General features: G+C 42.0%; 4 protein-coding genes, 1 long non-coding RNA gene and 1 other non-coding gene across 11 annotated transcripts; 2 read left to right on the forward strand and 4 right to left on the reverse strand.

The window, feature by feature from the left end:
* Positions 1-4,786: 4,786 nt before the first annotated feature.
* WHAMM (WASP homolog associated with actin, golgi membranes and microtubules) lies at positions 4,787-20,799 on the reverse strand. Its single transcript, XM_030496730.2, has 10 exons — positions 20,202-20,799; positions 16,971-17,144; positions 15,467-15,617; positions 14,779-14,948; positions 13,350-13,515; positions 12,192-12,379; positions 10,649-10,735; positions 10,473-10,568; positions 9,537-10,095; positions 4,787-6,770 (listed from the first exon to the last, which is right to left on the reverse strand). The coding sequence occupies exons 1-10, from the start codon at positions 20,739-20,741 to the stop codon at positions 6,487-6,489; spliced, it is 2,415 nt and encodes an 804-aa protein (XP_030352590.1). The 5' UTR covers positions 20,742-20,799; the 3' UTR covers positions 4,787-6,486.
* Positions 20,759-41,531, forward strand: FSD2 (fibronectin type III and SPRY domain containing 2). The gene is made up of 14 exons (XM_030496731.1): positions 20,759-20,952; positions 21,458-21,459; positions 24,833-25,617; positions 25,698-25,793; positions 26,797-27,030; positions 28,302-28,324; positions 29,192-29,313; positions 30,360-30,515; positions 31,919-32,053; positions 32,790-32,943; positions 33,325-33,458; positions 35,359-35,491; positions 38,552-38,728; positions 40,588-41,531. Exons 3-14 carry the CDS (start codon positions 24,874-24,876, stop codon positions 40,838-40,840), a joined length of 2,361 nt encoding a protein of 786 aa, XP_030352591.1. The 5' UTR covers positions 20,759-20,952; positions 21,458-21,459; positions 24,833-24,873; the 3' UTR covers positions 40,841-41,531.
* A 1,527-nt stretch (positions 41,532-43,058) lies between these two features.
* LOC115612472 lies at positions 43,059-75,252 on the forward strand. The gene is made up of 2 exons (XR_003993033.1): positions 43,059-43,866; positions 74,787-75,252. It is a non-coding gene; the product is annotated as an uncharacterized LOC115612472 (long non-coding RNA).
* Positions 44,012-44,142, reverse strand: LOC115613375. Its single transcript, XR_003993376.1, has one exon.
* PDE8A (phosphodiesterase 8A) lies at positions 53,652-203,001 on the reverse strand. Of its 6 annotated transcripts, none has more exons than XR_003993031.1 (24): positions 173,179-174,730; positions 88,315-88,371; positions 85,728-85,918; positions 84,639-84,695; positions 82,891-82,948; positions 81,607-81,695; positions 81,287-81,365; positions 79,989-80,126; positions 74,538-74,626; positions 73,239-73,290; positions 73,096-73,138; positions 72,053-72,130; positions 70,754-70,824; positions 69,973-70,137; positions 67,394-67,442; positions 67,012-67,147; positions 64,142-64,340; positions 61,149-61,366; positions 60,152-60,284; positions 57,966-58,288; positions 56,917-57,081; positions 55,828-55,957; positions 54,966-55,085; positions 53,652-54,883 (listed from the first exon to the last, which is right to left on the reverse strand). XR_003993031.1 is itself a non-coding variant. In XM_030496726.1 (24 exons), exons 2-23 carry the CDS (start codon positions 173,437-173,439, stop codon positions 54,979-54,981), a joined length of 2,565 nt encoding a protein of 854 aa, XP_030352586.1. In that variant the 5' UTR covers positions 173,440-173,707; positions 174,898-175,067; the 3' UTR covers positions 53,652-54,883; positions 54,966-54,978. The 6 variants fall into 6 exon arrangements, 4 of the variants coding, with proteins under 4 accessions (XP_030352586.1, XP_030352585.1, XP_030352589.1 ...); XM_030496726.1 differs by lacking the exon at positions 57,966-58,288 and adding an exon at positions 174,898-175,067 and having other exon boundaries at positions 173,179-173,707; XM_030496725.1 differs by lacking the exon at positions 57,966-58,288 and adding an exon at positions 174,738-174,787 and having other exon boundaries at positions 173,179-173,707.
* A 12,677-nt stretch (positions 203,002-215,678) lies between these two features.
* On the reverse strand, positions 215,679-226,344 carry GATM (glycine amidinotransferase). Its single transcript, XM_030498249.1, has 9 exons — positions 226,204-226,344; positions 225,516-225,734; positions 222,542-222,737; positions 221,757-221,947; positions 220,346-220,483; positions 219,896-220,060; positions 218,876-218,939; positions 218,658-218,774; positions 215,679-216,676 (listed from the first exon to the last, which is right to left on the reverse strand). Exons 1-9 carry the CDS (start codon positions 226,270-226,272, stop codon positions 216,564-216,566), a joined length of 1,272 nt encoding a protein of 423 aa, XP_030354109.1. The 5' UTR covers positions 226,273-226,344; the 3' UTR covers positions 215,679-216,563.
* Between the last annotated feature and the right edge of the window lie 13,319 nt (positions 226,345-239,663).

A 239,663-nucleotide genomic window follows, 5' to 3' on the forward strand; every position in this document is an offset into this window, starting at 1 on the left:
ACTGGCTCATTTTGTGCAAAACGTGGAGCAGTTACTGGCATGCTTTTAGTCACGCCAGGCGACTGCAGTGGGGCCCAGCAGGCTCAGCAGACCTGTGTCATGGGAAAACATTGCTTGTCTCTAGACGCCTGCTTCACCTCTGGTCCACATGTCTCCTTGCCCAGTTTAAAGCTGATTACAGCCATACAGATGGCTGCAGCCTTGCTAGAACTGCTATTCACATCACCATAGGGAATACTGCTGCTGCTGCTGGCAATTTTCTGGCAGGGATGGAGGCTGGTCCACAGAGCCAGCCCCGTTTAAGCACGGGGGGGGGGGAACCTGCCCTTAGGGCAGCAGGCAGAGGCATTGGTGCTCACCGGTGAGCAGTGCCGGAGAGAACACGAGTGTCTCATACACACAGGCTGTGTCCCCCTGGCATGCAGCCCTTTTCCCTGCAGCAGATGTTTCCCCGAGTGTTTACACGTGCAAAGTGCTCCTTTCGGCACAGCACACAAGATGCACTTCCACTTCCACACCCCTGTGCCTGCACGCTGCTGCACCTTTCAGTGTTTCTACTCCAATATATCAGGCCTGCTGGCTTGGGAGGGAGGGGACGGAGCAGAGCTCTCTGTGTAGGCTGCAGGAAGTGTAGGCACTTGATCCGATTTCGTTGTCACCTCTGCTTCACAGGAAGAGACTGTGGGATGGGCAGTGACTCACTTGCTGATGAATAGTGATTCGAGCATGTCTCCAGGAGTGGGACAGATTCATTCTGTCATCCCCAGAGTCTGCGCTGCCCACTGCCACGGTGCCGAGCGGCGCAGATACCACGCTGCTGGTGTCGGAGCTGGCTGCCTTTCAACCCCTTCTCGGTGAGAAGACGATGGAGACTGGGGGTGGAGCAGAGGCTGCTGCTCAAGGACACCCATGGGAGGGTGTTTAAACTATTGCCTTGGGCTAGAAGGGAACTGGAAATGTCTTTATAACACTAAGATTGATTGACTCTTTCAAGAGGGTGTAAACCTAGCCTCCCAGGAGGACATTGAGTTTCTTGCCCAAGCTGCACCCTGGCCAGCATTTCCCCTAGACTTCTTGCCCCTTGGCTATGAGCAGGGCAGCACCCCATGATGCTGTGGGTCGGGGTGAATGTGCTCCCTTTCTTTTGGGATGCCCTTGTTCAGGGCTGGCCCCGAGCCCCAGCCACACGCTCACCCACAGCCCGGGGAGAATGCTTCTCACACCATTCTCAGTGCTTTGCTGGGGATCTGGGGCAGGAGGGGGGTCTAGTGGAAAATGAGCAACTGTAGCTTTGCTAAATATGTTTCCTGAGCAGTCTGTGTCTCACTCTTACTGCAAGAGCAATGGCTTGCTCAAGACGGCTTGTTTTACAAAGCATTTTCACAAGTGGCTGAGCTGTTAATGTCACTGCTACCTGAGCAGATTTAATTGTGCTGCTGCTTGCTTTCAGCTTAGCATGACATGCTGAGAATGAAAATCACATACCTTTTTGCCAGGGAAAAAATGCCATGTTCTGGAGCAGGTTTGAGTGCGTTTCCCACAGGGATTCGTTCACATATTGTTCTGAGCTGCTTTTGCTGCCAAGGTTTGCTGTGGCATTTATTAAAAGATGCCTTCAATACCATTCACCTTTAATCATTGCCCCGGGTTTAATTGAAACAATGTGTCCCTCTTTCCTACCAATATCATGTTATTACAGCGTGTAGCGTGCAGATGTGCTCTCAGATGCAAACAGGAAGTTTTGGAATTAAAACTATGCTTCCAATCAATCTCATTTTCTCCAAAGGGTGCACAGCCTTATCTACAACCTCTTATTTATAGAGAAGGACTGAAAGAAGAAACATTTCCCAGCTTTTTGTTAGTCCTAATGAATGCCTTCATACTGATCCTCTTTGTCCTTCTTGCTCCTGGTGTCCTGGCACACGTGTGCATCTTTTTATTTTAAGGGATAAAAAAAGAGAATGGAAGTGATTGAAGGATGGATCCTGGGTGCTGGACTACAAACCTTCCTAAACCCAGGCACGTTCAACAGTCCTCATAGTCCCATGGGGTTTCTGTGGCCTCTCGGACACAAGGGGCAGCAGGAGGCCAGTGGTGGCTGCAGGACAGCGGGCAGCACTCTACCTCACCTGGGACAAGGGACACCCCTAGACCAGCTCCTCTGTGAGGGGGACAAGAGGAAAGGCCCTGTAAAGACCAGTTTAAGCCTTCAGTTTTGGTAGAAACAGAAATTCAGCGGGGTTTTCCTCCTGGTTTTAACAGAGAAGGCAGCATTCAGGCATGGTGTGGCTCGCACAGGCAAGCAGGCTGCTCGTGCAGCACACCAGCCTCTTCCAACCATGCACATTAGCAAACAGCCAAGGAGAAGGAGAAGCATGTGGTTTGAATGGAGATTTGTGTTTACAACACAATTTGATATTAGGTGACATTCTCTTACAGCATAATCCTAGCTCTCTGTATATAGAAATCCCTGCAGTTCCCATGCACTGGTGGTGAGGACCAGGCATCTCCCAGTTCCGGGCACATTCTCCATCCCTTGTGCAAACACCAGTAACTCCATGACCTGCTGATGGGGTGAGTTGTTGCCTGTTGCTGAGAAGCCTGTAGGGGAGGACAGGATATCTTTGTTGTATAGATCAGCATCAATTTCCAAACATTGTACATTAATTCAAAGAGGCTCTTTGAATGTTCACAAGTGAAGTGACATCCTTGCTCATGTCCCTCTAAGATCAGTCTGGAGCACTTCAGGGTGTTCACACTCAGACCTGATTTGCTTGATGCAATACCATTTTGCAGAAAAAAGAAAGTCAGTATCCAGCTTGTGAGACATCCCTGAGCAGGGGGGTTAGTTATGCAGGAGCTTCATGAAGGCTGAAAAGCAGCACGTCGACAGGAATACTGACAAATCCACAGCTGCATGGGCATTACCAGCTACAGCCACCGTGCTCCGTGCACCGCGTAACGCTGCCGCGACTCCTCTCGTGCTGTGATCAAAGCACCGGGATTTCAAAGTGAAATTCTTGCAGTCAGACCAAGTCGTCTTTGAATACATTAACTTTAAACCTCCCTAAAGACACTGGCAGCTGCTGTCTGGACTGCCCATATCACAGAGAGAACAGAGCCACAGAGATACTGATTTACAGACATTGATCTCTTTACCTCATTAGCAAATCTGTGCATTATTAACTTCCTAGAGCCAGACAGCTGTGTGTTTTCAGTTTAAACAAATCAACCTCTGCAGCTGGACAGTGAAGGCAGACTATTCCCACAGAGGGATTCATTTACTAGCCCAGAGTGAAACTTCAAGATGGACATTAAATGTCAAAAAGCTGTCACAGTAGTTTAGCAGGTTAGTATTAACCTAGTGCTGTAGAACTGGTCATCACAAAGCCAACCCACCACTCCAGTTTCTCCCATTTTGTCTATCAGCCCTTGCACATTGCTGAAAGCAGATTGAGGACTGTCTCCTTTTGACACTCACAAGTGGCTTTTCTTGAGTGCCCCATAAACCTGGAGTAAATCAGCCTCACGGTGCCGGGGCTATTTCCTACCCACCATTCCCTCCACAGCTCCGTGCTCGTGGCACAGGGCAGGTCATAGTCAAAAGAAAAACCTGAGGGTGATTCACTAAGAGTCTTTTCAGTCTTCCTACATCTGGGCGCATCTCGGAAAATGAGCTGTGGCTGCCCCTGCAGAGCAAACTGAGCCTCAAGGCAGTACAAGGAGCTCACACGCACTGGCAGGCCACAGGCTGCAAACCTCTCCCTGCAATACCAGCAGCACCTTGGGGTTTATTTATCTAACCTGCTTTTAAAGACTGCCAGTGATAGAAACTCCACCACCTTCCCAGACAGTTCATCCCTGCACCTCCCTGCTCTGTTAGTTAGAAAGGTTTTGCTACGGTTATCCTGAATCCTTCCAGCGATCATTTAAGCCCTTTATCTCCCTGTGAACACGCAGAACAAATTAACTCTCTTCCTCTCTTCAGCAACCTCTTATGTATTTGAAAACTGCTCTCTCGTCTTCTCTTCTTTAGGTTAATGCCAGTGCTTTTGGTGTTTTCCATGGTCATGTTTCTAATGTCCAGGAATTCTGGTGCTCCAGTGGCTGTCTCTTGCCAGGAGCTGTGCCCTTGAGCAAGACAGGACCCTCCTGGCACTGCAGCTGTGCAGGGGCTGCTTTGCATCCTCGGAGCCCTGTTCCCATCAGGGCACATCTCTGCTGAGTAGCATCCTTTAAATTTTGGTAGTGAACCAGGCAGTGAGGATATTTGGTAGAGATGGAATCTTCCACACCAACCAGAAAATTGCTGCAGCACATTTTCCACAGAGCAGGCCAGTTGGCCGGACAGCAAATGAAGTGGGATTCAGAAAATGGGTGGGTTCAGACAGCTTCTGAGTGGGCTTTTAAGGACATTTCTCAGCCTGGGATGTAGAAAGCTCTGTTGCACACCTGAGATCAGCCCCCAGCAGAGCTTCAGGCATGGTTGCAAAAGAAAACTCTAGGGAAGAAGAAATCACTGTCCAGTCTCACTGTTACCCAGACAGCCTCTCCTGAATAAAATTGCTGCTGTTAAACACAAAAGGTGTAAGATTAGTTGGAGAAATTGCAACTCACTTATTCTCTGCATACTTTAGACCGCTGCATTTAACTCACTAGCACTGTAGCTGAAAATTCAACTATAATAATAAACAGCAAAGGGCTCTGCCCTGGACTCTGAGCTGCCACTTGGCAGGAGGTAGCAGCCATGGGAAGGCAGCTGAGCCTCTGCGCCCTTTTGCTCAGCTTTAAATAACCACAGCACTAAAGGGCACAGCCTGCAAGAAGGCAGCCTTCAGCACCAGCCTCTCCACCCTGCCTGCACCTCTAAACACCCCCCTCTGCCCACACTATCCTTGGGGAAAAGGTCTCCACTCTCAAAGGACCAGATCTTGTCTTCAGTTCCAGTCTATGCGAAGCATACAGCATTTGAGATGCTGAAGCCTGAATGTGCAGTGAATTCACCCCTGCTCCCCACAGTTCAGCACAGACATCGCATCAGAAGCACTAAGAACTGACCTGTGCTGCCACTGCCTTTGTCTCCATTTGGTTTGATGGCAGTAGACAAGAAAAAGGTCACTTCTTTCTGACTTCCTAACAGCAGTAGGTGCTGAAACAGTAAAAAATGAACCGCCAGCTGCTGCTTCTCACATCGAAACTGTTGCATACATATTTATTGTGCTGATTAAACAGATTTGCTATTCTACAGTAAAACAGGGAATTAAAGCACTGGATTTGCAATTTTGTTACCAAATTACAATTCATAAATATTTGAGAAAATAAGGGCATTTACATATACCATTAGTGAGAAAGCACAGTTGTTGCGTGGCTGCCACTTGCTATCAAAACCCAGAATACCATGGTCCAAGTGCTTAGGTCACAGCTGCATCCTAAAATGACAGCACACTGAATCCACTTCTCCTGGCAGGATATATTTTTATTAAGGGTCAGTATAAACTCCAAAAGAAGCTCTGTATCTTTTTTTATCACTATCCACCCACTATAGAAACAGTCTCTAAATTAAATGTAGCTGAATTTTTAAATTCAGGTTCGAGGCACAATGCAAGTATCTGACATTTATAAGGCTATTGGGTAATTTAAATTCATCAGAGTAGCTATAAACATGTATTGATGTGCTCAGTGGAGAAATGCAGCCCTGCATTATAGGGCTAGATCCCAGAAAATATTATATACAGTATTTTGGCTCTTTTCTGCCAACAGTTCCTTCTAGATGTAGATGTATGAAAAACATTTAGCATTTAAAAATATTCTGTATTTAAGTGTCCAGCTAAAAAGTAAACTTTTCAGTAATTACTATAGTAGTGTTTATTGCAAACTTGATACTATTTTTCCTATTCAGCATTATCAAGTCCATTCGCAAATGCACACTTTATAACAAAATGATAAATGGAGTATCCATGGAGTTATTTGAGAGTGAGCTGTATTACACAAGCAAAATATTAGAGAAGTTTCTGCACAATGGAGGTAGGAATGAGACGTTCCAGATTATACAAGGGTTTCTGGTCTGCCTCTGTTGCCACAGGTTTAGTTCTGCTTTCATCTGACAAAACAGATTTTCAGTTATCACTCTTTAAACTTTGTTGTGATAGCATTGCCTACTGTGTAGTAACGATATAAATAATGTACATTTCAATCCAGCATTTCAGCTGGCTCTTCAGACAGCTGAAGTGAAAACCCTACATGGTTGAGCCAGAAATACCTATTAATGCAAGCACAATTTCAAGTATGATTTCTCACACAAAAGTAAGAATCTGCAGCTCCTATAGAAATTCAATAGATTCTTTTACTTTACAAGACATTTTGGACTATGAGAAGAACACTCACACAATCACACTGTTCTTTCATTTTGAAAGCGACAGTCTTCTACAATGTGCAAAATGAGACACACACTCCGTTCCAGTCAGTAAGTCTATTTTGCTGAACTGGCTAGCTGTCCCATTCTCCATTATACTGATCATTGTTCTCCTCTTCAGAATCAGCAGACACTTTCTTAATTCTCTGGATGGCTGCCTTAATGCTTCTCTCCAGATCATTAGTGGGTCCTTTGCTGACATCTTTCTCAGTATGTGGATTCACTTTTCTCAGTTTAACTCCTTGCCTTATAGCAGAGAGGATGTTGTCTTTCAGAGAGGCATATGGATTTGGCTGTTCCACTTTGCGAAGATGAACTTCACTGCGTTTTAGAGAAGCCAAAACCTCATCCATGGAACCTGCAATAGATAAATCTATTGTTACCAGAAGAAACAAGGCAACCACACTTAGAGGTATGAAACCCTACCCAAGTGTTCAGGGTTCTTCCTTTTGTCTTTGCTAGACAGGAAATAGTCTGTTCTGGCACAGACACTTTCAAGCATCTGCAACACCAGGCTCTGGAACTGCTTTTAAAAAGCAGTTAAAGCTTTTATATTTTGAATTGAGAATCCAATGCCTCTTCAACATTATACAAGGTTGTGCTCTAAGGAAGAAATTATACACAAAGGAGGATGCTTCTTTTTCATTACAACTTTATGGGCTTTCAAAAAAATTTCACTGAACCAAAAAATCTGTTGTATTCTGCATTAGAAACGACCTACTATTCCTTCTAGCTTGCTCAGATGCCTGCTGGGACTGTCAATTGCATTTTTGCTCAGCCAAGAGAAAAATGAAAAGATCTGAGTAGAAGGGCTTGAAACTGCACCACTGAAGTCAGTGGGAGCCAGATCAGACCCTAAGCAGGAAGCCAGGCAGCTCTTTTCTGTATAGACTTAAAAAATAATTCCCATTTTACAACATGATTTAAATCTCAGGCGTATGTTTCTGAACTTCAGACCACAAAGGACACCATACTGAGAGAGCTTCCACTAGTTCTCTTGATACACGCTGTAATTTGCGTTCTACTCCTTCTGTTAGATTCTTTGTTGCTAGCTTCAGACTGTCGGACAGGGAGGCAGTTTCCCAGGACAGCAGTCGACTCCTACAGCCACAGGTCCAGACCATCTGTGCCTCACAGCTGGAAGTATTTTTGCCATGCACAGTACCTAAGATTATGTGATTAACATCAAGCACTTGAAACATAACATTCTGCTAAATCTTGTGGTACCTTCAGAGACTGAGATGCCAGAAAAGGATCAAGCAAAGATGCACCAAGCCTTCAAGTAAGAAAGTCTTAAGTCTATTGATCAAACCAGCTGCCTGCTAAAAGACTAGTGAGACTAACAAATTATGAAAGAAGTTCCCTGTGGAAAGTACGTTAACTCATTACAGACAGTATTTTCAACACCAGAATATTAAACTCTCCTGGCTTTTTGTGTACAAAGACATGAGTAGTCCATGTATAACTAAAACCAACCCCTTTACAAAGCTGTTTCAGTAAGTACCTGTGGCAGTATTTTATCAATTACTATTACAGCAATTAACAAGCTGGCTTTCTTCATGGAATAGGTGTAAACAACCAAGCAGATCTCTCCAATAAAGACTTCAATAAACTAAAAGGGATTTTTCTTATCCAAAAATAATGAAAGGACATCAACGTTAGGCTGTGAATGGTAGTAAATATTAGCTACTAGCAAGGCTGTTCCAGTAGCAATCAGACTACTCTGGTGTACAACCCCTGGTGCTAATCAAAGCTTCTTCAGAGTGTCTGCGGTAGAGTTATTCCGCAGACCTCTCAGACTGAAGACTTTACACTGATCCACTGGATGCACAGTAGTTCCTCATGGTAATTTGACTGTGTCAGCCCTTCAACTGCTCATACTTCCTGCACCTTGGAAGAACTGAAAATGCTGAACTTTCCTTGGTGTTTCTGCCTGCGGATTGCCTCTTAACTGAGAGGATACAGAGACTGCTTAGACTATTCACAAAACATCTGAAAAGGAAAAGGAATGTACCACATTTAAAGACATGCTTCATTCTAGCAAAAGCTCCACTGTGAAAAATGACAATAAAAAATTGCTGCCTTCCAACTCAGATCAATCTCCCTGACATAGTCAAAATATCTGCTTGCTTTAGAGATAAAAATAAACCTGTTCAGATGTAACCAGTGCAGCCTCGGGAGGCTGCTGAGCTCTATTCTCATTCAAACTACTGTTTCGATTGCTGAGTTCAGCCTCCACGTACACCTGCGTGATCTTGCCAACAAAGCAGAGGTGTAACAGAGCAGAATTTTGGCCCTGGGAATATTAGTATGCCAAAGCTATCCACCTGCCCTTCAAATCCTGGTTGACTTCTGCATGAATTCTCTTAAGAAACCTTAATCTAGAAACCACACAAATTGTAAGTGGACACAGTATGTGCATACCTTACAATGCAAACAGCCCAACTGCTAGCTCTGTAGTACATAAATCAAGAACACTAAAATGTAGCCTTAGTACAACTACCAGTTTGCCCACAATGATCTTCTGACTGGGCAGGTGATTAATCCTCAACCAAAACAACACCTTCAGTTCACAAGTTGTAAAACTGTGGCAAGAGCAAACCTAGTAGCAAAAGTTGCTTCTCACCAAGCTTGAATAAACTCCCTCTCCTTGGAATTTCTTCTGACACCTAACCTCTTACAGCAATGGGATTTTCAGCTTCATGAGAAATGCAGGTCCTGAACCAAGATCTCCACAGAATAGTGCTGTGATTAAGTATGGTTTAAACTAACTTGTAAGGCTGTACTTAATAAATATAGGATTACAGTGGAGATTCAAAAGTCCTAAAATACTGACCTGTCCCATTTGGCAGCACTCCCCAAAAAATGCTTGAGTCACACTCTCTGAGTATCAGTACCCTGTGAAGTGTATCACAAAGGATACACAAATCACTGTTACTCATTTAATATCCTGAGTTATGGTCAGTGTTACTGTACATGGTTTCTTAGACTCAGCTTTTCAAGCGCTTCATTCTTTTGAGCAAGACTGCACACTATTCGTGTCCAGAGCCAGAGGGAGGGAGAACAGGAGGCAGCACAGGAAACGAAGGGAAAAAAAAAAGACACCAGTGTTGAGCCTTCTTACCTATACAATCATTTAAAGACCTCCTGGATGAGTCATCCTGTTTGTGCAGTGCAGGGCTTTCTGTGGGGTTATTAGAGCTGAGGGGAAGTGGCTTATCCTCTGTTGCTGATAGTGTCTTTAACTGAAGAGGTAAGGGGGGAGGTGGGGGAAGACGGGGTCGGAAAGGTAAGGGAGGAGGTGAGGGAGGTAGGGGACGTGGGAGTTCGAGAGGTAAGAGGGGAGGTGGGGGAGAAGGGGGTAAAGGAGGAGGAGGTGGAGGAGGTGGTGGTGATGGTGGTGAGGCTGGAGAGCCCATCAATCCCTCACTGTGCTTTTGCTCCTCTGTGTCACCATCAGTAACAAGAATCTGGACAGGGACATCTGCTGGGGTATTTTGTTGCAAAGCTTTTGATTCCCAGGCTTCTACTAGCAGTATACTCTTTGGCTGCTCTGGAGCTGCCCTTGCTCTTGACGAAGGTGCAGGGGACCGTACTGCAATCTGTTGAGTGATGCTTCGTGGCAACTTGGGACTGAGAGGCAGAGGACGAGATGTTTTCAGAACAACATGAGCTGGACACTTCTGTAAAACAAATCATAAGGCAGGAGGTCACACCTCCACAGGACTGGCCAAAACATCAACCCCTAAAAGAGACAAAAAACCACAGAGTACAGACCTGTCCCACCCACCTACTGAAGCAGAAAATTCAACCCTGAACAAATTTAAATGAGTATCAAGGTATTTCTTTCAAAGCCATTTCTTTGGTTCTTTGCAACAGGTTCTGCACCTGGAAACTTTATCCTTAGTGGATTTAACCCTCTTGACACATACATGCAACTCTATTTTAGGCTATCCAAACAGTTATCTCTGATTTGGACCATGCTCACACATGAGCTATAGCTACTTTCTGTTGTTGTGTTTTGACACCATTTAAGTCTACTGTAGTTCACAGTACTTACCTCCCTGAATGCTTTCAGCCTCTCCAGTGTTTTCTGACGTTCCTGACTTATCCACGCTTTTTTCTTTTTCTCCTCTTCTTTTTGCTTGTCCCTCTTCTGCATTAAAACACAAGTGAGTCTTAGTGTGTGAAAATATGCAGCTGCCAGGTTCTCGAAGGCTGCTATTCAGTACTCACTATCTGTATGCTGTGATGCTGCTGGAAGCGTTTTTTGCTCTCTTCTGCCTGTTGCAGTCTCTGCCGATGGTTTGCCTCACATTGATCCTGGTAGAACACAAGAATTCATGTAATCCTTGGTTAGTTCACTTTTACTGTGCATCATCCGTGACATTAACTCCTGTGTGCAAGCCACTAAACAGCGACCAAGGCTGAGTACTTGGCTCTGCCAAGGATGGCTAAGCTCAACTAGTGGCAGATGTGAGACCCTGAAAGTGAAGTCTGTGGGACTCTGCCATGACTAAAGCCAATGGAATCTTTTGCTCTCCTAAGTAATGACAGGGCTACTCATACTGCAGAGGAAACATACCCAGATCTGAACTGATCCCTCTGTCTTACACTCAGGTTAAAAACCAAAGAAAAAGGGAGAAAAGAAGAAGAAGAAGAAAAAAAAAAAATGGCAGCAGAAATGAGGTCTGAAGACATTTCCCCCAGGTACCAGCTGGAGGGAAGGGCTGCAAAGACATGAAGAAGGCTGCAAGAGGGAAGTTAGCAGGGCATTACAAAAATGCAAGGCTACTTTCCCAAGTACAAAAGCCAGGGAAGCAGAAGCAAAGGTCTGGGAAGCACAAGGAATGCCTAGCAGGGGCACCTTCTGTTAGTGACAAGTGCCGCAGAGAAGCTGCAGGCTTCAAGATCTTCTCTGGGAGTCGCTATTTGTCACTGTACAGAGGGGGATTATCCACATGGCTGGGCAAGCATTTGCAAATCATCTGGTATTTGGCTTCAGTGTTACATAACCAAGAGAGCAATTAAGTGAATGAAAACAGAAGCAAAGGAAGTGTCTGCCGGGAAAGCAGTTGCAAGCAAGAGACAATGATGGCTCACAAAACATTTCCAGCATCATTCCCATTTTGCCCAGGCTAGTGACGAGTACAAGGCCTAACAGACAGAACCTAAACTCTGCTCCCCGCCCCAGCAGGACTGTGCAGGTGTAAGGTAAGCTCAGCTCACTGGGAAGGTTAAGAGTCAATTATGATCTCACTTGCGTCTTCCTCATGTTCTACTCTGAATGGGAAACAACAGAAAAAACTGCCCCTTGCACAGAACTGAGAGGCTGGACAGAGAATTGCAGCAGTTAAATTTTCCCCTCTCTCCCATTCAAAGTTGAAGTATCACTGTGTGAGCTGTTTTGTGACTGCAGCTTCCTTCCTTGCAGGCCAGGTTTCCTCCTGTACTGCAGCTGCTTTGTAAAGGCTGCCAGGGCAAAGCTCCAGCAAAATACAGCAGGGATCTGGTGAGGTTCAGGTGATAAGGGAACACCTCCTGGGTCACCCATGTAAGTTTGTGCTCTCTTAATAAGCTAGAGAGGTACCTGCACCACACAGTGGAGTGTAAAGCTGACTTAAAATCACATGGCCCCGCTTCCTGTTTGGAGGCCTTGGCACTGAGTCACATATCACTTTGTATGCTCCACCCAAAGTTTCCCTACTTGCTTCCTGTCCGTCCCTCGTGAGTCAAGATATCGGCTAAAGAAAATGCACATCTCCAGGACTGCATTTACTTTTTTGTTCCTGAGGTAGGCTCTCCTCGCACAGACAGTCCCACGCTTTGTCTCCAACTGCTTAGTCTTCTGCCTCAGCATCGTCATTTCTGACAAGTTAGCGTAATGTTGTCCCATTGTCTGTTCAATGACCTTGAGCTCCTCAGGATTTTCACATGTATCATAGTAAACAACTTCATCCTGTTTCTCTAAAAAGGCATTTGGCATTTTTTTAAAAACCCAAAAATTGCCACAGTTATTTAAACATTTAAAGAACTAAAGACATTTTAAAAGCCACTGAAGGCAGCAAGTTAGTTATTAGAAAATGTAATGCTCCAGAGCAGAGCTTGGTCCTTCAAAGTCTTACACAAACATGTCATGTTACTCACAGGGGTGCTTTGCAGGATCAAATTTATGCTGTTAGCATTTGTTGTTATTTAGCTTCCTCTTTCAAATGTCTCTCTGTGCTTTAACTCCTACTTTCAGCAACTGGAGTTCTCCTGGAAGTTGAAGACTGTTCTGATGAACACTGGGTGACTTATTTTACTATTTACCAGGTTGTGATTATGCAACAAGCAGGAGCAACGTTTACATCACAGTGTACACAGCAACAGAGAATTCATAAGCACCAATAAGCATAAACAAGACTGGTGCCTAATTTGGTCATAAACATGTTATGAAGAGACACTGAAACAGGAATATAGCAGTACTCAAGTACCACCTAGCTATAATCACCTCTTTTTGTCATTACAGGATAGAATCTTATAATTTCTACATGTTAAATTACAACAGATTTGCGATGCATTTCAGGACCCATTTCAGCAGGTCACAATATCCACAGTTTCTATGCATATGCATTGTACCTATGAGAGCAGTTAAGTACTGTCAATGAGTTATTTCATATGCTGGACCAGTGCATGCACGTATCACAGCTGCTGTCAGGATTAGTGAACAGTGTGGCTTTTTTTTTTTTTTTAAACTTGTGTTATCAAATTAGTGTCCAATTAGTCAGATGACAAAATATCAGATGGTGCCATGTCATCAGTGTTTCCCAATGATGCTTTCTACTATTGAGACCTGAGCAATGATAATAAACCTGTTTTATTGTTAAATGAAAACAGAGCAGGCTGCATCACTCCTGTGTTTTGGATATGTGCTTAAATATTTGTTTCTTCTTACCTTGAATCTGTCTCCTTAAAGTATCCGTCTGTACAATAAGCAGCATCTCTTCATGTTTCAATATTTCAAGCTGTACATTATATAATTCCAGCTGCATTTCATAATACTGTATTTCCAGCTCCTCCACTACAGTTAAGTTCTCTTCTTGTTCACTGAGGTTCTCCATCTGTGTTTATAGAAAATAAAAAGCATTAATAACAAAATACACAACATGAAACATGCATGGACGCACAAGCACCAGTACAGAGCCTGGCCTAACTGGTAGCTACTTAGATGCTTTGGTATGGAAACAGCAGAACATTAGAAATGGCTTGGAGCAGAAACTCAGAGGAGCAAAAAGTCTTATGTACCTAAAGTGTAATTTTATCTTAACGCTACCAGGAAAGACTTCATTATAATCTGAACAAACAATACTGCTCCTGAAAGCAATTATATATGGTGCAGTACACTACTCTTGAAAAATAAATATCAACTATTCCTAGCAGCAGTCAGATGCCATCAAATCAAGAACATCAGAAGATGAAAATTAAATAAGTATCTTTATTTTGCAGTGCCATGTGAAAATATAATATCTAGTCCTTATCTCCCTAACAATTTTAAAGGTTATATCACAAATCCTAACATCACACTTGAACTGTAAAAGCATGTATCTTCTGCTAAGCGTGCCCAACATGCAGGAGCAGTTTTAAAAGAAATTGGAGACATGCATTTTTCCACAACTGTCGTGGTTTGAGCCCAGCCGGTAACTCAGAACCACACAGCCGCTCGCTCACTCCCCCCCCCCCCTTCTTCCTCCCCCCGCTCCCGGAGGGATGGGGAGGAGAATGGGAAGAATGTAACTCCCACGGGTTGAGATAAGAGCAGTCCCGCAACTAAGGTATAACACAAACCACTACTGCTACCACCAATGATAATAACGATTAGTGAAATAACAAGGGGAGAGGATACAATTGCTCACCACCCGCCGACCGATACCCAGCCCGACCCGAGCAGTGATCAGGGCCTTCCGGGTAACTCCCCCCGGTTTGTATACTGGGCATGACGTGCTGTGGTATGGAATACCCCTTTGGCTAGTTTGGGTCAGGTGTCCTGTCTCTGCTTCCTCCTGGCTTCCCCTCCTCCCTGGCAGAGCATGAGACTGAGAAAGTCCTTGGTTGGAATAAACATTACTTAGCAACAACTAAAAACATCGGTGTTATCAGCGTTGTTCCCAGGCTGAAAGCTAAAAAACACAGCACTGCACCAGCTACTAAGCAGGAGAAAAATGACTGCTATAGCTGAACCCAGGACAACAACTTAAAGCCATGTTGAAAAGCTAAGCCATTTCACAGACAAAGACTTTGAAAGTCTACATCCATGACCACTTTGGTAGGTTTTGAGCAGCCCTTCACACAACAGTGACAGAAAAGGCAGCTTTGCAAGGTCTTACGTTTTTCTGAATGCCAGCTCTCTTGTGTTTCAGGCACAACTCCCTAGCCCTCAGATGCTGAAGAGTTTCTTTAGCTAACATACATTTCAGGTTTTCTAGTCGTGGCATAGCTGATGCCCAGGTGGCTTTACCGAATCTTTCCTGATCTTGTTCCATCTGTTTGTGCATTCCTGCAGATTAAAACATTGCAATAAGTTATGAGAAATGCAGTGTACTAATACCCCTTGTGTGGTTTCCACTATAGCTACAGTACTTTAAAATGCTGATGCTATTTAAACAATTTCCGAAGGTTCCGTAGAAATTTCAAGACTAAAAGGTTAAATTTATGATTTTATATACGTAAGTAAAATACTTCATTATACCACTGCAACATGCCCTAACGTTTACACAGCAATTTACTCCTTGAGGCTTGCATATCAAGCATTAAAAGTGTACACGGTTTTTGTTCAGAAGCTTGTAGCCATAAGTCTCAGGCCTTGATAACATTTGTGTGCAAGCCAAACACAAGTTGCAAACCGAACTGGTTATAAGATACAAATCTTAAGTGAATAAAATGCTTCTTTCTTAAGCTGGACATTCATCCTAATCTCAGGGTCTGCAGAGAGAGACCAACAAATGTGGTAAGAAGAGCTCTCAGTCCCTCAAGTCAAGTATTTACAGAACCTTTTGTGTAAATCACTCCAATTACCTGTCAGAGCCTTTGAAGTTTCCTTGAAATAGTTCACAGTGATATCCTGAATGGAGCACACAGCATTCTCTGCTCGCTTAGTCCATTCTTCAGCATCTTTCTGCAAAGCTTCTACTCTTCTAGGCCCCAAATTATCATACTGTAAAGATTTCTGCAAGGAGACAAAATTCTGAGTTACCACCCAGTGGTGCAGCCTGCAGAGACATTTCAAGCAAGCCAGAGCATAGTGGCAAACATGACCTTTCCTTCCCTCACCTGTTCACAAAGCAAATCACTACTCATGCCTATGTACTACCTTGTTCCTCATTCTCTAGGCTAACTCACAACCTTTGCTCCGCAATCATGACCTCCCTCTAAACTTTGGATTAATTTATTCCCTAAAAAATTTTTAAACAATCCCTTAAAAATCATGTCCAACACAAGTGTTTTTAGTTGTTACTAAAAGTAACTCGAACCCACTCTTCTATGTGCAATGTTCTCTTCTATTTTCCCCCATGTGTTGACAGCACACTGCACTCTCAGGTTCTCCAGTTTGGCAGTTCTTTCACACAGGAAGGGATACAGAAATGTAAGAGAGTATTTTCAAGTCCACAAAGTGCACACGGATACAAAACTAGTATCCAAAATTTTTTTTTTTAAGAATAAGATTTCAAATGAGCCTAAATACCCCTTAGATTTCCTTTTTTTAATAGAGAAACAAACTTTGTTTAATCTCTTCCGATTTTCAGTTTTAGTACAGCATACTGGATATTTTATCTTCAGATTTAGACCTTCAATATCCAAGAACCTTAGTCTGAACTTAAAACTGTTCTGCTCTTTTCAAAAAGATTAATAGCTCACTTTAATTTTAACAGACTCTTTAAGAAAAAAAAAACCCAAACAAAAAAACACAGTAGCAGATGGCTGCCTTTAGCATGGGCATCGGAATTTTCAGTATGGGCTTCCAGTTTAAGATGCACAGAAAATTAAATGAAATCAGTGACAACCGACATGTTTTAACCTGTACTTCTGGCAGGTTATAGCACTAACAGAAAACTGCTTTGTGTGGTAAAGGTCTCCTCTGCCTTTTCTTCTACCATCACAATTAATTTAATCTGGTGCCTCAGCATTGCTGGGGGATGGCACTTGCAGTGCCACAAACTAATCCCACTGAAGGTGCCACAACAAAGGCTACTTAAATCTCTGTAAATTCAGCCTACCAGAGAGAAAACCCCAGAGAGCTGGAGCTTGGGGATGTTTTCCTTTTAGTTCCTCAAAACAGAGGGAAGTGGGGCACAGGTGGGAAGACAGCTGCAGTTCTATTCAAACAAGTACCATGGACTCTGCAAATGGTTCTGCCGTAACTCTGAATTTCTCAGTCACTTTTGGTGGCTTGCCGGGGGGGGAAAAAGAGAAGGTACAGACAGAAGTACAGAATGTTAAGTGATTTGAGTCTAAACCGCTCCAAGAGCAGCTGATGCCCTACTACGTAACGTGGCCTTTGACTCTGTAAAGGCAGACCTACCAGGATTTCCAGTTTGTATAGTGTTGCCAGCTCTCGCATATCTCTGAAGGGCTGCAGTAAATACTGGTAGAATTGTGTTGCCATGGTGACCAAATCCTGATAAGCTTTGTCTTCTTCTTCATAAACCTTCATCAAAGCCACCATTGTGTCAGCACTTTTATGCTGCTGAAGAATCTAATGGGATAAAAGGTAAATCAGTCTCAGATGCTTTGTGTGCTGACTAGTTCTGGTGGAAAGGCCCTGCCATTTGTCACTCGATGAGCAGGGAAGACCTCCCTCTGCACAGGAGCCACACACCAGGCATTCAGCAGCCACCCCTAGCTGGAAATATCTTTTAACACCTCACTGTTAAAGGCACCAACTGCTGCACATTGCACTGGGAGACTGCAAGGAGTATCACGCTAGATACTCCTAACAGCTGCATGCAGATGACTTTGTCGCTGCTTTTTTATGAACATGAATGGGAAACTGGGGAAATCTGTGTACTGGAAAGACAAGTAACATATTCTTAAACTAGCTCTTGCATCGCTTCCATAATTAGTAAATGCTTGACAGTATGAAATGAATTTCCGGATCCAGAATTGCTGACTTCGAGCATCAAATCAAACTGCCATTTAAAAACAGAAATTCAGAAACAGGTTTCTACTCCTGATATACCCTGCAGTTAAATTAAACAATTGTATATTTATAATAGGTTATTCTAATCTCAGTTCTAGTGATACTACACTTTGTAACTTGTAATTCTTCCATGGAAGAACTGCCTTCCTGATACACTAGTCCTTATTTAAGGTCTTTATTTGCTTCTGTGACAAAACACAAAGTTGGAAACTGCCCCCAATTGCATGTGTTTATTGGCACCAACTGAAGTGTCAAAGATTTCCTGACAGCAGCTAGCAGAAACCATGGTGTGCTCTATCTGCCAGGACAGAGTGAGCCAGCTGAGAGAACACCACTAAGTTCCACTGCGAAACACACACCTTCTTGGAAGGACAGTGTTTGCTCACAGCTCCATAAGGAGGGAAGGGAATAGGGGGTGTTTGATGCTACAACAATGAGAAATAGCATTAGAAACATAAGCTTGATTGTGTTGCAACTGAAAAGCACTGAAATTAAACCACCTTTGCTCTTGCCAGCTGAGCCTGGGTAAGGCAGCAGGAGCAAAGTTCCCAGCTGTGGAGGAATTTCCTCAGGGAAAATCTGTGGAAGTCAGCTCAAGAGCATTTCTTACCCATCCTCCCTCCAGGCCTGGCACAGGGAGGACAGGGGAACAAGAGCATATGAACTACAACATTTCCAGTAATCCCACAAGTCCCTTGGCCTCTTGGGCTTCCCCAGGAGCTCGTGGCAGATCAGACACAGTCCTAGATGTGCCTGCAGCAATTTAACGGTCTGCTTTTCCCTCCACAGTATCAAAGCCAAATAGAAACACAATAGTTCACTTTCTGGTTCCCATACTCCAAGCCAGTAGTGAGGGTCATGCTGCTCCTGGAAGATGTTTACAGCAATTAAGAGGGGAAGTATTAATGAAATGTTGAAGTCAATTCATGAGACAATTATTCATTACAAAGGGTTGAGGAGAGCACATTTTGTCTGTTTTAAAGTAAAATCCTTGCTTTTACACAATCTGACATTCTTTTCATGGAATTCTGTTTCACCATTAGCCTAACTGACTCCTCTGGTTGCTGTAACAGTATTGCACTTGGGTTTTTTCCTTTGTCTTTGAACACACATGTGAAAAAAGTATTTACACAATACTACTCTCTTCCATCTTGTACATATATCTTCTGTGTTCTTCAGAATCAATTTCCTGGCCCAGAGGATGAAGTATTTGAGAAGGACCTGGATACAAAAGGGGAATAAGGATGCTCTGATACTGAAGGCTAGCTTAGCACCGAAAGAGGTAGGGTTTATGTCTTGAATCCTGCATAACTTGGTCTAGACTGCAATTAATTTGTGTCCCTGTTAGGCCTGCAAGGGCCATGAACTACTATAATCAGTTACAGACACTATAGCTTTTGTACACAACAGTGTACATAAAGTTCATGTAAAGTTGTGGTTTTAAAGTGTCTTTCTGAAACAGTAATGTTGTTACAGCTGTTAAATACTGAAGTGAAATAGGAAACAGAAGGCTAAAGCCAACTGTTTTAACTTTCCTCCAAAGCATGATCACTTTCATAAAATACCTTTTAGCTTACTTTGCCAGGAAATAAACTGCAAAGATACTACAAGAAACCAGAGCAGGAACACACTGCTGAGCTTGAAGTATCTGTAAGCTCTTGTTTTAACATACTAATGTCCTAATTGCAAGCATGTTACTAGATACCATCCTTTAAACTTACGCTTATTACAAGGGGGAGAGAGGGGGAAATGCAGGAACACATCTACAGCAAGAAGAAACTTATGGCACTAAAGGCAGAAAGGGCTAACAGCATTAGTTCATACAATCACTAGGCCAGAATTTGACATTAAAAAACCATAACGCAATTTCTCTGACTACAAATCACCTATTTGGCATACGTCAATAGCTAAGTTTATTTTTAATAATGACTGAGAATCCCCCAAGAAATTACTGCAAACAGGCAGTGTGAGACCTTCACAGGTTAGAAGATGAGAGCATGATAATACTCTCCCTTTCGGTTTCCATCCCATCCATTGCACAACACTGCTGGGTATTTTTAGCAAAGTGTTTTTGCAGGAGCACATGCAGATTAAGTAAGTGCCCCAATGTCTCATACAGGCTGCCCACCGGCACTGGCTTATTCCTCCACTTAACAAAGCAACACTCAAGGACTGATGACACTCAGCTCCTGAGAAAGTTGACTTGGTGGTTTCCAGACAATCAAAAGTGTTTGTGTAAGCACTAATGTGAACACTGGGCAATACTATAAGCAAGACAACATTAGTGACTTGGTCACCCTTGCTCACATCACCCAAATGTGAGTCTGACCTGAGTGACTGCAGCTCTTGCAGCAGAGGCTGCCGGCCTCACACATGCAACTCCCAGGTGAGAAAGAGGTGCTAAAACTGAGGTGCACCTGCGGGCTATGCTGCAGCACAAAGCGGTCAAGGTGGTCCTACACCTTCTCTGCCTGCAGCACCCACACCCCGCTGTGCTCCCTCGGAGAGGGCAGGCCCAGCCCGGAGGTGTCCGCTGGATCCGTCAGCGGGGCCGGCCCAGGCCGCTGCCCCGCTCAGGCCCTTCCACCCTCCGCCCGGCCCCGGGGCCCGTACCCGCCTCAGGGCCTCCTTGGCCCGGGCCAGGTGGCAGCGCAGGGCCCTCGCTCGGAGCTCGTGGAGACTCTCGAAGTACTCATCGTCGCAGCGGCGGTCGGCGGCGAAGAGGGTGTCCAGCACCACACGGCCGCCGCAGAACTCCAGGGCCCAGCCCAGGTAGAGCTCCAGCTCCCGGCACAGCTCCTGCACCTCGGCCTCGCTCGGCACCGTGCCGCCGGGGAACAGCACGGCCCAGAGCCCGCCGGTGGCAGCGCCGGGCAGCGTGGACGGCAGCGCGGGGAAAGCGGGCTCTAGGCGCGGACAGACGGCCGCCAGCTGCTGATGGACGCCGCGTAGGGCCGGCGCCGAGAAGAGACCGGCCCAGCTCTGCGGGGCCTGCGCCGCCGCCTCCGCCCGGCCGTGGCAGGTCACGGCGAACGCGCCCTCCACGCCGTTCCAGCCCACGAGGAAGCGGAGCCGCGGCGGCGGCTGGGGCTCGGTGAAGGCGGTGTCTCGCACGGCCACCCACCCCTCCAGGCTGTCCGGCTGCGGCTCCATGATGGCGCACCCGCGGAACGAAACAGAAACCGCCCGACCTGAACAGCGCAGCGCGCACCCGGCGAGGGGGCGGGTCCAGCGTATGACGTCACCGGCAGCTCGCGGCCCCATTGGCTGATGTCGCCCCGGGGGGCGGGACCAAGGCGCGGCCTGGGGCGGAGCGGGCGGGCTCACATGGCGGTCACAGAAATAAACAGTGGCCGGGAGGGAGGTGAGGGGCGTGCGGCGGGTGCGGGGCGCCCCGAGTGTGCAAAAACCGGTGGTTTCTGTGAAATAAGCAGTTATTTCCGTGGCGAGCGGCGGGCCGCGGGCACAGGCACACACAGCCCTGCGGGAAGGAGCACAGGCGTTAGCTCAGTGCACCCCCAGGGCCTGAGCCCTTGCTCGCTAAGGGAAGGCTGCCCCGTGCCAGCGGTTTTTCTCCCAGCCATCATTCCCGTGAATTCCCGGCTAAATCTCACAAGTTGTTCCGTTCTCTGAGCCCGATGAATCCTCACACTCCTTCCCCACGCTTTGAAATGGGGGTCACGGGTGGCCTTCCAGCCCAGAGGCCATACCCACAAACCGCCTTGCAGTCAAATGGTGCTTGTCCTTAGATCAACTAAGTCCTAAGGTCATCATACTTATTATACCAACTCTGAGGGGAGTGGAGAGCAAAGGCACATATCTCTTATTCAGGCCTTGTGTGCAAGGCTGAATTTAATTCATGGTAAAAGTGGTATATTTTAGTCTATGGAAGCAAAGCTGACACTACTAAATTTTCAATAAATTAAGGCTTGCAAGATACTGCAGCATAACAGCGTAAGGGCAAAAATGAGTTGTCATTTGAAAAAGTAATAAAATCTGTCTGGCAGCATAAATGTTAACATTTCAGCAAAGGCTACCTCATTTCTGTGAAAACATTTCTGCTTTGATCTCACAGCTGATGGAGGCACTGTCAGCACTAATGAGATCATGACTACATGGGTAATTAACTTGTATTCCCTTAGCAAAACAGCAAACAATTGCGCTGCTAGAAATGTGAGGAAATGACACCAAGTGTAATTGGAAAAAAGAAGGAAAAAGCAGATCTGTGTCAAGATCCAACAGACGTTTCCCCTTGTGCTGTCCCTTGAACTCAAGATGCATATAATGCAGTGTTCTCAGACATGTTTAAAAAGGTCTTGCCAGCAAGGCTGGCTCAGTAGCATGTTCACAAGCGAAAGGTTATGTATGCTGGACAACTGTGGGTTTGAGCAGATACATAAAGCTCAAGTGCTACAGTAATCATAATAATCAGTGATATACAGCCTGCTTTTTATCAGGTGAACTGCTGCTGAGCGCAGACTGAAAGGATAGGTCTCTGTGAAAACCTGTCCTAGCTGGGCCACTGGCCGTGTTATTCACTATAATAGTTTTCCAGAGCTCTAGCATACACCTACAGGGTGGGATGTATGTATATGCACACAACGCTACAATTTCAGATATCTTTTAAATTCTGAATTTCAATGTTTTTTCTAGAATCTGATCTTGATTAGCAGAGTAAAGCTCTTGCTAATTTAATAGAGAAAATAACTTTGCCATTAAACATTTGCAAAGAACAGAACATTTAATTGTGCAGCAACGCTGTGTGCATCCAGCCATTTGAGCCAGTTTGTGCAGGATGCATGTTTTGTGTATCCCACACACAACACTCTGCATAGCACCACAGCTTTGGAAATCACACGTAAAGTCAATGACTGCACTCGGCAGGGTTTATTAATACCACCTCAGAAAGTGACAGGGTGCTCTGGCTTTAGCAAGAGCTCTCTGTAATTGTTCCAAGTACTTCAGGTCCAGGAATCCACCTTCAGAGCCTTTTCTCAGTGTATGACATTCATCCTGGTGACACTCAAGTAGCGTGCTGCTGAAGGACAGCTGGGGCACATCTATATTTGTTCCATTGCTCATTGCTGGCATGTCCCTATCTGAGCAAAGAGGCGGTCTAGGGTTACAGCAATGTCTTCCAATTGCAGTCATATGAAAGTGGCAGGGAATTGCTTTCATGTGAATTAATTTTTACTAGGGGAAATAAATGTGAAGTTTGATGCCATCTGAGCTATCAGAAGAATTTATGATGTCTTAAGATAGAAGGCAAGTTTTTAGGTAGTAACATTCTTTGTTATATATTTTTGATAACTGATGGTTACTGACTTGAACATTCTTCACTGTAATTGTATCTGTGCCTGTAAACTGAGCAATCATCTGAAAATCTTATTTAGGCAGCAGGGTTCCAGACGAGCTTAATTATGTTAATTTTAATTTATGTAATTTAATTTCATTTTACTGGGAAAAATACTTGTTAATTCACTTCTCTAGTTAGTAGTAGCTTCTAAAGCAAGCCTTATTGTTATAATTATGGAGAAAAAAGTTTTCGCAGGGGCCAGAGAACATTTCCTGGTATGTGTCAAGACCTTTTCTCTGTTTAATATGCTAGAATTTGCATGATTTATTTTATGCCTTTAGCATAAATACTATTTCTGCCTAACTTCAGTGTTTTTGTCTGTAGTAAGATATTGCTAGCTGTAGAATCCACACCCATGTCTGCAGTGCCAGAAGACAAACAGTGGACTTCTGTGTGTGTTTTCTTACCAATCTGGCAGGCTGGACTGTTTTCAGCCATTGGTATGAAACCAGAGAGTGGGAAGTTTCTTAGCATTTTTCACCAGTTTGAGAAGTTGCTTTCTAATAAGTCATTGACTGTGTTGACTTTGTTAGCTAAGTAATCCTTAGGAATATTGGCAACATATTGATGAAATTAATTTGATACAAGCACTCAGAACTACAAAGACCGTAAAAAGTAGTTTGAAAGCAAAGCTTATGTGAAAGCTTCTGCAGAAGCTCTGATAACCTTGATCACTGGCTGACCTTTTGTATTTTTTCTCTGAGGAAGTGGTTTTAAAGCTTTTATATACTTCACTTGACTAGGATTAGATGTAACTAGAGATTCATTAATATTCAGCTGAAATCTTGCCATGAACTCTTTTGCTTGTAGTAGTAAACTGCTGATGAAATCGACCTGACTAGTTTTGTGGCGTGATTTTGTTTCTGCTGGTGAACAGTGGAGGGCTGCAGGGACTTCGCAGCTCTGACGGAGAACTGTCTCTGTACTCACATTATTTCATGTGAGTTGTTCATTCATGCTGTTGTTCATACAGTCTGAGTAGAAAAAGTGAGCTTGGGGAGTCAGCATTAAAATTGCCTTGCCTTTAAGTTTCATGCATGTGCATCTACTTTATCATATAGCTTTGCATTTCACATCCATGTGTTTTCTTTCACACCTCCCACATTGCACAGAATGGACAAAGTGTGCAAGCTCCAGGTCAGAGCAGACTTCTCTCAATTTACAGATCAATGACCTGCCTTGCTTCCTCATTACTGTATGCTTTATCATGGAGATCATAATCAATCTTTTTTCTGAGCTTCATTTATGTTAAAACATGTATTTTCACAGCACCTGAGAACCCCTAAAGGGCAGTATTTTAGGTTGTTTTATAGAAAGGACTCAAGACCTGGACTGAGAGTAATGTTAAAAGAAACCTCAAGTTTCAGTATCAAGAATGGCAACTTGAAAAATCCAGAACAGGATTTTTCACTGCATTTCCTAGTGCGTTATGTGGCATCAGTGGTTACAAGAGAGAGCATCCTGCAGTATGCCTAACTGATGGTTCAGAAAGAGCACCTGACAGCAGCTGAAGGGCGAGCAGACTTCAAACCAGGCCATCTCCAATTGTACAGAACAGCACTAAATACACGTGAAGCACAGTTGCACTGTTGAGCTGAGAACAGGAATACCCCACAGTTTGGAAATCAGACATCAGGGTCACAGGTGAGCCACTCAGAAAACATAGGATGCACACTAGAGACAGCTCTCTGCTGTGCTTTGCATGGAGGTGAGAAAAAACAAGCTTCCTGTGGCTTCCCTTCAGAAACCGGTTTTGGTCTTTCCCATGTCCACCTCCAGGCCCTGAGCAGTCCCCAGCCAAACTTATTCCATCCACATATTTTTAAGCAAGAAAAACTCATGCTTGATATCTGAGTATGTAGCTAAGGATCTTTCTTATCTTTTACAGGATTGAGACTTGTCATCTCAAAAGCCTCACTGAGGATACCAATGTCATCCAGATCTGGCAGCAAAAGAGAGTATGAAACTAGTGACCAGTCAACTGGTCATTCAGCATCTCCACCAGTCCCAGAGTCTAGCGAGACTGAGGCTGGAGGCCTGATATTTTATCACATGGATCTTTATGGCTCAAAGGAGAGGTTTGATATCTTTCCTGAAGAGCTATCTGGTCAAGGAGAAAGATCTCTGGGGGATACAAGAAGGGAATCTGCATTGAGTAGTGAAAAATTTCAGCACTCGCAAGAAGCTGGATATGACTTGGAAAAGGAGGTTGCAGAGTTGGCTAAGATGTATGGACTTGATGAGGATAGAGAAAAAGAGCTTGAGCTTCTTGGAGGACATCTGGAGGTGGCGGAGAGCAGGTGGCCACCTGCTCGCACAGAAAAAGCAAGATCACGAGGCTCCATGTATAATGCATCAAAAAGCAGCTTTCCAGTGAAAGATCAAAGTCAAAGCACAAAGCTTCAGGGACTTCCTGGTGAGGCTTCTCAAGATGAAGATGAGAGCAAAGCCAGAGCAGAAGATGAGGCCGAGAGCCCCATACGGTCCGGAGAGGGGCTCAGCAGCAGCGGCATTTCAGATGAGTGGAACAGTCAGGCTGTCAGTGAGGAGGAGGAATCAGGGGATGTTTTTTGTTCTACCTGCAAGATGCCAATCCGAGCTTTTGACAAACTGTTTGGTGAGCACAAGGATCACGAGGTGACTAAGCTCCCCAGTGCCATGGAAAGCGAAAAGGTAAGAGTAATACAAGTGTACTGCAGTGCCTCTGTAACAGTGTTCAGACATACTAAGAATCGTGCTGGGTGTTTTGGTAGGAGGAGATTCATAAAAACATGTGCAAGTTGGAAGAGCAGATTGCTCAGATGGAAAACTTTGCCAGTCACTTGGAGGAAATCTTCATCACTGTAGAGGTAAGACATTTTTTCTCAGGCTAACAGTAGTACTGGGGTTAAAAACGTTTTGACAGTCATAGTGTTAAGTTGTTAATGAGGTGAGTAGTTATAGTAACAGAGCACAGAGTTACCTTGGGGTTTGCCTAGACTGAAGTACTTAGGAAAATTCATCTTAATGAATTTTTAAACTGGGCTGGTAAAACCACACTAAGCATTTGCACAGACACTTGCATTCAGAAATAAAGGGACCCCTGCTCAGGTTATCTTAGTTTTAAATGGCCAAGGACCTGTGATCTGTCTAGTCCATCCAGAGTCTACCCCTTGCATTCACTTAGTAACACTTACAGATGTGCCACGTGTAAGCAAACCCTTGGAGCACCTTCACTGAGCTACAACACTTCATGCTCAGTTAATGTCAACTTGGCCGCCGGGGCACGATCCCAGCCGGCTGCAAGTCAAACTGAAGCAGTAACTAAAGGCACCTACTGTCTTTTCTCTGCCACACGTGGCACAGGACATCGGTGTCTGAACAGTAGGAAGCTGCTGGCAATAAAACCTTGCCTGCTCCTTAAATCCTTCTCCCTAATGCTTTCTCCAGCAGCAAGTGAGGACACCAGCATTAGCTGTTCAACTTCCCCAGTGAGAATCCATGGATCCCACTGGGTTGCCATGGTTTCTCTCATGGAAGGATGTGCTTGACTCTGTTGGTGGAAACACTTGGGATATTATGGCTGGGATATATCCCTAGTTGTGCTCCCTTGGGCTTAGGTTGAAGACAGTTGCCTTGCATCATTTTTTTAATTATAATTTCTGATGCTCTTATGCTTGGAACCAAATCCAGCACTCTCTTGTGCCTCAGTGGGGGGTGAATGATTAGAATAAACCCCTAAAAATGCAAATTAGTCAAATTACAGCTTCTGTGCACTGGCATTGCCTCCCTTACGAGGAGGATTTTAGGCAGACCTGAGTAAGATTTTTCTCAGGCCTGACACCAAGGAACAAACCCCCAAATGCCTTTCAGGAAAACTTTGGGAGGCAGGAGGAGAACTTCGAGGTGCATTACAATGATGCAGTGCAAGCGCTTGCTCAGAAGTATGAAGAACAGTTGGAAGCACTGGGGGAAGAGAAGAGGCAGAAGCTGGAAGCGTTATATGGGCAGCTGGTCAGTTGTGGGGAACATCTTGACACCTGCAAGAGGCTGACAGACACAACCCAGGAGCTTTACCTGGAAAACGACAAAGCCAATTTTATGAAGGTAAAGAGCTTTAACTGGCAAGGCCTCTTCTAATTGCTGTTTGCTGCTTGAAAGTAGTCCCCATCTGGAAAGCCACAAGTGGCTTTACTGCTAAAGGGCATTTGAGGTGCCTGATCCACAGTGCTGTCATTGCTCCACGTGCTTGGCACGATGGCATTGACTTAGTGGGGCAACACAATGGGACCAAAATGCAGAAGCAGCAGCAGAAGTTTGTAATGTGGAAGCTTAATGATTTGTGAGTCTCCCTGGGGTTCAGAGAGAAGACAGCTCACTAAAAAGCTTATCTCGGGATACTCTGGAGGCATTTAGTGTTCATTGCCTCCTGCAGGCTCAGCTCTCTTGCTCTATTCTAGGCTCACAGCAGGCAGGCTGATGCAACCACTTTAGAAGATGTTTCTTTTTCTTGCTCATTTTGTTGGAAAGTTCAGCTGAACAGGAGGCTTCAAACTAAGGCATAAGGAGCGCCTGCAAAGTGATGGGTGAATCCCACTGTTGAGGAGGTTTGAGAAGTTATTTTTCTTTACCAGGTAGAAAAATAATTGGGGGAAAAAAGAAGAATTTTCACTGCTGATGAGTGATTGCTCTAACCTGAGCTGTCCTGTGACTCAGGTGGGTGGGAGTGTTTCTGTAGAACAGCCACAATAACTTCTGAACCAGACAGTAAAACAAATCTCCTAACACCTCCAGTCTGCTCTAGCAGAGCAGCTTGCTGTGTCACTCCAACGTGCTGAGTTCTTCATATGAGCTGACTTTTCCCATTCCTCTGCAACTTTGGAATAACCTTATTTTCTCCTTAGCTCATGAACAGTTCAACATCACCCCTAGGAACCATTATTCACCAAGAAGTGAATAGCTCTTGGTCATGAGCTCTCAGCTGCTTAGGTTTCTCCAGGGATGATACATCTGTCTTCCAGTAACAGTCACTGCTCGGATGCAGATAACTTCACTAAGTTCTTTTCCCAAGGTGTTGGTTTTGTTTGTGAAGGGTCTATTGGCACTGTGGACAACTGAGGAAGGATGCAGCCTGGATGAGTGAACACTGGTCACTGCTTGACACTGCTCGTTATCTTACTGTAATTTCAGCCAAGATCTGTCCATGTGAATGGACAGTTAGGCACAGCTTTGTTCTCGGAGCTGGCTGAGAGCCAGTTAGTTCACTCTGAGGGCAGCATTTGGGACAATTCATGTAAGCATGATATAGTCTGACTCTGAACTAATGCAAGAAATGTATCTTTTCTATCTTTAACACATTCTCTCTCTTTTTTCTACAGGCAGCAATAACCATGGTTGACAGGTAGTATCACAGTCTGGGATTTTGTGTCGCATTTCTTCCTGCTAATGGGACCTGTTATTGGAGACACTTGCATGTTCTGGACTCTGTTCAGGCACACAAATGTTACCTAAGCTACTAGAGCTATTGAAATCTTTAGTATTTCTGGTTTAAACTGCAGGAGGAAAGGTTGCTCTGAGAAGTTTAACAATCAAAACCAGTTTTGAGCTAATTTAAAAAAACAAAAACAAAACCCAAAAGAAGAATTAGAGCATGAATAAATCACTGTTTTTAGCTTAGTCATGAGGAACTAATTTCAGCAGCTGAGATTGCTAAAGATCTTGAAAGAAATGCTCTGGATACAAATCTGACTAAAACTGAGCTCCCTAAATAGATTAGTAGCAGGCTTATTTATGCATTAATATAGAGGGGTAGAAAGTCAAGCTGTGGGAGCTCAAAACAGATACTGAAAGATCTTGGAGCAATAAGAGTCTTAAGGCACACTAAATCAAGTGAAAAAAAAAATATTTGACTGTCCTCATTTATGAAAACATGGAGAAAAGATACCCCTTTGTTTCAAATTTACAGCATCTCAAATTGAGAGATCCTGAATTAATAAGAGTGGTGTAAATCCAAAATAATGAAAGTCATGGAGCTAATGACTTACTTCCCATAGAAGGGTGCTGGGGAAGCCTCCCTCACCTGCTGAGTGGGAGCACAAAGGCCATGGGAGACTGAGCTTTGTACAACTATGACAACAGGATTTTAAGGAAATAGCAGTCATTTTAGAGTTTGCTGTTCTTTTCCTCTTACCAATAGATAGCATAGAAATGTATGTCCAACCCTACAGTAGTTCCAATTAGACATATTTTTTTTCCCTTACAATTACAGGCTGGAAGAATTCTTAAAGAAAGAAGTAGATTTAGAGCTTTCAACAGTGCCAGACTTCAAAGAGCGGGTCATAGATTTCTCTGAAGTTGAGCAACTAATGAACTCCATAAATATTATTCCAGGTACTCTTCCATCTGATCATTATTTCAGACTTATTTACATGTAATTAAGGATACGTATTAGACAGAAGTCCATTACTTATTTGAAAGGAGAACTGCAAAAGCAGAATTAGCATCTCCCTGTTTTTCCTGCCAGATTTGTTTGTTTGTTTATATATAGGGAGACACTGGAATCTATTTTTGGATTCCCCACTCCCCCCAGTTTGTTTTCAGTATAAAATTACCAAAACTGCCAAGTTTGGCCTTCCCTGCTTTTGCTGGATGATTTCCTAGAAGATTCACAAAGACTACCCCCTTCTGTTGAGGGGTGAGGCATGCTTTGTTGCCGATAACTTGTCTTACCTTGTAGTTGCTTGAATAAAGTGCAAGAGGACACCAGACTGCTTTAAATAACCTGCACAGCTTCTCTAGATAACCAGATTTCAGTGTCTTGTTCCTCTGCTATTTAGCAAACATTTTTCCTATTATCCTCTGGAAACAGAGCAAAATCCAAACATGTTTCTAATAACTAAAAAAATAAAAATACAAAATCTTTTCTGGCACACCACAAATGGTCAGAAACAACAATATGCAACTTTTATGCCCTTACATTGTGTTTTCTTAAAGTAAAATAGCGTTTGCTACTTGTTTGCTTGTGCTGCTGACCCCATGTTGTACAGCTTTTCCCTCATCTTTCCTCCAGAGGCCCCGCAGCCCCTGGGCTGGTCCACAGCAGTGCTGTGCACGTCAGATGTTGCTCTGCACGTCAGATGTTGCTCTGCAGCATACAGCAGCATTCAGAGGCAGGGGAGGCCAAGAGAAGGGTTTGGCTGAGGCTTATGTATTTTGTTGTTTTGATTTGAAACAAGACTAATTCATACACCAGTGACCTGATTATTATCTACAAGTATTTACAGGGTCAACTCCTCACTTTTCTCCATGTGGGAGCAATATGACCCTATTCAATGCCTAGGCTTTGCGTAAACACCTTTGTGAGAGGAGAGGTGTTTGCCTGTGAATAACAGGCCATGCTTATACATTCAAAACCTGGAGTGTTTTCCCCTCTGCAGCTCCTTGTGCCCCCGTGATCAATCCCCAGGCTCCCAGTGCAGCAACTGGCACCTCATTGAGAGTTTGCTGGAGCCTCTTCTCAGATGACACTGTCGAGTGCTACCAACTGTGCTATAAACCAGTGAACAACGAGAGGCGCAGTGATGAACAAGCAGGTAAGGAGGCCTGGACCCAAAGGGACAACTCAGCTCTCCACTGGCAAAACCAGCTGGTTCCAAAGTGCCTCTGGACTTGCTGTGGCAACCGGTATACTTTCCATTCACTCTCTCCGACACCAAACCTGTCATATCTGCCAGCATGTTTCCTGTTTCTGGCTGTATCACTCTTCCCCTGCCAGGTCTGCCATGCTGCCAGCTGCTGCAGGACCCAGCACAGAAGCAAAGACAGGATGGGGCAGCAGCTGGGATAGCAGGAGAGGGAAGGGGACAGTGGATGGAGTCAGGTCTCAACAGTAGTATTTCCTTTCCTGGAAGGTGGGCAGTGTGTTAGACACACATGTGCTGCATCCACTGCAAAGCACAGTATTTTTAGAGAGCAAATCATCATGTTATCAGCATGTCACTGAAACCCCCACAGTCATTCTACAGTTTATCTCAGTGCTAATAATAGGCTGTAACTCCCCATCACCCACACACACAGAAAAAGAACCACAGACCATCCTAAAATGCCCCACTGTTGTGACAAAAACGCCTTTGCTAATAATATCTTTGCAGACTGAAAACACCCAGTCACTTCAGCTGAAGTGGAAGCCAGCTGAGTGGCAAACGGCCAGTTCAGAAAGAAAATCTCATTAATGCATATAAATATCTCAAAGGCGGGGGCCGGGAGGATGGTGCCAGACTCTTTTCAGTGGTGCCCAGTGACAGGATGAGGAGCAATGAGGAGCATAAACTAAAACACAAGAAGTGTCACCTCAACATGAGCAAGAACTTCTTTAGGTTGAGGGTGGCAGAGCACTGGAACAGGCTGCCCAGGGGGTCGTGGAGTCTTCCTCTCTGGAGACATTCAAAACCCACCTGGATGTGTTCCTGTGTAACCTGCTGTAGGTGGCCCTGCCTTAGCAGTGGGGTTGGACTAGATGATCTCCAGAAGTTCCTTCCAACCCTAATGATTCTGTGAAAAGCAGAACCTATTCAAATTTTATGATGAAGAATGAGAGATTAGTAGTGAAATAATTCCAGCTCTTGTCCCACTGCTGGGATGAGCTGAGCTGAGCTGACCAGACCAGTCAGCATCCCTGGAGTAGAAACATGCAAGGTCTTTTTAGAAAAAGATCCAGTGGCAGGTGGGTGACCTTTCTTTCTGGTTGCTTGGTTGGTTTTTTTCCTCTCTGAGTGATGCAGCTCCTTCAGAGCTGCTGTGTTATCTGATTTATGCCTCCTTAGAGGAAAGCATGGTGAAGCAGCCTGACAGCTAATCGAAGGGCATGGAGCACAAGGAGCTTCCTTGAACTCAGCAGACAAAACAATGCACCCCAGCTCCATTATTTGAGGCAGCTTTGGGGACGAGTGAGTAACTCTGTAAAGGCACTGTAAATGTGGTGGTGTTTTCATTTCAGAGCATACGCTGAAAGTCAAAGAAACATACTGCACCATTTCTAATCTGTTGCCGAATACACAGTACGAATTTTGGGTCAGTGCTTTAAATGCCTCTGGTATCAGTCCACCAAGTGAAAGAACAGTTTATGTAACAGGTAAAAATATTTTATTCATACAATTATGCAACCTTCATAGTGAAATTCACAGTCATCTCTGAATTTTATGCCAGTAATTTTTTCTGGGCACTTTGTTTCTTCTGATCTAAGTCTATTGACTGCATGGGCATTTCCTACTTCGATTTGGAGAGCCTATCTATCTGGCCAATTGTCCCTGTTTTAGAATTGAAGAAACAGAAGCACAAAATAACTTATTTAAATATAAGCATGCAGAAGAGCTGGGAATAAGGCTCAAGTTTCCCAGTTCTGCCAGGTGGATGCCAGCTCTCCTTTTCTTGGCCTCTAGGAATTTTGTGGATTCACCTGCTATGCAGCCCTTTGTAACTGCAGTTCAGTCAGGCATATTTTGTGAAATCGTGACATAGAGAGGTCAGAGTGAGACCTTCAAGCACCTGTTCCAGGTGTCTTTGACATCTTGGAGAAGAGATGCACCCTTATGACAAAGATAAAAGCAATTATAGAAAGAAAATGATTGTGTAATCAGGCTTGATATATGTTACTTCTCTGATTAATTCTCTTTAGGACCTTTATAGTCCAAATTAACTCTTTAAATAGCACGGTTATCACCCTGCCTGCTGTTTATTGTCTATTGGAGAAACAGGTTTCTTTATAGTATTAGTTAACAACTTTGTTCTATCTTTTAAGTCGTCAAAGCATGCTTGTTGCAAACATCTTCAAGCACCAGCTTAGAATTGTTTCTTTGCCTGCTTTTTAGCTCCTTCACCACCTATCATAAAGAGTAAAAAGATCCGAAGCTGTGAAAATGCAGCACTGGTGTGCTGGGAATCTGGAGACATTAACCCTGTTGATTCCTACACAGTTGAATTGTCCAAGCTGACAGATGAAGGCAATGGCGATATTATTACTGAGTGAGTCACTATTCTATCTAGTCAATGACTTGGAGAGATTAAACCATTTCAAGTCATGTGGCATCAGACAGCATTAAGAAAGGATCCACGATCCTGTGATGATTCTACCTTTATAAACATTCTTCTTAGTAAAACTAATTGTGTAAATGTAAATTACTATACAGGGAATGGGAAAAGGGCAGAAGCAAATGCAAAAACCTGTATAGTCTGTCACAGGCTATCTGTTGCCCCCAGTACTGACAACCATACAAGGTAAAGTGGTGTTGATGGGTTACAAGAGAAGCCGATCCTATAATTTTTTCTTTGTTGTTCAGAAAAATAACCTCAAAGGCCCACCTTTGTTCTCCACCCTCTCATTTTCCATCGACTTGTTTTCTGTAGATCAATTGTGGGGATTCCTAACTGCGAAGTCCTAATTCACCTCCAGCCAACACAAAGCTATCACATCTGTGTCAGAGCCCTAAACGTGGGTGGTTCCAGTGAAAGAAGTGACCCTGCCGTGATACACACCACAGGTACTGTACAGCACGGGACAAGTCCAGCAGCCTGTGGTGGCATCTGTTATCTCAACAGAAAGATTCCTGCTGGCTTCAAGGCCTCTGGATCAGGTCCTAATGTCTTACATCTAACTACACATCTGGTAACCTTTTAGGAAAGAAAAAAACCCCACTTTTTGTAACAGTAAGTGCATTGCTTTAGCTCTGTAATTTCTGTCCAGTACATTTTATACTTGAAAGTTACTGAATTCTAAACATTTTAAAAGACAGCACCCAACACCCAACCAGCAACCCAACCCAACACCCCCAAGATGTTGCCAGCTTGCCAAGTACTGACCCACCAATGAGGAAAGTTGTAATGCAATTTTACTTCACTTCAGACATTACCTTATAATGATGATGCTGCTAGAAAGCATGGCAGAGACAGCATTTTCCAGAGTCATTTAGATATGCAAAATCTTCCTCTGTATCTATTAACATCTCCAGCATGGCTGGGGAAGCTGTGAGGGCTGTTTCCCTTTACACACCAGGAAAAAGGCAGTCCAGCTTTCAGGTGGAAACTTTGATTTAGTAAGTGACACAGCATTTTCATCTCTGCTCTCAGTACCACACTGGACAAGATTTAACCTTCCCCCCAAAGGGAAGTTAGAAGCCCTTTCCCCTTCCAACCACCTAATGAAAGTTCATTTTAATGACTTATAGGTAGACACCTGTTTTCACCTTCACCACTGCAACTTCACTCACAGGTGGTTAACAACACACCTGGGTCTTTTTTGCCATTACCTTCAGTGAGTAATTTGCAAATTGTGCTTTTTCAGCAAGTTGACTGCACTCCCATTGATCTGCAAAAAGTCACATTTCAGTAAGAAACCTGCCTGCCACACAGCAGTGACACCACAGAAAAAGAAACGGTCATTCTTAAAGCCCTGGAGAGGAAGTCTGTCATTGTGTTACCATTGTTTGTGTGGTTTTCAACTGCTTAAATCAAACTCAATATTTGAAATTGCCAATTCTGCTTGCACAGCATGTGTTTGTTTTCAGCAGCACACGCCTGTAATTGCCCCGTCATTGTTTGTATTGTATTTGCATTGAAGTAACTTGCAGTTTGATTATAATGATTTCTTTTGGGATTAGCATGGAGAGATTTATCTTCTGTGAGTCTACATTATGCAAACAGCTGATGCAAATTGACCTGTCTGCTGCAAGCGCTCACCTCCAACACTGGGAATGACCTTTGATTCTTACTGGGGTGGATACACAAACACCTACTACAAACAGCAGCTGTGACGCACGTGGCAGCACATCAGAGCGCAGTGCGTCAGGCCTGCTTTGTGAGCTCTCCAAAGCGGGAGAGGCAGAAGGACTTTCATCCTGGGCTGGCTTTGCTCACTCACTCACCTCTCTGAGGGCTGATCTGGTTAGGGGGTGCTGAAGCATGAGGCATACTGCATGTGGCACCTTTGTTGAGATCCTTCTCTTGAAACTGTGCCCAGCATTTTTGTGGAAGAGTGAGATCATGGAGAGGTCTTTAAGCCCCTTTTCCTTTCAGTGATTGAAAATAGATTACTTAATCTCTGAGGAAGATGACTTGAAACTGGACAGTTCATTGCAGGGACAACTCCTCATCTTTGAATAGCCACTTTCTGTGCAATGCCTGCAGCTTTGGGTTCCAAACCAGGTTGAGGCCCTTTTCTGCTTTTCACAAGGCTGCAACTAAACAGCGTTAAGCTGTAAAACACCCATTTACTTGAAAAACTCCAAATGGACAGCCTTGTCTTCTCAATGTCAGCCACAGGTTCCTTCCAGAGCACTGGATAATCTTTTTGTGGACCCAAATGATATTTCACCACACTCTTGCTGTAAACCACAATGCCATAAAGGAGCTGCTGGAGTTATCCTCATGCATTCTCTCTTCCAGGCACCTACTTCTGCCTTAATGAGGACACAGCCCATCCTTTGCTGGCGATTCTAGATGATGGATTTACAATTGCATGTGATGAACTGGAAAACCCAGAGTGTGATCTGCCCATCTATGATAACAGCTTTACAAGGTAAACAGAAGAATTTGAATTGCAACCAATGCATGTGGCTTGTGGCTGCTTCACCTACAACACACCCCTGCCTTGACTTTAAATCCACTGAAAAGGTTTACTGGTATTGCAGCTCTCCTCACCTTCAAGCCAGGCACCAACCAAGTAGCACTGCTAGACTATAGATGTGTGTCTATAAGGTATAGTGTTTTCTCCATCTTGGTTTTTGCATAAGTGGCTCTGATTGTCTTCAGCTTTAGACCACTGCAAACATCCTTGTCAGTCCTGTAAAAATATGGATTAATCATCTTTTATAAAATCCAATTTATTTTAAGGTATTTCAAGTTGGGCTCCTAAGGTAAGTTTGAAATGGTAGGCTTTCTCGTAAGTCCTCGAAAAGTAAAACCTTGCATCCATTTCTTCAGGCCCCATAGTTTCCCTGGGGTTATTGTTCCTGGGCATGATTATTGAACTCCCTCTGCCTTGCTGCTCTTTTCTGAGAATTTCTAGGGTGACTAATACATATTATTTACATCATCTCCCTTTGCATGATGTGTGTGCTGACTTCTGTTAAATTCCTAAGCTTTCTTCCCATTTAATTCTTTACAGAGCCCCAAAACCCCAGAAAAATGCCACACACACATATAAAAAAAATCAATAAACTCCAGATACTCTCAATATAGCACTACCGGGATTAAAAAAAAAGAAAAAAGCATAATTAGTAGGTTCTTTTTTGATTACAGTGATCAGCACTTGCACACTTCCAAGACTTCAGGAGCTGCTCCTCTCTGCTGGCTATTGCTCCCTCGCTCCTGCCCCTTCTCTGCAAGCTGCCAAGGTGATAGAGCTTTGCGCATCATGTGCAGAGGGCTCTGCCCATCCTTTCTTGGTCTCGTTTTCACACGTGGAGATTTAGGTGGTGTTTTTATATAGCTCTGTCCAATGGAAACCACCAAACATTCATCTTATGTAGAAGTTGTTCACTACAGCAAATACTGCAGAGTGGGCAAAGAAACCTATTGGTGCTTTGGGCACCAGACCCTTTTTGAAGGAGGCTTTTGCGGTTCCAAGCACAGTTGATCTGTTTGGGTTTTTTAAAGAGATGCCAGGAAGTGTCTAACGGGGCTTTTGGCAGCTCTCATTGATTCTATGAGTTTAAATCTCAGTCTCTCTCTAGCTGCTCTTTGAAACTGAAGCATCACTTGGAAGTTAATGCAAGTTCATAAAGAGGATTAAAGATGCAGCCAGCCACAACTACATACAAACCTGCTTACACACGGTAGGCACATTGAGCTGAATCTGAACAGCTATTTAAATGCCAAAGCAAATGCTAAGGAAAGGAGAGAAATCTGAATACTTACCTGTTGCTGAAAGCTCTAGCTGATACTATTTGGGCCAATAAATTTTACTTTCCAAAACGGAATTAGGCCCTTTGCCATTGAAATGAGACTTAGCTTGCTGAAATGTGTGTTTCACAACATATAACCAGGACAGGCATTTGCAGACACAGAACAATACAAGCCCACAACTTAGTCTCTCGGTGGAAAAGCAATGTTACTAGAAGGCTCAGTAGAAAAGAGCCAGGAGGCAGATGATTCTCTTCATTAAAGTCACCATAATAAGCCTAAATGGGATTTCATCCCACTTCCACAGGGTGCTTTTATGTTTCACATAAACAGCCAGAGCTGCACTCATCTCATTCTGAACTCTGAGGCTGTTTTTGATGCCACTGAGAACGTTCTCTTTTATACAAAGATACTGTCAAAAAAGAAAGAAGAAAAAGCTCCCAAGCTGAAAGGACTAATACTCACACTGCAAGGAAATTAAATTGCAAACTCCTCTGAAGTTTGTGTGATCTCCAGAAGGCTGATGTGGTTCCTAACTGCTGCAGCTCCTATGGTCTGACTCAGGCTTGCCCTGGTGGCTTTGCAGCTCTCATTACTATGGTAATGTTTTGTTCACAGATGTTTACCCATCCATTTTGCATCATTCCTTTTCCTTCTCAAGCTGTAGCAACACAGCCTCTCCGAGTCCTGATTTCAGCAGCCTTTAGGCTATTCCCAAGACATCTACATGCACTTGCAGTGAACTGTACACTTGCTTTAAGCGACTGCTGGTGAGGTGGCAGAGCACAGCTATCTTGCTGTGCATGCCCATCCTTACACATCAGGCCCTCCAAATGCTGAGTGCAGCTCTTTCTCAGCATTACCTAGAGGTAGATGAGCTCAGTGTCTGCCAGCAATATCCTTTGCCTTTGTAATTTACAACATTAGACCCTACCACAGAAACATACAAGTTGTGTGTGTGACCTCCTCATTCAAAACTGAAGGTGTGTTTTGAAACCTCCTATCCCTGTGATGCAGAAGTAACAGCTAATACACCGTGTACTTTTCCTGAGAAAAAGCTAGTGTGTAGTCTTTCAGGATTCATGTTGCCCTCTTAATTCCAGTTAGGGTGTTTCAGAAGCATTTGGCAGGGGTTATTTTGCCCAACTTTCTTGCTTCAGAACTGGTGTTTTTGCAGACTTTCATCTTCAAAGCACCCAGGTCCTTTAACTCTGAGACTGTGCCCGTAAACCAAATTGAAAGGTCTCTCTCAGTGGCATGCTGTCTCTCCTACACATCTTTTAAAAGTTAGTTTCTACATGGTTCCTATCATAAAGGCTAGGAACCACAGTCTACTGTTAAAACTTTTCATGTTCTCCTACCGTGTTTAAGTCCAGCATAGGCATCCACCTCCCTAACTGCCCCAGGAGTTTCATGCTGTTAAAATGCTCAGTTCCTGATGGTGAGTGATGTTTATAGCCTTGGGCTGTTTGGGAAGAAAATACAAAATCCATAGCCTCCTTCTCCTGCTATACTGGGGTTCACCAGAGCACTCTCTTTTCTAGCAAGTATTAACATTCCCAGAAATCCCAGTCAGCATAGGATGCTATACTCCCTATTCCTGGGCACTCGTTTATGCAAAGCTACTCACAGGTAAAAACAGGGCAGGTGTCACAAAGAAACTTGCAGGTTCTATGTCAGGTCCTCAACATGCAGAGAACCTTCTAGAGCACACATTGCTGTCTGTCTCCCACAGGTGTATTGGGATCCTGGGCAGCTTGATTCCATTTCCAGGAAAGCATTACTGGGAGGTAGAAGTTGAGGAAGACACAGAGTATAGAATCGGCGTGGCTTTTGAAAACACTCCAAGACATGGTTATCTGGGGGCAAATAACTCGTCCTGGTGCATGAGGCATATCATCACACCATCAAGGTAAGGGCTGTGGAGGCTACAGTTCTCCTAGAGGAACACCCTCTATGTGTACACCTGCAGGTAGAGCAGCAGAGAGCTCCTAATTGTAGAGGGTAGCCAGAGATTTTATATCAAAGCCCAGACCAAGCACTTAACCAGGGGCCTCTGACATTCCACCTCTGGCACTGTGAATGGGTGTTGGAAGGATACTGGAACCTTTAGGCAAACCCTCCTGCTTAATAACATTCTCACATTGAAGTAGGCAGTCCCAGAACTAACCTGAATAAAATCTGCATTACAGAAGTGAGCTGTAAAGGCCTTGTTTTAGGTCACCGAAACCCCACTGGCAAGACAGAAAGTAACAGATCCATGTAACCTATCAAACTACGTATCTGGCTAAACCCAGTTGTATGCACTCTCCCACCCGTGGAAGCACCCAGCAGCCATATCTGCACACAGAAGTGCCAGCTCCCCTCTGCCAGCTGAACCCGCTGGCTCTTCCCCAGACACCATTATACCAGCATGATGGCCTTTGACTCCCCGGTGAGGTTTGGGCACCCTTCGAAGCATCCAGGAGCAAGAAACAGGTTACATCCCCAGGCATCCCTGAGTGTTGCCCACTGCCTGTCTGAATGGCTCAGTGCTCAGCCAGGAATGGCCAGGGTGCTGCTGGTCCCCCTTGGACACCACCCGAGTGCCCCCAGCATGCACAGTCGGTAGAGGGTAAGGGTGGCACAGCACAGCCCAGATCTGCCTGTCCTCTGCTTGCTGGTACACAGGGAGGGTTTAGATGCTCCAGTTGGCTGGAGCATACACTCCTCCCCAGGTGCCTGCTGCATAGTCAGAGTCCTCAGCAGTGCTGGCACTCACCTCCCACACAGCCACAAATGCTGCTTAATGAGGGAGACCAAACCCACTAAAGCTAATGACTCCCGCATACACTGCAGGCAGGCTATTTGGTTTCCTTGCTACATTGAGCTAAGAAGGACACTGAAACTCTCATTCTTCTGAAGCAACAAGCATGGACTTCAGAGAGAAAAGGGAGCTGGGCCATTGCTCAGTTTGAGTCACTGCCATACCCATTTCCAGAGGGAAGCCTCAGGTTTGAGTGGTGTAGGTGGAGGAGGTGGTTTGTGAAGAAGCTGGCCCTTATGAAATACCAGATAACTCATCACTTCAACTGAATTTCTGCAAAGAAAGGCTCATGTTCCTATAGAAGTCATATATTTTGGTTGCAGCGTGCCACACTAGGGAGAGCTATTTGAGTAACTGTTAAAGGACCCCAGCATTGCTTGAACAGAGACTGCATAGGGAAGAAGGCTCCCTGCATGACAAAGCTGTTTACCTATGGAGCACCTTCCTGGCCTCCAATAACCCACAGTCCAGGAATCACAATTAAAAGGTGTCACCCTCTAGTAAATGAACTTGAAGACTGGAACTTCCCCACCACCACCACCTGGGCTGCGGAGGGAGGTCTTGTAGGAAAAGCAGCCAGAAATGTCATTTAGAGAGTGGGATTTGAGAAGTGTCCCGTAGGCTGGAGGATGCCAGCCACACCATGCGTCAGGCAGCCTGTGCCCAAGGGATTGCGCTCCCTTGCGGCTGCAGGGAAGGTTGGCAGGAAAGAGGCTCAGTACCACAGGGGAAGCCGTGGGTAGCACAGCGGGGCCTCAAGGACAGGACTGAGCCATCTCAGCAGGTCCCTCCCTGGCAGGGGCTACAGCTATCCTGGGACAAGGCTGAAGAGATGGCAAGTGTTGTTCTGGGGCAAGCCAAACTGGCAGGAAGTGTGCCCTGAACACACCTATGTGCACAAAGCGCTTCCCTTTGAGAGCAGCCAGGGTGCCCTCGGGTTTTTTGACTTAATTTCTTGCCTACAGGCACAAGTACGAATTCCTACACAGTGGGATGACACCGGACATCAGAATTACTCTCCCCCCAAGGAGGATTGGCATCCTGCTGGACTACGAGAACTGCAGACTGTCACTTTTCAATGCAGATATTGCCCAGCACCTGTACACGTTCAACTCACACTTCCAGCATTACGTCCACCCCTGCTTTGCTTTGGAAACACCCGGTATGTTACGGATACGTATTGGAATTGCAGTACCTCCGTGGACTGCCCTCCCATAACCTGCATTCTACAGCTACCACACCTACATGTAACCTGCACTGAGCAATGTCCTCTTCCAGCATTAACTGCTCCATCACACTCCCCATAAACCAGCTGTCTCCCAAGAAAGAGCAAAGCAACCCTAACCCACACCAGCTGCCAGGCCTAAGCACTTACAATTTCTGTCCTCTTGGGCAGGATCTTAGCAGAAAACCATTATGGTCACAATTTCATCAGCACCCCAGAATTCTCCAGTTGGAAATGGATACCATCCTTCTCAGAGGTGATGCTGTGCCCATGCAGCAGTGGCAGCTGGATCAGTGGTTCCCCCCGTGCCCATCTGATGCCTAGCGAACCCCCCTGTTCCAGAGCAATCGTTAATTCCACTCTTGTGTTTGCTGCAGAGCTAAAAATTCATAGAAAACCAAAAATAGCAATAGGCATAATCACTGTACAGCTGCTAGACCGAGCTGAAAACACTCCAACTATGAAGCTGATTCACAATCAAGTATTCTTGTTGCTACATGAAGTCTGTGACACAAGAGAATCAAATATGCCTCCCCTGTGTGTGAACTGTTGGCGCCTACCACACACAGGGAGGCTTTCTGACAAGCACTGGCCTCAAACAATAAAAGACATTTTTACAGAATGCCCGTGCCTCTACTTCATTCACCCAGGGGGAAAACACAAAACAAACCGAGGCCTTTTGCAGGGGACCCTGATGCTGTGCCCTTGAAGCTTTGGGTGTCCCATGGGGACTGGAAGCTCTGGCCCAGCACGCAGCTGAAATGCCCTTGCTTAGGCTTCACTTCCAGACACCAGACTATCAGACGGTCAGGCTTGTCTAGCTCTGAACAGCCTCATTCATGAATGTCAAAACTACCTGAACTCAATCAAGAGTCATTAACAGAGAAGCTTTTTCACAGATTTATTGCACATTCATTATGAAAATCATTGGTTCAAGTTTCCATTCTAGAGGATGGTCGGGCACAGGCAGCAGCCTGTGCAATATACAAGGTCTCTACCAATAAACTCAGCCTGGCAACTGAGATTTGATGTAGAACTGTGTGCCAAAAGCTCATCTGTTCTTCCCCAAATAGCTTAAAAACATGTCCCCAAAACAGGCTTTGCAGAAACCATAAAACCAGGAGCTGAACATGCATTACATGGTGATCATTACTGCCTTCTCTGGGGTATGTGTTTCACAAGCCTCAAAAGAAGACCGGTCTGGTGATCCTGAGCTAGGCAAGTACAGGGTCATTTCTTAGTCTACCAGAATTCAGAGATTTCCAGGGCACACAGGGTTGTCCTGGTCAGTGTGCCAGACCCCCTCTAAGGCCACAGCCTGCAGCTGCACTGGCTTTCAGTCACAACAGCTAGTGTCCACCAGAAACGGGTGACTCCGCCAGCAACAACCACCAGCGCAGAGGGCAGGAGGTGGCCCTGTGAGCCCTGCTGACAGTGGCAAGACTGTATCAGAGAACAGCAGATGAAGCGCACAGCTCCTCTGCCAGGGACTGCAGTGGTGAAAAAGCTTCACTCCTTGCTTAAAAATGTATGCCTTGATTCAGGGTCCAACTTCCACCCACTGGAACATGTTTTACCTTTATTTGCCCAAAACCAAGTGCCGCACTCTTCGAGTAGGTATCTGAAATAGTAAGATACACAAGTATCAGAGCAGAGCTAGGAGGATGTCTGAACCTCCCAATAAGCCTTGAGAAGTGAACCCAACAATTCTGATGAAAGCACATGTTCTGCTGTAAGCAGTCCCACCATGCCCCACCAACAGCTTTCACCTCCACTGGGACTTCACAACTCTCTTGCTGGACTGCTGCAAGGACACATTTCCTGAGCCAAATGTGAGGTGCTTGGACACACTTGGGAGTGGGACTACAGGCACCAAACAGCTCTGTCATTACATTACCAGCTTGATGAATCTGCTGGAGAACGCAGGCCTGAAGGGTGAGTGTGGAGCAGCCGGCTCAGCAGAACATGGCTCAGTGGTCATCACCTGCCATGGTACGGGACACTGAAGGAAGAACAGGATTATCTGAAAGAGGAACACATAAGCAGTAATTGGCTACCAGGTTGAAAACAATAAGGGAAATGAGTCGGCATGTTTCAGCTTAATAAAAGCTTCACCTGTCAGCAGCAACCCAAGCACTTCCTCCCTTAGGAATACCAGCCCTGTCACTTAAATATTGATACAGCAAAGGAAAAGGCATAAACAACTTTAATTTTTTAAAACCAGCTGTCACTTTATTTTAAATAAATCCTTTACAAGGGAGGCTGCCACTTCCACTACAAGGTCTGTTGGTCAGACCAGTACACCCAGGCTGGGCATTCACCTTTCCGTGTAGTCCACCAGACAGGGGCAAGTGTTGCACACCTCTGAGTAAGAGCCAAGCCTGCACACAACTGGAAGCTGTATTTGACAGTAAAAGGGGATTCCCCTACTGAAGCTGAACCACTGTCTACAGGAACTCTGGCTCACTGCTAAACTAGATCACATGAAAGCACAAAAGCCAGTTAAAAAAGAGTCGTCCTTGTCTCTGACAGCGAGTTACGTGCTGCAAGATGCATTTTTCCTAGTACCTGTCGGTGTTGTTCTCCCTCTTGCTCTTCACTACATGCGTTTACTGGCACACGCATCCAAGCAGGGCTGGCAGCAGCAGGAACTGCCCGAGGATAGCCCCAACCAGCTAAGCAGGGACTTTGCCAGGGCTGGCTGCCCAAAGGCCCCTGGGCTTAGAAGCAGCTACCCTCAAACCCCTTTTGGGTGGGCAAAAAGGAACACACTCCCCAACCCCTTTCTGCTCCCTCTTGATTTAAAATACACGTTGTGGCCACCGGAGGGCATCACACGAAGCCCTTCCACAAGGCTCCACGCGTTATCAGGCAGGTCTACATAAACCACAGGGCTGAACAGACGGGTACAGCTTCCAAACTGGTTACCATAATCCTTCAGCGTGTCCAGTGTCGCTCCTCACCCAGTCCTGGAGCCGGGAACAAAGGGACTCACGGGCCTGTGGGCGAAAACATGCAGGTAAGACACTGTCAACAGCACAGATACAACAACAGGCAACACAACAGCCCTGAAACTCGGTTTAGCGTGTTCAATTCAAACCAGACACACCATTTTCTACAGAAACACCCGAGCTGTAGCTTGCTCCCTCTAACTACCGTTAAAACCTTGTAGGTAGACGAAGTAGGTCCTGACTTTCTCTCACAGGCAGGCCTTGTTCCTCCACCATTTAATTTAGGAGGATAGTATCAGTGGAGTCAATATAATGCCACTGGCTCCACTTTCTTAGTCCTCCAGGTATCTCCGTAAGGAACTCCTGGGCAGCCTCAGGAACCGACCAAGAGCGGGGTCTCCCGCTACTTCCTAAGCCCACGGCAGCGCCTCCTCACGCAGGGCCCGCTCAGCGCTTACCTGCGCCCTGCTCGTTCCACGCCCGAGGCACACGGTGGCGGGTCCTGCAGGGCCGCACAGCCATGAGGAGCAGGGCAGGAGGCCGGGCCGCGTCTCCTTCCCACCAGAGAAGGTCTCCGCGGCCGAGGCCTGGCGCGGCTCCGGGGGCGCGTTACCGCCCGCACCACCGCCGTTACGTGACCTGCGAGCGGAGCGAGGCCGGAAGCCGCCATTCCCCACAGGAGGCCGCCCCAATCACCGCGTGGCGCCGCCGCGGTCCCGGGGCGGGGTGCGCCGGCAGCCGCTCTCTGGCCGCGGGCAGGGCGGAGGAGGCGCGGCACTGCGCGGGGCCGCGGGTACCCACCGCCGCCTCCGTTTCCTGCGGCCGGAGGCCCCGGGCCGAACCCCGCCCCGCGCCGCGCCGGCGGGAGAGGCCGCGCAGAGCCGCTTCCTGCCCGGGCGCGGCGGGGGGCGGCTCTTCCGCTGCTTGAATAAACGTGGCCGGACGGCTGGTGTGCTACCCGGAGCGGGGAGCCTTGTCCCGGCGCGGTCCTCCTGCCCGTCCCGGGGTAAACGGCGGATGTGGATGTGCACAGGGATGGGCGGGAGCTGCTGGGGCTGCAGCTGAGCAGGGGGCTGGCTCGGGACGGCACGGAAACCGCGGCCGAGCGCGCTGGCCCCGGGGCCCGGCTCGGATCGGTAACGCAGCGTTCTCCCGAGCAATAACTGACCGAGGCCCAGTCCCCGCGCACGGCCCCTGCCTGTCGGCCGGGCAGCGGTGGCTCTGTCTATAGCTCATTGTTGCGTCTCGCAGCCGTCTCCCACACGCCATCATATGCAACACGTGCTTATCTTGTCTGTGTCCTTCCGATAACAAGTGATTGATCCTGCAGATTTAAGCATGCGAATAACATCCTGATACTGGGTCTGGTGAGCGACGTCTTCCTGGGCCCTGCTCCGGGAACAGCTCTGGCTGAATGGGGCCACCACAAAGCTGCAAGTTAGCTCAGTCCCTAGAGCAACTGGTCCACAGCTCCCAAACCCACCTGCGTGGACACTCACCACCCAGGCTGGGCCAAAAGTAGCCTGTAGCTCCCTCTAGTTAGAGCTATTTGCAGCCAGTTGGAGTCACTCACTTTTTCTGTCTCTAAACAAAATTCCTCATGTTCCAGCTAAAGTGCTGGAAAGCGAGTGGTCGGGAAATGTCTGGGGCCACCCCAGTGCCTCCTGCCCTGTCCTATGCCCATGCTGACCTGAAAGCTGCAGCTAGGATGCTGGAGTAAACCTATTTATTGTGCCTGCGCAGGTAAGAGTCAGATATATTGGATGTATTTCAGTGCCTGTGTAATAAACACTTCATGAAATGAACATACAATAGCTTTGCCATTTATAATCTGAGTTTGAAAAGCTTTCTTGTAACAAAAGTCAGTAGCAGCCCTGCTTGCCTTCACTCCTGTCATGTGGCTTTTCCAGCCTCCAGGAAAGCACCTGGTGCCTTTATTATGAGCCTAGGCCTTGGGAGAGCTTCAGTATCCTCAGAATACATCATTTCATATCTTAGAGGTTGGCCCACCTCCAGTTGGGCTGGCCAGCTCAACCTTAAGCCTTACTTGCACATTTGACTCTTTCTGCTGCAGTTCATGGTTAGAAGGGTTCAGTTATTCCCTCCCTTGGGCCAGCTGCACTCCCAGGTTTCACCACACTCCTCATTCCTCAGGGCCTCCCAGGACAGCCAAAGGCAGGAAAAACAGCCCTGGAAGGGAAAGCTGGGGAGTGGGTGGTTGCTGAGGCTCAGCACGGAGGCGCTGCCACAGGCAGCTGGGCTTCCTTCCTAAGTTTTTATTCCTGCATAAGGCAAAGGAACAGCCAGAGGTGAAGAGCGGGAGCCATTAAACACACCTGCGGGCTCCGTGTGCTGGAGATAACAAAGCTCAGCTTGGCCTCAGCAGAAGAAAAACAAACTGCTCATGAGACTCCTCTTCCAAGCACAGTAAACACTTTGCCTCCTACCCTTGAAATGGCTTATCAAAGAGCAGTATCTTATCAAAGCCTGTTTCAAATCTGGGCTAACTACTGTTCATGCTATTATTAACTGGAGGCAGCTTGGGAAGGGGAGGTAGGGGGCTTTGATTCCTCTGACATGAAAGCTTTAAAGAAGGGAAAGAAGCCATAGTATCGACCTGTGATGCCATGGCATACAGATAAAAACCTAGCTGTCATTTTTGCCTGCACAACCTCACCATGACTTCAATGGCCTGACTTCGAGGTAGCTCAAGCCTGATTTATGAACTACAGTTTTCCCTCATGGGTCCCACAGGTTATGACCTTTCCTTCTCTCCACCACCTCACAAAGGCCGTGAGAAAGAGTCACATTGCTTCCTGTACATGGAAGCATGTTTTCTACAGTGATTATTTATTAAGCCCCAAATTTTATAAGCATGCCCAAAGAGATCACTTGTATTGATATACAGGAAAGGACAGTTAAGAAGCAATCCAACTTCCTTTCAGTCTGTCAAACCTAAAGGAAAACCTTTGTACCTGGTGAAGAACTTCCAATTCAGCATCATGGTTACAACCTGTTCTCTTGCTTTGCATTCCTCTGTCTGTGCGTTAACCCCCTGACTTAGTATCTGGCTCTTAAAAGAGTTAAATAAGCTGAAAGGTCAAAGGACAGGCAGACCAAAATACAAATACATATACAAAGATCTGTTTAAATGAGAAATGGATATTCTTCCTTTGCCTGCACATGGAAAAGCAAACATTGGCTTTTAGGCTGTGTGGTGCCCTCTTCGTCCCTCAGTAGCTTTCTGCATACTGCTAGTGTATCTTGGTGACACTGGGTGAGCTTGGGTGGGAAGCTCTGACAAGCAGGCCTGTGCGAGGGGCTCTGTGCTTACAGCACTAATATCAAATGGAAGGAAATCTAAGATCAGGGAGCAGCTGATCGGAAGAGGTGGGAATAAGTCTGAACTTGCCTCAGCCATGGCACTGTGGCATTTCGGGTACAGACTATAATAATCTGACCATGTATTTGCAACTAGTCTCAGGGCAGACTTCCTTCAGAAAGCCAAAATGATCTAAGAGGTGGGTGGATCCGTGGGCAAAAAAATAACACCCAAGAGGCAGACTATAAACTGAATTAAGCCAATGGAAGTGAAGTGTAACCTCACCCAAATCAATGCGTTGGGAAGGTTTTTTTATTTGAAAGTCCTGAGGTGGGGCTGCTGCTGGGCAGATGTTTCTCTGTGGGATGCCAAGTGGGAAAAACAACCCAAAAGTCCCTTTTTTTCAGACTACATTATAGAAACACTACTGACTCTTGTTACAACAAAAGCAACACAAATACCACTTTGCTAATACATACTGAGCCAGACTTAAACATGTCACTGGTATTTACTTAACAAATATTGTTAGGTATGTACTCTGATGTGGTTTTGTTTTCTTTCTTTTTTCTGTTCCTGGCATGACAGAGCAGCTAAAACTTTCTGCTTTCTGACCTTGGCTTGTCAGAGATTTGCCATTAACAGGGGACAGCATATTTGCACTGAGTCTGCCAGCATGAATGTTCAGGGGCGGGGAGAGGCTGCTCACTTTTAGGGCTTGGTTGTATGATGAGGAGAATTGTGCTCTCCCAATGTCCTGAAAACTGTCTGTTCATGCAGTTGGAGCCTTTCTCCCTAACTATCCCCAAAAACAGTGCCTGATGTTATGCATGCCGTTCCCAGCCCAGTCTCAGTGGGGAGGCTGGGCATCTTGCCTGTTCCTTAGCACTTACATTCATGCTGTATCATTGCAATCTGTCTTACTTACGGTAAGCAGCGTCTGAAATAGCTGTCACCACCCACTGCTGGGGACAGGCGCTGGGACTCCGTGCGCACACGCCGATGGCATTCGGCACTCCTGCGGGTCTCACTGAGGTCAGGACAAAGTGGGGAGGGAGGACGGATTTCTGGCTTCTCGGGAGCTCTGAAAGGATCTCTGTAATGCAGCAGTGACAAACTGTTACGAAAGCACCTGCTTTCTAATTTCTCTTCCCACTTCTTTTGAAAGTCAGTACAGTTCAACCTGGAGCCCTCAGCAGCCCCCAGGACTAGGGCAGGGTTTGCCATACAGTAGATGCTAACAAGCCACTGTGTTTCCCTACAACTTGTTTTACCCACCTGCAAAAGGGCTCTGTGGGTCTTCTTGTAAAGCACTTAGGGATCTGCAAAGGAAAAATTTCATCTTCTGTAAAGAAAAATATTACAAGCAAAGTAGCATTTATTTTATTTTTTATTTAGGCAAGAAGGGACAGTTCTGCTGGAGGTGCAAAGCAGAATTTCTCACACATTCCACACTGCAAATACCAAGGGAGTCTCATCAAACATATTCATCTTTAGGCTGAAGATAGAGCCATACCTCCTCCCAAGGAAGCAGGGAGATGCAGGATCACCAGCCTGACGTCATTCTACTCTGTTATAGAACATTCTGCACGCTGAACTTGGCACTCAGCACACTCAGGTTGAGCTAAGAGTTAACGTAATAAACTCTGGGGAAGGATTTACATGAAATACCACTTTGGAATATTAAAGACAGACAGGACCAGCTTCTCGCTTGAATAATTACATACTGGCTAAATTCCTCCTTTCTTTTCAAAACCAGGCAGTCACCTTTTCACTTCCTCTCTAAAACTGTGTGCCTTGCTATGCTACTTCACTACCTCAGGAGAATCGTATGTGATTAAAAGATGAAGTAACTTCTGTTAATTACCATGGGCTGAACTAAGATTAGTTTTAGCTCTAGCAATGACTCTTGCCACTCGAGGGGGGGAGCAAGCAAGCCAAGGAAAGAGATTCAGATGTCAGCAATATTTGCTAACATAACCTCAAAGGCAGCGGTGCCTGCAAACGCTCCTGAACTTCGATTTGCATGTGGAAGTACAATACGAAAGACCACAGTCACACTGTATGCAGTAGCAATGCAGTGCTCACAAGCTGGTTTAGTTAACTATGTTTGTATCCTCCTTCTGCCTGTGGACACCAGTGTAAGAAGGCGGCTTTCAGGCATTTTACAGGGTACTTTTCCAGGCTCACTTTAACTTGAATCAGAAAAAGATTTTCTTGTGGTAGAAGTTGTTGTAAGCAGCAAGAGTCAGGTTGAAACACAGGGTTTAGTCCCAGCATTATGGCTGTGTGTTTGAAGGAGATCCACAGCCAGGGGAAGTTAAGGGAAGGACTCTCGGCAAACGGGATCAGAAGAAAAATGGAAGACAGACAAGCTGAGAGGGAAAAAGTGGAACATCAGACGACCAGAAGACTCTTTTCTGGCCTGAGAAAGACTTATTGTTAAACCACAGGCAAGGGTTGAAGGTCCAGGACTTCAAAGGTGTTTTAAAGCCTCAAACCCATTTTGCTTAGTGGCTCATAGTCCTCTGGCCTTTTCTAACTCAGTCGTCTTGCTTGTTAAAGAGGATGCTAACACATTGCTTCACAGGGTTTGCAAAGCTAAGTTCACTGAGGTTTGTGTGGGAAGTGTGGGAGACATTCTTAAAGGTGTTAAACAAGGGGAAAAAAAGGAAAACCTGAGACATTTTGCCCTAGTAACATTCAAAGCAGGCACAGAGAGAAAGCATTCAGGGGAGTTACAATACAGAAGTCCTTTGCCCACAGAGCCATAACTTCAGCAGAAGAAAAAACAGCTGAAGCACCTGGACATCCCCTTGTTCTGAACCAGCAGCACAGGCTGCACAGGGACATACATGGCAGTAATTTAAAAGCTCATTTTCTGCATCCAAACATGACGTCAGGATGAAATGCAATCCATTCTGCTGTCATTTAATGAGCACCCCTGGGACCACTGTACCTGGGAGGCATTATGTCACACATCAACAGAGAGATTATTTGTTTTGAAGCTTGTAAATAGCTCTGAGGCTTCATTTCAAAGTGCTCCACGCAGAGTCATGACTCAAACCCTTCTGGCCTCACAGAAGGGCACAACTGACTACAGTTTCCCTGTGCTGTTTCTGAGCATCCTATAAGGGATTAGTAGATATTTATTATCCTTTCTTCTATGTAGGAATGGCTTTGTCATTGCTTCAGTTCCTTCATGTTCATGACACATTTTCCATATCAATGATGTCTCTACTAAGACAAGCAGAGGCAGCCACAGCAGAAGTCACTGCAATGAAAATCAAGGCATTCATTCCATTTCAGGTGATTTTTAATTTGTATTAAAATCATAATGGGGAAAAATCATAGTATAAAATCATATGGGGAAAATCATAGTATGAAAGCCATCTTCAGACCTGTGATAAAGTAGCTGTGTACAACACCTGTCTGGTTCTCCTTTTGTAAGAATAAGCAATTATTACTCAGAATTTTATACCTATACCTTGAAAGGACCAAGATATTAATCCAGGGCAATTTGTTGAGGAGCCAACTTCTTTTTTTACCAGATCATGATAGTTCAGACTCACCTGTAAGCAACTAAAGCGATACCCAGGTTTAGCGGCAGTATTACCTGATTGAAAATATTCAACATGGAAAATAGAGTCAATCATTCTGAATGGGTCATTTAATGCTGAATTGCTGAACCTTCCATTTTAAAACACAAAGCATTAAGATTAAAACCCCAGAGGTGCATGAAGGATCTCTCATTCATGATGTCTACACTGGATTTTACTCTTGTATTAGCATTAGAACAAGAACAAATGAAAAGCTCAGAGACTGTGCAAGACTGACAGCCTGTCTCAAATTGGGAATAGCTTCAATCATACTCTTTCAGTTTATTCCAGCATTCTCCCTTCCATGGTGAAGAAGTAAAGGCATGGATTCTGTCCTAAGCAGAGCTCCATCACTGAGTGTACATTTCAAAAAGCGTGGGAAGAGATACTAAACTGTAAAGGGTTCAGAGCACAGGGCATGTGATGTTGCTGTGTAATCTTGGAGAAGAAATGAACGGGATCTGGAATATCTGAGGAATTTGCAATGGGATTGAAAAACATCTGGATCCTAGAGCAATGAATATCACATTAGAGCTATTAGTGTTCCAGAGGAAGGCCCCTCCTGCTATATGGACAGCAGCCTGGAATCATTCCCACTGAACCTGCACAGCCTCAGACTGCACAGAAGATTTGAGATGTAGCTTGTAGAGAGAAGAGATTTTAGGTGAGGACCAGGCATAGTAGTTCCAGACTTTAATTATAATTTGGCCCTGGCAACAGTGAAACTTGGGTGGACAACAGAATGAATGGAGCTGCATTCAGTAGCTGCAAATCCATGTTTTATGTTAAGTGAAATTATTGTACACCAATATGGACATAAATCTGACTGATACAGAGGGTTGATTAGCACAATTCTAACACTCCAAGTAATAGCATTAAAGATGCAGTGTGAATTTCAGGGAATTAATCACATTGATCACATCTTTTCAATGATGATGCATCAGGCATTTTATAGCAGATTAAATTAACTACCTTTACCATGCATTAATATAACCCAAAATATTAACTATACTTACAAAGAAGTATTTTTTCTGGCCAGTTCTTTTTAATGCCTTTATGAATGATCTGAACGAAGGGATCGAGTGCACCCTCAGTAAGTGGGTGCACCAATCTGGGTGGGAGTGTTGATCCACTTGAGGGTAGGAATGCTCCACAGAGGGATGTGGACAGGCTGGATCGATAAGCTGATGCCAGTTTTAAGGCTCAGTCCTGCACTTGGGCCACAATAACCCCATGCAATGCTACAGGCTTAGGAAGAGTGGCTGGAAAGCTGCAGAGCGGAAAAGGTCCTGGGGGTGTTTGTCAACAACCATCTGAATGAGCTGTCAGTGTGCCCAGGCGGCCAAGAAGGCCAACAGCATCCTGGCTTGTATCAGACATAGCGTGGCCAGCAGGGCCAGGGAAGTGACTCAGCACTGGTAAGGCTGCACCTCAAATACTTTGTTCAGTTCTGGGCCCCTCGCTACAAAAGAGACATTGAGGTGCTGGAGTGTGTCCAGAGAAGGGCAACAAAGCTGGTGAAGGGTCTGGAGCACAATTCTGATAAGAAACAGCTGAGGAAACTGGGGTTGTTTAGCCTGGAGGCTCAAGGGGGGCCTTATCTCTCTCTACAACTACCTGAAAGGAAGTTGTAGTGAGGTGGGTGTTGGTCTGTTCTTCCAAGTAACAAGCGATAGAAGAGGAAATGGCCTCAAGTTGTTCTAGGGGAGGTTTAGATTGGATATTCGGAAAAATTTCTTCACCAAAAGAGTTGTCAAGCATTGGAACAGGCTGCCCAGGGAAGTGGTACAGTCACCATTCCTGGAGGTATTTAAAAGATGTGTAGATGTGGCACTTGGGGACATGGTTTAATGGTAGACTTGGCAGTGCTGGGTTAACAGAATGATCTTAAAGATCTTTTCCAACCTAAACAATTCTGTGATTCTATGTTTTTTACCTCCTTCCCGCAGACATTTTCTGGGCCCATAAGCTGTTACTTTCCCCCTCCTATCCTCGCTGCAGCAGATAAGTGGAGGAGATACTGGTGGTGTGATGTAGCTTCCTTCTAATGGAGCCAGCGTAGCTTTTCCTTGAACTAGGCACAGGAACCTGCATGTAATAGAAGAGATTAACACCAGGTGGCAAGTTAAAGCTGATTACAATAGGTGCATGTATAGGAAAAGACAACATAATATTGCCAGGAAAACAATGTATCTGGAAAACAACTCTCTCTCCTTGCATGTTCCCTTTGAAAATAGGATACCCTTTTTTTCAGCCTTCAATGGAAATTTGTCCTTCAGTATCAATTGTAGAACCCCTGGAAGACTGACAAGGACCCCATGCCCTCTTGTCCTACTATGTCCATGAGAAAGGCATAACACACACATGAACAGTAGTGAGCTACAAATGGTGGTGGCCCATGAGTCTCATCGGCTTGGAGATGAAGGAGAAACAGAAAGAGGTAACACCTGGAGAGGCCACCTATTCTTTTCTTACCTGCTTTAGGGCTCCTACTGCTGCAGTCCCTGAATTGCTCCATGATCCACTTCTCCCGTGCTTGTGCTTCAGGAATGGTTCAAAATGTCTCTGAAGTCAATTGCCTCTGCACTGACAACAGCCAGCCGTTCTTTCAGTGCTTTTGGAGTGCCTTTCTGCCTACAGGAAAGGTTGGCAGGATACTCTTCTAGTCCTTCAGTGGAATACAGCGTGGCACTGCTTTTAGCTGTGAAGAGACTTGTCCAATAGCACACAAGGGTTTGATGGGCTTGCCAAGGGCAGGCCACAAACACAGGGGCTTGCCAATCATATACCACCTTTCATCACCCTTATGCCAGTCCAAACCCCTCAACTATTCCCTGTCCCAGACAGCAAATATCTTCTTTTTGAAAGAATTTCACATATCTGTTAGTCTGCAAACTACAAAGTAAAGATACATTCCAAATGAAATGGCTAGGACTTTGACACTTCTTAAAATATACATTTTATTATTTTCTGGTGTTTGCTATGAAGGTTTCATTCAAATTGTGACGTTATGCAGCCTTACAAACTTCTTGAGTTAAAGGTTTTTGTTGGTGGTTTTAGGTTCTGTTTCTTTCATGGCAGAGGAAAATACATAGGCTAGAAAATGTTGAAATTCATTAGATGTTTAGTATTACCTCTTCATATATGCTGTGGAATGCTTTGTAGAAATACTGTATAAAATAAGGCAGATTTTGACAGGGAATTCAGTCATAAAATTTCACAGGAGAAAACAAAAAAATTCAACATATTATTATTTTGTAGCCAAGGGAAGAGCAGGATGTTTTCACTGGTTTGTGGGAGAACTACTGCAGTTCTGGTGCTCAGACAGTATACATCTCTTTCTATTCTACTATTCTCAAGTGAGACCTTTTCAATAAAACTTATTTTAATTAACATAAATCAGACAATATTTAAACATACACATCTATCCTTACAGTGCAATAAAAATGTATCATTGTATAGTATTTTATGTTTGCATTATGAAAATAAAAGGTCTGTACATCAATTAAATGTATATTAATGAGTATGAATCATGTAAATTTATAATGCGTCTAAAGTTGGCTTTGGCTTTTAAGTATTTATAAATTCATAGAAAATATTGAACATCTAACAAAATAAATAAAACATAACATTTTAATCATAGATGCTAACGATCAACCTCAAAAATTCTTGTGTTATTTTTTACATTTGCTACTAAATTTCTTAAAGAGAACTCACTTTCAGTAGTGCTCAGAAGTGAATGATTGCACCTTCTGTGATGTGAAAAAATACAGTACATCTATTTTCATAGATCAAAAATTCTTTCATAGACAGTTGCATTTTAAATGTCTGATTGTTCTACGTAACTGTCTTAAGTGCTTATAAAAAGCATGTAGCTTTCTCATAAAAGCCGTGAGTCTCTATTAATAGATAATCTTCTAGTGAATGTCCTTTTAATGAGGATTCTTCAAGGTCTTCCAGCTTCACATACTGGTATGAAGATATCGCAAAAATATGTTCACTAATAAACCCTCTTCAGTACAAGTACTGCAGCAATCCAGTGTAATTCCACTTGGTGGGCTTATTTCATTGGAGTCCACACACGTAGTCTGTGGAAGTCAACTGCTGACCTCATGTTCTCTTGAATTTGAAAGTTCCCCAAGCGCATGGGCTAGCCTTACTGTAATACTGAAGAGACCAAAACAAATCTGAAATCACATGAATAAAAGTGAGCTTGAATAAATACGCATCTGGTTAATAAATTACACACCATGGTCTAATTGCTATTCTGGTGGTGGTCGAAGGACCCGCAGATTCCTTGCATCTAGTCCTTTCCAGTATTTAATGTTATTATTCAGATGCTCCATCAAATTTGGCAGATCTGCAAATGCTAGGGAAGAAAGGGCAGAGTGCATTTAGTTTGCAGAATTGAAACAGTCACGTGATTCTGTCTGTTTAAGTATCACTTGAAATGTCTGGGCAACTGTGTTAAGTAGGAAAGCTTAAATCTGTCATTCTAGTACTTTAAATGGTTTTGGCTGTATAGCTCTCATCACTCATGTATCACACAGGCCACTGGGAACAGTTCTGTAAGTCTAATTAATAGTTGTATTGCAAAGGGACCAGCAAAGGGACCCAGCTTTCCAGGAGGGGGATAGCTAATTATGCTTGTAATTATTCTACTTCATCAAATCTCAATCACATGTCATGATCTGGCATTCAGGAGAGTCACATTTCTGACCACTTTTAACCACAGAGGCAGCACTTGGAAGGAAACAGCTGCTCCCCCGAGCAGTTTCCAGACTGCAGAAATTTATCTTGAAGAATAACTGATATTAACATGGACAAAATGACTGTGCCCAAAGTGCTATCAGGGAGAAAATGTTCTGTTCTCCTCTTACAGAGAAGCAAGTTTAAAATGAAGAAAGTTAAACACTGCCTGAATCTAATATATTAAAGAAAAACCACGAGACTGGCTTGTAGCAGTATCAAGATACTTTTAAGCAATAATGAAATTATTAAGCTTACTTGAATTGCAGAAATCTTCCCTTCCCCCAGCAATTTTATATCACAGTAGTTTCAAAGGTTCACACAATAGATATTGTCAGGAAATACAGCAGAGTTTTGCTTACCATCCCAGGCATCAAACATATCAATAATGAAGTAATCAATGAATGATAATTGGGATTTGGGGATGCTGCAAGTATTTCTGTCAAAAACTGGCATCACAACAGGTAAACCTTGCCTCCTTTCTTCATCAGTCTGCAAGAAACACTCTTGTGATTTTTCATTTAAGACATTCTGTTAATGGGCTTCTTTTAGTAGCAGATTGTTTGGCACTGACTAGAGCATGCAACTGATAAATAAACAGGGGAACTTGAATAAATCTGAAGCAGCAGCAATTTAATCTTCAGCACCTAATTGTCTAGGTTTCAGTGAAACAGCAGACAAATAGTGCCTTCCAGTGTTTCCCACAAAGTGATACATTTACCTCCGCATCTACACACAAAGCTGACCCTAAGTAACTTTGCATGTTACTAAGTTATAACTGCTTTGGAGCTAAAAGATGCTCAACCATTTTCAATGTCTGATGGAAATTAAATGACAACCTGTACAACTCAGAGATGGCAAAATATCTTTTTTATCCTCCCTTCCCCACCTTGATGTCCCAGCTCAGTATTTGGTCTACCCTCTGTAATAATGACTCTGCCCTCTCCTTTTCCCCATCTTCCTAAAACCCTTCTTCAGCACAGTGAGCTAAGGCCCTACAGCATTTCTTAGAGTCCGTGCTGTTCCCATGCTAACAAAAGGACCTGATGATCCTTTCCATGCTAACACTAGGACCTGATGATCCTATTCTTGAGGCATAGCCAGCATGTGGGTACCAGGAGGCACCCTTCCTCTTTCTCTTGTAATGGGAATACATTTACAGGCAAAACTCAAAAGCCCAGCTCCAAATTGGGCTTGAAAGCTTAAATTTTTCAGAAATTGCACTGTAGAAGTTGCCAACTTTCATCTGTCTGAAGTCATCTAGTCTTGTATCAGCATGAGTAACATCCCATCATTTAAAATAAAAAAGTAGTTATTTTTCACATTAGGTAATGCAGCCTTGAATGTTCTGGGACACTGGCAGCATATGCACCTTTCTTTTTTACTCTTTTAAAGAGAATTTAAATGGAATTAAAGCCTGGAGTTTGAGCAGCCCATTTCAGCTGCCTTACCTGTGCAAAATACTCCTCAGAAATGCGTCCGGCCCACTCTATGCACTGTTCTATGGGTCTGCATGGATTGGAAATGTCAGCACACTTTATCAACATGCGCTTGATAAGGATACGGTTTTCTGGAGACCTGAGAACAGTTTTGATTGACTCTCCATCACCATTATTCTGTAACATTTAAGAATTAAAAACAATCCATTAGCAAGGTCTCTGTGCACTTACTCAAAAGCTTTGTGCCTTGGGAATGCTTTTAGCTGATCCTACAGGGATCAGTCCTGCTACTGGCTACTGTATTTGATGTCCTACCAAATTTATAGGGGGATTATGAATGTTAGCCACAGTTGTGAACTAGCACTGAACTCCAGTTTCTGGATTCAGTCACTGTCTTTGTGACAGATCTCTAGGGCACCTTTGGGCAAGTCATCTAATCCCTCTATGCCTTATCTGCCTCCTCAAAAGTGTGGAGAGGATCCATTCATCACTATACGCAGTGATGAGCACTGTGTAGGCAGAAAAATGTAATTCTCTGCTGAAATCCACGGATTAATGGACTTGCACATTAAGAGTGGAATAGCTGGTTTAAAGAAAAGGAGTGACCCGAGCTGCATGGTCATCCTCTGCATGCAAACCTCATCAATGTGAGCATCAATCATTGTGACAGCACTGCTACTATTAGGAGAGTCAGATCCCACATTGCCTCCCAGGCTCCTCACTCCCTTCCACGGGACGCATGTTAGCCCATCAGTCTCTGACCTGACTGGGAATTTTGCTTTCTGAGAGTTTATCAGTATTAAAGTGATACATATATATATATTAGCAACATGCTTCCAAACAAGCTCATCTTTCCTCTGAAAGTCTAGGGAAGTTTTCAGCCCACATGCAGCTTATATTTGGTTCCCAGGCTGCACATATAAGTGTGCCAACATACTCTATATTTGGAGCCAATATGCAGCTAATATGATGGTCCAGATTAGAAGCTATTTCTGTGGAGCTCTGATGAAGTAAATATCCAAGGGACAGAGATTCAGGGTTAAAATATCTTTTAAAATTACCTATAAGTACAGCATTGTTGCTTGACTCTTTAGGGATGGGTAGATACAGAAATTTATAACACCTTCTATGCAGAACAGAAACTCTTTGAAGCAAGGAATATACTAGACTTCTGTGGCACCTAACAAAGTCTTGGTCTGTAGTCAGAGCAGTGAAGAAGTTAACAGTAACGATAATGATGATAATAACAATGTGCCACCAGTTCCTGCAGTATTTTGTACGAAGAGGTGGATACAAAGCAGCAGAAACATTCTGACCTTTTATTAGGACATATTTTTCAGAAGAAAGTTCTTGTGGGGAAGAAAGTTCTTTCTAAAGGAAAAAACTGACAATAATGAAAATATTATTATTTGGTAGTAAACTGGCTCAGAAACACCAGCTCTATAGTTCTTACCAAAATGAGACTTCCAAACCGATTATTTCCCCTCAGTTTTAAATATATGGAAGGCAAAATACAGAGGAAACAAACTGAGGTGCATATGCCTCCAAATACATGGCAAAATTGTGTAAGAGAAAGCCAAAATAAAGTGATGGAAGCTCCAGAAACACAAGCACGGAAATTAAGCACATAAAATTATTAGAGATCATTCAGTCAAGGATAGCAGAGAATATCCCAGTAGGTAAACCACCAGGAATCAAGAAAGGATGATTGCTTCTGTGATCTGTTCAAACCAGGAGCACAGTTCTATTTGCTAGATGCAGATGTCTTGGGAATAAAATGTGCTAACTGTGCTTAGTCCCAGCATCCTGCTCAGAGTGCAGAGGTGTCTCTGCATGTCAGATGTTGGCTTCCTGTCATAGGTTTAGGTGACATCATGAAAGGAAATGGGAGGATAAAGGATGCTGGAGCTGGAAAGGATTTTTTTCAGTTTATGAAACAAAAGAAGAAAGGAAACAAACAGAGCAGCTTCTCAGCATGGCTCTGAACAAATATGTATAAAAATAATAAATAAAAAAAGTAAGTGGAACTGTCCCATTTGGAACACATGGTTGGCAGCTCAGCCTGCAAACACAAACTGAGTCACCTCCATGACTGGAAACCGGGCCAAGAAACACACAGTGCCGCTGCAACCAGATATACAACTAGACTGGATCTGCCAGTGGTGTTCTGCAAGTAAGAAGCACAGCAAATGATCTGGTTTACCCACTCACATATTGCAGGCCTTTTAATAGGAACCTGCTGAACTGAGGAACTCCCAACCAAAAGAAGGGAAACATTTTGATTCTTGTGGACAAAGGTACTTTTCTCCAGTTAAGCTCCAGCCTGCTTCTGATGGATGAAGGAACAAGACCTGTTCCTCTCCCACCTTCAGATAATAAAAAGACTGCCCTCCCCCATTATACACAACAGCCATAAATGTGGCTTTCTAAAAAACATGGTAAGAAAACACAGAAAACCATTACAGCTCCTACAGGACGTTGCCACCCATACACTTTTATAACCATTTCTGAAAACCTTCTCCTTGCAAAAAAACATTCCAACAAAATTATACACTGCTCTTACTGGCAACAAAACTGCTGGTTGAAGCTGTTACTGAAACTGGTGTGTTTTTTTCAGAATGAGTTTTTAACAGGCAATTTCATTTTGTCTGTGGGGTTCCAGATGGCTATCGATTATGTCTATATGATCTACAATGCCACCATCATCTATTTTAAAGATTAAAAAAGAAAGTAGACAGGGAACCCATGAGTGCTGTCAGGCAGCACTGGAGGCGGAGGGCCCGTATTTCCACAGAATGCACCATATGGCAGTCAATCACCTGCCCTTACGCTGCACCACCAGCGGTTCCTGTTGTGACTGAGGGTGTAAATCAGTTTCTGTTCCAAGGCAGATCTTGCCGCCTTTGCAGAAATGGCCAACAACAATGCCAAGTCTTGCCGCTAGCACTCTCTCCATGGGAGTGACTGTGTTCATCAAAATGGCATTTTTAACAGGAAAACAGACAGCGCAATGTTCTGGTCCCAAGTATGACATCATAACACTGCAACATTAATAGGATCCAAGTGAGTCCCACTCACCCTCAATGGTGTGACAACCATGTTAAGCAGAAGGGCATTCAACATTTCTAGTCTCTCTTCCTCCACATTTCTGGTGAGCTTTCCCAGAATACCACGTGGGGATTTCCTACTGCCAAGGGTCCCCAGTCCCTGCCTAGTCATTTTAAGGAGGACTTGCAGTGTCGCTTACCCCATTTTCTTCTAGCGCTGCCAAGGGTTTATTAATGCTGTTGACAAACTTGTTGACATGCTCAAAGTGCTTTGTCATTTCTGTTGCTAAGACCATGTCAATAATGACTTGGCGAAGGGTTCGATACTCATTCCTGTTTAAAGAAGGAAACAATTAAGAATGCTGGCTGGTTCACAAAGGGCTGCTAGCTAAAACAAGTCTAACAAAAACGCTATAGACCATTTCCATTGAAGAGAGGTGCTAGGGGAGGATAGAACAGTAAAAAAGGCTTGGGCAGCTGCATCGATGTTGGATGAAGTACTCTTTGGTGTGCAGAGACATATGTGCTAAAGGCATGACTGGATCTCCAGGAGAAACAGCGCAAGAGCTGGGCAGAAGCAGAGGCACCAGCTACTCAGGAGGGCTGCCAGGACATGCCACACCAGTGTGGTCCCAAGGCTTTTAGCACAGACACTCGGGCAGTGGCTCATGCTCCAGCCAAGTTTTCAGCAGTACCTTTTTGCTGTATCTTAAGAGGGCCAAGGAAATGGCCACGTCCTCACCCTAAATGCCTTTCTAGGGCTGGAAGAACAACAGGTCCTTCACCATCCTTCCCATTGAAAGAAGGCATTTAATTTTTGACTGATGCTCTGTGACTCTTTCTATCCTCGTTTTACCCAGCAAACATCTACCCACTCAGCCATAGCTTGTCCTCTATGTTCAATGATACAAAATGATTCTTCTAGACTTACTTACATTAGTATTTACACTAAGTTTCTTAGATAGGGTCTGCCTTTTTATCCACAGGGGGAACTGAAATCATGGGATTACTCCTAAGTATATGCAGGGCAGGCAGAAACAATCCTACTTTTTTAGAAGCAAACTTCCACAAAGGCTATGGACAGTTATCCACAAGGCACTGCGCCCCTCTAGGATGCTTGATTGTATTATCTTATGTTACACAGAAGAAAGTGAGAGATGTCGGTGGGCAGACAAGGACCCTGGGTTTTAAGCTTACCTCTCCATGTTTTTAAATATATTGCATTTGCCATCTCTGGTGGTGAGCTGGAAAGCCAGGGCAGCATGATGGCTCTCCAGCACTGCGGTGTCATTGTAGAGAATTGCCAGCTCACTGCCAGCATTGCACAGGAAAGAATTTGTTCTTCCTGGGTGATCCACATCATGGACTGTGGCAGCAATGAGTGCAGCAACCTCATCAATCGGATCCAGAGTTTGCTGAAAATAGAAGGATGCTTAGTTTTCCTGGCAAACTCATGGGAAACCCTACTCTGTCCATAAGATTAAGCCAAGTTGCTGAGGAATAAAAGCCAGGAGTCTGCAGTAAGGGTCAGATGTTCTAGACAGAGCAATGGAAAATTCATTATAGGCTTCATTGAACACTGCATAAATTTTTTGGCCATTTTGTGCCTCTTGAATTTTGCCTTAGCCCCACCTTTGACAAAGCACATCAAATTAAGCAAATACAAAGTAAAAATTAGGGGTTTTTTTCCCTAACACAGAAACCACTTTCACTTGGAGTCAGGGTATTTGGCTCAGAAAAAAGACCAATACTGCTAAAAATTATTTTATTTCCACCAGACCCCTTCATTTCTTTTGGAAACTTAATGTGTCCTAATCACATTCCATTTACATGCTAGCTAGGTTTACAATCTGTAAGGAATGTTTCCCGTATATCCCGTTCTATAACAGTGCCCTGGGGCTACAGCTAATATGAATTCTATGAAGAATACTTGATGGTTTACATCCATGGAAAAATTACATGACTCTGTTCTATAGTTTCTGTATCAGGTTCTGATTCTGCTAGCATGCTGCGCTCCATGCTTTATGTCTACTTACACTGTCCATTGCTTTATGTCTAATTATATCTACTCTACAATGAAATACAAAACTATTTGACTTTTAAGGTTTTGTACTTCAGTTTTAACACCGCAGTAATAGCATAAAGGAGATAAAGAACCAAGCACCTCAGAAATATATTGCATACATTTGGAAACTAGCCTTTATGCTGTGTTTATGCTGGCTTTTTGTGAAGGATCACAGATACAAAAGAATTATGTAAAAAAACCTAATAAAGTAAGAGACTCAAAAGCAGACATGTTCCCACTTGAATCTGGGAGAAGGGCAGATAATTTCCATTCCAATTAGCTTGAATTTAAGGTCCAAATTTTATACTGGCTTTGACAGTCCCATTCAGAATGGTTAGACTTGGTAGGTGAAGAAACAATCCCTACCCTACTTTACACCTCTTGAAATTCATGCAGTGACTTGACTTGACAGGTAGGATATTATTCATTAAGGACTGCCAAGAGTGTCTTGTAGAGAATAAGAAAAGACAAAGAATTACTTCCACTCCAGGTTCATAGTTAGCATTGTCTGAAACATTATCTGCCATGTGTTAGCTTCTTCCTTCTTTCTTTCAGCTGCTGCTCATGGGATTTTGTTTTTGTGGTATGAAGTTAGGAAAGAGAGATTTTTCAGAACAGGCTCTCCTCAGAGGTACACACAAACCAGTGCTCAGTCTGACTGAGAAAGACCTGTGCAGATGGGAAAATGGACAAAAACTGGAGAATACTTGGCCTGTAGGACCACAGTGTATCTGACACTTACTCCCTGAGTCTGATATAACAAGCTTCATGGGGATTTACAGCACCTTTACCCCCAACTTCAGGGCACAGATTCTAACTTTGTTATCTTAACTCCTGTGGCACAGAAGTGGAAATGGTTCTGAGGATACTGCTTCAATTTGGAAGCCAGAAGATCTTCCCGGCAAGAACTGAGTTCAATCACTGAAAAAAATCTCAGTGTTTAAGTGGCAGAATCTGGCCTTCTGTGTTTAGGTTAAGTTACACTCTGGACAACACAAAAGCAGCTGGGCTCTAACTCTGAAAAGATAAAGAGAGAATTTTGAGCTTTGATTCTGCTCCATCTTCTGCCGCAACATTTTTTTTCTCTTCCTATATCTCCAGAGGAATGGAAACAACATTCTGGAAAAGGAGGCGGCAGTCATGCTTCTGTGGCATTGAAATGAGTCCAGATCTTGTCTGTTTTTCATATATATTCTTGGGAAGACCAGCTAAACCTTTGGCAAATCAGGTGCTGAAAACATCACTTGGCATATCGTATTTTTAAGTCAGACTCTGGAGAGCATATTAATGAGCTGCAGCTCCAGGTTAAGGGACTTGCTACAGATTTAATGGGCTGTCAGAAGCTTTTTTATAGCCACAAATGTCTCAGCCAGGTGCCCGTCACTAGCACAATCCTTATGCAGACCAATTCAGGGTAGGAATTTCTATCCAAAAAATCAGAAATATGCACTGCCACTCCACTGCATACACTTTCAAGCACTATTGCAATTCCACTTCTCCAGTCTGCACTCTGGCCATGTGAGAACAAAGGTTGATCTGATTGATTCTGGTTCTCAGTGGCTGTAATATGCCAGCGGGTGTTATGGTACAAGAAACTTCAACAACTAATCTGTTTCAATACTCTCCTCCAGTGCAGTCTCTTTAAGCCTCAGGGCATCTCATCCAGTGGGTGATATAGCTTTAGAAGCACTAAACCTTTTTTACGGCCTATATTGTCCTGGAGTCTTCTGCAGAATGACTATCACAAGGCTTAAAAGAGGTGATTTATTACATTAAATCTGTATTTGGCATGTACTGTCACAAAAATAATTGTGTCATTCGCTCACCTGTCTGAGAAAATTTAACTATATGAAGAAGTTTTTAAAAGTTTGTTTTCTTAGTCTCCCATCAAGAACACTCTCCCATCAAGAACAGCTGAATTCCTGTAATATTACTATCCACCCTTTCATGTGTGCTATAAGAAAGATCCTAGAACTCATGTAAAACAGCCCAGTTCTTTGACCTCAGAGTTACCAAACTGGTTGGCATTAGGTAGACATTTGGCTCTTGGCATCTTTTTTTGAGATCTTCCTTTGATCGCACCTGTACTTCCCACCTACACTATTTGTTATAAATATGGACTCACCTTTACTTTTTCTTTAGACAAGAAATAAGCAGTGGCATGTAGTACATCTGCTGAATGAGTAGAATTATGATAGGAGTTGGAGGAATGGTAGTTAGCTTCAATAACTTGTAACCATGACCTCAGAGTTGATTCTGAACAGTTTAGGAATTCACAGATTCCAAAGCGAGCAAATATTTTGAGACCCAGATAAACCAAAGGCCTGTGGAGAAAAATAAACACAAAGTTTTAAAATAAATGAGCTGAGAGAATATTACATAGCATAAATAGTATGAATTTTTAACCGATGACATGTCAGATTGGGTATAAGGACTTGTTACAGAGTTACAGTCTAAACCTGTAGAAATGTTCTGCCTACCCATCATATGCACACTCAGAACCATGCCAGTTCCTGACACTTCCAGGAATATAAAAAGGTTCCATATTGCTGCTGTACTACATGTAGCACTATTCTGGGGTTTGGGGAGTCTATGCTGGGTACATGTAGACTGAAGTCAAAATGAGATAAACCAGCAAGTACTAAAGTCTGCATGAGAGGAGGGAGGTGATTACCTTGCTGCTTCCACAGATTCCTAAACTGGCTCGTTTACAGTTAGATTAAGTCAATCTATACAATACAATGTATTCTCAATCATTATTCTTTCTGTGCTGCAGATCTATTCCATTTCTTTTATGCCCACCCTTGCAGGCTTCCATTGCTCATTGGCTTTGAATGCAATAGGGATTGAGAGATGGCAGTATTCTGGAAGCAAATGCCAGGCCAGAGTATGCCATTTCTAGAAGAGTGTAAGAGCCAGATGAACCTTCAGGCTAACCCAGTCTGAGACCTATCTCCAGAACTAGCCAATACCACTGTATTCCAGTACTCTTGCTTCTCCCAGGCCAAACTGCACAATTTAAACCCAGATGACTCGCAGGTGACTGAAGATCAGAACAGCAGTACAGAATATTTCTAATCTGAAAGCTGTGAAAGTGCAATATGTTTAATAGAGCAAATAAATTTAAAAAAAATCAAGTTTTAGTCCACTAGACTTCTTTTTAAACCCGGTTAATATCGCTGTTTTCTTGTCCAATACATTTTTTACTTAAGAAGAACAGGTATAGTGGTAAATATTTTCAAATGTGTATTCTCAAAAATACATGTTAAATCCTTCTTTTGGTATCTCACTTTCCTGCTTGATTGCAGATGCATCAAGCACTCTGATTTTTTGCTGCACCTGGCAGGTGAAGCGAGGTCATTTCAGAGCTGCTGAGGTCATTTAGTTAGATGTACATATTTTGGCAAAACCACTCAACAATACTATGTCAAACACTAGAATCACAATATACTAAAGTTAAATCCCTCTTAATCCCCGCCCGCTGTGAGACAAAGGTCCCTCCAGGTTTCTGTGTCAGTGAACTGTAATGCACTAAAGCTTAGATTTAATATATTATCTTGACTTTACTTCCATATGTCTGCTTGGACTTTAAGACAATACTAACAACATATTCATACTTGCGATTCATTGAAGATCACTTTAATTCTCTTAATAAATGAATTGCCTTTATTTAAACACAGCAAGAAGCAATCATCATTATGATACCTTTAATAAGAAGACAGGCAACAAAGTACCTCCTTTGTCCCTCTGTGGTCTCTCCGAACCAGTAAGAACAGAGAAGCCTATCTGGTGATCTCATGCATGTTGGCTGGGATAATTAATTGTTAAGTTACTGCAATGTGTGTATCAGATGTTTAAAATCACACAAACTGATTACATTTTGACTTTTTTTTTTTTACTGTATCTGTAGCATTTCGTTAGAAATAGAATAGAAATAGCAAAGGAAAAAACAAAGACAACAAAAAACAAAACCTGAAGTAACTGGATGCAAATTTCTTCACTTACAATAAAATCACTTTAAAGAAGAATAAAAAACCTGGTTTTTTTCCACTTTTTTTTGGCTCATAAAACCATGGTCTGAAAATGAAGTGCATATATGTTAACTAACTGCCTGATACCTTTGTTAGACATTGGTTTTGAATACCTTTCAAAGCTCTTACATATCTGGGATTTTGACAAGGGTTAAGATAGTCAATTCATTGCAGGATCTAGCCTCCAAATTAGTGTCTCATAGACACTGTAAGCTAAGACAAAGCATGATAAATGAAACTAGACCCAAAGGAGAACTTTTGATTGGTATTAGAAAATAAAACCAAGGATTTAAACAGAAAGATCAATTTACAGACTTAGTGGGAACATTTGTTACTAATGAAGTACAGTCTATCAAAACTTCTGTGATGGAAATCGGTGTGCCCTACTTTTTATGAGTAAATATTCTTCAGTTAATCTTATACATAATATGTAGCCTGCCAAGATTTTAGAATAAAGACCTTCCTCTAATCTCAGAGAAAGGCAATGGGAATTCTGCTGTATTTGAACTGTTTAGGAATAAAAATTACGTTGAAAGAAAATAAAACATGATTTGTATCAACTGATCAAATTCAGACCAGCATGTTGACTCTGTGTGCAGTTGGCCATAATTTGAATTCGAATCTCCACAAGACTGTAATTTGGTTTGTAGAACTTTTCTATTACTGAGAACAGAAAAGGAAGACTTTTTAAATTATGTTGCTTTATTATACCATATCGGAGATATATAATCTTCACTTACATCCACTGGGAATCTGCAGGAAATAGTGTATGATGAAACAGAAGATATTTAATAGGTTCATACACAACAAGAAATGACAATGAGAAAATTTCAAACACTTGACTTTGAAATTAAAAGTAATTCCACTTTAAAATCGCAGGTAGAGAAATTAAAGAGCTGATTACAGGATGACATTTAAGTCAGTTTTCAGCAACTTCAATTTATGAGCTCTTGAGTTTACTGACCTTTTATGAGTGGCAGCCTCAAGTTCAAAGATATCAAAATCCCACTGTTCTTCATTTTCCATTGCCTCTGTTATCCGTGGGGGTATGTCATTGAGGGAGATTGGAGAGCTCAAACTGCCAGCGACCTGGTGAGTTTCTGTTGAGGAGTATATTTGCAGATCATCATTAATTACCCTTTTACTCAATGTAGATGTTTTCTTTTCTGTAATAATGCCTGGTAACTCTTGTTTCTATAAAGCTCAGTAATGCTGCAGAACAATGCTTTTAAATAAAAATAAAACCAAACAATGCTTATAAAAAAGAACATCTGATCACATTTCTCCTATTTCTTAAATTTCTTAACATGTTTTAATATCTCAGTAAGCACCCAGTTAAAACTTACGTTTTGCTGACAATATGTATTCATTCCCTGATAATCTTCGTAAACCATCCTGTTAAATAAAAGCTGAGAGTTAAATGGAGCCTATTATACAAATGGTCTATAAGACGATGATACCAAATAGTAGCACAATGACTTTAAAGAAATCTGACTGCAACCTGTCACAGTCATCAAAGCTGCCTCTCCCATATTTGTGTGTACTGTTAAGATTTGCCTTTTTTACATATAGTTCATAATGGATGAGAAACTGCAAGATACAACATGAAACTGCAGGATACAATATGAACTGAGACAGTTAAAAACTCAGGTGCAGATGGGAGTCTGGAATTACAGCCTCACATCCACCTTTGTCTGGACAACACACACAGATTCTGGATGTGTACCACAAACCATGGTATGTCCACATACTTTCCATCAGCAAGCAAAGGTGGATGTGGGAGGGAATGGGTGGAGACATGCTTCTGCTCTTCTCCCCCTCGTATTGGCAGATCAGGTCACCTCAGCAGCATAAGAATCTCATTATTTGCTTCTGGGATTGCAGAGCAACAAATTACTCTGGGGTTTCCCTTCTATCAAAGAAGAACGTATGCTTGTTCACACTCCAATTCAGTGCCTCCTAAGCTAAATTCTAGCATGATGCCTAGATGTGCAAACTGAGACAAAGGATTAAAATTAACAGAATGATACATTTAATACTTCCTTTTCACCTCATAATTCTAAATGCTGTAGCCCAAATCCTGCTTGCTCTTCTGAGGTATGGAGCTGTTAGTTACTGCACATTAATGCCCCTGACGTAAAAAAGTACTTATTTAAAAAAAAAAAAATCCTTCTGAATGCACCTTACTAAAAATGTTATGCACACAAAGTATAGCAGGAGTAAATGTGGATGCTGCATCTGAACATGGAATATCTGCACTTAGAAGAATTGTTATATCTCATTCTTATTTTCACATTTGTAACTAAATGAGTCTGGAGTTTTGTAATTTAAAAGGGACTACTACTCCTATAACTGCCACAGTGACTCTTCCATAGCACTGCTATGACACAAATATTTAGGACACCATTTAGGATGCTGTCTATCATTTAGAATCAAATATTAGTTTTTTAAGAGTTGAAATAGCAGGTGTTTTTCTATCTGGCAAATCCATCTTTGAACTCCAAATGCCCTTCCCATCATGAATTCTGCTTGATAGTTCAAATCCAATAACCTGCTACTTGTTCTCCTACTCAGACATAACTTCTGAACATTAAATGGAATAATATGATTCTGGTTTTAACAGATCCTTTGCTGGAAAAAATGTTTCTCCCAGATCATTTTAAAACTCATACTATACCATATACCCTCATACTCTGAAATGAATTTTCTCAGCTTTCCTATTGCTCCATAAAATAGTCTTTGTTCTATTTTTAGTAAGGATTTTGTATTCTGCAATACTGTTACCTACATGTTCTGGGACCATGGACTGAATACAGCCAGAATACAAATATATGTAAGAATCAACAATTCATAAAAAGGAGAAATATTTTGACTATTAAGTAAATTCAACCCTATATGAACCATTCAGGTCTTCTCCTGGAATTCTTAAAGTCTTTTATATGTTTCTCCTGATCAGATATTTGCTGTGGTATTTTAAAGGCAAAAATATATGTAAACTGTTTCAATATTCTGATAGATATTGGAAACACACCTCGATAATTACAGCATAAAATGGTAACAGCCCAGAGAAATCTCTGAAAAGCTCACATCTCATGAGCTTTTTTCCATCCAACACTCTTGGTTTTTTTCCTAAGGTCGCCTTTTATACACAACCTACAGACTAATGGGAATACATATCCTTAAGGCACAGGTAACATTCATCCAAGTTCATCTAGTTATCAGGAGGGCCAGACTCCAAGCTCTGAAGGTTTGGGTTCAAGTCTTGCTTTGCTATACGGCCTTTGTTCAACTTTGGGTACAACGCTGCTTCTTCCAATGTCCCCATTCCTCTTTTCATAATGTAACAACATAATACATGCCTTCTTCAGTCTTTATCTTGCCTTATTTAATTAAATTATGAATTCTGTGGAGCACGATTGTGTTTTAATACATGAACATTCATGCTTTAGCTCAAAGCACTTTGATCTTTCTTGGAGTCTGTATGAGTACAAATATAATCCAAGAAATAGCCACAAAAATATATATTTTGTATTCTTTTGAAAACACATTCTTCCTATACACTGAAAACGTCCCAAAACCTGCCATTATAACCCTAATAAATAAATACAAGTGTCTAGTTATCTTTGTTTCTTCCTCTCCCATCTATACCTTTCTAAAATGAATCACATTGGAAAAAGAATTGGCTTTCCTTTCCACTGCTAGCAAAACTAATGCTTCAAAGGGACTTGTCAATTTTCTTCCCGTTTTCAGAGCTACAATATTTTTTTGGGGGGGGAGGAGAAATCAAAAAAAAAGAGGTGTGCAGTTTTTCCTGAATATTCGCATTGTAAAGGCAAAGCACATGCCAGATTATAAAGATTGAGTAACTGGGAAAATCAGGCAGTGAAACATTAATCCATAGCCATTTGTGGCAGTATGTACTTACTGTCATTAACCCTCCAACGAGGTCACTTGTATGTGGATCCTCATCTTTTGTCCCCAGTTGTGGAGAGTACAATTCAGTGGTTCTTAAGATCTCCAAAGCCCGGTCTAAAGCTTCTGCAACTGGCATGGGACTGCTTTCTTGTGCAGCATTGATGATGTTTATTACCTAGTTTAGCATTAGACATGTTTTGAAGTTAGAAGTTATTTAAGAAAAAAGAGAGACACTCATCGATTACTATGGAAAACTCATAGCAAATAAACAAGATCTACAATCCACATGTGGAAGAATCAAAATGAAAGGAATGTTAATAAAGCACTGATGTTTGCTACTCACGCTGGGAACAAGATTGTGACCTTGAAAACAGTCTTTTTAATAACTTTCCCATTCAAGGCACAGCCTCAAAACGTCTCTGAATAGATTTAATATAACCTCCCATTGGCCTCTCTCAATTTATTAATGAGCTGATTTTTGCCAAATCCTTGAATGGTTTCAGAAGGCAGTTTACAATGCATTTGTAAGTAAGAAGGAGGAACTCTTGCCCCTCCTTCACATAGGCAAAAGTCCTTAAAAAAGGGTCATGCACAGCAGGCCACATGGAAGGCACTCTGCTAAGCCAGCCTGGGAGAACTTTGTTCAGAGCATTTGGCTTTTTGCAGGTGAAACAGGGGAAGAAGTTGCACCAGAGGCCAGCACTGCCTTGCTCCTCAGTCTGGATGGGAGCCTTGTGCCCCAATACTCCAGTACAGCATAATTGACAACAGCTAGTGCCAGTGCACATTACCTTGGTGATGGGTGCTTCAATAGTCATGGAATGTACCCTGGCCATAGAAGAGCGCCGCCTTTGTGAGCTGCCTGTGTGGAAAACAAAGCAGAATTTGTATCCTGATTTCAGCAACAAGGCATGACAGGAGGATTCAGCCAAGAAATCTGTATTCATTTTCTGAACTTCTTACCCTGCTGTGCCCTTCAGAGGCAATCTACTGCAGAATGCATATACTTGCTTGTTATGCTGGGGACACACAAGTGCAAAGAGATGCTTGCTGAACCACTGATAGCCCTGATCAGAGATAAGTAACTGTAACAGCTTGGCAGAAGTACAGCTTTGTTTTTGTTTTTTTCATTTTAAGTAAATAAAATATTCATTTAAAAATCACTAAAAGACTACCGATGTGTGTGTGTATAAACTGGCAAGCACAGGTAGGTAAATTTTGCTCCCTGATGAAAAATGACAAGTCATAATGAGTCAGCTTCCAAGCTGAGGCAAATCAGTGAACCTCCTTTGAAGTGAAGGTAGCTATGCCAAATTAAAATGGCAGAGGTCCTGGCCTATTATTCACTGGAAATTGGAAAACAAATGTTCTCTATCAGTTAGCAATTTTGGTTCTGTAGCAAAAAGGCCAAGATGGGATTTTTCAGGATAATTATGTTGTGCTACCTATAAAATCTCTGCTACTCTTTGTGTTAAGCAGCTCTCAAGAGGAAGAATCAATGTTATCTTTGCTATACTGGGGCATGATTGTATTCTCACTGCCACAGACCTGCTTCCATGTTTCAATAGTGTATGCTGCCTAGACTGTAATGATGTATGCTTTAACAAAATCATGTAAGTATCAGCAACATTTTTGAATATGTGACTCATCCATCAAGTTTGGGGCAATCTAATGGAACAAAATACAACATAGTGAAAAGAAAACAAAATTAGTAAAAAAATTATCTTCACATTTTTATCAAGACAAGAGGTAAGAAATGTAGTAATTTTTTAGGCTTAGAGTTTGACACTTGTACATGAAAGTAGCTGTTTTGAATCTCATGAGGTCTTCCATGCAGGATGGTAGACAATAGCCTTCCATTCTCCACTGGTTCAAAAAAAAAAAAGGACTCAAAATAGTTCAAGAGAAGAAAATGGGGCTATTTGACAAATGTAAAGTTGTTCATGCATTGATAACTTGCTATTTTATTCACATTTATGTATGCATATATATACACACATACTTACCTATATTTGTATGTGTATGTATGTATGCTGATAAAAATCTGAATATATATTGGGAAATTGGGAAAATCTACTTGTTTAACATACCATCACTCCCTCTTGATGTTGTGGATCTGACATCTAGTGATCCTTTCCTCATGTCTTTTTGCCTGCAAGTCTGAATATCTGTGGAGAAATGATATTGTACAATGAGTGACATTAAGTTGTGCTTAAGACGTATGCTAAAGGAACTGAAACTCAGAGAAAGCCTGACAGCAGCTGAATGACAGTTACCACAATGCTTCAGCAGATGAGAGCCAGTGAAAGCTCCTTTTTAAACAATTACACTGTCATGAACCCAGTCATGCTCTGGCAGAACATGCCCAAGTGTTTTTGCAGAAGGGATCTAACAATGTGGAAGGAAAAGTTCGTCTTTTGACACCGTGACACAATTGTAGTTGTGAATACAACTTGTGCAACACACCTGAGTTCACTCAAGTAACAATTGCCACAAAGAACTGGTGGACCAAAGCAGACCACATGCTAGCAAAATAAGCAATGTATCCTAGATCCCTTACGGACTCCAACAGATACCACCTCAGCTACCAAGGCTACAATTAACAAGTACCTGCAGCATGGATGCCAAGGATGCCTTAATTAAAGTGTTGATATGTGGGATAAGGGTAAATGGTCATCCTCATTTCCACCCATATGCAAATACCCCACACACAGTTAAAAGCAATGCAAACACATGTGCTACTAGCTATAGACCAGCTACAGCAACACAATGACTTGATGGCATCCTTCTTATTTCTAATTTTGTCACAGGGATCCATTACCTACAACTGAAATGTGACACTTTTCATGTGGACACAAATGTGGATCCAGAAATACCACAATACCAACTTGGAGCCCTATTACTGTGTTTTCAAGGGTGGGTTCCTTTATATCACTTCTAAAACAAATGAGGCAGGTAGACAGGCTTGTATTTATTTTCCTGCCTTTGGAGCTGGATTCCCAGCTAAATAGCTAAATAGCACTGTTCAGACTGTCCTGTGCAACTGTGGTTTCCTGTCAGATCACTAACAATGGACTTTATTCTTTCCTTAGGTACGTTCTCCAGTTATTAGGACAGGAGAGATGGGTCATACCTGTCTGAGATTCAGCCTGAATACATTCACATGTCTTCTCCGCCTACAATTCAGTATGAGAAATCCAGTTAGTGAGAACTTTCCCATTATTTTGTAATATTTAGGGCTCAAGCTAAAGCAAGCATAGTACTATTTTCACTTACCTTATTGTTGTCATTGCACAGTCTACTAATTGACACATAGTGTCTAATCTTTCTGTAGGCAAAAAACAATGTGTTAATTCCCATCCAGACCTCAGCTCTAATTCACTCTGATACACCAAATAGGTAAGAGCAACAAATTAACATAGGATAAATCCTGTCCTGGCAGGAAGGCTCAACTGGGAATGGAAAAATCCTACAGTTCTGCATGTGACAGGGAATACAAAACAGAAGCATCTTTTGCAAAGATTATCTCCTCCTCTTTCTCCCCCCACCATCCCAGCTTCTTCTGGGCTAAAGTAGGATGTTTCAAGTATGATATAAATGCAAAACATGCAACAGTGCAGTCCAGCAACCAAAACCTTATGTAAGATTTAGGGATAGAGCAATCAAACTGAAAACTACACCTTGGATTACTGGGACACTTTCTAAGCCAGCTTTAAATGGGCTTAGATTGTTCCATAAGAAGCAATGTATGCAATATATATTGGTTTTAGAAGTTTGGCATCTTAAGCTGAAAATATGTTTTCACTCTATTGATGGGGAGTAGAGAACATGAATTACTTTCAGGGATGAAATAAACCCAAACCACTTTGGTTTTTTCAGGAAGTAACTGCATGAAGAAACTGCATTTGGCCTTTCCTTCATGAAAACACACCTTTCTAAATGATTGTCTCCAGAAGATAATGTGCTGTGATTTTTATTAATGTTCAAGTTGCCTTAGAGGCCTTTGAAACTACTACTGCATGCAGTCTGATCCACTTTGTTCTCCAATATAGTGTAGAAGGACTCATCATGAATGTACAGGTAACTAACATATACCTGTGTGCTCCAAATGGGGACCAAGTGGAAGTTGGACAAAAATCAAGAAATGCTTGAATTTTGACCAGGATCAAAACACACAGTGTCCTCTCCACATAAAGACACTCGGCAACAACCATGAGTAGATGAGCACAGAGGGTGCACAGTGCAACAGGACATAGGTCCTGGTGGTCCCAACACAGGGCACAGAAAAAGGAGGGTGCACTTGCACTTCATGGAGTATTACGAGTCAGAGTCACAAGTGAGCACATCTGGATCTTTGGCTCCTTTTTGGGGAGAATTAGAATTTTGCTTTCCCTGCACACAGCATGTAAAGTTGATTTTGCCCCAAGAAATTAAATGCAGAGCTTTGAGGCACCCTTCTTTGCATAAGTTTCCTTTATACTTAGTAACAGTAACCCCATTGTCTGCTGAAAGCAACTGAACTCTAAACTGAGCCTTGATTCAGACCTAGATCATGGCTTTAGCTTTCATACTTACCCTCCCTGTCCAATGACAGGTAGTATCTTCACATTTTGTTGTATGCTATCTCCGTTTTTCTTTTTCGCATAGTACATTCCTTGCCATTCCTGAAAAAGGAATTCAAATGAAAGGAAGTTCATATAAAACAGGAAGAGGAGCTGTAGCTTCATGCCTTTTTTCATTGAAAGCTGTCTTACAATTCAAAACCAGTCAGGACTGGTTTAACTGTCCTCACCCTCGAATTTCTCTCCTGTAACTAACCTATAGGTCACTGTGTTGCTGCCAGTGGACAGAGAACTTCCAGAGGGGCAGCCTGTGAGTGCCCTGATGACAACAGCCAAACCTCAGGTGCTGTGGGAATCAGAACCATGTATTCTCTTCCCAACCCTACCTCAATGGTGGGAGGAGACCTGGCAATAACCCCTGCAAGAGCAGGAGCTCGGACCAGCCCCTGCCTGGAGCAAGATTTCCCCAGAGACTCCAGGAGTGCCTGCAGGCTCTAACAGTGTGGGGCACCCCACTGCCCTGCCCCGGGACCACACACCACATGGCTGGGACTGCTACGCTGACCTGCCTTTCTCCTCGACTGCGATGACTCCTCCCAGGACAGGAAGGTCAGTGAGAAAACATTATGCCGACCTGTCTGCCTTCACTTCTGGATGGCACCGTCTCTCCTGCAGAGTTGGGAAGTCTTATCACTGGTTAACATTAAACGTATCTGTGACTAAAAGCATTTTGTTATCCTAGCACATTTATTTTCCACTGTCATTTCAGTCTCAAAAAGTGGCCAAGATTTATCCTGGATTTTTTAAAGCAAAAGAGAGTCTAGTAGAATAGCTACTGGACTCTGCCTCCCATCTCCCATCTTTTCTCTAAAAGCACTCCAGTTTCAGGATCACATTTAAGTAGACAATTTTTGAAGTATCAGATAGTCACTGCCAGTATCATTGTTTTTTGATAATATTCATAAATGAGGAAAAAAGTGTGGAAAGGAATTTTTCATTTTGCAGTGAGAAGTCTTTTTTTTCCTCTGGAAATGAGACATCCCTTTCTAATGCAGAGCCTCATTTTCACTCAGTAAGAGTCGGGAAATGCCCCTTCTCCTCTGTTTAAGACATGCTTTAAAATGAAATACTGTAACAACAATCACTTTTGTTATTTAAAGATTTTAAATCCAGAAGGTACCACCAATACTCAGCCCCAAACCACCTCCCTGCAGCAGAGCCCATAGCCACGCTGTGCAGCAGGAAAGCTCCCACATCAGTAAACGCAGACTTGGCTAAAGGCAGCTTCAGCACATGCTGAGGCATGGGCCCCTTACCTGCTGCTCCCTCCCAATTCCCCCTCCACACTGCTGCTGCTTCTCACACTGTGCTACAAATACCACAGCAAAGACATATACCACAACACTGATGGACCTCCCTGGGTCTCCCCTTGCATGTGGTGCCTGGACTGGAGTTGCGCCCTCACAGTGTCATTTAGGAAAACTCAGGGAAAGCAAAACATGGGAAGTATGGGTCTCCCCCCTTCATTTCTGGCAGCAGTGCAGAGGCCAGTAAACTTCCAACAGAGCCACTTTTTTGTAACCTGGCAGCTGACAAGATTTACAAACCTACCTACACATTTCCATCCCTAGAATAACTGATGTTCTATTCTATTGATGTAACTATTCTACGAATAGTTAACAGATGCATATTTTGAGTTGGGCATCTAATAAATACCAAGTGGTTAATAAATAATTGATTCCATATCGCATATTCAGTTGAATTCAACAGACTGTAGATCAGATCTTACAAACATATGTGAAAATACCTTCATGAGGCACATAATACATATTGGTGTTAAAGTGACAGATCTCAGGCCAGAGCACAGGTACGGAGAGAACAGTTTTGCGTTTATGTTGATGGAGCCAGCAAATAAAGACTCAAGCCCACAGAGAGCTGCATGGTGACAGGCTGTGCAGAAAAAAATATGAAAGGCTTTTCTGAAGATCCTTTCTTTCCTGTTGGACGAAAGAACTGTGCATAACAAATTGTGAAGCGAGCACAGCATCTTCTTCTGTGAGTTGTATGAGGAATACAAATGAAGATAATGCAAGCATCACAAAATTCAATGCTCTCATAATTAAAAGTATGCATATCAATAGTTTCCTAACAACCAGGATGAGGCAGAGATGAGTAATCAATCTCTAACCCAGGTAATGAACCCAGAACATGAACAAAGGGATGAAGTCATAAGGTACAGATTGGATAATTCCCACATTGAAAGTGCGTCCTTTTCAAGACAGGTTATTCACTAATGTGTTCTTCCTAGTCAACAGATCGATTTTCCAACTTGCGAATTTCTAAACCATGTGAAACTGTGGCAAAAAATGTATGAGGAAAAAGGTCAGCAGAATTCTGAGACATACGAGGTCCAAGCCAAACTCCTGCTGGTAGGTAAAGCTCTCCCAGGGACGTTACTTAAACATATTTTAAGAACACCATATGCTCCTTGCAGAGCCTCTGTCAGCAATCCAACAGAGAAGAGCTACTTCACAAGATGTGCTGTCAGTCAAGCTCATCATTATGCCTACATTACAGCCACACAGTACAGTGATCAGTCACTTCTGCATAGCCTGGCGTGCTGGGATCGAATGCAGAGCAAAAACCATACACAGTAAAAAAAATGTTTCACCCTTTACAGGGTGAATCAACACTGAGGTTTCAAACTTCATTAAGAAGGCCATGGCATGCATTTATCCACTGAGGACTCCTACATGCATAGTAAGAAATCCCCCAGTTCAGTCCTCCTTTTAGACTGAGGCTTCTTGCACTAGACAGCAAAGTTCAGCAAGCTACTTGTAGAAAACAGATCAAACCAAAATGAACACAAGATGCCACGAAAACAATCTCACAGAAAGTAAGGCTGAGTTAGGAAGGAACTGCCATAGACATTTTATCATAGAGCATAATTTCTCTCCACACCCTCTGTAAAGATAGCTCTCTTGCAAATAATTCCCAAGGAGCAAGAGGAATGGTCTGATTTACCAATAGCTATCCATCTCACTTCAGAAAAAGCAAAAGTAAGATAAAGAGCTTTGTGTCAAACTGCAGAGAACAGAGGCAGCAAGAATTCTAGTCAGAAATGAACATTTCATCTTAATGGATGTCAGTGAATCATGAAACAGAAGAACGAAGAACATACAACTTGTTTTTTAACTCCTTGCCTATGTATGGATGAAAATGCCTTTCAATAATGCTGGCTTCTTGCAAATTACAGCCAGCTGTAGTAACAAAAAATGAACTGCCAGAGTTGGGGTTTTTTTGCTAAGAGAAACAACATCCTGACCCAAGAATCCCTATGTACCATGCAATTAACAATTTTTGTGTATGATGCCGATGAACTTTTGTTTGGATATACTGAACTTGCTCACAGTGCTATGTTTGTCAGCACAAGAGGGGAAATGTTGCAAAAGTTTATCTTCCTAAATTCCATTTAAAGACTAGAGGTAGATTTTATACAGCTTACATTTTTCTGAAGATCAAAAAGTCTTGCTTTCTGTTATTTTTGTTATATAACCACGTTTGTTCAAAACAGAAAAGCCAAACCTGTTGACAGGAGATATCACAGGAGTAGACAGTTGGCTTTTTGGTATGCTACAACAGACAGTAGCTAGCATACAGCCTATTTAATGAGAAGCACTCTTTTAAAATAGAATATAAAGAAATCATAAGCCTGAAAACAACATACAGACCATGTCAGAATGATTCAAGCACAAGTTAGGCACCTCTGAAAATGCTATAACATCCTGACACAAATGAGTTCAAACTAAAGCACCTTCAAAAATCTGCAGCATTTCAAAGGTTGCTCTGCACAGTTAAACTCTACTCACAAATACTTCCTGTAATAATTTAATTTGCAATGCATTTTTCTATTAACATGTAAATGTGAGGCTACATAGATTGCCACAAAATGTTCCAAAGAGAAATACAAAAAACATGTAAACAGAATATATCCAGCTAAACCAGGTTAAGCTGTTCCTGACAGACAGGTTTAAATAAGTAGTATTTCATTAGCCCTCACAGCTGGAAGTTCTAGAGCCAGGAGTAAAATAAGTGCAAGGAAAAAGATGGATTAGGGTTAGATTTCTATCATTCATAGAGTAAAATAGATTTCTGTTATTAAAGACACTTTTATCAGCACACTAAAATATTAAAAATTTGATCACTTCATATCTTGAGAATTGATGTTGCGGATTTAATGTGTTTGAATTATAACTTAATAAATACTCCCTCCAAAAAAAATACCACTTGTGTAATACAAAAGTTTGTATTACACACATTTACTAAAACAATTTCAGTCACACAACAGAGGTGTGAAGCACCATAATCATAATCCAAGCTATTGTCTATTGCTGGGATCTCTTCCAAAAGGCCAATACATGGAGAAAAGAGCGACACGTTCTTGTTGAAATGCGCATGCAATCTGTACCTGTCGAGTGCAGCTTTTGTTGCTGAATGCTCGTGGTAGTGGCCTGATTTACAGAATATGACTGATCACAACTTTGCATTGGTGCTTTTGCATTACTGCCTAGATACACAGAGTGCCATGATTCACTTTAGCATCTCCCTGCTCTATGCCAACAACATGCTGCTTCCCTGCAGACAACAGTCAATATGACCTAACTAGCTATCCTGGCTCAGGACTGAGCATGGGCTATGAGGCATCTACAAACATACCAGTTCCCAAATCTATCTGTGTAACCTCTGTGACCTTATTCCTATAAGGTACTAGGATATGTTCAATGACATCAGAAGCATTTACACTTCATTGTCAAAATGCAAATGAAAGCTCCTAGATGGATTCTCACACTACAGTCACAACAGTCCCAAAGAAACATCACGGAGCGACCAGGCAAACAGTAATGTCTCTCTGTTATGACAGATGCACTTCCTCATTCACTTTCTTGCTGCAACAAACATTTATAATGGAAATCCATGGGACAGCTCCCATGTCATTAGAGAATGAAAGATACTGGCAGCTGCCAGCTGACGCTGCCTATCACTCTCAAGTGATATTGCAAATGACTCTTCTGATATCTTTACATTCTGAACTTGCAAATTAGCTTCCTCATTTCATACTGAAATATTTCAATATGGTTCTTTTCTCATTTACATCACACTGGGTAACATGCATCCATCTTGTTTCTCTTTGGCATTCCCACATCTTTTGCCACATACAGCATATACTATAAAGAAACACAGAAAGTCACTTGTTTTCATACAACATGTACCTCTTCCAAGCAAGGAAAGATAAAGAAACCCTTAAAAAAAGAGCAATTTTACTTCCTCTTCTTCTTTGAGTAAGAAAGCTGCAAATGTTACATGTCTATGAAGCTTTAAGTTACATCATGTGTCATCCCTGGACAATAACAACTTTTACTGGTAAAAGGCAGCAAATGATAGATGATACAATGTCATTACTCACCTTTCCTATCTTTATGCAGGAATTAATAGTTTCTAGGAAATCAGCTTTTTTTTCATTTATAGGCACTTCTGTTAATTGCTTTTCTATTAGTTCACCTATTTGATAGCCCATCATTGTTTCAAAAGCAGGATTGACGTACTGTGAAGTAAAAACAAACAAAACCCCATTCATCAAAATACTCAAAGCACAGCAGAACCCCCTTTTTTCTATTTGCTAAACCAAGGGATTTCTTTCCCAGGCTGAAATAAATCTCTGTATGTACTGCTGCTGAGAGAGACGCCTAAATTTTTTATTTTATGAAGGAAAACAGGAATGTCCATGCTAGAAGAATTGTGCAGACTGTGTGCATGCGGGCAAAGAGAGGGAAATCATGGAAACAGCTGAGTAAATGCAAATCCACAGAGTTTAGACAGACAGCCTTAATACCTGAAAAATGAGCTCTGTCAGTTCCCAAACCTATATATCTCAAACCTACCCCAGTGTTCCTAAAAATCACAAATTAGATTGTGAGCTCTATTGACAGATTGATCACCTTGTTGTGTACAAGGTCTGAAAAAACCAAACTTAAAACAACTTCAGGATATGTTCTGTTATTTTTGCAAAAGGGATGAAGAAGGCACATCCTTCAGTGAAATTGCCATTGTCAACATTTAGGTCAAGAAGGTACAATTTCTGTGCATGTTATGACTCCCAGAAGCTTAGACCCAAGCTCTTTACTGATAACAAAATCGCTCCTCAGCCTTCAAAGCTAGGGATGGAAATAACGTCTTTATGAAATGATGTTTTTCAGGACTGCAAACCTTAGCACAATTACTTATCCCTTTTTTAAAGACATTTCTAAGAAAGGATTACATTCAAAAATAGTTGGCCCAAGAATTCTGATGCATTAAATAGTATCAGACTTCAGAAAAGAAAAGGTGTACTCCCTTTATTTAAATAGAACATCGTTAGATTTGCTTTTCAAGAGCAACAAATTAACATACAGTGTTTTTGGGAAGAAGGCATGCAAACCAGTGGATGCATCCATTCATGATAGGAAAGAATCATTACAAAAAATGAAAAAGAGAGAGTAAATCCTTATTCATTCAGAAACAAGAATCTCCCTTAAAATTGAGTTGATTTATGCAAGATATTTTAAATGGAGAAAATTCTACTCTACAGCTAAACTCACTCCAATCTTTTTAGAACCATTAAGTTAGATTCTTGTACTGCAAGGAGTAAATGTAATCATGGATGAAATAAAATATAGTTAGTCCACAGAGTGATTTTCTGTACTTGTAAAAATAACAGGAACAAACCTGTACTACATGATCTTCACTTGTGATCTCAATGGCTTCTTGACTTTTCTCTAATGCTGCGAACAATGAATTACATGCCCTGGAGAGTTAAAAAAAAAAAAAAGATTAAATTTAATCCACATAATTCTAATTGTACATGACAATAAGGTACTGCAACTCCATACCGAACAAAGTTGTACTTCAACACTTTAATGATTAACGTGTTTTCTTCAGTTAACTGACATTCTATAAATAATTACAGTACAGTAGAATAAATACTCTTTTAAGGATGTGGCTGAATTGGCTTTTTTTTTTGTTGATCATGTTTTTGGTAAAATTACCTTAGTTTGAATTGTGCCTGCACCTGTCCAAATTCCAGCTGAATCAACTCATTGTAACAGGCCATCCTGCTAGAATTTTCCACATATCTCTGCAAATAAAAGGTTGAAATATTTCATTAATACACATTTCTGTACTCAAGGGTACAAAGCTCTGTTTTCTTTTGCTTGACAAAAAATTAAAAGGAGTGGATAAACCAGAAATTAACATGTAACACAAGCAACATGAGGTTCAACCAATCTGTTTATATTCTCTGTGGTTATCAGCAGGATCAATATAAAAAACTCCCATACTTTTAATTAAGTTATATGCTTTCATGCTACTTTTTAAAATAAAAGTGAAAAGATTATGTTGTGTCTAAAGTTATCCAAATGTGTGATTATTATGAGTTTCCAATTGCTAACACTCAAATTGTATACATAGAAGAAAGTAAAACTTCTTGACAAATATACCTGCCATTGGATACAATTATTCATCTGGGGGCTTGGATAGCAGTGACCTCAGTACCCCTGATGGTTTTTTTAGACATCTCGTATTTACCAGGTATGAGCCCAAATGTTAAACCTTGCTCGTGCTAAACTGCCACAGTTATTTTCAGGCTCTAACATTTCCAGTATTAGGACCTTACTACAAAAAAGCAAATAGGTGCAAATGGATTGTGAAGGGATAGCAAAAAATCTGGTGACCATGCAACCAAATACTCTGAATCACACTGTAAATCATGCACATTTTTGTTCCATTGTCAGCCTAATGCAATGAAGAATCCACTTAACTGACACACTAATAAGCACCTTTTCTGCTTAAGTGGAATAGTTGCCAAGGAACAGATTCAATGTAATACTTCTCAGGTGCCTCCAAACAATAGATAATAGCACTTCACAGTGTCTGAAGCCTGTTTACAGATGTGAATTGACATTTGATAAAGAAATTTCCCACAGCACATTTAGTTGTTCATTGCAAGCTGCTCTCCCGCTCTGCTACAGTCACTAGTCAGTTTTGTCCATGCCAACCTTTCAAGCAAAGCATCGTATACTTACTCTGAAATAAATGTATAAAGAAGAAAAGTCTTAGCACTACTTATATTCCTGAGAATGTTCACCTACTTAGCATTATTCTAATTCTACCGGTGTATAATAGTTCAGAATTGGGATACATATAAGAATGAACAAGATTTACAGGTTGGATTACTGACACAAACCACCACTGGCAGCCAAACGTCTGGATAGTTTCTTGCATGTTAATTTCGAAATGTCAGAGCAACCTGGTGGTGTGTAACATACACATACCCTTGAGAAGCCAGCAGAGATCAGAGGCAATATTGATGACTCTTCTCGATCAGCATGCCTTTTAAAGAAGGATGATAAAGTTAGAGATTATTTCTGTAATCAGTTGAGACTCAATTTCACAAGCCACTGACATATCTGTACCCAGATGTCACACTGAAGGCTAATATGACTAGATCCTTACAGGATCTATGAATAAAACTTATGTTTTGTGGGTTAACTGTTAAAAGACACTTCAACATATGTGAATGTATGGCTGGAACCTGGAAGAAAGGCCATTATGTTAAGTTTCTATAAATGAGCAGATGGAAGCTGGTCAGGTTTAGCAGATGGCTTAATAGCTTTTATTTATAGGTGAAATTTTGGATCTTATGGCACCTCTTCTTTTTGTTTTCTGTGCACTTGTTTCTTATGCATGAAGAGAATGCCTACTGAAGCACAAGGTTTACCCAAGATTAAGCAGAGAGAGAGGAGCAGCTGCCAGAAAAATCTCATTCCTCATGCCTGTTGTCTGGTAATGCTGCCTCCCAGAAGCACAAAGAATGAGCACAGGCATTCTGTGGGAGCAAGGGGGGAACAAACCAAAAAAAGAACCAATGAACTGAAGTGCAGGCAAACGAGGGAGAAGCCCCTCCATATGCTATTGGCTAAGTGTCAGGCTTTTTCACAAATACGGCTCTTGCAGCAAGAAAGGAAATGTGTGAAAATTCTCTGTGTGGAATTTTAAATGGCAACTTGAGAACGCTTGTGTTCAGCACATGGGAACTTGACACAGTCAACTCAGTCCCAGTGAAAGGCAAACTGACTTCTGAAGCTTTCAGCAGGCTGGGATACTAGACACATCTGAAAAGTTTGAGAACTCCAGCTTCTGAGATAGTGTCACCAAAGAGGGCTATTATCTTGTCCCACGGCACAACGTGAACATTTTGTAAAGACAAAAATGAATTGCAGGGAAAAATCCCTTTTGAGCAAGTTCCTAATCGAGCCAGCAAGCCCAGCTTCCAAGCTCTCCTCACTTTTGAAAGGAACTGCTGGCCCACAGAACCACAGGTATCTGTCTTTCTGACGTACATGAAGCAGCTCTTGAGTTACTGTTTGTCTATCACTTCTTTTTTCCTCTTTTGTGTTAGTGCGATGAGAGACAATTCTGACTGTAGAAGCAATGGTTTCCATAGTCAGACTTCCTGACGTAAGAACAGTGAAGGTGGTATTTACAATAGAATCTCTTAAAAGTTTAATTAGGGTCTTTTGTTCACTAGAGATCATGATGGACTCCTGAAAATAGGATTTTTAATAGGAAATTTCAACACCTCAGAATTGGTTTTCAGAATAAATGTTTTCTGAGAAATGGAGATTCCCAAAATTAGGAAAATTATCTTTGACTTATTTCAGATTAAATATATAGCACCGTTGTTATTTTTACATTATTTTATGATATATAAGTAATATTTTCAGATGAAGGAGGAGGAAAAAGCATATGTACTGCTTTACTAAGATGTCATAATAGAGTCTATTTTACTTTGAAAATTTCTATGGTCAGATGCTACTTTGTACTGACCAAATCGTTTTGTATCTTTTTTTGTAACTCGGTAGATCTCCTGTTTTTGGCAAGATTAATCAGACTGAAATATGGATCAAGAAAGGTTCAAAACACAGACCTATGAGTCAGTTCCACAGTTCTGTACATGATATTGCAGAGGTTGTTTGGAATTTTGCTGCTCACACGTGAAAGTAAAGATACAAGTATTTACCTTTGTACTACACCAATAATGACTGTATTTTCTGAAGGTTTCGTTGTTCTGATAGACCTTTAAATAAAAAGCAAATAATTTAACATTTTTAAGTTCACATTTCAGAAAAAACGACTTTATAGAACCTCCACACAGTACTTTTCTTAAAATTTCTCTTTTAAATAGTTTAACATCAAAACAAAAATCAACTCCCAAGCCTGCTGAACCACTATGAAAAGAGAATAAATTTAGCAATGTCAGAGACTCCATGAAAGAAAAAAAAGACACAGAGAATGTAGATTAATCAAAACTTCAAATACTCTCAGTAGGGGAATAGCAAAAGTTCTCCCCTCTGAAAAGGCACATAATGGACTCATTTGAAGGTCTTGGCCTCACTCATACAGGAGCATTTACTTTATTACGGGACAGAATGGTAAAAATGTGACAAGGGGAACAGCGCTGATACCTAGTCTTTGCCTGACAAAGATCTTGTCTAGTTACTTTAGTTTAGCAAGAAGAGCCTTTGTCCCAGCGCCCTGAACCCACCACGCTCACTCAGGGTACATGATCTGACCCCACCACCTCCACCCCACAGACTGTTATTCAGTCTAGACACATTCCCAAGGGGTATTTCACTGGAAAGTCACTGAAGCAAGACACCGCTGCCTGTCAAGTCTCTGTAGAGAGACTTAGAAAGGCAAATCCTTTTCCTCTTTCTTCATATTTTACAACAGTTTCTGAAAGTACTTTTGGAATCACTTTGCAACTTCACTCTTAATAAGAGATTTTCAAATGTTGTAGGCATGGAAACATGCACACAAAACATTGCCTATTTGCATCTGCAGTTACTCAACAGCAAATGGCATTGCGAAAAATTCAGAACATTAATGAAGTGAATGTATTCATTAAACTGCTTGGTGGTACACGGTATCTTTGCAGTTAATTTAATGTGCAAGCAAGGAACCAGGTATTTGGGGGGTGAGGGGTGCAACCAACAAAACCCAGTTCATTATAAAAAAAAATGCATGTCTGATAGATTTTATAAAGAGGTTACATAAAACCAAAAAAAGTTTGATGATGTGTTAACTATTATACTGAAATGGTGCTTACCTGCATAATGCTTCTGCATCAAAATATCTGGAATGCCTATGGTCAATAATGATAATGTCATGGTGTTTATCAAGAAAACATTCTAGTGCAGACTCAGGTGTCCTGGCAATATTACATCGAAATCCAGCTTTCTCACATGCCCAACGGAACCCATTACTCTGGTCATCGTCTTCAGCAAACACTAAAAGTACCTGGGTTAAAGGCAGACAGTGAATCATTACAAACAAGTCTTACATATACAGTAGATTTCATGACTTTGCCTGTTCTTAACACGTTTTTTACAGCCACTTCCAAGTTTTTAACAGAAAAGCCACATCCCTTGTTTTTAACAGAATAGCTTTCTACAGACTATTGCTTTTTATAATTGTCTGTGTGCAGATGTGTTTCAAGTGGATAAAACAGTCTGCCAGAGCCATTTATTTCAACATGGGATGAACAAGTTTGGGAAGTGATGCTCTCGTCATCAGCTACAAAGAGAACTTGGGCAATCAGTCAGGACTAGATGCCTATGTTTCAGACAGTTTACATGAAATAACAGCAAGTTTTATTTTACTTGCCAGGATCATATTCCAGAAAAAAAAATGCCATGGTTCACCTTGTGTGAATTAATATTTAATGGTGCTTCAATGGCATGATGAAAAATGTGCTTTCCTTTTCACCTCATTCTGGTTCTCCAAAGTACTGGGTATGGCCCACTCTGCGGGGTTCCTGGAAACTACAGACAGGCTGGTCAAGATGAACTCACGCAAGACTGAAATCATCAGCAGAACCTCTGTACATGGAGTATGTCCCCATGCGACTCCTATGCAAAGCTCAGCCTGGGATTTATATCACAGAAGGAGATTACCGTGGTTGAAATCCAGAACTGGAGGTCAGATCTATGAGCCACTATTTGCACTATCCTAACCTCCTGTGGAATTGCCACTAACATTAATCTCTCTGAGCCTTTTTAAAATTAATACAATGCCTACATACTCAAAGTATGATAAGACCCAATTCTTTCTAAAATTTCAAATTCTAGGATTGAATAAGGTACAGAAGATAAACATGAAGTCTGCTAAGGAAGACTCTCACTAAGGTGACTGTGCTTTGTGTCAAGATAATATTTTGTAGAAGAAAACTTCTTTTCCCTGAAAAAATACACAGAATGATAGACTACAGACGTATGTTAGTCTTCATTTTGTGGATGACTTAATGCACGCAGCCTTTTGAGAAACCAGTATTTGGTCTATTGTCCCAAGACACCGATCTTCCAGAAATTTCATCAAACCACACTTAGATATATGCTTTGGTCAGACAATAACATGGAGCATGTGTAACTCCTACCACATCCCACTGCTGTTTCTCTTCTGGGTGATTTTAGGAATTCTAGTGCTGGTTACACTTTGGACCAGGTTGGCGGAATGTCTACCAGTAAATCTTAACATTTCCATGTAGTGCATATTTCTGTAAGAATGAAGGACTTTGTACTCCTTTAGTTCAGATTCTTATAAAAGCTATAAAAGCAGCCTCCAAAACTGTTTGCAAAAACATGTCACAGTTTGGGCTATATTTAGTGAAGTTAATTTATAACACTCTTACAGTAGAAGAATGGGTTTCAGCAATAGCACAGAAAGTCAGCAGATCTGAGTTGTATGATTGACTCTGGTACAAATGGGATGTTGTCTAACTTCTTTCTCCTTTCCTCATGCCTGCCTGCTGTATTATCAGAATAAATTGGTAGAATTTTAGAGTGGCCTATGACTGGACAGAAGTGATACAATCATTAATAACAATAAAAGAGGCAGAATATTTCTGATTTATACTTTGGGAACAGCTGGATGAGGCTGTCCTAAGATCTGATGTTTGATGATATTACTGTTCTGACAACAGCTAAGGAAGATGTTGAACTGCAGTTCTGGAAGACAGATGCTTTCAAATTATCGGGTCCAGATTACTTTCAATCAGGAGTTTTGTAATTACTGACTGAGGAGCATCTTGGATTATTAATGGTTCAGTATGCCTTGGGATACAGGAGAATCTTCAGAAGTCGTCCAAAGGAGTCATCTATCTGCAAAGCTCATACCCATCCCAGACAAAATAAGGGGACAACTGACATATGACCCTTGTGAATAAAGAGATAAAGGAGGATGAATTAATGCCAGTCCACAATGAGTAACAAAAAAACATACTTTGCTAAGCTCACTTCATATCTTTTGTGACGATTTGGTTGATGCTAGTAATAACAGCGGTGTAATAGACCTTGACAGAACATTTGTCTTAGTATCATTTTGATGAAATTCTGACTAAGAATTGACTACCAGTAAAATACAAAACAAGGCACACACTAAATTGATGACACGCTAACTGACAGCAGAAAGAAATAGATAGCTCTACTTTTATGAGCTGCGAGATGGTTGGAGAAAAGAGTTTGGCAGGATTTTTAGGATATCACATAGAATGGCATCATAAAAATCTGTTAGGTGTATGTTATCACTAGATAAAAATGCTCTAAGATCTCTATACCAAAAAAATTCTAGTCATAAATTTTAAGCTAACATCTGCGATGTTTTAGAAATTAAGACATCAGTTTGAACTGTTGTATTACCTGAAGTTGATCTTGACGAAGTCTCATAGGACCAAACTGCACATCTGTTACTGGTGCCTAGAAGAAATAACAGGGGATCATATTAATAGATATACACCTAGGTAAGAAGAAAAATTACCTCTGTTAGAGAAGACTTTTCTAATTTACCACTCTCCCACAGATATCTTGCTATCATTATGAGGTTGCTTCTTCATGAGGGTCTTAGTCTGCTTTTGTAAATTTATATGCTAAGCTGCATTAAGAGTTAGAAATCAACAAGTTACTCTTCAAAGCATTTTTATTGTTATTTTAAGCATAAAGTAATGGATTAGTCATGAAAGTTTGGTAGACAGATTGTTATTTTTCTGTATCCTCTGTATCACTGCAGCTGTTCTGCAAAACATGGAAGCGTTTAAAAACTGCTCTTTTTAAAGTCCAAAATAGCATTATATCTCCAGAAGAAAGGCAAAAACTTTGCTTTCAGAATGTCACAGGTAACAGGTGTTACAAAACCACACTAATTTCATTTCTTCAAGAGCGTTGCTGCATTCCCTCCTGCCCAGCCCCTCCAGGGAGGGTTTCAGAACTCAGATATTTCTACTTGATGATGCATATATTCAGCATGCAACTTTGTTTTGAAAAACCCTGCAAAAATGCTGACATACGTCACGCTTTCTGCATGCCAGCGATTCCCACATTAGATTCCGTTCAAGTAACACAGGCAAAGTTCAGCACGAACTGAGCTTCCTTCTCATGTGTCACTTCAAGGAATGGAGGTCAATTACCAGAAGAGCTGTTGATCGCAACTGTTTCTCTTTGATATGATTAATCGTTAATCAAGCTTGAACATGAATGACTCTTCAACTCGTATGGGAGGGACTTTCTGAAGTAGTCAAACACATAAATACAGAGGGAGACTCTAATAGGATTACACAGGTTAGGTTCTTTGGGAATTCCCACGAGTATCTGCACTTTCACATGCTTAAATGTTTTTCACTTCTTGTCTCAGAAATTAAAACTGAAAAGCAGGAATAATAATTCAAAAGGGGTAACAGAGTCCAACCAGTGGTCCTTGGAGTTACATGGACTCTTCAAAAGTAACTGCAGTAAAAAAGGAGAATAAAATTATTTTTAGCAACACAGTAAACAGAAGATATCTCTGGATTCATATGTACAAAGAAAAGATTTTATGAGTACAAAGGTGGCATTTTTACATTGTTGTGTTTCAAAGTAAAACCACACTTGAAGATCAGATTTATTGTTCTGCAGCCTAGAATTTTTCCAGTAAGTAATTTTTAAGAATCACCAGCATGTTCCACAGAAAAATCCGTTAGAATTACACGCTCCACTCCTTCTATAACCTTACTGCTCCACTGCTCAGCCCTCAGAGTTTCTCATGTGTGGTTTTACTTATTTATCAACTTGGAAGTCATCACTGCAACATTAAATAAGAAAGAAACATGAGTCAAGGAAAAATGGCAACATAGTGCCCGCAAAACCAAGCCAGGAACCAGTGTTTGCCTCTGTTATTTAAGAGGGCCTCTAAAAGCTGATATTAAAACAAGAGTCACCCTGGTCAGATCAGCTTAGTTTAAATACTCTCCAGTCTTTTTTTTTTTTTTTTTTTTTCTAATTTTGAGACCAAAAATCTCTTCAATTGGAAAAGTCAAGCTGCTTTATTCTCCCTCATGGCCCATCATCCAATTATTCAAAATCTGCACTAGAAAATAGCAAGTACTTTTGCTGATAATGCACATAGCAGGAGGGAATCCAGCTCTTTGCACCAGTGTTACTGGGTTTGCAGCACTGACAGAGTCCTAACCTGTCCTGAGTCAGTAAGACCAGCAGAAATGCCTGAAGGACAGAGGGGGAGCATGTCTATTGAGTAAGAGATGCCTTTTTACAGTCACTTCTCTGACTATAACAGCATTTCAAATTCAATTTTGAAACATTTATTTTGTACACTCCAGCTGCCAGCATAAAGCAGCAAGTGTTTTCTGTTTCACCAAGAGCAGGGCCTGAGTTGTGAGGTTCAGATCCAGAACTGAACTTCACTGGTTTCTGAGGGTATGTAAAACCACCTCTATCAGGCCAGCATATCCTTGGACTATCAGTCCCAGCCCAAGGGGAATTTTAACAAATAAGAGAAACCCTTAAAGATAAATTTAAACAAACACGATCAATTGCCAGTTATTGCTTTTCAGAACCTTCTTTCTTTTAAAAAAGTTGTGAATGAATAGTTGTCAAAGTATTTGAAGGACTGAGCCTGAAAAAATTTTTCTTCCAGAAACCTGTGGCCATTTCTACACTGAAAATACCTGTCTATGCACCATTCAAGCTTAAGTTACCAGTACTGCCCAAATAAGACAAACTGTCTTGTTACACATTAACTTGCTGTCCTGAGCAGAAGAAAAACTCTGGTCTGCATCTCAGCTGGAAAATTTTGGTGAACTCCAGTTAATTCTTAATCCTGTTGAAATCGGTTCAAATAACTTGATTAATCATTTGAAATTTTTGTGTGCTGCTGGTAGCACTGACAAGTAACATGCTGATTAAGTACTGTGTCAAAAATCATGGCTTCAGCAAGGATTAGCAGAAACTCTCAACTAGGGGTGAACTAAACAAGCTTTTAAAATACCTCTAATGCTGCAAGCTTGTAAGGAAACAAAACCCAGCCAAAGGTCACATGTATAGTAACTGCACAGACACATCTTTATTGACTCACACCTTTTGGTACTTCTTCCTTGAAGTTTCTTTTCTACTTGAAAAACAAAAACACAAGTACATTTTCAGATTGACAGACAGGACTTAACGCATGTGACAGCCTTCCAGGCAGGCACAAACCTGTAAGAAAGTGTATGAGAGGACAGAGAGGCAGAAATAGTTGTAGGTTCCTGGAATGGATTGCGATAGAGCTGGGCCCCTTGCCAAAGAGCCGCTTATGTGAACTTCACAAGTACAGCATATGTGACTGTGACAAGGCCCAAGTCCAGGACATTTTGAGCTCCCTGGCTATGAATGCAAGTCTTTTGAAAATCCTTCCTTGGCCAAACAGCCTCAGAGGCCAGCCCATAACTTGAAGCCTGGGACCAAATCAAACAGGGGGTAGGAAGGAGTCCTGCTGCAGGTTTCTGACGGCACAGCCTGCTCTCACTGCAGCCCCACACTTAAACCACCCCAGGAGTGCAGGCTGGTGCCAGGGCTCATGGTCTCAAAGACACCTAAATGCCAGAATAGTTTGCAACACTAACTAATTATCAGGCTTTTGGAAAGGCAAACCTTTGTGGCTCATATGTGCTAGTGCAACTCCACAGTAGCTGCAGCTCAGCTCCTCAAGCTCTGGGAAGCAAGAGATGCCTGTAATAGCAGGCTGCAGGTCAGCAACTACTAGTTAGCTTTAATTGCAGACAGCAGCTCAGTTACTGCAGCAGCAAGGGCTTACACCCTCTGCTTAGAGACACAGCAGATAATCAACTCCAGGCTCCTTTAAACGCTTACACACACAGCAATTGCAGCCATTTTACATTCTCTGACTCCCGGTAGCACTTATTTTCCCCAAAATTTGCCTTTCTTATTAGAACACTGTATTTTCCATATTGGCCCTGGCACAAAGTGAGATCAGTCCCAAGACAGTGCCATTAGCCATACATATGATAACTGTCAATGGGGAGTCTTCTACTGACTGCTGCGTGCAGCTTAACACTCACTAGAACACTCACATCTGCATGTTGTAGCAGTCAAGTTGCAAACATTGAAATTGCTGATGGAAATGCTTCATGTTTTCAATGCCCAGAGAAAAGTGAATGTTTGGTAAACAAAAACAACTGCAATTAGCTTTAAAAAGAGAGACCTAAGCAACTGTGACTGATCTGATTAAAGTACAACAAACTCAGAGTTGACCTGATATAACCTGGTAAAGTACTTCTCACTGAGTCATTCTTCACATTTTACCAGAACGGAATCTACAGGAATGGTCTGTTCATGGTTGCTGGGCTGGGTTTTGGGGTTTTTTTCTTTCCTACAGCTAGAAAATCTTTAAATGAACTTGCTCAATGACTAAATGTAGAAAGGAATAAAGGGTGGAAATAAAGCCAGCTTGATCCACATGCTCTCTATGGTGATAAACTGCCTGGTTGGCATGTGGAATACATCAAAGCAGCCCACAGGTCTCCCATTTGCTAGAGGTCTCATATCTTGGCTTTCTCCAAAATGCCTCTCTTACCATGACCAATTGGAGAGAAGATCAAACCTCCTAAAAGGGCAGAGTCAGCCCCAAAAAAATCCTTTGGCTATTAACTCCTGCTATGGAGGGCACATACATTCCTTCTGGAGGCTGATTTTCTTAAGGCACTTCTTTTATGAAGCTTTTGGGGGATGTTTTAAAACAGAGCCCGGCACAGCCCAAGGTAGCTCATCAGAGCCAGGACCATGGGCTGGTGCTGCACTATCCGCTCATGAGAAGGGCTGGCTGGGGAGCTGCTGGCATCCTGGGGAGCAGAAATGCTCACCTGAAATCCTCCTCCACAATCCACAACTGCCCAATCACTTCCTTTCTGCCTCAGGGCTGTGCAGATGACAGGAATGACTTTCTGTGTGGCCATATACTGGCCTGTGCTAGTATCCCTCCCCTAAAGGGCAGCTGATAGCATTTCTGCTCCTGCTGCTCTTCTCACCTTTTCCAGGTTAGAGTTTGCAGGAGATGTGACAGCTTATTTTTCCTGCAAATAACTTGAACAAAGAAGTGACATAAACTTTTGCAGAATGGATTGCAGATGGTATGTGCTGCTGTACGGCTAGCATCCGTGTTTAGAAAGCAGATAATGAGAAGAGAATTTCTGTTAGTAGTTTAACACTAAGTAACTGTGTCTTCAAATAAAGACTTCAGCCTTGAGGCTCTGACTCATTATAATACATGACACAGATAGCTACAATGATTAAAGCTCATCACTGGTCCTAACGGACTACAGCCACCAAAACTCATCATTGTATTCGGATCCATATTTTAAGACATCACAAAAAAGTGTTTTATCGATCTTTAAAATTTATACTTCAGTTTTCTACATATACTAGGTACATGACATAAATAAACATGAGTTATCACAGCATGACTTGACAGTCTTGATCATCGAGATGTGCTAGGAGCTACAGGACTGCTAACTTAAACTGAATTTTGATAATTCTAAGAAAAAAAAAAGGGATTAATTTTACAAATGAAAAAAACCCCTTTTTCTAAGCCTGCTATTTTAAGCATAGACTTATAACCCCAGAAAATGAAAGCCTAAATGAACCCACAGATTTATACCTTACCTTAAACTTTAACTGATGCAGGCTCTACTAGCAGCAGAAATTTGAATTCTACATGGTAATACCCTTTCTCAGAAACCATAGCCAAATCCTCTTGGGTGCTGAAAGCTAGGAAATAACCCATTCAGTATAAAGTGGCATGACAAGGTCCAGGATCTAGTCCACCCAGGTCATACCAGCATGGTGCCTCTATCTCAGCAGAGCTGGGCTTTGTGGCCCAGTGTGGCTAACATCTCTGCACAAGAAAGTCTCCATGTTCATGATCAGCTATCAGGTGTTCACTATTCACATTTTTCTTTGTTTATAATAATCTTTATCTCTTTCTGAAATATATGAACACAAATCTGTGATCATTTACCTATCTCTTCCTCGGTGGAAATCTAAGTAGAGAATTTAAAGCTTAGTTTCCTATTTTCCATGCACTTTCTGCTAGACATTTAACATCACTGCTCACATCTTCCTTGCAGACCCTGACAGAACTGTTTTGTTACAAACTTAACATTGGTACAAGTTACATGAAATGCTGGCTGAGCAGATCTTTCTAACGCACACAACTGTTCAGAGCATAAAATGATTTTTATAGGCCACAGGCTGAACTCCAACCTGGTTTGCAACAGTGAAAATTCAGGTTAATTCCACCAAATATGAAGAGAATATGCTGTATTTACTTCAGCATAATTGAAGCGGGAGTCTGGCCCCATGCAGATACTTCTTTGGAGGCCACAACAGTTCGAGTAAACAGTAAGAGGGAACAAAGTGTCCAAGGTTTCTGCCTTTGCTCAACAGATTCAAGGACAAAGGTAAGCCCGGCTCTCAAAGACCCTAAGCTGTACGTGCTCAGTTTATTCTTCACTGAAACACAAAGACAAGAGTTCTGAGAGGCAACTAAAATTTACCAAAACTGCTGTTGAACCTAGACGAAACCTGTTAATTCCAGCCATTTTTTCCTATTTCTGTTTCATAAAAGATGCAGACAAATGTCACAGACTCAGTAAGTTTCATAGGGTAGCATGCTGTATCAGTGCAATATGCTTTGATAAAATCTAGCATTTACATTAATCTAAACCGGGTTCCCACCGATGCATCTCTGCCAACGAAACGATATGGACTTAGATCTATATTACGATGTCTGAAAATCACCTGAGGTTCTGTTCCAGTATCTTTTTCCTTTTATCTATGTTCTGTTTAAAATCAATTCCTAGAATTATCTGTGATACTGCCATGTAATGATACAATAGTCAGTGTAAGCAATGGGGTAACACAGCCTCTGTGTTCTTACTCCACTTCTTAAGTTTTAGTACCAGTTGTGAACCAATTTTACATAAGTGAGCTCCTAAGAGCCAAACTATGGCCTCTGATTCACACCATTTGGACTGCTTGCAGGTTTTGTGAGAAGAAAAGCTTTATTGAGCATAACGAATTGCCAGAGCTCGAGTCAGGCTGCTGGCCATGTCAGCCACGAGACTCACTCTCTTATTCCTGACTTCCTCACAACACCTTTACCACTCCTAAAATACAGCCCCTCTTCTACTGCTCAGCCTGGGGGCAAGTTTTGTGTTAACTTGGGTCCTGAGGAAGCTACCTACACCCAGCTGGGACCAGGACTGCTTCCCTGCTGTGCCAGGACACAGTGCTGGATACTGGCTACCCTGGTTTCACCAGGCCTCTCCCGGGACCGAGGAGGACTCTGCTCATTTTTGGCTAATTGTCTGGCTTGCCACACATGCCAACCATTATTATACATGTTTGTTTGTTTGTATTCTGGGCACAATTCTCCACTGCATTTCTTCAGTGTTATTCCACTGCAATGAGTAAAGCGAAATTAGAACAAAACTGGAGTAATACTGTTGTGAAATTGAGCTTGCTGCCTTCTAGCACACTTTAGACACCACTGAGAATTCCCATTTTGTACCATTTATAAATTCTCCTCTCACTCTTTATAGGAAACTTTGGTTATCAAGCTGCAAGCCTGGCACTAGCAAAAGTGAATCATTCCATTTTGTTGGGAATAATTAATGATGCGTTCCCAAAGTGACTTTTATTATTATTTGTAATGCAGTAAGGTCTGGGTGACCTCTGGCCCAGACGAGTGGCCCACTGTGGAAAAGTTGTACAGTGACAGGACAAAAGGCAGTCAGCTATCCCTGCCATTGCTAAAGGTCAGAACTTTTACACAGACCATGCTAACAATTCGGGGGAATTTAGCTGTTGATAGGGTACTTAAGCGATAAAACAAATGTCATTATCACTTCGCGTGCCCACAGCACTATCACACAGAACCCAAAACTTATAGAGGGAGGAAATGGTTGCTGTTTCCACTTTTACATTCAGAGGAACTGAGGGACAGGGGGAGAGAGACAGTCCCAGCACACTGTGCTGAGCCCCGGCGTCTCTCGGCATAGCGTCAGTTACCCCTGCGTCCTGGCCAACCAACAGCAGCAGGCACTGGTAATACTGGGGCCACTGATGATATCTGGTCTCTGGAAAACACCCACCAATTTCTGGAATTCAAAACAATAGTTTCTGATAACTCAAATACAATTTACATTATGACTTGGTAACCATAGCATTACTGTAGGCTTCTATGGTAAGCAGATACCACTCCAGCAAACTGACTATGCAAATCTCACACTACGTACTTCCACAAGAGACCTCATTCTCAATGAGCCGCACACCGAAAAAGGACAGAATAAACCACAGACAAGTCAGAAAAAGAAAGCCATCTAATCATTAATCCACATTGATGTTTTCTGTTCGGAGAACAAAGTTGAATGGAAACCAGTCCTCACATGAAAAGCCATTCAAATCTAGCAAGTTCTATTTGCTGCAGCATCTACCTGATTCAGAGATCCTTTAAAGGCCTGTATGCTATGCACAAGTACACAGGGCTTGAAACTCCATCTATTTGTCTGTTTAGAAGGGAAAAAATGTGAATCATATGCTCCACAACAGCCCTGGAGATGTGGATCTTCCTTAGCGTTGGTCTGTGCCCCGTGGTCATCATTTTGCCAAATAACCAACCAGCACTGAATTTAAAGTGCTCTAGGCCTTCATCTGCAGATTTGAGATGGCACACTGTGGTCTTCATTAAGGTCTCCACTTTGTGACAAAGTTTTTCAGTAACTTCTCCATTCAGGCACACACGCACAGATCTTCATGTGGAGGCTGTGAGCGCTCCCCACGTCAGATCCCTGGGCTGCAAACTAAACTGTAGCCAAATATTTCTGTGTGGTGAGGGCATGCCATAGAGCATTTGTAGTTATGTCCTGCGCTAAGAGAAAAACAGCAGCTTAAATGATCTGGCTTGTACTTTAGAATAATTTTAAAACCCCGTAATAATGGTTTTCTATACATAGATTGCAGAAATTGATGCTTTTATCAATGAAAGAAGAAAAAAAAAAGAAAAGAAGAAAAAGTAGCATGAACATTTTCAGCTGTTCAAAGTCAAATGTAGTTTTTAAGCATTTACTTTTTTGGCGAGTCCAGCTTAAGGGTAACAGGAATAGAATGTGCAACATGTAGAAACTGAATCACTTCAGAAGAAAAAAGAGGTCACTGTTAAGGTACTAGCACCTAATTCCATGTTTTTTTTGTTTATGACAGAACTCAAGGGTCAGCTAGAATACCCTGCACTTCAGAGCACATGTCCTCTGAAGTCAGGCAGCCTTGGTATTCCAGGCTTACTTGCAAATAACAGCTGTAATCGCCTTTGTGAGATGTTACCTTGCGGGCAGCTGAACAGCACGTACGTGTGGGCATTACACCTCTCTGAGTTTCAGCAGCTATTCCCTTGTACTCCAGCATCTTTGGGACCTCTCTGGTTTGCCCCTTCCACCCAGCACCAGCCACACCCGATCTCATAAAATGCCTTAAAGGCAGCCACATAAAAATTGTGCATCCAGCAGTTCCCAGCAGGCCGAGACACCTATTTCCTTTCTCCTTTTCCCCCCACCTGATACAAGTCTGGTTACTCCACTGGCTAGGAGAGCTATAACTGAGCTTTGGGGACCAAGTAACTCCTCATATGACAGCACCGATATAAAAGTTTTGGTGTGCTCTCATCTGTTGGCATCTCCACACAGATGTACAGGCTAGCCAAGATGACAGAGAAGAAATCAGTCTTTAAGTTTTGCAGGTCATCAGCCAACACGCATTCGAAACCAGAGCATTAAATACGTTGCAGTTTGCAACAGTCCAAGCAAATAAATCCAGCTTTGGCTTTACCAACATCTTTGTCTAACTGAAAAGGAACTTCTCATTTGCTTGCTGTTGCCTCAGGTGTATTAATTTTGCAGGCAGGCTGGAGCTGACTTTCCATCCCCCCACTTGAGCAGAAGCTTTAGTACAAATACTACATTCTTCTGGCCCAAAGGGAAATTCTTGCTGCCTGCACTTTAACAGTTGAGCTGCACGGCACTCTGGGAGACTTAAATATGGCACAGTAGTTCTATTGTTTAATATTATTAAAACTGCTTGCTCTCTTGTGATTCTGCAAGATCCCGGAGTGTAGCAATAAGCACTAATCTGTTTCATATCTACCAGCTAGTTCTCTTCTTTCTAGTGAACACCACTTGCTAGTTTTATTTTAGAGATGACTACAGACAGATCAGGATATAATAGGTCTCCATTATCAGTTTTCTTTTTTTCTTTACGCACATGAATTTCAGTGGCAGTTTTCCTTGAACCATCTGGAGTTGAACAGTCTGACTAAAAGGAAGTTCCAGTCTATCAGGAAGATTTCCAATTACTTTCTTTATGTCCAACAAACTTTTCATGGCACTATCTACCAATACTGCAATTGCCACAAACAGACCAAGCGAAGCACAAAAATTACAGCACAAAAATAGCATAAACCGCTCAGTGGATCTGTCAGGCTTCCTAGAAGACCTCTAGTTTGTCCTAAGCCTCCATTTGTTAAGGAACAAACTTGCTTTTCTTATTGTTACTAATAACCCATCGTTTGCACTGGCACAGTTAAGGCTTTACTGACCATAGTAATTTTTATTATCTCCTGCCATCCATTATCACAAAAGCATACATTTCCCAAGCAGTGTCAAATGACCTGCAGCAAACTGTTGTCAGATCACAGCTGGGCAGGCAGCCAGCTGAGATTTCCCCTCCTGACCAACTGAGAATTGCACATGAGCTCCTATCATTGCTATTTTATCTCACACATCTCCAGTCTTCACGTATGTGGGCATCCTGGATAAGCCAGATGATTTTAGTCCCCTGAGACTGGATACTGACAGTATGGAGCTGCCTCCTTCTCCTTCTTCTTCCCCATTCTTCCAACCATCTGCCACACACAACAGCTTCACATAGCTTACTCAGGTGTCTGTGAACCTGCTGGACACCACTGGCATGTGGTTTTCTGTATGGTCCAAAAGGTGTGCTCTGCTCACCTTAGGTAAGAACGAATTCACTTGTGCTCTGTCCAGTATCCTGCCTGGGAACTGCTCTAAAAGACAGCAACGATGCAGTCTCCAAGATGTGATTTCACAGGTAGAATAAATGCCAAGTCAGTGGGACAGAGGCCAGTACAGTGAAAGACAAATGTTCCGTTCTGGTAATAAACATTTCAGTATTTTTGTTTATTGAATGCAGGTTTCCCAGGCTGACTGCAACTGCCTATTGACATTTGAGAAAACCAAAAGAGAGGTTCTTGGCATGCAAGCCTTTTCTAAATAGAAAACTTTGTCTCCAATAAATGAAGACTTGAGATTGCAGGAATATTCTGATGGCTTTTTAAAAAATATGAGGAAATTCACAGTAGTGCATCCTTTTTTCACCCTGAGGTTTAGCATTAATTTTGCTTGTTCACACAACCAACCAATCCAACAGGTTAACTCCAGGCTTTGTCGTAAGGAGGAAAACAGACAAATGGATTCAAGAAGTCTGGGGATTCCTTCTTTCTTTTGACCACTTTGAACTTCACTGGCCAAGGATGACTGACTGGTTTCCTCTAATACAGATGCCTCTTCATTTCTGAGGACCTACAGGGTAGTTCGAAACCTGACACTGGTTTTCTGCTCAGTCTGGTTCAGTAACACACAGTGCTTCTGCCAGCCCACAGGCTCATTAAGTATTACATGCTCGGTAGATGGGATCACTCTTTTTTTTCCTTAAGTACAGTAGAACCTTTTTACAGCCATGCCAATCCCCCTAAACTCTGCATGTCTTTAATGAAGTGGGGGTTTCGTTATAATCAGAGTTGCAATTAAGTAGAATTTGATGCAGCAAAGCAACTTCGCATTCTGGTTCTCTTGTAGACAGAACCAGAAATTCTATTCCAGATAGAATTTCACTCTATCTGGATTTGTAGGTAGGCACACTCCATTTCATTTAACTTAGAAAAAATCTGTTTGAAAAAATAACTACACTATTATATATAGTATATACAAAGCAATCTCTGCACATTCTGCCTACAAGTAGCAATTCCTTTAGAAAAGAACTGCTGGACATGCCAAAGACGACACTGCTGCTATGAAATGAATTATTAGCATGATTTTCTCTCTAGAAATGCAGAAGCAACCTATATGTTACCACCTCTTAGTGAAGTTTGACAGGACTAAAACTGTGGCAACCAAGGTCTCAGCAGAGCAGTCTCCCACAAGGCAGCTCTTTAATAAACAACTCATCAGCAAGGAAGCCCATAAAGCACCCTGCCACTGTAGCCATTAACTGAGAAACAAATCCTGCTGGGTATCAAATATCCACTTAAGATGAAATCCTGCCCACTGTGAAGTTCATTGACATGGGTACTGTCTAGATACACTCTCTCCAGGTACAATGTTTGTATTTCTCAAATAAAGTACAAGGACCATAATTAAGCATATAATAATCTATAGATGTTGAGTAGCCTCATATAAATTATTGAACCTTGAGATTTCCAGGAAAGAGAGACATCATCTGAGATACTTGCATCAGATACTTTTTACCAGTTGTATGATGGGAGTGAAACTTTCACAGAGAGTCTTGCTGCAGTTACAATGTTTGAAGGGAACATCTATAACATGCAGGGATAAGAACATGAGGTTAGGAAGAAAAGATGTGAAAACATGGAATAAATCTGTAATTTAAACATGTGCATTCACCTGCAAACTGCATAGTCAGATAAATGCTGTATAAAACCATGAACACTTAGGAGCAGTCAGCTAGCAGTGGTTAAAAGGTGCACTTGGTCAAGCAGATGTGGATATCACGCATGTCATTTGGACAGCTATTTTAAAACAGTGCTTGTCTTCCCTATCATGTGCGTAGGATGTCGGGAAATCTTTTTCAGAAGCTTTATCAGTCTCCTCAAGTTACAAGTCCTCAGACCCTACAGTGGGCCCTTCCATAGGGGCCGTATGAACACCAGAGCACTGTGTGTGATCTTTGAAACAAGCAGGTTCTCTGCTCCCCACAGCAAGGACTGCAAAATGTGAGCAGAGCAAGTCAAGACTCGTGCAGCAAAACAGTTTCTCAAATATGAGGACCACCTTCTGCACAATTTTATTGACACCTAAATCTATCTAGCTCATCTAAAAAGGTCTGATGTTGAAGATGAGAGTTGCACACATGTCCTACGATAGGAATTGTGCTAGAGCTGTGCACACGTGAGGAGCCTGGGCCGCTCTGTCACATGCTAAAGAGCTCCATGGTGCACCATTTAGTTGGGCAGAAATATCCTCATTTCATTTGGATAACAATGATGAATTAGAAAATGGAGCTACACGAAAGAAAGAGGCTCCATTTAGTCATTATATAATGAAATGGTGTCAACCTGTGCAAAGAAAACTGGCATCCATCCAAAATCAGTCTCTCTTGAGATAGAAATTATGGCATCTGACAAGATGGAAGCTCGTTTTGTAACTATCCAAAATATGTTTCCACCCTGAACATTTTTGCTTTCTCACTCCGCTGGTTTTTCTAAGAAAGGATGCAATGGGCTTAAGCCTTCTGCCGCAAGCGCGAAAGCTTTACGCCAAAGAACAAACAAGAGAAAATAGACATTAAAGTCATGTCTGGCGACATTAGTAATAAGTCCACAGTCACCATTTCCTTCTTCCTCCCCTGCACCAAGTGTTTCTTCCCAGACAGTGATCCAGACTGCTGATAGCTCTGGCAGGGAGCTTTTACCAGGAATTTTAGCAGGAAATGTTAATTTGCAAGCCTCAGTGTCCTCCCCAGGGGAAGACACACGTATCTGCACAACCAAACTGCAGGGACCCAGAGCTCCTCAGACCTGCCTGTAACATGCAAAAAAGAAACTCCTCTCTATCTCTAGCAATGCTGAGTAAAAACCGAACTGTGCTCATTTATTTTCTTTTGCCTTTTTCCCCCAAGCAATGAAATACTAGAAGAACGTCCAAAGCAAACAGAAAAATTCTGTTAATGAAATATCCAAGCTAGTGCAGTTTCATAGCGTAACTCTGAGCTCAGCTGGATTTCTAGGACACAAAACCTTGCTGGAAATTTGTAAGAACTAGAATAAACCAAAACCATTGCTATGTGTAAAAGTCCTACTGCATTTCTATAAACCTGTTTAATGGTAAAGATAGCCTGTGTGAAACAGTAAATATAACACATTCATTACAAATAAATTAGATATCAGGGATAAATAGTTTTCTAGTATAAAGTCTAATGTCTCATTTAGCAGACAGAAAGGAAAAGACTCACTTTATTAACAGTGCCAATAGAGCTGCAGTAAAGCTACAGGTCACTTGGAGAACTGAAAAATAAAAATAAACCTATAAATTCATTGAAGTTTGATGTAGCTTGAACTCTTGAATCAGACAGATCACCTGATTTCTTTTTCTTCCTCTATGAACTTTGAACATACGGATGTAATTACTTACTACAAATATAAGAGAAATAAGTGTCCTCGATTAGGAAAGCTTTTATCAATCATTGGAAGTTTCATTTGACTTGTTTTATGTGCTTGCATGTTTCTTTGAGCCAGGACAAATGTTCATATCACATTCATATTTGTGTGGTTAGCAGATTTTTCTGCATCTCTTTTGTCTTTATGCTCCAAAGACAAAACAAATGATGTGCTGCTAAATGTTGAAGTTTGCAATTTTAGTACTATGTTGCAACAGGAATATATTTTGACTAACTGTATGAGCCACTAACATGTACAGTCTAGGCATCCTCCATGGAGCACCAAAGTTCTGCTTTTTTTCTTCACTGATTAATTTGAACCAATATGTCGAACTCTGGATGACTTCAAATATACTACGAGATACATCATTTTATCCCGTTATATTTTGTAATCTAATTTTGCTAAGAACATTCAAATGCATTCCAACAAAATAAACCTTCTGTGAAACAGCAGGAAAATAGTAGAGGTGGTATCAAACCACTACTCCATTAGACATAAATTACTCACAGTACGTTCCCCACAAAACAGAGCAACAAAACTTGCAGGCCACAATATGAAGTTGTACCCAGAAATACTTTCCAGATGAAGCAAGCAAGATTTGCAGTGGTTTCGTGACACAAACGACAACTTCCTACTATTGGATGAGCAATTCTCTAGTGCATCTGTTGTCTCCTTGCACTCCTCCTGTTCTGAGTTCAGTGAGCAATGACAGCTAAAAAGGACACTCGTACAAATAGAAGGTCCACCACGGCTCTCCGTGTCCTTCCTTCTCTGTGCAGCTGGCCCTGAGTGCTGAATAGCTGATCATCTGTGAATTATTTTGTCAGTCAAATCTAACACGCTGCCTACCAAGCATGTGTGATATTTCAACCTCATGCCCCTTCTTTATTCTTAAATAATACAACCCGGACACTGCTACTCTTTGGGAAAGAGGTAAAGTATGGCCTGTTTGAACCACAAACTAATAGTACTTCAAGCATTTAAGATTGGTCTGTTTATTTTACAAGAAAAACATGCCTATTGGGGAATAATATTTTGCTGGTACTGTCAACATGGAACTATGGGTTTCTCAATTCCTATCCCACATATTATATTTCTACTTCAGACTGCATTTTAAGACAGAATTTCAGTGTTAATGACAACTTAGTAGCTTAACTGATGATTTTGCTTTGCAATTATCTTTCATATTTTTAGCCCATTTATGATTTTTAAATCTGCATGGCATATAGAGTTACCAGAACCACCATCTGACTGTCTTGCTATTTTTTCTAGAGTAAGAAGAATCTTTTGGCTCTGCCAGTCAATAAAAAACACTTCTTCTCCCAAGTTCAACTTGGAGAATTTAGTTACAGCCTTTACAAGGAGTACTATGCAAATCAGTGTTTCCCACGTAAGCAGCTTTTCACAGTCTGCAGCAAGAAACACCTTCTGGTAAGTACAGACCTATTTTTTACAGTACATGATAACATATTTACTTCCCGAAATGTTCCATTATTTCCAGTATTTCTGTCATACAAGATTATTTTTATTTTCTTTTTAATCTAGTGATTACTGTTCCGTCACTGCAGTGACTAACAGTTGTTCTCTCAACACAACTCTCCCAGTCTCATCTGGAACTCTCCCAGTTTCATCTGGTTGGAAAAACTGTGTCCCTTTGACTGCAAGCCACTGGCAATGGTGAGAGCATTCATTTCACTCTCTCTTTTGTCATCTAACACAGACTGAACAACTGGAACCTCAAGCTGATTATATCATCACTCCAGGAGTCAAAGGCAAACAACTGGAATTTATTTGTTAGAAATAAAATGAATGACACATTTTCAGGACTTTAAGCTTGCAACTGTACTTATAAATTTCCATGAGGGCAAGTTATGAATAAATTTAATCAGGAGCAGGAGGCAGAAAGCTGATTTTGAGCCCTTGAGTTCAACCCCTGTCAACAGCCCAAGGAAGAAGGTCCATACTGAGATGCCCTGGAGGCATAATTTGTTCAGAGCTCTCCTCTTCCTCTGGAGGGTAAGGAATACACCATATTAGGCCTCCTGGGGCCTACCAAGCTTTCAGGGCACATCTCCAGGCAGCTCTGTAGAGCAGTTTGGATGGCAAAGCATGCTCTCTTGGTCCCCTCTCCCCGACGATGGAGTGCTCTATCCAGCCTTTCAGTCCACACAGGCCACTGGGAGTTATGTCCACCTTTCCCACAGGGCAAATGTAGCCTTGAAAGTTACTTTTGATGCCTGTAACACCATGAGTGGTTCAAACTTCAGCAGTAGTTGTGAAGGGGAATGGAAAAGAGGACAAGAGTTTAAGAGGGCAGTACTGCAAACAGAGTAGTGATGTGGGGGGCAGAGGTCAAAAGAATCAAACACCACCACTGCTATCTGATAGGAGGGCACAAAGGTACAGGATGAACCTCTGAAAATATGTAGAGGAGGGAACAGGGAATACATAGAGAGGAAGACGGGCAGGGGAGAAACAAAGAGAGAGAAGTCCCTGCCAATTGTTTGGATGAAGCGTTACCTTTGCCGAGGCACTAAACTCATTGTCTGCAGCCGTCTCCTTTCCTGCTTCTCTGAGCCTCCCTCCGCACAGACAAGTGCTTGTTCCAAATCGGAAGGTGACTGATGTGAGTCCTGTGCTATGGGCAGGTCTACACCACAGACTAGTCAACTTCTCTATTCTTACTTGTGCAGAGTGCAAGGTTTTCACTCACTAAACTGTAAATTGACCACATCTTATCCAGCTTGGCAGCCTGTCTCAGGGAATGTTCATATTTAGGGATTGATACAACCTTAATGAGAAAATCTCATTGAAAATGCAACCAAACACCTGCCAATGCAAAGCAAATTCACACAGGTATCCATGGCCAGGAAGAACTGCATCCAGTTCATTTACATACTGACTCTGGCCCACATTAGGCATGCAGGATGCTGGAAGAACAGGAACTCTGTACTGGGGAGGAATCAGTTATATTCCCTTCTGATCATAAAATAAGATACTGAGGCAAACAGCTTTTTTGTTTCTGCACAGACCCAGGCATGAAGAAGTCAGAAAAGGCAAAGAGAACTCAGCATTTCGATGAGGTGACAGCCCACATGCTCCACACTCAGTACTTCACACACTCAGACTATTTCCAGTTACTGAAAACATTACTGGGACAGTGTAGTGAAACTGAATTTAGTAGAGAAAGGCACTAGGCAAAACGTTCTGGCTGTACCTTAATAAAAACCTTAAAAAAATTACGATGAACTTAACAGCCCCAATGCTGGGTCAGTTCTTTCTATATGTCTCCAGTGTACCCTGTTGGTCTGTCGTCAGATGTTCCCCGACTGTTTCACTGCCCTGCAGGGCAACTCCATATGTTCTGAATTGCTTTTTTTTTTTTTCTTTTTCTGTTTGGTTGCAGTTGGTTGTTTGTTGGATTTTTGTTTGATTGGGTTTTGTTTGGTTGGTTTTTTAATAAGGACCTTAGAAGATTCCTTACAAGAACTGCTTTCATGAAGTGATCAACTGCTCTTTGCCCAACACACAAGCTCTTTGGAGAAAGGAAAAATGGGGTTTGGAGACAGAGTAACACTGGGGAGAACCATTTGGAGCATGACATGACAGACCTACAGAAGAGGTAGGGCTCAATAGCTGTAAGACCTAGTCCATAAATCCCATCAGTTTAAACTGTATTACTACTGCAGTGTAATGGCAGAAGAGCAACAAGAAGTGATGTTGTAGTTTTTAGGGCACTAGTGAGCCATTTTTCTTGATGCTGGGAATCATCCAGGTCTATTACCGTAGGCTCTCAGCTGCTCTGAGAAAACTGGGAGCTAACGATGATCTTAACTGAACTGAAACTTTTAAAACTGTTTCTCTTATCATATAAAGATATTCATCACTGTATTTATAATGTCCTGAGCCTCAGGCATAAAAACCACTGCAAGTAAGGTGAACTAATGAAGACTCAAGTGCCATAAGGCACAGAGCAAGCCCTGTTTTTACAAAGGTGGTTTCTTTTTTGCAATAGGTGCTTCCTCTGGGTATGGATGACAGGAGGCAAATATGATGGTGATAATGATGTTAGTATTCTCAACTAAAGCTGCCCCAAGCTTTGTCTGGAAGAACTGTTGAACTAAGGTCTGCTCTGCTTATCACTGGTTCTTGTCCAAGTGGAAGTTAATAACCCTGTGGCATTGGCCAAAAAACAAGCAAACCAAAAATGTAAGGGGATCAGACCCCTGGCAGAGTTTCAGTATTCCTGAGCTCAGCAACCAGACTCTGCTGCGCTAGCTAGTAGAGGAACTAATGATGAATGCATTGTTGACAGTTCCTCTGTCTACAGAATTACAGCATTAGCAGCCTCACAGTCAACAGCTTGCAGAATGTTTTGCAATACCTGGATGGAGGTGTTTTCACACATACATCATACAGCACCACATTATAAACTATTTCAGGCTGCTTCAGGAAGATACTAACATAATTCTGCATGAAAACACACTCACAGGAAAAAGAAAATAATTCAAAAGCCATTTAAAAAAAACCCACAACCTGAAACAAATGTAGGTTTTTATCACTGCTCAATATTCAAATTGCCAGCTTTATCCTCATGGTAAGTAGGCAGCTCTAGTTCACAACTGGACACCTACTTTATTTATTTAGCTACGCTGCATTTAACCTTACATCCTGTCTGCTGGGTGCATCCGGCTCCACAGACCTCCATGCAGCAAAGCGTTAGCATGAGGTGGGGGAGCTACTTTCCACTAGCCAAAAAACAGGAAATTTGATGACATTGTTCAGTGAGCAGACGTCAGCAGAGAGTGATACAAAAGAGTAAACAACTTCCTAGCAGCAGCAGACAAATGGGCCGGAACTACTGGAATCCTGTGATGTCTGGTGTGTTTTGCATGAAAATTACTGTCTCAATGAAACAGGGAGAGAGCTTCGGCTGATGCAGATTGGAGCTGCTCCCCGGAAATCTAGGAACTACACCAGTTTGGTCTGTTTAAGAGCTGACTCCAAGTCTTTACCTTCGTGATCCTGAAAACATAATTTTTGAGAATTCATATTGTTGATATTCTAAATATTTCGTAAGTGTTCTCATTATTTTAAAACAGTTGATTTAAATAAAAAGGATAAACTTCAGTGAATGTATGGAAGGCAGTGTCAGAAATGCAGGTGCCATTTAGTTATGATCATACTACCATCAGTCTTACACATATATACAATATATATACACACAATCATATATAATATTCTTGTTAAAATACTTCGATATGAAGGAAGCTCAGCACTCTGCTGGTGGAACCAAACAGTAGGTATGACATCTTCTATTTGGATTTCTGTGTTTGCTTTGTGGAATCTGCTCTCATATTTTCCAGCTATGGGCAAATGTCACATATGATGGAAAAATAACCTGTCAGCTAAGTGTACGATGACTCAAAGATGGGTTATAGCAGACAGAAAGGAAGTGTAGGGGAAGACATATTTGCTCTAACTGAATGTCATTCTGCTCATCTCTGTCCAATTTAAAGATCTCTTAACTGCAAGAAGTAACATTTGACCACTGACCACAAATATGGAGCTTCACTATTCCATTCCAATCAACCAAATCAAGAAAATGTCAGCCTCTGGAAAAATTCTCCTCCCTACTCATCTATTTGGAAGAGACCACTGAGGCATACCATTATTCAAATCCTCTATATTGCCTTTTGAGCTATCCCTGTCAAAGTGATGTAGAGAAGTAAGTCCTATTCTAAACAAGTTAGTTCTTAAATTCTTGATAAAGAGTCTGACCAGGACCTTGCTGGGGCTTTACAATCTGGAAAAATCTGAGAACCTTACAGAAAACACACAGGAATGTTCCCCAGGGGAATGCAATTCAGGAGGTACAATCCCAGCACCCTCCTCTCACCCAGGTATCCCTCCTAGCCAAAATCTAAGCAGAACGGACTCTTAAGATGAAAATAAGCAGCTAAATTTAGAGCTGTTCATGAGACTGCCCTACTCTCAGTAACAGAGAGAGGGAACAACAGGAAAGAGCCAGATGCTTCTCAGCTCTCCTTGCCAAATTCTCTTCTCCTCAGAGACAAAAAATGTAGTATGTAATCCTGGGGAGGAAGACACACCAATAACCATGTCAACGCTGCAGTCAAATGACAAGGCAAACATACTGGGCCAAATCTATCTGCAAAATAATTCTAGTGATATGAGTAGACTTTGTTCTTCCTAAATACTGGCAAGTAGCCACAGACTAACAAATGGCTAGACAAAAATACATAAATAAAACCACACACCCAACGAGCAACAAATGCCAATAAAAAACAGCATGTCTAAAAAAAAACCAAAACTGCTTCTCATTCCTCTCTCTACCTACATGAGGATTTTCCTGGTTTCAATTAATCTGTCATTTTAGCAGAGTACAACTCTGCACCAGTTCTGTGATTCTTCCCTGACTCCTCAGTTTGAATATAAGAAGGGCTTAGAAAACAAACTCCTCTCCGAAGCTAATCATTCTCCATCCTCCTCTATCTTTGATTACATGACAAGATTAAAAATATATACATCATTAGCAAAACCTTCCAAGAATAAGCAAATCAGTCTGGAGTAACTCTGAAGTATTTATCAGAGAATGATATTCACCTGGGTGTGCCAACAATGTCAAACAGTTAATCTTGTCAGAAGACAGGTTTTCTGCAAAACTCACATGGCTTCAGGATGAAAACATTATTTACCACAACTTCCTTCCCAAACTTTCATTCCACTGAGGCTTATGGCTAATATATGTCTAGGGAAAGAGACCTGGCTCTGACCTGCAGCAACAGCGATGACGGTGGTGTGACATGACCCAAGTGTCACATGTCTATATAAGTCTGTCATCTACATGGCACACTTACTCAGAGCCTTCCATTGTTAAGCACTGATTTATATCAATAGAGGTGAACATGGTGACCAAAGGCAGGCAGCATGTGGTTTTAAATAGAAATGAAACGATGGAATCCTATTGTGTGCAAGCACAGAAGCGAGAACAGCATAGGAAGGGTGGGTGGCTGTGCTGAGCAATCTGCTGATAGAGGTTACTATCTCTTCTTGATAGGGTCTGGCAAAAAGGACAGTAACTCCTACAGGATTTCCCTCCCCATCTTCAATGGTCTGAGGCCCCAGACTAGCAGGTATGACACAAAATACAAAATGTTTTCCAGTTGTCTCTACAATGCCATACCACTGAGATTGATTCTGCAAGCCAAACCACCATTTGCAGCTTTTTCCTGTGCAGCTAAGTAGAGAACTAAGTTTAACTTTCTGTGTCTGGTGTATCTGTCATTAACACCTATGTTCAGTTAATTTTTTATGCATGATTTTGTTCTATGGAAGTGTATTTTAAAATTTTACTTCTACAGGACAGTGTAAAAGCACCTTCTAATCAGATTAAATGAGTAACAGAAACCCAACCTAAGTTTATGGGGGAGTTAACCTGGAGACCACTAACTGTAGTATTCCCTATATTTTACACCTATTTTGAGTCACTTTACGTTAAATTAGCAAATGGACTAAATTGAAATATTTTCTGATGTAAAAAGAGTGCTTGTCAGGAAAAACGAGAGCTCCGCGGGTTAGATGCACCTACCATTTGCCCATCCACAAAGGGGAATGTGTTTCTTACAGGATCACTGCACAGTGGTAAGCTTTGTTTCTGTAGAGATTTTGACATATGGCTGAAGTTAGGCCTTAAATTAGAATATTCCTCTTTGAATTGAGAAATGATCTTTCTGTGCAAATGAATAGTGTATTCAGTGTGAATAAAGCTTCTGCTATTGCACAGTTCATCTTATCTACTGATGTCATTTCCTCTTAGCTGCTTCTGTAATATTAATAATCACCATACAGCCAAATAGGTCATATACTAGGAATGTATACTTTCAAATTCTTCAACATTGCAGAGGAGTTTGAACAAAACAAAATCAAATCTATCTTTCTGGCTGAATGACTTGCGAGGAAATGACATTATGCCATTTAAAGGTGGGCATAAAGAAACCTGTCTACTTAGGGGAAGAAGACTCCAGGCTGCATGAGAAATGCAAGAGTTGAACATAGAAAAGAAAATCACTAATGAACAGTGAACCTAACCATACTTAAAAAGCAAAAAATGGTCATGAACAAAGTAATCATGCTGATGTAACCAAACGATCACACGAAGATTTGATTTATGGGACCAGGGTGTTTCTGATGCAATTCTTGATAAGATAATTTTTGTCTAAAATGACTTTCAGCAGTGACTTCTCTTTTCCTGAACACAGTGGAAACAGCTTTCTGAACACAACATTTCAGCAGTCAATTCCTACTTGCACAGACACCTCAAGTATCCCCAATTACCTGTCCAGCTGAAGAGCAAAGAAAGAAAAAATGCAGGTGAAGAAAAATTGATGTTTTTAAGGAGACTGATACCTTTTAAGGGAACTGCCTGTTATGAACATCTCAGAAAATCGCAGACTAGAAAGCTGGGGTATCATTTTTGTGGACATTCTTTCTTGGTGGGACATTCTTTCACATCTTTGATTTATAAAAGTCCTTCATGTCTCGATATATAATTCTGAATGAAGCATTTTTCTCCTTGAAAAAAAAAAGAAATTCACTTTCTAGTAAAAAGCAATTGTTTCTACACAGAAAATTTAGAAAACAGATAGAATACTACATACAAAATATAAATTTAAGGAGGGGACAAGTTCTAGGGCACACTGGAGTGAAGACACAATAAGGGCTGAAAAATGAGCTCTTGAGAAATGGTGTCATAACATAGTAGCCGGGAGCTTTCATGACAGGCTGACAGAGAAAAACCATGAGTAAGATCTAGTTAAAGACAGCAGTGATTCCTCAGAATATTAAAGCAGCAACAATTTCTTCACAAATATGTTGGATTTATGTTTTTCTTCAGGGCAAATACAGATCTATGATATAGACACTCTGCTCTTTTATGCACTGGAAATAATTTTTTAAAGTATTTCAGAACATGGAAATACTCTTCTGGGAGAGGTCCAAATACTGATTTGGCAAGGTCTCTAAACTAAACAATTTTGGATATGATTTTCTTCCTCGTAGTACTTCAGCTTTATGTTCTCCCCATAACATTTTCTTTATTTCTTCACTTGTAAGTACCGATGTTACCAGGTCTAGAATTTCTTTAATGGATCTGAAAAGAACTGATCATTCCCTCAGAGGCAGAGCTCCAGTTCCTGGGGCCATGTGACTGCATGAGAATGTGGGGTTTCTTGGCAAAAAGGTTACTTCTGCCTCTCACAGTTGCAGATAAAAATTGGAATCTTGAATGTTCAAACATTCAAATGTCAGCAGCGAACCAAAATGTACTGTGAGTTAAAAGGAAAAAAAATAATTCTCAAGCTCAGTGTATTTTTTTTCTGTCTGGCATAGTGATTTTTAATCCCCTGGAGCTGTCAGTACTGCATCAGCGCAGCAGAAACGGGTCACAACTGCTGCAGGACTTCGATCTGAGCAAGAAAGGCACTAAGTGCAAAGCAAAACAGGGTAAAAGGGCAAGGATCAGCCTGATTAAGTCCTGTGCCCACAGTCAGGCCCTCAATCAATATTCAGACAGCTCTCTTCAGCACTCAATTCCCAAATACAGGACTGCCACTTTTCAAATGAGACCTGCAATAGGAAAACCAGCATTTTGATTATCACACATCTAATTGTCCCGGCTGGACAGAAGTAACCTGAGCTATCACGTACCACAAATAAAGACCAAAGGGGGAAAGAGCTGGTTCCACTGCATGCCCTGGTAAAGCAGCAAACACAGGAATATGTAAGTCAGAACAAAAGGTAGCCAAAGACGAGAGATCATCCTGCACAGGGCAAAGAAGTTGGTCAATAATTTACACTACAAGAAAAGCTTATACTTTTATACTTTCACAGGGCAGAACATCAAACCACAGAGCTAGAAGGCCTCTGCAGAGGTTATCTAGATCATCGTCTGTCCCAAGGCAGGATTAATATAGTTATGTCACCTTTAATACATATTTGCCTAAGCTTCTCTTAAGCTTCATGATTCCCCCAGCAATCTACTGAATTGCTTCACTGTCCTCTCTGTTTGGAGGTTTTGCCAACTTATCAAACTATAATATTCTCTATAATTAAGGCTGAATATAATATTTCTTGCCCTATTCACCATGGAAATGAAAAACATGTTATTCCCTCCTACTCTGTAGCAGCCTTTTCAGATTTGAAGGCTGGTTAGTTTGTAGAAGTAAAGGATTTACTTTCCTTTAAGTGAAAGCATTTAAAACCAAAAAAAGTAAAAATCAACACACTCAAATAAAGGTTGTAAACATCATTATGACAGCTGTATAAGCTGCAATTTGTGAGCAGTAACTCAAAATAGTTTGAGCATAACTTAATGGCAAGGATTGCACAGGGATGCAGGCACACACAGATAAGCAGCTGGACACAGAAAATGTATCTGATGATCCTTACCAGTTGAATCCCAATTTCTAGGAAATGCCTAGAGAGAGTACAGGCCCTGACTTCCGTGGAAACTATTCTATTGAAAACCAAAGCCATGCATCTCCATTGAGAAAGAGCCGTGCCCAGGGCAACACACAAACATATCTTATTAAAACTAAAAGAATTTTAGGTTAGGCTTGTGCATAAATGCTTGCTGAATCATGGCTTGGTGTTGTAGACAAGGAAGTTTATAATACACATTCATTTTCAATCAGACAACCTAGACATTAGCAGAATTACATCTTGCTCTTAGGATTGCACTCGGACTGATTTTGTCAGTCCCCAAAGAGAATTTCACTGTTTATTACAACAGCTGGGATGAACTATGTACTTTAGTAAAGACACTAGAAATCCTAGCAGGAGGTAACAGTATAATTACATTTCTCATAGACATTTCAGAATGAAATACAAATCTCAGTGCCTACTGACATCTCCAGAGCACATGAACTCATAAAAGAAGTTTTCATAGATTCATAAAAGGAAAGGAAAAACCTTACTGGAAAACAACAGACTGGCCACGCTTATCTTACTTAATTTGAATGAGGCTCTGGCAAACCAGAAAGTAGAAAGGAAATAGTTGTGTAATGCCTAATGACTGCTTAGAATGGAAAAATGTTTCTTCTTTTATCTTGGCTTGTTATAAGGGGATGGGTCAGAGTACAACACAGCTTAAATAGGAAATTATGCCTACGATCAACTGAGTTTTTTAAAAGAGGTGTGTACATACTGTACAGTAGCAGGTTAGCTGTGAACCATGTTGAAAATAGAATCATTTCTATTTGCTAAGAAGTTGTGGGGTTTGCCTTATAACACAAAAGCAGTAAATTTACTTCTCTGCAACTAAGCTGAGGAAGACAGAGTAAGTATTCGCATGAAACTAAGAAATAAATGCAGCTACATCTATTTGATACTGATAAATCCATATCCCATTTCTTTGTTGTCTGACATATATTAAACAACTATTGCAAATCACATGGAAATTGTCATTACCATATTCTTCCAAAGCTTCCCATTTTCTGTATTTCACTAGCACTGGAGCACGCTGTGCAGGCAATGAACAAGGTCTGTGTTTCACCAAGTGTAATCTAAATGGAGAATGTTCTGCTTTCTTCACAGTCACTTCGGCATCTCATCCCAAATGAACTGGGTCAAGACACTTGAGGAGGTTTCTGTTCTGAGCTTTGCCTTTGGTCTCGGCCCCACTCAGGAGATGCAAGACATGTGCTGTTCCTCAGAGCAGTTTTCCTGAGCGTTACAGTGGATGCGTTCCAAGAAATGCAACAGGAACAAAAGGTAAACATAGTCCTGGCCTAAACAGCTCTCCCAGTCCTGGCTCTGAGCTGTCCCAGCAGGAAACTAAGTTCTATACCATATAAATACGCTTTGAGTTTTTAGAAACAATATGTTTGTTTTTCCACTGTGATATTATGCCTTATACTATGTGTATGCCAGGCATAAGATTCAGGCTAACATATATCAAGATTTTTACAATTCCATGCCAAGAAAAACTCTTCCAGTACTTTTGGTCTTGAATCTTGCATTTCTTGTTCCTTTAGCTCCAAACCCATGTCTTCTGAAGCAAAAGTACTTTAGTGCACCAACGGTTTATTGCTGTTAGCATCCAACTACTACAACTACTAGCAGCCAACTACTTCACTCTACAAATGTGACCAACAGGATGAGCCCAATTTAAGCTCTCCCTGAATTGTAGCTGGACTGCACACCAGGTGACTCTCCCCTCGAGCAGGTACACCTCTCAAGGTTTGAGATTCCTTACCTTAGACTAAGAGATCCTTCCTTGCCCAAAGTGGAGACATCCCTTACTGACAGCAGACCCTCGCTAAGTGACTGACAGCATGCTGAATTAATGCTAACAAAACATTACTAATCCATGTAGCTACTCAATACGAATTATTGTATACTTTGTATAGATAATTCTATTAGACATAAACCATTGTCCAAGTTTGAGACTAAGGTTGGACCTAGCTGCGCCTAGGCTCCGGAAGGGGTATAGAAAGCAAAGGGGTGTACTCTGAACCTCGTGACTCACAGGAGAGTATTTCTTACCCTTTGTGTCTCCAGTCTCTGTATGAATCATTCTAACTCGATTCTAACTCAATTTTTCTTTGTGTGTTTCTTCCATGCAGTAATCAATAAGGTGAACCTTGCCATCAAACTTATTGAACCTTGGTAAACCCCTGTTAGACTTTGTTAAATTCTATCAAATTAATTGAACTCTGTCAAATTATTATTTTACCTTAATAAAATATATTGCTGCTTCTCTGAGTGAAGTGCATTCCACTCATCCATGACAGCCAGAACAGCTCACACTCCAGGACAGAATAATAACAACTAAGCCGGGGTCTTCATTCCAGTATTTTCTAGACATCTTTTTGGACCCAGAGCTTTGTCACAGGTACCAAAGATCTAAGGCTGCCCTGGGGTTAATGTATCCCTTCCAAATTCAGCCTATTCTCCATCTGGATATCATTCCTGTGACAGATGAAATCCATCCCTTTCTTTTGTTGTTTGTCCTCAGACAACAAAGAAAATTCACAAAGGGTCAAAATGTATAATCTCTGTTGCCAGCTAACAATTCCTTATCACTATTACTCATTTACACTGTTTATGTTTCCCTATTTCCATAGTAACAACACAGACAGCTAAAAAGGGCTTGCGTGAAATAAATCAATGGAGTCTGCAGACCTGAAAGCTGCTCAATTAAACAACAGTTCATACCGAGGGGAGAGGGTGAGGGACAAAATCTGCAACACATTAATATTGGACAGTTTTTTATCATTCACATACTAGTACCTGGCAAACATAGCGCCTGAAGAAAACTGGCTAGTACAAAATCTAATAGGGAATATAGTACAAGGAGAGGGACTTGAATGAGATGGTTGTGACTCTTCATCATTGTTGTAACATATTAATTAAGTGTTGATATTACATGCAAACTCCAGAAATTTAGCCTCTACCCCAATGACTCTGCAGTCTGAGACCCAGCCCTCAATTCTTCCTTATAATAGTGTCCTTTTCTCATATGAAGTCTCACTGCATGAGATGCAAGACCCACACAATCAAAACTTCACATGATAAACAACACATCCAGAAAAAGTTCTGTTAATGGTGATCTGCAAAGCACTTTAGGGAGAGCATGGAGGGGGGCTGTTGAATAAAGAACAAGGCAAGTTCTGTTCAGTTTTAGAGTTTTTAACCTGCTCTCCCTGGTTTTCCTGCTTCCCAAAACAGCAAGCTTTACTACAATTCTCAAAGCATATTTACTCTTGGTCTTTGCACTTTAGTTAAGTGTATCAGAATGCTGATACACTAACAAAGATGCCCAAAAAGAGAACTTTTAAGATCCACAGTTGTTTTAGTCTAAACACAGGTGTTCCGTGCCATTTGGGATGTCCTGGTATCTTCCATATGGCCTTCCCTGCTAGTCCAGAAGTTGTTTGTAGGTTGTGTTGTGTACACTATAGCAGCCCAGGAGGATCATCCAAGATACCACAAGGTATCACAGTGGGCATGCACCAGGCATCTGTGTTTATGCAATGGAGTAAGTCCCCAAGTACATTCACACTATCATCTAACCAAGTGGTTTAAAGACCACAATCTTAGAACAGGAAAGCTAAATCAAGTCTCACGTTGCTGGATTTGGCTCCTTCCAACAACCTTTTACCACCATTATTGCAATAGGAAAGCCTCAAGTGCCTTTTCAGCTTTCTCTCCTATCAGCTCCACTATTCATGTTTATTTGTACCACCAGTATATCCAAGAGCCCTTTTCATAGACTGGGATGCTGCTGTGCCCTATCAACAAAACACAACAATGAGTAACACGTTACAGATCAAGTGTATGACATGGAGTGAACAATGGAGATGGGTGGGTGGGGTGTAACACAAGGAAACAGCACTGCCACAGTGGAAGGCAGAGCTTTCAACAGACCAGAGCCATACTCAACTGGGTTAGCATGGCTGCTTCTGACACGGTGTCTGTCAGCAACACTGGCAAACTTTTCACAACAGTAAATAAGCCCAAAGATACCCAGTGATAGAGGGACCTGGATTTCTAACGTGAAACGTGTCCCTCATTCTGCCCTTTTCCTACTTTTCATAGTGTAGGCCTGGGTATGAACAAATTTGCAAAATGAAGACTGAAAGGATACATGACTGCTCTCTGTGAAAATGCTGGACCAGGAAAAAGCAAGCAGAGAAAAGAACTTCTACTGATGCTTCTACCGATACCTACTTTTTCTTGGCACAACTCACCATAAGTAAGTTTGAAATAAGGAGGATTAGAAACCCTCGGAAGAGGAAGGATCTGGAACAACCTTCTGATAGGAACAGGGATAGGCTGACAAGTAATTAGCTTTGAGACAGTACAGGATACATTTATGAAAGACATTTAATGCTGTGGCTGGCCATAATAGCAGAGGACTGACCTTCATGACCCAGGTCATTCCTCCTACTCCAGTAACTGCCTATGTCCCCAGAACACAGAAAATGCCAAACCTCTGTTTATTCTGCCTATATGCTTGTTTTGTGCTTAATCCATTGCTTCAGTAGCCAGTGAAATACTGAACAAGTGGTATGGAAAAAATATTAGTCCAAGGAAATGCATTAAGCAAAAATAGAATAAGTCAGGATATCAAAACCCCAAATGTGTAATATTTGAAATTCAACTTTTTAAATCTTCCATCCCTAACTCCAAAGCAGAAAAATGCAAAAGTGATTGGGGAATCGAATCTTCTGGTTTATGTTTGGCATTAAACAGGTCATAAAAATTATTGACTTTGGCTCTTTACGCCTTTAATACATTAAAAATAATTACAACCATGCCCCAACTGAAAAGCCATCTCAGAAGTCAGCATATGAATTCAGGGGTTTGAAGAAAAGCAACCACTCAGAAGCACACAGAGCTCATCCCAAAGAGGACAGGACAGCCTGCACAACCCCATGAATGCCAATGCATCATACGACACAAGCTTGTGTAGTCCTATGGCCAGGCCTAAAGTCCTTTAATACTACCATTACCTCCACAGGTAATCCTGGAAACCACAAGAAAGTTGCTTTAATTCTGAAGAAAAAGGGAAGAAAGATGTGACTGTTTTTCAGCTGGGAGGAAAAGTGGTCCGAGACATCACAGATAGTGTAAAGAAAAGCTGAATTCCCTTCAAGAAGTGCTTTTACAGCATGCTGTAAGTGCTCCACTCATTCCTGCTCCGTATAGAGTTCCGAAATGTACTGAAGGGGGAACAGGACTGAGTCAAGCATTGCAACAAAACTTCAGAAATTACCTCCGGTTCTGGGTGTCTCCCATTTTAAGAACCTCAGGTGATATTCCTACAGCTGATATTCAAAAGGGCTGCAAATTCACAGCTTATTTTCTCACCAGGCAGTGTGATTCTCAACTTTGCTGCTCCTCATACATGGCACTACACAAACACTGAGAGCCTTAGATCTCTGAAAAAGCAAAGCAAAACTCAGAGACCTCAAGTTCCCTTTCTACGTGCTGTCACAGAAGAGGCTGCCTTGGTTTACATTTACTCAACTCAGTTAACTCTCCTTAATTCTGCAATGACTGAAGACAAAGTTTATCTTAATGGAAGATTTCACATAAATCAAAGAATTTAGCATCATTCTTCAGCAAAAGAAGCTTCATTTTTTTTCCTGTTTTCAAGTTCTGTGAAGCCCAGCTGAAAGTCAGCTTCTGAATTCTTGTAAAGGCACCCAAAATGACATTTCAAAGCTAAAACAGACACACAGGCTTTGGTGCAGTCAGCATGCTCATTAAAATGACATAATTCAGCACCTCTATAAACCTTGAATTATTTCTAGGTTAAAAAAAAAAAGAAATCATTACTGTTGAAGTCCCTCTTCAAAATCATGTAATCCACCCTGGAGTCAGGCCACATGAAAGTCTTATTCCTTCTTAGTAGTTTGTTCAAACTGCCTACCTGCACATTCAGAAGTTCTTCCATCAGCACCCAGTTTTGAAAACTGCTGTAATTACTTTCAACTGAGATCATATATAGTAATCTGCTTGTTACCTCTTTGTTACAGTGTCCCACTGTGAACATACCAGCTGCATGATGTATTGCAGCTCTCCTTCCCATTTCAGGCATTCACAATTTTATCAGCTTTTGAAAGAGAAGCTGGGGTGGGTTTTGGCAGTGAAGCAGGAGAGAAACTGACCTTCAAAGACTCCCAGTGTGAAAACATTTGCAACTTTTTGTCCTAAAGTCTAATCAGCAATGTGGCCACTTAAGGTCACCAAAAGATGTAGTTACAAAACCTCTCTGTTCACTTTTAGGGTTCTTGCATTCTTTTCTCATAGCTATTTGGATGGTTCGGTATCCGGATCATAAAGTAGACAAGATACGATCTATCTGGCAAGAATATCCGTTGATGCTATCCTTTTTATGTCAGCACATTGATATGATCATGGTGAATCTTATCAAACAGTATTACCAGATCAAGGGCATACATTTGCTCATTCACAAAACTAGCAACGTCTCATTTTATCATGGAACAAAGACGTCAGTATTACTAAGCGGTAGAAACTCGTCAAGCAAGGTTAAATGGGGATCCCCACGACACTGTAACACTTAGACCATGGTGAATAAAGAGAAGAACTTTCTGTTCTCATCTTTTCTGGCTGCAGGTGCTTCGAGGCTGAAGCCTCTAGGAGGCCCAGGAGCAGGATCCATCTCCCTGGGGCATGGCATCTGCCATAGTGTCTCTGTGGGCCACTTTCAGCCCCGCAGCTCAGCAGCCTTGAACCCCACTCCACTAGAGTTTTGGCACCTTCTTCTCCCCACTTCTTCTGAGCAGATGGAAATCCCAGTGACGGGCCCACTCAGGCTCCAACTACATAGATGGGAACTCCTTCCCTTAACTCTTTAATCCACCTCAACATCCTCCGGTTACTTGCATTGACTCATTCTTTTGTTCTTTGAAAAATGATTGCCTACAAACTCCTGTAACCGGGTCACAACTTCCCATCTGGCAGCAAAGCAAAGCAGCTTTCCGGCACAGGTATAGGTAGTGCTGCACTCTGTCTGCCTGGAGTTATAAGCAACCCAGCCTCCCTAGTGACTTCACTCAAAGTGAGTTTGCCTGGTTAGCTTGTCTCTCCTATTTTTACAACAAACTCTCCCTTGCCTAAAGCTGTGTGCCATTCAAATGGCATGTCCCTTCAGGAGAAAAAACACATTTTCCAGTTTTAAGGCTGAAAACTAATTTAGAGAAGAACATAAAAATTCCTTCTCTTGCAACATAAGGAACAAACCACACTCTTTAGTGTGCAAAGAAAGCTTCACAGGGTTCATGACTTCTTTTTTGGCCATGAACACACAGCCAAGTAATGGTCTCTGGCAAAATACAGCTTGAACACCATGATGCAGTTTTACAAAGATTATTATGTTGTTGTTTGGCAAAGCTTTTAACTGACTGTTAGATTATTTTTAATGAGTAGGAAGTAACAGGGAATCTGCTACTGAATTTTATTTTGAAAGACATTTTTCTTAATACGTTGGTATGTTTAATTGGCACACAGCGCTCAGTGCACATGAATGCACACAGCAACGTACACCTTTCCCACTAGCAACTGCAGTTATCCCAGTGCGTATGATTATAAATTTCCAGGAAAAAAGGTACAAGCAGAACAGGAAGTAGAGAGTCATAAGATACAGGGCCCAGCTCTGAGATTATGCAGTAAGAGCCATAGCCTAGGGAGGTCTGCCAAGAACAGGAAAGCAGTAAGTAATGGATCACAAATTGGTGCAGGGAGAAAAAAAGCTTTGGACCGATTCCTTTCTAACGCAGTCATAACTGAAGCAAAGCCCATGTTGCCATGCCAGGGGAGCAATGGGAGGAGTCTGACACTAGTGCAAGGCAAGGCAGGAGCTCAAACATCCACGGACCTTGGAACTACTTGTAAAGTCCTTCAGTGCTGCGAAATCTATTTACCATAGGGGGAAGCACAGTCTTTGAATCTATTCACACCTTGTCTACCCTTCCTGCAACCAGTGGCAGGCCTGACTTGCTATCCTAGGTGCGTGTCCGTGCCTGTAGGGTGAAACGGTACCTTTGCTAGCACAGGTGTCTTCCTTCCCCTCCCTCTGCCTGTACTTTTTCAATTCAACTTTGAATTCTTCACACTGAGAAACAACAAATACGCAAACCCAAACTTTCCCTTGAAGGAAATGACTTTTTTTTTAAGGAGACCCGAGAGTATGAAACAGAAGGAATCAATGCTGTGAAGGATAAGTCCTTTCAGAAAGCAGACAGGAGTACACAGATCTGGAGGGCTCCTGTCCCTGCTCCAGCAGACTTTGCTCTCTCCTTGCAGGGAAGCAGCTGCTCTCCCATAAACCTGCTGCATTTCACTATTTTAACATTTTGCATGCCTCTGTTTCTCAACTCCATCACTACAGCCAGGGATCAACAGGGATTTTTTGGTACTGTGAGCAGAGCCCAGGCAGGAGGATCTAGCATGGTCCGGCTGGGATTTCCCACTCTTTTCGGTGTTCCCCCTTCCTGACCCGCAGCCAGTGACATGAGACACCTGTGATCCCCTCCAGCACCACTGCTCTGCGGCTCGAAAACCTGCCCCTGACAGCACATCTTCCTTCCATCTTCAGCAGCAGCCCCTGTGCCAGTTTAGCTGCATGCACAGACCAATGTAAAACTTAAGAATCTCTACATCAGTAGGAGCAGAGGACTGTGATTCCTTTAACCTATAGAAGACCACAGTATTTGTGCCCTCTTTAAGCTCAAAACTGAAATATTCCTCCATGAATGCTTTGCAGGTCTTTATCAAGACCAAGGCTTGTTCTGTGGGAAAGTCTGTTTTTCACTTTTTCTCAGACACTAAAATCCTGAAAGATTTGACTCTGAAGAAGTTTCCCTCCAGGAACCGCAACAGAACATAGACTTTTCCAGTTTCCTCCATATGTACAAGGCATCTGCCCTACAGGACATCAAAGAAAGCCACCAGGATGATAGGAATCTTTACTTTGGCAGAAAATGGCACAGAGCATATAAACAACATGCAGACTAAGATGGGAGCTGGCCTGCTGGAGTTCTGTGTGCTATCCGTGACCCCAGTACATGGTAGCCTGCTATCTTGATTTATATTTAGTTACCTTTGCCTCATTTGAGTGGATTTATTTAGAAAATTCTCTAAAACAATAAATAACTAAATATCTAAGGGACCTGAAGAAACCTACACACAAAATGCCTCATTTACACCACATAATCAGATTCCTGCTGTCTACTATACATGATTTGTTGTTAAACCATAGAGATTCTGCAGATTTCTGCTCTGATATTTAATTTGTCCAGCAGTGCCTGTTTTGCTGACTTCTGGGGCTCCCTGCAAGGCCTGTTTTTCCAGACCCAGAGGGGTGGACTGAGCTGGCTTGAATGAGGAGTGTCACATTTACCGTGGGCTGGGAAAAGATGAGGGCTTTGCTTATTGCTGACATGTGTCAACTTTAAACCTGTAATAAGGGCATTTTTAGAAACAGAATTGTCTGTGTGCTTTTGTCTGGAGCTGGCTGTGTTGTGTCGCCTGGATGGAGGAGGCACAAGAGGATTGTGAGGTCACATAAAACTGGATTATGACAGTGAATCAACAGGGCATTAGGAATAAGCTAATTAGAAAGGAAGAATCTGCATGTACACACACATCTTGCTAATCATTATTATCAAAAAGAAAGGGCTGAGAATATACATGGCAGCTAAACAGCATTTTAACATGATACTAAAGAGACAGAAAGACCTTTCCATCTTTCCCTTAGAGACAAGCAAGTACAAAAGTGGCAGATACGGTTGAAAAGAGCAGCCCTGTCTCACTGTGCTGCAGATGTCCTTCACATGCACACCATGGGTGAGCTCACCTGAAGCTCAGGAAACATGACAGAGCTCAAGTCACCTCAGATCCCAAGAACAGCCACCATCATGGCAAGAACTCTCAGAAATCCATGTGGTTTCAGATGCAATTCCCACAAGAGGACACTGCCCCATTCAGCAGACATGACTTCACATTCATAAGGGATAATCCTTGGGGAGAGCCAGGGATCCATCACAAGCTCCAGAGAGCCACCGGCACTGTGAATTCCTGAGTGGACCATGCAGTCATATTAAAGATAGAGATAAAAAGGATTATATCTCTGCACAAACATCCCAGCCAGGAGCTCCACCCAGATTTCTCTGAGAGTCTTCTGACGTCCATGGTGTTTATACACTGGCTTTGGCTCTTTCCACAAGGCTACCAAGTTGTCTCCGCAGGCAGACAACGCCTTTGAAGTGGTGTACCATAAACAGTAAAATTGTCCTTCTTTTTTATTTCTTAACAAGGAAGGACAACAGGTCCTTAAAGCACAGTATTAGACTAAAAAAAAAAAGTTGCATGCTACGAAATGAGGCTTCTTAGTGTGCAGAGCAGCTCCAATAGCATGTTCCCACATACAACAAAACCTGAAGCATAGATGAAAAACAACAGCGCTAACATGCAACATAATTAAGGAACAGTAAAATTTATCGCTGGTGAAAGCAATAAAAACTTTAAATTGACATCTAAGACTAAGTAGCTGAAGTTACTTCCCTAAGCTAGAATCAAAGCGTGCAGTTGCAGAGCTTGTATTGCAATAACAAGGATTGTCCCAAGAGAAGACGCAGACTCCTGGCGTTGCACCATTCACAACCCACTGGTGCAGTGTTCTTATGGTTTATAGCGTCAGCCGAGACCCAGAAGTATATATTCACTCCAGGGGCCATCTGTTATCCTCTGCACAACAGCCACTATTAACTCATTGCCGCTGGGAAATTGCTTACTTATTAATACCTTGAGGTGGCTGTTCTTCCTGCAGAAGAACGCTGTTCCATAAACACAAGGATGTATTTCAAACCTCAACATCCAACGCTTGCTTACCTGCCTATCCCAGATTTTTAAAATTAAAAGGAATTTTTAAAATCCCTTCTTGTGATACAGACTTCAATGAAGAAACAGTTTATTCAATAGTTTGTGGTCTTAGCACAAGTTAATAAAAACATCAAATTAGTGTTTCCCAAACTACCACTCATAATGAAAGAGGAAAATAAAAACATTCCCATTTGATGGCAATGGCTGGGTAGAAGTGCCCTCATTTTAATGGCGGAGATTTACTCCTCACCCACCTCCCCATGAAGTTATTTGCTCATGATATGTCTTTTACAGATTAGGATCCTTGATCCTGCAATCACTTGTGCACCAAACAGCACACTTTATCTCAGCAGGACTCATGCAGAGATAGACGTCTGCAGAATTCAGGGCCATAGCTGTATTTCTAAATGCCGCTGGAGTATAAAGACTGCAAAGACAAAAAGACACAGTGTCAACAAAACCTCAAGGTAGAGCAGCTCCCTGGCTGTTGACTGAACTGGGTATCTCTAAAGGACTATAAATGATGCAATTGTGGCATTTCCATTACTTTATGGCTGCACTTATAACTGGAAGGACACAGTGGCAAAACCACATTTAACGTAAGCCATGTTCCTCAGCACCCATTTAAAAAACAAAACAAAGCCAAATAAACAATTTGAGGCAAAATAATAATCTGAGCTGACTTTGCAGTATTTGACTTGCTTTCAAAACCATCTTGTGTTTTTAGAAAAGACTGCGGGTTTTGTACTCTCTGTGGTATTTCCAGCGGACACAGCTCTTCCTGTGGTATTAGACCTGGCACTGCCACAAGAACTTTGCCCCTGATTGTCTCAATGAAAACACCACAAAAAGGAACACTTTCCACAACTGGCTGAAAACATCTAAAATATATATAAGGACAGGGATACATTTATATAAATAATCAGGAAGGGGAAAAAAGAAGAGAAAAATCTGGAAAACAGATGAAAATGCAATGAATGATTTTATCAAAAGGAAGGAAAAAACCAACAAGGATTTGGCGAAGGAGTTTTGTTTGTTTGTTTGTTTTTTGAGAGATTCTAGTCAGGCTCAAAAGCTTTGCTCATTTTTAGCTGGTGGACTTGAGCCAGAGCCTTGTCTTGGCTCTGACTCAATTATACTCTATAGCCTTGATTCACTGAAATCTCAGCCTTAGCTGGGGGAAGGGAGACATGTTGGTGCTGCTCCTGCAAGGGGCAGGCAGGAATCAGAGGTTCTGGCTCATCCACCTCCATCCCTCTCCCTCCAGCAGTGGTGTGGGGTCCCTTGTTCCTGGAACCCTCTCAACTATCCTTCTTTCCAGACAGAGTTACCAGATCATCTAGCCTTGCCTTGTCTTTTTTGATGTGTGAAAGTGGAGTCAAAGGGAATGAATCTGATTATATAGAGATTATTAGATGGGCTTCAAACAGGTTCAATAATGTCACAATCCTCTGGGTGCTGGTGAGGATGCTCTGCGGCCATGAGACAGATGCCTTCCATACACTGGCAAGGAGCAGGGTACTCGCATGCATTTCCAGACTAGACATTGGTCATGATATGTCAATGACATATCATGTCATTGTCAAATACAAAACACTGCCTGGCAGCACCAGGTCCCTGGTACAGACCTGGCAAAATACCCCAACCATCCCCAAGAGGTGCCAGCTCCGTGGAGAAGTGGGTCTTTTCTTCTCCGTGTATGTTCACATAATTTGGCCATGGCCCTCCCCATTGAGGCTCCCAGTACAAAACCAGCAGGACAGTGGTGGGTAACCTGCCTTCTAGGAACTGCTCTGAGTCCATTTGCTTATTACGCATTACTCTAATGAGGCTAGAGATGACAGTGACTTTACAGCAGAGTCAGATCTAAACTGATAATCTAAAGTGCGCAGCTTTCATTCAGCTGCTTAGGTATCCAAGTCACACAATTCCCTCTGTGAGCTCCAAAAAATACATTATAGAGAAAGCAAATTGTAAAGGGAAGCAGGGCGGCCTTAGACAGACACGTACCCTCTGGGGCACATGGCAGGGAGACAGAGACACGCAGCTAATTGCAAATTGCTGCCATTGCCATATTAGTCATGCAACATAAATGCTGTCAAGTAACAAGCTTTATGGGAACAGACTCTGATTTCTCCAACAATGCCAGAAAGTGGTATTGTGGCTAAAGGCTGTAAATTAAGCATCGTCAGGTTTGATAGAAATGTGCCAAGATCTGTCAGCTGTACCTAGCAAGGGAAATGGGCTGTATTTAGGAAGACCAGGCTAGTTCTGCAAGTATAGCTGACTGCTGCTTGGGGTGCATGGAGGGAGGAGAGAGGAGGCAAAGAGATAAAGCTCAGTGGTCGAAGCATATATGGACAGTCTCAGACCAACTCTGCTTGCAGAAGCCCTGGAGAGCTCTTCCTCTGGGTCAGATTAACCAAAATGTAACACTTCTGGGCCAAGTATTTTCCTCATTTTGCTGCAAAAAGAATCCACAGTCTTTAACCGCATGGAGATTTTTCTCTGCAGTGATACTCTTCATTAAGGAAATCTCTTTTCTTCCCTTATGCCCCAGTGCAGTGCTGCATAAAAAGGGTAAAGGTACAAGCTGTGGGCAACAGGCATGCCTTGTTTCCTTCAAGAGAATTAATTTAGAGATATTTTCAGTTTGTTTCTGACTGTATTCTGACTATATTCTGACTGGTTGAGCTAGCTCCATTTTGCTGTGCTCCACAGTAATTAGTATCATGGCTCCAAAATGCCAATTTACAGCTTCTCATTCAAAAAGTCTTGAAGAAGATGGGAGACAGATATTCTGCTTTCTGATATTTACCCTCATCCAGAATTAATCTATTCTTAACACAGAGCCGTGTGGTAATGGCAAAGAAATACAGACCCTTTCACCCCGAGCAGGGGATTTCATCAGAGTACTTTTATCCCTGAACCTAAAGTAAACCTGATTTTGTGCCGCTGTGGGGTTCCTTGTGCGGGACCTTTCCCAGACCCCCCACCAGGCTCCTTTCTCTAGTTTTAAGCCAGCAGTACACAGCCATCCTGCTCCAGCAGATGAAAAAGTTCCAGAAGTGTCTGTGTAAAACACCGGCCAGTAAAAATAGATTCTAACAAGCAAAAAATTCAACATTGGGATTAGAGAGTTGCAAAATGGTGAGAGACGATCGCTCCAGAGGGGTAGCTAAGCAACAACTGCTTTGTTTTGTTTTGAAATCTATATGAGGAATAAAAATACCACCAAGCACAGAGACAGCCCAGAAAAAATATTCTCTCCTCTGAAGAAGAGCTGGGGCAGTGTCAACTAGTCTGGTTGCATGCAGCGCATGAGAGAGTCATCTTTGTTTTAAACCTGCCATCTCCAAGCTTCTTTTGACAACCTTGCAACTGACTGTTCAGTGTCTCAGATAACGGCGAGATGGCTTTACTGAGGTTTTTATTGATGCGTTTATTTGAACACAATGTATATAAGGTAGGCGTGCTACTCTTGAGTAACCTGATAGTAAGCTTGCTAACAGAAATAAAGTCTCCCTTAGAAGTGGGATGAGCTTATATGCATGGAGTGGCTTAAGCAAAGGCAGAGGGTTAATTAACCTAATGAGCACTACATTAAAATCCTATTAAACCAGGGAATTCCAAATACCTGTGAAATGGAACATTGCCCTTTCCAAAGCTAAATGTACTCTTAAATTCATGAAAAGCCAAAATAAATCAGTCGCCAGGTAAATTCTGCTGGATGAACTCTGAACTCAAGTTGAGATAGGATAAGATACTTATAATACCATACAAAACAAATTAGAATGGCTGTATAGCTGTTAAGACAGTACTGAAAACATTTACCATTTCAAAGGACAGATGCTTCCCAACAGTTAGCAAGTCCAAGACAAGGTACTGGGCATCATCAGAGCAACATTCCTTCTTCCCTGAGCCTTGACCTCTTCAAATGCTGATTAGAATGACAAGGGACGTGGGGCAAGCCCACAGCTCTAAGCAGAAGCATACTAAATCCTCACCAATCCAAGTAGGATTAATTTCTACTATTAAAACCAAATAGCAACAACTCTAAAGGAAGATGAATCCCAAGGGATGAAGATCCTTTGTAGTCAGGAAGAAACGACCAAGCAGTCTGCAAAGGCTGCTGCTCCTGTGCTGTTCCCTTGGGACTCCTCTGCTATGTACCTACAGGGCAAGATAGAAAAGGCAGGATCTACAGGAGTGAGCAAGCTACTGCCTGGAATGGCCACTTGCCCAGGCAGCAGCCACAGCACATCTGCTGCTGTGCAGCAGCAAGTTCTCTTACAGAAGAGAACAATATTCAGCAAAAGCAGGTTCAGCCTACTGAACTGAATTTCCTAGACCTGAGGTGATAGACAACCACAGCTGATATCAAGGTAGCTTCATAAATCTTTACTAGCCTGAAATTTTCCTACTGAACAAATCTACTGGGACAATCTTTAAGAACCTGTCCCAACATTTATAAATAGTATTCTCCCTTTGTCATATGAGAAGAAAAATACTGTGACAGATTCTTTTAACATTTATAAATACATTTTATCCAAATCACGGAACAATATTCCAACAAACTGGCACAGAAAACTCCCTTTCATACCAGCACAGCATGCAATGTCATCCTGTCCTACTGAAGCACCCGCGCAATCTCAGAGGTGGGACAGCTCCACAGGCAGGCACAGAGGAAGTGCAGGCATTGCAGAGAGTTGCCCAATTCCTGGTAAACTCCTGCAGTGTTCATGGTGTGGCTCCTCGCACACCAGAAGAGGTGGAGATAGAGAACTCTCCAGTGAATAAGCTCTAGCAGCTGGGAGGAAAATGCCTCTAAGGGGAAAATTCTTAACAACCAGCTTCTGAACAGAGCCCCTGTGGGGATTACGCACTTCTCTACACTCAAGCCCCTGGTAGGGATCTATGGCATGTACTTTGGTTAAAGTAGGATAGAAACATATCCTGTTTCTAAGGCTCAGGTCTGTATCGTACTGAGGTCAAAGAGTGACCCCTTTGATTTTGAAGAGCTGTGGACTGGATCCTAAGTAATTTATATCACATGTACTATATACTTTGGCCTGTCTTTAAGGAAGCAGAATCTATATTTGAGCACCTTAAGAGGTCTTGCCATAATTGTTACTTCTAAGTGAAGACAAACTTTCTGCCCCCATGGCACTGCTGCTACAGTTGCTGCTGCTGCTAATGTTGGTTAGACTGAAGGTAGTGGAAGGAGGCACAGTAAAATGAAATTACAATTTAATTGTGATGAGCCCAAGCAAGCAGCCATTGGGGCTATGCCCTTCTCATTCCAACAGATGGAGACAGAGACCTTTGGGTTAAGGATCACACCTCAATCTCAAAATTCACAAATTCAGATATTACCCTAGTTTATCCATACACATTCCCAAAAGCTTTAGATTCACATATAACTTTCTAGCAGAGGAACAACAATAATAAGGGAAAGAAATCAGTTTACAGGATTCTGTATATAATTAAAATGGAGGTATAAACTAAATAAGCTCAAAACCCAACCAAACAAAAAACCCCGCACCACAAAAAAGCCTACTAGATTACATCCTAGTGCTAGATTATATTATACTAGATTACCTCCAGTCATAGTCCAAAAGTAGTGTTGGCATCAGAAGCAATAGGTTTGCTCAAATTGTATTTAACCAACTTAAGTGAAAACTCTCTTGAGTTCTGGGAAAAAGCCTGATAGTTGGAGGTCAAACATTTTCACTGTTTATCATACTTCAAAGGTTTGGATGCTCTTTGTGCTTTGTAACTGCTGACTGAGTAACTGAAGCCAGGGAGGGCTCTGAGGTGCTCTGTACTTCAGAAGAGCATGTCACATCCCCAGAATATGCTGGGTTTCCAAAAATATCCCAGTATAAGTAATGTTGCAGCAGGTCCTGTTGACATTGCTGCCTTATGGACTCCAATGAGACTGTCTTTCTCAGCAATGCAGAATTCAGAAGAAACTGTCTGGGCCATGTAAGGTTACTGAACTCAAGATACCTTTCAAAATATATTTATCTGATATATTTGTTTAATATAGCCCCCTCTCCTTTTTCTGTAAATACATAGCAAAGGAACTATCATTTGCACCATGACATCTCCCCATCCCACCTCCGTCATAGAGTCATCTGTCCTTTTCCAAGGAGTTGCAATTCACTGTTACTGCAATACGTGTATTTTTTTTTCCAATATGCTCTTTCTGCTCGCAGCTCATGACATTCACTGTAGCAGTTGGCACTCTTTCCTCCCTCCAAGCTCAAGTGTTTCACCTTCAGGAAACGTCCCAGCTCCTCTGGCCAACAGGATGAGAAACCTGAGTTGGTTTCTGTACTTGGTTTTGCTGAAACTAGATGATCTTAAGGTCCTTTCCAACCCTTACGATTCTATGATTCTATGATTCTAAACAACTGACAACACTGCCAAGTTTCTAGGCTGACCATTTGAATCCCAAATCTAGTACTGTACATATTCCATACTTCTGACCTATACAACAAACCATACCATAAGCGAACAATAGAGATAGTTCTCCTTTGATATATGTATTACTTTACTTTCTGAATATTTGCTGGATTGCATCTGCAAATGACAGTGTTAATTAAAACAAACAATAACTTGTTTTGACTATTTAAGGCCAGAGGACCCTGCTTAAAAACTGTTTGCCTTTAAGATAAAAGCAAAACTTACAGGTGTTTACCTTACCAGTTTTACAAATAACTTGTGAAACTAAACAATCAATTCAGTGTCTATGTATGTCCTGCTCTTTTCAACAGCTTCAAGCTCTGCACTTTCCTTATGCTAAAACTCTTTGCTACTGGTTCACCATCTTGACTGTTCCAGCTTTTCTTTGTCCAGCTTCCTCACCTCCAGACTCTTCTCCTCCACTCCACCCTAAAGTGTGCTGCTAACATCTCTGAATTTCTCCTGATTTCCAGTTACTACTGCAAACTCAAAAAGCTTCTTCCTCACTTAGAGTGCTCTGTATGTTTTTCACACCATCTACATCTTTGCTCCCCTCCAGCTCCTTCCATACCACTGTCCCCACTCTTACTTTCTCAGCTTTCTATCTTTCCCTTACACCCAGAGCAGCTTCTCACTTCTCTTCAGTCACCTTTGGCATGTCAGTTTATGCAAGACCTCTTTGTTTCTTTTTACCCTTTACTCATTAGCCACCAATACTCTATTTCTCCCCTGAAGTATTTCTTCATAACTCGGTTTTGCCTTTCCTTACACTAACTTCGAACCTCTTCAACACAATAATTCTATCTTGCTGAGCAAAATTTCATCATTTCTTCACAGAGAAGAAAAGGTTGGAACAAATAACCCAAATGTTGTAAGAGTTTCTTGAAGATCAAATGCACTGAATCCAATGAGGAGTTCAAGTTTTACATTAGAACCACATTACTGGGGAAAGAAAGAATATACTTTAATAGCTTCAGTGTCAAAATAGTTCCTTATTTTCAATTTCTAACTCTAAAGTGTTGTTTCATTTGGCAAGTGTTATCCAAATTGATAAGCCAAAGCAATGGAAAATGATCTAAGCAAGACTCATCACTGTCATGAAGAAAGATATTTAGTCTGGAAGCTCACTCCATTGGCTTTCTTCCGCAACTGCCTGGTTGTTAACCAGCCTGTGATTCCACTTGCAAGTCTGACTTACTTCTGAAGCCATAGATGAAAACTGAAGCTGCAGAGCTTAGTAAAAGGCAAGATCTGCACTTCACTGGGGACAGTTACAGCTGGTCTAAACCTGCATTTGGTCTACTGCAGTCGATGGAACACTGGCAGCTCACCAAGACTGAGGCTCTGCCACCAAAGATGTATATGGGCTTTTTTTTTCCCCCACTTTATTTCATTCCAGAAAAAGTGCTGATTTGAACAAATCACACAAAGCACAATTGTCCTCTTTTAAAACTAAGGCAAACCTAGTTGCAGCACATGAGTAGGATGTGCTATCCTCAAAAGCCCCTCTAGAAGAATGAATCATATTTGGTTCCATGCAATCATTTATGTACGGAGACTACAGCAATATTAAGCTTTCATAAACCCTTTGAAAATATCTGGAAAGCAACTCAGGCAGTATTCAAGTAAGGCTACAAAGTCTAGAAAGCAGTAAATAGTACCAAGCTGTCACACACACACAACAAAGACTTCGAAAATATGCTCACAGACAACTTTCTATAAAGATAATAATGATTAAAACCAGCACTTTGTATTTTACTCAAGTGAAGGACAAACAGATATCAAATTTCACACATTAGGAACACAGATGTCCAAATTTGCCTTTTTTTTTTTTTTCCTAGTCATAAAATATACGCTGTTTCTGCACAAGAGAGAATAGAAATAGCATCACACATGTCTGGAGGGAAAATGCTGTATGGTTGGGCCAGAAAAAGTGAAAGAATCATAAAATGGTTTGGATCTTTAAGGGACCTTAAAGATCATATAATTCCAATCACCCTGCCATGGGCAGGGACACCTTCCACATCCCTCCAGTGCTCACTCAACAGACTGCCAGCCCCTTGCTTCTTGACAAACTCCAGAACAACAGCAAAACATAGACACAATCTGTCACCCCACACTGAAACCCACCTTGTCTCCCATGCAGACCGTAATGTGGATGCTCTCGAACATCACGGACTCCAAACACTTCAGAGGCAGGCAAGGGCACTGCCCTGGGCCCAGGCTGCCTGATCCTGAGCCCTACTGCACCTTTAGCTTCCAAATCTCGTGCTTTCATACAAATGTGTCACATCATAGACGCGAGGGTATAGAATATACCCTTATACCTTTGTGTAACACATGCACCACGACAACAACAGAACAAGCATGAAGTGGAGCACATTCAACTTTTGCAGTAAGAAAAGCAAGCTTAGAAAAGTGAAAAAAAGAGTAGTTGGGGAGCTGAGGAAGCCAGAGTTCAAGTTCTTGGTCTACCACAGAGTTTTCGTATGGCCCCGGTTGAGTTGTTTATTCCCCGCACGCCTGAGCAATAGCTTCGTGGGTGGTGCAGGGGAGAAATACGTTAAAGACTGGGAGGTATTTGGATGCAGGCATACCCAAGAGCTCTAGGACTGGCATATTTATACATACAGAAACCACTCGGAGACAATCACTCAGAAAGCGCTCAGTTATAGAATAATAAATGCATTAATCTTGACAGAAAATGTTAAAGTAAGCATAAACAGAAGAAAGTATCAGGGGACACAAGAACTGTGATGATTTCCCCTAGCTAATTACATGATCTTAGAACTCAAGAAAAAGTACTTTCTTATAAGCGTAACTTCACTTTTCTTGTGAGGGATTCCTGTTGTCCATAAAACCGATGAGCAGAAACACACCTGGGTGCTGTGTCCTGTCTGACCTGTAACAACTGGAAGCAGCTGCAGGACTGCAGCATAAATCATGGTCACTTCTGCAGATGCAGCCAGCTTTCTGCAGACTGTCAAATGCTGCTGTAAAACTACAGAGCACGAGTTTAACTTGCTTCTTAATGGAAATACAAGCTGGATTGTATAACCTCTGCCCAGCAGTTAAAAAGAAATCATAATTAATTGGAGAGAATACAACTCTCATCTGAGAGCTCACTAGCTTTTCTTGGGACATTTCAGCTGAAAAAGCAAGACATATATTTTACAAATACATACCAAAGGTCATAACTTTCCACAGCTTTTTTAATGACCAAAATATTTCTTTGACAATTACTTTTTAAATGTGAGAGAGATTTTGAGCTGAAATACTGTAACTTGCCATAGCACAAACAAACCAAAAGAGTTTGTTTTAAAAGTAAATTCTAACTGAAAAAGCAGAATTTTCATTCTTTGAAGGGCATTTTCTTTCTCTCCTATTAGGCTGATAGGGCAGTTTTAAAAGAAAAATCACAACTGAGAAAAGTAGTGTGTGACTAACTGCTGCACCTTGCAAAACAGTTCAAGGTTTTTCTGTTAAAACATATAATATAGCGCTAAAGAAGAGGATATTTTCCCGATATCTTCATCTTTTGCTCTTAAGCCAAAGGAACATGATGTTAAATTCTGCATAAATATAGCACAAACCACAGTCCTTTGTGCGTGTTCTTGAACTGTTTCAAGAAGCCCTAGAGATATCACACATTATCCCATGATTCAAACCTTTAACCTTGAGAGAAAATACACAAAACAGCTTCAGATTTTTTTCTAACTCAGTACAGCATTGTAAATCCTGTAACAGTGATTTGATAAACACAATAGAAAGGCCTTTAAAGTGAATACATCTCGTTTGCCAAGTATAGCAAATGTTTTAGTAAAGACTGTTTAAAAATGCAAAACATGATTAAGTACTCCACATTTTTACCGTATCCACTTCTCTGTGTTGTCTGATTTCATCTGCTTTAAGTGAAATCCAGGCATGTCTCAATTTTAAGGAACACAGTATCAATCTATTTTACTAAAAAGGCGTGTGATAATTTCTAATACAAAATAAACTTGGGTTTGATCATCTTCACCTGATACAAAGAATATTTTAAACAAAATCCAGAAGTAATTCTAAGGATTAATGAAGTGGAAAATCTCCTGTAGCATGAAGAAACCGGGGTGTACACAAATGCACTCCCTCTGTGCTCATGCAACTTGCATCAGACAGTATGGATTTATGTTAGTAGCAAATATTCCATTACACACAACCTCTTACTAATGAGCAACACATCTGTTTTGTTGCAAGTCTTCACCAGATAAGAGATTTTCTTGTATGAGATACAGACCCTCCACTGGCAAGGAAGATGGTTCACTACAAAACTTATTCTCCTGCAGCATCAGTCTCCCACACCAGTGACATTCCAGCAAAACAAGGAAACTGCCAACCCGTGTGTCAAGGCACTGGTGTGTTCCAGTGGGAACACATCTAACTCAGGAGCAAAGATTTGGTATAATAACTTGGGCTCAACAGGACTGGGGAAGAAGCCTGTATAAATACATTACATCTCAGAGCAAGGCAGACATTGCAGAACCACTTTTGTATTCATTTCCTCCTAAAAGTATTAATAATTTACCAGCTTTTTTAAAAAGCAGCACTGGAGCTACATCGCTGCATTCCAAGCAAATTCTAGGTATTCATGTAGTTGCTTGTTTTCCTTTGTCTCTTAGTTCAGTCCTGTGCTTTAGTCCCACTGGCCTTCTGTAAATTCCCGGAGATAGCCAAACGGAATGAAACCAGGATTTTATTAAGCTACAAAAGAAAATAAATTATGCTGAAGCTCATGTGAATATTTAGAAATTTTTCCAAACACGAGGATAAATGTGCAGCTCTCGTGAGGAGACACAGGAAAAAACAATTCCATTAAAGGGTCATTTATGCTCAGAACGTTCAGAAAGTGATGGGAAAAAAAAAAATAAAGGAGAGAACTTAATGTCAGGGCCTCAAATACTCCCTTGCCTGTCCACCAGGGACAGGACAGAGCTTTCCTAGGAAGCGCTGTCACCTTTTGCACAAACCGGAATATTTCTGTCTCTCTCAAATCCAAGCAATCTCCTTCTGGATCTCCTTCCTAACACACTCCTTAGTCACAAATGGTAACCAGATGCAGTGCTGGTTCCAAAGCCTGCAAACAAGAAGCCTCGCTACCTCTGCTGCTCTGAGCTGGGTGTGCCGAGGGCGCCGTGCTGACAGCCTTTGGTGGGCACTGGTGCAGGCTGCCAGAATCATCCTCATCACGGTCCCACTGCTACCTTGAAAGACTCTTTGCAGGAGGAAAGGCACCTTCCAGAGCTAGGGATGCAGGGAGGGTGAGAGGCAGGACAGACCCATCGCTGCAGAGAGGCAGGCAGCAGGAGCTGGACAAACACTCCTTTCTGTCCTGCTGCAGCCCAGGAAACTGGAAGAAGATGAGGCAGGGGAGGGAGCAGAGCTCAAAGCATTTTATCGTCCAGGCATGATTTTAAAAAAGGTGCTGCTAGAAGGATACAGTCATCACCTTAGCAGTTAGTTATCTGAACAACTTTCTCACTGAAAGTAACTACCAAAAAAAGCCAATGAAGGCTTCTCTTGCAGCTCACCAAGATCCTTCTTCCATTCACCCTGGGAGGCACCAATACACTCCCTGTGATTAAAAGGCAGGAGATATGGTATGTGGCTTTACAGTCCTGATGTTTCCTCTCCACTGCTTTACAAGGAGTCCTGACCTTACTGAAGAAAATGGCAAAGCTCCCATGAGGCTTTAATAGGTAGAGAATTGGGCAATTACAGCCTGGTGCGTGAAGGGTCCTGCAAGCAGCAAGAGGAAACGCACGTGCCTTAGTGCTCCCCTCGCTGCTAAATTGTGTTTGCGAGGCTGTGAACATTGTATAAAGTTTCTCTAGTGCAGACATCAATTAAAAGTCTCAGCTGTGGAGAAGAGATTCTACCAAAAAATTCTTTCCTGTTGCAAGATATTTATTTTTTTTGTTAGCAGACATCAGAACTATCTCACTTGCAAATACATGTGCAAGTCTCCAGAGGGAAGCTTGAACTTATCCTTCAATTACTGAAAGTTTATTATTATTTTCTCATGGAAAAAGTCACGGATGTCTTGTAATCCCTCATGTTCCCATCTTCTAAAGTTGAATGCATTTTGACCCAGAGAAAAGCTTGGGAGCCTGCTAAAATAGGAGGTAAAAGACAATTCTGAAACAATTTACAAGATGTTCTTTCCTTCCAGACATTAATGTTATGACTCACAATTGGGTGCTGGAAGTCCCCTGAGAGTAGTAAGAGATCTATATGTTCACTTGATGAACTTTCCAGAGCAAGAATGAACTGTTTCTGTGTTTTGTAAAGTGATACAAAACATTTCGTGTCAACAGAACTAATTCACCTGATATCTTGGAATGGTTGCCCAGTCTGGGATACTGACCCTCACAGCACCTTCGTATTTTGGAATCAAAATACCTCTACACTTTTAGGGAATGGAAAGGGAAAGGGTAGAGGTTGGAAGGCTAGAGGTGTGCCAAGAAAAATTAATGTAGTTTTAGTCTGTTCTGTAAAGTGTCTTGTGTGTTTTCTTAGGGCCCCATCCAAAGCCCATCAAAACTAATGGGAATCCCTCCAGGCCTAGGCTTTAGTCTTTACACTACTGTATTTAATTTTATCACTAGCTGCAATTATAGTCTTGTAACATCTGCGGGCAAAATGGCCACGAGATACTCGGAGACATAAAATATACCCACAATAGTTCTGCTATAGGACTCTTCCAAGTTTGTTTTCCTGACTTCCACATGGTTGTGTTCAATGCTTTGGTTAAGAAAACAAATAAAATTCTTGCTTTCTGTCTCTTAAAATTATTCAAGAAAGAAATTAAGAAACTATAAGTGATAGGATTACAGTTAATCACTAAATTTGGTCTGTACCTGGATGGCAAATGATTTCACTCACTTTACCATAAAACAGCTCATTAGTCCCATCAGCTGCACTGGTGTCCTAGAGCTATTGCATTGCTCTAGAATGGAAGGGCCAAGTTAACCATCACCCTGCAGAGAAGATGTCTCCTGCTTAGTACACCTGTGAGATGGCTGGCAGCAGGTATCACAGACCAGTTCAAAGACCAGATCCTTAAAGAAAACAGGCAAAGACACACAAGAATATGGGCTGTTGTTGGACTTCTGTACTGTTGGACTTCTGTATTCAAATAACTCCTCTTATGATCTACCATGATGATCCACCAACTAGAGGAACAAGCTGGAACTTCACACTAAGAAAGATCACTTTATTCTGTACGTTTATTTTAAGAAAATGCATGATTTAAATGTTTTGGAAATGCACAGCAGACTCACAGAGCTGGGGTTGGTTTTTTGGATCTCAGCTGGTACAGCCTGTAGATTGGACTATCACTAACCAGGTTCCAGTGCAGTTCTAGCAATACAAATGCAAACATTACTGCATTTGTGTTGGGTTTGCTGCGGTTAAAGGAAAAGCCTATTAGAGGCTAAGAATTAACATCAGTGATTATGGGTACTGTGTAGGTGAGATCTTATCTTAGTGATATTACATCTTGTGGAAAATATGTAAATATATCAAGTTACATGTACATACAAAAGCATTTCGCAATTACACTAGATATTTAGCCAGTTGATCCCTCACACAACAAATGCAAGTGATACAAGCTCATAAAACTGCATGAAATAAGACTCTCTTTTTGCCAAATTAGCTGGTAAACTAACTCAACAAGCCTTATCTTGCTCTTATCAGCCCACCTGTCTTTGTCCCTTTAATGTCAGACTTAAAAGAGGAAATGAGTACTTAACTGATAGTGCTTCTTCAAAGGAAATATTTGCTTCAGTTACCTTGCGTTTTTAATGAGATTGTTTAGTCCCAGCTTGGCATCAGTTCATAGCATGCACCATGTCAAAGCTTTCAGATTTTCAAAGCACAAAAACACATGCAGTAGTTTGAGCCAGCAAAAGGAGAATTGTTCCTGGTTGGCATAAAATCACTGAGAAGATGTTTACCTCTCTTCCTTGGTCAGATCAGAGACAGAATTAACAGGAGAAAATTATTCCTTTAATTGCAATCCCTGTGCCATCTTTGGAGCCTGTTTACAGAAAATTCTCTGCAATTCAGACTCAGGTAAGGGAGGAAGCACCCAAACAACTCCAATTCGCTGATGTTTAAGATGAAGGCAGGAGCTGCTGAAGTGGCCTCAGCACACCCGTGATCCCTAATCTACTATTATGACATGCTAGTGAAAACTTACTCTGTGGCTGGGTGGCCTCTCTTGTTAAGGGGGAGGATAAAAGACACTATAATATATTTTTACTAACTTTTTGTTTTCTTATAGACCCCAGATCAAACATTTTAATTTGTATGGCTCTGACTCAGCACACAGTATATGCTTTTTTGACAAGCAGGGCATCTATCATGCACAGAGACAAACACCCTGAGATCCCTTACTGTCTTAGAACAGCTCCCGCCACCATCCCAAACCCCCTCACAGTGCACAAGTGACCTGCAGCTGAAATGTGAAGTCTTGCACTCAAACTTCTTTTCTTTTTTTTAAGAAACCACTCATGAAACCACTTAAAATGTTCAAAATACGTTTTTTCTAAGTTTTTCCCGTCAGTAAACATCAGAATGGGTCAAAAGCACACCCCTGCTTTCACACATTGCTGTTCAAGGCTCAAAAGCTACATCAGCAGCTGAAAAGGGACCTTCACTAATTACACACATCTTCACCTTTTTTGTTTTTCCCCCACAGCATCCTGACTTCCTCTTTCCTCCTAGGGAAGACAATATTCTCAGCAATTTATGTATTAGAAAGGGTGCAGGAATAATAAACGACTTGCATACAAATAAGTAAGTTGCCTGAAAGAACAGTTACGTCTAAAAATTCCATATGGTGACCAAACTCCTACAAGATGACTGAACTGCTAACGAAAATAAGATGTTTTTCAGTAAAAACCAGCCACAATTCCAGGGGACTAAAGTATAATCATTATCGTAAACATATACTTTTGTTAAACCTATGGGCAATCCAGGAAATTTAGACCAATGAGCCCTGCAGTTATGCCCAGCAAAGAGGTTCAAATGGTAAAACCAAAATAGCGTCAGCCCAGGAAAAAGAGGACATAAAAAGTAAGAAAATGCTCAGGAAAGGACCCGTGTCGCTACCTCATTCCTACTCTAGTCAAGTTCTTTAAACAGGTCAGTAAATTAGTGTGTGTATATATATATTTTAAAAAATAAAACAACTCACCAAAGATAAAACCAAAACCCTGGATAGTTTAGAGTTCAAAACTGACAAGACCCTAAACAGAAAAGAGACACTAGAAAGCAACCACGGGCTAAGTGAAGTTAGCACCATAGATCAAAAGGGAAAGAACCAAAAAACAGGATAAAATGTACAATTTTCATTAAATAAGAATGTGTTGCGTATCATTTTGTGCCAGTACTTGTTTTCAATATTCTGTTTATCATTGACACCAACCTGGGTCTAATGGGAGCAGCAGTTTGCCTAAACCAGCAGATAGAGCAGTTCCTCTCCCTTCCTCTGCCCACATGTAACCAGCCCTGTGGTTACATTCCTGTGTAGATCAAGACACTTTCAGTAGCCTCTCAAAGCTGCATTAGCACCAAACTCCTCAATCTCCTCCAATTTGTTTAATGGCACGCAATGGAAAAGCAGGGAAAACAGCAGTCAGAGAGATTCTCATTAAATAAGATATAACTTGACCTGCAGGTGAGTTAGGCTTAGCCACGTGGCTGTGTCTTAATCAGTACAAACAGGATTTCAAATTCCTACCTGTTGAATAATCTTTTATTTTATTTTTAAGGCTGAATCAAATAAATCTTTTTTTTCATTTTATGAGTTATGCTAAAAAGCAAAGGCAGCAGCTTTGGGGCTTATTTTAGCATGTATTTTTATAATTGCATGAAATTAAAAGTAATAATATGCAGATGTGGTGGGGTGTTTCCCCCAGGCTCCCCCCCTCCCAAGCAATAACAACTAGTGGGTGTCATGATGGCTGAATCCAGCTTAAATTGGTCTTTGTGGAGATGGATGACAACACAGTAGCCAAGGGCTGTCTGGAGCAGCAACCCAGACGTCTTGCTGGTATGCAAATATAAGTCAATCATCTTCCTCTTTAACTAGTGGACAGCCCACAGCCCGTGGAACTGTCCTGCACAGCAGTGGGCTGCAGGCCAGGGTCTCCCCTTGAGCAGAGAAGCCTGTCAAGGTTACTCCTCGAGGCTGCGAGATGCCTTGCCACAACAAATCCTCAGTAAGTGACTAATGACTTGGTAAGCTTTGAAGCTTTATTAATACTCTGTGTCTGATTGTGCACATATAATCCTTGAGACATAAACCACTGACCAAGCCTGAGACTAGGATTGGATCAAGCTGCACCTAGACTCAGAATTCTGAGTGAAGAAACCAAGGGGGTCCTGTCTGAACCTCATGCCTCAACATGAGGGTCTTCCCAAAGCGTCTGACTTACCCTGTCCTCTATGAGCTACATGATCAAGTCTACCTTGCCATCGAACTTTGTTAAACTGTCACATTTACCATTGAACTTTGTTGACTGTTTTATATCAACAAAATACACTGTTGCTTCTCTATTTCGAATGAAGTGTATCACTCCATCTGCTACAGTATACAACCCTAAAGATCCCAGCAAAACACAATGAGGTACAGAGAACATTTGCACTGATTTATAAACCTAGGCTTAGATTTCTAATCAGTTCAGCGGTAATCGCAGCACCGTTCACTTCCAAAGCCAGCGCCTATAAACACCTGGTTTTGTGAAGCTTCCGGAGGATTTCAGCCTCATGTACTGCAAGGAACTGAAACAGAACTCCTCCAGGCAAACAGAAGTACTTCATTTTGAGGCTGATGCCAGAGAAATTCGGAATATATGTCCATGAAAGAGGAGTTAAGATCTCCTGGGGCAGCCAACCAATACAACTGCCGCTTGCTTGCTTACTTAATATTCACTACTTGTGCAGCGATAGAGCCCAAGGATTCCAGTCATATGCCAGAGCTCATTCTGCTAGATGCTGTACAAACACATGAGTCTTTAGCCCGAGGACTTCACAATCTGATCGTTAGCAAAACCACTCAGCCAGAGACACCGCTGTATAATCTTCCTGGACCATAAACTCACCTTTTATCTGACTCTAGCACTACCCACGTAACAGGGACAGCTGGACTGCAATTTGGAAAAATAAGAGAAAATTAAAGCCTTGCTAAGTCACCCATAAACATAAGTGTACACCTGTAAGCACAAAAGAAGTACCACCTCAGAAAGCACTTTCATAGACTAGTCCTTGGAAAATCCTATTCTATGGCTGTCCTTGGGCTACTTTCTTCTTTGAAATGCAAATAAATTGGCAGCAGTCAACATGACAAAGAGCAGGAGACAGTAAGCTCTAATTAGGCCTCTAGTTCTTAGTGACATTTTTCATGGTGTATCAGATGTACATAATTCTTCAGACTCTTTATGTTAAATCATTCAGCAATCACATTTTTGCCATGCTGCTGCATTTCTAGTAACACAAAGTCATGAGCACAGTAAATTCACTTCAATCCACCCGTTAGCCATACACACTAGTGTCTAAGCACACTTATTTGAACTTTGAAAGAACTTTTCTCACCAGATAGCTCTTCAGCTTGAAAAATTGCTTTCATCCCTCGTCAAACAGAACCCTTTTTATTTCTATACTGAAGAGTTTATTCCACTGATTTTCCATGCAAGCGGATTTAGAAATTAAAAAAAAAAAAAGGGGGGGAGGGGGGAGGGGGAAAGTAGCCACATTTCCAAAAGTTTTGATCTGTTTTGAAATGAATCTCCATAGTTGCCAGTCCACAGAGAGGAAAAAAGGTTACCCATGGCAAATATTCAAACAAGCGTGTGTGCTCTGCAGTATTCAAAAGAGACAGAGCTTGGGGTCTCCCCTCAACCAAAACTGGGACAGAAATGCTCGGATTTTTCCTTTCAACAACTGCCAAATCCCTGGTTCATTATTTTTCATGTGGGGCGTACTGCGCATTTGATACACTCCAGTTTTCTCCCAGCTCTCTACCCACTTTCCTTAGCATTTCTGTTAATTTTCTGGTCTCCATTTTCTCCAGCCTCACTTTTCAGTTTTCATTTTCCTTTCCCGCAGATTCTCTCCTGTCATTGAGAATACTCTGCCTATTTGGGTTTCTTTCCTTTTTATAACCACAGAGTTCTGTCTTCATTGTCCCTGCCCACATTGTGAAGCTCTTCTCTCCACATATATCCACATCTTTCGCTAGTCAACCTGGCACAGGAGCCCTGGGAGATCCAAGCATCTTCCAAAGGGAAGAGCTGACAGTGTTCTGGTGGCTGATCTGCTGATCAAGCTCAAGTGTCACTCTCCTAACATAGCTGACTATGCTCAAAGTGCTGGCTTCCCATTTCCACAGCAGGCCAGTTTCCCCTTGCACTGGTCAGCCTCCTGCAAAGCTGAATTCTGCATCTTTTAGGGTTGTATAGACTGAAAAACCTCAAATATTTTCTGTGGGATAGAACCTTAACTAAGGGCTCTATTCACCTGAAATGTGATGCCATGGGCTTCTACAACCCAGCATGTAGGCAGACTGCACTTGATAAATGTCTGTTTATCATAACTGCAGAAGTCAGCTCTGCTTTTCCAACCTCTTTCTCCCTCGAGATTAGGAAGGTAAAAGTCACATTTTAAAAGGACAGACCTTTAAAACTGGGGTTTTTTTAAGTGCTAGCAACTAAACTCTCTGTGCGAAAATATCCCATCCTTTTCCATAAAATTACGCTACACTAAATTAGTATCATCTTCTTTGACTAGCTGGTACATTACTGAGAGTGGTTTAAGAACTATTTAGTTACATCGATACACAGAGTGTGAAAAAAAAAACCCCTCTGCTACTAAGAAAGCAAGCCCTAAAACTCAAAACTGCAAATTCCAACATGGGAATGCATTCAGATCATATTCCAAACAAAATTTTTACACTAATTAAAGACTGATTTTTACAAGGCTTCAAATCCTCTGAGCCTCAGGGCTAGGTTACAGAACTACTGGTTTTATCACTCTTACTCTTTAGGCAAAGATTCATTTTCTGCTCAAATCAGTATAAAGAAGCTGTTGCACTACAGCCACTACAACACCCTTCAAAGACACAGTCATACTCTTATCTTTAAAAAAGACACAAAAGTCCTCACCAACACTCTTTTTTACCTCAGCAGAGACAGCATGTTGGAGTGGCACAGAGGCAAAGCCATCCTCAGCCTCAGAGGATGAAGCAGAACTTGTTCTTTCTTCACTCTGTGCCTAACAGGAGGATCTGGTTTATTTTCACCATCAATAACGTACCTTTTATTAACATAAAATGTGTTTCTTTTTAACATGTAAAATATGCTCACAGATTTCCTTTATTCTCTACTTATTCCAAAACTTTGAAGGGTAAAAAATGCCACTGTTAGGCAAGAGGCAATTTTTTAGGTTTTTTCCAAAGCATATTTGTGCAGTTAAAATGCCATCCTAATCTGCTATCACTCTTTGTTCCACTGTATCTCTCCTGACTTTCCAGGCAAGGAATACACAGCCAGTAACTAACCTCCTGACTATGCCTTGGGCTCTGGAAAAGAGCATCTGAGAAGAAAGACATTTTACATGTTTATGATTGAAAGATAACTGATAACCAGGATCCAGATGTTGGTCTCTGCTGGCCAGCGCACAGTGCAATTATTATTCCATTTATAGAAAGAGATGTTGTCCTGCCTTTTGCAGCCAACCAAAAGGTCTTCAATAAAATGCTCAAACAGTCTGAAGAGAGGCATTCAAAACAAGGATCGAAAAGGGAACGAACCGCATTTGCTCCACAATTGTTGCATTACAGAAATTTAACATGGTCTCAATCCTACAGCATCATCCATTCCCACAAACTCCCAGACTCTCTTTGGCAGGGTGAGCTTGGATTTCTGTCTGCAGCTTGAGACTAGTTCACACATGGGTGCCTACCAACAGCACTGCAGCACCCAAGTGAAAAGCAAAATGTGGGCTAGAAGAGAGGCCAGATCAGCCTCTTCACACCCACGGCCCAGGGCGGCTTCTAATGAGGCCACAGGGAAGGGGCACGAATTGTTTAAGCCAGATGAAGTCTGACAGTATTATTAAAAAGCCTTTCTCTCTCTGAGCTTGATCTTGGAAAAACTTCTGAATTTGTTTAAAGAACCAAACAGTATTCCAATTGCCTGTGCCCCTGACAAAGAGCAGTCCAGCCAAAGCCAGGGTCTCTTTCGGCATTTTTTGGTTGGTGAAACTCTGAGCTAGAGAAAAGGACTGGAATATAAATAAGTAGGGCTGGAAGGCAGGAGGTTATCAAAATACTGAATGGATAAAAACAACAGTTAGCAGGCTGAGGAACAGCCCCGCAGCTTCCACAGACATATTAAGACAATTTTAGCTGTAAGACATCTGGCATCTGACTATAATATTTTAATGACTTATCTTAAAAAATTGTTAATAAATCCACTCACCATTTATACCAGGACGCAGTACGTTTTGGCAAAAAGTGTCCACAATTCCACAGAGGAAAAATAGGTTAGAAATACTTGGAAAAGTTATGACCATCACTACAAATGAAAGTCTGTGAAATGTATAACTGCCCTGAGTGCTCACATTCTGCACGCCAATACATGATGAAGTTTTTTTCAGCTGTGGACAGGAAAATGTATAAACTGTGAATCCATCACATACAGCCACTTCCTTTGGGTATTTCTAAACAATGGGAAAACAAAACTTACTGAAGTTTAAAAATAACTTTTCTGTCTACCAACATTTTGGTTCGCCTTCAAAATACGCTTCTTGAAGCCTTAGAATGACAATGTATGTCGTGGTCATTTACTTACTAATGGCCATAAAAAATAATAAAGATTAAGTTGCGTGTTTCCTAGTAACATCACGTTTTTATGATTATACTGTGCATGTCCCTCTCAAGCATCAGCGGAATTTGACACAGATGTGATTTCTTCCAGTTCTTTTGCATTTTCTCCCTTCTCCGTCCACAGCTTATTTCCTGAAATGTACAATATGCAGTAATTTCTGCCTTGATTAAATGACCTGATTTTCATTTTCTCCTCCCATCATAAACACTTCTTGTTTCCATATAACATCAACATCACTTACATGATAGAAAAATATTTACAATCAGATAATTAAACAAACTAAGCTAATAAAGAGAGCTGCCCATCAAGAAGGTATTTTTTTCTTCCACAAAGCATCAAATCAGATTTGGTTCTTAAGGACAGCACAGATCCACCAAACTCCAGATAGTTATCAAGTCCCTGGTCCCAGGCTATTACAAATTTTAACAGAGAACATTTGCAGGGGTTTAGCATGGCCCAGATATACAATTTTTGATGGAACCACTCTTAAAAACAACGGCACTATTTTGGCTGAAGGTTTCACACACAACCAAACACAAACACAACTACCCCTGAGGCAGACCCCAAGTGACAAATTAAAGCCAGTGCTTTAAGTCTGATGAAAAAACAATAAAGCGAAAAACCCCAGAGCTTGCTAGTGTCCTGTGTCAGGAAACATTTACAGCAAGTGACTCTACAAACCCCACCACAACATAAATTCCTACAAAATTACGTCTGCTTTGGCCTCAGTTAATTTAGTGCAATTTTAGTTGAACCTTACTGGTTTCAGCTTTGTCAGCTCTATCAGGCTTTCACACAGTGCCGGAAACCAGGTTGACTTGGATGAGCTGCACAGGAGCAACACTGGGAAAACTGGCTGCCGACCCGTATCGCTCCCATTTTCTCAGTGTGCTTCCCACGTGCATACTGCATGAGCAGAATACTCTTAGTTCAGAGAAAACCCTAAGCCAAGCAGTATGTACTATATAAAAAGATTAGGTGAAGAAAAAGCAATGATGTCACCCTTCCTCTGTTTTAATTTTAAAAGACTAAAAGGAATAAAAAGCATAAAAGGACAAAAATCATTACCTACAACACAGTTCTCTAATGGAGCAGAAGCTTCTGGTACTGCAAAAATATCTCAGACATTGTAGTTTAAGAAACAAAGCTCACCCATTAACTCATTTCCTAAAGGCAGTGCTATCTGAGTATCTCCCTTTTCCCCTCTGTACTACCACCACATTATATAACTTCTTTATTACTGTTTTTATTTAAGACTTAGAAAGCAAAGTTCTGGACAGCAGCACAGGCACTATTAGCTAATTTAATGGCAAAGTGTTCCAAGAACAGCAATTTCATTTCAGGTCTTTTGCAAATTGACTGCTTTGCTATTGTCTGCACTTGAAGAATTACAATTTTTTAAATAATTTTTCATAATATTCATATGGGAAAGATTATGTAAAATTCCTTATTGTAAAAATCCAGATTACTTTTTTGTAACTCAGAAAACTCATCCAGATATCCAAGCCACCGAGATTATTATTTTGATGGTGTATTACTGAATAGCTCTGAAGTCTCTAAATAAGCAAAATGGTTCAGAACATCAGAAGGAAAACTTTAGTAACTTAAAAGTAGATGCCATAAGTAGCACTAGTAAAAATCATAGTTTGGTTGTTTACACAAAACTTCTAAGGCAGTTAAAGAATATCCCAAACTACAGTAAATCTCAGAGGTTAGTATATTAAGCTGTTACACTGCCATTCTCGAAAATGCTCTGTTAATATTAAAAAAGGAGGAAATAAATAGTCTGGTTTTGTTACAAAGCACCAGCAAGTCTTACATTGTATACACAACTGGATAGCTGCAATGCTTATGGAAAGCCAGTCATTTAAACCTCCCCTGAAAGTTCTTAAATCTTTGTTGCTGACAGTTCAGAAGACAAGCAAGTAAAGGCTTGTGCCAGAATTCACTGGTTTAAGAAAGCAAGACATACAGTTTTTGCTAGAACACTGCCTGAGTTTGTGTAGAAATATTTACTATTATACAACAGAAAACATGCAACAAAAGGTGGGGCTGATTATGGAAACACCCAGAAAATTAATTCAGAAATGCTCTTCTCAGCCAAGTAGCATTAGCTTCTGTTTCTGATTTCATGCTCCTTGAAGAAACATTTTCCAAAGGAAAAACAACACCAGGTTTGAGGATATACCTCGAACATAGAGAACTTCAAAAACTCAGTTGTCCAGGGTCCTACCAAATTGCAAAAAGCTCAGTAATCTGTACTCTCCCAAGGACTTAATATTTTTTATCATTAAAGGTAAATGTTGATGCACAGATTAAAATTACTTTTAAGCTCTATTGCTTATCTGCAGAGATAGCTACTGTTTCTCAGGACTAGCTTCTCCTTTACTTAATGTAACAAGTAGCTTTGTTACAACTCCAGCCTGAATTCACCAGCTGCCAACCGCCTCCTTTGTGACTCAGAGCGGTTTCAACCCACAGTGACTTATCCTGTGTGCTCAGATGGGCTCACTCCTGAAACCTCTGTCAAGGTATCTATGGCGTTTGCTACCAGGGGGAAGGCTCTGAGCTACCTGTAACAGCCATGGGACTCAGGCAGCCGTACGGGTGGCACAGAGGAGTTGACTGCAGCAGCCGGGCTCCATCTCCACACACACTGTCGCCAGGCCACCTCCCTCACCCCACAGCCTGGTCCTCCTCCTCCTGACACACTCCTGCTGCTGGCTTTCTGAAGGTTAACTGAACATATCTACAGACTGCGTTTTCTCCAAATAACAACCCAAAAATTTTAAACTGCAGATTCTCTGCAGTGCACCTTATACACATGAACACTGACGTGCTGTTGTTTAAAATCCCATTTTCAATAAAATACATTTACAAACATATGTATATCGACATACGGATATGATGGTCATTCTTATTTTAGATATAAAACCAGTATTTTATCAAAACCAGTTTCATTTAAACCTTACTAACACTGAATGATTGTGGGGGGAAAAAAAAAACGATCTCTTTTTTCAAGCATAAGAGATTTACATCCAACAACTTTATAAACTGGCTTGCTTTAAATCTGAGGCCTGGCACAGAATAAATTTCTACTCTGCTTGGTTAGAAAAAGTATTATCTTACCATTTCTTCTTCTGGATACAACAATTTCAACACAAAATTTGATTTATGTTAAAAGCAAGGCTTGAATTACGTTAAGACAAGAGAAGGGACACATTTCACAGCCTCCTGTAATCTTTTTTTCCTACAAGTTAACTTTTTTCTTAAACCGGTTTCTCATTAAACAACACACCAGCGTTCTGCATCTCTTCTTTGTGTACAGAAGAACTTGACCAAACTGGATACACTTACAAATTGCTTTATTTTTCTTAGTGACATTTCTTTAAAGTGATATTTTTTCATGACATACCCTTAAAAAGCAAGCTTATAATCTAGAAAACATGCCATATTTGCAAACTCTTGCTCCACTTGCTTTATGGAAAGGCAAAGAGCCCCATTTTCCACAAGCGGCTGTGGTTTCCATGTCACCGAAGGGCACATAGCTTGGCTGTACACCCTGCCCGCTGAGTCATCAGAAACTGGACTTGGCTGCAGAATGCCATTTTTTGTTAGATCCACATGTGATTGACACAGACCAACAATCTTGGGTAGAGGGCTCATGCTAATCAGCCACATAGACAAACAAGGGCACTCAACCCACACAAGTTTATCCAATTTGCATGGGCCAGAAAATAGCTTTTCATATCCAGAATGTTGATTTTTAGGACTACTAACTATTCCTTTTTTTTTTTCCTCCCCAGATGGCTCAAGAGCCAGGTTTATGTCCCTGACTGGGAACACCAAGGAGGCTTTCATTTAACAAAACCATCTTCTTTTAATACCTGGACTCTACCATCATTTGATCAAGGAGGATTTGCTCTGCAGAGCAACTAAGACACCAATTTCCTTCTTCCACTCTGCTGCAGATGACTCTAATTCTGACAGAAAAGTAGAAAGTCTGTTGCATCTCCTTAGCAGCATATATGTGCCTACAGTCACCTGAGACTGTACAGGAAAATCCTGAAAATCTGTTGTTCATTTCCTTAACTTCTCTGTATTTAAATAATAGTGAAAGCACCAATGTGTCAGTGGAAAGGTTAAGACTGAATCAGAAGGAAGAGCTAAGGTATTCATTCAGAGCATTTGTACACTGATACAGATCATCAAAAGCTGCACTTTGCTGCTGTTTTATCCAGAACACTTTATCTCCCAGATCAGCATTGGGTACTCATGTTTTAATTCAGGAAGTGAAAAAAAACTAGGTAAAAAATTAGGTAAAAAAATAAGAGAATTTTTCAGTATAGTGGGACCCTGCAGAGCTTCTCCAGAAGTAAGTATCCTATCATGATTTAGGACCTGGGTAAGAAGTATCTACCTTTGCAGCTACTGAAAAATCTTTCAAATAGCTTTCATTTTCCAAGGGAAGGGTATCAGTAAATTAAGTGTCATGAAGGGACAGTTTGCACAGAAGCATGAAGCATTCTGAGCCAGAAAGTTTCACTGAACTCTCAGCTTTAGTTACACTATGCCAGAAATAAATGGGAATAAACAAACAGATTAGGAAAAGAAGGCAGAAGAAAGTAATAATCTTCACTGTGAGGAACCGGACAAATGTAAACTGAAAGGGCCTCTGTGTGTAACAAACAGAGACTATAAAAGGAAGACTGTTTAGTGCTAAATCTGTTTTGTGTAGGCTTCTTAAGGAAAAAAAAAAAAAAAAAAATCACACTAGCCATCCAAAAACTTTACACTTGGCGCGTTTGGTGCAAGGAAGAGACAGAAACAAAACCCCTAAACCTCCCCAGAGCTTGGAAACTAGGGCCTTTTGAGTTGGTAACTTTGCAGGAAAACCGAGCAGCGCTAGAAGGATCACAGCAAATGCTGCTCTTCTGCCAGACTCTCAGCAATGGCCATGCCGAGTCTCAGGAACTCGGCATTTGCCATGGGATAAGAGATCACTGTGGTAGCACAGTCACCTCCTTTCACAGCTGGAGCCCAGGAACCACAAGGGCCCCGCAGAGGGGGAAACCTCAAACTGGCAGTGTCTAATTTGGTTTTGTTTATGTTCCTGTGTTCCCTATTGATCTGCATGGGGCTTGGAATCAACAGCAAAGACCAGCAACCTCCCCAGTAAAAACTGTAGAGGCAAAATAATCTCGGAATGCTTCCTTCTCCAAATCAGAAGAGAGCTGAATCTAGCAGCCAGCACTTGGGAAGTGGCCCCAAAGTTCGCTTGCTACAAGGCTCCTCACACAGATCATCTCTGTGTTGCAAGCTGGGCTTTCTGTTGGATGCTTTATTGTCTTTGCAATAAAGCAGAACAGAGAGTGTCCATTGAGGTAGGACATAAACCCCGTAACGAGGTGAAACAGGTTCTCAGTAGAATAAGTGTAATGGGGAAGAGAAAGAACAGAAGAAAAACAAGGTTGGAAATAATCCTTTGGGAATGTTTAACCCTCCAGTGACTATCACTAGAATCGCTAATTAACAGATACACTGACTCCAAAACAAGACATGGGTGTCTGTCTGTCCTCTAATGAGCACAGAGACTGAATAGTTTGGACACTCCACATGGTAAATACGTGACAGTCACCAAAACATGCCCCACTGGAGAAGCCTTCACAAGTTTCTCAGAAGAATACAAAGTACACAGCATCTGCATGGTAAGACATAGTCCTGCTCTCACCACAAATTATCAACATCCAGTTTTTCCCACACATCTCAGACTCTTAACTGCTCTCCATAAATGACAATACAGAAAGCACAGCAGATCCAGCTGTTAGGAAAGTCCCTTTGCATTTGATTCAAGGGGAAACACACCAGTTGCAAAAGGCAAACAAAAAGATACTGCTTGCTGATTTTCCATAAGATACTCATGGGACTACTCCATATCCGTGACCAGGCAGCATGTCCACCAAAAGATGTACTAAATTTTGAAAGTCCTTTCTCAATAAGGATACTGCAGATTTCAATGCTGTCAGCATCATCTGCATGATATAGATGCTGGTTATTCTTTAAAACAAGAGCCCCCCATACCCAGGACAGCCCCTCCATGTTTCAGCCTACAGAGAAACCGGACTAAGAAATTCCTTCTAGTGGTATGGACTGCATTGCCTTTATGAAACCCCTGGAAGGCTGTATTCCTTCTCCTGTCACATATGTAGAAATTCATTCATCACTGAGCAAGTAGCATCCAATGCTATGCTTTACAAGCATGTGATATCTGCATTTCCAGCTGTAGTGTAAGAAGTGCCAGCATCTACGTATGCACTAACGTATGACCATCATTTAACAGATGAATGTCCAGTTTTCGCACACGAACTGGGATACTTCCTGCCATGGAATAACAAATAGACTCCCTTTCAGAAAAGGAAGTACTGAAATATCAAAACAATTTAACTAGACCATGGTGTGCTGCCTGCGGGTGTCTGATACCCATGAAAGCAGGTGACAGGCAGCATGCTCTGTGATGACCACACCATGTTGCAGCCTTGTGCAAGGTCACAGCCCAGCACTAGCTTGGGTCTGTACTGAGAGCTTCTGAAAGTAATTCTCCTCCCCCAGTTGCAAGCTGTACATTCAGGATTCAGAGGTGCTGATTTATAATACTGTCATCTTCCCTATTTGTTCTTTTTCCACTGAAGTTTTTTCTCAGTGCTAAGAGCAATTTATTTTCAACAGCAATGGTAACATAGGATAGCTTGCACAGGCACTGGTCTTGCACAGGTTGGTGCAGTCAATTCCCATGCTTCCAGCACTGCCAGGAACAAGTGTCACAGTTAAACAGCCAGGAGACATCTCTATCAGTAGCTGGAAAAACCTGCCACACATAACTGCTCTCAAATAAAAGTTCAAGGTAACTATCAAAGAGGTACTGCATCACTTCACTGCAGCAACAGCCTTTTCCACAATTGATGTTTCTTCCATGCCTCCAAAAGACACCATCTCAAGTCATGAATTTTACCACTATGAATTTTTATCACTATAAAATACTTGCCTTGTTTATACCTAAAAGTTAGGAGGGGAAGGAGAGAAAATAGCAGATTCTTGTCAATAGGACTGATGCAGCTGAGATTTTGGTATTACATTCCTACTTCAAAGGGGCATTTTTATCAGCAAGAAAACCTCTGTAACAGCAAGAAAACAACAACCAGCAGGAGGCTGGGAAGACAGATAATTCCGGTGACAGACTGCAAAGGAAAGAAATTAAAATTAAGCAGATACATTTTTCATTTTTCTTTAAACCAAAGATCCATCTTTTCTTTTTTCAAAATGAAGTTGTCACCTCTATGAAAGATTAATCATAACAGTAATTGTACAACATGATTGAAGAAATAATAGGAAAGAGAGGACATACAAGAGGAATGAAGCCCATCAGCATTCAAACAGAGAAAACCAGAAAAAAGTTCTGGTTGATAATCTATGGTTTAACTTCAGAGATGCAAATACTGCTACTAAAACCAAGAAAGGACAGGAAATATGTCCTGGAACATGCAATATTTTTCTTGAAATACTCAATAATACATAGCAAATTGCATAAGCCTGATCAATACGTCCAAAGTAAGATCTCTTTCTCCTTTATCTGGCAGGAAATGCATAAAGGCTGATAACAGACAGTAAAACAAGGACTCAGCTGTTTCAATAGGGTTTGGTCCAAGCTAAGTCACCAATTAAAAAAAGGCACCTTCCTATACATCTGTTGTGTAGGTGATGTTTCTTTGAGACCTGATCTGCTAACTTTGCAGACAAAAACAAGCTTTTACTACTGTTAGCTCTGCAAAACCAATAGAACCATGGCTGAGCGAGCTGGAATTTTTATTGCTGGCAATGAAGTAAGATTCAGACAGAAAACAGCTTGATTGTCAAACCCAAATGCGAGAGTTTGAAATATTGGCTGTTAGAAAAATCACCTTTTGACTTGTAAACTAAGCGAAGTTTTATCTGAAAGTGATTGAGAGAGAACAAGTTCAGAACCTCCTGCTGCCGTTTTCACAGTCACTTCTGGAAACAATTCTGCTGTACAATAACAACCCTCTTCCCTCTCTGCCAGCCCGTGCACACCACTTACACACACAACTGGAAGAGCAAGCTAAAGACTGCTACAAGCTCCAAGTATCACTGAGGTATGTCAAACATATAGGAACAACCCAAGAGGTAGGGAAAGGTCACAGCTTCCTGGATGGCCGGCTCCACTCTGTGCTCTGCCACTGCCCTGCTGTGAGACAGTTTATCCTATCTTCGTAAGACGAAAAAATGGAAGCACAGAAAAACCCCTTATGGACTTGTTAAACTCCTTGTAGAATTCCTGCACAGCAGACTCCCCAACCCTTGGGATTTAGTCTGCTCCTGGCAGGAACTACACAGGCAGTCCCTATCACACTGCTGGGATACTTCGCTGTCCCACTTTGCCCAGAATCCCATGCACTGCCCTGACCACAGAGTCCTTGGACAGGCTGTGCTGAACACAGACACAAAAAAGTGTGAGGTGACTCTCTACTGCTTCTCCCATCTCCTTAAATGCTTGATCTCCTCAGCTCTTTGTGAGGGGATCTACATAGCAGGATGGTATCAAAGTTAGCTCTGATTTAGTTTGCTCAAGGACGGGAAAACTCTAGCTGCATCACCATAGCACTCAGCACACACCAGTCCTGATGTTTACACAGGTCTCCTGCTGCTGCCACCCAGGCTGGCCCAGTCATTCAAAACAAATTCACATTCCTCTATGTATTATTACTCTACCTCTGCCCTTTAGATACACTGAGAGATATCTTTACTGGTTAAGATGAGGAAGGATCAAATTGGAAAAAGCAGATCCCATGAACACAATCCTCTAGACCTGGATGTGAGACACACGTTTCTCCTGCCCCCTGCAAACAAAAGAATGCTGCCACTTGGCCTATATTAAGACTTCTTTCTACATCCCAGAAAACAGTTACTTGATCTGTGCAGCACCAGACAAGTCAAGGACATGAATTACATGACAGTGTTTTACATATCTGACTTAATCCCAATTTAAAACCTAAATAAATAACTTTTTTTTTTTTTTTTTTGCCAGGACATGAGGCCATTCTAAGGTCACCATTCCATTCCAGAAGGAGCTGTCAAGCCCCTTACCCATCTTTTGGGGTCTGCCTTCTCAGAACATATGTTGACACTGCCCATTCAGGCAGGAAAGAAAAAAATTGCTATGAGAAGCTGAAGCTCCAACTTAGACCATATTGCTTGAAACCACACTTCCGGACCGCTTCCTATCAAGACCTATTTCAGGTGATTCCAGCACCTCACTTGGGGTCCAAAATCCTACCAAAGAAACCCCAAGTACTTTAATTATTTTCTAACTATTGTTTATTTTCTAACTACTACACCTACCACCTCAAGTACTGAGGCTTCCCTGGGAAGCAGCCGTGCCAGGGCTACTGTCCCACACCCAGTGGCCAGCAGGGCCCCAAGGAGAAGGGCAAAGGCAGGGAGGATGCACAGCAGATTGCTCCAGCCAACATCAGACAGGAGCACTGGGAATGCTGTGGTTAACTGGTTCCCCGGTTTTGTTTCTAAAGGATTGTTAGCCAGGGTTGTTGGTTTTTTTAATCTAGTTCTGGTTTAGTATATTGCCAAGAGACACCCAGTTCAGCAATCACCAAAAAAATGCTTTGGTTTAAAACGTCAGAATACATTTTATTCCGATAGACCTGTTCATTTGCCTCAGGCTTAATGCAACAGTTTAAGAAAACCACTTTCTACAAAGAGATAAACCCATCTGCCTTGTGTTCTTCCAGGGGAGGGCTCCACCTCCATCATCCCCATCTGCAGCACACCGCTGTCATCAGCCAGGGCAGCCACAGGCAAGACAACGCTGTTTACTGAGGACTGCAGTCAGAAAACCTCTTTTACTTTAAGACATCAGGGATGAAAATTCATTCCAAATATGTTCAATTACAAAAACACAGTCATACAAATATACAAAGTGTGCAATACATTATTTTGAGATAATAAGATTGATTTTTTCCTCCAGTTGATAACTTCATTCTGATAGCTTTAGTGTTAATTTTTTCTTCTTACGGTAAGTAACTGGGACACTGAATACTGGTGCTAACATTAATCATGCCAGCAAATGAGCAAGTCCTCTATTACTGAACTAATTACTTCTAATTGCACATGCAGCTCTTGCACTCTCCTTATGCATACATAAGAACAAGTTTATGTCTTTTAAAAAGGTGTATGTCTTTATAAAGAGTGAATTAACCAAAAGTTCAATTCCTGACAACATCATGGCTGGTTTTATTTTTACAGTTGTACTAAGTAAGCACTGAAGTGTACAACAGCCCTATAAACATACAGGGAAATGATCCCTGGCCCAGTGACTTTACATTCTAAGACGGGATTTATTGTTAGCACTGATTCTTTCCACTTTTCCAGACTGATTATCAGAAGCAGTTACAAAGACCTGTACAAACTGTGTGTGCTACTGCCTGCTAACACAGAGATGTATCATTAAAGAAGAAAAATAAATAACCACAGCTCCCGTCACAGAAAAAAAGCTCCTATAATTTAGACAAAGCTATATGATAATTTTTAAACTAACAACCATGTGTAGTCCTTGTACCGCTCTTGCTTATCTGTCACAAAGCAGACAAGCTACACAATGGCCTTGACTGGCCATTATACATCATTCAAAGTGAAAATCTTTCTATTCGACCATCTTATCTTCCCGCCTGAGCAGTGAAAGCCACGAGTAAAATATCATCCTAGATCCAGAAAGTCTTTGCCAAGGCACAGTGTGGTCAATCTCAAGGATATTTGAAAGAGGAATCTGGTGGTTATAAAAACACTGAAAATACTGATGGCCTCTCCCAAGCAACTCTCTTAGTTTATCATCTGGGCTATATTTGCTGTGGCTGTGTAAGTTTCTTTGGGGTAATTTCTAATTCTATGATGCTAGCCTTCGCTTGGAAAGGAGTTGTAAGGTTTAGAAATACCTACTTTAGCCCTAAAAGGTGCTATTTTACTAAAAGCAGTTAGAATCAAGCAACTGCTTTGTCTAAAAAATGTTTTCTAAAAGCAAGGAAGTGCTGACCCAAAGATGTATTCCAAGTGTGAAACAACATCATGTGAGCGACATAAAAACAGGCTGGGGACTCCTGATCCAGGGCATATGAGGACTATGCACACCATAGAGACTGAGCTTGCTTAGTTCGCCATGCACACACACTGGAGCTCCAACATGGCACCACCACGACCCTTTGAAATAAAATGAAATTCTGGCTCTTGTTGGGAGTGTATCTGGAGGAACAGTAACAATTTCTTCTACTCAGTCCCTGCCCAAGAGAAAGCTGTCACAAAACTAGCTTGAGCTTCCTTACTTTGGGAAGCCATTTCAAGATGCCTAGTAAGGGGAAAAATCAATTTCCATTTCAGATCAAAGTTCAGTTCGATCACAACTGTTCATACAGATATTCCCTTTTTACAGCAAGCATCTGAACTGACATGGTTGTAAAAATAGATGGGAAATGTCTGATTTTTATTATGAATTTGTCAGCAGCAGCAGCAGCAGCAGCTGAATCATACAAGACTAGGAGTCCATGCTCAATGACATTTATGACAGTCTCTATTCATATTTGAATGACTAAAATTCACATCCACAAACTATAATTAAATAATTTACACATCATCTAATTATGCTTTGTGCTGTGAAAAACAAAACTGGCTTTTCCCCACAATGTTACTTATTTTGGTTAAGCAACACAAGAACATACCCACAATTTCAAATCTCAATGAGGAAAACATTTTAAGCATAGAACAGCATTGCAAGTTTGAAAGCTGATCAAAAACTTCTTTCTAGTATGGTGCATTAGAAATTAGTTTACTGAATTTCAGACGAAATAAGAGAAAAAAATGATTTTTTGTTTACTCAAATTCGCATACACATCTATGAAAACACTCCTCTAGTATCAGATTGATTTATAATAATGGCATTTTAAGGGCCACTGACCTTGGTGTAAATGATTGAGAGTACACTGGGTGTACTAACTAAAGGTTTTTCAGGGAGAGATCTGTTTACCAGCTATGCTTCTTTGTAAACAAAAACATTCTATCATTTCCAGACAGTCTGGAAATGCTGTCTGCCAGTGGGTCGGAAGGAGTTAGACCTTCCTCAAAGACCTTCACCCAACAAAAGCACTTAATTTAAAAAACCCCAAAGTACTGAGAGGAGCTGCTCTGAGTTTCATTAGTGAAAGGATGTATGCTATTTGTGACCTCCCCAAAATATAGATACATGCATATATAAGCATTAGAAACATGAAAATGGCAGTTGAAGGTAGAAGACAATGGCAAAAGGAAGAATAAGGGCTGCAGAAAGAAACCTCTGCTGTGTATAAATGAACAAGTTCAAGAAAAACTACAGACCACCACGGATGCCAAAATAACAAGGTCAAGCAGAAACAGGCCGTAAAATGGCAGCTCTGCTGCAGAAGCAGCTCTGGCATGACCAACATTTGTATCACAAGCTGCCTTTTTGCATTACCATCAAATTGTCACCAAATCACACCTGGTAATTCAGTAACTGTACAGTATCTTCTGTACAATAATCATTTGTCCCATACTCAAGCATAAATCTGGACTAGTTTAATGGGATAATTATTAAATTTGTTTTAAACAATCTGATCAATTAACTGAGAGTTCAACTTTTCCTCAATAACCTTAACTTGCAGAACACAGAGCCACACACTTAAAACCTCTTCTGAAGAGCAGTGTCCTACAGTAAAAGCACACAAACAGCAACAGAGGACAAAGGCCATTAACAATCATCTATTTGTCCTAATACAAGGACTGTTCCTCTCTGTTCTACTGCCTGGTCTAGCCTACAAAGCCTTGCTGACAAAAAAATGCCTTTTCTTACCAAAGGTTTGCAGATCCCCACATTATGACTTCATACCTCGGCCAAACTATTTCCTGTTAAATCTATCTGGCCAAAAGAGGGAAAATGCCAAAAAAGCACCTTTGTCATGGCAGCATGCAGAGTGCTAGCAGAGTTCCTTGGAGCCCTCACTGCTACAAACGCTCGCTGCAAAGGCATCATAAAAGCGGGCAAGTGGTTCAGAGACATCAGCTGCCAGAACCTATCACAGTCCAAAGGCTCAACAAGGAGGAAAAGCGCTCCATGTGCTGACTGTACCAGGTTCTCTCTTCACTTCCATTTCACTTCCACAGTCCTATCAAATCCTGGCATAGCTATAACACAAGTGTCCTGGGAAACTTTCTTACTGCAAATGGAGGTAACATTAGCAAAACTGGTTTTGCTGGTGTACTTTATACCAGTTCCTCAACTGAAACAAGCTGTTCTAACAAAAGCACGTTCCCCCATCCACTACCACTATATCCATAACAGAGATTTTTTCCGGTATAAAATATTACTAAAAACCCAAATCCCTCACTGACATTTCTAGGCTAGGTAACATTCCTCACACAGGCCTGGCCTTGACTGTATCAAGACTTTGCGTAAACTAGAAGTGTGTCCTAATTATAATTCCCCAAGTCAAGAAATACAGGGAAATTTTCTATTGTGGAAGAAGTTACACCACTGTATTTGTTCTCTCAAATGGCAAAAACTATGCCGTCACAAGCACAGTAGTATCAGTATTGCTGCAATTACAGCAGGGCTTTACCCTAGCCACGTCAGTAAGAAATCACCAACATAAAGAACAGACCATTGCCACATTAACATCTGAGGTGAGAGGATGCCTCATCACTTGAGAAGCTAGACACTCGTTTCTGTAACATCTGATGGGATCTTTCAAGATCATGGGCAGCAGGGATTTGAAAATTTCTTTGAAACAGTATTTACTCTTTCTCCAGGCCAAGTTGAAGAACCCAGCTCGCTAAGCTGCGGTCAGCTAACTCAGTCTCCATCGCCTTCAGCACGTGTTTTTACAGCTCTCAGACTAGATTTTTCTATACTATCAGGGGAGAAAGGGGGGAAGGACAAAGCACAAAAATAATTTATAAAGAAACAGATAACAGTGTACTATTCTCTCTTTTTAAGTGAGCTGAGTAATGAGGGATTGCGTACATATGACCATTAAAAAAAAAAAAAAGGGAAGAAAACCTCCCAAGCCTGTAGATCTTCAATCAGTATCATACAGGAGCTGCAACGTGGCCACAGCCACTTACCCTCACCCCAACACCACTACCAGCTTGGCAACATACGTAAAACAGCATTTGCTTTAACATGCAAAGCTGTATCCACGGCACTACTACTACTATGTGTGGGATTACACTGCAGATCAAAGCATTCTCAGTATCCATTAATGGGGATCATTCTAGCTTCTAAAACTGCCTTCACCAGTTTTAGAAGAAGCAAGACTGCAGTAATAAATCTGATCTCCTGAAGCAGGAGTTGGAAGTTGTACCCTCCTGTCAGCAGGTTACACTGTATGATGTATTGTGGAGCTTTGGCTGCAAAGAAGCTGTAGCCTGCAGTTAATGAGCTGCTCAAAGTAGCTGTGAAATTGTCAACTTAATTAAGCCAAGTTTAGTTAACAGCCATCTCTCAAAAACTGTGTGTGAAGAAGCAGGTTCTGGAAATGCCCAGCTGTGCGCTGTAGGGAAGTGCCATGCGCTTTTCTGAACTAAGAAATTAAGAGCTCACGTGGTGAGTGCTATTTTACAAAGAGTTTACAGAAAGCCCCCGGGCTGGCCCAGCATGTTAGGGATCTTCGTAAGTTTTTATACTTTCAGAGAGTTAAGAAGCATATGTATACGGACCTGGGAACAAAGACATGCATGACTTGGAGAGAGGAAGGAGAGCCTCCTGAGGAAACCTTCTTGTGAAGGTCCAGCTCTCAGCACACAGTACTGAGTTCTGCAGATGGGTGCATTGACACAGCAGCCATGATCCGAGAGCTTTGTCCTCCTCAGATGAAGATGAAGTCAGACAACTTCAGAGACTGTCAGGAAGACCAAGCTGCTCTATACACCCTAAATGTATTTCCATCCTTGTTGTTCATGGCCTTGAACAAAACACTAACATACCACTGTCCTTCCTGTACCTTAACCAGGTTAGTGCTTGTTAAAGACCCTGTCCCAACCTAGATTAAAAAATTAGACCTTCGAGTATACCAAGTCAGGAGTGTGTATTCTGTTTAAATTAACTGCAAAATAACTGGCAAACATCCTGTACATATGTATTCCTCTGGACAGTCTGTTCATGTCCTAGGGCAAAAGTAGCTGTAGTAACCAAACTGAGTTACAACAATCAATCTGGGCTTAAGAACTTGTGTTTAAACAAACCATTACCACTGGACCCAGTTCATTCCTCAGTACAGATGTTGAGGTTTCCCAAACCTAACTCAGACTCTTAGGGATATGAAGACCTCTTGCAGCAATGTTGTTAGCCATAATCCCTTCACCCTGGCAATCCCCTGTCACACTTTTCCATCTGCATGAAATGGCTTGTTGGTTTACCTTAAAAATCATTAAGCTATTTTAGAACGGGCTGTGGAGAGCCCTCCTTTAGGAGCACCTCCTAGAAATCCTCCCTGGTGGCTTGAGACCTCCTGATGTTGCAAAAGATGATGAAAAAAATGCCAAGCCCTTCACCCACACCCACCTCTCCACAAAAGGGGGGGGGTGTGAAACAACAACGAGGTACTTTACAGGTCCTTGTAACTCTTACAAAGTGTCATGAAGCTAATAGTAGTGAAGCATTTAAAGATTGCCAGGTAGTATTTCACATGTGTATTTAATGAGTGTATTGTTACAGGAATAAGAGGGAACTAGATCCTAAAGTAGTTACAGTGATTGGCCACAGTCAGCTTTCAGATACACTCAACAGAACGCACTTCCTTGGCACCTTTCTCCTGAAACAGAATAGCACTGGCACAGCAAATCCTCACAAGTGGATGCAACTGGGCACTTCTCTGATCAGTGAGCTGGAATGCCAGTCAGCTGGGGAAAAAGTCTAACAGGCCATTGACCAAAAGTATCAGGTTTTCTAAGGCAGGGGGTGGTGTGTGATAGGTCTTTGCAGGTCATCCGTGCAGAAAGGGCAAGAGGCCACATGGCCTCATTGCTGAACACGACTGAAGGAGACAGTGTCTTTGCTCCAAATGATGAGATAAAAATTTAGTTTTCTCAACCTTTTAGTACAAAGCACTTTCCAGGTAAAGATCCCTGTGGAGACAGCTGAGATTTCTGCAACCTACAAGCAAAACCACTTACCATAGTGACTTTAAGAGTTTAACACTGGACACTTCACACTCTAAACTGGCCTCTGGTCTTGACCTCATGATTAAATTTAGGTGACAATGACAGAGCAGTGCAATGTATCAGGGAGTCACCTCCTAACCCACGTAACTCCTGGCCAGGTTGAACATCAAGCTACCTCTTAACACCCTCAGCCTGCGCTTCCCAGCACAGTTCAAAGGCTTGCAGAAGTAATGGAGGAAAAGATTGCCATTCCCTGAACCTGCACCACGTATTTCACTTCCACATTCCTTAAAATCCTCGAGTCTGCTTAGACTTCGTATACCAACAAAGCAAGGTTACGCACAAAGCAAAATCTACCCCATGAACAGTGTCCCACAACCTGAGCAGAGCATAGCAGAAGAGAGTTTCTACTTCCCAAAGAGCACAAGAGAGCTTTGTAAGAGCTCTTAGCAATCAGAACAGCCAAGATAAAGTTGGGAGAAAACTTCAGAACTGTGTAACCTCCAAAAAGAAATCCTTTTTAGTTTAATTGGCAAAATAAAGATGGTCATTTCAGCTCGCTTTTTTGACAGTCCCCACTGCAAGCAATTCACAAGAGAGCTCAGGGTTTTAGAAAATGTGAACTTCAATCACGCTCCTCTGAAAACTTGGTGCCTGGCAATTTTCCCATGGCCACACTGTGACTAGGGGCTAAGTCTGAGGATTAGACAAGCCGTTAGACTTCCCACACCTCCCACCAACTGCTAGCAGGGCTTGCTCCCTCTGCTCCATTCCCTCACTGATTTTATTGTATTGATACAACAAAAAAAAAACCTTCCAAATGTTACAACGTACACACAGTGACAGCAGAATTGTGTTTTTCAGTAAAGTATTTAGCTCTGGGACCCAACAGTAAAGAATGCCCACCAAAACTCCATTTTCTAATATTTGCTACCAAGACAGCAGACTGACACTAATGCCTATCTTCAGGGACAAATACTGTCTCTGCCCTTCTCACCAAAGTCAGGGGTGAGAACTGCTCAGCTTCCTCACTGAGCAGCTCCATTAGTTTCATGAGTTTTCCTTATTATTAACAAGGATCATAAAAGCTAAGTCTCTCTTATCCCCAAGAAGCTGGTTATCGCTACTCGGTACCACTAAAAGAGGCAAAGAGGCTACAAGAGCTGGTTTTTGGAGAAAACTTGGTTCCCAACAAGCTACTGCTCTAACACATTCATTTTAAAGAGCTGTAAGTTGCAATAGTATTTCAGAAAACATAAAACCCTCCTACAAAGTAAGCAGCTGCCCCAGAGTAAAAGATTCCATACTTGGTTAAAGGTAAAACATTAAGACTATTCACCCAGGGAAAAGTACCAGTGCTAGGCTTACGGGGCTGTGACTGGCAGCACAACCACTGAATTAGACCTGACTGCTCTCATGGCAGATCTCAGTTCCATGCACTAAATAGCAAGGAATAAGGCACAATCTCCAGAACTGAGGACATACAGTAACATAACTAATGGACAGTGTAAGCAGAACAGCCTTTTCAGCTGAAATCCTGCAGAAAGCAGATCATTTCCACAGCAAAAGAAAAAAGAAAACAAATATTAAGTAAATTAAAAGTTACAGCAGAATCAACGGAGGCATAAAGCAGTGTCTGAGTTCACAGGACTTACTCTTCCTCGTAGTGCAGTTGTTAACAAAACAAAAGCTGTTTGGGTTTGCAAAACCCTCTCTGCCTGGCTTTGAAATGTTTCCTTCCTCTAAAATATCAACATTACCCTCAGCTTTTTTTCATCTGCAGGATACTCTGCCTTGTATATGAAAAAAAAGCACTAGTTTCTCTGGTCATGAAGTCCTCTTCAAAACGCAAGCCTGTATTTAGTTACAGTTCATCCCTCTTGCTTTCTTTTAAAACACTTTGATCAGTTGTTCTTGGTCCCTGCAACAGTATTTGCAGAAACACATACATAAACAATCCACATCAATGGAGTTTTCAGTGCTAAGTATGTGCTAACACTGGTTTGCAAATTAATCCTCCATTCATAAATTGCACTCAAGAGTGTAATTCTTTTATTGCATTTGTCAACTTAGCAACAAAGTTTTAAGGAGATAAAGCTAAAATATCATTATCATATTACATGCCAAAATTGTGACAAGTGAACAGTAAATCACTATGTCCAGACTAAAGCCAGAAGAGGAACATGAAAAACTCTTCTCATTTTTGTACCTTTAAATAGATTCCTTGCATCTTTCTCCAAAGCACACTCTGCTGACTGCTGTTAGAGACAGATCACAGCATTACATGAACACAGTCTGACCTAAGTGCAACTTTTATGTTCCTGGGTATATGATGGCTCTGATCCTGCAGGATACATAATTTAGACCAAGCATTCAAGTAGAAATACACACCAAGTTGGCTGAAGAGCTACATGCTAACCAGTGGCAGTCTGGTTCTTCTGATTCCAGTTCAGTGTCTCCAGCCTTGGCCCCAAAGCACCAGGCAACAGAACACACCCCAAAACACCTCAGATGCAAATGAAGAACTACACAGGTACAAATACATAGAAACAAAAGTCCTTTCGAAAACCTAGAAATGCAAGTTTTAACTTTGAGAGTCACTGCTCTCAAGAACAGCAACAGATGTGCAGATTTCGTTTATGATCTGAAGCCACAACAATTTATATTCCTTATGCAGCTACAGGTTGAGAACAGCCCCAGCTGCCATATGAAGCTAAGGAAAAAAAAAAAAAAGATCAACTTACTATCCCATTACCCCCATCATTAGAAAGTTACTATCAGTTATTGGTAGCTTTGTTGCACAAGCTACAGATTAAGTCATCATAAAACATGGGATCCAAGTATAATGGCTGATACCTTCACTGCACTTTAGACACGCTGAGTAAGTTTTGCTTACACACCAGAGATCAAATTCTGCCTGTTCTGAAAATTGTAAGAACTTTGCCACCAGCTTCAGTAGGGGCAGGCACTTGCTCACTGGAGCTATAGTGATGTCTTTCTGGAACGACAGAAAATAACTTTGCCCTTATTACAAATATTATTGCCACTATTTTTATTTTCAAATCATGTATCCAACTGGGAGCTATTTTCGACCATAAAGAGAAGCAAACACAACAGCTCAAGTTCTGCCTCAGGTACACCCCTCGGGCCCACAGATTTTAATGGAGTTGAAGGACTGTCATTTTAGTCAGAATTTGGCCCACCAATACACCTCTTCAGGATTTCAAAATAATTCTTTGTTTTTAAAAATGAAATGCAGGCATGTTGCCAGCAATCCCCGTGCCATCCGCACCTCAGTGTGTGGCAGAGCTCCGATTCCAGTTGTGCAGACTTACATTCTGATATTCATCCTAATCTGAGATACTTATCACTGAGCTACAGCTCATGGAAAAGTGCAATTTTACCAGGCAGTTAAACTGCAGCAGTGTGCAGGGCGGTCACTTCTGCTTCTAGTTACCAAAGTAGTAGGTGTGGTTGTCTTCAACCATTTGTGGAATTTCTCACCAAACTTTTATGGAAAAATAAAGAACGGCAAGGAAAAAAAAAAAAGGAAAAGGAAAAAACCTAAAACTTTAAAATGGAAAGAAACAGCAGACAGTACTGCAAAAAGAAATACACATCTGCAAACTCAGTTGTCAGAAAGCGGATTTTGACCTATCTACTATCACATAGATACATTTGTGCATTTAAAATCTTGCAATTAAAACTAGTTTTGTAAAAGAGAGTTCTACACTTCAGTGTCAGAAGAGACACAACCCTAATAATTCAGTATGAATGAGGAACATCATCTTGCCAACGATGCAAAAGTACAGATACTCCTAAATACAGGAACACTGCGTTCAATGGATCGAGGTTCTTCTGTTGTGCTTTAATACATTAGCATAGTTCTTTTCAATGAAGATCCTTATAAAAGTTTACTTTGCTGATCACTTACTGAGGTTATTTGTCTGATAAAATTTTATTAGAGATAACAGAACCTCAAACTGGAAGACAGAAAGCAATGGTAAATGTATAACTTTAAAAATACAGTGTCTTTTAGTGGCAAGTAAGATGGGGCCTCAAAGTTTCCACCACATCCCAGCAGGGAGCTAAAGGTCACTGTTAACTCAAAGTTAAAAACAATGGGAAGTAGAGGATGTCATTCCTTCATATTTGCCACAGTAATTCTGTGTTTTCTTTGCATGGATTTACTTAGGAAACTGGGAAATCTAAAAAAACAATGAGAAGATTTCAAGGTTACCACTTTTCCCTTAACAATCAGAAATCTATTCATGTCACTACATAAAATGTTTGATTTATAAAGGAAAAGATCTCTTACTTGAAAGGTTTGATCTTTTCAGGCACATAAAATGTTTGAAGTTTCCTGTGCAACTTTCAAATTAAGGTACAAAATAATTCTGCTTTTGCAAAAAGAGTGAATTCTCATTTCCAGTGAAGAAACAGATGCAACTTAAATACATTAGAAATATTTAACAAATAGATCAATTTCTATCCTGATTAAAAATAATAATCCTTGAAATAGTATCTACTTAGTTCACTCAGGAATGAAGCACCTATCTGGTCAACAAGGAGACTGTCTTTACACCATCAAAAATATGTCATCTTAATTTCTAGGGATCTAGTGCTCAAAAATGGTCTATCATATAATAATGTAGTAGAACCAAAAGCCATATTTCCTCCTTTTCCAAGAAAAGGCGAGAATCCTAATTTGAGTCCCACATACCAGAATCAGTGCCTTTTTCACTAGCAACAACATTTATTCTCAAAACTGCTTTTAACTTTTGAATATTCCTTTTTCATTCCAAATTCTTTTGCTCTGTAAGGACATTAGCTCTCTATATACATATGCAGACTACCTTTAAATGTTTAAAACGCCGTCAAAAACCATCTCAAATTACCATGTCAACCCCATTCAAAATAGATGCAATTTATTTCATGTCAATACATTTTCATGCCAAAAACTAGGTTGTAGCCCCCGCCCTTTCTCCCAAAACAAAGCCGTACATCTGGGAGCTGGTTACAGAATGCTGAGCTTTTTGTTCCGTGTACAGGGACAGACTTAAAAGATTTTACAAGGAAGAGGAGAAAAGGGACTGACAGTTTGATTTGAGGCCAACAGTTCAACCCATAGTAAAAGCGGATGGTCTGGAAGAATGCACAAATTAGAGACTCCATGACTTCAATTTCACAGTGTGTGTACCAACAGCATTTATTACATTTTGGCCTTAACAGGGATTTCAAGAAAGAACCTAAAAGGCGCTGAATGCCAAAATCTTTTTGAGAAGCTGAGGGCTTTAACCACACCACTTCCCTGATGCCTTTGGAAACTTAAAAATCTGACTCTGGGCAATAAAACTGTTTTATATGTCATGCACGTTAAAGCTATTCAATTTGCATCTATCACCCTATGCCAATTTAAATGATGGTTAAATGAAGATACCTAATTATGTTACTGAATGGACAGATAGCAATGTGCGGAATGTCACGGGGCAAATTCCTAATGAAGCTCCACTGCATGAATGGGTCTGACACATAAAACACTGCAATTCACATGGAAAACTGCACTTTGGACACAAAATCACACCCTATGTGCAGTCTCAGAAACAGTGTTTTAATTCCATCCAAGGCTGGTAAAGCAGTTTACCACATGGACATAGTATATCCATACACATAACCAAAACAGAACACAATGCTAAATTGTTCTCCTCTCCTATGTGTGCACGTGCTTCTGTGGCCCCCTGATAAAATACAACTTACATAAAGCTTGTACTGACCCAAATTCACCTGGGGGCCAGTCTGCTCATTATCTTCTTTGCTTTAGGTTTCTTTCACTTTTTGCTGACAGCTCATCAGAGCTTTAGCTGTCCATATCTCTAAATATTTATTTCCTCTTTGACAACTCATTTGAAAGTCAGCCGGCATTCCAGCTGCTAAAAGAGTAGAATGTTTTCAAAGTACTATTACTATTGCTTAAGAAGTAACTTCTCAAGTTCCTTCTCAAGGTGATGGCCAAGAGAGGTGAACAAATGTTCATATAATAGCCAAAGTAAACCAGCAGTTAATCACTGTTAGTAGTGGCAACTGTTGGATGTAACTATCTCAATGGACACTAAAAATAATTCTCATTCAAATACCTCTCATTTTCTTGACATGGACATTTACTTAAATATGAGGAACAGATATTAAAGCATGCAGTATGGGAAGCAAAACAGTTTCGAAACAGTATTTTTTCTAAGTTTCCAATGAACTATGAGCAACTTTTTAATGAGACATTCTTTATATTCACATAGATTGAAAGCATATTCTAATCTAAATACATTGAACATTAAGTATCTACAAGTGGGTGTAACCACTTCACCTTTTAATATCTTTAGTTTATATTTAGACTTAGCATTTTGATTATAAAATCTGAAGTGCTGGCATCTTAAAAAGCAAGGCAATGGTGGTACCTTGCTCTGGAATTTCACACCACATGTAACATTGGGAATAGTAGAAAGGGAGGGAGAGCTAGTAAGTGTATCACCTCCTGTTCTTCTGCCTTGCTTGTAAGTACATTCTACAACTAGAATAATTCTCACTGTGGATGTACTTACACTTCAATCTGAGCCATACAATTAATACAAAGGGTACAACACAGTAAGATAAATACCCAGAACCACAGAAATAAAGGCTTGTTTTTAATACTTCCTCTATTGACACACTCAGGCAGCAGAAAAGGAAAAGCTTAGATATTAACTACCTAAAATGACCAGGGAAGAGACACAAAGCAAGTTCAGACCAGGGACAGCAAAGAACCATGCAAAGGGCAGAGAGAAGTCAGTGTTTCTTGTCTGGCAGATGAATGTACAGCTGAAAGGAGTTTCAGTAAACTTTACCAACAGGAAGTACTCAAAAAATTTAGGGTTTAACCTTGCTCATCTCAGTCATCACGGAATTGCCCTCAGATGCAGTGGCACATTTTGCATGAGTTGGTTTGCATGATCAGGAGGGGTACCAATAACAATAATGCTTTAAAAACTGAAAACACAGCTTATGCTGTCTTAGTAGTGTAGCGCTCCAAGTGATTTACAGTTTGTTTTTTCCCATTCACATCACAAGCAACAAGAAATTAAAGGGTAAGGATAAAAAATAGACTTAAATATGAACCCAGTTCACATGTTACCACACCAGTTCACTTGGTGCTGTTTAAAAATCAGACACCCATCCCTGGAAGAAAATGGTTCATGCCTTGCAACAGCAGCAAAAGAAGCATCAGCATGGAAGTCTGGACCTGTAAAGATTGAGAAAAGTTCGTCTATCTCAGCATGGGAAGGATCCTCTCAGTGGGAGCTAGGATGCCTGCACAGGAGAGCTGACGTCAGTGGAAGTAGGAGGGAAACGGCGATGGGAGGTTTGCCGGGGAAATAATTGAGGATAGTGTCAGTGGGAACGGGGAAGAATCAAGAGAGAGTGGACGGCCTCAGTGGAAGCATGGACAGTACGTGTGGGAGTTTCAAAGGGAGGGAGAGCTTGTGTGTTCCAAGGGGAAGGAATTACCAGACAGGCAGGAAGAGAGCAGACAGCTTAACCGACTAAATAATGTGCTGTTAAATGCTGAAGCGAGATCCACTCCAGCACTGCAGGTACAACACAGCATACAGCCTCCTGCGTGCAGAATTATGCAACCACTGGTTTGCAGTGACTGCAAAATTCTCAGGCAATTTCACAGGGCTTGAATGAAGAAAACTTACGGGCTGTAAGGCCATGGATTTAAACAGGCTGTCCCATATCGGCTGATAAATCAAAAGGCTATTTCACATTTAGCCCTGCTGGCTTAGGACTACTTTTAATTTAAAACAAAGGAAGCTGGGATTTACTCTCTCATCCCCTTGCACCCAAATGCACATATTTCTGTATTACATCTATGTGACAGGGAGAGTTACACAAGAGGAAGGAAATCTCATATACGTAAAAGAATGACAGAGCAAAATAAATGTGCAATGTATGTGCTACGCTGTATAATAATGCACTACAGAAGAGGAGTGACACACACACATGATGTCGAGACAGCATATGCTTATGAATACCCAAGCCAATTGTAAATAAATCATAGAATCATTAAGCCCTTATACCATCCCAGCATTTACCCCACTCATGCTATAGATGAAACAGAAGTATTATTCTCAAAGTGTTTAAGCAGGTTTCTATAAAGCCAAGTACCTTTACCACACACTCACCACCACAAATGTCTGAAAAAGAAAATCATAACTAATATCTATGAAAGACAATCACAATTTTAAAATTTGAGATTGCTAAAGCTAAAAAAAACCAAACAAAACCACCAAACAAACACCAAAACTAAAACCAACCAAAAAATCCCAAACACAACAACAACAACAAACCCCTCTCCTCTGCAACAGTACTGGGGAAGTGTCATTTGATATTTTTAATGTAGCACTGGATAATCAAACCCCAGTCACCGCATCCAAGTCAGAGTTTAAGCTGTGGAATTGATACATTGAAAATTAAGGGAAGGGTTTTCATGGTGGTTCACTTTTTGATACCACACTTATTCCAAGAGGCTCATACATTTTCAAATAAAAGCCATGTATGAAAATTCTAATGAAGGAGGGAGATACAGGTGCTATGGCCAAATCACAAATACCATTTATTAAAAGGGCTCCTCCATTTCTCACATACTGCCACCATTCTCGTACATACCAGAAATAGCTATAATGGCATTTATCTCTGCACACACACACACTTTCAGGACTGCTCAATAAATTTGCTATGGATAAACTTAGGGGTTTCCATGTTAAGAAAGAACAGGTAACTTTTTTAGCTAGAGTTTGTAAATTGATGCAAATCACAAAATACAGTATGCTCACATCACACATCCAGAAAATCATCTTGACCAGAAGAAAGATAAAATAAGACATAAACATAAAGCCAGAATAGGTCTGGGGCTAATTAGCAATATAATTAATGCCATTTTACAGTTAGCATGAGTTATTTCTTTTTATGATACTTTCTGACTTGAAAAATGTGCACTACAGCTAAAAACTGGATTCAGCAAAAGTTACTGCACTATTATACATATTTTAATAAACATAATGCTAATGCCAACCAAAGTGAAAATATAAAATGTACACATGGGCCAAGTTTTGGTTTTAGTTCTAACACAGGACTCTCTTAGCTTTAATCTGTGCATATATAACAAAAGACTGTGAATGAATTTCAATTAAAGTGCTCTGAAACCAAGTGAAAATGCCATTCAGGCAGGTTACTGGCTATTCACACAAATTCTGATGACACAACCACTGCTCAAAGCACAAAAGCATCTTGTGTTCATGTGAGGGTATCCCAGGGGCCATAAAGGGTGTACTACAAGCACAGTGAAGCACAGCAATGGTTCCTAGTAGTGCCCTAATTCTTACAGTACTTCCTCAAATCAAAAACCCTTTTAACTCCAAAAGAGCAAAAGGTCCTGCCCAATGCTCCTTTTGGCTTCAGGAATTTCAGACTCCTGTCCGTTATCATCAATGTTCTCAACAAACTCTGTTTCTTTCCAACAAGTTCAGTGTCCTGTGAAAGCTGCTCTCTGTGACAGCACAGCCCTCTCCCCAGCACAATCTCTGAGACAACGCCATTCTCTAGCACACTAAGAACTCTAAATCTGATCATATTATACACACTAATGATAAAAGCAGAGAATGAAATACCATGTTGCTTTATAGCTCTAAAGAGTATTATAGGATTTTGCACATGAAAATGAGGCAGATGTGATGGCTCCAACAGATTCTGTATTCAGCTGAGCACAAACAGAATTCCATTCTCGCTTCTCAAAAGCCATCATTTCACAGCAATGTGCTTAGAGTGATGACAGGGGCAGAAAATACGACAGAGTGATAAAAATCAGAATGACTGCCAATGAGAGCACAGTCTGCGTATGAACCAGCATCACCCTATAGCATCTGGCTGAATTATCCAAACTTAGTAACAAGAATTTTTACAAAGTTCTTGAAATCAAACAGCAAAATTTAACAAAATTAAGACCACTTCCCACAAGTGCCTCTGGAAACAGGTTTTGGAGTTGTTTTTTAACCCATAAGCAAGCACACAGAAGACAAATTCATGGAATATAAATTTTAAGAATACTTTTGGTTTAGATTTTGTAATGTGCCGTTATATTCACTATTAAAAATTCAACTAGCAAAACAACTGTCAGGATTCTGATGACAAATTAAGTGTCCTTACTGTGGTTATCATATTAACCATGCCATAAGCACATCTATCGTGTGTGAACAGGGCCATAAAGTTCAGTTTCCTGTACAGTGTTATTAACACAAAAATTTAGTTTAGTGTAACACCATTCAGCTTCATGTTCTGCCTTAAGTATTGTTATTTCCTCCTCCAACTCACTACCAACAGAGTGTCTGCTCATTTTCTAGACTTTTTTTAAAGTCCTATGAACTGAAATTACTAAATTCACAGAACAATAGAAGAAAATCAACCACATAACTGAAGAAAATTATTCTGGGTCAATACTCCAGAAGCCATCTTAATGAGCATGTAAAAATCCTAAGAAAACTACAGATCATTAGTTCCTGTGAGTCCACAAAACGCCTGACATTTTGCTAGTCCTTGCCTGCATCTCAAGCCTGTATCTTATATTTATGGCACGTGTACCTCAGTTCTGACCACGGTAACCCAAAGCAGGTCAGCCGTGTTATATAATAACCCCTGGGCTGCTACAATTTGGTTTTATTTTTTATATTTGCAATTACTTATTTTTACAACATAGAGATAGCTCCCCCCAGAAAAGCAAAAATAGAGAATAATGAAAACCTACAGCGTTAGGATCTGAAGGACAGCCTATACATAAACAGGTCATCAATAGAAAGTAAACAGAGAAGCAGGCACTCCACACCACTCTCTCACTTAAAACTAAAAAAAAAAACCATAAATTTCAATTTTTTTCAGCATGTGCCTAGCACTTTCATACAGGCTTGGGTTGTATCTCTGCACACGCTAGCACACTCAAAAAACCTCCCAAAAATACCCTATTTGTAGCAACAGACAAGGTCAACAAGTTGTTAATGTAAATCAGTACCCAGAGCAAAAACCGCTGCCGCTCTCCTTTCAACTTTCTGAATGGCAGAGGTATGCAAACCGATCAGCCGGGCTAGCAGATGCTTCAGACTGCAATTTGCCTCCACTTCCAAACAAGACAAGCACAAACAGCAACACTGGACAACCCAGCACAAACACACACACAGAACACAGAGGAGTTAGTGGCAGCGCAGCTCCCATGCACGGCAGAATCCCACCATGGACGGACAGACGGACGGGGCCTCCGGCTTCAGAAGCTAGACCTGTGCCCCTGGTTCTAACGACCGACGAGGACAATTACAATTATTTCCTTCCCGACATTAGGAAAACGCATTTTGTGGAATGAAGAAACAGACTTGGGTACATCTATAAAGTCGTTTCAGGAGACTGATTAGTTTTATAAACGAAAGTAATAGCTCAAGCCAGGAAAAGCTCCCCCATAACACACCGCTTCAGCAGGGAGGCTCCTTGGGTTAGACCACTACAGCCAACTCCTGTTCTGAGAGAAACAGTGCTTATGTTTAGCACCCTTTTTACCTTAACACTGGATCTGCTGGTCTCGACCTCTGCCTCCATGCTCTGGCTGTTCTCCCTCTTGTTTTTCTTAGAGGAATTAGTCCTCGCCTCATAAGTGGATGTGTTGTAGCATTTAATGAATAATCCTGGGACGGGGTTGCCTTGCTGCTGTTGAGACACGGTTGTGTTGGTCTGGTGAGGGGAATTGCACTCTTCAGACTCACTGCTACTGTGACAGATCACTCTGCTGTCAGAGAGGTTGGTGCTTGGAACACAGCCCATGCTTTGTGGCTACCTGGGGAATACTTCTAAGTTGTGTATATGTATATATATATGAATATATATATATATATATCTCTGTATCTTTCCTTCCCGTTGGTATTTTCCCCCTGCTTAATTTTTTGTTAACAGGTTGAACCCTCTTCCCTGGGTCTCCGCTACACTCTGAAGCATTGCCATCGGTCCCTTCTACACACCAGAAACGTGTCTGTTCTCCTCGTCCTCCAGGAAACGGGTCCTTTTATCTCAATCTCAGCAGTGGGCTGCGGAGCTGGAGGGAAGGGAAGGGGTGAAATCAAGAACTGGTCGACTTCATATTTTCACAGATTATTATTCATTTTTCTAAGCCATCTGAGAATCTTGGTAGGGTTTTCTCTCCTCCGGGGAAAAACAAAAAAGGCAAGAAAAAAAGGGGGAGGAAGGGCAAAAATAACAAGAAGCCCCCAAGCCCCAAACCACGCGCACCCCAGCGTCTTCTCGGCTCAAAGCGGCCGGGGGCACTGCACCATCTCCTCCCTCCTAGTCCGGAGCACGGCGCATTTTCCACCGGGGCTTGTACGGCGTGACCGGTTAACCCAGGAACGGGCCGGGGGCCGCTCCCCACCGCGTCTTCCGCGCTCACACCTCGCGGTCCCGCTCGGCGCTGTGCCGGGGTGTGCCCTGGGGCCAAAATCAATAATTTAAACGAATAATAAGAATAATGGAAGATTGCCCCTCCGCGCCGAGGAGCCGGCTGCGCCCCTCACGCCGCGCTGGGCATGTCCCGCGCCGCCTCCGTCGCGGACGGCCGGCCGCCGCGGGGGTGACATTCAGGTTCCCGTCGTCGGAAGGAAGAGCCCCCCGTCAGGCGGCAGCGGCATCCCGCCGGCGGGGCGCGGGGCAGGGGCGGGCCGAGCCGCGGGGAGCCCCCTTCAGCGCCCGGGCCGATGCCGGAGGCGGCTCTCGGAGAAGCGGGGCACGGCCCGGAGGGCTTCCCAGAGCCGCGGGAGGAGCCGGCGCGGCTGCCGGAGGCATCAAAGGGCCTCCATGTTGGGGGGGCTTTTTTTTTTCTTTTTTTTTTTTTTTTTTTTTTGGTCAGAGAAACGATGCGAAACGGCGAAGAGAAAAAAAATCAAAAATTAAAAAACAGGAGGAAAAATTAAAAGGAGCGACAGGTAGAAGGAAAACGATCCTAGCGTCCCATCCCGGCGGAAAGGGCTGCAGCGGCGAAAGCTCTAGTTCCCAGGGCCGTGGTGTCTGCATCCCTTGCGGCAGGGAAACGCCTCTCTCCTCGCAGCCGCCGTCCCTCGCTCTGCGCTCACCTTGTTATTATTGATGTTCCTCAGCAGCGCGGCAGCCCCCGCGCCGCCCCGCCCCGCGACCGCCCCGCGGCAGCCCCGCCTCGCACCCGCCCCGCCTCACGGCCCCCCGCCCGGGCGCTTGACAGCGGCGGAGCCAATACAAGCACCCGGCGGCGCTGACCTCCGGCCGGCGCTGGCGTCAATGCAAATCACTCGCCGAGGGCCAATGGCGCGGCGCGGCCGCGCTCGGGCGGGCGAACTTCAAACCGCCGCCAGCGCTGCCCGCGGAGCGCCCGGGACACGGCGGCCGCTCCCCGGTCCTGGTTCCCGCCGCGGTCGCGAGGGCGGAGCGAGGCGTTTCCGCTGCGGCAGGTGGAGCCGGGGCACTCGCACACGGCTGCAAGGCCCGTGTCGCTGCACGACGCCAGCCACCACAGGACTCTTGATCTAAAAACCCGACTCTTAACCCAGCATCAGAAGCCCGGCTGCCCCGCACACGTTCAGCCACAGGCAGCCCACCAGGGGAAGCCAGCAAGTTGCCTCCCTGTAAGGGTGCAGGAACTGGGAACAGCCAGAGCCCAGCATCAGTTGCTATTTCCCATCACCTTCCTGTTCAATTCCGGCTGTGCTAATTTCTTTGAAAATATTATTGAAAGCAAAGACTGTGGAAAGGGAAGATGGTGCTACAGGGGGAGACAGACCCTAAGGCTTGGAAAATAAACTGCAGACATATGTATGTCAAATAAGCTTTTTCTGTTTTTGTATCATATGGAAGTAACTATACTTCCTTATCGTACAGATGAGTCATGAGCATAGATGGCTGTACATACTTTAAGAGAGAAAACACAGTATTTAAATCCCTTTAAAACGCCATGCCCAGTGCCACACAAGTTACTGCTATAGGCAGAACATGTTTCAGAAGCACCAGCTCAGGTTCAGTGACAGATGTACACCACCCTACTCTACCAAAGACCACATACAGACTGACAGGCTTGTAAGAGCCCTGTTTGCGTTCCACACGGGCCATTCACTTTCTTTACCATGTCATTTGTCGCTCCACCACCCTTTACTCTCTAATGGCTCACAGAGGTGCTTCTCTGAGGCACTCCATGTTTTTGCTAGCTGAGGAACAGCTCAGAGGCAACAGCAGTTTAGGGAGGACCCAATCAAACTTTGGATTTAGGAGCATGGAGAAGACCATATATCAGAGACACAACTTATGTTATTAAGCTCCAGTGTCCAAGGAGGGAAAAATGATGTGTCACAGAAGGAAACTATTTAAATTACTCCAAATTTGTATTGTGAACACTTTTGTGTTCCCCTATCAGAATCAGTGTTTCAGAAGAAACCAATTCAGTGTGAGCACTGCTGTGCATTCAGAGCAGTCAGCCTTTGAACAGTAGCTTAACTACATGATAAATGCTGTCAGATCGTAATTAAAAGCAAAATATGCAGATAATATGCTGAACTCCAGACAGTGATGAATATGATGGCGAACCACACAGCTTGGTGTTGTCAGCGAACTTGCTGAGGGCACACTCAATCCCACTGTCCATGTCGCCGACAAAGATGTTAAACAGGATCAGTCCCAACACTGACCCCTGAGGGACACCACTCTTTACTGGTCTCCACTTGGACATGGAAAATCATGAGGGGAGAGGAGGGGCTGCCATGAGGAAAGATCATGAGGGGAGAGGAGGGGTAGCCATAAGGGAATTTCATGAGGGGAGTGGAAGGGCAGCCATGAGGGGTGAGGAGTGGTCGTGAGGGAATTTCATGAGGGGAGAGGAAGGGAAGCCATGAGGAAAGATCAGAAGGGGAGAGGAGGGGCTGCCATGAGGAAAGATCACGAGGGGAGAAGAGGGGTGGCCATAAGGGAATTTCATGAGGGGAGTGGAAGGGCGGCCATGAGGAGTGGTTGTGAGGGAATTTCATGAAGGGAGAGAAGAGGTGGCCATGAGGGGTGAGGGGTGGCCATGAAGGGAAGTCTTGAGGGGAGATGAGGGGTGTCCATGAGGGGTAGGGGTGGCAGCTATACAGTGTGGGCCACTATGGGGGGCAGATGAGGGATGGCTCTGAGTGGAGATCATGAGGGGCAGCCATGATGGGAGATCTTGAGGGGAAATCAGTTTGCCCTTAGTGACATGGCTTAGTAGTGGGGTTGGCAGTCCTGGGTTAACAGTTCAACTTGATGATCTAAACAGTCTTTTCCAATCTAGTTGATTCTATGATTCTATAATATAGACAACAAAAATGGCAAAAGGCAGCTGTTCACTCCTACATATAACAGCATCAGTCGATGCCAATGAGAACACCTTACAGGGTTAGGAGATGCAAAGCCAAATGCCAGTGCTTTTGAGAAATGTGGTTTTTCAGGATAACCACAGTACTTGCGCTGTCAAAATGCTTTTATTTACTCTTCATAATTGCTAGTGTTAAAGGCTGGAAAATCAAGTCTTTCCTTCCTCCATGTCTCTGCTACAGTGCAGTTTCAAGTATAAGCAATAGTCACATAAACTTCATCCACCCCATTAATCTAGCTGATCTATATAGCCTGTTTGAACCAGAAAAAGATGTTGGCTTCCTGTGCTCTCTCATCACTTTGGATGCCCACTTAAGATAAGCATTTAATAAATGAAGGGAAAGGCTTAACATATCTGCTTTAAACAGTGGGCACTGTTTGGATAGAGATCTTGTCCACATTCTTTCCTTTATGTTAAATGTTATTTACTAGATCCCATTAATAAGAACACACTAAAGTGCACCTAGAAAGAAGCTGAGTAAGAAAAGAATACTGTAATTCCTACTTCTGCCATTAACCACAAGTGTGGGCTCTCCTCCTTCTTCAGCCTTAATGGATCTGTCAGCAAAACTGCTGTTGCACTTTATTTCTGGTGGCACCGGAGCAGTCAGAGACAGCAAAACTTCATTTTCAGAGCTCTAGATTCAGTTCGCAGTGCTGACACCTAGAGTTAAGCTTTCTACTTTGTAAAATAAATGGGTTGGATTTGCAGCTACACAAAAATGAAGTGTACATTTCATGGTGTCATTTCAAAAAATAGCAGTATTTAAAACATGTCTGCTTTCCACTTTGGAGGCAAACAAATTCCCATTCAACCAATACTTCAGCTTATCCAAATGACAGACAAACAAGTACTGGGAAAGGGGGGAGAAATGCTTGGTCAACATTACATTATAATAGCATGACAAAATAATAAAGGTTACATGCAGATGTGATGTACATGACCTCTTTGCTCTTTTTCAGAAGTTTTTCCACAACTAACCCTGGACAGATTATTTCTGATTAGTTCAACCTACAGCCTAACTTCAAATAAATCAAAAAAAGCCTCCATTTTCAAGTTTTTCAGATGAGAACTCACACTGCCTTGAATGGGAGGATGAGATGAGCATAAAATGCCTGAAGAACCCCTTAGCAGTTTAATAAAAGTCATTGAGAAATCACTGGAGCTGTTGCTACACTGATGAAAATTCAATGAAAGAAAAAATTTTCTATTTGAACAAGACGCCGCCACAGGCATTGGCTTGTTTCTCTTCAATTCAAAAACATTGGTGCTGGGTTTTATTGCCTATAGAAAAATACAATTGAAAGTACAGATTTACCCACAGCCTAGATCATCAAAAAACAGTAAAACATCAAAATCATCACCAATGGTACTCATTTGTCACTACACTATATGAGCTTTGGGGAAAAAGGAGCTTGTTCAAGCTCATTTGATATAGTGCAGCTCAGGAAATGCTGGGCCCTATTAAAAAAATGAAATAATGCAAAATAGCAGAGGAAGAATAGGAGCGTAGACACTGGCAGATTAGGGCTGCGGGGGAAGTGCAAGGTCAGTACAGAGTCAGTAAGTGAGAGGTCAGAAGAGAACTAGCTCTAGGAGACAGCTGGGGAATGAGAAAGGTTATTTATGGAGAATAAGGTTGAATTTAGTTCAGGACTGAAGAATAAGAAAGAAGGCTAGGAAAGAGCTTGGAATGAAAGTTATCAGCTTGGTCTGTAGACAAGTGCGTGCTGTGGGAGATCAAAGTATTTAGAAAACAAACACATAAGCTTAAAATTTTAAAAGGATTGAAACTTAAAATATCCAGCCACTTCACCGTCTATCTCACAGACAAATTACACTGGATCCTGCATTTTTTGACAAAAGACTGAAAAACACACTGACTCCCAGATCATCCTCACTACTCCCCATGTCTGCTACCTGCCCCCAAATTTCATAAGCAAAAGCACTTCCCTGTGATGCATCAGCAGCATGCATCCATTTCACATATCCTTTGGCCATTTCCTGTTGCACACACTGAGTTCATGCATGAGTACTGGGACAATTCACTCCTGTTCAATTACACAAAAATGCGTACGAAGGCCTGGAGAAAAAGTTCGGTGCCAAAATCCAGTTCTGATAATATTTCATTGGCCAAGACACTGAGAGACAGAATTATGCAGAAGAAATGATGGACTAGCACCTGTATGAGCAACAAATACCAGTGTGCTTTGAAAAAATGTTTGTTCAGCAATGGCAGCGTAAGTGTGCCTGCAATCTTGTGAACACAACGCAGCAATCTTGACAGAGATTACATCGGTTTAATTGCTTCTCTCCCCAGGTCAGCTGTATGTTCCCAATGTGCCTTTTGGCCTTCTGAAAAGTTAGGCAATCCTACTGGTCCTTAGGCCAGCAAAGGAGGTAATGGGGAGGAGGAACTATGGAAAATGTGCCAGCACACAAACAGCTGAATGGACTCTACACTGCTAACTACTGACACGTGCAAGCTGTGGCAGAGCTTATCTCTCCAGCCCCAAGATAGTCTAGAAGAGAAAACAGGGACAGTATTCTGCCTTAGCCACAAGTTAGTATCAGCATTAGAGCCCATGAGCAGGCCAGGGTACATCTGCTTGTTTGTGTATAAGCAACTGGTACCCTGGAACTGGGCATTTTCAGGTGATGCGAGACATGTAACATCTGTCCTGGGACAGATCATCCTCCAGCTCCTGGGAGGTACAGAAGTACAATGGGTTTATTTTTCTGCATCACTTTCCTGATGTCCTGAAAAATCCCAAAGTAACTGTCAGAAGTGCCGCTCTGGAGGCCTGGCAAGATGTCTGGTTTGCTGCTGTTGTGTAATTGCAATTGCAGAACACAGACAATTGTCTGCACTACTTGGAAATCAGGGCCTTCAAGACAGTGTAAGTCAGCAACTTTTTCAACTTTGGCACCAAACACATTCAAGTCTAAAGCTCAGATACTTCATGTATGTACAAGCTTCATCACTATAACTGGTGTCAAAATGGCTTTTACAGCTGTAGTTTACACGTCACACTCTACTGCTTAGTGATCTATAGGAAAGGCATGCTGTTTCTGGGAGAAAAATGTAACCCTCTTCTCCACTGTACCTTCCTTCCACCTCAATTACCCTCTTTGCTGTCCCACAATGTAGAAGGCTCTTTCCTAGCCCCATCCTACCCTAAAGATTTGTCTCCCTTTCTTGTATTTCTTAGTCTCTCCTGCTTCTTCTTGCCTTTTGCTCCTCTAAGTACCCAAGTGTCCAAGGCCTCACTCTCCTAGAGGAGACCACCAGAGCCTTGTCTTTCCAATTGCTGAGCCTGAGAGCCCTACACTGCTGGGGAACACAGCACCCACAGGATGCGGGAGGCTGCACTGTAACACCTAGCTGGTCCAGCAGTGCCAACCCCAGAGCTCAGTGGGAAGGAGGAGTGCTCTGTGAGCTGCTGCTGCCAAAGCAGCCTCCAACAGCTCCCACTGCCTGGCCTCGCCTCAAGTCAGCCAAAAATTTGTGGGGAAGGGAGGAACAAAGCACTGTCGTCCCCACCCACTCCCCTATAATTATCCTGTGCTTCACAAGCAGGATTATCTATCTGGATATACAGTGCCACGCAGCCAGCTGTGACCATAGAGTATTAGCTGTTCCCCTCCTGGAGAATTTTCCCTTCTCTCTTCCTAAGCATTTAAACTAACTTACATTCACTCAGTATGCAGCCCTTTCAGTTTGTGATTTACTAAACCAAGGATAAGAACTGGTCCTCCTGACAGAAAACCGATCCCTCTTAGGTGGGGTGGTATACCAAATTCCTACATGCTACAGCCTGCTGCCTCTCTGCTTCCCAACAGCATTGGATCCCCACTCTTAGCCAACCAGCCAGCCGCTGGCTCAGCCCAAGAGTGACACTCACCTCAAGACCCCTCAGACTCCTAAATTGGTTCCTGATGCTGTAACACCCCATATCACATTGTGGCCTGCCTGGATCCTCTAAGAGAAAGCAACAGAAAATCAGTAAAAGAAACAAGCAACTTGGCTCCTCCATCAGCAGGTCATTTTCCTTTGGTCAGCAATGCTAGAAGGATGAGCTCTTAGTCTTTGTCAGCCTATGCCAGCAGCTAAACTATGAGTTCAGGCTAATGAGGGAAGACTCACCCAAGAGGGGCTTTCAAACCTACAGACTTTCTCCCCCTGACTCTCTCCCCATCTCTCTTCTCCCAGGTCCTCACTGCCTCCTGCCCAGCAGCCTGCTCCTAGTTATCTAGCAGTGTTAGTGGCCAGCAGCCTTCCTTCCTGGGCTAGCATCCTTAACCCTTCCCAGAGACAGACAGAGTGAGAGCAGCAAAGAGAACAACAAAATATGAAGCTAGAAATTCATCCCTGCAGTATGGCAGCAGGAGGAGCTGAAAAAATCCTTAAAATTACCTCTTAAGACAGGCTGTACACCTTCAAGACAGATGGCTTTCATGGTGGCTAAATTTATTATTTAAGGAACAGATCTATCATCCGTGGTTGTACTGAGCAGTAATTTATTATGTATTCACAATAGCAAAGAATCCCATGTACTGGCTGCAAGATTTATGTTTTTAGATCACTCAAACATATGAAAATTTCATCCTACAAACGTGTCTGAATATAAGATAGGGAACTGGGCCTCATCTGAATACTTAACAACTGTTGGCCGTATTCTTAAGTGCATTTCCTTTCTTTGGGCCAAATCAATACCTTTAAATAACTCAGTCATATCCAACCATGTACCCTTCCCTGATGTTAGGTCTTTCTGTGGAGCAAGGCAGTATCCTTGCACATGCAAAGAAGCCAAACCCTTAGTTAACCAGGAGAAGCATACCCTACCATCAGATAGCCCAGAGATGGTTGTGCAATTTATCACTCTCTCCAAATGAACCCCTTTTCCCAGGAAAGCTTCACATCCAGTTTCTACACTACAGTAAAGCTCTGTGAGTAATGTTTCATTCATAACTCACACTATTTTTTCAACTATATTCACGTTTCTGTAAGCTCCCATCAGGGAAGTTGTGTTCCTTGCCACTTGCCTGCATGCAGCTCTGCGTGCAGACAGCTCTAAGGAGGAATGTACAAGAATCCGACCTCTGCGGTGCCATAGCACAGCGCTCGTAGATCATGAGTCTTGTAACTCCATTTTACAGCTGTCTGCACATCCAGCTGAGCAGCAGGAAGAGCAACACCACAAGAACTGCAAGAGGAGATGACAACTTGGGGGAGAGATAAGGAGAAACCACACTGAGGACAGCTGGAGAAACCAAATCCTGTGAGTCTTCAGGAGGTGGCTATTAAAAAAGAGCGAAAGGGGGGGACGGAGGATGTGTTGGCGAGATAAATCTTCTGAGTTTTTGAAAAGGGGAAGGCAGCACTTGCAGGCTCACTCACCACAGCCCTAACAAACATAAATCTTACCCACATGGGCACCATCTTTCCCAACATGCTCACCAGCACTGGCTGCAGTGCAGCTATCACAGAAGGAGCTGTCATATTAAGCAGAACAGCACTTGGCAGTTTGCGTGAATTATGGTTACAGCTGGCACAGCTGGGTGCTGCAGGGGTTGACAGGCTCTGCAACACAGTCACAGTAGCAAGCACTGAAAAAAAATGTCATCAAAATGGTTTTGGAATGGAGCTGAAAAATAGTTTTAAAACATGTCCTTTAAACTTATGAGAGACTTCCAAACAGATGGGGCGGGGGATGATCTGATGAACTGGGGGAGGCTCATCTCATGGTTTATATCTGCCTCAGCAAGACCTCCTGGGTCTGCACTTACTGTGCCTGAGTGGGTTCTTCATGCTCAGTCCAGAGGCTTTTTAACCTCCTCTCACTTGAAACAAGCTGTGATGCCAGCTCTTTGTTTCCCTGATATACCTCCAGGGCATAGTTTGTTACTTCCTATCCCGTTGCAGAAAGGCCTCACACTCAGTAGCTACAGGTAACCAGGAGCAATGCTGCTCCTTCCGTTATCTCTCACATGCCCCAAGTGCTAAACACAGCTTTCCCCACAGCCCTAATCTGGTTTATACTTCTGGTTTCTGAGAGTTTCAGAGGAGACCAGTGCACACATTAGCTTCACAAGGAATTAAAATAACCAAGCCAGAACAATCACTCCTAAATTCAGTACCACAACGAGTATGCCTATCTGGCAAAACAACTGAAAAGATGTCCATTTCCTCGTACTCTTGGAAATTCATTAGGCAAGCAGAGTCATTTGAAGAGGTCAGGACCACCCCCTGCACATGGCATCTCTTCAGACCCCCCATGCAGACCACTTCCCCCTTGCTCAGTCGATATAAGCACTTAAAATTCACATCTTCAGAATGTCAATTTTTTTACAGCCTTGGGTACCAAAAAAAAAAACTTTTTTTCCATTTTATTTTGGGCTTGGTTTTTTGTTTGGTTGGTTTTTGTTTTTAAAAAAAAAAAGCTCTGAGAGCTGAGGACTTCAAAATCTCACCTAAAGTGATTATCCTTTTAAAAGGAAACTAGGTTAGTAACTGTCCATTTCATAGATTCACATGGGAAAAACTATGTGGCCTTTTGAGAGAGAAGAAAAAAAGAAAGGATGTCTGCTACACAAGACATTAAAACACTTGAAACAACCTCACTACAAAAGCTTTTTCCAAACAGAGCCATGCTTGTTTTCAGAAGGAACAGCAAATCCCAGCAAAATCAGTTTTCCACTAGGGAGAAATACAGGTATTCAAGAAAAATGCTACAAGAGAGACCAGTCTAAATTCAGCTTACCCGCAGCAGGCCGAGGATGCACACAAACTTGTGCTGCACAGAGGCAGGCAGCGACTGCAGCTCTGTGGTACTCGCTGCAGCTCATTATCCAGAGACCCAACTATGGTTAGCACAGGGTGTTGCTCCTCACTTGCTGCACCCAGAGTTCCATCTTACTTGCTCATTTTTCACTTGCTGCCCATACACCAAGCACAGCTGGGCAAACCTTGCTAGGGCCTCTGCCCAGGCTTGCTCTGCCCTTTACAGGGGAATTTCTAGGAAGTTCTAGAAGAGGGACATCAGGAAACACTTGCCTTCTCTTGCAAGTTTCCCCCCAGAATAGCAGCAGATTAACCCTGAACTCATACCTGACTAAGCAAGGCACCATTCAGCTCTCTACCAAACACCCCATAGAGGTAGAGGGGAGAGACGTAACAGGGCTCTTACCCCTGCAGCTAATTTACCAAAAAAAAAAAAAGCTGGAGGAATCTCACAGCTGAAACTATGTGTCCAGCTGCAGGTGTTCCACTGACTGTGTAGCAGGTGATCAAAAAGAAAAACAAATTAAAGAAGAAAAAAGCAATAAAGCTAATTCCATTCCTCAACTGAGTGAACATTTTAATGTTGAACATTTAAGAATGGAAAAAAGGCACTAACCTATCATAGTTGTTAGAGATCTCTGTCACCATACAAATTACCTGCAACATTAGACACTCAAACAGAAATCACTGACACAGGTTTAGATAAGAGGGAGCAGATCCTTGGATTGCTTATGCATGTAAAACACATTGGTTTTATTCCTTTGCTGGCTAGCTATGTTGGCTGCTCCTTAACGTGTGGACTAGAGAAAGGAAGCATCACCAAAAGGTGACTCTCTTGGATACAAAGGACACTGTCCAATGGCCAGGGCTGTCAGAGCATCCCAGGCAGGGTGGGCAGCTACACCAGGAGATGCTCACAGCTCCTTATGATAGCGGCACAACGGCGTCCATGCACTGCAGCCCTTGAGAGCTTGTTGATCAAGCCTCAGTCACAGGCTTTTAGTGCTGCTCAAACAGGAGGAGACAGTTTTTCACCACAAGGCTGTTTTCCAAAACCCAGACATTTTCATACCTGCCAATTTCATCTCTCCAATGCAGTGAGGTTAGCACCCAGAATCCCTCGTAAAGGTCTCCTTCATGGTCATGACATGGCACTTATGCAAACTGAGATAATTTTAAATCAAATTTGCTCTTCTTTATTTGGCTGTTTATTATAGTTTTGCATTTTCATTAGGACAGAGAACTCCATTAGAACAGCCACCTTCACTTTGTTCACTGCCTTTAGTGTCAGTGTCTTGTACATTAGCATAATGCTGCAACACTCAACAGAGCATTAACCCCATTTTTAAAAGCTTCCTGCTAGTCCTAAAACTTTTGCCCATTAGAGGAAGAGATGGACATGCTAAACATCCCAGAACTGTTTAGGACAATCTGCTAGGGATACAGTCTTGGAAATTATACCTCAATGTCACTGCAGATGATAATGCAGTTTGGCTATTTCTAAGCAACCAGGCTGCCATTAGGTGTTGTTCTTTAGGTGTATGGACATCACTATGACCTCCAACCCACAGCAGAAGCACTCTTTGAATTCCCCTTCCTCTCTGTCAAGCACTATTAATTTCTGCTTTATACTAGACTTTTTGTGGATGCCACTAATTCATACTCAACAGTTGATTACAGCAAGACCTGGTTGGGCTGCGGAGCTGCACCACTCAGGTACCAAGCAAAATAGTTTGCATGCTGTCACAGGGACTCAGGAAAGCCTGAAAACACCAAAGCATGCTGAGTAACTGCTCACCTCTGCCTCAGAAGAATTAGGCTATTTATCAAAAATATTTTATAAGCACTTTCCCGCATGTACCTAAATACTGATGAGGGCTGCTGATTTTCTCCCTTTTTAGGATTTCTACTTTTATCTTATTTTTTTAAACTTTTCTCACCATTTTGCCACATGACAACCTTTTTTATTATCTTATTACAGTGACGTATTGATAACATCAACACATTAAGAATTACAATTATGCTTTCCCACCTGAGGCATTTATCTGATGCTGCTGTTTGAGCTGCTCTAATTAGGGCAGATTGATCCCACATTTACCCAGCACAGCATTTTGTGTTAGATCCTTGTATTCGCACAGGGTTGTGCTGGCAGTGCCTGGGCTCCCCGGAGACTCTGGGGACAAAGTGTATCCACCTTGCTCTCCTTTCCAATAGGATTTTCTGATTTTGCTCCCATGCAATGAACTTAACAGTCAGAGAACTGAAGCAGAGATGAAGACTGAAAATTATAGCAGGAAAAGAAAGTAAATTAAGCAGGGACATTGCTAGGCATAGACTGAAGTGAGAATAAAAATTCTTCGTAGTTCTGTAGATCTCAGACAAAACCTAACTAGCCAGACCAGCTTCCGGTGACAGTGTAAATGGCACATACTTGGGCCATTTTCTCATCAGTTTAAAGCCAGCATCATATTTGTTACAATGACAGCATATTTACTAATAAAAGTACTCCAAAAGACATTTAGGGAAGAGAAACAGAATTTTATCCAACTAAATTCACAGCGCACAAACAATGGTCTTTAAATACAGTTGTGCCCCTGCATTATCGAAATAAATCAGAGGTAGCTCCCATTTTATAACCTTCTTAAAAAAAGGCAGGAATTGCTCAGCTCATCCTTCACCTTACGAGAATGTGAACTTCTGATAAAAAGCTTACTTCTGGTGTTCTGCCAAGTGCTAGGCCCAGAACCTGGAAGGATTAATAACAGGAATGGGCTGGAGACACGTGATTTACTTAGCCTTGTTTGCAGTTCGTCTCCTTAGCAAGGTACAGCCTGACCTTAGGTGACTGTGTCTAAAAGGAACAATTATGGAGCTCAGCAGTGGAAAAAAGGCAAAACAAAACCAGACCGGAGCCATATCATTAAAAGAATTTAAAGTGTTCAGCTAAATTATGCGCATCAGAATGCACTACATCCAAGCTTTGTCAACTGCTTCAATGAAAAAAAGAACTTCAGAAGAGGTTACAGAAACCTTGGATTTCTTTTAGAACTTCTTTATCTCTTGAGCAGCAAATAAAAGTAAACTTTCATTTATCAGAAGTTATATGGCTCTATCACAGACATAGTGGAACACATCATAAATATTAGTTGATTTATAATCCTAATTAGTTACAGATGAGAAAACATAAATTGAGCGACTTGCCCTAAGTCACCTAGGAAGTATTTGTCATTGCCTGGAAGTAAGGCTGTAATCTGACCCCCTTTGACACATCGTCCACCTTTTGAAACTTCTGTGGTTTCTGGGAAATCATATATTTAAGATAGTTAATCTAGCCAAGTGAAATTCCATATTTCTGAAGTACTTTTAACATAACCTACAATTCTGCAGTAAAGCTCTGCCTCTCCTAGAGTTAGCACGACTTGGTCAGCACCAGCAAAAAACTGCTTGGTGTCAGCCACAGGGTTGAACTGTCTAATGATCATCTACATGGCTTTATCACAACGGCTTTCTGATACCTGCTTAAGAGTGCATATCTCTGAAGGTCAATTTATCATGAAAGTGCAGTAACAGTCAAGCAAGATAGCACTTAGTGTAGCAGGTTTGCCCCTAGAAAGCAATGTCTGCCAGCTTTGTTATGAATGGGAACCACACAGAAAGAGGAGCTGGTGCATTGGGAGACATGTGCAGTGGGTTTACTCAGAGGGGAGTAACATGACACTTTTGAGGAAGCTCAGAAACCCACAGAGAACCTCCCCGCAGCTGTACAAGGAAACAGTTCTCAACTCCATCTGTTTTCTTAACTCTGCTGGTTTAAAAGACTTACTAATTCTTGTTTGAGCAGGGAACTGTTGGCATTTTCTGCATAACAGTTGGATTCCTATTAAAGATGGACCTGAAGAGCAGCACTTCTGGCAAGATGCGCAGCGGGCACAGAGGTGTGCTGGCATGCTCTCTTCCAGCCTGCTCATGGCTCTCTGCAGCCAGATCACCTGGAGTGCTTGGGTGTCGGTATGCAGACAATGAGCACCAGCATCACAAGCAACTCCACTGAAGCCACTGGAGATGATTTTGGTCCTCAATGTGATGTCTTTCAAACGTTGTTTCTGGGCACAGAAAAACACCAGAGACATGTCTTTGGGATATAGTCATCAAAATGCAGGCATCTTGGGACACTCACAAATGCCCTCTGCAAGCCACAGAACATACGCCTGCTGCCTGCTGGTCTGCTTTGGAGAAAATTGCTAGGGGTTGAGGGCATTTATTTTGTTCTGTACTTCAAGGGCCTCCTGTGGCCAGACGGACAGGCCGGATGCAGCTGGAGCCCTGCCTCTCCTTCCTGGTGCAGAGTGGAGTCGGGAGGGCTGAGCATGGCTATCCAACGTCCTGGGATGGCTCACAGCATTGCCCTGGACATGGCATTCACAGGGACAATCCCCAACCCTTACACATCCCAGCCAGCCAGTCAGGGAACTGGTGGACAACATTCTCAGCCATCAACCCCCCTTAATTCTTCCCACTTACAGCAGCTATTTAGTCCTCCGTTAAGTGTGTTTCTTGAGTATTGAGTTGTATGAGTTTAAAATTGGGCTTAGCTAGCCAGGATGGATGGACTTTGACAAAGAGCTTTTAAGCCTCCTCTGTGTAAACACCTAGTATTTTAGGGGAGCATGTTAAAACATGATGACAGCTCCTTGCACTAGCACAACAGGTTACTGACTGTAACTCTCAACAAAGACAATACATTCATGTAACCACAAAATTTAGCACATGTATAAGAAGATTCAGTGTTACCTACAAAGACAAGACAATGCTGTGTGCTAGCTGGGGCTGGGAACCCCATTTCACCGCTGCATGGCTCCCTCCTCACATAACCAGCTGTGGTGGAGGTCAGCTCATCCCCTCAGATATCCACGCTGTCTCAGTCAGACACGTGAGTGCTGTGACCTGACCCAGCCCATCAAGCACTGATGCCAAACAGGAGATACAAGGCAAAGGGATTCCATATAAGGGGAGAAAGGAGTCAGGATTGTTTAGAAGAGAACACAGGATCAAAAGGAAAATTTTGTAGCGCTATTCAACTCTCATCAACACAGCCTGCATGGTGCTGCCTCTGGCCCATTATCCCACAGCATAAGAACAAAGCTAGATCCAAAATGACTATTAAAAGGAAGCCATACTATCTGAACAGGGCATCTCTTCTGCAGAGCACTTGTGATTAACCTTTAGAAACCAATATAATTTGTCATTGAATTAAAAAGTACAGTAAAACCCCAAAGAGCATTCACATGAACCAGGAGCAGCCTCTGGCAGATGTACTGGCTAAAGGAAAGCATTTGAGCTCTGTACCATATGAGTGTCTGGACATATTATGGTTTTTTGAAATATACGTTGTACCTTAAGGAAAAAGGAGAATTCTATGAGATGATGCTTGAATGCCCCGAGACAGCTCTGTGAAACATGCAATGAAGGAATCACCAGTTAGTCCAGGTTTAGGGAGTCCATTAGTAAATTGGAACAAACAAGGTTATGGAATAGAATAGTCTACGACCTTGAGATCTCTCAGCAGAAAACAAGCTCTTTTTTACTGTAAGTAGTGTGATGCTTGTCTGACCAGCAGCTTACTGCAGAGCACTGTCAGCTCACCTCTGGGCATAACAGGTAGTTATTACTTGCATGGAAATAAAAACAGAAGTTAATGAACTTATTAATTCACTTGGTGTTTAAAAATACCTCCTTCCTATCCCCCCTGCCCATGACTCCTAAGTAAACTAAGCAGAAGGGGTCTGATTCCCCTGCGTCTCTGAGGATATATATACACAGAGCTCCCTCTTCACATGGTTATCTTTGCTGTAAAGCCACTGTGTGTTGGCTAACTCTACCTAAATCCATTATAGGCATCCCCTTGTACAATATGCACCTTGCTTTACCGTGCAAGACATTTGGTTCCCAAAAACATGATAGGATGGCTAGAGTAACCACTAACCAGACATGCTGGAATGCCTAAAGGTGTCCAAGATTAGTCATTTGGCAGCAATCCTGAGGAAATGTAGCTTTACATATCCCACTCTGGACAGAGAGGTTTAGTGCTTGGGGCCTTCTGGCAGGCCTGAACCCGACTCCTTCCCTTGCAGCATGCAGCACAGCTTAGATCAACCATGACTACACAGCTCGAGCTAGGATGCAATTGCCATGAAAACCTGGATCATTCACTTTGTCAAATCTGCCTCCACCATACTCTTTTCTTCACAAAAACCAAAGAAACCCAAATCAGAACAAACCTTTCCCTATGCTTGGCCTTGATATTTACTTTTTTCTGGATAATTTCAGCTTCTGTGTTTGTCAACTGAAAGTAAAATGCATGTATAGCATACACATCAATCAGAAATCTGGTGGGTGCACGTGTGTTATACAGGAGATCAAAGGTTGGAGAAATTTCATTCTAATTTGAAGGCAACAAAACAAGGTTACTGAAGAGCAGCATGTGTGCTCATCAGCTATACAAATCAAGGCAAATGCAAGATTGCATTTAGGTACTACCGAGCTGGCAGGACTGAGAAGCAGCAACACTTCTTTGCTCACCAAAGCTCGATCCAGGACTTGCATGGACACATAAGAAGGGCTGGCACCTGCACCTCACTGAACTTTTAACAAGGGGTTCAGTCATCTACACATAAAGTAACGTCACCTACTTCTTATGTCACATCCACACCAGGCAGGAGGGCACAGCGCAGAGGCTGTGCTACCGCTTACACCTAGCCAGCACACTGACACCAGCAGCTGGGTGCTGCGCTGAAACGGCGCAGGGATAACTCACAAGCAGCACAGGTGGAGCAGCATGGCCTGGCTCCTAGGCTTGGCCTGCCTGACTCTTGAAAGGACCAGTTTGCTTGAGCTTAGTGCTGAGCTGAGGCAGAATTAGTCCCACCAGTTCAGGAGCTAGCATGCCCACCATGAGACCACGGACCTGGGCATCACGCTGCTGTGTGGGGCTGCCATGGCCTCAGTATTTCTACTCAGAGCTGCAGAAAGTAAACCAGTTAAAACATGCAGAAACTGGCAGCTGTCTTAGTGTTTTTCACGTATTAAGCTGCAGAACTGGTCCCAAGTACTCCCGCATGCAGGACTGCACAGATGATATTGCTCCTTCAATGTATGACATTCATGCAGCATTCCAATGGGGAAAGAAACCAGCACAACAGAATGGATGAATGGAAAAACGAATCGCTCCAAGTTGATTTAAAGGCGATCATGCATGGGAAGGAAAAAAAGTGAAGAGGTGACTAAAATAGAATGAAGCAATTGGAAACAGCTGATGTTTGATGAAAAGAAGGATAATTTCTGGGGTGAGAAATTTAAAAGCTTTGAGTATTTTGAAAGGGCAAATTATGCATGACTTTTTCATCCTTTACTTGGTGCCAGGTTATCCAGAATCCACTACAGAAAGGTTTCCGAAACAGTTTATTCTAGAACTAAGCCAAAATCTTCAGCCAACTGTGGAAAATCTTATTTAGAGTCAGACTAACATTTTGTGAGCTCATGTCAGTGTTGGAAAATTGCTCCAGCTGAAAGCATGAGGGAATAGTTTTGCAAAGGAAGCCCTGCGTTTTAGCCTGGGTTTGTGATCTGCAGTAAGAAAAGGCAGAAAAGAAAACCAGAATACTTGATAGAAGAAAGAAAAAAAAATAGAAGGGTTGAGTTGCATTTTCTGACAGAGCCGTTATTGTCCTTCCACTTCACAAAACGCAGACAAGTTTCATGCTGCACTGGACGCAATCATAGGGGTTTCCTTTACATGAGCTTTACATCAGTGCACTTAGCATTCAGACATAGAAGACGGTTCCTCAGTCCTGCTCACAGCACCTCATGACTACAGATGTGACAAAAACCAATTCTATTGCTCCAGCCCCTGTCCAGATCACACCAATTACCATTAAAAATCTCTCTCGAAATGGCAGCTCAGACAGCACAGTCACCCCCAACTGGCAGGAATTCAGGTGTCAAACCCCACAGGGCACATGGGTGACACTGTCGTGGGCACAAACAAATGACTTTCCCGATGTAAACTTTTTTTAGGCTTGGTGTAAACTTTTGGGTACATCCAAGTCTGAGGCATCCTGATCATTCTTTTTTCTGGGTCACCAACTGCTCTTCATGTGCCTTCAGTCCCAATCCCTCTGTTTTGGGTTTTTCTCAACCTGGACAGAAAAGTTAGTGGATAAAAGACACATACTACTTTGTCCCTTTAGTAAATCATTGGCAGACATGGATCAGCATTTTGAGATGCTAGGGACACGGTTTAGCGGTGGACTTGGCAGTGTTGGGTTTATGGTTGAACTTGATGATCTTAAAGGTCTTTTTCAACCTAAATGATTCTATGATTCTCTGTATGGATATAGGTAGGAAGCCAATGAGACAGTATATGACTACTTTTCGTAACAAGTACTAATGTTTTGCTTCCATGAGTGTCCACATCATTTGAAGTCACAAGTTAGAAGTGCTCTGTAATAAGCAAATATTAAGTCAGACACTTGTGGCTATATAAAGCTATACGGAAGAAGAAAAGAGGAGTTATGTGAAATTCATGACATCTGGGAACCACTTTGTATATGGAGTCCAAAGACAGTGTACACTGCCAGCCTGGCAGAGAGGACATAGATATCCCAAACAGAAGCCTAAGAAAATAGAAAATCAGTAAGTATTAAGTTGACCCCAAAACACAATTTGTGGGTGTCCAGATCTGTTTGTAAATTCAAGCCAAATTTGAGAAATTATTGTGAACACAGACAAAAACTCAAACCAGAAATGTATACCGTATTCAAATATGCTCTGAGCAGAGGCGTTGGACTAGATGATCTCCAGAGGTCTCTTCCAACCTCAACTATTCTATGATTCTGTGAAATGTTTTGCTTTGGTATGTTCTAAATGAAATGGTTTGGGTTTGATTTTTCTGCTCCAAAATGAAAGGGGACGAAAATAAACAGCTTCTAAAGCAACACCAGGCATTCTGCTTGGGTCTGAATAAAAACATTTTGCAAAATTCAAGAATTTTCCTCCCAAACCCCCTCAGTTATCTCCAAGGAAACCTCTGCTCTTAGCTTCATTAGACCTATATTTTTCATATTTGAGGGGGAGAGCTCAGAGAGCAAACCAAAACACTCACCATTCATCCAGCTCTGCTCCCAACCCCTGTTTTCTTATTTACAGGGGGAAAACTGCAAAGATGATAAATTCTTTCAGACGTACCCCAGTCCCTTCAGTGCTGAAGGTGCAGAGCAGGCATCTCTGCAGCCAGCAATAACAAACACTAATACCAACTTTGTGTGTTTCCATGGCCATGGTGCCCCAGAGACTTCCTCTTTCATCCACATGCTCCTCCCCTCCAAAGCCACCTCATCACCATCCCTCTGAGGCTGGGGAAGGAGGGACAGTTCAGATACACCTATTTCTCAATAGATTTTGTTCTGGGGGAGGGGAGAGGCAGGAAGTGGTGTTTCTGCTCTTTCATTCTTTCCCCACCTTTCTTGTGTCCCTGGGTCTATTTACCCATCCCCTGTGGTTACTGGTTGAAGAGAAACAATTTGGTTAGAGAGCAGAGAGAAGGAGCGCAGGGAGCACTGTTGCACAACCAGCAGCCACCCAGGATCAAGCTAGTGTCCCCAGGGCTGTACAGGCAAAGCAGAGCAGTATTTTCCTATAAACACTAAAAAACACTTGCAGTTCAGCCTTGTGCTTGGGCTGGTGTGGGAGTACGTGACACCAGCAGATCACCTCCACCAGGGACTGACCCAAGCCTGTTTGGACATCGTGGGGCAGAAGGTAGCAGTGTCTGAGCACCTGCAGGCTTGGTGGCAGCCGGGCGTCCTCTCTGTCCACATGCTTACCTATGTCCCAGACACATTCGGTAACACACAGCCCCCTGACTGTGCCTGGAACCCTGGTGGGGTGATCCTGCCACGCACAGTACACCTGCTCCACTATAAAACAGCTCTTGCCAAGGCAGGGAGGGCCAAGGGGATAATTTACCTGTTATAATACTAAGAGTCTTGGAGTTATGAGCTAAACCTCTGGCTCCTCTTAGTATTTCAATCTCTGATAAAGCTGGCCAAAATGTTTCCATACAGCAAACTTTTTCTGAGGAAAAATTATTAAGGTTTTTATTATTCTTATTAAGAAAATGCCCATCCTGTCAATAAAAAAAAAAAAAAAAAGTAAATTTCAAAATTCCAAATTCCTTTTTTTTTGTTTGTTTGGGCTTGTTTGTTGGTTTTGGGGTTTTTTTTCTCATTGGTTTTTTCCCTCGTTGGTTTTTTCCTTTCTCTTAACTCCATCTTCCCACTCTCCTCACCTTTCCTTTGCTACTGTCAGGAACAAAAAAGAAAAGCCAGTGTGCAGAGGTGGCAACAAAGCCCACAAAGTCGCCTTCAGTGCTCAAAACAAGCCATTCCTGGCATCGCAGCATGTTATTGTGCCTCTAGAGAGAAGCTGTTTTGTTGTGCATTGTGCCAAAGGTCCTTACTGTAGTCACGTAGGAATTAGCCCATTCAACTCTGAGGCAACGATCACTAGTTTCCTTCTGGCCCATTTCATCTACAAAGGAAAGCAAGCCAACGTCTGGCTGCATGCCCTGAGAAGAGGTATATGGAGAACCGCCTTCACTTGACTACGTGGTCAACTCAAATCCTCTGTATTCCCTATTTATTCAAGGAATAAGCAGTTAGGCCTGTGATCAGCACCTGCTACAAGTTAGGAGAGTTGATCTGCAGCCTGATTCTCAGCACAGGGCTTGTGCATGCATCAGAGGAAAACGTCAAACCCCCGTCACACTTAGGTACCTGCTGCTGGTAAAATACCTCTGCTGTGCATTTGTGCAATACTTCTCTGTTATAAAAAAATACATCTCAGCCCTCTGCTGCAAGCATAAAGGAGCTTCACCACACCTTGGAGGGAGGTCGGGATGGGTATAAATGGGGCAATAGGTAAGGAGTGAGAAAAATGCCAGCCTTAGGGAGGGGAAGCAGTGGAGCTCAGCTCATCATATTAACACTTGTTTGCTCACACAGCAACACTCCAGCACAAAGCAAGCCAAGTCTCCATTATAATCTCACATTTTTGGACTAGGCTCCTGTGTATTAACTCCTATTGACTGACACGTGGAACAGGACACTTTGATCATCTTGTTAATCAGGTATTCTTGCAGCAATACATGATGCAGTTTAAATAAGCCAGGTTAAGTCCTTGTGTACACAAGGAAGCTGTTGTAAGAAAAGGCAAAGATGAAACAACTTTTTTCAGGTAGTAACCAGGGACTGAGCGCTGTGTATGCTTTCGAAAATTTCACTTAATTTGTATCATTTTTCATGACTTACTGCTTAGCCTGACATGGTGTTGTCCCCTAGTCACGACCAGTTTGGCTTGAAAGTCAAGATTCTGCAAGCTGGGCTAGTGAAACCCCCTGAGGCTCCAAGCTCACAGGGAACTCAGTACCTTCATTTTGAGGTGGCATCTCCTTTGTATGGTGTGTTTTAGTCATTCAAAATACTGATCGCTCTTGAAGCTATTGCTTAGATGCACGGCAGTTCTTGGCAGACAGGACTGCTGATTTACCGTGGCCCTGTAGCATGCTTCACAGAAAAAAGTCCTTCCTCCCCAAGACCCCACAGGAGAAGAGCCCGGCACTGACACGGAGGAACAGTACTGTTACCAAAAATGCTGACCAGTCCCAGATAAGCACCTCACTGCACAGCTGACCCCACGCCCAATCTCCCAACAGAAATACATTTGCAAAAGCATCCGGTTTGCACAAATACTGATCACTCCCAGCACCCACTGATATCAGCACTGACTACAAGCACTGGGATACTACTGTGATTTTTCAGTATCACCAACCCATGCATCCCTCTGCCCCATTTATGTGTGGTTCAGCCTCTTAGGGACCATAACTGAGTCTTTATGAAGCCCTTGGATGGGTTTTACTGCAAAACAAAACTAAGAATGAACATGCACAATTACACCAGGACAATAGCCTAAACTTAACAATCACTTCCTGTAATTGTCTGAGGCAGCCTGTAGAATGAAAAATCATCTCATGACAAATCTTTGTTGGTCATTTACCATCATTAATCTATACTGTCAAAATGAATTAGGTGCAGAGGAGCATGTTAATTACAATGCAGATGACACTCTAGCTTTAATTATCATGACTTCAAAGTAAGCAGTGCCAGTTAATCGACCTCAATCACTACACACGGCTGCTGGAGGAAAGCGCTATTGAGCTGATGGTACTGACGTCCAGCTTGCAGGGTCTGCAGTCACAATGCCGGCATTATATCATTGCTTTTCCAAGCTGCTCTCTATTTCTATCCACATTAGTCAGGTCTATGGGACACTTTTTCCACTGCTTTAAATTAGGGGTGACCAATTTTGTCAATATGTAGCAACCTGGCTTTATTTATAGAACACTTCAGATTAAACAGCAAAAGCTCCCACTGTCCTTTTACGCCTTTTCATTTTGCATTTAACAGCTACTTATTCATTTTACTTACCAACTAGGGCTATGTTTTTATAGCTTGCGGTTCCCATTTCAATATTATTTTATGCCATTTTCTGGAGGGCTAGGATTATGGAATAAACCTAAAACACCTGGACAGTTTGTAAGGCTCTGGGAGAGCAGTTAGCCATGCTGCAAAGGCCCACAAGTCCCATCAGACAAATGTAGCCCTTCTGTTATTGTAGGACCTGAAATAAAAACTCTGAAAACCCACCAGATTCCTGCTGAGATTCTCCATGTGAATCCCAGCAGGCAGGCTTGCTCTAGCTGGTATCAGCATTATGCTTCTGCAAAGGGTAACAAAGGATAACAAACAAAGTTGTTCTCCATACTCCTGCAGACAGGACAGGAGAAGGTGAGCTCACAGGGCACGGAGATGGTGTGGTAGGAAGAAACACTAATGCTAAACCCATAAAAGCGTTGGAGCAGGCTGCCCAGCGAGGCTGCGCGGTCTGCAGTAGCAGAGGCTTTATGAAGCCTGGGTATCTGCTGCAGAGCCCAAGGCTTACACAGCCTCTGGCATACTGGGTGTCACTACAGTGTATTTCCTGCTGCTTGAGATACACCTTGTGAAAAACCACCCTCAATTTTCCCTGAAACTGGGGTGAGAAATGCAAAAGCCTGAGAAGATACAAGTAGCCTGTGAAATGTCCTGCTTTGCTCTCTCAAGCAGAGAAAACCAAGGAAATAAGGAGTTACAGAAATAAACCAATAAAGTAAAATTAAGGTGGGGAATTTAATCACTCAGCAGACGGGAAATTCAAAGCTATGGTACCCATGGCAACTACTATTTGTCCAAAGTGTATGGAACATTAACCTTAACTCTGTATGCGGAAACAGAAAAAAATATGGGATGTATCACGTATGAATGCATATTTCACGCAGAGGGTACTCTGTGAGGGCTACTGTGGAAGCAATAATTAAATTTCCTGACTGCAAAGCAGGTAGGTTCATGCACAAGCAGCTCTTCTGAGGCACGAGCTAACGTCACCAGACAGAGCTCCAAGCTCATCCCCACGGTTTAGGCAGGGAAGATTCAAGGTCTCGGTTTGGCCATAGTATCACATCCTGCCTTATAAGCTTCTGGCGGCTGTTCAGATTTTGTTTTGAGAATTGCCATCTGTTGATTTAGGGAATGTTGTGATGTTTCTTTCAGTTGTTGGGTGAACAAGAATTCTGCGTTTCTTGTATGTTTTTCTTTTAAGCAACTAAAGCAACATTCATCATTCAACAAGGCAGAAGTCCAGTTCCTGCTGGGTGATCAGTTTATTTGAACGTGAGAACCAGATTATTGCCAAGTTAGACAGCAAACAAGTTATCAAAACCTGAGGGTGTTTTGTACTTCTCTTGAGCTGAATTTTAACCCTGGGCTGGGTGCTGAGGAGTCAGATTACTTACAGAAAGAGCCAAAACCAAAGCCAGCCACATACACAGTAACCCTGTGGATGGAACTGTTGTCCTTAAAGATTCAATTTATACAGGATTGTGAACAATTGCTGGCTGGTCTGGTGGGTTTTTTTGGCTATCTAAAATCTGGCAGACAAGAATTTATGAATATAGATAACAGCTGAGAAGACTAATTGCAGTCAGGGATTGCAGACCTGGTTTAATAAAAATTACTTCTCTCTCTGGTCACCGCTATGGGGCACGGAAGCAGGCAGTCTGCTTGGCTATGACCTCCCCCCAGCCTGACTTTGGAGGTGCCACGTGCCATCGCATCCCAGGGCCAGAGGCAGGTTGATGAGAGGCAGAGACCCCTCCTGTCACAGCCCACAAGAGAAGGAGATGTCTCTCTGCTGGGACTTCACTGCTCCCCAGCACAGCCCCACTGCACACCTTCCCTGGGTGAAAACACTTGACTTTAAGCAGAATTGGGCCTCAGCAGGGATCTTAGGCCCTGGTGCCTTAAGAAAAACTTGTGTCAGAGGCAGCATGCTGGGTACCAGCACACGCAGGCAGCCAAACCCAGCACCCACCACATCGAATTTTTCACAGCAGGAGCAGAGCCAGACTGCAACCCAGCCCATCGCTCTTAATAAAGTGACTTAACACATCCACAACACCAACCAACGTAGCTTAGGTGTGACCTCTGCCACCACTTCCCAGGCCGACAGGATGAGGCCAAAATCCAGTCATGCACACATCAGGGCTAAGGGGGCCAATGGAGCAGCACATACTGCCAGGCAGGCTCGGACACCTGTGTGCTATGGGGTGGTGGGTGCCTTTGCAGATTCCCCAGCCCCACTCAGTACCACACGGTGGGTTTGGGCAGCTCTACAGACTCTAGGGGGCTGTTTGCTCAGATGGGGCTCCCTGCAGAGGCAAGGAGGGGAGCAGTCTGAAACACAGTAACTCTCCTGAGCAGCAGCGTCCCTGTACAGTACTGCGCCAGAGGGTTTCCAGCTAGTAGTTTTGGACATATTTTACCCAGGCCACATTTATCTAGCAGCGATTCAAAGCGAGGAGATCTCCCACTGCAGAGAAGATTGGTGTTTCTTTCACCTGTACTACAAAATAAGAGCGCTCACATGAACTCCTTCTGCCAGACACGGCTGTTCCCGACCGCAGCTGACCCACAAGCTGAAGGCACAGTGAGACAGGCAGCCCGAGTACACTCTGTGCAGCCTGGTTCACACCTGTACCTGGAGATGCAGTGAGCAGAAAGCAGTGGTGCTGCTCCATGGCTGCCTTAGAGGTCAGGCTTGGCCAGGGGGGCCTGCACCATGCCCTATGGGCCACCCACCACCCATGCATGTGCTAGTCCATGCTCTGCCCACCCTCCTCCTCCTTGCTGAAGTCTCTGAAAACCTCAAAGTCAGCTTTGAAATGGGGCTGATTGCCCCTCACCAGCAACAGTCAGCTCACAGGTTTGAAACTCCTCACAGGATCATAAAAGCCAGAAACAAATCATTTTACACAGAGGAAAAAGATAGGCGTCTTGCAAATACCAACTGAGGGTGACATGAGAGGGGCGCCAGCGTCAGATCAGCTGATTAAGAGCCATGTTGTAACACCAGCATCCTTCACACGACATCCCGCCCCAGGGAAGGGGAGGACTCCCAACAGCAGCGCTGCTTTTCACTCTTAGAGACGCAGGCCCTCTCCTCCAACAGGGTTTGCCATCACTAGTACAAACCCCAGAGCAGGCTCATGAGGGCTGGGCTGAAACTGCCGACCTCATTTCCAGAGAGCTGTTAGTAACCTTGGACTCTCCTCACTGTAAGCATATTAAATATGAGCTATTCCTCACCAGGGAGAAGTCAGGATTTGATACTGCACAGCAATGAACAGCTGAACAAGCCAAATCTTGAAAAATGGCTCTGCATTTAATTTCACAGAAGTTATGGCAGGTTCAGGAATTAATGGGGCCAGAGACCACCACAGTATCTATATGTTAACCTCAGTTAAGGCAGGTCTAAACACTGCTGAAAAATCCCACCCGCCAAATGATTTCCATTTCTGAATCTCTGACCTGCTGTTTATGGAAAAGGAAAGAAGTGCAGTGATGAGGTAAATGTGTTTATGAATGCATTACTGTTACCTTTCTACTCTAACAGCTTACAGTAATGACTTTACCACCCATAGTTATTGCTAATCAAGATCAGCGCTGGGGGAGGAGGAGGAATCAGTTCTGCCACAAAACCTGTGCTAAGTCAAAATGTTCTTCCCTCATCACATGAAAGGCATAGCGCAGGCAGACTTATTTGCAGCCTGTTAATGACTAGAAGTACCCCTTTTCTAGGAGTTTGCTCTTATTTCTTACAAGTGCTCACATTTTACCTGGCACTCCTCTGTACAGCAGCAAGAACAGCCCAAGCTGCAACAGCATCGAAGCGTTCAGCAAGCTGGCTGAACTCATGTCTGAAGTTTCCTCAAAAGCGGCACAAGCTACTTTGCCAGCTAATCTTTCCAGCCTGCAGCTCCAGAGCAGAGCTTAGCTGTGGACCTGTGTCAAAGGTACGTTTGTTAACACATTTCCCCTGGAGTGCTAATGAACATTTACATCAAGTGCTGTGAGAGTGCAAAAGCTTCCACACAAACATGCTGCAGGGAAACGCAAGGAGCACATTCTCTTCCCCTCCCACCCCCCCCAGATGCAGTGTACTGTTTGCCCTTCAGGAGCTGGTGAAAATCCAGTTTGTTTTGTAATCTTCTGTTCTCTAAAATCAGATATTTCTGCAAGTTAATAACTAACCAGCTTCTTTTTATTTAAAAACATACAAGTGCATTTAAAACTCTATGAAAGCAAGGCCCTGCTGGCACTGGTGCCGGCCAGCCTGCGCGTCCCTGCGCCGAGTCACAGCCTGGTCACACAAAATGACAATATTTTGTGATTTAATAATAAACATGAAAGAACATCAACACACTTTCACCTGCATCTTGAAAGAAGACTGAACCCTCTTAAACTAAACACTAAGATAGGGAACACAAACGCAAGTATCTGTAGCTGGATCTTCCATCGCCACATTTGGGATGCTGACAAAAGAGGCTCTAATGAGTACCCACTCATTAGTTGTACCCACAATAAGATGCAGAAAAAGCTATTTGCAAACACAAATTTGCACTTGAAAAAAAGGCAAAGGCAGTTGCTGAAGTAGCTGGTTAATGAGCTATTCTTGATATTATTTCTCAACATTTATTGAGAAAAATGTGCTATCACGCTGAAGAAAAATGTGTCAGACCACAAACAATGTAACTCCAACATGGTTGGAAAAAATCTCTTGAGTTTTTCCCAGGGGAAACAAAAACAGTTTTTTCCATTTTTAAAGGAAAAACTAGAAAATTCCAGGTTTACAGAAGAAAAATCATATTCTATAAGCCATGCAACAGTAGTATGTAAAACGTCACCTAGTCTGTGAACTTTTAGGCCATGAGAAAGTGCATATTATTATTCAATATATTCTCTCCTGCCACAACCATGTGTCCTGCCCAGGCCTCCAGGAACTCAAATCTCAGTGTCTAAAAAAGTGCCAATATCCTTGAAACAAGGCACGCTTGCAGATGTGGAGAAGTGTGAGTGAGCAAGGGGCACAGCTGCATGCTACTGCCAGAAAACACTTTCTAACTCTCCACCTCCACAGCAATCAGGATCTGAGCTCAATAATATATACTATGAAAACACAGACGTTTTGATTGCAAACTGCTCTGGAGTTCTGTGAACATTTTTTATTATTGTTGCCCACTTGCCAAATATTTGGGGTGAATAATTTTCAGCCTCAGTGTTTACAAACTGCTCTCATTGTTTCATCCCTTTTTTTTTTGGTGAGTGTTGCTTGCTTCTGCCTCTTAACTGGATAGCCAGCTTTGTAAACAAGAAAATGAAAATAGCAAACAGCAACAGCAATGCATATTTTTGTTGGAGATACTCCAGTGCAGGACCCTAAGCACTAATGAGGCCACTGTCTGGGCAGTACCATGGGAGATGCACCAAGCAATCAATGCCGAGCAGATGTTCCAACAGGACAAGGTGATTATGCTGCTTTCGCTTGACCAGCTCTTGAAACCAAACATATTTTCGTTAGAGACACATGCTTCTATATTCACTGAGAATATTTTTAACAAACAACAAACGGATATTTTGCAAATTGCCAGTTTCCCAAATTCTCTGCCTTAATTACTGTTACTCTGCCAGTAACTCCTATCAAGAAAAGGCAATTCTGAGCTAGAATCTAAACTGGCACATTCCTGACATGATCTCCCAGAGACTCTTCCTCCAAAGCATGAATGTCTGGACTGAAATCCTGGCCTCAGCACAGGCAATAGCAAAACTTCCACCAGTCCCCTCCAAAATTTGTGAAGACGAAACACCCCAGTATTTTCAGGGAAATCAAAATGGAGGTAGAATGCCCAGCTCCCAGAATACTAATCATTTAATTTCATGTAACAGGATGAGATGAATATAAACATGCTAACCTGTCCAAATTGGAAATCTTTCAAATTTCAAGCACAGGAAACAACAAGGTTTTTTTCAGACAGGATGTCAGAGCTACCCCTGTGGTTATATGTGAGCTGAGGACAATGTTGTTACACGAGATCAAATTACAAACACAAGCAAACAGAAAACAATCTCAGAACCTCACTGTCCGGGATTTCACAAGCAGCAGAGCTGACCCATTAGGAAGGTTAAATACTCTCAAGCGAGCTCTGGGAGAGTATGAGGAGTTTGCTGCTGGACATTGAGTTCCATGCAGTTAAATGGTCAATTTGTTTGCCCAAATTAATGCTTATCTTACTGCAGGCTTGCTGTGGTTTTACTAAACACAATTGCCCTGCAAATCTTAAAGCAGTGGCTTTGCTAAAATTACAAGAAGCTTCTGGATTTTCGAAGCACCTAAGAAAACTATTTTGGTAGTTTCCACAGCACAGAAACCTGTACTTACTCAGATATTTGAAACTTCCAGCAAGGCGGGCGACAGTCACTTAACCACACACATTACCATTTCATTTCTATTTCTAATGTTTAGCACAACCTTGCTCTAAGGAATTTCTCAAGTTGTTTACAAAGGCTGATGCAAAGGTTGTGTTCAGTCTGGTCCAAGGGCAATGGTTTACTGAAGTCACTTGTAAACAGCAGAAAGAGATAATATTTTTTTATGATTGGAGAGGGGTGGGGGGGTAAGTCCTCACCTTGTACCAAGGACCATTAGAGACAGGGCTGGTTTCCAAAATATCCGCGCCTTCATTTTCTTCCATGTCTGATTAGTTGCAAAACTTTGGTTTCCACTGAAAAACATTAAATCACCCTCTGGGCAAAACCAAACCAAACCATGCAGGCTCTAGTATCCCAGTTTGCAAAAGCCCTGCAGTAAGCCACACGTCACTTTTATGATCACTGGTCTAATCCAAGGACAGAGATCCCAGTTCCTCGCTGGATTTCACAGAGCTTGGCCTTTGTTCTAAGCCTTGATAGGTCCTCTTGTCAGGCATCTATCTCTCCCAGACCTTCCTTGCAGACCCAGGTCTTCGCATACAAATGGCAAACGTTTACGGCTTCCCAGGACTATAGCAGAACTGACACTGAACCTCTGATCATCTCAGGAGAAGCCTGACAACAGAGTGCAATACGTGGCCACACCTCTCTGCTGGGAGAGCTGGCCTAGACCATAAAATCAGAAGCAAGGTCACCCAGCAACCAACCATTCCACGTCACTACAGTAATAAAGCCAACTTACATTCAACTTCTTGCTTGGGTAAATAAATATTTTTACTAGATGAAAGAAACCCTGAAAGGATGGCAGGGGGCGGATTGTTCTGAGCTGCAATACCTTCATTTTGATCGATGCAAAGCTCTCAGCAAGGCGTGGCATGGGCCACACACAAACCCACAAAGCTCTGTTTGCAAATCCCGTTAGGGTCAAACCCCTAAGCGTGTCTGCCTGAGAATGAATGGACCCGAGTGCCCCAGCAGGCTGGGTGGGTAACCCCAGCAGTGTCCCTTGCAGCACAGACCATGAGCTGCCATCCAGGGCCAGCAAGATTTCCATCTGTCACATGTTCAGCTTAAAAAAAGTTTCACTCTCAAAAGCCTACATAAAATAGAGATGACTTTACAAAATAGCCCTCAGTTCCCTGCCAGAGTCAGTAAAAATCAGGCTATACCGTCAGGCTGCCTAAGGGAGCTTTCTTAAGCAAACAGATTGTTTTTCTCAGGGTGTGGAGCAATCACGTACCTAAAGGAATATGCTCAATTTAGTACATGACATTTCTCTTCAAACATACCATACGTGTTATAGAGAGAGGTTACGATAAATATAAATAAAAGCAGGTAACAAAAGATCAATCGTCTGTTTACACTGCATATCAGGCAGTGCCGTTGCAGATAGCTGCTGCCTGAAAGTTTCGAAACTGACTGCGATCTCTGGCATCTATTTAAAGACACACGTGGCTTCATTTCCAGTGCAGCTGCCTGGCCTGAACTTTTTTTTTTTTGTGGCAACTATGCAGAAAGATTAAAGTTAATTCTGTCAAAATATAAAATACTTTACTCAAGAGTTCATATTGGCAGCATTGTTACAAAACAGCAGTAGAGGGATCTGATTTGTAGACCTCTTCCTGCTCCTGAAGCACAAAGTGTGTAAGTGATTTGCTCCAGCTCACATGCTTAATTATATACTGATCTTTTCGTTAATCAAATTGACTTTCATGAGATATTTCTCAGCAGTTTAATTAAAATTGGTCTTCGAGGAGTTTGAGATTACATTTTACAAACTCATTGGTGACTAGAAGCATCTGTCTAGACTATGACATGAATAGTTCCAGGCCTGCAAACACTGCGAGCAGGGTATGTCTAACTCTGAGCCAGGTGTATGCATTGTTGATTATGTATTTATTTCAAAGAAGTGAAGTCAAATTACAAACAAATAGGCACAAAGTATAAAGGCAAAGATGTCTCTTTATGGAGAGGCAGCAAAGCATAAGAGTGCAGATTTGGAAACCAGCAACCTAATCTGTCTTTGCCATTGATTCAGTGATTTTGAGAGGTGAATCAAAAGCTCTGTGCCTCAGTTTCCCCACGTGAGCTGCGAGACTAGCAATACTCAGCACAAGAACAGGTGGCTGTGCACTGGTGATAGTCAATATCTTCATCAAACTTGCATCTCTGTCGACTGACACATAGACTCCTTCTACCATTTGCCCACACAAGCAAGGAAAAGCGAAGTTGATTTATCCCCGCAGGGTGTGGGCACTCGTGTAACACTATCCCAGCCTTCTCCCAGTGGCCAACCCACAAGCCTACAGCCTTCCAGGCCCTGGGCACACACTTACTCCACTGAGGCAGCGTAGCGGAGCAAGTTCGAAATAACTTGAGGCTCTCTCATGAACTCACTATCTAAGCAGCAGATAACCAGCCAAGGTACTCCCTTCCCAGCTGGAAGATTCTGCTACACACAGACTGCTGCTACAAATATTCACCAAGTTTAAATCTTACTTTCTGTGATTTCATACACCCAGGTCATTTTCTGAGAGCCAAAGAGCTTCCACAGTGCAGAACCCGAGAGCCTCTCCAGAACTGATCCTGGCTGCCTATTGCAGCCCTCACAGTGCTGCAGGGAAACTCCCCGGTGCCCCTTTGGCCGCCCAGCTAGGGCAGGGTATGAGACAGGGAACAGGGTGGGGGGAACTATACCAATCTTTGCCCCAATCATTCGCAAGGGTTGTTTATTGTAGCAGCTTCAAGGACTGATTTCCATGATTCATTTTACTCTCTTGGGCAAAAATCTCTGATCACTAATTGCCTGCTGAATTTTAAAGAGCGCAGGCAAGGGGCCTGCCCAAAATATCAAATTGCTTTGCATTTTGTTTTTTTCTCTGGTTTCTCTTTACAGGTCACCCATTTAGTGATATATTAGCTATGTCCCAGAGTAGGCAAAACTAGCCTTCTGAAGTTTGCTTACACTAAATAACAAGGAAAAGTGCTGTATCTCATTATCCACGTAGGTGTCCGTGCTACGTCTTCTGCTTTGATGACATTCTGTGGCACGAATTTTCACATGGTTTTTTGGTTTTGAATTGGCCATTTCCTAATTTAAAGCAGATCAATCAAAGGAAACACTTTCCCCATACACAGCATAACATAAGATAAACTTTCCTATGGCTGCTTTGGAGAAGCAAACTCACAAGGTTTTCAGCTTCAACCTTTAGCATAAACCAGACATCTGTTCCAAGTTGTGTCAGATCACAGGAAGGATAGCCCACAGCTTGGTTTACTCCAGACTAATTTAGGAAATCAGGACTCTCCCTATGGATGAGTCACTAACTGCTTGGGCAATGACAGGCCAGACATTTGTGTCTGCAGCTCAGTGGTTTTCCCCTGTAAAACAAGGGTGACTGCTCTTCCCCACGTCAGAAGGTGACTTGTGGCTGGAGGATCTTGCCGCAGTACCAAACCAGAAACTGAACTTTTCAGCCCATTTGTACATCTGAGTCCTGATGTCAAAGTCCACCAGGAAAGGAAAGTGCAGAGGAGTCTAAAGATGGCTTTGAAGTAGAGCCCAGGAGTGGAGATCAGGAAGTGAGAGCTGTAATTGCAGCTGGGTACCAGTTTCCTTTTTTATTTCAGGAGAGCCCACAGCATGGTGCAGTTGCACTCTCACCCTCAGAGAGCAGGCGGCAACACTCCTCTGCAAGAGGAGCTGTTAAATGGAAGGGGCAAGAGACAGAAGAACTCTTTGCATTTCTAACGCAGAGGCAAGTAAAAAGCATCACGAACATGCCTGAAATGACTGGTATTTCTTCTGGACCAGCAGGGAAAGCTAAAAACTATATTTCTCATTTTATTTCCTAAGGAAATTGCACTGTATTACTTGTGGGCTCTGCCCAATTTCCTTGCAATAGGGGCAGCCTCTAGTAAACTCAAGAGAGAGATGTCAGGTTCATGAAAACAGGTGGTCCAGGAGGCATAAGAGGTCCTGCAAATAACCCACAGAGCAAAAGGCTCCCAGCCGAGCTCATGCCATCAAGCAGACCCACACGAGAAGGCACACCAGAGGGAAGCTGCCAGCGCTACAGAAATGGTACATTTGACTTCAGGCTGAGAGAGGGCTATTCCAAGCTGCCACAGACCTGGCAATGCCAGGCTGTTAGTGACACTTCAACACTGCTCATACCTCACTGAGCTGGATGTTCAGCTGAATACACAGCTGGCACAAGTATAAACCTCAGACCTCAGGTCCTACAGGCCTTTGACCCAAGCCCTGGTAAGGCTGCCCACTATGGAGCCTGCCCCGGCCTGTCGGTAACAAGCTGCTGCCACAAGTAAATGTGTCAGAACAGGTTAATAACTTTAACGTTATTAGTCAAATTAAACTAAAGGTTTACATTTTTTTCCTTCCTGAGATAAGCTGCAAGGCAGGGATCAGGGCTGCTGTGAGAAAACATGGCCTCTTAGCATAGTGAAACAAACCTGTTTGTTCCAGTTAGGAAAGGCCTGTGAGCTGAACTCACAAGTTATCACAAAAATGACTGCATCCTGAAGATCACTGCAAGGGGTTTACGGTTTGGTATTTGCTAGGCATACCTTGAGTGTTTGGCCATTATAAATCTCCTCTTGTTTAGCAAAGAAATCTCATTTTGCATCATACTGTGATTATCTTGTAGCAAAAGAGGGGGCAGAATCTGGATATGCTGGTGTTTGCAGACAGTCCTGACGCAGTACGGCCCGTCTCTTAGCTTCACAATGAAGAAAATGAGCTGCAATTGTGAAATCACTGCCTAACAATTGATAAGGACAACCACTGCAATCCTCTTCCCATCTTGGCCTGTGTCCCATTTACCACACATTACTGGATATATAGAAAAGAGAACGGCAATATAGTTGAAGTACAAGCCACACACATAGAAAACAGATTATTTATCTCCATGTCTTGTCTGATTTCCTCTTTCACCATGGCCAAATAACTCAGCCTCTGCAATTCATTTTTTTTCCTCCTTTCATGACTATATTTACTATCCTTCTGACAGCCCTTGAGTTCTCCCAAGGAATGGGGATTTGTAAATAGGGTTGGGGTAAAGGAGCTGGAGAGACCTATCCCCTCAAAACAAAGCTACATCACATACATTGAACAAGGTGCTGCAGGAGACTCTTAGCAGGTCCTGCTTTGCAGAAGAATGAGGTTTCTCCTTGCCTTGTTACAGGCCAAGACAGCCACCCCCATTTCACCCTTCTTTTCAGGAACTCCCTATGGCACCACAAACACCTTGCAACGTTAGATGCCAGCTCCTGATGTCAGCCATCCCAAGAAAAGTCCAGCCCACCCCAAGATCAAAGCAATTTAATTCATGCTTTCTTGCCCAGAAAGGAAGGGTGGGTTTGTACAATTCCTCAGTCTTCAAAATCGATGACACTTGGGAACAGCAAACCCACACACCCAGAAAAAGTTACTGTTGCCACTACCATCCTGCAGGAAGCAATGACCATTTTTCCCCCCATGGGAGGAAAGCCTGTGGTAAACCAAATACTTGCATGCATTAAGTATTAGATAAATACTGACATCACAAAGTATTAAGTAATGGTTCTTTTTAAAATATTAAAGAAAAGAAAATATTATTACTTCCTATTCTCCATGGATGTCACACACTCAGTAGTGATCTTATTGCTCACCAGTCAACTGCAGAAAAAACTAACAGTTCTGGTATAATTTTTACATGAGCTGTGTAACACAACCTGGGTCACTGAACACAGTTCAGTATTACAGCTAAGCTAGGCCAAACCCTACCCAGCATCCCTATAAACATCAAGCAGGTCACCTCACAGTTATTTCAGTGCCTTGCTGACTCAGAAGTAATATAGAGAAAAGAGTAGAGGATAGATTGTGTCTGAATTTAAATTTGCTGCTTAAAAGCACATCGCTGATGTACTATGAAGACAAGATTTCAATTTGCAGAAGAAATAATGTGCAATTCACAGGCAATTGCTGCTTCTGTAGAAATAAATTTAAATTCTATTCTGTCCTAATGACTTGGAATTTCTTAAGGCTAATGTGAATAGCTTCCAGACCGTGTTAACTACTGTTTCTACCAAATACATTGTATATTTCTATACATTGTGCATTTCAAGCAATATATTTTCCTTAACAGAAGGAAATGTTATGAATGGTAACCTGAGGGAACAGGAACTGCTGAGATAAACCACATCACCCACAGAAATCTCACCCGTATTGCAGCTCAATGAAATACCAACATTTCTACATACATTCCTGTAGAGAGGGAGGCAGAACTGAACCCCAAGGAGGGATCTAAAATAATGGGGAATGACCCTATCGATGTATGGCTTTTGAGCCATAGTTTTAAAATTAATGGCTACGTCCACACATTTTTTGTGGTGCTCAGCCCATGTGAGGGAGGTTTCAAAAGGCAGAGATCAATCCTCGTTTGGCCCTAATGCAATTTCTGGCAGCCTATGCAAGCCTAAACAATACAGCAAGCCCTTAAGCAAATGTCCAACTGTGTCCTTGCACTCCACAGCAATTGCTTTCACATATATAGATACATGCTTTTCGATGCTGAGAAACAGCACTTTATGTGCGACCAAACAAATGATACCTACATGTGAAAAACATTTTGAGGTGTTTTCACTGACTTTGATCAAAACATCAACAGGAACAAGATGAATAAACAAAAATTGTTCTAAAACATCCCTTAGGGTAGACTGGAGGAAAGCTACTGGCATTACATCAGCACCCTCTAGTGCTGCTGCAATCATATGGTGTAGAATATCCCTTTGGTCAGTAGGGGTGAGCTGTCCCGGCTGTGTCCCCTCCCAGCTTCTTGTGCACCCCCAGCTTGTTGCTAGTGAGGTTGTGTGAGAAGTAGAAAAGGCCTTGATGCTGTGTAAGCACTGCTCAGCACTACAAAACATCCTTTATGTCATCAACACTGTTTCCAGCACAAACCCAAAACACAGACCCATACCAGCTACTATGAAGAAAATTAACTTTATCCCAGCCAAAAGCAGCACACAGTCACAATAAAATAGGTGCATAAATCCAAGTCCATAAACGAGTTAAAAATTTATGTGATACAGTGGCGAACATAAACCAAAAAGATAGAGGCAAGACTGAGCGTGTCTCAGGGTGGATGAGATACCATAATTTAGAAGGGAAAGGTTACGTATGACTTTAAAAAAAAAACCCCACTTGTTGCTCTCCTTAAGTCATGGAGCAGCTGCAGGGCAGCCAAGCCACAATGACCACCCTTCCTCCACCTCACTGCCTGCAGCTGTAGGGAAAGCCAAGGAGGAATTCAGTTGCCTCAAGTACTATACACAGACACACCCATCCAAAGCCTTCCACAACTCTGCCTTCATTTCCCTCGCACTGCTCTGTGTTATCCTTGGTGCCTGGGAAGCACAGATCTGAGATCCTACTAAACCAGACAGAAAGAAGTACCAGGCAATGGTGACGTTCTGCATCTGTGCTCAGATCCAGCTGTCAGATCTTATGGCCAGAGATGTAGAAGGGGTAGGACAAGAGATCATCATGTCCACTATACTGCTAAGATGTGTGTGCATCTAAGTCCCATAAGGCACTTTTGTCTATCTTTAAGTGCAGACCTATCTTTTATTATTCAGCTCTAATAATTCTGCCTGCCTCTCATGCAGTTCTCAGAATCTGCCTTTCTTCGAGTATCTTAAACTGTGGCAAGGCTAAGCTATAGTCACACTGGGTTTGTCACTTCAGCATCTCATATCCCAAACAGATAAGGCAAAGATACAAAACTCCCCAAAGTAGGACAGGTATATTACACATCAGGAAACACCACCAAAGAGATGCCAACACAGAAACACGAAATAGTATTTCTACACTTTTTTCTACATGGGAACCTGAAGAAGCACAGGTAACTCTATCAGGTCCCTTAACAATCATCCATGTAGATAACAGATAAATCAACATATGTGAGGGAGTTACCTTACTCTCTGTCAGTTCCTCCTCCTGCTTATCCCTGCCAGCTGGAATCACCTTAATGTTATCCTCTCTGGGTCTCAACCAAACAGCTTCTCCCTCATTCTTGTCCTTCAAGACACAGAGGGAGCAGGGAGATTATGTAAGCTGTTATAGAAGATGTATTGCATTTGCTAATCAATTTTTTGTGGAGCTGCCCAATTAATCATACTATCAAGTTTATGAAAATCACACAGTAGTAAGAAATTGTTTGGAAGGTTCTGTTTCTCATTCATAAAATCATAGAATAGCAAGGGTTGGAAAGGACCTTAAGATCATCTAGTTCCAACCCCCCTGCCACGGGCAGGGACACCTCGCACTAAACCATTCATACATCTGGCTTCATTAACTCATAAATTTTGACAGTTTGCTACAAACTAATGAATGAACCACTAACTTGGGACATCTTTCATTATCATAAAGCTATTTCCTGCCTGCTTAATTAAGCTCAAAGAACGCTCTAGCAGAAGGAAAGCAGAAGCAGACCCTCTTGGGAAGTGATAAATGCCAGAGGCTGAGGGGTATCCTGGCAGTTTCAGCACAGCTAAATGCTGGGTTCTCTCCCTAGCAGGAATAAAGAGCCTCAGCCAGTCTGGGAGGCTGGAATAAGGGATTAAACTCTAGCAACATCTTTGACTAGCAGAAATATCTGTGGATTCAACAATCTAACTTCCATCAGCACTGTATAAAATCAGAGAAAAAGTTATCCACAGTGGGCCTAATTTTTGATCTAAACCCAAGACTAATTTTATATGGAGGCATGCAGACATCAGCCTTTTTAAGATTAACATAGCAGTTGCAGGACTGTTCACCAAGCATTGCAGTTTGGGTTATTAATCATATGGATGCCAAGAAACAGAGACAAAAGAGTATTTTATGAGCAGAAACATTCATGACATACTGAAACAAGAAACAACCATTTTCTGCTAGCACAGACACAGCCTGAAGCAACTGACTGGAGAAAACCATTCTTTCCATTCTGCCCACTAAGTAGGGCAAGCCTTTCCTCCACCTTCATATCATATCTGCACTTGATGTTCCCAACCATGAACTACAGCAGGAGGCTATCCCTGCCTCAAAGACTTTTACCTTCTTTCCACATCCTCTCTGGCTTGGTGCTGGTACTTTAAAAATTGTGTCTTATCTGAAAAACAGACATAAAGAACTTTATTACAGGCATCTATACAAACAACTGCCTTCTCATAAACAGTGACCTTGCCACAGCTGAGTTTCAGGAGCAAAATGGAAGCAAAGTCCCAGCTCCCCAGGGACCCTGCTCATGGAGTGGTTACTAATCCCCTGCAGTTGAGCTGACCCCACCCTGAAATGCTTTCTGTAGAGCAGGCAACAGATTTATCACTTCTCCTTAAGGCTCTAACTGATGCAGTACTTTAGGCCTCCCAGTCAGCTCTGTGTTCCTGCTGCTTCCTTTGACAGTGCTGTCTATTTTGAAAGCTGAAGCTGACCTTTTGCCCAGCAAAGCATTTAGGGCCTTCTCAGCCCTCTGAAAAACAAATTAGGGAGAATTCAAGTCCAACCCACCTTTTTGCTTTATTTACATATAAACTGCAGCCTGGAACAGAGGTGGTCAAACACCATCATGCCTGCTTCCTCTGGCTAATAGTATCCTCTTGCCTACATGTAATTTGGCCTCAAAAAATTGCTTTTAATTAGGTATCAAAGCAGAACCCTAGCCCTTCCATTTCCCACTGTAGGTTCCTATTTCCAAGGTCTTGTCTACCAAAACCAACTGTAACATGGGCTGACCTCTCTCTCTGCAAGAATAAAATTAACTCAGAAGATTATATGTATTAATATTATGTGATGTTATCCACCATAACAATACTATGTACCATGTTCCCTTCATCTTTCCTCTAAAGATTTTGCTGTCTCTCCATCACTCCCTCTTGAATGGGTTACTGGGGAAAACATTGCTTCTCATCAGCATTTTTCAAGTTCTTCCTCTATAAAGACAGACCACGAGAGCTTTAAAATTTGCCTTTTAACTTTTTTTATCACTGCATTGTCCACTTCATAAATTCGCTCCTATAGTAGCACAATCATATCGCCAAATAACACTGATAGGACAGAAGCAATTGTGAGACACGGTAATTTTACATTTAGTAATACAGACATGCATACCCCAGGGACATTTGTAAACGTATCTGTGAATAAATTCTCATCCTCCCTGCACTGGTGGGAAAACATTGCAGTTCCAGAAGAGATACAGACTTTGTCCTCCCTGGTCTTGTGTGGGAAGAGACTTAGACAGGATCCCACAGGGTTCCCAAATAGCCTTCAGCATTTTTGTAGACTGGAGCAGTTTCCAGGCGCTTAGTGTTTAATCATTGCTACACCTCACAGAGTACCTAAGCATGACTCCCTTTTAGCTTACAGAAACAGATTGGCTAATGGACCAACTTAAGGTCAGTGAAAGAGTCAGGTTTGAGAAAAAAAATATTTCTACCACCAGATCCTCTGTCCCAAATCAACAGTAGTAACGATACCTCATGTCAGTGCATTTGTGCTAATGGGTATTGCTGGTCTGTATGTTGACATGGCAATTGAAATTGAAAAGAGCCTCTGATCATATGGAACAACTACCCTGCCTTCCTTGTTGAAGCAAAGGTGACTTAAGAGACAAGCCTATTCCCAAACCACTCAAAACCTCCACGGATTAGGTAAAAGAACTTCTATTACTGGCAGGAAAACACCCAAGCAACTTCAGAAGCACGCGGGTGGTTTCCAGGCTGAAAGACTTGGTACTGTGTGAGCTGTTCAAGATGAAAAAGGAGTATTTGGTAAGAGATAAGCAAAAAAGCTAGGAAAAGGCTGAAATGTTTATAAAGTCAGAGTTTTGGCACCTAAATTTGGTGCCGAATAATACCCTTTTCTAAATGGAATTTCTTTTATGAATGGAAAATAAAAATTCAATTCCTTTGAGACTATACCCAGATTTTTTTAAGCACAGTTCAGTTTGCCCAAAAGGATACAGAAAGGAAGCAATTCCAGCCACTCTGTGTATTAACTTCACCTAAGTAAACCAACAAAACTTCTGGTTATGAAAGGAAAGTGATACTAATTCTTGAGTCTGCTTTTCAAGTGAGTATTACAAATAAGAAAGCTAAAGCTGAACTATGACATTAGAAACTTGAAAATCTACTTTTTGTCATGGTCTAAATACAAAAGCATAGTAAAAGCATTGCTTTCCTGTTTAACTAGGAGCCTAAACTTCCTAGTCAGTACTTTTTTTTTTGTTGGGTTGGTTCAGCTTCCCAAAATGAAGGAAAAAAAAAAGCAGTGAGACAGGTCTGTTGTAAAGACAGCTTTGTGCTGTTTAGTTTGCATATTTGTCACCAAAGTAATAATTACTATGCTTTCTTTAAAACCCTAGGAAAATATGCAAGTGTTGAGTAGATTCAAAGAATACATAGTTCCATGGAAGTGCATCACATCCCTAAAAAGAAAGAGCCCACACGTGACAGAGCCTGAGAATCAGGGAGGTGAGAATCCATACAAAACAGAAAAGGCTAAAAAAGAATTCTTAACACAAAGGGACAAAGGGTGAATGACAGTCCTTGTTGAACTTTTGGCCGTTTGCTTTTTGCATTTCTCCCATATGGGTATAAAGAACTACCCAAGGTTCTTTACAGTTTTCCAGTCATGTTCACCATTGGATACCCATGGCCAACTCAACACTACAAATCAGACTAGCATACAAACAGTAGTAACTGAAAAACTTTAGTTGGGAACTAAACTTAAGATTAGTCTAATGCGGAAGCTAAATGTGTCTTGGGTGCTTCCCTCTGATGTCAAAAATCTCCAGTCTGTGGAGAACTGCACCTTCATTATCAGAATAACCAAGCAGATGTCCCCACCAATCCTTCCTCTCCTATTACCCTGAAGAACAAGAAATAAATGACTAATCACATCACAGCAGACAAAATGTGTTTTCCAGACAAAGGGAAAACTAAGGTCATGGCATATGCAGCACTTTCATCACTGTGGGTCAATCATGTTCATTTAGGGAGAAAAACAGAAGTTGTGATGATCTTATATCACAATTGATTCAGAAGAGTAAACTGAGAGGAAGTCAGAGCATTGGTAATGTTCATATAAAGCACCACACCCCTGTCAAGCAGGGGTCATATATTACAGGATATGAAAATATAGTCTCCTTAATCCTGGAGGTATGAGGGGTGCATGTGTCCTACTACTAATCCACATTTGGCCAGAGTTTGTAATGGTTTCAGCTATACCTTGTGATGTGTGATGCCAAGCACAAACACACAGACATCATTTCAGCACTAGAGCATGCAGAACAACAGGAAAGATGACTTGCTGTGCATGCTCCGCTACATAACTGTCCAGCTCCATTGGCAATATTGGAAAGCAAAGTGTGGTTATAGGAAGACTCAGATGAATTTCCATTGACTGAAGAGCTTTGATTTCAAAGGGAAAATAGGGACCACCTCTACATGGTCAAATGCTGGCAGCTAATTAGCTCTTCCAGTCTGGCATAGCTTAAAACGTTCTAGATTGTTGACTTACAAAAATCTATTTAGTCCTACCCAACTCTGTCTAAAATATGGCCATATGGCTTTATATATGCGCATGTTATGCACTGCATGACTTAGCAGATTCCTCCACACTCTGGTAAGAAACATCTGTTGGTGTTACTTTCCCCTACCACTCATACATCTGTGTAAAACAGAAGCAGAAACATACTCTAGGAACAATACAGTACAAGGGGTTTCAGCATTATGTAAGATGTTATATGTTTTACAGAAAAAAAAATTAATCCATGTAAACGTTTTATTTCCATCTGTATTCTCAAACATGTACCCAGTCAGACATTTCATGCTTACTCATTTTCAGAAGGGCAACAAATTGGGAATGCAAAAAAAACCTTTATTAGCATAAAAAGTACATATTCAGTAATCGATACTCAAATTCCTTCCCAGCATCTGGCATGTTTGATACATCTTCCTGTATCTGCTACAGCTGAAGGAAGAAGGGATTGTAAGATGTCAGAGGTTTAGGGTTAGAGAAGTGTTGCTGGTGGGTTTTTTTTGTTCTGTGCTTAAGTTATGTAAACACTTCAGGGCGAAACCTGTACAAGCAAAATATTAGCTATCATTTCTACACTTAAAAGTTAAATAAAAACCAATTTCAGCAGTACAAAAAGCAATATAAAAAAGTATTCAATCCATGACATGCATCAGAAGAAAATGTAGGAGGACGTGGCAAGTGAACGTATCTTAAAAGTTAGATCATACTGGAAATTCTCTGTAAATACCTGTATGGCTTAACATGAAAAACATTATAAAATTACTTGGTTCCATAAGAGATCTGTACAGTTGCATCTATTTTAACTTCATTAAACACAAATATATTAGAACAATAGACTGATTAAAATGAATAAAAAAGATCATTCAAGTTTAACATTTCAAGCTGCCTATTTGATAGAGTAACTAGACAGAGGTAGATGTCCAAAATTAGTGGCTTTTAGCTATCTTGTCAAGTTTTTACATTCAAGGCCAATGTGAAAAGATGAAGGATGTCTTTCAAAAAGGGAGCCAGAGAACCTGTACCTGCTGGAAGTAGCTTCAATTATACTGCTGCAAGTAAAGAGGACGTAAGAATAAATCATTTACCAGACCACTGGATCAAGCACTAAAGCTCATGTAGTCATTTTAACAAAAGTGAAATTAACTTGTTCATTTCCTATGCTTATTTTAGAAGCTGAACCACTGCTACCTATGTGGCTCCTAACTAGTCAAAATAAGACTGCAGGGTACCACGGCGGCGGATATCACACGTCCAGCAATGGAAACCACCTCCCAGTGAATTGGCATGGCGGATACTCACTTTAATTGTAGAAATGCCTGCAAGAAACATACGTTGCATACTTGAAAGTTAAAATCTCAAATGCATGTGGTAAGCTTTGATCAGAACATTAGATAATGCTTCAACAGATCATATGGCTAGATGCAAGGATGGAAAGTATTCCCTACTCCTTTGTTAAGAATTTATTTTCCCAAATTCTAGGCAGAGAACAAGCTAGGAACATGGCTGGCTTGTTTATTCCAGCAATACCCTCAGGAATAACAGCACGTGGAGGACAGCCAGTGTTTGAGGTGTTATGACGTGCCAGTAATAAAAAGATAGATTCAGGTTTTGCAGTATGTGAAGAATTAGCTGAAATTCTGCTACAATATATGACCAAGGCACATTTACTTTAACCTGTTTGAGCATTTATGGTTCAGACACTGAATGTGCTCTTTCAAGTGCCTTTCAAAGAAAAGCAGCATTCAAAGCACAGAGCTCTGAATCCCTTTTTCTATGAAAGGGGAAAAGGGACTGTTGTACTTGCTACCTAGGTTAAGCTTCCTCCCACTTCTTTTTGCTCTGATATTTCAGCTGTGGCTCAGCTTATATGAAGTCCTGCCAGATGGACTAGGATCAGAAGACTTCTCTGTTATGAAGCTTGCCTTTTTGCTTCTTGGTACTTTCAAGAGCTAAGGAGCAGCTCAGTGGAATCCATCATCTAAGTCAGCAATAGTTTTGTTCCCAATTGACCCATTTCAGTCCTAGAAATTTACTGACTACAGAAGTTTATCTAGAACTCACACAAACTGTGAAGTTCAAGCATGAAAGATACGTCATGATTAGCATTAATAGCCTCATTTTTAAGTACTTTCAAGCATTTATAAGCCCTCAGCTCCTTGGTCATGCAGAAAATTAAAACAACCTACAACTGAAAAGCTAAGGAATTCACTAAGGGTTGTACAGCCAGTCTTCAAAAGCAGATTCAAGCATTAGATTGCATGGTTCTCGCCTGCAATCATCTCAGGTTTAAGAGAAGCTTAAGTAAGTGCACTTGCACCCATGGTACCAACCCTTCTAGGTTCACAGTTGCTATCTTCCACCTTTGGATCATTCTCTCCTTCCCATCATTTTTGTCCCTTTAAAGGAGTCTTCTGCTACTGGGGAGTATTATCTTTTACTTTACAACACAATGATTCCTTCACTTCTCCTGACTTTGCGTCTACCCACCAGTCGTCCTTCTATCCTGTCAAGTTTCACATCACCATGTACTTATCCAGCAGCAACAGTCAGCTGGCAAGCAGCAGCACCAAGCAATCTGGCCACCCTCCTACTAGCTAACTATGAGCCACAAGTAGATCTACCTACATCTTCCCCTCCCAGCATGGCGGAAGCAGTTGGATTAAATGCATGAGTTCAGATTTTTATGTGTATATTATTTGTCTTTGGAGTGAGCAGTGCATAAGACTTTCAGGTTTTATATTCAAGTACCATTCTCCTGCCACCGCATATCTAAAGCAATTCCACCTTATCATGAGGTTACATCTCACAGAACTGAAATTCTCTATAAATGAGCAGAAATACCTGGGTTAAGTTGTCTTAATTTGACAGTTTGAAGTACGTTGAGCTTGAAACCAGAAAAATCTGAAAGCGTTCTGGCAGTGAGGGATAGCCAGCTCTACATCACTCAGCAATATGCACACTCAACCTCTCCAAGACAGATTTTGACCTCTGAACTGAAGAGTTTTACATTAAAAAAAAAAGCTCTTCAAAAGCATGCTAGCGCTAACTTTAATTGCTATTCATACCTTTATTTGCTGCAAGCTGTAGGGGCACAAGATGTAAGAAGCACATATTCCTATGACTGAAGTATTCAGGAAAGATATCACTGAATGATTCTTACTTATTAATCCAGTTTGAGTACTTTTTCCAGTGCTGGCTGCTTTGACTACTTTAAGCAAACTTCTGTTCATCCTGATGCACACAGCTGGTATCACAATCATTTTGGTTTAATATATGTTGAAATATGTTAGGACATACCCAAATTTTCAAACATCTTCTGAATTGATGTCTCATTGGCATCCACCATCACACGTTTCTCATCCAGCATTAGGACATTCATGGAGAGCCATTTAGAAGACATCCACAGTGGGTGATCTAAACACATGAGAATGAACCTTCTACTGTACCAATGTTGCCCCATATTAATACTCTTAAGAATACTCTTGGAATTGTTAGAAAAGACAGAGTGAATATACCATCTGGGATGAGTGGCACTGGGGGTTGAATCACGGTCCAGCCTGCTTTCTTGAAGAGCTCAATCTGAAAGAGCAATTTAATTAGATTCTTAAAGTATCACATTAGGTCCTCCAACCTATGTCACATTTTCTCAGGCTACTTCAATATACATGACATCCCCTTCCCTCTGTTCATCACTACTCTTGCCCTCATTCAAGCTCTATCTACAAACTCATACAAGTTTTCATACAAGCATTTTTGAAAGCCTTTTCAAACTTTGCATACCACTAGCATTTTCTGCTGCTTTTCCTCTGTGCTATTTATACTAAGATATGTTAAAGACAAAAGGTAACACATGCAGTGTGAAGCCTGTGAAGTAACGATATTAGTAATAGCACAAAAGTATTAAATTCTTTATTTTTTGTATTATTTCTTCCCATGTGGCTGTAAAAGCCACTGATATGAATTACACTGACATTTGTAGAAAGAAAAACACCAGAAATACCACATAAAATTCTATTTGCATCACGTTTCATAAGAAAATGTCATTTATTTAACAAAAGGAACAAAATAAAGTCATTGTATGGACTAATTTGTGTCCCTAAGAATTACACAAGTAAGTGAAAAATAAGAGGAGAATAATGTGGGTGAGGAGAATTTAAACTTCATTATATGAATATTTGGAAGAGCTTTTTATTCAAGTGTTACCACGAGGTGGAGCTCCGATTCCGAAAACTCAATAACCAGCCTTGCCTGCCAGGATTTTAAAGAAAAGCTCGCCCCTTTCACCTGTCCCTCTGCAATAGGAGGAAACTGCGGGAGAATAACTGTCACTGCACTGCTGAATAAGTTCTAAAGTCAAGATACAAATACATTTGTAAGTTCCCGAACAACTCTCTGAGTACTATTTAAATTCAATAATTTAATATTATTCAAGTGCATACAAAATAAACATGTGGATAAGCAATTAAGCATCAGGGATCTAATCCAGCTGAGTCATTTTTAAACACAAAACACTTTCTTCTCTGCTACACCCTTACCTGATGGCAGGGACGGTCTGGGTTAGAAAGCACAAGACCAGGTCCAATGATATTAAAAGTGGCATCAATGTGCATAGGGTTAGGATCCTTAAAGGAAATTATATGCACTCTATAGTCTGGTGCAAGATGCCGCCTCATCCATTCAATGCCCATGTAATTTGTAACCTGAAAACAGGACAAAGTAAGTTTCACTGGGCTAGAATATAAACTGCATCCAAGCTTAGTTTGTCTAAAGTTTTATTTAAATAAATATTTTAAGTCAAAATAATAGAAATTTGTGCCTTTAGCTGTCTATCTGTAACACAGTCCTGTATATCAGACATTCTACAAATAGCAACTTCTTCTGTCAACACTCTTATTTTAACGCTGCTCAGGAATCCAAAAAGACTTAAGTACAAGCATCAATTATTCAGATAGATAGCAAAACTGTTGGAAGAAAGCTCTGTGTACCTGGCTCCTTTGTGCAAAGATATCTCTTCCAGCTCTAATGAAATCAGCAGCATCAAAGCATGGCTCAAATTCAGTAGTTACAAATTTTCCCTGAGCAGCGAGTTTATGCCTGTCTTCAACAGAGCGGATTGGATAATCCTAGTTATAGAAAAAGGAATAGCAACTTTAGGTTGGAGTTGGTAAGGGAAAGATTTCAAACTATTTGCTACTGAAAAGTATTTTGAAATTAAGAAAATATGTTTATGTTGATAGCTAGAATGTTCCTTGGGTGGGGTACTTGTTACTAGAAGCAAGCATAAATGTGGAAGTTTAAGTAAAAGGTTTTAAGTACATTCAAGAACAGGTGATAAGAGTAATACCAAGAAGTTAACTCTCTTCAGAGCAACTGTCTCTATAATATTCTGGGTTCTGGATGAAAAGTAGTTATTGCCAGTGGAGTTGAACCATCATTCCAAGAAATCACCGCACAGTGGCAGAAATACTGGCATGCGAGGTATTTCCCAAGAAAACGTTTCCCTCCTTTTCCCACATCGTGGAATGGAGCACTACTTCAAACCGGAAGGTAGATCTTCAAGAATTTAATAGATTTTAGAATGAAACAATGCAATTAAGAACAAATGAGGTGTAAAAAACTGGTACAAACAAAAACTATTGGATAACTAGTTTCCATGCTTTAGAACAGGCTTTGGAAGTTTTCTAATACTGACAGATTACTCTAAGGTAACTTAACAGACTTCTTTGAATCATTGATAAGATGTCACTGTTCCCAGAAAGTTATAATCATTCCACAAATGCCTTTAATTCACTTATTATAGATGCTTTTACCAAGGTCCCAATGCATTTGGGGGAACTATAGAAAACTACCAAAATTGTTTGATTCAAAGTTATGACAAAAGCAAAAAATTAAGATAATATTTAATTAAATATTTGGAAGGTAAATACTGTTTAGATCCTCCATTATTTCTTTCACGTAACTTTCACAACACTAATACCAGAACAAAGATTATGAGGGGGTTTTCTGTGACAAAATATATATTCTTTCCCACTTTCCTAATACACTTAGGACACATGGACATTCTCAGGGAATCTTAATTCTTTAAAGTACTCTGTGATGTCTTTATAGCATTCCTTCCTCCTTAGTCATGCTAAGTTACAGCCAGTTATCAAAACAATTCAAAGCAGACTCAAATTCAATAGACACAACTTCCTGTTTCTTATTCCCTAATTGCACACACAGTTTCAGCTGCAAAGGCTACAGACTATGTGCACACTCTAGAAAACCCGCACATTTCCAGATTTTTTGTGTGTGTGTCCCCCAGCATGCCTGGTGAAACCTAGATAGCAGATTGAAACTATCAACAAATTTCTATATAACCAGAACTGAACTTCTGAAGCAAAATGAGAACAATACCTGATCATAGAGCTCATCTGCCATTGTGGGTTTGGGGGCAGTTGTCCACTTAGCACCCTGCTTGAAATAATCTTTGATTATTCGCCTATATGCTCTGTACTCAAAGAACCGAGCACGCCAAGCCATAGGTGCTTCAATGATTTCGTTTCCCACCACCAACAGAATGTCTCTTGGCATGGCAGCATACATACCTGAAAGAACAAAGGCCATCAACCTATGAGACAAGTGTGATCTTCTCAGCTCTTTCAACTTATTCACATTTCACCCTCCTTTTTACTATTACCTCTATCCAAAAGAATGGCAAAAAGCATCTGTAGCAAAGTACGGAAACCAGCACATAATCTGAGGTCCTTATGTTCTTCGGTAGGTTTTCAAAGTGATTTTTTTGTTCAAAACACTTGCAACTTTTGCTACAAAGCCTCACTCACAACAAGTTCATGGCTAGATGAAAGCCACCCACAGCCTGAAAGCCTCTGCTTCATAATGGCAGAGTGAAAACATAGCAAGGGAGTCTACCAACAGATGCTGGTGTGGGAAGTTCAGGTTAGTCATTAGGAAAACATCTCTCATTAGGAAATCCATGAAGCACTAAAAGGTCAGCAAACCAGGTGGCAGAATCTCCATCCCTGGAGATTTTCCAAGTCATAGCTACACAAAGCCATCACTGACTTCACCTAGCACTGGCAATAATCCTGCTCCAACAAGATAGACAGGCTAGATGACATCCAAAATGTCTTAGACAAAAGCTAAACAAACAATTCCTTTGACAAGAGAAGAACATTTACCTGTAGACTCAAAATCAGGTGTTTTATACTTCACAGACCAGTCAATCGGATCAGGCCTCTTGACAATGACACCTTCTCTTTTCAAAATATTGCACATCTCTTCAATTTCAGCAACAGCTTTTTTTAAATGGTCTTTGGGGAAGCTCTGGCCTCCAAATTTCTGATAAAATCCCCAATACTTTTCGTATGTGTTGGCCTAAAACAAAAGGACGGGTAAGTGACAAAGAATAAGCATCAGTTATTTTGGTAGAGTGAAATAAATGCGTAAGACACAATTGTTAATGTTCAAAGTTTCTTGTTTTTCTTTCATTGACTTCCCATTATTTTACATGTGTTACAACCCTAACATGTCATAGTGTGCCTTATATTTGATTCCTGCAATATTTTGAAGAGTTGCTAAGAACTCTTAAGGTCCAGTTGATTCTTCTGGAACAAAGGGGCAGGAGAGGAGGGGGAAGGAAAAAAGGGAAAAGCATCAATGCTTCAGATAAATGCTCAATTATTCCTGGTTGAGAATCCTACCCCGGTAGCACTCTGCTGTCTTTATTTTTTGTTTTATTATTACTTCTATTTATACACACTATTGGCAAGGTTTCACTCAGATGTTTTATGATGTGTGTGTGTCCAGTCATTAAACTTATATAAATGCAGGTGTTAAGACTAGTTGTGAATGGCTGAGGTTTGCACAAACACATACAGTGACAAAGTTAATTTCAGCTGTATATGCTAAGCAGGCTCATGGAACTATCAGACAGCTTCAGTACTGCTAGCAGTCTGTATGTGTGGCATGATGCCCAACAGAAAATGTCCTCTGAGGAACAACAGGAAAGAAGGGAAAGCTATTTTGGAGTGTGGAGAAATACACACTTCATTCCCACTTACAAGTTAAGTTTGACTTTTAGATGGGATTTTCAGGATATTTCCTCATATTTTTTGATACAGATGCATCAGTAGTTTATATTACTTGTTTCCACTAGTGGAAATACTATTATAACGTAATAAATATTTCTAGAGGTCTTTTCCCCTCCTTAGCCATAGCCCTACACAAAGCATCATTATTATCAAACCACAGATGAAAACCAAGCGACTACATTACACTTCAGCTGATATTTAGTGGCTGGTATTGCCGAGTGGCCATGGAAGATTTGGTCCTTACTACACTAGAGCTGTACAAATACAGCAAACACAGCAAACGCTATAGACTCTGCTATTTAGTAATAGTAGCGAATATGTTTTTAAATGAAAACAACCTTGAGCTCATCTCCAAAGTGCATACATCAAAGTGCATACATCCGTAGTCACCTTGTTAAAACCTCACTTTGGTACTGTCACAGTGGTGACATGAGGAATTCTAAAGCCATCCCAAGTACAGGTAACATGGCTTGCTGGCTAGAAAGGGCCATACTTCAGGTACAGCGGCAGTCTACAAAATCTAAGAGATACTAAAATCACCTGTCAAAGTTGGACTAAAGCAAGTGCAACATCTACAGGCCTAAATCCTCTGCTCTTGAAATCCTGCGATGGTCTTCTCAAAAACTACTTCAAAATAAGGTCCTGGTTCTCATGGTTAAGAAAATCCGGACATAATCAAAGTAAACACTGATGCTTCAGTTCAGTGTATTGTTGAAAGTGCTTCAGTCAGATTTATGAACTATGAAACCAGCAGTTTTGATGGGTCTCTGCTAACACTAACATGACAGGGGAAAAAGTGCATGCGGAGTCCTTCTGAAATAGTAGCAGAAGGGGTCAGGAACAGGAGCAAGTTGTCAGGCCTTCCTTCTACCAGAGTACTGCTCATTCAGCCAGCGTCCTTCCTGAAGGAATTCATTCTTCATTCATCCTTCCTGAAGGAATTTGTTTTTTTTTTCTTTAAGTGAGGTCTTGGGTAATTTGATCACCTCAGACTTGCCAGCTGTTCACAAGTCACGTGCAGATCATATGAAGTGCCTAGCATTCCTGTAGAAGCCTGTTCTGCTAATGAGACAAGTTTGTCCTAAGGAGTAAAGCTAGAGCTTTATTTTCAGAGCCAGCCATGACATACTTGAATTTCATCAGTTCATAAGAGGTACAGCTCCCCTTCTTTGCCACACGTCCTCCAGTACTGCTCTTTTCCAAACCTGAGAAATGACACTTGTGTTGCACAAATACAATGGCATAAGCTTAAATTTATGACAGAGAAAGAGTTAACACCACCACACCACTCATGTTTCCTACCTTCTGAATAAGTAGGAAGAGGTTTTATGACTGGGAAATCTATTTTATACCAATTCAGGGGTGAGATTTCAGGCCCCTTTGTTCGCATATGTAAAACTCATTTTAGACATTTCAAAAAGTACCATGGCCAAAACACAGGAAAGAGCTTTAATAATCTCAATGCACCTTTTAACCAACTATCTGAGAGTATCTGAGAAAGTGTAGCAGAAAGTGTAGAGAAAAACTCTTTCTTTTCAGAATGAAATTTAAGAGTGTGCTGTAAGGAAACAATTCTCTTTAACAAGCAGCTCCCTATAGTTGCTACATATTTTAAACAAAAATAATAAATAATTAACATTATCAACTTCCTGCTAGTCTGCAGCTATAGAACTCAATCTTTCTCAGACTATTAAGTAGAAAACTACACTTTTTTTAAGTAGTAACCCTATGCAGTTTTGAGCCCAATTGAACTTTCAGCAGTCCTACCAACTATCTCAAAAGCTCTCGTGTGTACTTTGATAGCATCAAGGCTCTATTACTGGAGCAGACTGCACATACTAGAGATTCTACTACTGACTTGTTAAATCCGCTAATTCAGTTGGAAGTGGAAAGAAGCACACACACAACACAGGTATGCTGTAAAGTTTCACAGATGTAAACAATTACTTTGAAAGAAGAAAGACTCTTCAAGAGTAAACAACATACTATGTGCACTGTAAAGCTTAAACAGATTTATAGATAAAAGCCCACATTATTTCCTATTAAAGGTTGGGTTGTTTACCTTAACCTCCACAGAAAAAGGTGGGACACAAGCATTTTCAGCTCTTCCCACGATGACCTCTTCCAGTGGGTCCCATTCATTGTATGAGCAAACAAGACAGTCCTTAGGCACAGGGCTAGTAGCCTTGTTGTCATTAGCAGCAAAGGTGTTCTGGGAGGCGGTAGCTGCCTGGGTGCTCTGGAAAGATCGCTGCACCCATCCTGTAAAGACTCTTCCAAGCTTAAAATAAAAATAAGGGTGAACATTATGTTTTCTTTAAAAAAAGCAAAAAGCAATGGTTCAGTCCGCAAGTGCCTTACACTGTAATCCCAAAGCAATGTACACTATTTGGAGCATTAACACAAACACTGTTACAGACATTCCAATTTATTCACAGCCTACTAGATTCTTATGGGACAATTTGCCCTTTAAAATCCATTCAGTTTAGAAGGATGATGACACAGGAGCACAACATTGACAGTAGCAAGTGGGGTCACCGAACGCTGTGCTCCTGAACTGGGAGGATGCATGGGTCAGCCTCAGTCAATGCCCGCAGCCGCCCCGCGCCCGCTCCCACCTCTCGGAGTCCCCCCGTAGGCCTGCACCCGCCGGCGCAGGGGGGCCGCACAGGACCTCCTCCCAACAGAGCATCCTCAACCCCAATGTCCACCCTGTCCCGAGCTCGGCAGCGGATCTGCGCGGCACTAACCCGCGAGCCGATGTAATGCACCGCTTCGGCCCCGCGGCTCCCCCCACGGAAGCACCGCACTCGCAGCATGTCTGCTGGCAGGACCGCGCACGACAGCTCCGCACCGCTCCGCGCCCGCCCCACCGGCAGCGCAACTGTGCCCCCCGCCCGGCCCGCCGCCTTTATCGCGGCCCGCCACGCCCCCCGCACCACCCATTGGCTGAGCGGGCGCGGAGCGGCGCGGAGCCTAGGCTGGGGCGGTGGCGGGGCCCCGGCGGGAAAGGGTAAAGGCCTGCCCGGCGGCATGGCATGGCACGGCACGGCACGGCACGGCACCCCGGCCCGCGGTGCTGGCGTAACTCGGCTGTGCTCGCTGTTCGGGAGGAAGGAACCCCGGCCCGGGCCCCGGAGGCGCGGTCTAGCTGGATGAGGCAATCTCCAACTGACGGCTTCTTTCAACATACCTGGATTTCATTCCCACCAGTGGCGCTTTAGCAGCAATTTGACTTTGAAGATTTCCAGTCAGGTTTACAACTCTTCTCTAAAAAGTGTACTCAAGTGCATCATCCAGTTATTTTTAGTTTCATGAAACCTGCAGTAGACAAATTCCATTTTACCAAATATTCCAATAATCCATATGTTGAGAATTCAGATTTTTAGACTACAACCTAAAGATTTTGTGATTCACCTGAAATATTTTAATTCTTTAATTACAGAAGGAGTGTTTCAAGGATATTCCAAACACCTCATTCCAAATTCTGGCTTCCCAAAATCCATATTGCAGTATGATGAAAAGTCATCTTAAAACCTAAACCAGTTACCTCCCAGCAGACCTATACTTACTTCTCCCTGCAAAATCTTTTGTCTCCATGACAAAAATCAACAAAAATATCTTCAAAAATATTTCTATCTCAACAGGACTGCAGTCCACAATAAGAAACATTTGCTACCAGCTCTACTTACATTTAGTATACCTCCCCCTTAGCCTGATACATTATTCTGCATTTTCTCAGCTTTGCGTGCAAGTTCACTTTGAAATAATTTGATACTGTCTTTCAAAAGTAAAAGCTGACATAGCAAAAATTACTTTTTCCTGAGTTACTCTGTTTAAAGTTGTAAAAGTCTGCATCTTTCTTTCAACCTTATTATTTTTGGTTCTGCCTGTATCACCCATGCAGTGCCTGGCATTTCTTCAGCCTTGCTCGATACTCCCTCATCATTATCTGGAACTAGAACAGTGGGCATTGGCTGTGAACAGACATGGTATTTAACATTACTCCTATGTGTAAGATTGGAGGTAGTATTAGTGAACTCGCAGACATATCTGTAGTAGGAAAGAAATAAACATTACTAGTAGTAACATATATTAAAACAGAAGGTATGGTCTTAGACCGCAGCAAATCAGGTACAGTTTTAACACGCTTTAGCTGTACAAGTAAACAAGTTTTATTCTACGGGGTAATTCATCATTCAGCAGTTCACCTTTTTGGCACAGGTCAACAGTGCACCTTCCCAGGGGAGAAAGGACAGCGCAAATTTTCTCTTCATGAATTTACATACTTCTCAGAAAAGTTCATTATTTTAGTTGGCATGATATCAAGCATCATGATATCAAGCATGCTTTACCCTGTTTCAGATGACTGCAGAACTTCTTCGTAACTCACTCATCTTAGGTTGTTAGGACTCATTTGTAACATAATTGCCACAAACACTATTCTTGTATTGAAAAGGACACATGGATTTTATTTTCTTTTTTAGTTTCTAAAAGGAGTTTTCTTGATGCTACTTAATTCCTACTTACCAGTTTGTCATTTATTTAACAGTAATAATAAGCAACCATGTTTATGCTAGTCCTGCTCAAATGCTTGTTATTTGATTCAGTTGATTTTGTTAAGGTCTACTCACATTGACCTTCTAAAAAAATTAATCATTGGCTTGTGGCTAAATCCAAAGGTCTTGCTTCTTTCTCTGTCCTTTTCAACTTATCAGCTAGTTTTGGACCTTTGGCTCATTCTTTATCGACTCAGTTTACATAGTTTTTCTGACTCTGCACAACACTTCTTTTCCTACTTACTACTTATATTTGATCCTTTATAGGGTCCCTAAAATTGTCCTGGCCATCCTCGCAATGAGCTTTCTGCTGAATGCTCTATCATTTTTTATATTTTTCTGCTGGACTGCACTGTTTCTGCTCACATTTCTTTCAGTGAAAACATATCTCAGGGGTCTGTTTCTTCCTTTCTCAGGGGTAGCTCCTCCTGGACATAAGCCAATCTTCATTTAAGTACAGTGAAAGCAGAAATTCTTTCCTTTTCCTAACTGGCGCATTTGTGGTCTGACCTTGAAACCTTCACTCATGGTAAATAGTATTTTCCTTCCAGCCTTCACTGAGTACCAGTCATTTGACTCCCAGGTTGCCCTCATATGGGCCTTACTACCTACAATGCTATCAACGCCCTGTCTAAAACATACTCTAGTGGTATCCCTGCACTTCTTTCATCACTTGACCATCTTCTGGGTCACTTGAAAAAAAATCTCACTCATCTCCTTAAAGCAGTTACTTATATGTCTCTGCTTACATCTTTTTATTCCTTAACACCGAATATGGACTTCATCCAGTTTGCATTTATGGTGTATGGAAGTGTCATTCCTCACACTTCCCTCTTTGCCATCAAATTGAGAGTTCTCTTGCTTTTTGTATACTAGGTAGCTCTTTTTATTTTCTTCTTCCTCTTCTACAAGGGGCTTCATCTACCAACGTACATTTTAACAGTGACATAAATCATAAAGCACAGCACCAGTAATGATTATTCAAATATAAATAAGGCAAAGACCATTCATTCAAATATGAGAAAGTTACTTAAACATGTGGTTGACTAAGAAGGTGCTGAGCTTTCAGATCAACACTCTTATTATAAAGATCACATCATTAATGTTATTACACACCATTGCTAGAATTATTATAACACCCTGAAAGCCCAGCTCACTCCCCAAAAGCTTGCCAATTATTTTCAAAATTATTATTAAAAAAAAAAAAAAACCAAACCAAAAAACGATATTTTCTTCCACTGCAAACCTCATCTCAGGAATTCTAACTCGAAATAGGAACAAGAGCTTCACATTGCTATTGAGATCTGGCCTATAAAGACTAACAAGCAAGTTGTTTGTTGGGTTTTTTTAATGGATTTCTATGCAGTTTTTGTAATCATCCATCCATCATTTTTGAATGACATGAGGTGCCTTGCAGGCTTATATAAAAACCATCTCATTCTGATAACTAGATAATCCTTTTAAAGCAATGTGGTTAATGAAGAACAATATTCTGGCCCAACAGCATTGGAGACTAAGATATTAAGAAGTAAAATTCTAGTTTAAAACCACAAAATTAGAAAAAACAACAGGAGATACGCATTAGAGAGAACCTACCCTTGGCAACAAGATCAGTGAAGATCAAAGTATAAACCTCAGCTATGTTTCAGGACAGTATCGAGTCTCAGCCTCGCTTATCTTTTTCTCTAACACATATCTATTAGAGAAACAGAAGTCTAAAAGGATTATACAACAGTTTAAACATGAATTTCCATCTGTCCAGGAATTGAGGTCCTCAATTACTGCTGTTTAGATCTGTAACATGGTTAGCAGCATGGCTGAAGCACTTGAGGGACATGATGCTTAAGGTCAAGGAGCAGCTCACCCTTTCTTTCCAGTATTTCTGCTGTATTACTGATTAAAACAATTTGGGGTAAGATACCTGTGTGAGCTGGTCTTAACATTTACATATATTCAACCATTTTTACTTATCCTCACTTATCCTTCACTTATAGAAACCTACTCTGTTCAACAGTACAAATGTCAGATTTCAGTTCCTTCTAGTGCCTTGTCAAGGATACTGCTTGCTGAATTCCAATACCCACAAGAAGAGAATGTGGCACAGCAAATCTTATCTGTTAGCTATCAGGAACAACATAGAAGAATCCAGTATGCTTCTTAGAAAGCAAGTTTCAGACTTCCTGAAGTTCAGAAGCCTGGACTGTTCCAGTTGGGCAGAATAAATGCATCTCAAAATATTAAAATTATATTTTTTTCATTTCTCCTTTAAGCTCATAATTTTGTAGTCAACTCTGAACTCTAAAAACAGTCAAAATATTTTGTTACACATAATTAAAACAATTTAAAAAATATTTCATTCTACCTTGTGACATATAATAAGAGCTGAAATTCAACGTGCTGTTTTCCAAGTTCTTTGGAAGATATTTCAATTTTAATTAAAATGTCAGGAAACTCCTTCTCCCTAATCTCAGCTTCACCAAACCTGATTTAAACTTTAAACTTTCTGACAAACTCTACATGGCTTCTGCCCATTTTATCTTTTATAGTTATTGGAGGACAAATCCTGTAGTTCTCCCCAAATTCTAATTCTGGAGATTTCTTGGAAGATTTTCTGTTCTTTCTTGTCAGGACATCTTCAGTGTGTGACATGCTGAAGTGCCAAATTCTCTGTCAGACTTAATGCAATCTGCTACAACAGAATTTTGACTACAGAATGAAACATTCCTGTGAGTACAAGAACTAAGTAAAACTCTCTTTTTGTGCAATTCACCTGGTAAATGAGAAATCATAATCACAAACTGGACGGTATTTACCATAATCAAGAGATCAGAATTTATAAGGAATCTCCATTACATGGACACAGTGGTAATGTATGGTAATGGTACACTGCAACCTTTCTGCTAGTTGGGGCACTTAAGAGGTCTTTTTCATTCCTACCCAGCCAGCTATTATCACGGAACTTGTAGGAACTTAATACCATTGAGACCTATGACCCTTTCTCAAATTTGTCAGAAAGCAGCCAACAGGTTCAAGTTACAGGGAGGGGAAGGAGGCAACAGACACAGACATATATGCACATGCACAACCCGTGGTCATTTAACCTCATATTCTTAGGAAGCAAGACTAAAACCCTCCTTGTCTTTCAGAAATCAAAAGATGAAAAAACTCTCCTGTTTATGCAAACATTGCTCTTTATAGCTTTTTGTTAAAATGTCTTTAAATGTCATTGTAAAACGCAAAATCACATATACCATTAAATGCATTTCAACATACGTAATTCAAAAGAACATATTAATACTAACATGTATTGCACTAAATTTCAAGCATGTCTGATAATATAGGAAATAATTTAACTCCTTTTTTGGGAGCCAGGTAGCTAGAAAACTAGAAGGACGTAGAGAAACACAGTTATGTACTCCCACCCAAAACAAGGCTCAGGAACTGAGCAGAGGAGACAGTACAGGTAGTAGAGGTGCATGTATATGAAGGACAGGACATTGGCCAGCAAGGAGACAGAAGTTCCAATTCAAATAGCAAACACAGTGCCAGAGCTCTGGTGAGAGAACTGTTAGACAAAACTTTTGGCTTAAAAGTAGTAAAAAACCCCAACAGTTTGGAACTTTGAGCAAATAGAATAGTCCTTGATGACTAAATACACCTGATTTCAGGAAGATAGGACTTTCCACTGTCCTTCTGGCTACTCACAAATCATGTTACACCACAGAAATGACTGATTTAATAATTAATTTCTTTTCCTAATAGAGCTTGCAGAAATCCACATTCAGACTAGCTATACTGTATATGCACATAAACATGAGTACCAACATACATATAAATATCTGGTTTAATTTTAGATGTTACATTTCTATTATAGAAAGGTGACAGAGCTGAAGAAAGTTCTATGAAGGCAAAGGATTTGGTGATCATAATCCATGACATTTTATACTCTGTCATTTCCAGAGGCAGTGCAGTGCTGACTACTGAAAAATGCAGGAGGTTCATGCAGCAGAAGGCACATTGTTTGATGGGATAGATTTCATTCAGACCACTATTTCCATGTATACAGCAACATGATCTGCCAACATTTGTAGGGTCAGTCCTGCGACAATACTTTCTCTCAGGGCTGCCACGTGAACTTCATGGCTCCAGGACATTTGAAATCTCTTGAATCTCAAATACATGCTCTTGCGACATAGCCCGTTGTACATTCACATTTAAAATTTTAAAACCTCTTCACATCCTTCTTGAAAAATATTCATAGAAATAATTACTAAAACTTGGCTGTGCCCCCACAATAATGACTGCATCCAGTTCTCTTCTCACTCTCACTGGAGTTAAAATTGCAGCCATATCACATTATACATCTGAACAACAGTTTCAAAAATTCTGGTTCTTTTAATCATTGCATGAGTGGCAACTGCAAGTAAGCTGCTGGCCTCCTAATGTGAAGGGGGTGTGCACAATTTTTGTGGCAATATGTAGCATTTCTTTCGCTTGTTTTCTTTCTTGGAAGAGACAGGAAGCCTTGACTCTCCAATAACCTCTTATCCATCCCAAGCTTCCAGGAGAGGACAGCCCAATGCACCAAAGTTATTAGACCTCTATTTACTTTAGAGAGAATGCTACAAAAACCAGCTTTCCTCTGCTTCTCCTTTCTACACTGAACACAGGATGCCTTGAAGAGACTCCTGACAAGAGGAATAAGCCATAGAACCTCAGTCATTCTGTGCAGTTTCCTGAGCTTTTGAATATTTCCTTTGACAGACAGGCAATTAGTTACTATTTATTCATGTGAAGGAGGTTGGAGTACCCTTAGAGTAAACTAGATGGCAGATCCTGTCTGTTCAGTTTGCTACTGCTTAGTAAATAAGGCTGTAAGAATAAAGCCTCTCCCCCCGCTCTTTTTCTTAGAAAACATAGTTCTTTGATAGCATATTTCATCACTTGATGCTGTTATTGGAAGCATCTATGAATGTTGCTTATACTGTAAAGCCTCTAAAAAGTTTGCCAAGTACAAGCTTGGATAGCTTATATAAATTATACAAGTAGGGTTTGATTTGAGTGTCTCCTTCAGAGGATTTCATAAATTCATTGTTAGTTTTATGCTGAAACTGATTCAAGCCTAAAGCTAGTGGTTAAAAAACAGCCCTGGATTTGGACACATGGATGGCATTTACTCTTCTGCCACAAATTAAAAAAAAAAAAAAAAAAGCACAATCAAAATTTGGTGGAAAGGAGCAACTTTAAATTCTCCTGAGGTCAAGACTCCGCTAAGTTTTCTGCTTAATTCTTATGCTTTCATCTCCCCTTGGCCAATTCAATTCTTGACAGATAACAAGTCCACATCAGAGAGAAGAGAGCAAGTAGCTTACTTGCAGTGACGGGGATACCTGTACTGACCTAACTATCTGAACTTTGAGATAACTTCTGCTGGCATAGCTCTGGAATGAGTTTGGCTGTGTGTAATGAACTAACAATTCAAAATCTATTTATGGGATGGAAACATTTTCTCAACTCCATGAAAGAGAATTGAGCAAGGCTCCCTTTGGAATTCCTGTATTAGGAGATGAGGTAATTCCTGAGCTTTGACAGCTCCCTTCCCTCATCTTGAAGAGCACCAACCATGTCCATCCAAGGAAGATGAGGATGGGCTCAGTGCAAGAATCTATTACCATCCAACACCAGGAATCTCTCACGTATCGCTGTAGAACATGGCAATTTTGTTCCTAGAATTTCATACCAGTTGCTTCTAATACCTCTGCAACAGAAAGATGAGTCTCACTACGATTCAGACAGCTTCACCCAGAATTTCTTTAGCCAATCATAAATGAGCAGAGCTAAGACTAAGCTCACCACCCAATACAAAGTAGTTAAAGGTTTTTAACTTGAATAGCCTGAAAACACACACAGTATTGTATGGAGATTTGGTAGGCAATTTTCTATCAAAACAAGTTCTTGGTTATAAAATGCCCATTTCTTGAAAGGCAAATATTGCATTAAGAGGTTTTAGATCAAATTAATAAATTTAGGCAGAACAGAGGAAAGGTTCCTTTTCCTTCCTTCACTCTCTAGTCCAGTTTTCCACTCAGGCTGCTGGTAAGACAGCACTTACAGTCTGCCATAAGTGCTACATGTACATTACAAGCCTTTGCAGCAAAATGGTTAGATCTCCAACTAGACTTTTGAAGACCAGGCCCCTCTCAAAATACTACTTATGCTTCTAGCCAGCAGGCTAAGCTACTAAGTAAGGATATGCAAGGAGGAGTAGCTAAGATCCATAGTTGTTAATTGCATACATAGTAATGGTATTTTCATTTCATGCTCCACTACTAACACACCGCTCATCTCCTGTATGTCTACACTAGCAGATACCTCTACTAGTGCATACAGACCTGGACTATCTATGTGGTTTTGTCTAACGAGCCATGGCATGTTTATTCCCAGCCAGGTTGCACCTTTTTTGTCTTTTAAAAACCATGTCATTAACATAAAGGAACATAAAACAGCTTGTGGCAGAGTGCAGCAAAGGTTCCCTGTAACATCTTGATTTCTTGCTTTTTGGAGGGACATGGGTAATCCATTAGACAAATTTCTTGGAAATTCCAGGGTCACAGGAGCAGTTCACTCAGTGTGAAGGAGACATTTTTGGAGGTTGGTGATTGCAAAGTATGTCAATGAACAAAGGCATCAAATCAGCTGCAGTTTGGACCAGCAAGTCAGCTCACCTAGCTGACCTACTAGAAATCCTGATGCATTACAAATTTGTGAGCATCATCCCTCAGAAAGTAGGGAAAGATCTGGAAAAATACCAATAAACTGCTGATGTTAGCACAGTTTAAGTGGTGCCAGAGCATGTATTTCACTGACCTTCATCTCCTGAACCTCTGCCAGGCAGGGAGGACAAAAACAGAATAGCTTGAACTCTGCCATGAGTAGGTTCAGTGATTTATCTCTCCATAGATAATGAACTTGGTTCTTCTGTTTATAAAAATTATTTTGCCTGGTTAACAGACCCCTTGTACCCCTTCCCAAGTGGGAAGGAAGCAGAAGACGAATTAGATGTAGCGCGTAGGGAAGGGAGATCAAGCTGTGGATTATTATCTCTTCATTCCTTCCTTTGCATTAATCCTAATACTCATACTAATTTGACTCCTTGAGGAGCCAGTTCTACTCAGTGAGTCAGATGAGAACTCACCCAGCAAAATATAGTTTTCTGCCAGCTTAGTGAGCTGAATTCATCACTGAAGTGTCTGAAGAGCACTGGAACCAGAGCTAGGAGACCACATAAGGAGGAGAGAGAAAGAGAATCACCCCTTTTGGCAGTACTAATTAATTAGATCAGGTCAACCTGTCTCATCTGATTGCAATCTTGCAGGGGGTTGGAACTGGATGATCTTAAGGTTCTTTCCAACCCTAACCTTTCTATGTAATATGGCAAATAATCCTTTAATTGCAGCTGCAGCAGCTGTGGATTTGAAGATGGGACAGAAAGGTATTTGAAACTGGAAACTGAATATTGAAGCCTTTAGTTTAGCAATCCTGAAAAATACCCAGCTGGGACTTTCAGTGGTAAGTGTGAGGTGAAATAGGTAAGAAAAGAACAAACTCAGCTGACCTGTTGCACAGGTTCACTGAAGTCACAAGTCACCCACTCTGAGTCCCACCTCTCTGCCATCCATCAGTAATTAGGTAAGTGTTGCTTTGTGGTATGATTGTTGTCACTTCAGCTGGCTAGAATGCAGCATGCTGCCTTGGACCATTACAGAGAGGTCTCACATTAAACCATTAAAAAAATAGAAAATGGAAGAGAAAAAGAGAGGAGGCTGTGGGCACAGAAAGTGCTGCAGCCTGGAGCATTCTACGGTTAGCCAGCATAAGGAGTGCTGGGCTTTCCCGTGCTCCCTGTCCACACAGCTTCCCTTTAGCTAACAGTATAGCAAGCTTGAATCCCAATTTAATACAAACTTCCAGTTACTTGTTACCCTCTGGTGACATCTAGTGGATCAAAGCAAGATATCCCTGCCTGCTGACAAACCCTGCAAAGCCTCGTGTCTGAACCTGCAGAGTAGAATTCTCTTTCCCAAGTCTGAGGAGCAATATGGCATTCAGCGAGGTTTAGCTTTTCTTTACTTTTTCCGTCGTCTCCTGCTCTGTGGATAGTGCACACGAGCACTGTAGCAACAAGCTCCCTTCAAAGAACTGAAAACAGAAGCAACTGAGAGAGTAGAGCAAGAAACTGAGAAAAGAGGGTAGGAGTGAATAAATTTCATGAACTATATTTTCAAATACTAGAACATATTCTAGTGTCTAAAGCTGAGTATAAGCAAGTGTTGAGCAATTAGGATTTCATAGCTGAAGTCAAGGGGAACCTATGTACTGCTTGCCACAGTGGCAGGAGGAAGCAAATAATCAGCATCACATAATCACAGCTCATTGTACCTGCAAATATTAAGCAACTAACCCTCCTGACATGCCTGGGCATCATTCACAGGGGCTGGAACAGAAGACTAGGCTCAGATTCAAATTGTGACAGTAAGAAGTGGAAAAGCTAGTAATACTTTGCTAAAAATATTAATTGATTTTGAATTGTTAATTTTGGAGATTTTATTTCAAAATACTTAGGCATTCATTATGTAAGTTACATTTATATAAGTTTATAATATAACTTAATAAGTTTAAATTATAAGCCCGTAATTTAGGAAAAAAAATCACTTCTACATAAGAAGAAATACAGTACCTTGTGACCTCTGCAGGCATCTTGACGTTTGATCCATTGCCATGGAGGATATTGATGCAGAGAAAAGAAAGAGTTCCATGAATATCAGCTATCATGGAGCTATAGTAGAAAGGCATCTGCTTTGCAAGTGCTTCCATAAAGCATTAGGAGACTGAAAGCTAGAAATGAGGACACCATGGCAATGGAGCATACATGGGAAGTCATAAACTCGCTAACTGAGCACCCACTGAACCACAGCGAGCAGCATTTTTTCTCCACACAGCCCATGGCTGTGCGGGCTCTGAAGGGTGCTTAGGCAGAGCCAAGCACTGGCAAGAGGCCTTCTGCAGAGCCAGGTCCCATGGGCAGCACCCAGCACAGGGCAGCAATGCCTACTGCCCATGGTGGGCCAAGCCCTCGACCTGTTAGCAGCACAGGCTCTAGCACGCATGTCTCTTGTAATGCTAAATAAGTGTCAACCTGTCACAGGAAGCTCCACCAGCTCTCTCCAAAAATTCTGCATTTAGAGTAGCTAACTGGGAAAATAAAAAAAGGAAGATAAGGTACCAAACAGGGCTTACTGAACTATAAAACCTAGCAAACAATTAGTCAATAAAAAAGCACTCCTTGTCCCTAGGCTACGAATATTTAAATTGATACTTGGTTCAGCAAAAATACGGAAGCTTACATACTTCAATTAACAGCCAAAGTGACAGCTGTCTGAGCAAAAATATCAACACATACTATGGCAGTCCATAACATTATTCAAGCACAAAATAACCTGCCTACATTAGTAATTCCCTCATAAATATAACTTAAAAAGAAGAGCACCAGCCACTTCAAAGTCACACCACATAACATGTGACACATTTAATGATATATTAACCTCAAAAAACATACAAATTAGCAGTTAAATACCTATTAAAACTGCTACAGCAATGAGAAATACTTGAACAAACAAAACCGTATCTAGCAGCGGACTAACACACTTTCACCCCCTGGGATTACTGGAGGAAAACAGATTGTCCCAGTGTGCAGTGCTGACAAATTCTTAACAGGGCTTTAAAAAAATAAAACTTAGTGCTAAATCTAAGGTGTCAGAAGGAACACTATAGACACAGGTAGCTGGGGCTTGGCAAATGCTAGAGAAAATAACAGGAACTGAAAAAGTGTAGTTTGTTTCAAATTTGGAGGCCATCCAAATGCCTAGCAATGCTGAAATAATTACTGTTTAAACTGTTGAATTCTAGTTCCCATTGCTAGGTGATCAGCAAGATAGTTCATAGCTGAAATCTTTGTATGAGGAGACTGGAACAGGAGGACAATGGAAAAGGTTTATCTCAAGGAACAGCTTAGAAGAACAATGTATTGTGAAAAAGCTGGTCAGCAAAGCAAGTAGTTGTTGTGGGTTTTGTTACAAGGTGTTTTTTGTTTGTTTTGTTTCGTTTGTTTGTTTGTTTTTAAATTGGTCCCAAAAAAGGAGGCAGCCAAAGGTCCTTCAAAATGTCACCAGGGCACATTCATGATCAATTAACCTGAGTTTTTTAGCTCTCCAGGCTAGTCAGAGAAAGTCAGAGATGTAACTGAAGAGGAAAAGGTTACATAGGAAAACTCTTCCTCAGAAAGCCTGTTGCAGGACCATAGCACAATATTGCTACACACTCTTCTGAGCAAGAGGCTGGAATTAGCTACAGCAGCTCTACAATGCTGTGGAAAGACCGGCTGTGAACGTAGCCTGCAGGGTGACTAATCTCATACTTCTCCCGGGCAGTTACCATCAGATAAACAAGTTTAAAAAAATATTCTGTAGCTTTTACAGCTATGAAGAAACTGTAAAAAACAAACAAACCCGAGGCACCACTTTGAAACAGCAGCTCTGTTACAAAACAACTGTAAAACCCCTCTGATTTATCCCAAAGCTAAAGCTTAATGATAAAGCTAAAGCTTAATGATAAAGAATTTACAGTAGACATACTCAGTTAATTTCCACCTGCACCAGCTCTCTGAAGCAGCTCCTTACCCAGTCCCATGAGTTCTGGCACATAGGCAGCAGGATGCGAGCAGGAAAAGCAACACTGGCTGTTGGCCACTTGCAATCCATCAGGTCCAGTTTCAACTGCAGAAGCTGCCTGGGAGGTCTGACCACAGCTTAACTAACCAGGCGGCTCTGCTCCCTCCCACCCCGCTCGGACACCAGCACTTGTTGTTCTAGTTGTGTTGTTCTAGAGCTAGCCACAGGTCACCTCGCAGCAAAGTGAATGCCCCTGGCAGGAGAATCAAAGCCTGCAGCGAGGAGAAAAGTTTCCTGGCAGATCAATGACCTGAATCAACTCATCTTGTGGTGATAAGTATCAGATCTAACATAAAAGGGGAGCAGAAAACCATGAACAAGAGGCCAGAAAACTGTCCCCTTGGTGGCACTTAGCAAAATATAAAATTAAACAAAAAACAAAGGAAGAAAAGCAGGCCTTATTCACAGTAACGGCTGCTTAAACTTCAGCAAGGAAAGCATTGAGTTCTGGTCGTGAGGTCCAGTCAGAAGGGTGAAATTCCTGGAGTTTGCTTCAAGGTTGTCTGAGCAACTAATGTTGCTAATGTCTTAGCAATGTCTTAGCAATGTCTAACTAATGTCTTAGCCTTGAACAAGAGCAAGACAAAGGCTGAGACTGTAAATTCCTTTTGTGCATCTAGAATACTAATAAATTTGGGAAGTTTTAATTAAAAAAACCCTAAGTCACACCACAACTTTTCCATTGGCTCAGGGTACTGTTTACCACCTAGAACAGCACCAGGGCTGGTACAAGAAGAGGGTAGGGACATGTTCCCAGGGCAGCTCACCACTTAGTCTGTCAGAAAAACTCATCCCAAATTTCTCCCGGTGTGAACCTTGCCCAGGCTTGGCTGCCTTTGCCACTGGTGACTGCAGCTCCAAAAG

Source organism: Strigops habroptila, chromosome 9, assembly GCF_004027225.2.
Source record: "Strigops habroptila isolate Jane chromosome 9, bStrHab1.2.pri, whole genome shotgun sequence".
In the NCBI taxonomy this organism is placed as follows: domain Eukaryota; kingdom Metazoa; phylum Chordata; class Aves; order Psittaciformes; family Psittacidae; genus Strigops; species Strigops habroptila.

What these genes read in the sequence shown, in the direction of transcription:
- GATM (XM_030498249.1), bottom strand. Translation starts at nt 226,272, where the DNA reads ATGCTGCGAGTGCGGTGCTTCCGTGGGGGGAGCCGCGGGGCCGAAGCG. An exon ending in TGCATTACATCGGCTCGCGG is followed by an intron (nt 225,735 to 226,203) that starts GTTAGTGCCGCG and finishes TTTTATTTTAAG; the next exon opens with CTTGGAAGAGTCTTTACAGG. An exon ending in CAGATGAGCTCTATGATCAG is followed by an intron (nt 220,484 to 221,756) that starts GTATTGTTCTCA and finishes TTCTATAACTAG; the next exon opens with GATTATCCAATCCGCTCTGT.
- FSD2 (XM_030496731.1), top strand. Translation starts at nt 24,874, where the DNA reads ATGTCATCCAGATCTGGCAGCAAAAGAGAGTATGAAACTAGTGACCAG. An exon ending in GCAATAACCATGGTTGACAG is followed by an intron (nt 28,325 to 29,191) that starts GTAGTATCACAG and finishes TTACAATTACAG; the next exon opens with GCTGGAAGAATTCTTAAAGA. An exon ending in AATGGCGATATTATTACTGA is followed by an intron (nt 32,944 to 33,324) that starts GTGAGTCACTAT and finishes TGTTTTCTGTAG; the next exon opens with ATCAATTGTGGGGATTCCTA.
- WHAMM (XM_030496730.2), bottom strand. Translation starts at nt 20,741, where the DNA reads ATGGAGCCGCAGCCGGACAGCCTGGAGGGGTGGGTGGCCGTGCGAGAC. An exon ending in AGCATCACAGCATACAGATA is followed by an intron (nt 10,569 to 10,648) that starts GTGAGTACTGAA and finishes GTTTTAATGCAG; the next exon opens with AAGAGGGACAAGCAAAAAGA. An exon ending in GTCTTTAAATGATTGTATAG is followed by an intron (nt 6,771 to 9,536) that starts GTAAGAAGGCTC and finishes TATCTATTGCAG; the next exon opens with GTTCCATGGATGAGGTTTTG.
- PDE8A (XM_030496726.1), bottom strand. Translation starts at nt 173,439, where the DNA reads ATGGGCTGTGTTCCAAGCACCAACCTCTCTGACAGCAGAGTGATCTGT. An exon ending in TCTCTGCTGGCTTCTCAAGG is followed by an intron (nt 81,696 to 82,890) that starts GTATGTGTATGT and finishes TTTTATTTGCAG; the next exon opens with AGATATGTGGAAAATTCTAG. An exon ending in ATACATATTGTCAGCAAAAC is followed by an intron (nt 67,148 to 67,393) that starts GTAAGTTTTAAC and finishes ACTCCTCAACAG; the next exon opens with AAACTCACCAGGTCGCTGGC.